Source organism: Loxodonta africana, chromosome 23 (genome assembly GCF_030014295.1).
Source record: "Loxodonta africana isolate mLoxAfr1 chromosome 23, mLoxAfr1.hap2, whole genome shotgun sequence".
Classification (NCBI taxonomy): domain Eukaryota; kingdom Metazoa; phylum Chordata; class Mammalia; order Proboscidea; family Elephantidae; genus Loxodonta; species Loxodonta africana.
In genome coordinates, this window is record NC_087364.1 from 19,440,682 (window position 1) to 19,729,039 (window position 288,358).

Here is a 288,358-nt window from a genome sequence, read left to right on the forward strand (position 1 = left end):
TTTTAACACTTTAAAGAGGTCTTTTATAGCAGATTTGCCCAATGCATTTTGTTGTTTGATTTCTTGACTACAGCTTCCATGGGTGTTGATTGTGGATCCGAGTTCAATATTTCTCCATCTATCATGATGTTGCTTATTGGTCCATTTGTGAGGATTTTGTTTTCTTTATGTTGAGGTGTAATCCATACTGAAGGCTACAGTCTTTGATCTTCATCAGTAAGCACTTCAAGCCCTCTTCACTTTCAGCAAGCAAGGTTGTGTCATCTGCATATTGAAGGTTGCCATGAGTCTTCTTCCAATCCTGATGCCCCGTTCTTCTTCATATAGTCCAGATTCTAGGATTATCTGCTCAGCATACAGATTGAATAAGTATGGTGAGAGGATACAGTCCCGATTCACACCTTTTCTGGCTTTAAACCATGTAGTATCCCCTTGTTCTGTTCGAAGGACTGCCTTTTGATCTAAGTACAGGTTCCTCATGAGCAAAATTAAGTGTTCTGGAATTCCCATTCTTTGCACTATTATTCATAGTTTGTTATGATCCACACAGTTGAATGCCTTTGCATAGTCAATAATACACAGGTAAACATTTTTCTGGTATTCTCTACTTCTAGCCAAGATCCATCTGACATAAGCAATGATATCCCTTGTTCCACATCCTCTTCTGAATCCGGGTTGAATTTCTGTCAGTTCCTTGTTGAAGCACTGCTGCAACCACTTTTGAATGATATTCAGCAAAATTTTACTTGCATATGATATTAATGACATTATGCAATAATTTCTGCATCTGTTGGATAACCGTTTTTGGGATGGGTACAAATATGGCTCTCTTCCAGTTGGTTGGCCAGGTAGGTGTCTTCCCAATTTCTTGACATAGATGAGTGAGTGCTTCCAGCACTGCATCGGTTTGTTGAAACATCTCAATTGGTATTCCATCAATTCCTGGAGCCTTTTTTTTTTTTTTTTTTTTTTGCCAATGCCTTCAGTGCACCTTGGACCTCTTCCTTCATTACCATCGGTTCTTGGTCATACGCTACCTCCTGAAATGGTTGAACATCAACCAATTCTTTTTGGTACAATGACTTTGTATATTCCTTCCATCTTCTTTTGATGCTTCCTGTGTTGTTTAATATTTTCCCCACAGAATTCTTCAATATTGCAACTTGAAACTTGAATTTTTTCTTCAGTTCTTTCAACTTGAGGAATGCTGAGTGTATTCTTCCCTTTTGATTTTCCCTCTCCAGGTCTTTGCATTATAATACTTTACTTGCTCATCTTGAGCCACCCTTTGAAATCTTCTGTTCGGTTCTTTTACTTCATCATTTCTTCCTTTTGCTGTAGCTACTCTACATTCAAGAGCAAGTTTTAGAGTCTCCTCTGACATCGTTTTGGTCTTTTCTTTCTTTCCTGTCTTTTTAATGACCTCTTGCTTTCTTCGTGTATAATATCCTTGATGTCATTCCACAACTCGTCTGGTCTTCTGTCATTAGGGTTCCCTGTGCCAAATTTATTCTTGAGATGGTCTCTAAATTTAGGTGGGATATACTCAAGGCCATACTTTGGCTCTCATGGACTTGTTTTAATTTTCTTCAACTTCATCTTGAGCTTGCATATGAGCAACTGATGGTCTGTTCTGCAGTCGGCCCCTAGCCTTGTTCTGATTGATGATATTGAGATTTTCCATCGTCTCTCTCCACAGATGTAGTCACTTTGATTCCTGTGTATTCCATCTGGTCGCTGTTCACATTGTTGAAAAAAGATCTTTGCAATGAAGAAGCCATTGATCTTGGGAAATTCTATCATGCAATCTCCAGCGTTGCTTCTATCACCACAGCCATATTTTCCAACTAGCAAGTCTTCTTGTTCCCAACTTTCACATTCTAATCACCAGTAATTATCAATGCATCTTGACTGCATGCTTGATCAATTTCAGACTGCAGAAGTTGGTAAAAATCTTCAATTTCTTCATCTTTGGCCTTAGTGGTTGGTGTATAAATTTGAATAATAGTTGCATTAACTGGTCTTCCTTGTAAAAAAAAAAAAAAAAAAAAAAATCCTTGTAGGCATGTGGATATTACCCTATCATTGACAGTGCTGTACTTCAGGGTAGAACTTGAAATGTTCTTTTTGATGATGAATGCAACGCCATTCCTCTCTGAATTGTCATTTCTGGCATAGTAGACCATATGATTGTCCGATTCAAAATGGCCAATAGCAGTCCATTTCAGCTCACTAATGCCTAAGATATCAATCTTTATGTGTTCCATTTCATTTTTGATGATTTCCAATTTTCCTAGATTTATACTTCGTACATTCCATGTTCTGATTCTTAATGGATGTTTGCAGCTGTTTCTTCTCATTGCCATATTAGCAAATGAAGGTCCCTAAGTTTTGACTCCATTCACATCATTAAGGTCGGCTCTACTTTGAGGAGGCGGCTCTTCCCCAGTCGTCTTTTTAGTGCCTTCCAACCTGAGGGGTGCATTTTCCAACACTATGTCAGACAATGTTCTGCTGCTATTCATAAGGTTTTCACTGGCCAGTTTTTTCAAAAGTAGACTGCTAGGCCCTTCTTCCTAGCCTGTCTTAATCTGGGAGCTCTGCTGAAACCTGTCCACCAAGGGTGATCCTGCTGGTACCAGTGGCAAAGTTTCCAGTTCACAACAATATGCAAGCCACCACAGTATGACAAACTGAGAGACATGTGGTGGAGAGGTGACTTTAGAAGACCAGTTTCCTCAAGGCTCAAGGTTCAAAAGAAGATCTCAGGGCAAAGGCCAGGGTGGATAACTCCAACTCGTGGACCCCAGAAATCTGGAATCCAGGAGAATTAAAACTCCATTTCTCAGTTCTTTGGTGGTAGACAATGGGATGGGTGTGCATAGTCACCCATCATGATAAGGGTTGGGGAGAGGCGCAATCAAATGATGAGAGTAACTAGGTGGGGGTGCAACATCCCTGACATGATTCAGGAAATAAAAAGTTGTGTAAGAGGTTCCAGTAAAAAAAAAAAAAAAAAAAAGAGGGCAGTAGCTAGTACACATGATGTACTAGATTTTTGTAAATTGTGTATATATATATATATGTATTTATTGTTGTTTGCTGCCGTCGAGTCTGTTCCGATTCATAGTCACCCTATGCACAACAGAACGAAACACTGCCCGGTCCTGAGCCATCCTTAGAATCATTGTTATGCTTGAGCTCATTGTTGCAGCCACTGTGTCAATCCACCTCATTGAGGGTCTTCCTCTTTTCTGCTGACCCCGTACTCTGCCAAGCATGATGTCCTTCTCCAGGGACTGATCCCTCCTGACAACATGTCCAAAGTGTGTAAAACGCGGTCTCACCATCCTTGTTTCTAAGGAGCATTCTGGTTTTCCTTCTTCTAAGACAGATTCATTCATTCTTTTGGCAGTCTATGGTATATTCAATATTCTTCGCCAACACCACAATTCAAAGGTGTCAATTCTTCGGTCTTCCTTATTCATTGTCCAGCTTTCCCATGCATATGATGCGATTGAAAACGCCATGGCTTGGGTCAGGCGCACCTCCATCTTCAAGGTGACATCTTTGCTCTTCAACACTTTAAAGAGGTCCTTTGCAGCAGATTTACCCAATGCAGTGAGTCTTTTGATTTCTTGACTGCTGCTTCCATGGCTGTTGATTGTGGATCCAAGTAAAATGAAATCCTTGACAACTTCAATCTTTTCTCCGTTTATCATGATGTTGCTCACTGGTCCAGTTGTGAGGGTTTTTGTTTTCTTTATGTTGAGGTGCAATCCATACTGAAGGCTGTACTCTTTGATCTTCATCAGTAAGTGCTTCAAGTCCTCTTCTCTTTCAGCAAGCAAGGTTGTTAATGAGTCTTCCTCCAATCCTGATGCCCCATTCTTCTTCATATAGTCTTGCTTCTTGGATTATTTGCTCAGCATACAGATCGAATAGGTATGGTGAAAGGATACAACCCTGATGCACACCGTTCCAGACTTTAAACCAATCAGTATCCCCTTGTTCTGTCTGAACAACTGCCTTGTGATCTATGTAAAGTTTCCTCATGAGCACAATTAAGCATTCTGAAATTCCCATTCTTTGCAATGTTGTCCATAATTTGTTATGATCCACACAGTCGAATGCCTTTGCATAGTCAATAAAACACAGGTAAACATCCTTCTGGCATTCTCTGCTTTCAGCCAGGATCCATCTGATATCAGCAGTGATATCCCTGGTTCCACATCCTCTTCTGAAACCGGCCTGAATTTCTGGTAGTTCCCTGTTGATATACTGCTGCAGCTATTTTTGAATGATCTTCAGCAAAATTTTACTTGCGTGTGATATTAATGATATTGTTCTATAATTTCCTCATTCGGTTGGATCACCTTTCTTGGGAATAGGAATAAATATGGAAAAAATAATAAATAGGGAATAAATATGGATCTCTTCTAGTCAGTTGGCCAGGAAGCTGTCTTCCATGTTTCTTGGCATAGACGAGTGAGCACCTCCAGTGCTGCATCTGTTTGTTGAAACATCTCAATTGATATTCCATCAATTCCTGGAGACTTGTTTTTCACCAATGCCTTCAAAGCAGCTTGGACTTCTTTCTTCAGTACCATCGGTTCCTGATCAAATGCCACCTCTTGAAATGATTGAACATCAACTAATTCTTTTTGGTATAATGACTCTGTGTATTCCTTCCATCTTCTTTTGATGCTTCCTGCATCGTTTAATATCTTCCCCATAGAATCCTTCACCATTGCAACTCGAGACTTGAATTTTTTCTTCAGTTCTTTCAGCTTGAGAAATGCTGAGGGTGTTCTTCCCTTTTGGTTTTCCATTTCCAGCTCTTTGCACATGGCATTATAATACTTTGTCTTCTTGAGCCGCCCTTTGAAATCTTCTGTTCAGTTCTTTTACTTCATCAATTCTCCCTTTTGCTTTAGCTGCTTGACGTTCAAGAGCACGTTTCAGAGTCTCCTCTGAAATGCATCTGGTTCTTTTCTTTTTTTTCCTATCTTTTCAATGACCTCTTGCTTTCTTCGTATATGATGTCCTTGATGTCATTCCACAACTCATCTGGTCTTCGGTCACTAGTGTTCAATGCTTCGAAACTGTGCTTCAGATGGTCTCTAAATGCAGGTGGGATGTACTCAAGGTCATATTTTGGCTCTCGTGGACTTGCCTTGATTTTCTTCAGTTTCAGATTGAACTTGCATATAAGCAATATATGGCTCATTCCACAGTTGGCCCCTGGCCTTGTTCTGACTAATGATATTGAGCTTTTCCATCGTGTCTTTCCACAGATGTAGTCAATTTGATTTCTGTGTGTTCCATCTGGCAAGGTCCATGTGTATAGTCACCGTTTATGTTGGTGAAAGAAGGTATTTGCAATGAAGAAGTCATTGGTCTTGCAAAACTCTATCATTCGATCTCCAGCATTGTTTGTATCACCAAGGCCATATTTTCCAACTAGTGATCCTTCTTCTTTGTTTCCAACTTTTGCATTCCCATTGCCAGTAATTATCAATGCATCTTCATTGCATGTTTGATCAATTTCAGACTGCAGCAGCTGATAAAGATATTCTGTTTCTTCATCTTTGGCCCTGGTGGTTGGTATGTAAATTTGAATAATAGTCGTATTAACTGGTCTTCCTTGTAGGCGAATGGATATTATCCTATCACTGACAATGTTGTACTTCAGGATAGATCTTGAAATGTTCTTTTTGACAATGAATGCAACACCATTCCTCTTCGAGTTGTCATTCCCAGCATAGTATATGATTGTCTGATTCAAAATGGCCAATACCAGTCCATTTCAGCTCGCTAATGCCTAGGATATTGATGTTTATGCGTTCTATTTCATTTTTGACGATTTCCAATTTTCCTAGATTCATACTTCATACATTCCAGGTTCTGATTATTAATGGGCATTTGCAGCTGTTTCTTCTCATTTTGAGTCATACCACATCAGCAAATGAAGGTCCCGAAAGCTTTACTCCTTCCATGTTATTAAGGTCGACTCTATTTTGAGGAGGCAGCTCTTCCCCAGTCATCTTTTGAGTGCCTTCCAACCTGGGGGGCTCATCTTCCAGCACTGTATCAGACAATGTTCCGCTGCTGTTCATTAGGTTTTCACTGGCTAATGCTTTTCAGCAGTAGACTGCCAGGTCCTTCTTCCGGGTCTGTCTTAGTCTGGAAGCTCAGCTGAAACCTGTCCTCCATTGGTGACCCTGCTGGTATCTTAATACTGGTGGCACAGCTTCCAGCATCACAGCAACGTGCAAACCCCCACAGTATGACAAACTGACAGATACCTGGGGGATATATGTGTATATATCATTTGCCCATTCAACAATTTTTGCATGTATCATTCACTGACATTGCTTATATCCATCATTTGTGCAACCATCACTGTCTTTTGCAAATTATTCCACCACCATGAACAGAAACCCAGTAACCCCTAAGCAAGGACTCTTCCTTTCCACCCCCAAACACCCTTGGTAACTACTAAGAAGCTTTGGTCTCTGTCATGGATTCAATTGTATCCCCCCCAAATATGTGTTGAAATCCTAGTCCCCATACCTGTGAATGTAATCCAATTTGGGAATAGGGTTTTTTTTTTTTTTACATGTTAATGTTAAGACACAGAGTAGGTGTGTCTTCAACCAACCGCTTCTGAGATATAAAAAAAGCAGATTAGGTACAGAAGGAAGGAAGCACAGTGGGGGAAGAGAGATGCCATGCCACATGAAGATCGCCAAGGAACCGAGAACAGAAGCTGAAAAGACAAAAAGACCTTCCCCCAGAACTGACAGAGAAAGAGCCTTCACCTAGAGTCAGCACCCTGAATTCAGACTTCTGGCCTCCTAAACTTTGAGAAAATAAATTTATGTTCCTTAAAGCCACCCACTTGTGGTATTTCTTTTATAGCAGCATTAGAGAACCAAGACAGTCTCTACACATTTGCCTATTTCGTATAAGTGAGATCATACAGTACTTGTCCCATAAAGTACAATATTTTAATTAAAAAACATGGTTCAAAAAATTGACCAGCCAAGTAATGACTTACCTCTGTGAATTATTCCGGAAGCTGCACCAGATTATCACCTTCTGCTGCCAAATTGATAACCTGTATCCCTAAATACATATTGCAGCCATCCTGAGCTCCTCTTAGTCAGATAAGTAAAATTGCAACTCTGGGAAGTTATGAAAAATAAGTTTTTAGATAACAAAAAAATTGATGCCAAATTACAGTGTTAGTATTTTTGTATAGGTGTTATAATGAGTTTTGTAATCATTTCTGTCTTTTGTTCCTTATTTGAGGTATTTTATGTGTATCTCAGGATTCTCTAGAGAAACAGAACTATTGAGACATATATCTATAGATGTATATCTCTATCTACGTTGTTGTGTGTGCCATCCAGTCGATTCCAACTCATAGCAATCCTATATGACAGGGTAGAACTGCCCCAGAGGGTTTTCTAGGCTGTGATCTTTATTGAAGTAGACCACCACATCTTTCTCTTTCAGGGCTGCTGGTGGGTTTGAACTGTGAACCTTTCAATTAGCAGCCAAGGGCTTAACCATTATGGCATTAGGGTTCCATACCTATATCCATATTTGTATCTATACCTATACCTATTGTTGTTGTTATGTGCTGTCGAGTCAGTTCCAACTCATGGTGACCCTATTACAACAGAATGAAACACTGCCTGGTCCTGTGCCATCCTTACAATTGTTGCTATATTTGAGCCCATTGTTGCAGCCACTGTGTTAATTCATCTTGTTAAGGGTTTTCCTCTTTTTTGCTGACCCTCTACTTTACCAAGCATGATTTCCCTCTCCAGAGACTGGTCCCTCCTGATAACATGTCTAAAGGACATCAGACAAAGTCTTACCATCTTTACTTCTAAGGAGCATTCTGGCTGTGCTTCTTCATATCTCTATCTCCCTATCTATATCTGTGTATAGAGAGATTTACCTCAAAGAATTGACTTGTGGGGGCTGACAAGTTCAAAACCTATAGGTCATGTAGCAGGCTGGAGACTTCTCCAGGCTTGCATCCAAGATCCATAGTTAAGTGATAGGAACAGTACCTAATCAAAAGAGAGAGAGAGAGGGTCCTGCCAAAATGCCTATTTATAGTCTGAAGGCAGACCTTACTCTAAAGAGCTTCCTTTTCAACTGATTGATTATATTAGATTTCATCATGGAAAGGGGTTAGGTTACATTGCATTAGATTACATTATGGAACAGCAAATAGTGTAGTGTTTGGCAAAACCACTGGGAACCATAGCCTAGCCAAGTTGACACATAAAATTAACCTTCACAATATGTTCAAGACAATCTCACAGATTTATGTTTTTAAGTGAAATACTTAGAAAGATTTAACTAAGTTTGTAGTCAATGTTTAGGCATTTAAGGAAATCTGATCATTAAATCTATAAAGTCTTATTTTGCATGCAAATACTATTTTGATGGTGAAGAAATTTGATTAGATTTTATTGGCTGGGATTTTAAAATGTGAAAGAGGAATAAACCTAAATGTGTGGCTGTAGTTTGGTATGTCTAAAAGAATTTGGTAAAAGTATGAAATATTTAGGGGAATTTAATAAAATTTAATACTTTAAATTTATAAAGTGATTCTGTCGAGAACAGGTAAAAAATGAGTGCTTCGATTTTCCAGACTATACTAGATGCATAAATAAAATAACAGAATTTGTAAGTGGAGCTCAGAAACTAAGTTCTAAAATTTGCAGCCATAATAAATGAATATTAATTAAGATATGGATATCTGTAAAATGCCCATCAACATGGATTGGTTACATAAATCAGGACTCAACCATTTGATGAAATGTGTAGGTACTAAAAACAATGTCGTAGAATAATCAACGTGGACAACATCTGATTTTCAAAAAGGAAGCTCAAAAACAGCACACATGAGATGAACACATTTTAAAAAATATGGCTAGATCTGTACACAAATGCACAGAGAAGAGACAAGATGGACAAACATCAAATTGTAAATAGTTACTTGTTGGTACTTACAGGTAGCGTGAGCGTGTGTGTGTGTGCACTTTCCAATTTTGGTGGTTTTGTTGCATTTAGCATGTATACTTCCGATATATATAGAATAAACTAAAAAAAAAAAAAAAAAAACCCACTGCCATCGAGTCCGTTCTGACTCATAGTGACCCTGGTGGTGTAGTGGTTAAGTGCTACAGCTGCTAACCAAAAGGTCGGCAGTTCAAATCCAATAGGCGCTCCTTGGAAACTCCGCAGTTCTACTCTGTCCTATAGGGTCACTATGAGTATAAAGAGAATAGCCTTTTTAAAAGAGAGAAGAAAGAATGGGGACATTACTTAATGGAGAGCTAGGAGAATGTCAACATTCCAGGCTCCATCACCTGTGGAATTTAGAGAAAGAGGTAGCATTCAAGAGAGCTACAGAGGGGTAAAGCCCTGTTTATAAAGCCCAGAAGTGCATGGGGTGTTCTGTGGAGAACGGACCACACCTTCTTCTGCAGTCCTGCAACACCTGGCACTTGGTTCTAATAAAGTCCCTAGAACACTGTGGTGCGAGTATTGGCTTCTGTGTCTGTCAAGCCATGTTAGATTATAAACCTCTCTGAACAAATTGTCTTCCTCGCCTATGAAACTGCAGTGCCTAGCATATGTTGTTGTTGTTAGCTGCCGTAGAGTCAAAAAATTCAACTAGTCATACAACACACACACACACACACACACACACACACACATACATATATTTTAATTTACAAGAGCATTCTACATGCCAGTCACTGTGTTAAGGTCTAGGAATACAAGTGTGAATAAAAATTGGGTGTAAGTGGGTCAAACATGCAGGCTAAGAATTGTAGTACAGTGCCGTAAACAGAGGTGAGTAACAAGAGGACAAACCTAACTCACAGTTGGGTTGGGGCTGGAGGCAGGGGAGTGACAGAGTAGTCAGGAAAGGATAATGCTTGAGAAGAATCTAAAAAGGTGAATGACAGTGAGGCAGTCTAGAAGGGGCAAGGAAAGCGGTGAGAAGGGAGAATGGGTCGCTCAGATAGAAACAACAACATGTGTCAAAACATGGAAACAAGGAAGAACGTAATGAATATGGAACTCGAGTTCACTATGACCTTTGGGTTTATATGGCTGTCTACCCATACGGACCAGGCTTTCAGGGCTGCTCATTCAGATCTTAAATTTCTTCCAAACTGTTGCTCCAACACACCCTAAGGTGTGTCCTTGTCTGCATTGTCAAAACTGGATTCCTGCTATGGCCATGCTCCAGCTCAAGAGAAAGAAAAAAAGCATAAAAGCAGAAATTGCCTTTAAAAATGATGTATTTTGAAATAATTTCAAACTTACAGAAAAATTTTCTCAACAGTATGAAGAATTTCCATATCCCCTTCACCCATATTCCCTAATTGTCAACATTTTATGTTATTTGTTCCATTGTACACTTTCTGTCTGTCTATGTATGTATCTATGTATCTGTCTGTCTATCTATCTGTCTACCAAGACATGATGTTCCATCGTCCCTAAACACTCCAGTGTGTGTTTTCCAAAAACAAGGACACTCTCCTACACAACCAGTAGACAAACTCTGCATATCAGGGAAGCAACTTTAGTACAACAGTACTATCTAGTTCACAGGTGCCATTCAAATTTTGTCTACAAAAATATCTCTTTCCTTTCTGGTTCAGGATCCTGTTCAGGAATATGCGTTGCATGTAGTTGTTATATTTCTTCAAACTCTAGTTCTGGAACAGTTCCTCAGTCTTTTATGTTCTTGATAGTTTAGAGTACAGGTCACATTATGCAGAATGACCTTAACCGTGACCATCTAATGTTTCCTTGTGCCCAGACTCTGGTACTCATTCTTGGAAGGAATACTACAGAAACGGTGTTGTGTTCTTTTAGTGCATCCCATCGTGGCACATTCCATGTTGACCCATCCCATGGGTGATGTTGCCCTTGATCACCTGGTCCAGGTTTCTCCATTATGTTGTTGTTCGTTGTTGTCGAGTCAGCTTCAACTCATGGACACCTTATGTTTAACAGAATGAAATGTTGCCCAATTTTGCACCAGCTTCATAATCATTGGTATGTTTCAGTCCAATGGCGTGGATATTGTGTCAATCCATCTCATTGAGGATTTTCCTCCTTTTTGCTGACCTTCTGCTTTACCAAGACTCTCTACTTTACCAAACAGGATATCCTTTTCTAGAGATTTGTCTTCTTCTGATGATGTGTGCAAAGTAAGGGAATTGAAGTTTTTCCATTCTTGTTTTTAAGGAGCATTTTTGTTGTATTTTTTCTGAGGCTGATTCTCCACTACAGAGTCACCATTTTCTACTTTGTAGTTGACTAAATTTTGTAGGAAGGCATTCCAAGATTACACCAATATCCTCATCCTCCTTAAACAACCACCTACTTGCTTTAGCATTCATTGGAGACTTCTATCTGAATCAAAAACCTCTATGATGATTGCCAAATGATGACTTTATGGCTTGAAATGGGGCATCATTATAGGTTTTTTTGAGAGGAAGTGATGTGATTAGACTTGTGTTTAAGGGAGGTCATTCTAGTAGCAGTGTGAAGGGGGCAGTGATGGTGGTCATGGTGGTGGGGTGACAAATAAGACAATTGGCAGTTGGGGGAAGAATGGAAGGAAGGGAGGGAACTATTTAACAGATATTTAGGATGTAGCCTGGTGGTGTAGTGTGTAAGAGCTGCAGTTTGAATCTACCCTCTACTCTTTGGAAACCCTATGGGGCAGTCCTGCTCTGTCCTATAGGGTTGCTATGAGTCAGAATTGACTTGACAGCAACTGGGTTGTTGTTTTTTTTTTTTTTTTTGGTTTTAGGACGTAGATTCTAATCTAGACCTAGTGACACATTTAACATGGAGATATAAGAGAAGAAATTAACAACAGGGTGACAGTGACCAGGGTAGTGTACTTCAGGAGGAACATATTTTGGCTATTTTGACAGTGGGAGTTAATAAGAGAGGCATAAATGGTAGATAGAGAATTTAGAATCTTTGGTATATAGCTGGTACTGGGAGTGGTTGAGATCCCTAGGCAAGCTGAAAGGAGTGGAGAGAGAGATGAGGATTTAACTCAGTGGAACACCAGCATTTCCAGGAGAAGAAGAGGAGGTATGGCCAGCAGAGAAGTCTGAGAAGGAATGGTTAAAGAAGTAGGAGAGCAATTAGGAGAGGATGGTTGCCAGTCGGAACACACTAGCAGATTAGCTAGCTACCACTCGAGAGAAGTTGGAAGGAATGTGAATAGAAGAGCTAAAAGATTTGCATGGGGGTGGTGGAGAGTAGAGAAAGTGGAATCAGAAAAAGCTCTGGGTGGTCAAGAAGTGAGGAGCACTGGTGATGCAGTGGTTAAGTGCTCTACTGCTAACCAAAAGTTTGGTGGTTCGAACCTACCATCCACTCGGCAGGAGACGTGGCAGTCTGCTCCTGTAAAGATTTACAGTCTTGGAAACAGTATGGAGCAGTTCCACTCTCCTGTAAGGTCTCTATGAGTCGAAATCAACTCAGTGATAGTGGGTTTGGTTTTAGTCCAGAAGCAGAACAAAGGTCCACAGTGACCAGGTTTGTGTAGGAAGAACTTGGAACCTATAGATAAGTACCATTCCCTTTCCCTCCATTAGCTTCTTGGCCCCGTGCTTGTTCCATTCTATTTTTATTCCTCCACAGGCCCTGAAGATTATTTTCTTTCTACCATCACTACCTGCTCTTCTTGTTGAGTGTCTCCTCACTCATCACCCAGGCCCACTGGGAACAGAACCTGATACCAGCTTTACTCTTTTTACCTTGTTACCAAACACAAACACATTTTCGTTGTTGTTATTAGGTGCCGTTGAGCCAGTTCAAACTCATAGAGACCCTATGTACAACAGAATGAATCACTGCCCTGTCCTGTGCCATTCTCACAATCGTTATGCTTGAGCCCATTGTTGAAGCCACTGTGTCAGTACATCTCATTGAGAGTCTTCCTCTTTTTCGCTCACCCTCTACTTTACAAAGCATGATGTCCTTCACCAGGGACTGATGTCTCCTGATAATGTACCCAAAGTATGTGAGAAGGAGTTTTGCCATCCTTGCTTCTCAGGAGCATTCTGGTTGTACCTCTTCCAGGAGAGACTTGTTCATTCTCTTGGCAGCCCACTGTATAGTCAATATTCTTCATCAAGACCACAGTTCAAGGGCATCAATTCTTATTTGGTCGTCCTTATTTATTGTCCAGCTTTCAGTTGCATATGAGGTGATTGAAAACATGGCTTAAGTCAGGTGCACCTTAGTCTTCAAGTGCTTTTCAACCCTTTAAAGATGTCTTTTGAAGCAGATTTGCCCAATGCAATGTGTCATTTGATTTCTTGACTACAGCTTCTGTGGGTGTTGATTGTGGATCCAAGTAAAACGAAATCCTTGACAACATCAGCCTTTTCTCCATTTATCATGATGTTGCTTATTGGTCCAGTTGTGAGGATTTTTGTTTTCTTTATGTTGAGGGTCTTTATAGGGTCGCTTTGAGTCAGAATCGACTCGACGGCACTGGGTTTTTTATGTTGGGGTGTAACCCATACTGAAGGCTATAGTCTTTGATCTTCATCAGTAAGTGCTCTGAGTCCTCTTCACTTTCAGCAAGCAAGGTTGTGTCATCTGCATATCGAAGGTTGCTTATGAGCCTTCCTCCAATCCTGATGCCCTGTTCTCCTTCCTATAGTCCAGTTTCTAAGATTATTTGCTCAGCATACAGATTGAGTAAGTAAGGTGAAAGGATACAGCCCTGATCCACACCTTTCCTGGCTTTAAACCACACAGTATTCCCTTGTTCTCCTGGAAGGACTGCCTCTTAGTCTAAGTACAATTAAGTGTTCTGAAATACTCATTCTTAGCAATGCTATCCATAATTTGTTATGAATGCCTTTGCATAACCAATAAAACAGGAAAACGTCTTTCTGGTATTCTCTGCTTTCAGCCAAGATTCATCTGACATCAGCAAAGATATCCCCGGTTCAACATCCTCTTCTGAATCCAGGTTGAATTTCTGGCAGTTCCCTGTGCATATACTGTTCCAGCCACTTTGGTCTTCAGCAATATCTTACTTGCATGTGATATTAATGATTGTTCGATAATTTCCGCATTCAGTTGGGTCACCTTTCTTGGGAATAGGCATAAATATTAATGTCTTCCAGGCAGTTGGCTAGGTAGCTGTCAATTCCTGAAGCCTTGTTTTTCACCAATGCCTTCAGTGTGGCTTGGACCTCTTTCTTCAGTACCATTGGTTCTTGATCATATGCTACCTCCCAAAACGGTTGAACATCAACTAATTCTTTTTGGTACAGTGACTTTTTGTATTCCTTCCATCTTCTTTTGAGCGTTCTTGCTTCATTTAATATTTTGCCTGTACAATTCTTCAGTATTGCAACTCAGGACTTGAATTTTTTTCTTCAGGTCTTTCAGCTTGAGAAATGCTGAGTGTCTACTTCCCATTTGGTTTTCTATCTTCATGTCTTTGCACAAGTCATTATAATATTTTACTTTGTCTCCTTGAGCCACCCTTTGAAATCTTCTGTTCAGTTCTTTTCCTTCATCATTTCTTCCTTTTGTTGTAGGTACTCTATGTTCAAGACCAACTTTCAGAGTCTCTTCTGATGTCCATTTTGGTCTTTTCTTTCTTTCCTGTCTTTTTAATGACCTCTTGCTTTCTTCACGTATCATGTCCTTGATATCATTCCACAGCTCGTCTGGTCTTTGGTCATTAGTGTTCAGTGCATCAAATCTATTCTTGAAATGATCTCTAAATTCAGGTGGGACATACTCAAAATTGTATTTTGGCTCTCATGGACTTGTTCCAATTTTCTTCAACTTCAACTTGAACTTGCACATGAGCCATTGATGGTCTGTTCTGCAGTTGGCCCCTGGCCTTGTTTTGACTGATGATATAGAGGTTTTCTATCATCTCTCTCCACAGATGCAGTCTATTTGATTCCTGCGTATTCCATCTGGTGAGGTCCACACGTATAGTTGCCATTTATGTTGTTGAAAAAAGGTATTTGCAATGAAGAAGTCGTTGGTCTTGGGAAATTCTGTCACACGATCTCTGGCATCCTTTCTATCATCAAGACCATATTTTCCAACTACCGATCCTTCTTTTTTGTTTCCGACTTTCGAATTCCAATTTCCAGTGATTATCAACGCATCCTGACTGCATGTTTGATCAATTTCAGACTGCAGAAATTGGTAAAAATCTTCAATTTCTTCATCTTTGGCTTTAGTGGCTGGTGCATAAATTTGAATAATAGCCGTATTAACTGATCTTCCTTGTAGGCATATGGGTATTATCCTATAGTGTTGAACTGCAGGCTAGATCCTGAAATTTTTTGACAGTGAATGCAACACCATTCCTTTTCAGGTTGTCATTCCCGGTATAGTAGACCATATGATTGTCTGATTCAAAATGGCCAATAGCAGTCCATTTCAGCTCACTAATGCATAGGATATCAATCTATGCATTCCATTCCATTTTGACAATTTCCAATTTTCCTAGATTCATACTTCGCACATTCCATGTTCTCATTAGTAATGGATGTTTGCAGCTGTTACTTCTCATTTTGAGTTGTGCCACATTAGCAAATGAAGGTCCAGAAAGCTTGACTCCATCTACGTTATTAAGGTCAACTCTACTTTGAGGAGGCCACTCTTCCCCAGTTGTATTTTGAGTGCCTTCCAACCTTCGGGGCTCATCTTCTGGCACTATAAGGTTTTCACTGGCTGATTATTTTTAAAAGTAGACCACCAGGTCCTTCTTCCTAGTTTGTCTTAGTCTGGAAGCTCAGCTGAAACCTGCCCACCATGGGTGACTCTGCTGGTATTTGAATATTGGTGGCATAGCTTCCAGTATCATAGCAATATGCAAGCCCCCGCAGTACAACAAACTGACAGACGCTTGGGGAAACACACTTTTGTATTTTTTAAATATTTTACTTCAAGAAACTATAAGAGAAACAAAGAGAACAACAAAAGTGAAAAGAAACAGAGTCATCAAAAGCCAAAACCAAACTCACTGCCATTGAGTCGATTCCAACTCATAGTGACCCTATAGGACAGAACAGAACTGCCCCATAGGGTTTCCAAGGCTGTAAATCTTTACTGAAGCTGACTGTCACATCTTTCTCCCACCTTGCTGCTGGTGGGTTCAAATCTCTGACCTTTCGGTTAGCAGCCAAGCTCTTAACCACAGTGCCACCAGGGATCCTATGGAGCCACCGGAACTCTGCAAAAATACTAGTACAGCAGTTTGTTGTTTCCTGTGGTCCTTGCCGTGCAGGTGGTTCTAGGTAAGCTCTTTCAGCCCCCTTCTCTGAAGGCCCTATGAGCTGCCTGGGGTAAATTCTTAGTTAGCCTTGAACCAAACAATTCCTTTTTTAAACCCAAGGTAACTTCTGCTGCTGAGCCTTGCACACAATTCTATTCCTTTCTTTTTTTTGAAGTTAAAAAAATTATTGAGATGTAATTCATATACCAACAAATTCACCTATTTAAAATGTATAATTCACTTGTTATAATATATTCACAGAGTTATGCAAACATCACCATGACCCAAGTCTAGAGAATTTTCATCACATCAAAAAGAAACGTCATAGCATTAGCACTCTTCATCTTTCCCTACTACCTCCATCCCTAGGAAACTACTAAGTTACTTTCCGTATTTCCAGATTGCCTATTCTGGATATTCCATATAAATGAAATCATATAATATGTGATATTTTGTGACATGGACTTTTTTCGCTTAGCATAGTATTTTCAAGTCTCACCCCTGTTGTAGCATGTATCATTCCTTTTTATTGCATAATAATATTCCATTATATGGCTATACCAAATTTTGTTTCTTATTCATCAGTTGATGGGCATTTGGGTTGTTTCCACTTTATGGTTATTTTGAGTAATACTGCTGAGGACATTCATGTAGAAGTTTTTGTGTGGATATATATTTTCATTTCTCGCAAATATATACCTAGGAGTGGAATCGTCGAGACATATGCTAACTGTTGTCCAAAGTGGCTGCACAGTTTTACATTCCTACCAGCAGTACGGAAACCCTGGTGGTGTAGTGGTTAAGAGCTCAGCTGCTAACCAAAAGGTTGGCAATTCTAATCCACCAGGCGCTCCCTGGAAACCCTATGAGGCAGTTGTACTTTGTCCTATACGATCGCTATGAGTCAGAATCCACTCGACGGCAATGGTTTGGTTTTTTTTTTTTTTTTACCAGCAGTATATGAGGGTTCTGATTTTCCCACATCATCACCAACACTTATCATTTTCTGTCTGATGCTCAGTTTGTTTTAATCAGTACTTTCTGCTCCTCTCTCCGGGTGGGATATGTTATTGTTTTTGGCTGCTGTCAAGTTAGCCCCCAACTCATGGGACCCCATACGCAATGGTCCTGGGCCATCCTCATGATCCATTATGGACTGTTGTGATCCATAGGGTTTTCATTAGCTGATTTTCAGAAGCAGATCGCCAGGCCTTTCCTCCTAGACTATCTTAGTCTGGAAGCTCCACAAGCATTACTGACTGATGGGTGGTAGCTGTGCACGAGATGCATTGGCTGGGTCTTCTGTATGGAAGGTGAGAATTCTACCACTGAACCACCAGTACTGTCTTCCTGGATGGGCTACACTCCCCAGCTAAACTACTCTTCTACTTTCCAGCAGCCTGATACTTTTGATCCCTATAAAAGATAAGAAAAAAAAGTTCCTTTCTAATTTCTAAGAATTCCACTCCTAGGTCTTGGGCCAACCTGCGCTGACCTTGTAGTAGGAACTTCATTCTTCTTGAAGTCCTTCTCGACTGATCCCAGGGACTGAGCTGCTGTCTCCCCACATAGGTCCCATTGTTTCACTGGCCCCTTCAGGATCATAGCTCCTTCTTTTCCCCTTTGCTGGACACTAGGATAGTTGTGTCACTTGTGGTCTTCCTTGACATGTTGTTCCTGTTGTTAGCTGCTGGTGAGTTGGCTCTGACTTGTGGCGACTGTATGTACAACAGAACAAAACATCGCTCAGTCGTTCGTATGCTTGTGCCCATTGTTGCAGCTTTGGAATACAGATGAGTCTAAGTTCACTCTCCTTCAATCCTGTTCTCCAAGGCCCAGTCTTTTCTGTTTCATGTGTCTAAAAATATGTTTAATTAGCTGGAGGTTAAGTCTTTTTTGATTTGCTGGAACTCCACCCTTTCACTTCCATTTTGCTTTTATTTTTATTATTTTATATACTTTTAGTGATTGAACTCTATTTCCTCCTTGAACCAAATATTATTTTATCAGAGCTTTTACACATTTTCAAGATTTGGGTTCAAATTTACTTACATTATTAATTTCTGGCTTTACTATGTTGTAATCAGAGAGTATAGCATATATTTTTGAGATTTATTTATGTGGCCTAGTATATGACAAATATTTGTTAAGTGCTGTTAAAAAAAAAAAAAAACACCTGTTACTGTTGAGTCAATTCCAACTCATGGTGACCCCATGTGTTACAGAGTAGAACTGCTCCTAGGGTTTTCTTGGCTGTTAATCTTTACAGAAGCATATTTCCAGACCTTTCTTCTGAGGCACGACTGGGTGAATTTGAACAACCAACCTTTCGATTAGTAGATGAATGCAAATTGCTTACACCACCCAGGGGCCTTAGAAATTCAAAAAGGAGATGTTTTTCCTATTTATAAGATATAAATTCACTTTAGATATGTTAATCTTTGTCATATTAATTGTTCAAATCCTTTATGTCCTTTTTTATTTTTGACAATTTAAGATGGGCCAAGTAGTCTTTGCAACAGTTGCCACCATCTTCATAACCTGTCTTCTTTTCATGAACTCCATCCAGTGCTCCCTGAATCATCCATCTCGTGGCTTCAAAGTTTATGCTCTTATTAAAATGTTTTGGAATCGGAATAAGACCCAGCCTATAGGATTGTTATTAGAACTAAATGAGATAATGGTTGTAAAGTCAGTACAATGTTTGGCACATTGTAGGCACTCAAATGGTTGCTATGACCCCACATGACAGAACAGAACTGCCTCATAGGATTTGGGGTTTTTTTTTTTTTTTTGGCTGTAATCTTTACAGAAACAGATTGCCAGATTTTTCTCCCACAGAGCCACTGATAGGTTTGAACAGCGAACCTTTCGGTTGGCAGTAGAATGCATAACTGGTCCACCGCCAGAACTCCTGGTTATGCTGTGGTTCATGTCATTTAGGTGGGTTAGTAAAATGACAGTAAAGAGCAGCTTACCTTTCACACATTCAAGGTAACTTAACTAATCCATTATTCCAAACTCTTTTTTTTCCAAAAAAATTTTATTATAAAAAATTTCAAAGAAAAGTATAATGGCTATTGTTCAAGTTCAACCATTACTTTCACATGTTCAATTTTGTTTCCTCCACTCACGTCCCTCATATCAGATTATTTGAAAGAAAATCTCATACTTTATATCATTTTAACAGCTTTATTGAGATATAATTTACATACCATATAGTTCACCCACTTAGTGTATAATTCAATAATTTTTAGTATATTTACAAAGTTGTGCAACCATCACCATAATTTAATTTTAGAATATTTTCATTGCCCTTCCAAAGAAACCCTGTAGCCACTAGTAGCCACTGTCCATTCTGCCCTCAACCCCCCCATCTCATACCTTTTTATCTGTAAATACTTCTTACACACTGCTAAAAGTTACAAAATATTTAAAAAATACATAACCACAATATCATAATTGCACATAAAAATTTAAACAATAATTACCTAATATCAAATATAAAATCCTGATATCATATATAGACAGATAGATATCTAATTTTCAGTTTGCTTGAATCAGGATTCCAATAAAATCCTTACATTGGACCTTGCAATTGCTTACTATGTATCTCCTAGGTTTATTTTAATCTATAGGTGCTCTTTCTTTTACAAATTTTTTTTGAAGCAGTCAGGCTATTTGTCCTAGGCTGTTCTCTAGAGAAGCAAAACCAGTGAAGTGTATACACATAGAGAGAGAAGAGAGAGAGAGCATGAAAGAGATTTATTTCAAGGAAATGGCTCACACAATTGTAGAAGTTGGAAAGTCCCAAGTCCGTAGGTCAGGCTTGAGGCTTCTCCTGACATGTAGCTGCAGGGGCTGACGAACCTAACATCAGCAGCTCAGACAGCAGGGTTCTGGCTCACAGGCTGCGGAAGCTGACAAATCCCAAGATCCACAAGTAAGCTGCCAGCTGAAGTTCCAAGAACTGGAGGTCAGATGCAGGATCCTGAGCGAGCAAAAGCCAGCAAGCTTTGTCAGAAAGTCCACATAAATTGGATGCAGGCCACACCCACAAGGAAACTCCCTTTCAAGTGTTTGGCTGCTCAGAGCACATGTCGTCATGGAAGTGATTACATCATTACATAGCTGCCAAGCTACATCATAACTGCTGGCCACTGAGAATCGTGGCCCAGCCAATATGACACACGACCTTAACCATCACACTACTTCTCCTGCCTGAAAAATTCCCAGAGTCTGGAATTTTCTCATTGTGTCTCTGCATTGTTGTTGAACATATTTCACTGTTCCATGTATTTCCTATAAATTGGTTAATTGGACCTGGGATCTTAAATCACATTCAGGTGTTGTTTGTTTTGAAGAGACTACTTCACTGATGGAGGTGTTTCAAGCTTACTTTTGATTTTGCTTTTATTGTGAAATATACCATACTCTCAAAAGTGTGTAGAAATAATTACCTAGCTTAAAGAAAAAAAATAAATGAACATCCCGCACACACCACACAGGTTAAAAAATAGTGGGGTATTACCAGTATCTTAAAACCCATTGCCAACGAGTGGGTTCTGACTCCTAGCAACCCCATAGGACAGAGTAGAACTGCGGCATAGGGTTTTCTAGGCCATAATCTTTACAGGATTAGATTGCCAGGTCCTTCTTCCATGGAGCCACTGGGTGAGTTGAACCACTAACCTTTTGGTTAGCAGTAGAGAGCTTAATCATTGCGCCACCAGGACTGGGAAAAGGATTGTATGGCCAAACACCATGCTTTAATAGGAAATGTCTAAAATAATCAAGGAATTCCTAGAACTGGAAGAGACATCAGAAGCCATCTGGTCCAACTCCATTTTACAGGTGAGTAAAATTTTTTTTTAAACAGGTACTCCAAGAGGGCAAGTAAGTGGCTTGTGGAAGTCGATTGGTTAGTTCAAGGAAGAACCAGAATTAGTGTCCAGGTCTGTCCAATCTTCAAATAACTGCAAAGATAATTTTCAACGCGAAATATTGTGTGATGAGGAACAAGAACTACGGAGTGGAGATTTCAAAACATCCCCGATTTTATTCTGGTATGCGTTGTCTGTGTGCTGTGTTTTGACGGCTTTTTTTAACCTCCCTTTCTTACTGCCTTGGTTGGCATTGAAACTGAGACAGTGTTTCTTGGTCCCACTACCGACTGGGTATACGGCACCCGAAGAGAGGGAGGGGTAGACAACTAAAACAGGTCCAAAGTGAGGACCCAGTGAGCCTGGACCGAGACCCTTCCACAGCTCCGCGCTCACCAGCGCCGCCAGTGCGAGGTGCGGATTTAGCGCCCTGCCTGGGCTTCCGATCCCCCTGTGCGGGAGCTGGCGGTTTCTGGCTCCCTGCTGTCCGATGTTCCGGGATTCAAACTAGCGGGTCCGGGGACTCCCGCAGGCAGCTCACTCCGTGCCTGCTCCTGGCCAGCGCCGCGGAGCCCTGGAAGTTCCCCGGCAGAGGGACCGCGCCCGTCTCCCCGCCGCAGTTGGGGAGCCCCGGGCGCCGAGAGCCGGGGCTGCGGACCGCGGCTGGCACGTGGCTCGACCGCAGCGCTGCGCCAGCCGGGCCCCGCGCTCGGCCCAGCCCTGCCGGCTCCCACCGCGGCCGGCCGCGGGGAGAGGTTCCTCCCCCTCCACTTTGCACCAGTTACGAGGGAATTTGCGGTCGGTGACGCGCATCCTTAGGCGAGCCACCTGCAGCGCGGGGCGCGCCCGGCCGGCGGCAGCGCAGGCTGGGCCGGCGGCGGCCTGGGGACCAGGTTCTGGAGGCCATGCCGGCGGCGGCGCGGCGCGGCGGCCAGCTCCCGCTGCTCGGTAAGGCCCTGCTCGCCCCCGCGGCCCTGCGCGCAGCCCCTGGCCCCTCGCGCCCCGTGCCCGCTCCGCGGTCTCCCAGCGCCTCGCCTGCCCTAGGCTCTCCGCCCTCGCCTAGCGCGCGCTCTCCACAGCGCCCAGACTCGCCCTCGGCGCCCGCCTGTCCCACCCCCACCCACCTCCTTGTCCCTGTTCGATAACGTCGCCTTCGCCCTGGCCGCGGTCGCCAGCAGCAGTCACAGATTTCCCGGCTGGCCGGCCGGCCTCTCCAAGGTACCGGCGGGGCCCGCGGGGCACCACTGCCCTGCCTATCCTCCCCGGCCCGGGGCATCGCTAGCTAGGGCTGGGGGTGGGCACCCCAGGTTGGCGCCAAGTGGTCCGGCATCTCTGAACGGACCTCGGGGGCGTCTTCTTTTGATGTTTTGATATATGAAATGAACTAAGATGGGAAAATGTGCCCGCCTTCTCCCGCAAAGCGCTTCATCCCAAATAGCGACCCCTACCCCCGCCTAATTTCAGCAGGATCAACGAAGACTTACTTTGGAAATGTTATGCAAATAGAATATACAGATTACAATACGAGTTTCCCCCTTCCTCCTGCGCTGCTTTTTATCCCGGCGTTAAACCCCAAGGGAGTGTTCAAGGACTCCAAGCTGTTCCCCAAGAACCTGCTCGGTAGAATAGTTTTTGCTGCAAAGAAGATTCCCTTCAGATTCGGTTCTTTTCTATTTGGAAAGATGAAGGGGTTAATTCTAGTTTGGGTTGAAGGAGACAGTTCGGGGAGCCGGGGAGCGGAGGGCCCCTGCCCTAGCTCTGCAACCGTGGGCCTTGCGCTGTCCACTAAAGGCCTCCGCGTCCTCATCCGTCAAGTTAGGGACCCCCCTGGGTCTCCCTCAGCCCCCAAATTCGGTGATTCCAAGTTCAACGAAGTCTCTTGGTAAATGGAGAAAATATTTGCTATATAGGCGTGTAGGAATTATTTCCAGTAGTTTTTGTTATAAATCAGAATATTAGAGCGGCGAAGCAAAGACATTTTAAATTTCTTAATCATTTGTCTTTACTCGTTGGTAGATATGTGCATTTTAAAAGTAGAGTGCAATATGTTTTCAGAGTCTATTGATACAAGAAGACTCATTATACATACTGTTGTTATGTACGATATTACCAAAAACCAAACTAAACCTGTTGCGGTGGAGTCGATTCCAACTTATACGCATTTTTGAACCTGCAGAAGCTTTCTAAAAGTATGACCATCAGCACTTGCAACTGCATTTAAACTGCACTGGGTTCTTTTATATTTAGGAAGAATCTCAAAAATTTCTACATTTTTCTCTCTTTCCAGAATTTTCTAGATGAGGTATAATTGCCATACAGTAAACATGCACAAATGTTAAGAGCACAATTCCATCTGTTCATACATATATATGTATATATATATCCACATAAAAAAAAAAAATCCACATAATCACCATCAAATCAATATATAGACTAAGTCTGTCTGTGCCCCTGTCAAGTTATATGCCGAAAGGTAGCCACTATTCTGACCTCTATCATTGACTACTTTTGCCTGTTTTTGAATTGCATGTAAGCCGAACCATCATCATGTACTCTTGTATGTCCAGCTTCTTGCGCTCCACATCGTGATTGTGAAATTCAGCCATGTCGTTGCCTTCAGCAGTGGTTCTTTTTTTAAAATCTGTTGGCTGCTATTCCTTAATATGAATACACTGCCCAATTTGTTCATCCATTCAATTGCTGAAGAATGTTTGGGTTGCTTCCAATTTGGGGTAATGATAAATAACACTGCTGTGGGCATTCTTTTATAAGGTTTTTGGTGGACACGAACACCGATTTCTCTTAAGATTATATCCAGGAGCAGAATTCCTGGGCCATGGGGAAGGCATATGTTTAGTTTCAGCAGATGCTGTCAAATAGTTTGCCAAAGTGGTAGTACCAACTTATATTCCCGCTAGCAGCATATGAGAGTTCCAGGGTCATATCTTTGCCAACACTTGGTATTACAAATTTTCTTGGGTAAAGAAACATGAAATGCGAAGATTGTGAGTGTAGAGTGCTTGAAAGCTTTAAATTGCTTGGATTATAAGGTGCTATCCCCATTTCCCTTATATGGTAAACTCTACCTTTTCTTAATCATAATGAAGCCTGCTAAGTGGTATTTGAAGAATGGGCCTTATCTGCATTATGTACTGATATTGGACAAGAGGAGGAATGTTTCAGTAACTATGATCCTGTCTCTTTCATTAGCGTCAGAAGATTCATATTCAGAGCCTTGAATTACAACCGTTGCCCTGTTGCTTCTCGTGCTTTCTTGTGAATTGCTAGCTTAAGGGGGATGATTCAGGAGTAGAGGGAAGGGATGGTAGGCAAAGGTTGTTTTGGATTGGCTGAAAGACTAGACCTGGAGACCTGATGTTAAAGGCTCCTTCGATTCTGGAAGTCTAGTTCTAATTATTACCATCATGGAGGTTTAAATTGGCTATTCATTTTTTCTTATGTACTTTATATCTAGCTAAGAAGCCTGGGTGTTGCAAATACTTTGCAATTGGCTGCTAGCCTAAAGATCAGTGGTTCCAACCCACCTAGTGGCTCTGAGGAAGAAAGGCAAAGATCACAGTGAAGAAAACCTGATGAAGTAGCTCTACTCTGTAACACATGGGGTCGCCATGAGACTGGCGAAATGGTGGGCAGCAACACAGTCAATTATCCTCTTAGGTTTAGATGTGAGTGACTTACCTTCCATTAAAGAATGGATCTATTTTTTAACCACTGAAAATTTACTAATAAGTCTTAGTTATTAGTAAAGAGTTTTTTTGTTTTTGTTAATACTCCTGTTGTTTAACTGAAAAACAATCAGGTAATGAGATATTAAACGTGGAAGAGGAAGACTTAACATTACCAGGGAAAACTTCAGATAAGAAAAATGAAGAAGGAAGCACACAAGAGAAAGAAAAATATATATATATATATATATATTTTTAATTTAACAAACGTTTACTGAATACCTATTTCTGTGCCAGGCACAGGAAGTACAAAGATGAAGGAGATAGAGGTGGGGAAACTTCCCTGTAAATAGCTAATTCCATTCTGTTTAAGAAAAGCATGGTTATTGCCTTTCCCCTGGAAGAGCATTTCAGCACCAGGCTTTCTTTCAGGTAGTTAAACCTTCCAGCATAGATGTGATGATCACTGAATATCTGTAGGTGGAAAATAGAATGCTTCGATGACGGAAGCATCAACCGGGTCAGAATAGAAATCTAAAATTTTTTGCCCCCTAAAACTACTTAAACATGGATGTTCAACGCTTGTGGGAAAGAAACTGATCTTCCATTTAAAATAAAACAAATGGACTGATCCAGAATATAAATATGGCTGTCTTTTAGCTCTTGAGGAGAAGCGACTTTCTAAAAGGTTGTCTGAACAAATTTGTGGACTACATTTTACTTTCAGAGAGCGTATTCACGCTTACTTGAGAAGCCCACAGGAGAGCTCAGCTTCTTTAGTTTCTCCAGGGTTCTTAGAGTGCCTCTCATCTTGTTCTCTAACAAAGCTCAGGAGCAGCCCGTCATTCGATGAAGAGAAAGAAGCCCATGTCATTCAGTGTTCAAGATTACAATCTTGCTGACTTTCCAAATAAACAAAAAATCAAACCTGTTGCCACTGAGTGGACTCCAGCTCATGGTGGTAACCCCATATGTTACAGAGTAGAACTGAACTCCATAGGGTTTTCTTGGCTGTAATTTTTACAGAGGCAGATCGCCAGACCTTTTTTCCGTAGAGCCAGTAGGTGGGTTCGAACTATAAACCTTTAGGTTAGTAGTCAAGTGCAAGCCATTTGCACCATTCGTGAACCTTGACTCCCCAAATACCTACTAGATTGCCTTAATCTTTGGGTAAAGATTTTAATTAGTCAAAAAGCAAATGATCTAGAAAATACTGTATTTTACCATCTTTCTTGATTTTGAAGGTGACTTTGAGGATAACAGGAGTAAAAATTTGTAGAGGGGAAATTGAAGTGCTGAAAATGAGTTTAACCTGCTTTATAATTTTTTTTAGCTTGGTTCTACCGCTAAGTGGGCAAGGCTTATCCTTCATTCACTGTGAAATGGCAGCCTCTCGTGAACCTCGGAGTTGTTGGTTTGTCTGAGTAGAGCCTTTTGATTTCCATCAGGTGGCTTTAGATTTTTTCCATAACTCTCCAAAACAGCTTTAGCCACTTCTCAGGTAGTCATGGTCATGTGGCCAAAGATTTTTCCTGTCTTTTTGGAGCCTATGACCTTGACACCTAGATGATTTAATTACCGTTGATTAATACCTTCTGGAAACCCTGCTAGCGTACTAGTTAAGAGCTATGGCTGCTAACCAAAAGGTTGGCAGTTCGATTCCACCAGGCGCTCCTTGGAAACCGTGTGGGGCAGTTCTACTCTGTCTTACAGGGTCACTATGAGTCGGAATCGACTTGATGGCAAAGGGTTAGGTTTTTTGGTTTGATTAATACCTTCTGTGGCTGTATCGTCATCCGTAGCCCTGAAGTATGAAAGCTTTTGTAGAATCCACTGACGGTTGTTAATTTGAATTCTGTAATTCTGTTCTATGGCTGCCAACACATATAAAGGAAATTTAAAAATAATATAAAGTATACACACACAGTGTTCTTTTGTGGCTAAGGGAATTGCATAAGATCCTAAAAGAGGAACTATTGTTATATTTTGGGTCAAACAGTAAAAAATATATATATATTTTTACTGTTGTCATTATAAGGTCAATTGGTAGCCAAGATTCCTCCATAGAATTATTTACAGTCTACACTGAAATAAAATATTGTCGTTTTTTATTTAAAATACTGTGTTTTCAATGACAATTATATGATATATATATTGAGTTCAGTCTTCAAATATTTTGCTATTTGAGTTTCTATTTCCCTAATGTTAGTTATTCAGTTCTTGGAGGCGATGCAGACAAAGATAAATTATTAGGACTCATAACAGAGTTAGGAAACATATGTTCTTTGCTCTGGCAAGGAATTCCTTGTTTCCTCATTTGTAAAAAGGAGATAAGCCGTATCTTACTCCTTTGTCAGATAATACCTGTAAAGCACAGCCACCTCCTTGTGGACAGGTAGTTTTGCAATAAGTTGTTGTTGTGTGCCACTGAGTCAATTCCGACTCACAGCGACCCAATGTGACAGAGTAGAACTACCTGATAGGGTTTCCTAGGCTGTAATGTTTACGGGAGCAGATTGCCAGGTCTTTAATCTCGTGGAGCGTCTGGTGGGTTCAAACCACTGACCTTTCGGGTAGCAGCAGGGTGCTTAACTATTGCACACCAGGTCTCCCTTTTGCAGTAAGAGAAGATATAAAGTCTGAAGAAACTATTAGGCTTTAGAGCCATAGAAAGCAGCTTCGTGGGAGAAAGACCTGTTGATCTGCTTCTCTAAAGATTACAGCCAAGAAAACCCAATGGGGAAGCTCTACTCTGTCACATGGGGTCTCTATGAGTCAAAAATCGACTTGATGGCACCTAACAAGAGCAGCAACAGAGCACAATGTGTAATGTGTAACATGTTTTGGTGAGGTGATAAGGGGCTTGGGCTTTATTATATAGACCAAGATCAAGAGTCTTTGCATGGATTTATTTAAGGAGTCCATTGTCTCCCTGTGTGTGTGTGTGTGTGCCATTCTTCTGGAGAGAGGGTTAATTGCTTTCATCAGATTTTCAAAGAGGTCTGTGAACCATTGCTATAGGTTGATGGAGAGCTTTAAGCAGAAGAGGGACAGGTCTGATTTTTTTTTCTTAATTTTATTGTGTTTTAGGTGAAAGTTTACGGTGCAAATTAGTTTTCATTCCAAAATTTATAGACAAATTGTTTTGTGACATTGGTTGCAATCCCTGCAATTTATGTCAGCACTCTTCCCATTTCCCTTTCTACTCTGGGTTCTCTGTGTCCATTCATCCAGTTTTCCTGTCCCTTCCTGCTTTCTTGTCTTTGCTTTTGGGCAGGTGTTGCCCGTTTGGTCTCCTATACTTGATTAACTAAGATGCATGTTCCTCATGTGTGTTATTGTTTGTTATTGCCTTGTCTAATCTTTGGCTGAAAGGTAGATTTCAGGAGGGGCTTCAGTTCTGAGTTAGCAGGGTGTCCGGGGACCGGAGTTTCAGGGTTCCTCCAGTCTCTGCCAGACCACTGAGTCTGGTTCTTTTTTGTGAATTTGAGTTTTCTACATTTTTCTTCTGCTCTGTCCAGGACCTTCTCCTGTGATCTGTGTCACAGCGGAAGGTGGTGGTGGCCAGGAACCATCTAGTTTTTCTGGACTCAAGCTGGTGGAGGCCGTGGTTCATGTGGTCCATTAGTTCTCCGGACTAATATTTTCTTGTGTCTTTGATTTTCTTTGCTCCAAACATGATGGGACTGATAGATGTATCTTGAGATGGCAGCTCACAGGCTTTTAAGACCCCAGACACAACTAACTGAAGTAGGATATGGAACATTTTCTTTATGACTTATGTTATGCCAGTTGACCTAGTTGTCCCCCGAGACCATGGTTGGAAGTCCTCAGCCCCAGTAACTTGGACCCTCAGGGTATTTGGATGTGTCTAGGAAGCTTCTATGACTTTGCCTTGGTCAAGTTGTGCTGCCTTCCCCTATATTGTGTGCCGTCTTTCCTGTCACCAAAGTTAACTTGTCTACTGTTTAGTTAGCGGTTTTCTCTCCCCGCTCCTCTCCTCCCTCATAACCATCAAAGATTGTTTTTTTCTCTGTGTAAACCTTTTCTTGAGTTTTTATAATAGTGATCTCATACAGTATTTGTCCTTTTGTGGTTGATGATTTGAATTTTATACGGATGATTCTGGTGACTGTGTGGAAGCTGGATGTGATCCAACAGGGCTATAGCAGGGAGGCAGTAGCCTAGGCTGGAGATGATGAGGGCTTGAATTAGGCCATGGAGATCCCTGGTGATACAAACGGTTTGTGCTGGGTTACTAGCTGAAATGTCGGTGGTTCCAACCCACACAGCAGGACCATGGAAGAAAGGCCTGGCAATCTGCTTCCATAAAGATTACAGCCAAGACAACTTGGCTGTACTCTTTCATACTCTGTACCATGTGGGGTCGCCATGAATCAGACTTGACTTGATGACGTGGGGCTTTTTTTTTTTTTTGGTTTAACAGAGATGAGGAACTGCTGTAGATAGATTATAGAATCATCAAGAAGTTAAAATGTCAGGACTTGGCGACTGCCAGGATACTGGGAAGTGAAGGAAAGAGAGGAGTCAAAAATTACCTCTGGATTTATGGCTTCGGTGCCAGGGGATGTGTTGCCACTGAAGGAGAGGGAGCACAGAAGAGGGAGCAGGCTCAGGGAGCAGAAGCTGGGTTCGCTCTGAGTTTTAGGTTCCTGAGAACACCCAGATTTATGGTTATGTGCATGGGAGGTGGGAGCTTGGAACTCCTGAGCAAAGAGATGGTAGTTAAAGTCATGAGGATTTGCAGAGAGAGCATAGAATGCGTGGAGATGGATGGAACCTTTGAGCTCCCCAATCTACTGCCCTCATTTTCCAGGTGGAAAACTGGGGCCCAGACAGGTTACATGACTTGGTCAAACTCACAAAGCTGATAAACCTCAGAAGTGGGACTTGGAACACAGGTCCCCCAATTCTTAGCCAGGTCTCATTACCTCATAGGAGTCTTGACTTGGAGGCTTTGAAAATGAGTTGTCTTGCTATACAGTGATTTACTTTATAATATCTAAATCCATTACTCTTTTAGTGGAGAGTAGATCTTGCTTTGATCTAAAATTGTATTTTGAGTTAGTGCCAATTTATTTTCTCCACCCTTTTCCACCACCTCACCCTGCCCCAGTCATGTCCCTTCAAAGTACACCACTTTGGGAGCCTTTTCCAATTTCGACATTGTCAGCATTGCTTAGAATGTGTTTGGAACTGAACTCTGGGAATTGCCACTAGGGATTGGAGTGGATTCTTGGAAAGAACTTTAATGCTGATGGTGGCAAATCTTATTTGGCTTTTTAAAAAAAAAAAACTATTGTGATAAAATATTTATAACAAAACGTTTACCATTTTAACCATTTTTGAGTGTACAATTCAGTGACAATTACATTCACCATGTTGTGCCACCGTCACCACTATCCATCACCTCAAACGGAAACTCAGTATCATTTCCCCCACCATCAGCCCCTGGTAACCACAAATGTACTTTTTTTCTGAATGCATTTGCCTATTCCAGATATTTCATATGAGTGGAATCATGCAATATTTGTCCTTTTGTGTCTGACTTGTTCTCTCAGCATCGTGTTTTCAAGGTCTATCCAATTCTTTGGCTTTTTAAAAAGTCAGGTTTTTTGAGGTATAATTTTCATGCAGTGAAATTTACCCTTTTTAGTGGGCAGATCCATGAATCTAACAAATGCATAGTCATGCAGCCACCACCGCTATCAAGATACAGAACATTCTACTTCCTCAAAAAGTTTACTTATGCCCCTTTGTAGTCAACCCCTAACCCCATCATCAGTTCCTGGCAACCAGTCCCTATAGTTTTCCCTTTTCCAGAATGTCATAGAAGTGAGAGTTTACAATCTGTGACCTTTGCAGTCTGTTTCTCTCACATAGCATAATGGTTTGAGATTTTTCCACGTTGTTGTGTCTATCGGTAATTTTTTCCTTTCCATTGCTGACTAGTATTCCATTGTACGGATGTGTTTGGAAAGATTGTCTATTCTTTCTCCAGTTTCCGGCAATTATGAATAAAGCCACTATAAATATTTGAAAGCAGATTTTGGTGTAAACATAGGTTTTAATTTTTTGGGGTAAATATCAAGGAGTGGTATCGTAATGCTGGATTGGATACTAAATATATGTTCGACTTTATGAGAAATTGGCAAATTGTGTTTTTCAAAGTGATTGTGCCGTTTTTCATCTTTACCAACAACGTATTAGGGTTGCAGCTGCTCAGAATCATCATCAGCACTTGGTGGAGTTATTTTTTTTAACCGTTCTAACCCAGGTGTAGCAATACGCCGTTGCGGTTTTAATTTGCACGCCCCTAATTTTTGGGAAACCCTGGTGGCACAATGGTTAAGTGCTACGGCTGCTAACCAAAGGGTTGGCAGTTTGAATCCACCAGGCGCTTCTTGGGAACTCTGTGGGGCAGTTCTACTCTGTCCTGTAGAGTCGCTATGAGTCAAAATCAACTCGACGGCACTGGGTTTGGTTTTGTTTTTTAATGATGAGTGAGGAGCCCTGGTGGTATAACAGGTTAAGTGCTTGGCTGCTAACTGAAAGGTCGGTAGTTCTAACCATCCCATTGGCTCTGAGGGTTAAAGACCTTATGGGGCAGTTCTACTTTGTCATATAGTGTCACTCTAAGTTGGAATCAACTCAATGGCACACAACAGCAACAATGATGATGAATGGGGCTGGCAAAGGACTGAGCAACTTCATGTTCTATTATGCATAAGGTTGCCATTTGTTGGAGCCAGCTTCAGGGCAACTAACAATGACAATGACAAATGATGTTGAGCATCTTTTCATTTGCTAAATTGCCATCCTAAAATCACTTGCCCATTTTTTATTGGATTGTTTGTGTTCTTATTAAGGGGTTTTAAGTGTTCTATATGTATTCTGGATATAAGTCCTTTACCAGGTATGTGTTTTGAAAATGTTTTCTCCTAGTCCGTGGCTTGTCTTTCACTTTTTTTTTGTAACAGTCTCTTTTTAAGAGCAGAAGTTATTAATTTTGCTGAAGTTCAGTAGGGAAGAAGAATTAGCCGTAGACCAAAAACTGCTCTGGTCCCTCCTAACCAAGCTTAACAGCAAGACCCAAAAGGATCAAAGTGTTTATCATTAGTTTAATTGCATCCCATAAAAAAGTTTAAGAGTATACTACAGAATACAAAAATATCTAGCACCAGGTAAGATTCACAGCATCTAGCATTTAGTTACAAATTACTAGATAAGCAAAGAAGGAGAAAAATCCAACCCATAGGAAGGAGAAAAATCAATCATCCACAATGAATCTAGAAATGACACACAAAATAGAATTAGTAATGAGAACAGTGAAACAGTTATGACTATATTCCATATATTCTTGAACTAGAGAAAAAATTGTACATGTTAAGCAGAGACATGGTAGATATAAAAATAAATATCCAAATTGAACTTCCTGAGATGAAAACTACAGTTACACTGGATGAGATTATTAACAGATTAAACACTGTGGGGAAAAAAAAGTAATGACATGAAGGCACAGCAATAGAAACTATCCAAAACGAACAGAGAATCAGTGAGCTTCAGGAGGACTTCAGATGGTCAAACATACACGTAACTGGAATATGTGAAGGAGAGAGGCGGTTAGGCGAAGGACAGAAAAAATATTTGAAGAAATAGTGGAGGAAAAATTTCCCCAATCTTATGAGAATTTTAAGCCCGCAGATCAAAGAGGTTCAATGAATCCCAGGCATGTGACTTAGGAAGAAAACTACTAAAAACACATTATAATCGTATAGGTTAAAGCCAGTGAAAAGAAAAAAAAATCTTAAAAGCAGCCAGGGAAAAATGATACATTCATACGGTAGGTTTCTTATAAAAAATGCAAGCCAAAAGACAGTGAAGCAACAACTTTAAAGAACTGAAGGAAAAATAATGTGAACATGGAATTCTGTATCCAGAGAAGATGTCTTTCAGAAATGAAAGAGAAACAGAAGTTTCTTCAAAATATGTTTACCATTCAATGTTTATCATATTTTGAATACTGTATTCAAAAATGAAGAAGAAACATTTTTCTGATGTATAAAAGCTGAAAGAAATAATCAGCATCAGACATGCACTATAGGAAATGGTAAAGGAAGTCCTTCAGGCAGAAGAAAAATAATACACGATAGAAACCTGGATCTGCATAAAGGAACAAGAAGCACTGAAAATTGTAATTATGTGAGTAAATTTATCTTATTGTTCAAATCTCTTTAAAAGACAATTGAATGTTTAAAGCAAAAATAATAACTGTATTGTGGAATTTATATAGCTTATGTAGAAATTCAGTGTATGACAACAATAGAACAAAGCCTGAAAGGAATAAAATGGGAATATATTATTGTAAAGTTCTTATATTATACATGAAGTAGTATAATAGCCCTTAAAAGTAGATTGTGTTAATGTGGAGAGAGATACTATAAACTTTAAAGCAACTACTAAAATAAAAACAAAGCCTTATAGCTAATATTCCAAGAAGGGAAATGAAATGGAACAAAAAATTAATCAATTATTACCAAAGAAGGGAGAAAAAGAAAAAGCAGGCTAAAGGACAAAAGGGACAAATACAAAACAAAGAACAACATGGTAGATTTAAACCTAATCATGTCAAAAACCACAGTAAATTTAAATGGTCTAAATATTCTAATTAAAAGGCAGAGATTGTCAGATTTAATTGAAAAAAAAATCAAGACTCAACTATACTGTATAAATGAAACCCATTTTGGATATGAAGATACAAATAGGCTTAAACTAAAAGGGTGGAAAAAGATAGCTATGCTAACACTAATCAAGGAAAGCTGTATAGGCTATAATAATGTCAGACAAAGTATATTTTAGAGCAAACAATATTACTAGGGACAAAGGAAGTCATTTCATAATGCTATAAAGCATGATTCTTTCAACAAGAGGATATAAAAATCCTAAACATCTAATAACAGAGCTTGAAAATACATGGAGTAAAATCCGATTGAACTTCAAGGAGAAATAAACAAAGCCACAATTACAGTTAGAGATTTCAATACCCCTTCCTTAATAATTGGTAGAAAAAGAATGAAGAAATCAATAAGATATAGGAGACTTGAACAATGGTATCAACTAACTTTACCTAATTCACATTTAGAAAACATTCAACTATACAACAGCTGAGTACACATTCTTTACAAGTGCACACAGTCTATTTACTGCACTAGACTATATTTTGGACCATAAAACAAGTTTTGATGTATTTAAAAAGATTCAAGACATACAAAACATATCCTCTGACTAAAATGGAATTAAATCAGAAATTAATAACAAAGATATCTGGAAAAGCCCCAAATATTGGGAAACTAAGTAACACATTTCTAAATGGATCAAAGGAGAAATCAAAAGATAATTTGAATGTATTTTGAATGGAATGAAAATACAATGTATCAGAATTTGTGGGATTCCCCAAAGCAGTATTTAAGGGGAAATTTGTAGCATTAAATTATTTATAGCACTTAATTATAATGCTACTATAAAGATAACAAATCAATTACCTTGAATTCAACCATAAGAAAGAGAGGAAAAAAGAGGAAATTAAAACCCACGTAAGCACAAGGAAAGAAATAATAATGATCAAAGTGAAAATCAATGAAATGTGAAACAAACAAAATAGAGAAAGTCAGTGCAACTAAGAGCAATAAAAGATCAATAAAGTTCACAAGCCTCTGGTAAGACACGGATAACCAATATCGGAACGAGAGAGGCAACATCACTACAGAATCTGCCTATACTTTGACAACTTACTGAAAAAAATTCCTTGAAAAACATATACTACCAAAACTAATTCAACAAAAATTAATAAATGATGCTATGTTTATTAAAGAAATTGTAGTTAAAAACCTTCCCACAGAGAAAACTACAGGTGCAGATGGCTTCACTGGGGAATCCACCAAATATTTAAAGATGAAATAATACCGATTTTACACAAACTCTTCCAGAAAATTGTAATACTTCTCCGCTCATTCTGTAAGGCCAATATTACTCTGATACCAAAACCAGACAACTATATTAAAAGAAAACTACAGACGAATAATTGCTATAAATATAAATGCAAGAATGCGTAATAATATTTTGGCAAATTGAATCCGACAGTTTATTTAAGAAAAAAAAAATTCATGTCCATGTCACACTGGGGTTTATCCTAGGAATACCACATTTGAAAACCGATCAATGTAATTCGTTGTATTCACATACTAAAAAAGAAAAAACACTAAAACAACCACAACAACAAAAACAAACCTATATGCTCAGGACAATAGATAATAAATCAATGGAACAGAGGAAGTATTTGACGAAATTCAACCTCGGTTCTTAATAAAATCTCTCAGCAAATTAGGAATAGAAATGTTTCCTGTCCAACTGATTGAGGACATCTATGAAAAGCCTATATTTAGCATCATACTTAATGATAAAAGACTAAATATTTTCCCATAAGATCAGAAACTAGGCAAGGATGTCCATCCTCACTACTTCTATTTAACATTATGCTGGAGAGCCTAGCCAGTGTGATAACGGAAGGGGGAAAAAAAAAGCATTCATTTTGGAAAAGAAGAAATAAAACTGTTATTTTTTTCTTCTTTTTTTAATTGTACTTTAGATGAAGGTTTACAGAACAAACTACTTTCTCATAAAACAGTTAGTACACATATTGTTTTGTGACGTTGGTTATCAACCCTGCAACATGTCAACACTCTCCCTTCTTGACCTTGGGTTCCCTGCTACCAGCTTTCCTGTCTCTTCCTGCCTTCTTGCTTGCCCCTGGGCTGGTATGCCCCTTTAATCCCATTTTGTTTTATGGGCTATCTAATTGTTATTTGATTTTTTGCAGATAAATCATCTATGTAGAATATCCTGTAAAACCCGTTGCCACCGAGTCGATTCTGACTCATAGCAACCCTATAGGACAGAGTAGAACTGCCCCATAGGGTTTCCAAGGAACAGCTGGTAGATTCGAATTGCTGGCATTTTGGTTGGCAGCCGAGCTCTTACCCACTGGGCCAGTAGGGCTCCAGGATATCCTATAGCATGTACAAAAAAAGTGACTAAAACTAATGAATGAGCTCTGTAGGGTTGCAAGATAGAAGATCAGTGGAGAAACCCGAAAACCCACTGCGCCGATAGTAGCAACTAAAATCAGAAACTGAAGTAAAAAAAAACCAAAATAGCCTTAAAAATATAAAATAGTTAAAGATAAATCTGTGTAAGATCTGTACACTGAAACCTACAAAAATATCGCCAAGAGAAATTAAATAAGACCTGAATAAAAGGAAAGATAGACCATGCTTACGTATTGGAAGACTCAATATTGTTAAAATGTCAAGTTTGCCCAAATTGCTTTCTTGATTCAATCCAATCCCTATGAAAATCTCTGGATACTTTTTTGCAGAAATTGGCAAGCTCGTTCTAAAATTCATATGAAAATATAAGAGACCTAGAATACATAAACAACCTTGCAAAGAAGAACAAACTTGCTGCTTGATTACGACTTCCTATAAAGCTACAGTAATCAAGACATCGTGGTGTTGGCATCCAGAGAGATAAGTAGATCAATGGGACAGTATAGAAATTCTATCAATAGACCCACACATATATGGTCAATTTATTTATTTACTTTTTATTGTGTGTTACAGAGCAAATTATTTTCTCATTAAACAATACACATATTGTTTTGTGACATTGGCTGCCAACCCCACAAGTGTCAACATTCTCTCCTTCTTAACCTTGTATTCCCCGTTACCAACTTTCCTGTCCCCTCCTGCCTACTTGTCCTTGCCCCTGGGCTGGTGTGCTCATTTAGTCTTGTTTTGTTTTATGGGCTGTCAGTTTTTTTTTTACAAAGGTATAAAGGTAATTCATTGGAAAAATCACAGTCTTCTAACAAATGGTGCTGGAACAATTGGATATTCATATGCAAAACTTTTATCCATACATCACACCATGTAAAAAATTAACTCAAAGTGAATCATAGTCCCAAATGTAAAACCTAAAACACTCCTACTTATAGGAGAAAACTTTTTTGACATTGGGTTGGGCAAAGATTTTTTCAGTACAAAACCAAAAGCATGATCTATAAAAGAAAAATTGATAGATTGGTCATCTTCAATATTAAAATTTTCTAGTCTTCCAAAGACAAGCCACAGACTGGCAGAAAATATTTGTCAATTACATATCTAACAAAGGACTTTTATTTAGAAGAAAAAATTTTCAAAACTCAATAACAAGAAAATAAATGACCCAATTAAAAAATGGACAAAAGATTTGAACAGACACATTATCAAAGAAGATATAAAATGCCATATACCCATTACTGTTGAGTCAATTCCAACTCATAGTGACCCTAAAGGACAAAGGAGAACTACCCCGTAGGGTTTCTAAGGAGTGGCTGTTGGATTCAAACTGCCAACCTTTTGGTTAGCAGCCTAAGCTCTTAACTACTGTGATACCAGAAACTCTTAGAAGAAAACATAGGGGTAAATCATCAGGACCTTGTACTTGACAATGGAGTCTTAGATCCAACATCAAAAGCATGAGCAACAAAAGGAAAAAATAGATAAATTGGACTTCACCAAAATATAAAAATTTTGCTCTTCAAAGGATGTTATTAAGAAAGTGAAGAGGCAACCTACAGAGTGGGAGAAGGTATTTAGAAATCACATATCCGACAAGGTTTTACTGTCTAGAATATATAAAGAACTACTACAACTCAACAACAAAAAAACAAACACCCCAATCAAAAAATGGGCAAAAAGCTTGACTAGACATTTCTCCAAAGAAGATATACAAAATGGCCAATGAACACATGAAAAGATACTCCATCTTAGTCATTAAGGAACTGCAAATCAAAACCACAATGAGATACCGCTTCACTCCCATTAAAATGGCTATTATAAGAAGAATGGAAAACAGCAAGTGTTGGTTAAGATGTGGGGAAATTGGAATCCTTGTGCATTGCTGGTGGGAATGTAAAATGGTGCAAGCTCTGTAGAAACCGGTTTGGCAGTTCCTCAAAAATTTAAAGGAGGAGTTACCATGTTGATGCTGTTGTTGTGTGCCTTTGGAAGCAGATTGTCAGATCTTTTTGTCCATGGAGCCAATGGTGGGTTGAAACTGACCTTTCGCCAAGTGCTTAGCCATTTCACCACTAGGGCTCCCAGGAATTACCGTACCCATTGTTGTCGAGTTGATTCTGACTCATAGTGACCCTGTGTTACCCAGTAATTCCACTCCTGGTTTTATAATCGAAAGAACTGAAAGCAGGGACTCAAACAGATACTTGTACAACAATGTTCATAGCAACATTATTCACAATAACCAAAAGGTGGAAACAGCTCAATGTCCAACAATAGATAAGTGAATAAATAAAATGTGGTATATACATATAATGGAATATTATTCTACCGTAAGAAGGAATAAAGTTCTACTGCATGTTACAGTATGGATGAAACCTGAAAACATTATGCTAAATGAAATAAGTCAAACACAAAAACACAAATATAGTGTGATCCCATTAATATGAAATACCTAGAATAGACAAATGCATAGAGACAGAAAGTAGATTGGTGGTTATGTGGGCAGGGGGGCAGGGAGGAGTAAGGAGTTATTGCATAATGGGTACAGGATTTCTGTTTGGGGTGATGAGAAGTTTTGAAAACAAACAGTGGTGATGGTTGCACAACATCGTGCCACTGGGTTATACATTTGAAAATGGTTAAAACAGCAACTTTCATTATGTGTATATTTTACCATTAAAAAAATTGACACAGTAAGATACAACACGTCTATTGTGGTTGTTTGTTGCCGTTGAGTCATCTCTAACTCATGGTGGCAAAAATGTTGCCTGGTCTTGTGCCATCTTCGTGAGTGTTGGTATGTTTGCGTCCATTGTTGCTACTACTGTGTCAATCCATTTCATTGAGGGTTTCCCTCATTTTCACTGGCCCTCTACCTTACCAGACATGATGTCTTTTTTAGCAATTGGTCTTTCCTGATGATGTGTCCAAAGGAAGTTAAAGTCTCACCATCCTCACATCTAGGGAACAATGTGGTTCCTTAAATATTCCATTAGCCATTCTAATAGTTGTGTTTTATGAAAACTCTGGAGCACATGTATTAATTAGAATGGCTGAAATTAAAAAGCCTCGTTTTATCAACTGTTGGCAAACATGTGGCAACATGTGGAATATAAAATGGTACAACCTCTTTGGAAAACATTTTGGCATTTTCTTTAAAAGTTTACACCTACAGTGTGATTTAGCCATTCCACTCTATGGAATTTACCCCAAGAGATCTGAAAGCATGTGTCCACATGAAGGCTTATACACAAATGTTCATGCAGCCTTGTATGTAGGAATCCGTAAGTGGAGGCAACCCAAATGTCTGTCAACAGGTGAATGAACTAAAATATTGTGTTATGTATCTATTTAATAGAATACTAGATAGATAGATGTTGGTGTCAGGTGCCATCGAGTTAGTTCCAACTCATAGTGACCCTGTGTACATCAGAACAAAACACTGCCCAGTCCTGTGCCATCCTCACAATCAGTTATGCTTGAGCCCATTGTTGCAGCCACTGTGTCAATCCATCTCATTGAGGGTCTTCCTCTTTTTTGCCGATGCTGTACTTCACCATGCATGATGTCCTCCTCCAGGGACTGATCCCTCCAGACAACAACTTCAAGTGTGTGAGATATAGTCTCACCATTCTTGCTTCTAAGGAGCATTCTGGCTGTAACTTCTTCCAAGACAAACTTGTTTGTTCTTTTGGCAATCCATGGTATATTCAATATTCTTCTCCAACACCACAATTAAAAGGTGTCAATTCTTCTTCAGTTTTCTTTATTCATCATCTACCTTTCACATGCGTAGGAGGCAATTGAAAACACCGTGACTTGGGTCAGGCATGCCTTAGTCTTCAAGGTGACATCTTTGCTTTTCAACACTTTAAAGAGGTCTTTTGCAGCAGATTTGCCCAATGCAATGAGTCTTTTGATTTTTTGACTACTGCTTGCATGGATATTGATTGTGGATTCAAGTAAAATGAAATCCTTGACAATTTCAATCTTTTCCCCATTTATAATGATGTTGGTTATTGGTCCAGTTGTGAGGATCTTCGTTTTCTTTATGTTGAAGTATATATAACCCATACTGAAGGCTGTAGTCTTTGATCTTCATCAGCAAGTGCTTCAAGTCCTCTTCACTTTCAGCACAGAAGGTTGTGTCATCTGCATAATACAGGTTGTTAATGAGTCTTCCTCCAATCCTGATGCCCCATTCTTCTTCATATAGTCCAGCTTCTTGGATTATTTGCTCAGTATACAGATTGAATAGGTATGGTGGAAGGATACAACCCTGATGTATACCTTTTCTGATTTTAAACCACATAGTATCCCTGTGTTCTGTCTGAACAACTGCCTCGTAATCTATGTACAAGTTTCTCATGAGCACAATTAAGTGTTCTGGAATTCCCATTCTTCGCAATGCTGTCCATAATTTGTTATGATCCACACAGTTGAATGCCTTTGCATAGTCAATAAAACACAGGCAAACATCTTTCTGGTATTCTCTGCTTTCAGCCAGGATCCATCTGACATCAGCAGTGATATTCCTGGTTCCATGTCCTCTTCTGAATCCAGCTTGAATTTCTGGCAGTTCCCTGTGGATATACTGCTGCAGCCACTTTTGAATGATCTTCAGCAAAATTTTACTTGTGTGTGATATTAATGATATTGTTCAATAGTTTCTGCATTTGGTTGGATTACCTCTTGGGACTAGACACAAATATAGATCTCTTCCAGTCAGTTGGCCAGGTAGCTATCTTCCAAATTCTTGTCATAGACGAATGAATACTTCCAATGCTGCATCCATTTGTTGAAACATCTCAATTGGTATTCCATCAATTCCTGGAGCCTTGTTTTTCACCAGTGCTTTCATGCAGCTTGGACTTCTTCCTTCAGTTCCATTCGTTCCTGCTCATATGGTACCTCCTGAAATGGTTGAACATCCACCAATTCTTTGTGGTATAGTGACTGTGTATTCCTTCCATCTTCTTTTGATGCTTCCTGAGTTGTTTAATATTTTCCCCTGTAGAATCCTTCAACATTGCTACTGGAACCTTGGGTTTTTTCTTACGTTCTTTCAGCTTGAGAAATACAGAACGTGTTCTTCCCTTTTGGTTTTCTAACTCCATATCTTTGCACATGTTATTATAATACTTTGTCTTCTCAAGCTGCCCTTTGAAATCTTCTGTTAACTCTTTTATGTCATCATTTCTTCCTTTCGCTTTAGCTACTTGACGTTCAAGAGAAAGTTTCAGAGTCTCTTCTGACATCCATTTTGGACTTTTCTTTCTTTCCTGTCTTTTTAATGACCTCTTCCTTTCTTCATGTATGATGTCCTTGATGTCATTCCACAACTCGTCTGGTCTTTGGCCATTAGCGTTCAATGCATCAGATCTATTCTTGAGATGGTTTCTAAATCCAGGTGGGATATACTCAAGTTCATACTTTGGCTCTCGTTGACTTGTTCTGATTTTCTTCATTTTCAACTTGAACTTGCATGTGAGCAATTGATGGTCTGTTCTGCCTTATGATATTGAGCTTTTAGGTAGATAGATAGATAGGTAGATTAGGTAGGTAGGTAGGTAACTCCAACTCATGGCGACATTATGTACAGCAGACAGAATGAAATGTTTTCCATTTTGTTAGGATTCCTTAGGATCACAGGCATGTTCAAGCCCATTCTAATAGAATACTACTCATCAAGTAAAAGCAATGAACTACTGATATATACTGCAATGTGGATGAAGCTCAAAAAACACTGCCAGACAAAAAAGAGTTCATACCGTATGATTCCATTTGTAGAAAATTCAAACTAATCTATAGTGACAGAAAGCAAATCAAAGGTTGCTTGGACATGGGGAGGACAAAGGAGCATATGGAAACTTTTGGGGGTGACGGATAAGTTGGATGAGGTCACTATTTTGATTGTGGTGATAGTTTTACAAATATGTGCATATGTCAGCCTAGGAAACCCTATTGGGCAGTTCTACTCTGTCCTGTGGGGTTGCTATGAGTCGGAATCAATTCAACGGCACCTAACAACAACAACGTGTTTCAAAACTTATCAAGCTTTATACTTTAAATATGTGCAATTTATTGTATGTTAATTATGCCTAATAAAACTATTTTAAAAAGAGAGGGGAGAAAGAATTCTTAAGTTCTCTTTAATCTTGTTTTTTCTTCTCTTACCCCTACAGTTGTGTTCATTTTGTTTCCTTTATAAGAATAGGGGGTATATTAAGGGAAATAAAAAGTATACCTGACTGAATGCTGATGAGGCTATGATAAAACTGTTCCACCTTCCCCTTTGGAAAACAAGATGGCAGTGCATGTCAAGAACCATGTCAGTGTTTATATTCTTTGATCCACTAATTCTACTTCCAGAAATTTACATAAGGAAATATTTTTAAATTCAAAGGCTTAGTGACTTATTTTAAATAGCAGAGAAAAATGTAAAATAGCAAGGAAATGGTACATCCACTAAAGGAATACAAATCTACAAATATATGGTAACATAGGAAATGCTTATGATCTATTTTGTTGCTAAAAATCTGAATATAAAATTGTTTTTACTCTGTCAGTACAATTAGTTGAAAAGTGTGTACACACGGGAAAGGTTACAGAGGAATAAAAACAGTTTATTTGTTAGGATGTCAGGATTTAAAGTGAATTTTTATCGTTCCACTGTCATTGTTAGGTGCTGAGGAGTTGATTCCAACTCATAGCAAGTCCATGTGACAGAGTAGAATGCCCCATAGCGCTTTCTTGGCTGTAATTTTTATGGGAGCAGATCACTAGGTCTTTCTCCTGTGGGGCTGCTGGTGGGTTTGAACCATGAACCTTTTGGTTAGCAGTCAAGTGTCTAACCATTGTACCACCAGGGCTCCTTAGTACTGATATAATGGAGGCTGGGAAAGCTGAGACGCAACCTGATTTACACTGCAAAACAAAACAAAGCCATTTGCATAGGGATCCTATAGAACAGAGTGGAACTTCCCCGTGGAGTTTCCTAGGCTGTGATCTTTACAGGGGCCCTGATGTTGCAATGTTAAAAGCTATGGTATGCTACCGCTACTAACCAAAAGGTCAGCAGTTCAAATTCACTAGCCACTCCTTAGAAACCCCATGGAGCAGTTCTACTCTGCCCTATATAGGGTCACAATGAGTCAGAATCGACTCGATGGCAGTGGGCTTTTTAATCTTCACGGGAGCAAATCAGCAGGTCTTTCTCCCAAGGAGCTGCTAGGTGAGTTTGAACTGCCGACCTTTCGGTTAACAGCAGAATGCTTAACCACTGTGCCACTTGGGCTCCTTAATTTACATTGCAGAACACCCCCCCCCCCCCCCCCCCGCAAAGAGCATAAACTGTCGGCACCAGCTCCCAGAATGCTGGCAGTATGCAAGAGATAGAAGAGTCTTCTCTGGGCGATCTGACCAGCCCAGGAGAAAAGGCGCAAAGATGAGCCACAGAGAAGATTGGGCAGCAGGCTACAGCGTGTGCCCAGCGTTTAGGATGAACATTCAGTGCTTCATTCTTACTTATTAGCAGACTGTCTAGGATTATAAGTCATTTGGGAAAAGCATCTGAATAATAGAAAAACAGAAAGTGAAAGACATAAGGAATCAAATAAGTCAAGAAAACTTCCTCAAACAGAAGGATGAAAGTTTCTACATTGAAAAGGCCCAGTAAGTATCCAGGGTGATGGATAAAAATAAACTCTCACTAGGGCATGTAATTTTGAAAATTTAGTACACTGGTTACAAAGAAAAAAAGCTTCTCTAAGGATCCCTGGTGGCACAGTGGTTGAAGTGCTTGGCTGCTAACCAAAAGGTCAGCAGTTCAAACCCACCAGCTGCTCCTTAGGAGAAAGATGTGGCAGCCTGCTCCCGTAAAGATTTACAACCTTGGAAACCATATGAGGCAGTTCCACTCTGTCCTACAAGGTGACTATGAGTCGGAATTGGCCCAACGGCAGTGGATTTGGTTTGGTTTTTGGAAGCTTCCATAAAGAATAAAAGGATGGCTTTTATATAAGCAGTCAGTTCCTTGATCACGCTGTTCTAATTTCAGATGTTCAGGAGCCACACTAATTACTGCCATATTGGATAGCACAGATCTAGAATACTTCCATCGTTGCAAAAGGTTTTCCTGGACAGCAGTGCTTTCGGTGCCTTTGCTCCTGATTTACCAAAGACTTACCTTTTATTAAATTGTGTTTCCTGTGTATTTTCATGTTGGCCAATTTTCCTTGATTTCATTTTTTTATCATAAGATGAATACATAGCTCCTTTTTAAGCTGTGCATGTATCAATATCATTGTATTTACTTTGTTTTGCAGCTGTTTTTTCAGCAATGATATGCGGGACTTTTACAAACCAAGAGCTGCCTGTGATCAAGTGTGTTTTAATCAATCATAAGAACAATGATTCATCAGTGGGGCTATCATCATCATATCCCATGGTAAAGTAATATTAAAATTATAGTTTTAGATATTTTTCTCTAGAGACCATACTTTGTAAGCTACTGAAACCTGGCATGAATAAGTGGGCTTTACTTTGTATGTAGTCAGGTGTATTAAGTATTCCTATCTGGTTCAGGTGCAGCGTCTATACTCAGAACTACCTGGCACTCCGTTCCACCAAGAACCATGTTCCCTTTTGGGTAGGGATTCAGAAAGGACACTGATAACCTGGTATGAATTTGAATCCCAGCTTCTCTCCCAGACTTAAGTCCCTTCTTGGGTATATATGAACAGATTTTCCATTTGCACATTAAATTCAATTAAATAATTTATTTTATTTCTATTTCCCCAAACCTGCTCCTACTCCTGTATTAATTGGTTTCTGTTCATGGCTTTATCTAGATCCCAGGCCTGAAAGTGCAGAGTGATTTTGGACTACTTCCCCTCTCTTGCCTTCATATTCATTTAGTTACCAAATCTTGTCAATTCCCTTTCTTTAATGTTTCTCATATGTCCACCTCATCTTCTCTAGTCTCACTGCCACTTCTGTAATTCAAGTCATTGTTAACCAAAAACCAAACCTGTTGCCATCGAATTGAACCTGACTCAGAGTGACCTATTTGACAGAGTAGAGCTGCCCATGGGGTTTCCAAGGAGCAGCTGGTGGATTCAAACTGCCAACCTTTTGGCTAGCAGCTGTAGCTCTCGACCACTGTGCCACCAGGGCTCCCGAGGCACTTACGAAAACACCTTGCAGAGGGAGGGTGTGGTTTCCAAAAAAACATAGAAGGCGCACATTATTTTCATAAAGTACAGTAATCTTTATGGGAGCAGATCACCAGGTCTTCCTCCTTTGGAGCTGCTGGTGGATTTGAACTACTGACCTTTCAGTTAGCAGCTGAGTGCTTAACTGCTGCACCATGAGGGCTCCTAAGCCTTCTTTGTTGTTGCTGTTAGGTGCTATGGAGTCGGTTCCGACTCTGCCTGGTCCTGCACCATCCTGACAGTCATTGCTATGTTTGAGCCCGTTGTTGCAGCCATTGTGTCAATCCATCTTGTTGAGGGTCTCCCTCTTTTTCACTCACCCTCCTAATAACATGTTAACTCCCCCGTAATCATGATTCTGTCCTAAATGACGTCTTCCCTCTACAGTTCACCTTACACATGGCTGCCAGACTAGCTTTGATCCTTTATTGTGATGACCCATTACTTAGACGGACATCCAAATTGCTCCATAGTCTGGCTCCTTCAAGTTCCCACGTTGTTTTTCATCACTCCCTCTCCTTCATGCCATTCATCTAACATCGCCTAAGCATTCCCATCTCTATACTTTTTTTTTTTAATATTTAGTGAATTTACTCAAATGAAGGAAGCTTAAATGATTGTTGCTGTCATTAAGTGCTGTTGAGTTGGATCCAACTTACAGCGACCCTGTGTACAGCAGAACGAAATACTGCCTGCTCCTGCGCCATCCTCACGATCCTTGTTATGCTTGAGCCCATTGTTGCAGCCACTGTGTCAATCCATCTCATTGAGGCTTAAACGATAGAGAATTGCAAATACTAGAAGCCTATTATATTACATTGCATTGGGCAAATCTGCTGCAAAAGACCTCTTTAAAGTGTTGGAAAGCAAAGATGTCACTTTGAGGACTAAGGTGTGCCTGACCCAAGCCACGGTGTTCTTAATCACCTCATATGTATCTGAAAGCTGGACACTGAATAAAGAAGACCAAAGAAGAGTTGATGCCTTTGATTTATGGTGTTGCTGAAGAATATTGAATATACATGGACTGCCAAAAGAACAAATCTGTCTTGAAAGAAGTACAGAGAGAATGCTCCTTAGAAGCAAGGATGGTCAGACTTTGGTGAGTCTCACATACTTTGGATGTGTTATCGGGAGGGACTGCTTCCTGGAGAAGGACATCAAGCTCGGTAAAGTAGAGGGTCAAGGAAAAAGAGGAAGACCCTCAAAGATAGTAGCTGCAACAATGGGCTCAAGCATAACAACAATTATGAGGATGGCACAGGACCAGGCAATGTTTCATTCTGTTGTACATAGTGTTGCTATGAGTTGGAATTCTGCTCAATGGCACCTAACAACAACATTATCTATAACAAAAAGTGAAGTAATTGTCAACTCCTTGAACAATTCCAGTTAAACATTTATACAAATACATATTTACTCTTTTTCTTTCTTTTTATTGTGTACTATGTAACAAAATATTTGCCATTTCAACATTTTTCACGTGTACAATTCAGTGACAATTGTGTTCGTAATGTTGTGTTACTATCACCAATGTCTGTTAACAAATTTTCTCATCACCCTTAACAGAAGCTCTTTGTCTCCTAAGCAATGAGTCCTCCTTGCCCCCTTGCCCTGTTCCCACTCCTGGTAAGCACTAATCTACTTTATGCATTTGCCTATTCTAGATATTTTATGTATGTGGGATAATACAGTATATATCCTTTTGTGATTGGCGTATTGATGTTGTCATGGTCCATCCATGTTGTGGCATGTATTGGGATGTTATTCCTCTTTATAACTGCATGATATTCCATTGTATGTATGTACCACATTTTGTTTATCCATTCATCAGTTGATGGACGTTTAGGTTATTTCCATATGTTGGCTATTGTGAATAGTGCTGCAGCAAAACGTATACACGCATGACACGATGATCTGGGGAATAAAAACAGACACTGAAAATATTCTCCAGTTTTAAAATGTTGTGAAATAGGTTTCAATAACAATATTCTATGTGAATGTAAAATTCCTGACTTAATTCCATGATTTTATCATGCCAGAAGCATGGTTGATTTTATTTTATTTTTTTTGGCAGATATTGGCGTCATAACACATTGGCTTATTAATAATTAAGGCATTTTGCAGTATCTCAATGTGGACAAAAAATTCAATATTGATTATAAATGGTGGTTGGCCTTTTTAGTTCTTTTTAATAAGTTCTGTAGTACTTTTTCATAGATAGGTAGTCCCCGACTTATCATGGGGTTCCGTTATGACAACTCCATCTTAAGTTGGTTCTGACATAAGTCAAATGTGTCTTTTTTTTTTTTTTTGGTTGTCATTATTATTGTCTTTTATTATCATTATCTTTATAAACCCCATCTTTACTTGTCATTCGGGGTTGCAAACATTACACATAAACATCTGTGAGTGGGTAGTTGAGAATGATAACATCAGCAAATTTCAAGCTGCAACATTCTAAGTAGTACATATTACTAAACATAAGATGTACAAAACAGAAACATTAACAGATGGTTATAAGTGCAGTTTGTCCTAACTCGAATGTGTCATAAGTCTGGGACTACTTGTAGTGTAAACTATGTTCTTATGCAATATTCAGAATTTCATTAAGACCCGGTAGTTCCATTAAAGATGTAATCATATAAATCCTAAATGGAGCGAAGGTGAACAGTCTTTTTAGTGCACTTTCTTCTCCTTGATGGTAAAACTGCTCCTTTTGAGTACTTTTCCACTTCAGTGTGAAGTAGGTTGTTAGGGTTTTAGTGGCTTTTTAAAAAAATGGTTTTGATTCCTTCCATGGTTCTCGGTTCTTAGATGAAACATCTTTCTGAAAATCCTATAGTCCAGGCGTGTCTTGAATAACTAAGCATTCTTTAGTAGATAAAACTTCTCAGTGCAACTCTAATAAATAAGCATCTACATCCTTAGCTATATTATTTGGAACCAAAGTTGTTGTTGTGTGCCATTCAGTCAATTCTGAGTCATAGTGACCCGAGGTGACAGAGTAGAACTGCCCCATAGGGTTTTCTAGGCTGTCATCTTTATGGGAGCAGATCGCCAGGTCTTTGTCCCGAGGAATCGCTGAGTGGGTTCAAACTGCTGACCTTTCAGTTAGCAGCCAAGCGCTTAACCATTGTAACACCAGGGCTCCTGGAACCAAAATAAGATGGTTGTACTGTCCGGCAATCCCCTTAATTGCTGTTTAAAATCTGAATATTTCCATTATTTGTAATTGCTCTTGAGGATGATACTTCTGACCACCACCTTTTTTTTTTTTTAATTAACTTTTATTAAGCTTCAAGTGAACGTTTACAAATCCAATCAGTCTGTCACATATAAGTTTACATACATCTTACTCCCTACTTCCACTTGCTCTCCCCCTATTGAGTCAGCCCTTTCAGTCTCTCCTTTCGTGACAATTTTGCCAGCTTGCCTCTCTCTCTATCCTCCCATCCCCCCTCCAGACAAGAGTTGCCAACACACTCTCAAGTGTCCACCTGATATAATTAGCTCAGTCTTCATCAGCATCTCTCTCCCCCCCCGCTGACCAGTCCCTTTCATGTCTGATGAGTTGTCTTCGGGGATGGTTCCTGTCCTGTGCCAACAGAAGGTCTGGGGAGCATGGCCGCCGGGATTCCTCTAGTCTCAGTCAGACCATTAAATATGGTCTTTTTATGAGAATTTGGGGTCTGCATCCCACTGATCTGCTCCCTCAGGGGTTCTCTGTTGTGCTCCCTGTCAGGGCTGACCACCACCTTTTTATGACTGCCGCCCGTTAAATATTCTTCCCATTTGCTTTGAAGTAATGACTTTACTAGAGGCAACAGGTCTGCACAGCAGCCAGGTAAGATGTGTTGTTTTCCTGTAAACCATTAGTGAGCATAGGAGGACAATCCACCACAACTCCACGGTCTTCCATTGTCACGGAACACGCTGCAGGTGCACTGACACTGTCCTTCTTCCAGAAAGTTCTGCAGCGTTTAATCTCAGATTCCCGCTGAACAGAATTTATGCCATTGTTTCATGGTCTGGAGAAACCGCAAAAAAAATGAACCCACACACATATATATATATATATATACATATATATATGTATATATATATATTTCAGTTTTATTGTGGTAAAATATATATAGCAAGAAGTTTGTCATTTTGATATGTACAATTCAGTGACACTAATTACATTCACCATGTTGTGGCACCATCACCACTATCTGTTTCCAAGTTTTTCATCACCCCAAATACTCAGCCCTTTAATCAAAGACACTCGATTTCCCTTCCTCCAACCCCTGGTAATCACCAATAATTTTGGCCTCTATGCATTTGCCTGTTCTAGATATTTCGTATAGATTGGATAATACAATATTAATCCTTTTGTGTCTGGCTTATTGATCTCACTGTTTTGTTTTAATTTTTTATTGTGGTGAAAATATACACAATAAAACATTCAGCAATTAAACAATTTCTCCGCATATAATGCAGAATGGGAATTCCAGAACACTTAATTGTGCTCATGAGGAACCTTTACATAGATCAGGAGGCAGTTGTTCAGACAGAACAAGGGGATACTGATTGGTTTAAAGTCAGGAAAGGTGTGCATCGGGGTTGTATTCTTTCACCATACCTATTCAATCTGTATGCTGAGCAAATAATACGAGAAGCTGGACTATATGAAGAACGGGGCATCAGGATTGGAGGAAGACTCATTAACAACCTGCGTTATGCGGATGACACAACCTTGCTTGCTGAAAGTGAAGAGGACTTGAAGCACTTACTGATGAAGATCAAAGACCACAGCCTTCAGTATGGATTGTACCTCAACATAAAGAAAACAAAAATCCTCACAACTGGACCAATGAGCTACATCTTGATAAATGGAGAAAAGATTGAAGTTGTCAAGGATTTCATTTTACTCAGATCCACAATCAACAGCCGTGGAAGCAGTAATCAAGAAATCAAAAGACTCATTGCATTGGGTAAATCTGCTGCAAAGGACCTCTTCAAAGTGTTGAAGAGCAAAGATGTCACCTTGAAGACTAAGGTATGCCTGACCCAAGCCATGGTATTTTCAATCGCATCATATGCATGTTAAAGCCGGAAAATGAATAAGAAGACCGAAGAAGAATTGACGCCTTTGAATTGTGGTCTTGGCGAAGAATATTAAATACACCATGGACTGCCAAAAGAACGAACAAATCTAAGAAGAAGTACAACCAGAATGCTCCTTAGAGGCAAGGATGGCGAGACTGCGTCTTACATACTTTGGACATGTTGTCAGGAGGGATCAATCCCTAGAGAAGGACATCATGCTTGGCAGAGTACAGGGTCAGCGGAAAAGAGGAAGACCCTCAACGAGGTGGATTGACACAGTGACTGCAACAATGAGCTCAAGCATAACAACGATTATAAGGATGGTTCAGGAGTGGGCAGTGCTTCATTCTTTTGTGCATAGGGTCACTATGAGCTGGAACCGACTCGACGGCACCTAACAACGACAACATAATTCAGTGACACTGATTACGTTCTTCATGTTGTACAGCCGTTATCACTATTCTTTTCTGAGTTATTCCACCGCCATTACCATAAACTCAATGCCCCCTAAGCAAAAATTCCCCTCTCCCACCACCCCCCAGCCACTGATAATCTTTGGTTTCTACATATTTGCTAATTTTGTGTGAGATCATACAATATTTGTCATTTTGTGATTCACTCAGCATGAGGTTTTCAAGGTTCCTCCTGTGGAAGCATGCAACAAGACTTCATTTCCCTTTATGGTTGAGCAGTATTCCATTGTATGTATGCACCGCGTTTTGTTCACCCATTCGTCAGTTGATGGACATTTCAATTGTTTCTACCTTTTGACTATTGTGCATAGTGCTGCAGTGAACGTTGGCATACAGATTTCTGTTTTCATTTGAACTTACTATGTTTTAATGGTGGGCTTTCTGTCCGTGAAGAACCAGAATCACTGGAGTTACCCAAATGTGTTTGACTATCGGGGCGAGCCAGTTCATTTTCTTTATTTGCCATGTCACAGCCCCTGCTTCTTTCTGGGAAACTGTTTTTTTTCTGTAATAAAGATTTGGAGAAAACCAAACCAAACCAAACCAAATCTTTATTACAGAAAAAAAACAGTTTCCCACTGCCGTTGAATTGATTCCGGCTCATAGTGACCCTATAGGACAGAGTAGAACTGCCCTGTAGAGTTTCCAAGGAGCGCCTGGAGGATTCAAACTGCCGAACTTTTGGTTAGCAGCCGTAGCACTTAACCACTACACCACCAGCGTTTCCAAGATTTGGAGAAGGATGATAAATTTTCTCTTTGTGATAGGTCACCCTACATAGCTTGTCTGGGCTTTCCACAGCCTTTCAAACGGTTCTACAGTGAAACCTGTGAGAGCCGGCACTCTGACAGGACTACTTTGTTTTTCTGGGTGTCAAAAGTTTTCTGCTTTTGACAGCGTGCAGTCTTACCACTTTTCTTTCACTCGTTTTATCGGAAAATATTTGCCTTCTCTGTCAGGTTTCCACCTTATACAGCTTCTGGCTTTTGAAGGTTTTACTGTGTTTATGTAAGTCACCAACTGTTTAGAGATTTCTGAAGCACCTTCCTGTCCTTGTTAGTGAAATCAGAGATTCTTTTTCTAGGAAGATCATATTTTGGAAGTTTTCAGCCATTATTTCTTCAATAATTCTTTCTCAGTGATCCTCATTATTATCATAAAAGTTCCATTTTTTAACATTGTTGTGTTTTCAATGACATAATCTCTTAAATATAGGTTCTTCATGGTACCATGGGCCTCCGCCCAGTCCCACGCTGATGAACTGCACCTGGAAGTCCAGAACCTTCCTCCCTCCCAGCCCACCCCACTGAGGACCATTCAACACAGCTGCGCCAGGGCTCCACTCCCTTTGTACTTTGGTCATGCAATTTCTCTTCTCTGCTCTCTGTCTTCTCTGATGCCCTAGTATTTATCTATCAAAATTGTATCCACCTTTAAACTTTTTAAAAACTTTATTTTGAAATAATTTGAGATTTACAGAAAAGTTGCAAAAATAATACATGGAGTTCCTGTGTACCCTTCATCCAGCTTCCCCTATTGTTAGCATTTTACATAACCACAGTACAATGATCAAAACCAGGAAATTAACACTGGCGCAATACTATGGACTAAACTGCATGCCTAATTAGGATTTCATCAGTTTTTCCTTTATTGTCCTGTTTCTGTTCCAGGATTCAGCAAAACATTGCATTTAGTTGTCATGTATCCTTAGTCTTCTATGTGTGATGGTTCCTCACTCTTGTCTTTATGATCTTGACAGTACTGAACAGTTATTTTATAGACTCTTGTCTCAGTTTAGGAGCCCTGGTGGTACAGTGGTTAAAAGCTCAGCTGCTGACCAAAAGGTCAGCGGTTTGAGTCCCCCCAGTCGCCCCTTGGAAACCTTATGGGGCAGTTCTACTCCATCCTATAGAGTTGCAACGAGTCAGAATCAACTCAATGGCAATGGGTTTGTTTTTTGGTTTTCTCTCAATTTGGGTTTGTCTGATATTTTCTTATAATGAGATTGAGACTATACATTTTTGGCAAGAATATCGCAGAACAGATGCTGTGTGCTTCTCAGTACATCGTATTAGGAGTTACAGGGTGTCATTGTGTTTTATTACTGGTAAAGATAGTGGCTGCCAGGTTTCTTCACTGTAAAGTTACTATTTTTTTCCTTCGTAATCAATAACCATTTTGGGAAAGTCGCAAATATCCTGTTTCTCCTCAAATTTTTACCTACTGGTTTTAGCATCCATTGGTGGATCTTCTATTTCCCTGATTCCTTTTATATTTATTAATTAAAATTCTTTTGTATGGAGGAGCTGTCCCTTCTGCCCCTTTTATTTATCTATTCAATTATTTATTTAGATCAGTACAGACTCATGAGTATTTGTTCTATGGGTTATAATCCAATACTATCATTATTTATTTGTTGTTCAAATGTTGGCCATTGGGAGCTCCTTCAGGTTGGCTCCTGTGTCTTTTTTTTTTTTTTTTTCTGGATTAAAAAAAAAAATTATTTTTGTTGTTGAGAATATACACAGCAAAAACACCAGTTTAGTTTCTACGTGTACAATTCTGTAACATTGGTTACATTCTTCCAGGTGTGCAACCATTCTCACCCTCTTTTTCTGAGTTGTTCCTCCTTCATTAACACAAACTGACTGCCCCCTAAGGTTTCTACCTAACCTTTCGAGTTGCTGTTGCCAATTTGATCCCATATAGATAGATCTTAAAAGAGCATAATGCTCAAGGCAGACACTCTTTACTGGTTAAGCTAAACTATTTGGTTTAAAGAAGATTTCAGGGGATATTTTTGGTTTAAGGTTTAAGGATTATCTCAGGGCAGTAGTTTCAGGGGCTCCTGTCTCCTTTTGACATGTCCCTATCCTTTTTTCAAGGACTGCCTTACTTTCTGGCACTACAAGATATTTCAGGCTCACTTTGTATTTTTCCTCTGGAAAAAAAGTGGAATTAACCACTTCTCCAAGGATGGATGGTTTCTTGGAGGATGGTATTTAGAAACAAAGATCTAAGCACCAGGTGTGTTCATTCCTACGGGGTGGTCATTTCTTCTTGGCTTTTTCAGTGGACTGAGCTAGGAAATATATGTATGCATCCTAACTGCCTCGTCTATATTTATTTATCCCTATATACCCGTATCCACATCTATACCTATACTTATAAAAAAAAACACAGTTGCTGTGGAGCCAAATCCCACTCATGACAACCCCATGTGTGTTAGAGTAGAACTGTGCTCCATAAGGTTTCCAATGGCTTTTTCAGGAGTGGATCACCGGGCTTCTCTTCTAAGGCACCTCTGAGTGGACTCAAACCTCCAACCTTTTGATTAGCAGCTGAGTGCATTAACGGTTTGTGCCACCCAGGAACTCCATCCCTATCCCTGTACCTGTGCCTGTTCCTACACTTATACATCTCTTTCTCTCTAACAATGAGTTTATACTGATGACTCTGATTTCAGTACAGCACCACAGGGTTCATCCTAGTTTCCCCATTCCTCATTGGTACTTCCTTCTCTGATGTTAAGAAACCTGGCTCTCACTATCTAGAATTTACTTACTTATTTATCCAATTCTGATGTACATACAAACTAGCTTCAGGATTGCGAGCCCATACCCCAGTAAGAAACAGATTTTCTAACTAGAGTGCAGTATTTGTGTAAAGTTCTTTTTGTTCTTAGCCTTACAGTATCCAAAGCACTGTATTCCAAAGTCACTGAAGTTAGTTCTTCCCTATCCTGCCTCCTTCACTATGGCTATGATATTTATTTGTAATACAACTAAGTTTAAAAAAAAAAAAAAAAAGTTTACTGGATTGGTATTTCATTTTTGCTTCCCTTCAAATCCTGGTTTGTTTTAATTATTTTATTTTTTTTGAAGATGGGAAACATTTGTATGATTCTAAAAGTCAAAGCTATATAAAAAGGTACACTCAGAGAATTACCACTCCCTTAAAAAAAAAAAAAACTTTTTTTTTCTCATTCTTACTACCAAGTTTCCACCCCCTTCTTGCCTATTTCCTGTAGTTACCCAATCCCTTTCAATTTTGGTTTATTATTCCTGTGTTTCTTTTGCCCAGTGGGCAGATATATGTGTGTTTTCTTATATCCCCTTATTTTTTTTACGAAAGGTAGCATACTTGAAGGGAGATGCTGCTTTGCATATTTAGCTTCTCTCACTTAACACTATACCCAGGAAATCACTCTAAATCAGTTCATAGAGGCCATCCTCATTCTTTTTTATAGCTGCATAGTACTCCATTGTGTGGATATACCATAGTTTATTCAGCCACTTATGTACAGGCACTTAGGTTGTTTCCAATATTTTGCAATTACAAATATTGATGCAATTAATCATTGGAGGTAAATTCCTAGGAGTGGGATTGCTGGCTCAAAAGGTAAATGCATGTGGAATTTTATTAGGTGTTGCCAAATTTCCCTCCAGAAGGGCTGTTCCAGGTTGTATTTCCCCCAGCAATGTCTGAGAGTTGCCAAATTTCCCTCCAGAAGGGCTCTTCCAGGTTGTGATTCTCCCAGCAATGTCTGAGAGTAGCTGTTTGCCTGCCAACAAAATGTATCATCATACTTTTTAACTTTTCTCAGTCTGATAGATGAGAAGTGGTATCTTGGCATAGTCTCAGTTTACAGTTCTCTAATTATGAGTGAGTTTGAACATTTTCTCCTATGTTTGAGGGCCATTATATATATGTGTGTGTGTGTGTGTGTGTATGTATTTTTTCTCTTTTGTAAATTGTCTATTCATTTCTTTTCCCCATTTTTCTACTAGGTTTTTGGTCTTCTGTCTTTAGTTTTTAAGAATTCGTTACATATTAGGAGTATTAGTCCTTCATGTGTGGTGTTTGTTGAGAATATTTTCTCCTAGATTGTCAGGAGTCTTTGGACTTTGTTTAGTGCCATCTTTTAAGATCCAGCTCAACAGCAATGAAGTATCTGCAGTGTCCCAGCTGGGAGTCTCCTCCCCCTCTTCTGAAGTCCCTGAGCACTTAATTTTTACCTTTTAAAACAGTTGGTGTCTTTTTCTGGACACTTCGTATTTCACCTTGTGTTTTAGTTATTTCATCCTAACAGGTTGCCCTTGAGTTGACCCAGGCTCATGGCAACCCCATATGTGTCAGAGTAGAGCTGTGCTCCACAGGGTTTTCAATGGTGGATTTTTTGGAAGTAGGTCACCAGGAAGAGTCCGTAGGTGGCGAAAAATGTTAAACTCTTGACTATTAGCTGAAAGCTTGGTGATTTGAACCCACCTAAAGGCATCTTTTAAGACAGTCCTGGTGATCTGCTTCTGAAAAGGCCACAGCCTTGAAAACCCTCTGGAACAGCTCTACGCTGCACACGTGGGGTCACCATGAGTCAGAATCGACTTGATGTCAGCCAACAACAACAACAGATCGTTAGGCCTTTCTTCTGAGGCATCTCTGGGTGGACTTGAGCCTCCAACCTTTTGATTAGCAGCTGAGCGTGTTGATCATTTTTACCAGGAAGGGACTCCCTATTTCTTCCTACTAGACTCAAAACTCTTTAAGGACAAGGTCAGTGTCTTTTTTTTCTAGTCCTGCAGTACCCAGCGGTTGGTCTCGCACTTATCAGATATTTAAAAGGAGCCCTGGTGGTTAAGTGTGTGTGGCTGCTATCTAAAAGGTTGCTGGTTTGAACCTAACAGCTCTTCCATGGGAGAAAGATGTGGCAGTCTGTTCCCATGATGATTACAGCCTAGGAAACCCTATGGGGCAGTTACAGGATCACTGTGAGTGGGAATTGACTCAACAGCAACGGGTTTGGTTTATTATGAATCTTAACAATTATTGTGTGTGAAACATTTTAGAAATGTGGCCTAAAGTTATTATGTTTTCTTTAGAGAAAATAAATAATTAATATGATTTTCAGTCAGTGATGTGTCCTCAAGGAGTCACAACATGCTTGGGTGTCATGTGCATTATGACAAAATACATGTATTTGATAATGGTTCCAGCTAAAAAGAGGATGCATTAAACATGCACTTAGTTGACGTTCTCTGCACTGTAGGTGTCGAGATCAGCAGAAGACCTTGGGTGCTCGCCGAGGCCCGAGAGCACAGAGCTCATCTATGAAGCAGACAAGGTAGAAGTTGATGTCTCTGCGTCCATTACCCTGCAGGTGATGGTCAGTGTCCCCGGGAACATTTCTTGTCTCTGGATCTTTAAACACAGTTTCCTGAGCTGCCAGCCAAACTTTGATTTACAGAACAGGTAAGAACAGGGGATGTACAACTACAAGGATTTTGGGAGAAATATTTTCTTGCCATATTATGGCATTGGTGGGTGAGTGGTAGCTTTCCCACCTCCTGTGCGGGAGACCTGGGTTCCATTCCCGGCCAATGTACCTCAGGTGGGGCCACCACCCACCTGTCAGCGGAAGCTTGTGTGTTGCTGTGATGCTGAACAGATTCCAGTGGAGCTTCCAGACTAAAATGGACTGGGAAGAAAGGCCTGGTGATCTGCTTCCAAAAATCAGCCGTGAAAACCCTATGGATTACAAACAGTCTGGTCTACAGCCCATCATGGGGATGGTATAGGATCGGTTAGCATTTTGTTTCATTGTTCATAGGATCACCATGAGTAGGGGGCTACCTGGACAGCAGCCGGCAACAGCAAAACTATTGCTGAAAATCATGGTTCATTTGGAATTTCTTTTCAGGTGGCCGTCCACGTCCATTGTCACTCTTACCTCAAATCGCGTAATGAACTAAAAACACAGTTAGGGCCTAAGAAAGCAGTGTCTGGAAAAACGGGAAACCCAAAGTAGTAAAAAGAACATTTGGGATTTTTAAAGTGTCTTTTTTAATTGGATGTCATACTAAAGATAAAAATGTTAGAAAGTCCACCTCAATCTAGTTAAAGTAGTAAGAAGTTTTTTTTTTTTTTCTGGGAAACAGCTTAGAGAAAGGACATTCGGTTTTAGCTCTTTGTTTCACGACATGATGGATGGAATTGCAAGGACATGTGATATTGATAAAATATTTCAGTAAGAAACTGACCTGTGAGGATCATTGGTCTCATGGTGGAGAAAAACACCTTAGCCAACGTTTGTGTGTCAGGTCATGTCATGTCAAAGCCTAAGTCTGTGCTTACTGCTGCCCCTGTTGTCCCTGTCCTCTGCTGAGACCAGGTAGGTAGGTATGGAAGGCGAGGTGCCCAGGCCATTCAAATCCCCGTATGATGATTCCAAAGCTGCCTTTCTTTCTTATTTTTGGAGATTTCTCGTGCCCCACCCCAGGAGAGAAGGACTTGTCTTTTCCAGAACAATGCAGTAAATGGCACCCAAATGACTTACGTGGGGTGACACGCCCCTTGACTGAAGTATTGTATTGGGGAACTTGTCTATGACTGAAGCGTGCAGCTTTGTATTTGTTTCTTTAAAGCCAAGCAGATTCTTAGCTAATTTTCAGGACAGTGACTATAATTTTGAAATGCCATTCTAAATCTTGGAACACATTTTCCTTTCCTCTTTTGAGACCGTATTACTCACTTCCGTTTTTCAGTTACTTTTATCTTGGGGCTAAACCAAATCAATCTACTATGAAGACACTTGGCTTAAAGAAGTGTCTGGTAAGCTTATTAAAATTTTATGCCACAACAGTTTGCACTGGATTGAGACCAAAGCAAAATAGAAAAGTAGGTTTCTTTTCACTCCAAGAGAGGCTGCCTTTGTGGCTCTAAAGCAGGCAGCCCCGTTCGTAGCCAAAGTTGCAGTTCTCATGTGAGTTAGTTAACTTAGTACCAAAACATTTTTAGCTACTTTTTTTTTTAAATAATTAATTTTGTTGTTGAAAATATACAGAGCGGAACGTACACCAATGCAACATTTTCTTGCCATAAAACGTGGTTCGTGTAGAAGTTCTACGTGTACGATTCAGTGACATTGATCACATTCTTCAAGTCGTGGGACCATTCTCATCCTTCTTTTCCGAATTGTTCCTCCCACATTAACAGAAGTTTACTGCCCTCTGAGCTTCCTGACTAATCTTTCTGCTGTGGTCAATTTGATCCCGAGTCCTAGTCTGAATCAACTGGACGGCAGTGGACCTGGTTTTTGTTAAGATAGTTCTTTAAAAGAGCATAATGCTCAAGGCAGACATTCTTTAGTAACTAAGCGAGTATTGTTTGATTTAAGGAAGACTTCGGGGGATATTTTTGGTTGAGGTTTAAAGATCATCTCAGGGCAATAGTTGGGGGGTGGGGAGGTTTCATCTGGTCACCATGGCTCCAGCAAGCCTGTTAGCTACTTCTTTCACAGTAGAGAATCACAGAAATTTATATCTGGACTCAGACTCACTTGTAGCCCGACAGACTGAACACCTAAGCCTTGGTAACTGTCTTGTAATCTTGCATGATATACACAAAATTCACAAATAATACTAGGAGAGAGAATGGTTCCGTCCAAGTGCATCACCAAAATATCTGCAGGCATAAATCAAACGTACCCCACCCCCCGCTAACGTAACGTCTGAGTGAACCCAAGCACCAGTAACAACCAAACCCATTGCCATCCAGTCGATTCCGACGCATGGCGACCCTGTGTGTGCAGAGTAGAACTGCTCCACAGGGTTTTCTTGGCTGTAATCTTTATGCCTTTCTTTTGCAGCACCGCTGGGTGGGTTCGAACCGCCAACCTTTGGGTTAGTGTTGTTGTTATTGTTGTCAGGTGCCATGGAGTCAATTTTGACTCCCAGCGACCCTATATAGACAGAGTAGAACTGCCCTATATAGGGTTTCCTAGGCTGTCATCTTTATGAGAGCAGATTGCCGGTCTATCTCCTGTGGAGCTGCTGGGTGGGTTCGAACTTCAGACCTTTCAGTCAGCAGCCAAGCACTTTAACCATTAGAGCGCAAACTGTCTGTGTCACCCAGGGACCTCTGCAAGCATCTGTACTGTGCTGCTTGGTCGTCGGACGCAGTGCTTCTCAAATTTTAATGTGCATTTTGATTGCTTGGGGATCTTGTTAAAATGCAGATTCTGACTCAAGAGGACTGAGTGGGACCTGAGAACCTGCATCTTTATCGCCACCCAGGTGATGCTAATTCTGTTGGAGAAGGACCACACTTTCAGTAGTAAAGGTGTGAAAGTCAGAAAAGTTAAATCCAAAATTACTCAATATACCACTAGAGAATATTTTAAGCTTTAACGAGAGATTGGGTATCTCCAGATACACATCAAAGTTGTTTCTGTAAAGACACTGCCCGAAGCCAAATTTCTTCACCAATTATCTGAAAAATTGAAAATATGAACACTGAGACATCTTTCTCCTTACATTTATGGGCTGGGTCAGTGATAATTATTACTTCACAGGAAAATGCCTTGTGTCAGATTTTGCTGGAATTCTTTCCCTTAAAGAGAGCGTACACACAGAATATTCTCTATAGTGAGTTGTGATCTTAGTGTATCTCACTTTTACAGCAATCTGGTTCTGCACTTGGGGCACTGCGGCTGGGGACAGGGTGACTGGGCAAATATGATTGCGGGGGGTACTTTATTGTGGAAGGGAATGGTAAGCCCCTGTCAAGAGGAGCTCATCCCTGGGGCTGTACATTCTCAGATGGGAGTTTTCCCTCCAGGGAGATGGGGAACGTTAGGTGAGAGCGCTGGAAGGGAGCGCTCCTTTGCTCAAGGCAGAGACTGGCTAGAAGCCAAAGGTCAAACCCACAATGCTAAGGCTGAGTGTTGAGCCTTGTAGGCAAAGCTGCGTGCTCCACAGGGCAGCCCTGGGCGCACAGAGACTGAGCGCGGGGGCCGCGGAGCCAGCCTTCTGACTCAGTGCGAAATTCTATGTTTCTAGTTCCACAAATATTCCAAAATGACAAGTTCTCTTTCCTGTTTTGCAGAGGAGTTGTTTCCATGGTCATTTTGAAAATGACAGAAACCGAGGCTGGAGAATACCTGCTTTTTATTCAGAGTGAAGCGAGCAATTACACAATATTGTTTACAGTGAGCATAAGAAGTAAGTTCAGCTTGCTGCTAGGTTTTCACTATATTCCAAGGACGGGGTTAGGAGCCGTTGGTTTTCGCCCGCTGCTCTAGACACAATGTGTGGGCTTCCCTCAGTACCACATGTGGTTGAATCGATTGCTCTCACTCTGACCATCTTTATAGCCTGTTGAGAAACTCTGATGTGGCCCATGGACAATCAGGGTGCGAGTGCTGTTAAGGGCTAGAGACATCCTCTATTCAGGCCCCTCATGTTTTCATTGACCGATGGCTGCCAGGGAGGAAGCAGAAAATATTTTGGACTTAAAGTCAGAAGACCTGGGTTCTAATTATTTTTCTTAAATGATATATTATTGTGTTTTTGGTGAAAGTTTACCCAGTAAATTGGGCTCCCATTTGACAATTTCTCCACGAATCATTCAGTGACATTAGTTACATTTTTCACAATGTGCCAACATTTTCTTTAATTGTGTTCTGGTTGTTCGGTTTCCAGTACTCTAGTTTCCCTGCCCCCTTATTTTCTTATCTTTGCTTTAGGGTAATTGTTGACATTTTGGTCTCATGTAGATGGTTATTTTAATGGAGCGCCATGCCCACGGGTAATGTCCTTTATTTTGTATGCCAATCTGTTATTTTGCTAAAAGGTGACCTCAGGGGATAGTTTCAGTTTAAGATTTAAAGAGCATCTCAGGGCGATAGTCTCAGGGAGTCCCCTAGTCTCAACTAGTCCTGTAAGTCTGAACTTTTTAAGAATTTGAGTTCTGTTCCATGTTTTTCTCCCATTCTATCAGAGTTCATCTGTCGTGGCCCTGATCAGAATGGTTGGTAGTAGAAGACAGGCACCGTCTATTTCTTCTGGTCCCAGGGCAGATGGGACTGTGACTTGTGTAGGCTGTTAGCTCTGTAGACTAGTTTCTTTTCTGAGGCTTTGTTTCCTGGGTTCTAATTCTTGATCTGATACTGGCACCTTTGGCAGATCACTTAATCTCTCTTAGCCTCAATTTCCTTATCTATAAAATGGGACTAAAAATACATGTTTTGTGGGATTCTAAGGTCTCAGTGCTGTCCAATAAAACTTTCTGAAATATCGGTGGAATCCAGACTTTCCAGAGCCACTGAGGCTGGATGAACCCCCAAAACTATTGCCCTGAAATAGTCTTTAAACTTTAAACCTTAAATCAAAACTATCCGCTGAAGCCTTCTTTGAACCAAAATATAGCTTATCCTAATTAGTAAAGTACGTTTGCTTTGAGCATTGTGCTCTTTTAAAGAATTATCTATGTGAGATCAAATTGACAACAGCAACTCGAAAGGTTAGATGAGAAACTTAGGGAACAGTGAGTTTAAGATACTGGTGGTGGAATAATGTGCAAAAGGATGGCAAGAACGGTAGCACATCTTCAAGAATATAACCCACGTCACTGAATTGTACATGTAGAAGTTGTTGAAATGGTGTATCTTTGGTTGCGTATACTTTCATCCAAAAATAAATAAAAACCCTATGAGGCAGGAATTATGTTCATTGTATAGATAAGGAAATAAACTTCAGATGGAACCCCCCTACAAAAAAAAAACCTTTCTGAGATGATAAAACTGTCTATGTCTGTGTTGTCTGATGTAGTAGCCACTAAGCCACATGCAAGCAGCTCTAGTGGTGCAGTGGTTAAGCACTTGACTGCTAACTGAAAGGTCAGTGGTACGAACCCACCAGCCACTGTGTGGGAGAAAGCTGTGGCAGACTGGTTCTGTAAAGATTACAGCTTTGAAACCCTCTGGGGCAGTTGTGCTCTGTCACGTGGGGGTCGCTATGAGTTGGAATTGGCGCCACAGCAACGGGTAATGGGTAGGCCACATGCAGCTACTGCACATTTGAAATGTGGCTAGTATGACTGAGAAACCAAATTTAAAATTTTATTTCTTTTTAATTATTTAAAACTTAAATGTAAGTAACCACACGTAGCTAGTGGGTACTGTATTGGATAGCGCAGGTCTATAAGAATGCCAGATCACTGTGGAAACCATACGGAACAATCCAAATGTTCTTACCAAGGGAAGCAGCTGTGCAGCGGGCAGAATTACCAGGTGTGTGCACCAGGTGTATGTGTTTTCTGGCTCCAAACCCACGTGGTCCCAGCTGTGCCCAGGCCTAGCGTTTGCACAGACTTCGTAGTACTGCTAAACATCCTGCTTTACCTTAAGTGACTCAACAAATATCAGAAGTGGATGGATACATTTAGGTCCTTGTGCATCTTAGAGCCACAGGTGTGCTCCAAAAAGTCTGGGTTTATGCAATTTTAAATTAGGCTTCCTGGCTACACACTAGTGAGTACAATTTGCCAGATGCCCCTCCTCCTTATCAGTGACACAAAGCTGGGCTGTAGTGTGTGTACATCCAGCCTACAGAGGGGCCCTCTTCCTGTGGGGTCCCTGAGTGGTGCAAACAGTTAACAAGCTCGGCTGCTAAGGAAAAGGCTGGACCTAGAGGTGCTTTGGAAGAAAGTCCTGGTGATCTCCTTCTGAAAAATCAGCTACTGGAAACCCTGTGGAGCACACTTCCACTCTGACATACGCGGGGTCTCCATGAGTCGCAGGAACTGGTTACTTGCCTCTCCTGTATCATCTCGGAGCTTGACAACAGTCCGGCATTTACAGAGGCGAGGAAGTAGATCCTCTGAAAGGTGTGGTCATTTGCACAGCGTGGAGGAGATTTAAACCCAGATCTACACTTTCTGCACCACACTGCACTGGCTCTTGAAAGAAAACAAGTGGTCTTGCAGTCCGATCTAGCAATAGAAGAAAATGCAAGTGGCCAGTGGGATTCCCAGAAGTGTCATCTTACTGGGTTTGGGAGGGGGTGTTAGGTTCTGCAGTTGCCCAGTATGACAAAAATCAGGCAAAGTCACAACTAGTCAAACTTAGTTCTGAAAAGCCCTCAGTTACTCCGAAATTGATAGGACCATAGCCCTATAAGCTCAAAATCCAAGAATTATCCATTGTTGTTCTTTGAGTTTGACCTTGTTCTCCATTCCCACCCACCCTCTGGCTCCCACCTCTGTGGGACAGTACATATGTGCTCAGGTTGGAAAGGATAAAGATCTCCTTCTCTCTCTCTCTCTCTCGGTCTCTCTTTCTCTCTCTCACACACATTCTCTCACTTTGGCCATGTGTTTATATTTTAATTTTTATAACGTAAGTGAGCATCTGATGTGTCTCTATTCTAATATATTTAGTGTGTCCTCCTTCCATTTAAGATTTACATATCAAAGTACAACAGTAATCACTCAAGTAAACTCTAACAAATTTGTAGCATTTTGCTGGGTGGTGAGGTTCAAAAAATCAGATGCAGGAGATTTGGGCACAGTCGATGTGAAAAAGGATAAAGGGTTTAGTGAACCACAAGTTCAGTATTTCACCAACAGTATGTTTTATGACATGCTTCCTAAAAGAGTAAAGTTTAGCCTTGTATGAATGTGTAATGCATAGAAAACCTGTTGCTATTGAGTTGGCTCTGACTCAGAGCGCCCCTAGAGGACTGAAGAGAGCTACCCCATAGGGTTTCCAAGGCCGCAATCTTTTTGTTTAATTGTGCGTTGGGTGAAAGCTTACAGACCAAATTAGTTTCCCGTTCGGTAATTTGTACACAAAGTGTTCCATGACATCGCTTGCATTCCCCACACTGTCAGCACTCTCCCCCTTTCCGCCCTAGGTTCCCCATTTCCTTTTGTCCTGATTTTCTACCCCTTCCTGTCGTATCAGAAACCCTGGTGGCATAGTGGTTAAGTGCTATGGCTGCTAATCCAAAGGGTTGGCAGTTCAAATCCACCAGGCGCTCCTTGGAAACTCGATGGAGGCAGTTCTACTCTGTCCTGTAGGGTCACTATGAGTTGGAATTGACTGGACTGCAACGGGCTTGGTTTTGGTTTCCTGTCTTATCATCTTTGTTTTTGGGCAGATGTTGCCCTTTTGATCTTGAATGGTTGATTGTTCTAAGGAGCAGGTTCCTCTCCGGTGTTATTGTTTATTTTATGGGCCTGTCATGGTCTGCATGAATGGCTTCAGTTTCAATTCAGAAGAGTGGCTTAGGACCGTTGTCTTGGGGGTTTCTCCAGTCTCTGTCAGACCAGTACGTCTGGTCTTTTTTGTGAATTTGATTTTTTGTTCTACAATTTTTCTCCCGCTCTGTCTGGGACCCTCTGTTGTGATCCCAGTCAGAGCAGTCGGTAGTTCTTCTTCTGGCCTCAGGGTCGTGTGGGGTGTGGTTTATGTGGTCCATTAGTCTGTTGGACCAATTGCTCCCTTGAGTCTTTGGTTTTCTTCACTCTCCTTTGTTCTGGATGAGAAGAGACCAATAGTTGTATCTTAGATGGCCACTTTAAGCTTTTAAGACCCCAGATGCTACTCACCAAGACTGTAACCTTTACTGAAGCAGACTGCCACGTCTTTCTCCTGTGGAGTAGTTCGAACTACCAACCTTTCTGTTAGCAGCCAAGAGCTTAACCACTGCATCACCGGGGCTCCTTATAATCTAGATTCGGGAAATTAATAGCAGATTATTATTTCCATTCTGCATTTTTTCCAAATAGTAATGACAAAATAGAGCAACAAGGATAGTGAAGAACTTGGAATTCATTCCAGTAGGAGCAAGTGCAGGGATTGGGACTGTGTAGCATAGAGAAGAAAGTGTTGTGAGGAGAAGGGAAGATGGACTGCAGTGTGATGTAGAGGAAATTCTTCCCGGATGTGAATCAGGAAACCCGGGCTAACTAGTTCAAGTACCCCGGATGGTAAGGATCTCCCTCGACTTCAGTGTCTGATTTTAAATATTCAAAGGGTTTGAAGGTTGGCATTTCAAACCCACCCGTGGCTCCACAGGAGAAGAAACCTGGTGATCTGCTCCCATAAAGATTAAACCAAAAATCAAACCCATTGTCATGGAGTCGATTCTGACTCACAGCAACCCTATAGAACAGAGTAGAACTGCCTGATAGGGTTTCCAAGGTATGGAAGAAGACAGCCATATCTTTCTCCCAGGGAGTGGCCGGTGGGGTTGACCCACCACCGACCTTTCAGTTAGCAGCTAAGAACTTAACCACTGCACCACCGGGGCTCCTTTCTTGTAAAGAGTACAGCCTACGAAATTCTATGAGGAAGTTCTACTCTGTCATGTGGGGTCGCTGTGAGCTGGAATCGACTCCACAGCACCTAACATCAACAACAACAGCGATGTGTGCAAACAAAGTCAGAGTTTCTTTTTAATTGTTCTGGAGGGTAGAATTGGGTCCAGTGGTTAGACATTACAAGAGAGAAAGTAAAAACCACAAAATGGGAACAGATACTTGTAATACACCTAATAAACAAAGGACTAGTAGTCATCATATGTGAAGAGCTTCTATAAATCATTAAGAGAGAAAAACCCAATAGAACAATGAGCAAGAGACACGAGCAGGCGTTTCATTTTTAGAACAGGAGATTTAAGTGATCAGTAACGCTGTCGAAAGGTTATAACCTCATTAGAAATCCCCAACCCCAGTGCTATCGAGTCGATTCCGACTCATCAGAGAAGTGCAAATTAAGATACCAGTGAGATACCATGTTATACCCGTTAGATTGGCGAAAATGTCAACGTCTTGGTGAATATGTAGAGCGGTGAGAACTTTCATATCATGCTGTGTAAATTAGTGTAACTACTTTGGAAAACAGATTACCATCATGTAAAGCTGAACTTGCTCCTACCATATAAACTAACAGTTCCACTCCTAGGTATGTTATTAGGGAGACACTGTGGTACCTGTGCCTCAGGAGACATGTACCGAACGCTCATAGCACTGTAGTTAATAACACAAGAAATTTGAAACAACCCAAATGTCCACTGCAAGAAAATGGAAAATTATGTCACGATCTAAACTGGATACGTGACATTATGCATTTGTCAAAATCCATAAGAGTGTACAACACAAAGAGTGAACCCTAGTGTAAGCCATGGATTTTTTTTTTAATTGTGCTTTAAGTGAAAGTTTACAAATCAAGTCAGTCTCTTTTATACACCTTGCTATATATATTCCTTTCTTTTTTTTTCCCCCCGGGTATATATACTCCTAGCTGCTCTCCCCCTAATGAGACAGCACACTCCTCTCCACCCTGCGTTTCCATGTCCATTCAGCCAGGCTCTATCCCCCTTGGCTTTCACAGCTCCCCTCCAGATAGGAGCTACGCACATAGTCTCACGTGTCTACTTGATCCAAGAAGCCCAGTCCTCACCAGTATCATTCTCTGTCTTATAGTCCAGTCCAATCCCTGTCTGAAAAGTTGGCTTCGGGAAAGTGAACCATGGACTTTTAGTTAATAATGTTGTTGTTAGGGGCCATTGAGCTGATTCTCGACTCCAGGTGACCCCATATGACAGAGTAGAATTGTCCCACAGGGCTTCCTAGGCTGTAATCTTTAAAGGACAGATCACCGCCAGGTCTTTTCTCCCATGAAGCTGCTGGGAGGGTTTCGAACCACTCACCTCTCAGTTAGTAGCTGAACTCGTAACCGTTGTGCCACCAGGGCACCTTTTAGTTAATCATAATGTGTCAGTGTTGGTTCGTCCTGGAAATGAACGTACCATGTGGATGGAATACAAGATGTTAACCATAGGAGAAAGAGTATACAGTGGGTAGAGGGAGTATATGGGGACTCTCTGTACTTTCTGCACAATTTCTCTGTAAACCTATAACTTTTCAAAAAAATAGTCTATTTTTAAAAAATGGATGAACTATAAAACCAGTAGATTTTGACTCATGGCGACCCCATGTGTTGCAGAGTAGAACTGCACTCTCTGTGGTTTTCAAGGCTGTGACTTTTTGGAAGCAGATCTCCAGGCCTTTCTTCCAAGGTGCCTCTGGGTGGATTCAAACCGCCAACCTTTCAGTTAGTAGTTGAACACTTAACCGTTGGTGCCACTCTGGGACTCTGAGTGAACTATGTTGTTGCTGTGTCCTGTTGAGTCGATTTCAACTCATAGTGACCCTATATAACAGAGTAGAACTGCCCTACAGGGTTTCCAAGGAGTGGCTGGTGGATTTGAACTGTCGACCCTTTGATTAGCAGCCAAGCTCTTAACCACTGCACCACCAGAGCTCCTGAATAAACTATAAAACCCAACCCGGTGCTGTTGAGTCGATTCCGACTCATAGCAACCCTGTAGGACAGGGTAGATCTGCCCCATAGAGTTCCCAAGGAGCGCCTGGTGGATTCAAACTGCTGACCCTTTGGCTCGCAGCTGTAGCACTTAACCACTACGCCACCAGTGTTTCCTAATAAACTATAGCTACACGCAAAGCCATGGGTGAATCTTAAAAACATAAGGTTGGAAGAAAAAACCAAGTTGTAGAAGACGTCAAAGAGTGATAGCATATTTTAAAACTCACAGACAACAAAATTAATCAATATATTGTTTAATGACACATATGTATGTGGTGAAACTATTTTTAATAGCACAGAAATGATAAATACAAAATTCAGTGTATGAGTTACCTAGGATTGAGAGATGGAGAGGAGCCCAGAAGGAGATTCACCAGTATTTACTAACACTCCAGCCATTAAGCTGGATAGTGGGTACGTGGGTATTTGTTTTTATTATTATGTTTCAAAATGTATGCTTCATATATTCTTTTGTATAGATATATATCAAATACTACATACTTTTAAAAACAAAGTTAATTGTAAGGAAGAGGACTGAAATTCAGTATAAGGAAATGTTCTCTAAGTAAAACACAAAATAAAACCAGAAAAATATTGTGTGGAAAAATGGAACGCTCTGCCGTGGGGTGCAGGGAACTTCTGTCCCTGGAGAGGTCCAAGCAGGAGAAGGGTGTATGTTAAGCATGATCGAGGGGGACAGATGGAGCCTGGGGTGGGGGCTCAGCAGGTGGGAGTGGGGGGTGGGGTACAGGATGATGAGGGTCCAAACTGTAAGTGACCCTAAATTCTCTTCCAACCCCAACTCCATCCTACTGTGTTTCTGCGTTTCTAAGTCTCAGTATATTCCTGCTTAGTTCCAAGTAGAATTATGGGACGAAAGCTGAGTTTTCAACTATATGTTAAGTTTGAGTTTTAAACTAGATGCTGTTATTAGCTTTCCTTTTCTTATACGTATCAATATTTGTATTCTCACATGGCTTCGTGCCACTTATTTTAGTTATCTAAAGATTTGTGAAACACTCAAAACACCTGGACAAATGTGAAAGTTGGCATTTCAGCCAGAGTTGAATTAAATATATTGGAGGTGGGGTGAGGGAGGGCAGGAGACACTGCTGCAGTATAAAAGATTAACTTTTCTTGATGATGTAGGATATTTGTTTTGCTGCTAAGCTGTGATTTTTAAAATATTAAAATGTTAATAATTTATGCTGCTTTAGATACACCAATTTATACATTAAGAAGACCTTACTTCAGGAAAATGGAAAATCAAGATGCGCTACTCTGCATATCTGAGAGCATTCCAGAACCGGTGGTGGAATGGGTGTTTTGCAATTCACAGAGTGAAAGGTATGATGTGTGTATAAGGAGAACTGCTATTATTATTTTACTTTTTTGGTCCTTTTCTAATATAGTTGACATCATACTGTATGTAAGATTGAATTTATTCCCATTTAAACAGGACACTTTGGCTTCTTAAACTTTAAGAATGACTACTGTGGGCTTTTTACAGAGAGGATGATGGGGAATTTTTAGTAAGGCAGCTTTTGGGAGCTCCTCAAATTTCATCTACTCAATAGCAGGGTCATCCCTGAACATTGTACTATGCAAATAAAAGCCCTTTTAATCTGATTTTAGATGATAATTCCCTTATGAGTAAGCAATTCACTGTGAATAAATGTTTAATTTGTGATTTTCTGATTATCCTGAAAAAGCAGTTTAATATGATGGTTTAAGGATATAAAATCTAGAGCAAGACAGCCTAGGTTTGAACCCTGATTTCCTTATTAGTTGTGGGGCCTTGGGCAAGCTGCTTAACCTCTCTGTGCCACACAACAGAAAGGGGATCGTAATAGCATTTGTCTTACAGAATTGTTATGATGATTAAACAAGGAACCCTGGTGGTTGAGTGGTTAAACACTAGGCTGCTAACCAAAAGTTCGGCTGTTCCTTGAGAACTGGTGATCTGCCCCATAAAGACTGCAAACAAATAAAACATTGCCATTGAGACCATTCCGACTCAAAGTGACCCTACAGGACAGAGTAGAACTGCCCCATAGGGTTTCCAAGGTGGTAATCTTTATGGAAGCAGATGGACAGGTCTTTCTTCCTGAGGAGCAACTGGTGGGTTCAAACTGCAGACCCGTTGGTTAGCAGCCAAGTGCTTAACCATTGTACTACCAGTGTTCCTTCCCGTAGAGATTACAGCCCAGGAAACCCTATGGGGCAGTTCTACTCTGTCCTGTAGGGTCACTACGAGTTGGAATCTGCTTGACAGCACACAACAACATGAGGATTAAACGAATTAATACATGTAAAGCACATAGAACGCTGCTTGGCAGATAGTAAGTACAGTATAAATGCTTACTTTTATTATTTGTATGTGCCATAGCTAAGGTGCCTTCAAGTGAGAATTGGGGCAGTTTGAACTCATTCAAATTTACGAGACAACTTCTATTGAAAATTGGACTAGATAGAAGGAGGAAAAAAGTGAAAACCAGCTTACCAAATGATGTGAATGTGATCCCAAATTTCAGAAGAAAAAGAGATTGCACGTAGAGGTTGTTGTTAGGTGTTGTCAAGCCAGCTGCACTCCCAGTGACACTGTGTACAACAGAACAAAACTCTGCCGGGTCCTGAGCCGTCCTCACAATCGTGTCGCCTGGGCCCATAGTTGCAGCTGCTGTGTCAATCCATCTCGTTGATATGTGTGTAATAGGTTTTATAAAAAAGGAAGTTACACACCGAAATGATAACAGTTGTTATTTCGGGGTAGAGGGAACACGGGGGATTTAAAATTCTTTTGAGCTTTTTTTTTTTTTTTTGTCTTTTCCATAATTTCTATAATGAACCCAATTGCTGTTGTCTTGTAATAAGAAACAATAACTCAAGGGATGATGCATAAAAAAAGCAAATAGTATACTTGACTAAGGTGATAAAGGAGGAGCCCAAGGAGGAGCCCTGGTGGTGAAACAATTAAGTGCTCGCCTGTTAACAGAAAGGTTAGTGGTTCGAACCCACCCAGTGGCTCTGAGGGAGAAAGACCTGGTGATTTGCTCCTGTAAAGATAACAACCTAAGAAACCTTAGGGGGCAGCTCTACTCTGCCACAATGGGGTCGCTGAGTCGAAATTGACTCGACGGCACCTAACAACAAAAACAAGATGGTAAAGAGAGAAGATGAGTGAGTCTGTACAGGCTCCCAAACCGGTATTTGCTGTGGCAAAGGGGATGTTTGGGGAAACTCATTAGAATTCAACATCCACTTTCTGCGAAGGCGGGGGGAGTTGTGTTGTCCAGTTGAATACCGGCATTTCTTGGCAGGCCGTCTTCCCTCATTAGTGATGCCTCGGATTCCTCCTCTATTTGGTGTGGAACTTTGGCGACTTTTGTAACTTTAGCCTCTCTCCCTCTCACTGGTTGTCTCTTCTGTGCTTCAAAGAAAAAGACACCTACCTGGTTAAGCTCATTCAAACCCAGTCACGATTTTCCTTTTTTTTTTTTCCTCCTCTCTCTCTTTTTCTTTTCTTTTTGTTTCCTTTCTCAATTCTTTCTTTTTCTTAAAAAAAAAACAAAAAGAGGTTACCAAACATATAAATCTTCCAAGAGTTTTATTACATAATTCTCTCTTGTGTTATTCTAATTGGTTGAGATCGTAAGTAACAACTCCATTCCCTTATGAACCCTTTTGCTGAAACTGTAGATTTGGGTTTATCTTTTAACCTGTTCTTTGCTTTGCTCCCTGAAAGCCAGCCCTAGAATCTTTAACTGTGTTCTTCTCCTGAACGTTCACTTGTAATTTGAAAACAAGTTCTAGTCAAATGGCATTCATTTTCTAATTGCAGCTGTAAAGAAGAAAGTCCAGCTGTTGTTAAAAAGGAGGAGAAGGTTCTTCATGAATTATTTGGGACAGACATAAGATGCTGTGCGAAAAATGAATTGGGCAGGGAGTGTACCAAGCTGTTCACAATAGGTAACACTATAACACAACATTCTTTTATTTTCAGCATCTGTTACTTTAAACTATCTGGGGCTAATAATAACTGCCTAGATAATCTGTTCAACTTCAGAAATTCTGTAGTTCCTGAAGGGAGAGGAAAACTGGATGAATGGATGTGGAGAATCCCAGGGTGGAAAGGGGGAGAGTGCTGTCACATTGCTGGAATTGCAACCTATGTCACAAAACAATATGTGTATAAATTTTTGAATGAGAAACTAACTTGAACTGTAAACTTTCACTTAAAACACAATAAAATTTTAAAAAAAAGAAAAAATTCTGTAGTTCCTTTAGATCATTTTAAATATCAGTTTATAGATTCTGTAAATGATTGACTTTTTTGCTTTAAAAGTAGTCAGCCCCTAAAAGATTCATTTACGAATGTGCTTAGTAACATTTGAGACGAAGTCAAAATCTTTGCTCTTTAAAAGTTCAGGGTATATTTTGTGATGAGGAAACACCGCTCTGTTTCTCACTTGGGATGTTTTCATCGTCTAGATCTAAATAACACCCCTCAGACAACACTGCCGCAACTATTTCTCAAAGTGGGGGAGCCGTTGTGGATAAGATGCAAAGCTGTTTATATAAACCACAGATTCGAGCTGAAATGGGAATTAGGAAACAAAACACTAACAGAGGTAATATGACAAGTTTGCGTTCTGATAAGACAGGAACAATGAAATAGTAGTATAGGTTGAAAACATTAAATTCAAACTCTGTTTCATTAAAACCTAGGACAGCTACTTTGAGATGAGTACCTATTCAACAAACAGAACTATGATACGGATTCTGTTTGCTTTTGTATCATCAGTGGGAAGAAACGACACTGGACCCTACACTTGTTCCTCTTCAGAGCATCCCAGTAAATCAACTTTGGTTACCATCGTAGGTAATGCAGGCTGCTAACGCAATCTTTATCCATATTTTTAGTTACTTTATTGTGGAATGTGAGGTATGTACTGTAAATTCTAATTTCAATATACTGTTAGTATCAAAGAGCTGAAAAAAAACTGAATTAGAATAGCTTTCCAGATGTAAGTGGCCAACTCCCTTCCTTTCCCAGTTAAGCTGTATCTGTTGTTTTGTGCTCCTTAAACTGTGCCTAAAAAACCCGTTGCCGTCAAGTCAATTCCAACTCATAGCAACCCTATAGGACAGAGTAGAACTGCCCCATAGGGTTTCCAAGGCTGAAATCTTTACAGAAGCAAACTGCTATATCTTTTTCCCGCAGAGCGGCTGGGGAGTTCAAACTCCAGCTTTTGGTTAGCAGCTGAGCGCTTCACCACTGCACCACCAGGACTCCTAAATTTCTTAAGGACAGGGGCAATCTCTTATATCCTTGTAGTTCTAGAACCTAGCACCGAGCCTGACACTTAATAGTCACTTAATATGTACTTGTTTTTTTAAGAACCGACTAAGAGTATTTTTTTTTTTTTTTTTTGTATAGTGAGCAATGACTGAGAAAACCGTACACGCACTTAGGCAAACTGAAATTTGGGTGAACTATCTTGGAAACCCTGGTGGCACTGTGGTTAAGTGCTATGGCTGCTAACCAAGAGGCCGGTAGTTCGAATCCGCCAGGCGCTCCTCGGAAACTCTATCAGGCAGTTCTACTCTGTCCTATGGGGTCCCTATGGGGTCGCTATGAGTTGGAATCGACTTGACAGCAGTGGGTGTTTTTTTGTATCTAGGATTTGGAAACAACCAAGTTTAAGTAATCTCAGATTAGATTGCAGCCTTCAGCTATAAAGACAACACTAAGAAATACAGTGATTCTCTTTGTAAACCAGTAAGGAAGAGCTCCATAAGGAAACCTGGTGAATATTGCTGGCCAGGTTGCTCTTTTATTTAGGCCCTGAGTTTATTTATGCCACACATGTCGCTGAGAGAGATGTGCTAGCTGACAGCAAGGGTTTCTAAACTCTGTCAGTGTGTACATAGTTCCCCTGGGGTGGGGGATTCTTTTGAAATTGTGAAACTTTGTAAGCCTCTTTATCCATTTCTCTGGGGGAGAGTTAATTATTTACATGCAATTCTTAGAGGAATCCTGACTTCAAAATGTTATGAACCCAGGCTTGTCACTTGGGATAGGAATCCTGTATTTTGTGTTGTACTGTTAAATCACACCCACATCCAAGTTTTCTTCTGTCAAACCGATGAATAACTTAAATACAGTACAACCTGTGGAAGCCAGAAATTGTGTAATGTAGGAACCTGTCAGAGAAGGAAAACTCAAATATTTTCCACTTGTTGTTAGGTGCCGTTGAGTCAGTTCCAACTCATAACGACCCTATGTACAACAGAATAAAACACTGCCCCATCCTGTGCCATTCCCACGATCACTGCTATATTTGAGCCCGTTGCGGAAGCCACTGTGTCAATTCATCTTAAGGGTCTTCCTCTTTTTCGATGACCCTTTTCCTTACCAAGCATGACGTCCTTCTCCGAGGACTGGTCCCTTCTGATAACATGTCCAAAGTACATGAGACAAGTCTCGCCACCCTCGCTTCTAAGGAGCATTCTGGCTATACTTCTTCCAAGACAGACTTAATTGTTCTTCTGGCAGTCCACAGTATATTCAGTATTCTTCGCTAACACCATAATTCAAAGGCATCAATTCTTCTTACATCTTCCTTATTCACTGTGCAGCATGGGTCAGGCGCACCTTAGTCCTCAAAGTGACATCTTTGCTTTTTAACACTTTAAAGAGGTCGTTTGCAGCAGATTTGCCCAGTGCAATACATTGTTTGATTTCTTGACTGGTGTTTCCATGGATGTTGTTTGTGGATCCAAGTAAAATGAAATTCTTGACAACTTCAGTATTTTCTCCATCTATCATGATGTTGCTTATTGGTCCATTTGTGAGAATTTTTGTTTTCTTTTTGTTGAGGTGTAATCCATACTGAAGGCTGTAGTCTTTGATCTTCATCAGTTAGTGCTTCAAGTCCTCTTCCCTTTCAGCAAGCAGGTTTGTGCCATCTGCATAGCAAAGGTTGTTAATAAGTCTTCCTCCAATCCTGATGCTGCATTCTTCTTCATATAGTCCAGCTTTCCGGATTGTCAGCATACAGATTGAATAAGTATGGTGAAAGGATACAACCCTTTACTGATTTAAAACCACACAGTATCTTTTTTTTTTTTTTAGTATCCCCTTGTTCAGTTCAAACAACTGCCTCTTGGTCTATGTACAGGTTCCACTAATAGGGAGCAATAGAAAAGTTTTGAGGCTGGACCCTGCCAAAGGTGGAAACTTTTCCAGACCCCAAAAAACAAGGCAGTCCTGCCAAGTTCCGGTTTTCACTGATTTCACTGTATATTTTCATGTTAACCTTATTATCTAATTTATAAATGTGTTTGTTTGTTTTTAACAGACAAGGGATTTATAAATGGTTCCAATTCAACTGAAGATTATGAAATTGACCAGTATGAAGAGTTCTGTTTTTCTGTTCGGTTTAAAGCATACCCACAGATCAAATGTACATGGACCTTTTCTCGGAAATCCTTTCCCTGTGAACAAAGTAGCCTTGAGGATGGATACAGGTGAGGCAGCAAACAGCTTTTAAGATTTTTCCTCATTTTTAGCACAATTCCCGTTCCTTGTTGCCCTTGACAGGAATAGTTTTATACTTATGGAAATGAAATGATTTATGATGAGTTTATAGATTGAGTTAAAGAGCCCTGGTGCTGCAGTGGTTAAAGTGCTTGGCTGCTAACTGGAAGGTCGGTGGTTTGAGCCCACCATCTGCTCCACGAGAGAAAGATGTGGGGATCTGCTCTGGTAAATATTGCTACCTAGGAAATCGTATGAGGCAACCCTGCTCTGTCCTAAAGGATCACTGTGAATGGTATGGGGCAAGTCTGCTCTGTCCTAAAGGGTCTCTGTGAATGGTTTGGGGCAAGCCTACTCTGTTCTAAAGGGTTGCTGTGAATGGTATGGGGCAAGTCTGCTCTGTCCTAAAGGGTCACTGTAAGTCGAAATCAACTCAGTGACAATAGATGTTTTTTATAGACTGAGTTGAAATTGACTTGAGAATAAACAGCAGATGCAAAGACACAAGCTACAGTGTTATAAACATTCACATAGTATGACCTGCTACATAAAAAATGAAAAGAATCATATTAATTGGTGGCGTCTTTTGAGTCACAAGATCACCACTTTTTGTATGACAGGACTGTGCTAGAGTAGACCGAGTGTCCTTGAGCACGTCTGCAGCAGACTGAGGAAGTAAAACCCCTTAAAACAGGAAAGCATTACCTATAGGTGTATTGAAATAAGTTTTCAAAAAAAACAAGACAATGCAGAAGGAAAGCTTTGCTCTACTGGGAGTTTGTATAACTATATTCAAGGTTCTTTCACAAGAGAAATTCTCCGGGGAAAAAAACAAAAAACTTTGTTTCTTATATTTTCTATAGCTATGACACCTCTTATCTCTTAAACTCAATTCTGTGTCATGGTTTCAGGCTATACTATGGGGGACAGAGAAGCACCTGTTACCTCTCAAGCAAATCAATTGCCGTCTAGAATAAATCATTTTTTCTCAACATGTAGTCCATGAACCAACTGAATAAGAATCACCTGGGCAAATGTAAAATGTGGATTCCTGGCTCTCTGACATGCGAAATCAAATTTGGGGTGATGTGCCCAGGCTCTGCATTTTTAGTGAGAACCTTTGGTGATTCCTATTACAGATCTAAGGGGCCCTGGTGGTGCAGTGGTTAAGCACTTGGCTGGTAACTGAAAGGTTGATGGTTTGAACCCACTAGCCACTCCATGAGAGAAAAAAACCTATCGATCTATTTCCGTAAAGATTAAAAATCCGTAAAGATTACAGCCTTGGAAACCCTATGGGAAAGTTCTACTCTGTCCTTCAGGGTCACCATGAGTTGGAATTGACTCGATGGCAATGGGTGGGATTACAGGTCTAGATCTGCGTCATCCAGTACAGTAGCCATTAGCCAATGTGACACTTAAGCTCTTGAAATGTGGCCAGTCCGAATGGAGATATGCTATAAGGCTAAAACACACACTGGCTCTTAAAGACTTAATATGAAAAAAAAAGAGTAAAATATCTCATAAATTTTATACTGATTGCATGTTGAAATAAAATCTATTACTAAAATTCATTTCACTTGTTCCTTTTTGCTTTTTTTCATTTGGCTAGCTAGACATTTTAAAATTCCAGATTTGGCTTGCATTTATGGCTTGCATTATATTTCTGTTGAATGGCACCGGTCTGATAAAGAGTGAGACTTGAGCTCGTTTTACCTTGCTTCTTCTCAGTGTTTGTTTCACGATGAATGTGTTAGTCTTCATACTCAAAAGTGATTTTGTAAGTGAGCCTCATAAAGCACGGAACTGCTAACCGAAAGGTTAAGAGTTTGAAGCCACCCAGAGGCACCTTGAAAGACAGGCCTGGTGATCTGCTTCGGAAAGGTCACCGCCTTGAAAACTTGACAAGAGTTCGGTTCTGCTCTGTACACTTGGGATTGCCATGAGTCGGAATTGACTCTACAGCAACGAACGACAACAACAATGCTAGGTTTGCGTGGAACCGCCTACCTTCTCTTGCCCAAGCCTCCTAATGTTCAGAGCATTCCTTTTTCAGGTCATTAGGAATTCCGGCTTTGGCCTGTGAATTGAGTGATACTTGCTCCCTGTAGAGCAGAATTTCTCAACAGCAGCACTAGTGATGTTTTGGGCTGGATGATTCTTTATTGTGGGGCGCTGTCCTGTGCATTGTGGGATGTTTAGCAGCATCCCTGGCTTCCGCCCACTGGATACCAATAGAATAGCCCCTGCTACCAGTTGGGACAACCCAAAATGTCTACAGATATTTCCAAACATGTCCTGGTGGGCAAAATCACTCCCAGTTGAGAACCACGGCCTTGGAGGAATCACCCCATGGCCATAAGCTCTTATTCAGAATCATCAAACTTTTGAATATGAAGGTCAAGGAGGCAGCCACTCTCAACCTAGTTCAATTTGGGGTGAATTGACTACCATATGGCCTGTGTTCATAAGGATATCAGCAATTTCACTGTTCCTCTCTTTCTTGGTACTATGCCCAGGGATCAGATAAGCTTTTGGTAGTATGAGATTCTCTCTCTCTTTTTTTTTAAAATAATATTTTATTGTGTTTTCAGTGAAGGTTTACACAGCAGTTTAGGCACCCATCCAACAATTTCTACACAAATTGTTCAGTGATGTTGGTTGCATTCTTTACAATGCATGAACATTCTGGATAGTTCTGTTCTGGTTGCTTTGTTTCCATTAATCTAGTATCCCTGTCCCCTTAAACATTCTCATCTTTGTTTTGAAGTAATTGTTGACTGTTTGGTCTCATCTAGGTGATTTTTTAAAGGGGCACAGTACTTATGAGTGATTTTATTTTTTGAGCTAATTTCTTATTTAGCTACAAGCTGACCTCAGGGCTGACCCCAGGGCTGACCTCAGGGGTTAGTTTCTGTTCAGGTTTTTAAGAGTATCTCAGGGCAGTAGTCTCTGGGAGTCCTCTGGTCTCAACCAATCCAGTAGGTCTTTTTTTTTTTTTTTTTTAGGAATTTGAAGTTCGGTTCCACATTTTTCTCTCACTCTATCAACGCCTATCTGTTGGGATTAGAACTGTCAGTAGTGGTAGGTGGGTACCATCTAGTTCTTCTGGTAGTATGGGATTCTCTTTTGAACCCAATTCAAAGAGATGAAAGATTAACTCAGTTTCATTCAAGAAATATTTCTTCAATATCCTCTTGATGAATGATGCAATGAGGGACAACAAGAGTGACTAATGTCTCTCTCCCTCCCTGGAAAATTGACGCAGGCTCATTATCATGCCAGAGCCCATCTGGGAAGATCGTTGCAGCTGTGCTGGTGACATCTGGCACCACCCTTTGAATCACTGTTTCTCTAATATACAGGTGTCCCTGATAATACGGGTCATGGACCAATCTAAACCAAAACCAAGCCTGTTACTATTGAGTCAATTCCGACTCATAGTGACCCGGTAGGACAGAGTAGAAGGGCCTCATAGGGTTTCCAATGCTGTCATCTACAAGCAACTGGGGTGGGTTCAAACCCCAACCTTTTGGTTAGCAGGCAAGCACTTAACTACTGTGCCATTAGGGCTCCTGGACATCTAGTTGGCTAGTTAATTTGGTCTCATTCCGTGGCCACAATCTGCACCCCGAAACAGTTATGCTATGAAGGTAGCCAAATGAATAAATTGGGGTGGGTCCTAATTCCTATAGGTGTTTTATACCTCTCTCATTCATAATTACCTGGTAATGTAGTTATCTCTGTGAGTCGAATCTCATCAGTGAGTTTACAAGGTCCACAAGGATAAAAAAAATAGGCGCTGTTATTTCTCTGTGTCCAATGCTGTGCTTAGTAAATGTTTGTTTAATAAATGAATGAATTCCTCATCGCCCTGGAAAGCAACTCGATGTGCATAGCCTGGGCCAAGAATGAGTCAATAGCATCCTCTTCGCACTAAAAGAACCACACGTATAGTGCTGACCACAATACCCTACAATGAGGGTTTATTTTATTTAAAAAGTAATTGAAGAGCCACAATGCTGGTTGTTGATAATGATGGCCCAGTGATAAGGACCACTTAATATACAACACAAAGGAAAGATGGGGTCTTCTTCATAAAAAAGATGATCAAAATATTGAACAAGAACGAGCAACCGGAAATTTGAACACGTCCGTGAGTGCTCTCAAGGTCTGTTCGTCTCTACGCTAGACTCTGTGCTGAGAGGGGGGATGGCAGCCTAAATTATAATCTGAGCTCTTTTCAACTTTTTATCATGAAAAATTTTAAATGTACAAATACACTAGAAGGATAATACAATGAGCATCCTTTGATTCACCATGTAGAGTCAACAATTTAACTGAATTTTTTTGTGTGAAGTGCGGTAGTTTACTCATGTTGCAAGAGGTGGTTTTACAGGCAAAATGGCATGAGTTTTTTATCTGTAACTGACACGTCTCTGTAATAACACTACTCCTGAAAAAGCTCTGGTGTGGTCGTGGTGTCTGCCAGCTCTTTGCAGCTTCCCCACCGTCACGGCTTCAGTTCTCCAATTTACTTCCTCAAACATTACACTAAAGGTTATTAGGGCTTGCCTTTAAGGGTTTACACGTTATTCAGTTAAAACTCTCCAGTAGTTCTGGTAACCTAGTTTTGATAAATGTTTCCAGTACACTTCACTTGTTCTAGTTGCTGCCAAGTTGACTTCGACTCATGGTGACCCCATGTGCGTCAGAGTAGAACCGCACTACATAGGTTTTTCAATGGCCAGTTTTTCACCTGGTAGTTTGCACAGTTTATCTCTAACGCAGTTGTCATGAGTCGACACTGACTCATGGTGACCTTGTGTATGTCAGGGTAGAGGCGTACAGCGGCCCTGCTCATGGTGACCCCGTGTATGTCAGGGTAGAGGCGTACAGCAGCCCTGCTCATAGTGACCCCGTGTATGTCAGGGTAGAGGCGTACAGCAGCCCTGCTCATGGTGACCCCGTGTATGTCAGGGTAGAGGCGTACAGCAGCCCTGCTTATGGTGACCTCGTGTATGTCAGGGTAGAGGTGTACAGCAGCCCTGCTCATGGTGACCTCGTGTATGTCAGGGTAGAGGTGTACAGCAGCCCTGTGTACGTCAGAGTTAAATGAGTAGAACTGTACTCCACAGGGCTTTCAGTGGCTGATTTTTCAGGAGTAGATTGCCAGACCTACATTCCAAGGCACCTCTGGGTTGACTTGAACCTCTAACCTTTTAGTTAGCAGCCAACCACGGTAACCATTTGCACCATCCAGGGGCTCCTTCTGTCTCTAGAGACTTCATTATAAAGACCAAGTCTACCTTAGCTTTTCCAGTTTCGTGGTAGGAAAACTCATTAGGATGTTACAGTTATTTAGTAATTTCTTCTAAAATGCTCTCCTTAGCCTTGCCCAATCCTCATGTTTTCCTTTCCCCCCAAATTTTAATTTTCTGATTCTACGAATCGGAATTCTGGCCATAACAGGCATTAACTGAGCACTTACTGTGGAACCAGCGCGATGGGCTCTGGGAGGTGAGACAGCTCTTCTCTTCAAGGACAGACAACAGACAAGCAGACGAACAGAGAAAAGTGATATACGAGTACAGAAGCTTATTGAGCCTGTGGGAAGAATTTCTTTTTTTCTTTTCCTGAAGGCAATGAGCCTTGAATGTTTATAGAAAGAAGGGAAAAGATGTTTGGGTTTAGTGAAATACAGAAGGCTCCAACCATATCCTGTCCTCTTTCACTCCTGCTGTTTTTTAACAACAGTCCTGGCTCCTTTTCTTCCAAAGAACCCACTTGGTAGTTAACCACAACCACGAAGTCACTCACTGAGAATAAAAGAAACTCATCTGAGCACTGACTGTGTGCCAGACACTGTGCGAAGTCCTCTGTATGGATCGCACATTGAATCCTCACCACCCCATTTATGAAATAAGGAGACCGAGGCTGTTTCTTGCCCAGTCACAAAGGGCAAAGGAAATACCCTTTATTCACTCCTGTTCCTGAAATTGCCCTTTTAAAAAAAAATTGTAAGTATTATGTATAATTTCATCATGAAAGATAATATTTCATACTATATATATACACATACATATGTATGTATATATATATACACATATAAAAAACACATATACATACATATATATATTTTGTTATATATATATTTGTGTAGTTATATATCTGTGTGTTGTTATATATATGTCACTAGCTGCCATCAAGTCAGCTCCCAACTCAGGGTGATCCTGCACACAACTGTACAAAACGCTGTACAGTCCGGCACCATCGGTTGCACATTGGACCATTGTGATCCATAGAGTTTTCATTGATTGATTTTTGGAATTAGATTGCCAGGCCTCTCTTCCTAGTCTGTGTCAGTCTGGAAGCGTCACTGAAACCTGTTCAGTGTCACAGTAACACACAAACCTCCCTCGACAGATGGGTGATGGCTATGCAGCAGGTCCATCGGCCAGGAATCTCAAGCTCCAGTCTTCCGTATGCAAGGAGAGAATTCTACCACTGAACTTCATATAAAAAAACCAAAAACCAAACCCGTTGCCGTTGAGTCAGTTCCAACTCATAGTGACCCTATAGGACAGAGTAGAACTGCCCCATAGAGTTTCCAAGTAGCGCCTGATGGATGTGAACTGCCCACCTTTTGGTTAGCAGCCGTAGCACTTAACCACTATGCCACCAGGGTTTCCTGAACCTCATATATGTGTGATAAAAAACCCGAAACCAAACCTGTTGCCCTTGAGTCGATTTCAACTCACAGTGACCCTATAGGACAGAGTAGAACTGCCGCATAGGGTTTCCAAGGAGCAACTGGTGAATTTGAAGTGCTGACCTTTTGGTCAGCAGCCAAGCTCTTAACCACTGGGCCATCAGGGCTCCGTATGTATGATAAAAATAGAAACATATAAATATAGACTTTTCTGTATGAGCATGAAATTAATTGTGCCATTTTGTGATCTGACTTACAAATGTATCATGAGTATCTTTCCATGTTAAAAAGTATATAGCTACATTATGATTTTTAATGGTTCCATGGTATTCCCCCTTTTTAGGACAATCGATTTGAACTAACTCCTGTTGATGGACATTCATTTCTGTTTTTTTTTTTTTTCTGCATCTTCCTTTTTAATGTGATTTCCTTACTGTATACCCCAGAGTAAAACGTCTACATACTTTTTTTTAATTCAAAATGATTACTGGACTTAATTAGCTTCATAATAACAATAGTGTAACACATATTAAAAGAGCCCTGGTGGAGCTCTGGTGGTTAACTGCTCAGTTGCTAACCAAAAGGTCGGGAGTTCGAGCCCACCAGCTGCTCCACGGGAGAACGATGTGACAGTCTGCTTCCGTAAAGATTACAGCCTTGGAAACCCTATGGGGCAGTTCTCCCCTGTCTTATAGGGTCTCTATGAGTCGGGGTGGACTCAACAGCAATAGGTTGTATCAATACTAGCCTGTTTCTGGACAAATTCATTTGCTTTATTACGGTCTTTATGGGAGCTAATATACTATGGGACTTTTCATTTCAGCAAGTGAGTCAAACTTTCCAAAGTCAGTATCATCCTGTCATTAGCTTAGCCCTAATCACATATACAAGGAGCCCTGGTGGTGCAGTGATTAAGTGCTCAGCTGCTAACCTTAAGGGTTGGCAGGTCAAACTCACCAGCCACTCTGTGGAAGAAAGATGTGGCAACTTGCTTTTGTGAAGATTACAGCCTTGGGAATCCTATGGGGCAGTTCTGCTCTGTCCTACATGATTGCTATGAGTCCGGATCAGCTTGACGGTAGTGGGGTTTTAGCACACGTATTATGTTTGTTTTGTGCGTTTACTTTATATGAAAGTGCTTTTTCTATTTTAAAAACTGCTCCTCCAACAACCGTATGAGGTAAAAAAAAAAAAAACCCATATGAGGTAGATACTGTTATTATTTTCACTTCACGGATGGGGAAATTGAGGCATGGAGAGTTACGTAACTTGCCCAACACTGCAGCACTAGGAAAAGGCAGAGATGGGATTCTAGAGGAGGCAGTTTGGTTCCAAAATCTGTGTTTTTCACTATTTCACTCTACTGCCTCTAGATACCAATTCATTTAAAAAACTTGAGATTCTCAAACCTGGCGTGTCAGAGAACAAAACAGAAGCAAACTGGCCATTCAAAAACAAAAGCCTGCCTCCTCATGAGCTGGGCTGGGCTGGGCTTTGCTCTTCAGTTCCTGTGAAATGAGATAAAACAAGAGCATGGTGTTTATAGAATAATATAAAATCATCAGCCTGCTCCTGCCCCCACTATCTTTATCTAACTCAGGACAGAAATTCGCACAGATCAGATTCAGCTTCAGCCGGGCTCTGCTTGCCAGCCCCAGCAAATCTGCAGTCTGAGGGAGATAGGATTGTCCCTGCTTCCTGATCGGGTGTCTTTTAGGGTTGTGCAGAGCCACCTCGGTCCTGTCAGTTCTGCGCTCTCCCGTTTCAGAAGCTCTCAGCTTCCCCAGTACACGTTTTATTATTCTCTACATTCTGATTTGCCTTTGATAATCCCTTGCCCTTTGAATAAAGCATGCTTTACTTTATGGTAAAATTACTCCCGAGCCACTGGAAAGAGGCTGCCCTTTCTCAACTCCTCCCCTCTGGGCACTAAATAGAAAATAAAAATGACCTGCATTTTGATTGTACAGAGGAGAAAACCCTTTTCATAGTTGTAATGAGAATACGTCTTCTTAGTCACCAAGATATTATTTCACTGTAAACTCAGATTTCCTGATCTCATTTCTGAGGTCAGCTGGCCAATTTTAGAAAAACCCTGAGGGAAAGATGAAGCTTTGAATCTCCCCGGCACCCAATTGGTGAGTCCCCTTGAAATTCCCAGAGGAGGTTCAGCCACAAAGCTGTTGATCTTGCTAGGGTCAGCAGTCACAAACAAGGCCAAGAAATTCCCTTTCTTCCTTCTTCAGCCTTCTTGTCAGCTAAATAAATTAAAACAAAAAACAAAATAGCACTTGTTAAACACTCTGCTTCTAACTGCCTGAAACTTTTGCTCTCTTAGAGACATGACTCCTCCCATTACTGTGTTGTTAATGTTAGATGTTGAGTCGATTTTTGCCTCATAGAGCCCCCATGTGACAGAGTAGAACTGCCCTATAGAGTTTTCTTGGCCCTGGTGGCACAGTGGTTAAAAGCTATACCTGCTAACCAAAAGGTCAGCAGTTCGAATCCACCAGCTGCTCTTTGGAAACCCTATGGGGCAGCTCTACTCTGTCCTCCTGTAGGGTCGCTATGAGTCAAAATCGACTTGATGGCCACGGGATTTTTTTTATTTTATTTTAAATCTTTACAGGAGCAGGTTGCCACGTCTTTCTCCTGAGGAGTTGCCGAGCGGGTTTAAACCACCAGCCTTTTGGTTAGCAGTCAAGAGCTTAGCTGTTGAGCCACCAGGGCTCCTTCCTGTCACTGTACACCCTCAGAATTACCTTCCAGCATAGGAGTTAAAGGCACAGAACATTGGCGTCAGACCAACATGGTTCCAAACCCCCACTATCGGTCACTAGGTGTGTGGTTTGAATCTTTGGCATCAACTGGGATTCCTTCCAGACCCAGTCTGCTGTGTCTTTTTTCCTGGCACCTCTTGACTTTGCTCTTTCCTCTCCTTTCCCATTTTTCCCACTGCCGTCAAGTCGATTCCGACTCATAGTGACCGTATAGGACAGAGTAGAACTGCCCTGTAGGGTTTCCAAGGAGCGCCTGGTGGATTCAAACTGCCGACCTTCTGGTTAGCAGCCATAGCACTTAACCACTATGCCACCAGGGTTTCCCCACCTTAGGTAGCACCCTCATATTTGTATGCTCTAAATCCCCAAATCTGAACTTTCATTTTTCTTATCATAGTACTTATAAGGAGCCCTGGCGGTGCAAACAGTTAAGCACTTGCCTGCTAACCACAAGGCTGGCGGTTCGAACACACCCAGCAGCTGCACAGGAGAAAGGCCTGATGACCTGCTCCTGTAGAGATCACAGCCAAGAAAGCCCCACAGGGCAGTTCTGCTCAGTCATATGGGGTCGCTATGAGTCAAAATTGACTTGACAGCACCTAACAACAACATCATCATAGTATTTATCTCACCACACTGTAACTACTTATTAACTTGTCCATCTTCACCATCCATGTATAAATTCTGTGAGAAAAGAATCCTATTTATAGAAATCACTGTTGTATCCCTGCCTCCTCCCACAAATAGGCTTTACCGTTGACAGTTGAATAAATAAATGAATTCTTAGATTGCTAAAACAACTGCCTCCAGACTTCCCGCTAATAAATTTTTTCTGCTGTCATCAAACTAATATAAAATACTGCTTTCATCATCTTTCTCTTCTGCTCAGGAATCCACGACATCTTCCTACTGCCCTCTCATCAGGTCTAAATAATGAGACTTATTTTACCAGGTCCTTGGTCAGTTGGCTCCACCCTGCCCTTCAGCCTTCTTTCTGCTACATCCCAACCTGCACCTTGGCTCCTGTCCTGAAGCTCTCACCATTACTCTCCCTGAGGCCCTAGAAATTCCAGTCTCCATGTCTTAAGCCATGCCATTGTCTCTCCCTCCCATTGATATCAACTGATCCTCAAAAATCCAGCTCAAGTCCTCCTTCTTCTGTGAAGCCCCCTGAACTTTTCTCATCTACACTGACCTCTGTCTTCTTTGATCTTTTGTTGACCTTCAGTTTAATGCTTTAATGATCCCGCTTATGGAAGTTTTGCCCATCCACCTGGATTATAATATCTTTGAGGACAGCAGCCATATTTTATAGGTGTTCTGCGTCCAACATAGCTCCTAGTTTAGGGGTGACTTCACTCCAGCTCCTGTTCACCTTTCAACCCTGCCCATCCATAGCCTTTTTTTTCTTTAACTTCAAGTAGGCTATATTAAATATCTTCTGAACAAATCTTAACTTTTTTATTCTGTTTTAAGGGAATTTTTTTTCTTCTCCATTTTTATTACTTTGAGTGTGTTAAATCGTACTCAACAGCTCCTTGCTCCCCTGTTGTTGTTGTTGTTAGTGATTGTTGAGTCTCCTCCAACTCATGGCAACCTTACATACAGCAGAACAAAACATTGCCTGGTCCTACGACATCTTCTTGGTCGTTGGTATGCTGGAGTCCATTGTTGCAGTTATTGTATGGTGTCTTCCAACCTAAGGAGGCTCATCTTCCTTGCTCCCCTACCTCTCCTATAACATCCAGCATACTATTACAATCTCTAGCATCCCAGACGCCTGATAGGCATGTAGGATAACCCCTAGTATCAAATTGTCCATGTCAGAATGTATAGAATGGTGGATGAGCTCTCCAAGCAGATACTAGAGCCTGCTGAGACCATGCAAAGAAATCTGTAGAAGCTCAGTAGATTTGAGCTCTCATCACTGTGAACTGCTGTGGAAGTCCAGGGTTGGCCATAGGTCCTACCTTGGACCAACATCAGACAACCAGCCTTTCAGGAAGCAGGGTAGCTATAGGCTCCTCTACCTCCAGAGGGTTTTCCATATTTCTGGGGAGAGTCCAGCATGTATAGAACAGTAGGGGCAGAAACCTCCTTATTTCTCTGAGGATCCCTGGCCTAGATCAGTGCTTCTCAAACATTAACGTGCATAGGAATCACATGGAGGTGATCTTGAATGCAGATTCTGAGTCAGTAGGTTTGGTGCGGGGCCTGAAAGTTTGCATTTCTAACAAGCTCCCTGATGTGGATGCTGCCTGCCCAGGGACCATGCTTTGAGTAGCAATGGTTGGTCTAGAATAGATACGTCCTTGTTCCTTGAACTTCAGGGAGTGGGTCAGTGTCTCAGAAAGTCTCCTCCCATACACACTGTCACTCATTTAGCCTCTCCTGCAAGCATTTGCCTAAGTCTGTCTTTAACTCTTTTTCCAACAGCATATCTAAGTTTTGCAACCATAGACACCAGCCAGGAGAATATATATTCCATGCAGAAAATGATGATGCCCAGTTCACAAAAATGTTTACACTGAATATAAAGAGTAAGTAAAATTGTCAAAAACTTTAATTTTTCTTTTAAAACTCCTTAATGCTTTATTAACCATAATCAGAAAGAGCTAAGCAATGGCTTAGAAGGGGTGCTACGAAACTGTTTTTAAGTGCTTGTGTGTTCTGAAATTTTGCTCTCATATCCACTGGCTGGGGTTACATCTCTTTCTGTTTTTATCCCCAGAAGCTAAAAGACTTATTCTGTATCCTCATAGAATGTGCTTTAGTATTGCGACTTTCTTGACTTCTAGCCCTTTGCAAGGCCATGTTGAGGAAAAGTCTTTATTACCTCCCATTTGTTTGTCCTTAATAATTTTAAGTGTTTTTGACCTATAAAGATATGAGAGAATGTTTTGTCGAACCTGTATGCAGATAGCTTCTCCTCGAGCTAAGGATCATGTGCTGATAACTACGCGTCTACTGCGCCTCAGTTCTGGACAGGACAGCCTAGCAATGGAAAAGTGCTGTTCAGCAGCTAGGTGTTAGGGCTGCCTGTGATGATCTCATTGCCCAGGAAGGAGGGGGAAAGAGAGTGTAACCAGAGGAATAATGAGGGAAGACTGGAGGCTGCCAGAAGCACAAGGTGCCCTGGCCGAATGGGCAGACTATACCAGAAGCCAATTTTGAAACCATTTCCCAAGAGTACCATACTACATGAGCTCATTTTAAAAAATTGGTTTGTTGTTAGGTGCCATTGAGTCATTTCCAATTCACAAGGACAACTATGCGCAACAAAACACTGCCCTGTCCTGCACCATTCTCACAATCGTCGCCATGTTTGAGGCCATTGTTACAGCCACTGTGTCAATCCATCCCATTGAGGCTTCCTCTTTTTCGCTGACCCTCTACTTTACCAAGTATCTTAGTTGTGTAGTGCTGCTATAACAGAAATACCACAAGTGGGTGCTTTTAACAAACAGAAATTTATTTTCTCACAGTTTAGGAGGCTAGAAGTCTGAATTCAGGGTGCCGGCTTTAGGGGAAGGCTTTCTCTCTCTGTCGGCTCTGGAGGCAGGTACTTGTCTCTTCCGAGCTTCTGCTCCTGGGCAATCTTCAAGTGGTTTAGCATGTGTCTTCCCTCATCTCTGCTTCCTACTCTGCCTAATCACCTTAGTTTACATCTCAAAGATGATTGGTTTCAGATGCACCCTTATAGCCTCATTAACATAATAAAGAAAACCTTATTCCCAAATGGGATTACATCCACCAGTATAGGGTTGAGGAATTAGAACACACATTTTTGGGGAGACACCCCCCATAACACCAAGCATGATGTCCTTCTCCAGGGACTGATCCCTCCTGATAACGTGTCCAAAGTGAGACAAAGTCGCACCATCCTGGCTTCTAAGGAGCATTCTGGCTGTAACTTCTTCCAATCACCCAGAGATTGTTTTAGCATAGTGAAAATATATATAACCACACCCAGGGACTCCAAGAAATCCGAAGTTGGCGCCTTACCCATCAGAGAGTAAATTGCAGTCAGAACCTGGATTGCATTTTGTGGCCCAAAACGCCCTAATCTCTTGCTGGACTAACAGAATCCTCTGCCATCTTTGTGTACGTTTTTGGTGCTTTCTCAATCAGTTTTTCTTATGGTCAGCTGTGTTCACATGTGAACCCAGCACAGGAAGGGGAGCGCCCCTCCCACCAAAATATATACGTAACAAAACGTTTACAAATTCAACATTTTTTACATGTACCACTCAGTGACATTGATTACATTCATCATGTTGGGCAACCGTCACCACTATCCATTTCCAAATTTCTCCACCACCATTAACAGAAGCTTGGGGCCCCCTAAGCTAAGACTTCCCCTTCCCCCTTCCCTCCTGTCCCTGGTGACCACTCGTAAGTTTTCGCCTCTGTGTTAGATTGAATTATGTCCCCCCAAAATATCCGTTAACTTGCTAGGCCATGATTCCCAGTATTGTATGATCATCCTCAGTTTTGTCATCTGATGTGATTTCCCTATGTGTTGTAAATCCTGTCTCTATGATGTTGATGAGATGGATTAGCCGCAGTTATACCGATGAGATCTACAAGATTAGATTGTGTCTTAAGCCAATCTGTTTTGAGATGTAAAAGAGAGAAGCGAGCAGAGAGACGGGGGACCTCGTACCACCAAGAAAGCAGCACTGGGAGCACAGCGCATCCTTTGGACCTGGGGTCCTTACATCTGAGAAGGTCCTAGACCAGGGGAAGATTGATGACAAGGACCTTCCTCCAGAGCTGACAGAGACAGCCTTCCCCTGGAGCTGTTGCCCTGAATTTGGAGTTGTAGCCTACTAGACTGTGAGAGAATAAGTTTCTCTTTGTTAAAGCTGTCCACTTGTGGTATTTCTGTTACAGCACCACTAGATGACTGAGAGAGTCTCTCTGCGTTTGCCAATTCTAGATACAGTATTTCATATAAGTGGGAGCATGCAATATTTGTCCTTTCGCATCTGACTTATTTCACTCAGCATCACATTTTCAAGGTTCGTGCATGTTGCAGCATGCATCAGAACTTCATTTCTCTTACGTGAACTTATTTTACGTGTTCTTCTCTGCAGGGAAGCCTCAAGTGCTGGCTGAGGCATCAACAAGTCAGGCCTCTTGTTCTTCTGACGGATACCCATTACCATCTTGGACCTGGAAGAAGTGCTCGGAGAAGTCTCCCAAGTAATACGAATATTGACTTATCTTGTAATTGGAAGGACATAAAGCTCATACTCTCTCTGACATAGTGACTATTTCTCATGAGTACAGTTTAAGAAGGAACAATGAAATCTTTAAGATTATCTTCTGAATCAACCATCATTCTCAATTGTCATAGATTGTTTCTGATAACTTATAAATTGATGAATCTCTTAGTAGAGCTCACCAAAGAAACCCTGGCTTCCACCCTGATGACTCCCACCTAGCTAATTTTTCTGTCTACCATGTCTTTTCAGCTGCACAGAAGAAATCACAGAAGGAATTTGGAATAAAAAGGCTCACAGAAAAGTATTTGGACGATGGGTATCAAGTAGTACCCTCAACATCAGTGAGGCAGTCAAAGGTTTCCTGGTCAAGTGTTGTGCATACAATTCCATGGGCTCGTCTTGTGAAACAATCCCTTTAAACTCGCCAGGTACACAACCGTTGCCATTGTACTACAGCTCTGTAAGGAATTCCCCACTGGCAAGTTAGTCCCTGATGCTGCCTTACATTGGGGGAATTTTCCAAGAGAATGTAGGAGGAAAGAAGGCTTTGAGTCAAGCAAGAATCCCCACTGACATAAACAGTTTTGTAGTTATGATCCTGAGTTGTAGTCGTGTAGGTAGAGCCATGAGCTCTCAGCATTATGCACATCAACTGAAAGGTGAAATCCTAGTAAGTGATTTGGGCCTCCATCATGGTCCCTTTTGGCTAACATCCTTCGTTTGCCATTAGCCTGCTGTCCTATAATTTTTACTTATTTTTTAATGTTTTCCTAAATTAAACGATTCTGAAACTTAAATGCCTACACTGACAGTTTGGAACCGCTAGCCCCCCAAAACTAACTTCTCCATATTCATATGTCTGAGGGAGCACAAACCTCTTTTTTATCTGACTTGCACACCCTGAGCGTTTAAATAGATGTAATTCTTAGAACCTTAATGAATGATGTTTTACTGAAATAAAATTTTAATAGGCTTTTAGCACAGTTTCAGGTTTATAGATCTATTGTGCAGAAATTTCTGTAGAGATTGCCCATAAACTGTTCTCTTCCACCCCACCCCATTGTTTCTCCCTTATGAACTTCTTACATTCCTGTGGTGCCTTTGTTACAGTTGATGGACCAATATTGATACATTATTATTAACTAAAGTCCACAGCTTACATTAGGGTTCACTCTCTGTGCCGTACAGTCCTATGGGTTTTGACAAATGTGTAATGTCATGGCCCCACCATAAATCCCTTGTGTTCTACCTGCTCATCCCTCCCTCCCCCCAACCCCTGGCAACTGCTAATCTTTTTGTTGTCTCTATAGTTTGTTTTTTTTTTTTATAGTTTGTCCTAAGGAGCCCTGGTGGCACAGTGGTGCTAACCAAAATGTTGGCGGTTTGAACCCACCAGCTGCTCCACCAGAGAAAGATGTGGCAGTCTGCTTCCATAAAGATTACGGCCTTGGAAACCGTATGGGGCAGTTCTACTCTGTCCTATAGGGTTGCTATGAATCAGAATTGACTCGATGGCAGTGGATTTATTTATTTTTTTTAATAGATTTTCTTTTCCAGGATGTCATGTAATAGGAATTGTACAGTACTTAGCTTTTTCAGACTGGCTTCTTTAACTTAGCAATATGCATTTAAGCTTCCTAAATGGCTTTTTAAAAATGTGTTCAGAAACATTGGAAACTTCTAGGGAGGAAATCGCTTTTCAATTTGTCCTTTATGTGAACATTACCAGGTTTTCTGTGGGACTTAGAATGTATGTAGAATGCTTGTAAGGACTGAAAATAATGGCTACTCAAACAAGGGTGGGGGAGATTATAATGAACCATTCTTCTATTTGTGATGCTAACAGGAGTGCTTATTCACTGCTCTCTGGCACTGTTGTTGCAGGCCCCTTCTCCTTCATCCAAGACAACATCTCATTCTACACAACAATTGGACTTTGTCTTCTCTTCATTGCAGTTTTGACTATGCTACTTTACCACAAGTACAAAAAGGTAAAAGCCAAGGTCAAATTCATCCTTGCTCCCTGTTTCTGCAGACTTGTCTGTTCTTAACAGATTCCTTCTTTCACCCCTGCAGCAATTTAGGTATGAAAGCCAGCTGCAAATGGTACAGGTGACTGGCTCATTGGACAATGAGTACTTCTACATTGATTTCAGAGAATTTGAGTATGATCTCAAATGGGAGTTTCCAAGAGAAAATTTAGAATTTGGTAAGAACTGACTGTTGCGAATGTTTCTGTAGCAATTCTTTCCTGTTAGGAAACTTTTCAAACGCACTCCCTCATCGTTTATCTTACAGGGAAGGTGCTAGGATCCGGTGCTTTTGGCAAAGTGATGAATGCAACAGCTTATGGAATTAGTAAAACAGGAGTCTCAATCCAGGTTGCAGTCAAAATGCTGAAAGGTACAGTAAAGCAGAATGTGTTAACAATGATGCACAAAGACGGGGGCACAGTCTCCCACCTACTCCTTCTCCCCATTTTCCATCATTTTTTAAAAATAAAATTTTATCATATTTTCAATGAAGGTTTACACAATGGTTTAGGTTCCCATACAATAATTTCTACAGAAGTTGTTTGGTGACACTGGCTTCATTCTTCACAACGTGTGAACATTCACATGATTTCCATTCTGGTTGTTCCATTTCCGTTATCTGGTTTCCCTGCCCACTTACTTTCTCATCTTTGTTTTAAAGTGATTGTTGACTGTTTGTCTCATATAAGTGATTTTTGTAAAGGAGCACAGTACTTATGAGTGATATTCATTATTTTTTTGAGCCAATTTGTTATTTAGCTACAAGGTAACATCAGAGGTTAATTTCAGTTCAAGGCTTGAAGAGTATCTCAGGGCACTAATCTCTGGGAGTCCCCAAGTCTCAACCAGTCCAGTAGGTCTGCTTGTTTTGTTTTTTAGAAATTTGAGGTTTTGGTCCACATTTTTGTCCCATTCTATCAGGGTCCATCTATTGTGGCCCTGATTAGAACAGTTGGTAGTAGTAACTGGACACGATCTAGTTCTTCTGGTCTCAGAGTAGATGAGGTTGTGGTTCATGTAGACTGTTTGTCCTGTAGACTAGTTTCGTCTTTGAGTCTTTGGTTTTCCATAATTTTTTTTATGGTTATTGCCAGCCGTGCTTCCAGGTTGGAGGTAGTGTCAACCAAGTCATGAATACAAAAAAGCTTTGGTGCACTCCCCCTCCCCGCTTCCTCTTCTCTGTGTAGTTTCTATTTGCTTCAATTTGGGGATGTAGTTGCTTTAGGCAGATGCTCTTTCTTACATTGTTGACATATACTCTTGGTGTTGCTGTGGTTGTATGTCATCCAGTTGATTTTGACTCATAGTGACCCCATGTGACAGAGTAGAACTGCCCCATGAGGTTTCCTAGGCTGTAATCTTTATGGGAGCAGAGCACCAGGTCTTTTCTCCTGCAGAGTGGCTGGTGAGTTTGAACCACCAACCTTTTGGTTAACAGCTGAGCACTTAAGCAGTGTGCAACCTGGGCTTCCAAACTCTGGGTAGATGCACAAATCGAAGCCCTCTGTATCCTCTCTTCCCATTCATTGCTCCATCCACCCCAATCTGGCATCCGCCCCCTTCACTCCACCAACTGCCTCTTGCTAAGGTGATCAATGACGAAAGTGGTCGCTGTTGGGTGAACTAAGTCCAGTGGGCATTTATTTACCCTATATTCACTCTTATATCCTTCTATATTCTCTATGTTGTTGTTGTGTGCCATCAAGTCGATTGCAACTCTTAGCGACCCTATATGACAGGGTAGAACGGCCCTATAGGGTTTCCTAGGCCAGATCTTTTCTCCCATGGAGTGGCTGGTGGGTTCAAGTTGCCAACCTTTCAGTTAGCAGCCAAGCGTTTACCCACTGTATCACCAGAAATTCTCTATACTGGAGCCGAAGTGGTGCTTATGAAATGCAAAACTGATCATATCGTTTTGCTACTTAAAATTTCCAGTGGTTTTCAATTACTCTGAAAATGGTCTACCCAGCCTTGCATGAATTATCCACTGCTTACCTTTCTCTTCTCACTCTCAGCTGCCAGCACACTGGCCTTCTTTCAGTTCCTGCAGAGCACCGTGCTCCTTCCCACCCCTGGGCCTTTGCACAGGCTGGTCCTGTTTAGCCTTTCCCCTTCACTTAGGTATCTCCCATTCCTCTTTCAGAGCTAAGCTTAAATACCATTTCATCAGGGAAGCCATCTCTGACACCACCGAGGAGCACATGTCCCTTGCTATATGTTTTCCTAGCTCCCTGTAGACTTTTTTCATAGAATTTATTATAATTATGATTACATAGTTGTTTAATTATTCAGTTAATGTCTTACCTGTCTCATTAGTCTATAAGCCTTATAAGGGTGAGGTCTATGTCTGTTTTGCCATGTCCTCTTCTTTCTCAACTTTTGCCCATTCTGTTACTTTGGTCTGGAATGTTCTTCTCCATCCCCCACCCCCACTGTGAATTCATCTAGCTAATTCTTATTATTCTTCAGGCCTCAGCTCAGACATCTGGTGCTTCTTTTCCCACCCCTCCAAAGCTAAGTTAAATGTCCATCTTGTGTGACCCCACAGCACCCCTGCGTTCACTTGCACATTGCATTTTTTGCACTATGTTGTAATTCATTTACTTACTGCCCTTTTCCAGGAGATTCTAAGTTCCAGGAAGAAAGAGCTGCGTCTGGTTTATCATTCATTCCCCACTGCTTAGCACATTGCCTCGTACACAATAGGCTCTCAATAAATATTTGTCAAATGGATGAATGAAAGACATAATGGTATATGAAAGTGTGTTGAAAAGGTTAAACACACCATAAAATATGAACTATTATTTTTTATCATGAGGAAGAGAAAATGGACAATTGAAATCCACATGCCCCTATAAAGGCTGAAGCAGCTGAAGACATTATGTACTAGTGGGTCATGGTGTACACAGTGAAGTAACCCACTCCCAACCAAGCTAAGATCTTGAGGCAAGTCCAAATAGATAACACCAACACCCTGGAAAATCCACCTGAAGAGACAGGATATCTTCCAGGACAAAATAATGGGTCTTAGAAATCTAATCAAGTCTTGATCGAGTGGAAACAAAAGTTACTCTATCTGTCAGAAAGAATATGTTAATAGAAAGCTGGGTGCCTGGAGCCTGCAGAGATAGGGCCAAGGAGCCTTGTCTCCGGAGCTCTGGAGCCAACCGGGGACAGGGGTGCCTGAGCTGCCACATCAGCCTCCATGACAGGAGCCCTTGAAGTTCATCAAAAACTAACCAGTTGCCATCGGGTCAACTCCGACTCCTGGTGACCCCTTGTGTGTCAGAATAGAACTGTGCTCAATAGGGTTTTTTTTTTTTTTTTTATTTAGATGAAGGTTTACAGAACAAACTAGTTTCTCATTAAACAGTTGGTACACATATTGTTCTGTGACATTGATTAACAACCCCACGACATGTCAACACTCTCCCTTCTCAACCTTGGGTTCCCTATTACCAGCTTTCCTGCCCTCCTCTGCCTTCTAGTCCTTGTCCCTGGGCTGGTGTGCCCCTTTAGTCTCATTTTGTTTTATGGGCCTGTCCTATCTTTGGCTGAAGGGTGAACCTCCGGGTGACTTTGTTACTGAGCTGAAAGGGTGTCCAGGGGCCACATTCTCAGGGTTTCTGCAGTCTCTCGCAGGCTAGCAAGTCTGGTCTTTCTTATTGAGTTAGAATTTTGTTCTACATTTTTCTCCAGCTCTGTACGGGACCCTCTATTGTGACCCCTGTCAGAGCACTCACTGATGGTAGCTGGGCACCATCTCGTTGTACTGGACTCAGTCTGGTGGAGGTCCTGGTAGATGTGGTTCATAGTCCTTTGGACTAATCTTTCCCTTATGTCTTTAGTTTTCTTCATTCTTCCTTGCTCCTGAAGGGGTGAGACCAGTGAAGTATTCTAGATGGCTGCTTACAGGCTTTTAAGACCCCACATACTACTCACCGAAGTAGAATGTAGAACGTTTTCTTTATAAATGATATTATGCCAATTGAGCTAAATGTTCCCTGAAACCATGGTCCCCACAGCCCTCAGCCCAGCAGTTCGGTCCCTCAGGGAGTTTGGATGTGTCTATGGCGCTTCCTTGTACAAGTTGTGCTGGCTTCCACAGTGTTGTGTACTCTCTTACCCTTTACAAAGTTACCACTTATCTATTGTCTATTTAGCGTTTTTCCATCCCCACCCCTCCCCTCCCTGGTAACCGTCAAAGATTGTTTCTTTTTGTGTGTAATCCATAGGGTTTTTAATGGCTGACCTTTTGGAAGTAGATCACCTGGCTTTTCTTCCAAGGCACCTCTGGGTGGACTCAAACCACCAACCTTTCAGTCAGCAGCCAAGTGCTGAACTGTTAGCACCATCCAGGGGCTCCTTATCAATAACTACCCTCATGCTGGAATTCTAACAAAGATCGTAAATACAGTTTGCCAGGCTATCTAGATTTTCCTCCAGGGAGATAATACACCGACCAACCAATACATTCCAGGCTGCTCAGCAACTATATTTCTCATTATCAGTTAACGAGTCTCTTGAGAAGTTGGTTTGTGAGAGTCAGTTCTCTTCAGACGCCTCCACACTGGACTCACTGAAAAATGTAAGGCTCTAGACTACGGAGCTGAGGGCCACAGGCTGGAGCTGTGAGGCCTTGCCTGGATGGGTAGCCACCCACCCTTAGTGACACTCCTATCTTATCTCTCTGTGACTACAACAAATCCAGGAGTCAAACACATATATATATATATATATATATATATATATATATATATATATATATATATATATATATATATTTTTTTTTTTTCCCTTTAGCATACATGTTAACTTTTACTATGGAGGAAAATCATGTTTTGTTTTTTTTTTTTGAGCATCTCATTTTCTCTCTTCTTACAACTTTGTATCTAGATAAATAATACATATCCGCTCTCAACTAAGGAATGATTTAATTTATTCAACAACATAATATTCCTGTTTTAGCTGTGTTTCACATGTGTATGCCCTTCCATTCACAGAAAAGGCAGACAGCTCTGAAAAAGAAGCTCTCATGTCAGAACTTAAGATGATGACTCACCTTGGAAGCCATGAGAATATTGTGAACCTTTTGGGGGCATGTACGCTGTCAGGTAATCCATTTCCACTAAAAACACCTGATCAAAGGTATTGTTACCTGAAGATAAAGAGTACATTTGTTCCCATTTTGTTTTTTTTCCTCAGTCAGAGTGGGCCCTCAAACCCAAGTGGCGTTAGACATTGAGCGCTCTCTCTCTCTCTCTCTATATATATATAACCAGACCCAGCGCTGTCGAGTCGATTCTGACTCATAGCAACCCTATAGGACAGAGTAGAACTGCCCCATAGAGTTTCCAAGGAGCGCCTGGTGGATTCGAACTGCCGACCCTTTGGCTAGCAGCTGTAGCACTTAACCACTACGCCACCAGGGTTTCCCTATATATATATATATATGTACATCTATATGGAACCCTGGTGGCGAAGTGGATAAGCTCTCAGCTGCTAACCAAAAGGCTGGCAGTACGAATCTACCAGCCACGCCTTGGAAACTCTATGGGGCAGTTCTACTCTGCCCTGCAGGGCCACTGTAAGTCAAAATCAACTTGATGGCAGAGGGTTTGTTTGTTTTTTATTTTTATTTATTTATTTTTTGGTTTTACACATGTGTATAAGGAGCCCTGGTAGCGCAGTGGTTAAAGTGCTCAGCTGCTTCCCAAAAGGTTGGTGGTGTGAACCCATCAGCTGCTCCACAGGAATAAGATGTAGCAATCTGATTCTGTAAAGATTTACAGCCTTAGAAACTCATGGGGCACTTCTACTCTGTCATGTAGGGTCGCCGTGAGTCAGAATCGACTCGACAGCAGTGGGTTTGGTTTTGATGGATTATACACGTAACCCATGTTATATGTATCTGTCATAGATGTATGTATATATGTATGTATATATAATATGACCTGTAAAGTCGGATAGCTCAATATAAAGAATGCCTATCTCTTACCTACTTTATCGTGATGTATCACATCATTCTTTAAATTTCCTCTTGAAAAACAACACTGCAAGCACATTGTGTGGTATCTGGTTCTGCCTGCTCAGATGGGGCTTCTTCCCCAGGTGTGAAGGCGGCATAAATGCGGTGGAGAGTGGTTACTGGGCACAGCTGGGGGTGCTGCCCCAGGTGGGCTGTCTTCAGATAAGGCATAATCCAGGCAGGATTTCCAAGTTCATTTTCCCAGGCTCTCTGAGGCATGCTTTCTGATTCTCTCACTTCTACTTAGAAATACCCAAGTGATGTGCTCAGAGAGGCTTCTTTCCGTGGGCACTGTGTACAAAATGCAGCTTTCAGGGACAGCCAGCCTGGGGCTGGTGCTAAAAGAAGAGAAAAAAAGAAAATGAATCTAAGAGGGGGTTGGAATATGTCTTTCCTTTCTCAGACAAGCAATAAATCGGCAAGTGTTGACCAAACCCAAAAACCAAACCCACTGCCGTCGAGTTGATTCTGACTCATAGTGTCGACCAAGTGTCCTCAATTCAGCTAGCATCTTAGTCCCAGTTGCAGATTGGAGAATCCAGGTGACCAGTGGTTATTGGTGTAGCTACTTGTATAAAACCACAAAAACCAAACCCATTACGTCAATTTCAACCCATAGCGACCCTAAAGGACAGAGTAGAACTGCCCCATAGAGTTTCCGAGGAGCGCCTGATGGATTCCAACTGCCGACGTTTTGATTAGCAGCCGTAGCACTTAACCACTACACCTCCAGGGTTTCTGGCTACTTGTACGACAAGAGCTAAAGTGAAAGGCAAGAAGATTTTACTTCCCAGGGGCTTTTAAGCAAAAAGCTGAAGTGGAATTTAGAGTCTAAGAAGGGATAGGCTCAGGAAAAGTTGGACTTTCCCAAAGTCAGAGGAGAATCGAGCTCCCCTAGATTATGTTGTCTGATACATAGACTTCTGAGAAAACTGTTTGGTTTTTTTCTACGCCTATAATAAAAACTGTAACTATTTCAGGACCAATCTACTTGATCTTTGAATACTGTTGCTACGGTGATCTTCTCAACTATCTAAGAAGTAAAAGAGAAAAATTTCACAGGACGTGGACAGAGATTTTTAAGGAACACAATTTCAGTTTTTACCCCACTTTCCAATCACAATCAAATCCCAGGTAAGAGACTGGGTCGGGGTTCATAATTACACGTTGTAGAACACAGCTGAAGTGTCCTGGTTAAACAGCCCCTATTGATCAGCTTCTCAAAGCCACAGTCCAGCGTTGTGTGGTCTGTGGGCTCGAAGACCTAGAGTAGTCACTGGTCTTTGCTATAGTTTTCCTGTTGGTCTGGAACGAGTACTTTCCTTCTCCTACAGTACAGGGACTAGAGCTGAGCCAGTCTCTCCCCTTGTACCTAAATCACTCCCTAGACATGTGTTAAGTTTTTGGAAAGGTGCGTTATTAAATCTTTCAGGCCTCCCAGTTATTAGCACACAGATATTGCTAGAAAAAGTTAACACTTCTTCCAAGTCCTTGACATGTTTCTAGAAAGTCAGTTAGGTCCCAGGAGTGTTATACAAAATAGCTCTAAATTCATAAGTTGGATTTTTTTAAAAAATTAGGTTAGATGGACTGACATAACCTGGTGGAGACAGAATAAAGTAGTGATAACTCAACCCAAAAACCCATTGCAGTCAATTCTGACTCATAGTGACCCTATAGGGCAGAGTAGAACTGCCCCACAGGGCTTCCAAGGAGCAGCTGGTGGATTCAAACTGCCGACCTTGTTTGGTTAGCACACGAGCTCTGAACCACTGTGCCACCAGGGCTCCTGGTGGTAACCGGGGGCTAATTATCCAATAGGCAAAGTAAGCACGGTGCTTACCTTGCTTATCAGATAACCTGTAGTGAACAATTTCACATTTTTCACCACATCAGAAATTCTGCTTCTAGGTATGGTTGGCATCTCTCTCTCTCCCAACCCCATAGAACCTTCCTATGGAATCAAATCCTCTCCTCAAATTAACATTCCCTGACAGGGGCAGATAGGCCAGTAAACAAGATAATCACGGACTTACTTGTACTTACTTACTAATCTGCAGTGAACATATTCACATGGGTTTCTGAATGTTCATTATAGACTAGTAAGTAAGCACAAGTAAGCCCATGCTTACCTTGCTTATTGGGTTTTCCTCCCTTGGTGGTAACATTTGTCTGGAGTCCCTGGGTGGTGGAAGTGGTTAGCGTGCTTGGCTGCTAACCAAAAGGGTGGAGGTTCGAGTCCTTCTAGAGGTGCCTGGGAAGAAAGGCCTGGACATCTATTTCTGAGAAATCAACCATTGAAAACTCATGCACGTGTGGTCGCCAGGAGCAGAGTCAACTGGACAGCAACTAGGTTTTTTTTTTTCCAAACATTTTTCTATTTTACCATCGGTGAAGTCCCTGAGTGATTCTGGGTCCTGGTGGGATTTATTGTTTCATCATGCATAAACAAGACCTTTAGGAATTTGGAGGGATGCTGGTCCTCATCCTTGGGAATTCCTTGCTAATTATTGATCATTATTATTTTTTTTATAGTTCCATAGCACCTTTTTCAGAATGAATTCCCATGGATTTTTACAGAAAGAGTCCTCAATCCACAATGCGTTCTGATTTTCCCGCATGTCTGAAAGCTCTTCATTGTTCAGAAGGCACATTTATTTGTCAGAGACTTCTATCTTTGTTGGGGGACTTTTGGAGGGTGTGTTTGAAAATTTGGAGCTTTTTTTTCTTAGAACATGAGTTGCCAGGTAGGCCTTTGGCCTTCAAGGTCTGAGACAGACACCCAGCATCTTCAAGCTGGAAGTTCCCAGAGGTCACGTGTTCATGAAGCTGCCCTTGACCCCTTCATGCCGGTTGCACCAGTCCTGCCCTTTACACTCATACCTCTGTTTATATTCTAAATCTGAGCAAACTCTACAATGTCATTGGCACTCTAGAACAGAGAGCCCATGCTAATAAGTCCAGTGCGCATGGTCGGCTCACCATGCTCAGTGATAGCTTGTTGTCGTTAGGTGCTGTCAGGTCAATTCTGACTCACAGTGACCCCATGTGACAGAGTAGAACAGCCCCATAGGGTTTTCTTGGCTGTGACCTTTACAGGAACAGACCACCAGGTCTTCCACAGAACCACTGGGTGGGCTCAAACTGCCAACCTTTTGGTTAGCAGCCAAGCGCTTAACCATTGCGCCACCCATGCTTCTATCAGTAATAATGAATGCCAGTAAACTTAGCTCCTGTGATTCATTCCAGCTACTGGGGATATTAAATACTCTGAAGCAATTACATTTGGAATATTTGTGGTCAAAACATATTAGGCCATTTTCCAAAGATATGGGAATTGTAAATTGGGATAAACTTGTATGGTGCAAAAAAAAAAAAAATCATTTTCTGTATGTAACGTGTATAGAATACCTCTAAGAGTTCTGAATTAATCCCAAACCCATTGCCGTTGAGTCGATTCCAACTCATAGCCACCCTGTAGGACAGAGTAGAACTGCCCCATAGGGTTTCCAAGGAGCAGCTGCTGGATTCAAATTGCCGACCTTTTGGTTAGCAGCCAAGCTCTTAACCACTGCGCCACCAGGGCTGCAAGGAGTTCTGTTTTATATATCTTAAAAGAGATTTTCATGATTGATGTTATTGTTAGCTGCCATTAAGTCAGCCCTGACTCATGGCAACCTGATGTATAATGGAATGAAACATTACCTGGTCCTGCACCATCTTCATGATCACTGGTATGGATGCTCAAGTTCATTTTTGTGGCCACTTTGCATTTTGAGTGTCTTGCAGCCTAGAGAACTCATCTCCAACACTACATCAAACAATATTCTGTTGTGATCCCTGGGTTTTCTTTGGCTAATTTTCAGACATAGATTGCCAGGCCTTTCTTCCTATTCTTAGTGTGGAAGCTCCGCTGAAACCTGTCCACCATGGGCGACCTTACTGGTATTTGAAAAACTGGAGGCATAGCTTCCAGCATTATAGCAACATGCAAGCCACCACAGTATGACAAACTGACAGATGGGTGGTGGTCTTTCTGATTACTATTAACTTAGTCACAGGAAAAGGAAATGAGCTTTACAAAGGCAAACTTGAAAAAGGAAAGACAGTAAAACTCTTGTAGATTTTTATGGAAGACCTGCATTAGATGAATTTTTGTAGGTAAAATGGGCTGAGTGTTGAAACAGAAGAAGGCTGAGTCCTTGTTCCACTATTTACTGGTCTTGTGAAATCAGCAAATCCTATTTCTCTCACCAAGCCTAATTTTCTCTTTTATAAAATGTTTTAGCATCTAGCTCACAGGGTTGTGGTAAGGATTAAGTAAGATTCTTTTTGAACTCTAAGATTCTGTACATATAACAGTGATTACGTGTTTTTAATGCAGGGCTTCAAACTGGTTCGAACCAGTTCAGTCATGGCTGATGAGGTGAAATCGGAACAGACTCGAATTTTTAAAATTTGGGTGAAGTGGAATGAGAAGCGGAACAGGAAAAATTATGGGTGGAAGCCTTGTGATGGGAGACTCAAAAGTGGCATGGCGAGCCCTTCCAGGAGCCTGATACGGGAGACTGAATTATTGCCAGGACTGTGGAGAGCAATACATGTTCAAAGCGGCGTGGTTGGCCACCATCTTTGAGAGGGGCACCGCTGTTTCCAACTCTGCCAGTCAAGAGATTTGGTTGCTATGCAATGCACATTCTGCCTTTTTTTTTTTCTAAGAAGAAGATTAAGTTTCTGTCAGGGCTTTCACCTGTAATTTTTCCCATTTTGCTTATTGTCCCACTTCAGCCGTATTTTAAAAATTTGGGTCTGTTCAGGTTTTGCTTCATTGACCATCACTGAGTGGGGCAGAACTGGTTCAAAGCCTTATTTTAATATTTAAGAAAATAGACAAGTTGATGGTGTGCTTTTATTTTAAAAACCTATTTATTATTTGAATCTATGTCTATGATAAATTACAGTGAAAACTGTGAGAGCTGGAACTTGACAGGACTGCCTTGTTTCTCGGGTCTCACAAGTTTTCCACATTTGACAGGGTACAGTCTTACCACTTTTCTGTCACTATTAATGGAAACTATTTGAGTTTTCCTTCTCTGACAGGTTTTTACCTTACATAGGTTCTGGCTTTCACAGGTTATATTACATAATTTTTAATTAAGTTTCAGAAGAAGAATATAAATAATGAAAAAATACATATATTTTTTAATAGCATGCCTGGTTCAAGAGAAGTAAAGATACAACAGGATTTGGATCAGATCTCAGGGTTCAATGGGAATTCATTTCATTCCGAAGGTAAGATTTTATTCTAATCAGTAGCACTTCAAAACAGAAATGGATACAGTTGTTTCATGCTAATGATTTTTTAAAAGTGTGTAAATGCAGAAGTGTTTTTTTTTTCTTTGCTAATGTCATTTACAGTCTTTATTAAAACATATTTTCTTTAAAGGTTGTTAAAGCCAGCAATCTAGAGATTGTGAGTTTTATGTCAATGTCCAACTAATAAACACTGAGAGCTATTTTATTTGGGCAGGTGATTTCTTTTTAAAGTCACAAATTAGAGCCATCCCGTTACCTGATATGTGGGAAAGACGATGAATTTTGAAGTCATACCGAGTGGGGTCAACTTCTGGTTGTGCCACGTTCGGCTGTGTGACTCTAGACAAGTTATTTAACCATCTGAGTCCCAGTGTTCTCATTTGTAAAATGGGCCTAACACTGCCTTCCTCATAGGGTCATCATAGGCTGAAATGGAAGAACAGTAAGTGCACAATAAATCCATTGCCATCGAGGCAATCCCAACTCATAACCACCTTATAGAACAGAGTAGAGCTGCCCCATAGGGTTTGCTAGGCTGTAATCTTTATGGAAGCAGATTGCCACATCTTTTTCCCACGGTGTGGCTGTGGATTCGAACCGCTGACCTTCTGATTAGCAGCCAAGTGCTTAACCACTGCGCCACCAGGATTCCTTAAGTGCACGATACAGTTCATAAATGTGGTAAACACTCACTTAAAATTAGTGCCTTCCCCAATGTGACAAAACTACCTAGTGCAAAAAAACAAAAAGAAAAAGCATCTAAAATTCATAATTTGGAGACCGTCTATTCACCAAAGCAGCTAGGAAATTTATTCTCTCTAACCAAAAAGAATCTTTATCTAACCCTGCATGGGCTGCACACCTCTTAGTATAAATAGGTTGGTATAGAGCTGCCAGATAAATCATGGGAGAACTTCATTTGTATGTCTTATCTCCTTGCCTAACTGTGGCTTTAATTACCCCCTCATAGAGATGTAACCGGGCAACTTCTTAGTGTTTTGACAAAAGTGAAGACTGGTTCTATTTTACAGATGAAATTGAATATGAAAACCAAAAAAGGCTGGAAGAAGAAGAGGACTTGAATGTACTTACATTTGAGGACCTCCTTTGCTTTGCATATCAAGTTGCCAAAGGGATGGAATTTCTGGAGTTTAAATCGGTAAGGCCCTTCCAAAGAAGATTAGAACACAAAAAGATAAAAAGAAAAAGAGATGAGGTTATATTTTTTGTTTGTTTGTTTGAACTTGTATCCCGTAGGCTATCTTTTTCCTCCTGTTCGTCGTTGGAATCCTCTAGAACATCTTGGCTCCTTCTTAATTGTAGTATAAAGGCCTGGGGTCCCTTATTAGATAATGGTTATCATACTTTCTCCAGTTGTCCAAAGTTCCCTGAAAATTCCAGAGCAAAGGGTTGAGACTGGAAGTTCTCGGGAATCTCTACTCAAAACCAGACATAGCATCATCAGGCCCTCCTTGTACAGTTGCTCAGTTTGTGCTCCACACATGGGCATTTGATCTAGCGGTGAGTGGAAGCAAAAATCCGGTGTGCTCAGCTTGCCAAGCCAGCCACCCTGGGCTCCTTTTTCTAATTCGCACTCAGGTGTTGTGGGCTGCTAATCCAATTCTAGTTCCATTGATGGTAAGGCCACTGAGTTTGCCTCAAACTATGGGCTTTACCCTCATTTTTTTTTTTAAGTTATATTGTGTTTTTGGTGAAGGTTTACACAGCAGTTTATGTTCCCATTCAACAATTTCTACACAAATTGTTCAGTGGCATTGGTTACATTCTTCAAAATACATGAACATTCTCATTATTTCCATTCCAGTTTTTCCATCTTCATTTACCCACAATTTTGCATTCAGTCTATAATCAACTTTCGCTGTAAGCAGATTTAAAGCCATCCCTGCCTCCCTTCTTTCTTTTTCTAACCTTGCATTACCTTCTTGTCATTTCCCAAACTTTTCCTCTTCTCTTCTTTTTTTGAGTCTCCTATTCTTCTCTTCCTTCCCGTTTCCTCTCTTTCCCTCCTTTTGCCTTCTTTCTCCTCTGTTCTCTCTGAATTTGGAGAGACTAATTTCAACTATGAGTCCCTGGGTGATGCAAATGGTTAACGCACTTGGTTATTAACTGAAAGGTTGGAGTTCACCCAGAGCACCTTGGAAGAAAGGCCTGGCAATCTTCTTCTGAAAAATCAGCCATTGAAAACTCTACAGAGCTTGTTTCTACTCTGACACGCATGGGTTCCCATGAGTTGGAGTCCACTCAATGGCAACTGTCTTTTGTTTTTGATTTCAACTGTTTTTTGTTTTAAAAATTACTATCTCATTAATATTGTTGAATTGCATTCTTTTCCTTTTCCCTCCTCTCAGCTCTGAAGCTTCCCTACCTGCTGTTTGGTACTCTTTTCTCAAGTTCCTTGCATACCTTATTATTTATCTTTAATTCATCTACAATAGAGGTCTCTTGTGCTTCCTTGAGTATCTATATAGATGGTAGAAATAGCTCTATAGATGCAAGACTGCCTGGCCCAGTTTGCTGCCTATAGTCAAGTAAACACTGAAATACTCACAATTGGAGGTTGAGGGGCATTGCTTTTTTATTCCCCTTGGCCTTGTAATAATATGAACTTTTTGAAGACTATCCAGTTTCTTAGACCCTTTCCCTTTTGTTTCATTTTAGGCCCTTTGCCTCCAAATCGTGTACATCACTGTCTCCTGTTTCGGAGTTTTTTTTTTTAAATCTCAATCCCCAATTTAGTGACTTCTTTTCTTTAGTAATTCTTTTTGTGTGTTTTCAGTAAAGGCTTATATAGCAGTTTACATTCTCATTCAACACTTTCTACACAAATTGTCCAGTGACATTGGCTACATTCTTCTCAATGTGTGAACATTCTCATCATTTCCGTTCTAGTTGTTCCATTTCCATTCATCTAGTTTCCCTGTCCCCTTACATTCTCATCTTTGTTTTAAAGCAATTGTTCACCATTGTTTGGTCTCATATAGGTCATTTTTTTTTTTTAAAAAGCCCACAGTACTTACAGATGATATTGTTCGTTTTATGAGCCAATCTGTTATTTAGCTAAAAGATGACCTCGTGGAATAGTTTCAGTACAAGGTTTAAAGAGTATCTCAGGGCAGTAGTCTTAGGGAATCTGAGCCCAGTCTCAACCAGTTCAGTAAGTCTGTTTGTTTTTGTTTCCTTTTGGGTGGGGGTGGTTATAAATTTGAGGTTCTGTTCTACACTTTTCTCCCATTTTACCAGGGTTCATGTATTATGGCCCTGATTAGAACAGTTGGTAGTGGTAGCCGGGCACCATCCAGTTCTTCTGGTCTCAGAATAGATGAGGCTGTGGTTCACGTTATCTTCTTCTCCCCCCGCCCCCATTTCTCTGATTGCTCCTCAGTTTCAGCCATATACTCTTTGGCTTCATCAAACGTTAATTGAGTATCAACTACAAGCCAGGCACTGTGCTGGGTGCTAGAGCTACAGAGTCAAATATGCTATGATTCCTGTTTCAAAGACCTTATAACTTAGTAGGTAAGAGAAGACCCCCGGTGGTGCAATGGTTAAGCAGTCAGCTGCTAACAGAAAGGTTGGCGGTTCAAACCTACCAGCTGCTCTGCAGGAGAAAAGATGTAATGATCTGTTCCTGTACGGATTTCAGCCTAGGAAATCCTATGGGTCAGTTCTGTTCTGTCCTATAGGATCACTATGAGTCAGAATTGATAGCACAGGACAACAGCAACAAAGAGACAAGCAGACAAATAGATAAAGATTACACTGGAGTGTGATGATATTGTGACTGATATAAGCTCAGGGAGTCTAGAGGGGGAGATCCATATCAGACCTGGGGCTTGAGGGAAAGCAGAGCAGAAAAGGCTTCCTGAAGGAGTTCATGCTTGGGCTGGAGATTTTTGAAGGAACATGGAATCAGGAGGAGGTTTGTGGAGAAAGGCAGTTGAGTTGGACATGGTGAGTGTGAGGTGCCTTGGGCAACCAAGCAGAGCTTAGTCTAGTAGATAATTAGATAGTGGTAGAATTGTTGTCTTCCATGTGGGAAACCTGGGCTCAATTCCCAGCAAGTGCATCTTATATGCAGCTACCACCCACCTGTCAGTGGAGGCTTGCAAGTTGCTATAATGCTGAATATATTTTGGTGGGGCTTCCAGACTAAGACGGACTAGGAAGAAAGGCCTGGTGATCTACATCTGAAAATCAGTCGATGAAAACTATATGGATCACAATGGTCCAATTCCCAGCTAATCATGGGGATGGTGCAGGACCAGGTGGCATTTCGTTCCATTGTTCGTGGGGTCACCATGAGTCAGGGGCCAACTCGATAATAGCTAGCAACAACTCCTGAAGCTCGAGAGAGAAGTTTGGGTTGGAAATAGAGGTTTGGGTAGTGGTAGTTGCATCCCTAGGTTTGGATGGAGTGGCTCAGGAGAGGAGGTGGAACGAAAGGGCAGGGAGCTGAGGGTGTAGCTCTAGGAAGTGAGAGAGGTCAAAGGGCAGAGCTTCTGGAGGAAACAGAGGAATGACCAGAGCAGTAGGAAGAAAACAGGAGAGAGAGAGGTGCTGAATTCATGGAAGGAAGGAAGGGCATAAAGGAGATCATGCTGCGCAGCAGCACCAGGTGCCACAGAGCAGTCAAATCAAATCGAGATGGAGTGCGTCCACCAGATGGTGCTGTGGAGGTCCTTGTAGGGTTTAGCCAAAGCAGTTTGGGTGGACAAGTGGGAGGTAGAAGCCAGATTGCAGCAGGGCCTCGTAGTCAAGTGGGCAAAGTGGAAGGGGAGACTTCAAGTAGACAACACTCTTACAAAGCAGGAAGGAAGGAGAGCTAGAGAGGGTTGTGACGGGGGTTTTGTTTGTTTGTTTAGAGATTGAAGGGAACCCATCGGACCTTTGCTACTAGTGCCCAGTTCTTTTTTTTTTTTTAATTAAAAAAAACTTTTAGTGTGGTAAAATATATGCGATAAAACATTCAACCATTTTTACACATAAGACATAGTGATGTTAGCTGCATTCACTATGTTGTGCAGCCATCGCCAATGTTCATTTCCAAACTTTCCCATGACCCTTAGCAAATACTCTGAGCTACTTAATTAGTTACCCGCTCCCTCCAGCCCCTGGTAACCACTGACGAACTTTGGTCTCCGTGCATTTCCTATTCGGGATATTCCACAAAAGTGGGGTCATATAACATTTGTCTTTTTGTGACTGACTTAATTCAGTCTGCATAAGCCTTTCAAGGTTCATCCACACATTGTGGTACTCATCGGGACTTTGTTTCTCTTTATGGTTGAGTAATATTCCATTGTATGTATGTACGCCATTTTGTTTATTCATTCTTCTGTTGGTGGACACTTGTAATGCTGCATTCATTTTAAAACCTTCCTTCTTAACTTTCTTGCCAGACTACTTTGATTAATGCTACCCCACCTCTCAGCTCGGGCTCTGTCTGACTCCACTCTGGCCCACCTCCCAGGCTCATTTTTTGCTTTTCCAGGTGATGAGCTCATCTCATCCCAGCAGCAGCGCTACTCATCCTCCCTCCTGCTTTGCTTTCTCTGGTATTATTCCATTTTATTCCTGAACCGATTTCCCAGTCAGCAAGGAGCTTCCTATCTCCACACGCACAGTACAGCAAAGACAATTTTTAGAAGAGATGTCTAAAAATCCTGGGGAGTCAGTGGAAGGCCCCACTGTTGTGTCTCTTACTTACAGCAAAACATCATTCAATGCCATTGGTCTCCTTTCTAAGAATCTTTCCCCTTTGACCTCTGCGAATTTTCTAGAAGCAGCACGAATGCTGAAGAATTGGGTCACCCGTGTTCACGCTGATTGTTGAGGCCCAAGTGAGATAAGATACCTTAGTGAATTGTACATTTCCTTCATCTGTAACTCATCTTGACCTTGAAACCAGAAGAAAGATGACACTCTGTGATAATATATGTCATAGTAAATAACATTCTGATTTTCTTCTTCACAGTGTGTTCACAGAGACCTGGCAGCCAGGAACGTGCTGGTGACCCATGGAAAAGTGGTGAAGATATGTGATTTTGGATTGGCTCGGGACATAATGAGTGACTCCAACTATGTTGTCAGGGGCAATGTGAGGCTGCTAGCTCTTATGTTGTTATCTTGTTATTTTGTGTTTTGCAAGCTACATTTTGTCATCATTACAGTAGATATCTGCCTTCAGTCACTACTCACACATTTTTATTTATGGTAACATAAAAAAAACTCCCTCACAGCAGTTTGCTTTCTTATGCTTAGAAGACTTTCCTACAGCATGAGGGGATATTCCATCTGTAATAAAATTTGAAAGGAGCCCCAGGGGCACAATGGTTAAGTGCTTGGCTGCTAACTGAGAGGTTGGCTGTTTGAACCCACCCAGTGGCTCCATGGGAGAAAGACCAGGAGGTAATGTTCCAGTAAAGATTACAGCCTAGAAAACCCTGTAGGGCAGTTCTACTCTGCATGGGGTCGCTATGAGTCAGAATCAACTCTATGGCAATGGATTTTATGGGAATTAATAAAACGTGAACAAGATAACATCACATCTATCCTTTGGACCAGGTGGAATAGAGCAATTAGGGGCCTTTAAGTGTAATCTTCACTTTAAAAAAAATCTCATTACTTGTACTTATTTCACATCCCTTAGCTATAAAGTAATTGTTATGTTTTTGATTATAAGACTAGCTACTAAAAAAAAAAAAAATTTTTTTAGTAGCTAGTCGATACAATAAAGTATTTTTAAATGCACAGCATATACATTAAATATTAAATGTAGATTTTTAAATGTAAAATATTTAAATTAAATATTAATGAATATTAGCCATCCTAATACTGTTTTTTTTTTTTAATACTGTTAACACAAGGAGCCCTAAAACTTCATTGAATCTGCCTTTTTAAAAAAAACCTAGGACAGATGTGTTTTTACAAGTGAAATATGAGATTGTAAAATTGTGTAGTTGAAAGTATGGTTTTAAGGAGTTAGAACACCTGATTTAAGCCCCTATTCCTCTTCTTTTTGGCAAGATATTTTTGGGATTTCTCTCTGCATTATTTTTTCTACCTATGAAATAATAATAACTACAGATGTTGATATATTACTTATTATATGCTAAGCAAGGAGCCCTGTTGGTGCAATGGTTAAGCGCTCAGCTGCCAACCAGGAGGTGGGCCGTTCAAATGCACCCAGCGCCTCCTCGGGAGAAAAGACTTGACAATCTGCTCCCACTATACCCTAGGAAACCCTGTGGGGCAATTCTGCTCTGTCACATGGGGTCAATAAGAGCCGGAATCAACTCAAAAGCACCCAGCAATAGCAGCAACATTGCAGTTTCTGCCCTACTGGCTACATGTCACTTTTGTGGAAAGGTATATGCCATTGGCAACCACCATGAAGTCTTTTAATTGATCAGATTGACCAGGCTTGCCCTCTTGATTTAATCAGATCATCCATCAGTTTGTATATGACTCAAAATAGGGCTTCTTTCTTGAGCTTTGATTTGACTTGGCAGATAAAATGTGCTCTGTGAAGGACCTGTCAACCCTTGAAAAAGAAAACAGTACAAAGTGCCCTGCCTCAGTATCCAGGAACCCCAGCATCTTGATTCTAATCAGACACTGTACTAATTCAACTCTAACCCCCATTTCCTCACTATTGGAAGTTATTAAAGCCATAGAAGCCAGGCTTCTGGTATCAGGCTGGTATCATTTCTGATAATGATGACATGTTTTTGCCTCACAACATCCTTGGGGCTGGCACTAAAGTTCTTTCAGGAAATACTTTCACAAAAAAACCAAATCCATTGCTGTTGAGTTGATTCCGACTCGTAGCGATCCTATAGGACAGGGTAGAACCACCCCTCACAGAGTTTCCAGAGAGGGCCTGGTGGATTTGAACTGCTGACCTTTTGGTTAGCAGCTGTAGCACTTAATCACTACGCCACCAGAGTTTCCACTAATACCCCACAAATTCACTAGTACAGTAAAACCTGCTAAAGCCCGAAACTGGAAGGCAAAAACCTGTCAGAGAAGGAAAACTCATATTTTTCACTAAAACGAGCAATAGGGAAGTGGTATGACTGCAGCCCATCGATGGTGGAAAACTTGTGAGACTGTAAAAACAAGGCAGTCTCATTGAGTTCCGGCTCTCACAGGTTTCACTGTACTTCTTACCTCTGGGCAACAGACTGGTTACTGCTGAATGGAAAGTGACTAAAAAAAAACCGAAACCAAACCCACTGCCATTGAGTCGATTCCGACTCATAGCAACCCTGTAGGACGGAGTAGAACTGCCCCATAGGGTTTCCAAGGAGCACCTGGTGGATTCAAACCGCCAACCTTTTGATTAGTGACTAAATATCCCACTGCTGTTGAGTTGATTCCAACTCACAGCAACCCTACAGGACAGAGTAGAGCTGCCCCATAGAGTTTCCAAGGAGCGCCTGGAGGATTCAAACTGCCAACCTCTTGGTTAGCAGCTGTGGCACTTAGCCACTAGCCACTAGGGTTTCCTTGGTTAATGACTGAAAAAAAAAATGACTATCTACTATTAAATTACCAAACACGAGCCTTTGTTCAAGATGTCTTAAAGGAATACGTTTCCACTAAGGCTGCTCTTTTAGAATGTTAATTTGAAAGTGGGAAACTTCCCCTTGAGCACTGTGAGTTTCTAAATTAAGTACTAAGAGTGACCTTTGGGAAGATATTAAACCCTATCATCTAGCTAACAATAAAAGAGAAGTAAGTTGAAAAGAAATGCTAAGTATGTTACATAGATGTACACATTTATCAAAAATTACTGAGTTGTACACTTAAATGCATTTTAGTGAATGTAAATTATACCTCAATAAAATTTGTTTTAAAAGTAAAAAGACAAAAAAGAAGCAATGTCCGTCTGTGGAAAACTCACCCTTTGCTCTCCTCTTGGCTTTTACACAGGCCCGTCTGCCTGTAAAATGGATGGCTCCCGAGAGCTTGTTTGAAGGGATCTACACAATAAAGAGTGATGTCTGGTCTTACGGCATATTACTCTGGGAAATATTCTCACTTGGTACGTTTTGGAGTTTGCTGTCCTCCCTTGGCGTTGAGCGTTTGCTCATTCTGTTAGCTCTGCCCCCTGCTGAATCTGCCCTCAAATTTGCTAGCTCCTAAGTCAAAAAAAAAGTCAAAGGCTGGGTCAAATGCCATTTCAAAGGTCCTTCCATAGCTCCCTAGCCTTACTTCTACTGTAGCATGTGAACATATTTCTTCTTTTTTTTAATTTTAGTTATTTTGTTGTTGAGAATATACACGGCAAAACATACACCTATGAGTTGTGCAACCATTCTCACCCTCCTCTTCTGAGTTGTTCCTCCCTCATTAGCATAAAATCACTGCTCCCTAAGCTTCCTGTCTAATCTTTTGAGTTGCTGTTTCAATTTAATCCCATATAGATAGATCTTAAAAAAGCATAATGCTCAAGGCAGACATTTTTTCTAGTTAAGTTGTTGTTTGGTTTTAAGAGTACTTCAATAGATATTTTTTGATTTAAGCTTTAACAATTATCTCAGAACAGTAATTTCAGGGGTTCATCCAGCCTCCATGGCTCCGGAAAGTCTGATTCCATGAGAATTTTAAAATCTGTTCTGCATTATCCCCCTTTTGATCAGGATTATTCTATTGAGTCTTTCATCAAAATGTTCAGCAATGGTAACTGGGTACCATCTAGTTCTTCTGGTCTCATGGCAAAGGAGGCAGTTGTTCACGGAGGCAGCATGTGAACCTGTTTCATTTGCTGGTGTTTATCTCCCCCAGGGGCAGTGGTGGTTCAGTGGTAGAATTCTCACCTTCCATGCTGGAGACCCAGGTTCAGTTTCCAGCCAGTGTACCTCAAGCACAGCCACCACCTGTCTGTCAGTGGAGCCCTGTGCGTTGAGATGATGCCGGACAGATTTCAGCAGAGTTTCTGTACTTAGATGAACTAGGAAGAAAGGCCTGGTGATCTACTACTGAAAACCCTATGGATCACAATGGTCTGATCCCATTGTACTTGGGGTCACCATGACGCAGGGATGACTTGACAGCAGCTGAAAACAACAACATCTTCACCCATGACCTCTAACTTGCTTGAGAGCTGGGACCGTGACTTTTCACAGGTGCAGCCTTAGCACCTAGCAGTGCTTGGCACATGGGAATTCTCAATAGTTGTTTGTTGACTGGCTGAATGAATAAACAAAGACTCGAAGGATGATGATTACAGCCCTCTAATGTTTTTCTCAGGTGTGAACCCTTACCCTGGTATTCCAGTCGATGCAAACTTCTATAAACTCATTCAGAGTGGATTTAAAATGGATCAGCCATTTTATGCTACAGAAGAAATGTAAGTTTAAATCAGACTATAAATTGGTTGAAATCTGAAATTCAGTCTAATTTCAAATTCATAGCAAAAGAAATAAAAGCGCTGTAATGCAAAGTTTATATGATTTTTTAAAAAAGAAAGAAAACTCTTTGTTTTGGGTCTTAGAAGATGATTTCTGAACAAAACAGAAGCCTTCCCTGTCTTCAGAGGTTCTTAATTCCAGCTTCCGGTTCCTTTGCCTAAAGGGTCTGTGAGGGTGATTCCACTCTATTTTCTGAGTTCTGTTCCACGTTAAGTTCCTTTAAATGCATTTCTGCCCATTATCTAGGAACCCCTGGGTGGTGCAAATGGTTAGAATGCTTGGCTGCTAACTTAAAGGTTGACTGTTCAAATTCACCAAAGAGGCCATGGAAGAAAAGCTGGGCAATCTACTTCTAAAAAGTCAGAGAAGAGCCTTGGAGCACAGCTCAGCTCCAACACACATGGGGTTGCCATGAGTTGACTTAATGGCAACTGTTTTTTTTTTTTTTTTTTTGCCAATCGCATAATTTCTCAGTTCTGATATGGATTCACAGTTTGTGGTAGAATTCTTGCCATAAAACAAACCTGCCAAATGTGAATAGTTTCACAGTAATAATGGTGTTACATTGTATGTGGAAGATGATCCATTTTGATTCACTCAGATTGACACATCTTGCTTCTGGTTCTGTGGCTTTTACAGATACTTTATAATGCAATCCTGCTGGGCTTTTGACTCAAGGAAGCGGCCGTCGTTCCCTAACCTGACTTCGTTTCTAGGATGTCAGCTGGCAGACGCAGAAGAAGCGGTAGGTAGCAGCATTGTTGTTGTTGGGTGCCGCCGGGCTGACTGTGACTCAAAGCGACCCCATATGACAGAACAGAACTATCCCCTAGGGTTTTCTAGGCTGTGATCTTCACAAGAGGAGATCTCCAGGTCTTTCGAGAAGCCACTGGGTAAGTTCAAACCAACAGCCTTTCAGTTAGCAGCTGAGTTGCGCCATCAAGGCTCCACAAGGACTCCTTATGTAGCAGCATAGGGCTTTGTGAAGTGTTTGTATAAAGGAAAGTGGTAATTCAAAATACCCTGTGATGGCTTCCTAAGAACCAAAGGTTGCCCTTTAAAAGTTATATAGCCCACAAGAACCACTGCCTCTTCTAGCTGAGACCAGAAGAACTAGATGGTGCCTGGCTACCACTACCAACTGTTCTGATCAGGTACACAATAGAAGGTCTTGGATAGAATGGGAGAAAAATGTAGAACAAAACTCAAATTCCTGGAAAAGGCCAGACTTAATGGACAGGAGAGACTAGAGGAATCCCTGAGACTATCATCCTAACTACCCTTTAAACTTGGAACTGAAGCTACTCCTGGTGGTCACCTTTCATCAAAATAAAACATTGGCTTATAAAGTAAACAACATCACCTGTGAATATTGTTCTGCCTTAAATTAATCAACGGTATAAGACCAAATGGTCAACATTTACCTTAAAACAAAGATGAGAAGCTAAGAGCGGGCAGGGAAGCTAGATTAACAGAAACGGAACAAAAATAATGGAAATAGAATGTCTACACAGTGTGAAAAATGTAACCAATTCATGGAACAAGTTGTATAAAAATGGTTAAATGAGAACATAACCTGCTATGTAAGCTTTCATCTAAAACGCAATTAAAAAAATTTAAAAATGTATAGAGTGAGAAATAGTTATTGATAAGTGTTTTTAGAAGAAATGGCGTTTTCCAAAGATTTCCATAAATCAAGAACTCTTAAGTGTCCCAGGCGTGCAGCACTAGATAACAAAACAAAATTTACTCTCCGATCTCCAGAAGCTACTGTCCTCTCCTGATTCAACATGGTGCTTGAATATAGAACAATTACACAAAACAATTGGTATAGTGGAAAGAGCATTGACTTAGAATCATGAAAGTCAAATGCTAGCTCTGCCTCCTAATAGCTGTGCCAGTTATGGCAAGGCACTTTACTTCTCTGGGCCTCAGTTTTATCACCTGTAAAATGGGTTGCTAAGGGACCTCAAGATTCTTGGTACCTTGGGGTCACTTTGCAGACTCTTCCCCTGCCACCACCACCTGGTGTACTGAAAAGAGCTATCCCAGATGAGATGAACAAAGGATGGGATCTTGAAATCCCAGTAGCTAGCTTCAAATGTTGGCTCCATCATGTACTTGTTATATGACTTGAGTGAGTCACTTGATCTCTTTTGGGTCTCAGTTTTCTTATATGAAATATTGGATTAACAAATCATACTTTATGGGGTTGTAGGAAAGAGTGGATGAGATGATGTATGTGAAAAGGCTTAGCATGTACTGGGCACTTAGTATCTACTCGATACATATTAGTTAAATATGAACCTGATTCCATAAATGTCTCTTCTCCTTTCTAAAGTCTTTTTTTTTTACAATATTTTATTGTGTTTTCAATGACGGTTTACACAGCAGTTTTGGTTCCCATTCAACAATTTCTACATAAGTTGTTCAGTGATATTCAGTGACAATGCGTGAACGTTCTCATTATTTCCATTCTGGTTGTTCTATTTACATTAATCTAGTTTCCCTGCCTGTCTTAGTTATCTAGTGCTGCTGTAACAGAAATACCACAAGCGGATGCCTTTAACAAAGAGAAATTTATTTCTTCACAGTAAAGTAGTCTAATAGTCCAAATTCAGGGTGTCAGCTCTAGGGGAAGGCTTTCTCTCTCTGTTGGCCTTCTCATCAATCTTCCCTTGGACTAGGAGTTTCTCTACGCAGGAACCCATGGTCCAAAGGACATGCTCTGCTCCTGGCACTGCTTTCTTGGTGGTATGAGGTCCCCCACTCTCTGCTTCCTTCTCTTTCCTTTTATTTCTTGTAAGATAAAAGGTGGTGCAGGCCACACCCAGGGAAACTCCCTTTACATTGGATCAGGGATGTGACCTTAGTAAGGGTGTTACAGTCCCGCCCTAATCCTCTTTAACGTAAAATTACAATCACAAAATGGAGGACAAGCACACAATACTGGGAATCGTGGCCCAGCCAAATTGATACACACATTTTTGGGGGAACATGATTCAATCCATGACATTGTCCTCTTACATTCTCATTTTTGTTTTAAAGTAATTGCTGAATGCTTGGTTTCTTAGAAGAGATTTTTAAAAAAGGAACACTGTGCTTAAACACGTGATGTTCATTATTTTTTGAGTCAATTTATTATTTAGCTATAAGGTGACCTCAGGAGTTAGTTTTGGTTCAAGATTTGAAGAGTGTCTCAGGGCAGTAGTCTCAGGGAGTCCTCTAATCTCAACTGGTCCAGTAATTCTGAAATTTTTAAGAATTTGAAGTTCTGGTCCACATTTTTCTCCCATTCTATCAGGGTCTATCTATTGCGGCCCTGATGAGAACAGTAGGTAGTTGTAACTGGGCACCATCTAGTCTCAGAGTAGATAAGCCTGTGGTTCATGCAGGCTGCTAGTCCTGTAGACAACATTCTTCTCTGGGGCTTTGGTTTCCTTCTTTCTTTTTTGCACCAGATGAGTAGACTCCTTTCTAAACTCCTGAGAGCCCATTTTCAGTTCTGTATTCTCTCCATGGACCTGGGTAGATGGTGTGTGTCCTGTCCTCCTGTTTTGATTTTTTTTTTTTTTGGATCACATAGGAAAATGCAGTTAATGTCAGGGAATTAGGTCAAAAAGATTGGGGGGATAAAAAGCCTCCAAAGGACTTAACAGTCTATTGGACAGAGGGTGCTATAAGATAAACTGAAAGAAGAGCTATAGAAAGAAGAAATGAACTGCTGGAGTATAGCAAAAGGATAGATTAACTACTACCTGGGCTATCGGATGTGGGTTCACAGAGGAGGTGTCCTTGGAGCTAGGCTGTGAAGAATGGGTAGCATTTTGGCTTTTGGAAAATGGGTGCGTGAGGAGGGTGTTCCAGGCTGAATGAGTAATATGAACAAAGGTGCAAAGTTGGAAAAGTAGAATGGAAGATAAATGGATATGGCTGATGTACAGAGTGGGTGGGAGTATATGAAGGAAAACAAGACTGTAAAAGTAGCATAGATGTGGCTCAGTGGTAGAATTTCTCATCTTCCATGCGAGAGACCTGGAGTCAGTTCTCAGCCAGTGCGCCTCATACACAGCCACCACCCGTCTGTCGGTGGAGCCTTTGTGTTGCTATGATGTGGAACAGGTTACAGCACAGCTTTCAGACTGATACAAACTAGGAAGAAAGGCCTGGCAACCTACTTCTGAGATTAGTCCAAGAAAACCCTATGGATCACAACTTAGTTCCTTTGTGCGTGGGGGCCCCCATGAGCCAGGGGCCAACTGGACAGCAGCTGACAACAAAGGCAGTGTAACCATGGAGGAGGGTCCTCTGCTGCTGAAGAACCTCCTGGTTCTGTTGGGGAGCACCTTGGTCTTGGGGTAAAGTGAGGCTCTCCTTTCATGTCCCCATACCTACCGGGTGTCCAAATTTCCTACTCTCTATTGAGGGGGTCTTAGGAGACCTGATGGAGCAGTGGTTAAGCACTCAGCTGTTAACCGAAAGGTCAACGTTTCGAACCCACCATCCACTCTGTGGGAGAAAGACGTGGCAGTCTGCTTCCATAAAGATTAAAAAAACAAAAACTGTTGGCTTCAAGTTGATTCCAACTTATAGTTACTCTATAGGACAGAGTAGAACTTGCCCTGTAGGGGTTCCAAGGCTGTAAATCTTTATGGAAGCAGATTGCCACCTCATTCTCCCACAGAGAAAGATAGTGGATTTGAGCTGCTAACCTTTTGGTTAGCAGTTGAGCGCCTACCCACTGTGCCACCAGGGCTCCTTCTTATAGGGCTATACAGAGTACCCCTTGACCCTTCTGGATGGAAGGTTGTTTTCCCTACCAGTGTCACAGACAGCACACAGTAGCTCCTTTAAGTGAGTTAGAAAATGGCACCCCTCTGGGTGGGGTGCATATAAAGAGGAACTCCCTACACCTGGCTGATAGAGCACTGCTCCAGGCTAAAGGCCTGTGGAGCAGAGCACAGATTGGGCTTCAGCCCCCACGTGTCTGTATTGCTGGGCAGTTTTGTGCAAAGCACGTTCTACACAACCAGGCCAGGCAGCCTGCCTATTATGAGCAAAAAGTTCTTTCTCCAGGCTGTCCTTTTTCCTCTGTTGAAGTTGCTACCCCATCTTTTCTCCTCAGCACACTCATCCCTTGAATAGGAAGAACTGGCCTTGCCAGCATGCCTGGAGTAATTTTCTCTGGTTCTTTTTTTTTTTTTTTGTAATATTTTATTGTGTTTTTGGTGAAAGTTTACACAACAAATTCGGTTCCCATTTAACAATTTCTACACAGATTACTCAGTGACATTGGTTACATTTTTCACAATGTGTCATCATTCCCATTCATTCCATGTTGGTTGTACCATTTCCAGTACTGTTGTTTCCCTGTCCCCTTACCTTCTCATTTTTGCTTTAATCGTTGACCATTTGGTCTTATATAGATGATTTTTTAAAGGAGCGTAGTACACATAAGTGATATTCTTTATTTTACGAGTCAATCTGTTATTTAGCTAAAAGGTGACCTTGGAATAATTTCAGGTCAAGGTTTAAAGAGTATCTCGGGGTGATAGTCTCAGGGAGTCCTTTAGTCTCAACGGGTCCAGTAAATCTGGACTTTTTGAGATTTTGAGTTCTATCCCACATTTTTTTCCCATTCTACCATGATCCATCTATTGGGGCCCTGATCAGGGTTGGTAGTGGTAACTGGGCACCCTCTGGTTCTTACATTGATGGTTTTATACAGTCTTTGTTTCTGCTTCATCGTGGACTGTTGTTGTTCGTTGCCATTAGGTTAGCCCCTGACTCATAGCAGCCCCTTGTACGATGGAACAAAATGCTGTGTAGTCCTTTGCCATCCCCATAATCAGTTGTGGATCAGACTGTTGTGAGCCATAGGGTTTTCATTTTTGGAAGTAGATCACCAGGCCTTTCTTCCTAGTCTGTCTTAGCCTGGAAGGTCCACTGAAACGTGTTCTGCATCACAGTAACATACAAGGCGTCACCGACAGATGGCTGGTGGCTGCGTATGAGGTGTGTTGGCTGGGAATTGAACTTGGGTCTCCTGCACGGAAGGTGAGAATTCTACCTGTCTTAGGCTGGATTCTCTAGAGAAACAAAACCTGTAAAGCTATAAATATGTATAGAAATTTATACCAAGGAAATGGCTCACGCAGTTGTAGAAGCTGGAATGTCCCAAGTCTGTGGGTCAGGATAGAGGCTTCTCCTGATTCACACAGCTGCAGTGGCTGGCAAACCCAAGATCGGGAGGTCAGAGAGCAGGGCTCTTGCTCAGAGGCTGCAAAAATCAATGAATCCGAAGATCAGCAGGCAAGACCTCAGATAAGCCACTAGCCCAAGTCCCAAGAACCGGAGGTTAGATGAACAGGAGCCAGCTGCAGGATCCAGCACAAGCAAAAAGCCCCCAAGCCTTGCCAGAATGTCCACTTATATTCGATGCTGGCCACACGCCCAAGAAAACTCCCTTTCAACTGATTGGCTACTCACAGCAAAACCCATCATGGGAGTGATCACATATCAAATCTCAACAGGGAAGTGATCACATTATAGACTGCCAAAACACTGAGAATTGTGGCCCAGCCAAGTTAACACACAATCCTTTTTTTTTTATGCTTTAAGTGAAAGTTTACAAATCAAGTCAGTCTCTCATACAAAAACTTATACACACCTCGTTATGTACTCTTAGCTTCTTTCCCTCTAATGAGACAGCACACTCCTCTTTCCAGCCTGTATTCCCTGTGACCATTCAACCATTTCCTGTCCCCCTCTGCCTTCTCATCTCTCCTCCAGACAGGAGCTGTCCACATAGTCTCATGTGACCCACAATCTTAACCATCACATTACCGCTGACCCACCACTGCTTCATTTCATGGTAGATGTTGTTGCTGTTGTTATTAGGTGCCATCAAGTTGGTTCTAACTCATAGTGACCGTATGTACAGCAGAACAAAACACTGTGCAGTCCTGCGCCATCCTCACAATCATTGCTACGCTTGAGCCCATCATTGCAGCCAGTGTGTCAGTCCATCTCATTGAGGTTCTCCCTCTCTTTTGCTGACCCCCTACTTATGGACTAAGGAAGGAAAAATGACCCTCAGAGAACAAGTGAGAGAGGAAAAGGACTACATAGAGAAAACATAGGTTAATAATACTAGATATAACCCAACCCCAAGAGTACAGGGTTAGATCAGGGAGATCGTTGAATAACATGCTAAGGCATTATTTGGACAATGGGGAACAAATGAAGATTTTGGAGATGAAAAAACATGCTTCAATCTTTGTCTTTAAGATCCAGATCAAATATTCTGTCTCCGCAAAGCCTCCCCAACTTCCCTAGTTAGAAGTTTCCTTCTTCTGAATTCCTATAACACTTCATATATAAATCTACATGAGACATGTATCATATTGTGTTATAATTATGCTTATGGGTCTGTCTTTCCTATACCTAGACATGATGTCCTGCTCATCTTTGTGTCACCTAATGTAGTGCTTGTCCTGTAGCAGGGGGACACGAGCTGTGTACTAAGTCAGTAAATGACTATCAGTGTGGAAGTAGGCAGAGACCACAGCTGTTTTGTTCACCATTACATGCCCAGCTCCTATTGTAAAGTTTAGCACAAAGAAGGTGGTCAACAAGTACTCCTGGAAGGAAGGCAGAGAAGACAGCATAAAAGTGAGTGTAGAGGCTTTAGAGAGGGGCGTCTGGGGTCTTAAACCCTAGCGAGTGGCCATCTAAGATGCATCAATTGGTCTCAACCCACCTGGAGTAAGGAATAATGAAGAACACCAAAGACACAAGGTAATTATGAGCCTAAGAGACCGAAAGGACCACATAAACCAGAGACTACATCAGCCTGAGACCAGAAGAACTAGATGGTGCCCAGCCACAACCAATGACTGCCCTGACAGGGAACTCAATAGAGAAACCCTGAGGGAACAGGAGAGCAGTGGGATGGAGACCCCAAATTCTCATAAAAAGACCAGACTTAATGATCAGACTGGGACTGGAGGGACCCCAGAGGCCATGGTCCCCAGACCTTCTGTTAGCCTGGGACAGGAACCATTCCCAAAGCCAGCTCTTCAGACAGGGATTGGCCTGGAATATGGGATGGAAAATGATACTGGTGAGAAACGAGCTTCTTGGATCAAGTGGACACATGAGACTGTGTTGGCATCTCCTGTCTGGAGGGCGGATAAGAGGGCAGAGGTGGCCAGAAGCTGGCCGAATGGACATGAGGAGAGAGAGTGGAAGGAAGAACTGTGCTTGCTGTCTCACTGGAGGGAGAGCAATTAGGAGTGTATGGCAAGGTATAGGTAAATTTTTATGACAGACTGACCTGATTTGTAAACTTTCACTTAAAGCACAATAAAAATTAATTAAAACAAAAAAAAGTAAGTGTAGAGGAGCAGGCGCAGAATATCGAAGGTAAGGACATCTGTTAAGAGGCGACTGCAGCAGTCCAAGTGAGCAAAGATGGGGCAGTGAGCTACAGCAGTGGCAGTGGGGATGATGGCAGGGAAGGGACATGTATATACCTCCTTTTTCAAGAACATGGACGGAACTCATAGCATCATCTCCCCCCTCATACCAACCCCTATATATTTTAGGATATATATATTTTTATATGTAATTATTATATATATGTGCATATATATTTTCCTTTTTTTAAAAAAAATAAGTGAGGGCATAATTGACTTCAATTATGGAGTAGAGCCAGACTGCTCTGTTCAAATCCAAACTCTGCTACATACTGTGTTAAAAAAAAAAATTTTTTTTTTTTAATACCTTAGGCAAATTAATTAACCTGTCTGTATCTCAAATGACTTATCTGAAAAAATAGAACCTACCATCTATTTGGAGTCCCTGCGTGGTACAAATGGTTAACATACTTGGCTGTTAATCAAAAGACTGGATTTTCAAATCCACTGAGGAGCTCGAACTTTAAGACTGGATGGAAGAGGGAGAGACCACAACAGAAGAGGCTTGTAAAAGATCGAGGGAAAGTGTAGTCACAGAGGGGCAGGAAGAGGCCCAGTGGGGGCCTGGAGGAGTTCTACAGTGGGAGCAGCTACATTGTGAAATAAACATAAGATTAAATATGGGTGTTAAAGGTGTAAGAATAACCACTAGTAAAATAGAAATATGATCTATAACTTCTGAATCAGTATAGAAAGAATGGACCTTAGAAAACATTTTCTAACAGAAGGCAGAAGATGCAAAAGAAAGAAACAAGGAGAATTCATGGAAATAGAAAACACAAATGGCAAGAATTTGTAAACTCACTTATTAAAAGAAAGAGAATTTCAGAACACAGAAGATTGTTCTCATACAGGCCACATTTACTGACCTCAGTACAGTGAAACTGAGAAATCACTGACAGCAAGAAGTCCCCAAATTCACACACCAGAAATTAAAATCATGCTTCTTAAAGGGTCTTTGGTTAAAGAAAAAAAAAGAAGAAAGAGGCGGAGGAGGGAAAAAAGAAGTAGGGGGCAGCCGACAATACTTCCTTTGGTGACCCCTTGTGTTTCCGAGTAGAACTGTGCTCCACAGGGTTTTCAGTGGCTGATTTTTCTAACGTAGATCACCAGGTCCTTCTTCCGAGGCACTCTGAGTAGACTCAAACCTCTGGGCAGACTCAAACCTCCAACCTTTCAGTTAGCAGCCTAGCACTTAACTGTTATGCAACCAGGGCTCTTTAATAAACAGGTGGGTTCTGTTATTATCTAGGAGGAGGAGGAAGAGAAAAAATAAAAATGGATGTTGCCTATAAAACCTGTGGAAGTTGGCCAAATTTATAATTCCAAATTTATTTATTAGGAAAAAAAAAAAGGAAATGTGTGAGTATGCTTCCAACTCAAGATGTTAGGGGAAAAATACAGTAGAATGAGAAGGAAGAGGTGGAGAAGGAACAAAACGGAAGGAATTAATAGAGATAAAGACAGAATTAATGAAACAGGTCAGCAGCAACAACAAAGTAGTAGTGATAATCGAGAAAACCTAAAAGTTGGTTCTTTGGACTAATAATAGGTAGGTTGTTGTTATTAGGTGCCATCAAGTCAATTCCAGCTCATTGCGACCCCATGTGACAGAGTAGAACTGCCCCATAGGGTATTCTTGGCTGTAACCTTTACGGGAGCAGATCACCAGGTCTTTCTCCCACAGAGCAGCTGGGCGGGTTCAAACCACTGACATTTCAGCTGGCAGCTGAGCGCTGAAACACTGTGCTACCAGGGCTCCTTACAATAAATCCTTTACCAAAGTTTAATCCCTATAAATGCCAAGCTGACTTACCAAAGCACAGGCAAGGAGAGGAACACACGGCAAGGGCCTGGGATATCATACTAGGTAACTGAAGATTGCAAGTCATTGAGTTTTCCCTTCAGCACCAGTGGCCTCCAGCTCCTGCTTGGCTGTGAGAAGCAGTGTGGTACAATGGGCATGAACACAGGGTCTTGCATCAGGCCGCCTGGTTTCGAAGCCAGGCTCTGCCTAGTAGCTAAGCAACCTTGGACCAGTGACTCAGACTCTCAGCTTGATTCCCTCTCTGTAGAGGAAGGATAAGGAGCCCTGGTGGCACAACGGTTAAGCACTCAGCTGCTAACTGAAAGGTTGGCAGTTCAAACCCACCCAGTGGCTCAGCGGGAGAAAAATCTGGCAACCTGCTCCCATAAAGATTACAACCTAGAAAACCCTATGGGACAGTTCTACTCTGTCACATGGGGTTGCAATGAGTCAGAATCAAAGCAATGACACCCAACAACAATAATACTTCCCTTGGCAACCCCTTGTGTTTCCGAGTAGAACTGTGCTCCTTAGGGTTTTCGATGGCTGATTTTTCTAAAGTAGATCACCAGGTCTTTCTTCCAAGGCACTCTGAGTGGACTCAAACCTCCAACCTTTCAGTTAGTAGTCCAGCACTTAATCATTATGCAACCAGGGCTCCTTAATAGATTAAAAAAAAAAAAAAGTTGTTTTTTTTTTTAATAATAGATAGGTGGGTTCTATTATTACCTCTTTTGCAAAGGAGTCAGTCTCGGTTGACTTACAGAGAGGTTAAGTAATTTGCCTAAGGTAACACAGTAAGTAGCAGAAGTAGGATTTGAATAGAGCCTCGACGGCACTGGGTTTTTTAGTCTGGCTCTGCTCTATGCTGTTAACCACTATGGCGTAGCCCTCTCTAGTTTACTAATAATTTGTATTTTATTAATACAAATTAATATCAGTAAAGTATACAAATATACTGCTAAAGCATACAAACTTTGAAGAGAATAAGAAAATAAGAGAAAACACAAATAAATATCTGAGATGAAAAGGAGAGCATAATAAGGATAGAGAAACCATTTAAAAAACTGTAAGAAAATCCTAGGTACATCTTTATGTTGATTGATACATTTGAAATCCTAGGGTTTCAAGTTTTTATAAGAGAATGTGTTCATGTATTACTTGTGCAATTAAAAAATTCATATAAAACTCATTTATAGAAGAGGAAAGGAAGACATTAAAAAGAGCAATGAAGCAGAACTAGACCCAGGAACTAATTGACTACGGGTTCGAGATTGAGGGATTGGAGATGGATCTGAAACTTGTAGATTGTGTGACTGGATGAATAGTATCATGTTACGTGAAATTGTAAACACAGGAAGAAAAGAAAGTTTGGAGGTCAAGTACCGTATAATGAATTTGTTGTGTACACGTAGGAGTATATACATATATATACTTGGAGTGTCGGTATTTATGTGACAGAGTTCATTACCAGTATTAGTTGCCATCCAGTTGATTCCTGCTCGTGGCAACCCCATGTATGTCAGAGCAGAACTGAGCTCCAGAGGGTTTTCAATGGCTGGGTTTTTTTGGAAGTAGGTCACCACGCCTTTCTTTTGAGGCACATCTGGGTGGACTTGAACATCCAGACTTTCAGTTAACAGCTGATCACACCGCCCAGGGACCAGGGTTTACTAGATGGTTAGAAATTGAGTGTGAAAGATATATATGTTTAATTAAACAGCATCTAAGATGGTTAAGAAGCCCTGGTGGTGCAATGGTTAAGAGCTTGACTGCTAACCAAGAGGTCGGAAGTTTGAATCCACCAGCCACTCCTTGGAAACCCTGTGGGGCAGTTCTACTCTGTTATATAGGGTCACTATGAGTTGGAATTGACTCGAAGGCAATGGGTTTGGTTTTTTAGTTTTGGCAAGATGGTTATGGTCATAACCAAATGCTATGTCTGCTTCAGAAAAGAAAAATTATGTATTAAGAGTTATAGCTTATCGTTACAGGCATGGGCAAGCTGTTATTGTGCAGCACTGGGTTCATAAGGATGTATTTTTTCAGTTTTCTAGAAAGAAAAATTAAGATTAGGAGACAGTCCAGTCAGTTAACATTATAACTATCAAAAAACAAACTAACAAAAATAAAGCAAATAATAGAAGCAAGGGTGAGGGAAGGGAGGGAGTCCGTAGAATTTAAATAAACAAAAAATGCAGGATCCCTAAAACACAAAAAGTTCATATAAATCAATAATTAAAAAAAAAAATGTATAGTCCCATATAAGAAAGCAAAGGAGAGAAACAGGCTATTGAAAATGAAGTACAAAGAGCCATTAAATATAGAAAGAAAAAAAATCAACTTTGCTTATAATAAAACATATGTAGGTAAGGGGACAAAGTGTGTTGCTTGTTAAAGGGGCAGAATGTAAAAATATTAATACCCACTGTTGGTAGGAGTCTGGAGAAAATTGTGCTCCCAGGAACAGTTGGGTAGGAGTAGAAACAAGCACAACCTTTCTGGCTGTCTGGCAGAGTGCATCACAGTTCAGATGTATATTCTCTTTGATCCAAGACTTCCATGTCCTTCATTTACCCCAAGGACACAGTAGGTCAAGTGTACATATTTCGGCGTTTATTCTATAACCAATCCACCAAAAGGTTAATTATGGTCCAACGGTACTGTGGAACCCTAGGCTGCCATTGAAAAGATGACATGTAGCCATCTTTAGTGAATAGTGAAAATGTGTCACATATGCAACATGTGAGCAATATAGTAACAACACACTGGTAATTCAAAAATAAGGCTCTAGAACAATATACAGGGCAGCGCTGGTTCAGAAAAAAAAAAAAAAATTTTTTTTTTTTTTTTTGTTGGTTCAGAGGTTGAATTCTCACCTTCCATATAGAAGACCTGGGTTTGATTCCCAACCAGTACATCTCACGTGCAGCCACCACCTGTCAGTGGAGGCTTGCATGTTGCTATGACGCTGAACAGGTTTCAGCAGAGCTTTGAGACTAAGCTGCACTAGGAAGAAAAACCGGTGAGCTACCTCTGGAAATCAGCCCACGAAAACCCTCTGGATCAGAACAATCCAGTCCCATTGTCCATGAGATCACCGGGAGTCGGGGGCGGACTCAATGGCAGCTAACAACAACAACAACAGAACCTCTTGATGCAAAGTTGTGTGTGCCCAGCAGGACACCTATAAGGGTTGCTGTCTCTGGAGATTTCAGCTTTTTTTTATAATACCTTTCTCTATTGCTGAAATTATCTGTATGAATAAATATTACTTTTATAATCAAGGGGGGAGGGAAAGTACAGCTATTTTCATTTGGAAAAAAAAATGTAAAGCCACTGAACTTCCAACAAAAACCTCATGACTCGGTCCCCTGTATTAACTGCACGATGAACAGATCTCTTTTTGGGGTCTGTCTCTTTCATGGTTTCTCTGCATTGCTTTAGGGTTGCTACAATGACATTTGCTTCTCAAGGTAGAAAGAAGAATGAAATAAAATATTTTACTGTGACTTGGTTTCTCCATGAAGAAAAAGGGTCAAAATTGCTTTGTCAATTAATGTATAGACTACCCTCTAAGATCTATGCCTAATAAAAGGAATTTAAGTGTAACTTTTTTTTTTTTTTTAATTTAAATGATTTGCAACAGAGACACATAGCACTGAAGTCTTGAGCAGATGGTTACCAGTGTTCTGTCTCTTTCTCCTACCCAGATGTATCAGAACATGGATGGCCATACCTTGGAACATCCTTCCCTCTACCAACACAGGCGACCTTGCAGCCAAGAAATGAATTCAGGAGCACCCCTTCCACAGGCTCAGGCTGAAGATTCATAGAGAAAAACAAATTAGTCTTAAGGACTTCATGCCCTGCCTACCTTAAACAGGCTGTAGATTACCAAAACGAGGTTAAGTTCATCACTAAGAGAAAATATATTATCACCTGCTGCTTTGCTGGACTTTTCTCTAGGAGCTGTCTGTATTTACTCTTGTTTTCAAAGGGACTTTTGTAAAACCAAATCATCCTTGGCATAAGGCAGGAAGAGCTGATCATCAACTTCCTTGGAGCACCTCCCCCCAAAGGTCTTCTCGGGCTGGCTAGGTGAATATAGCGTACCGGAAGTCAAGTGTATTCTTGTAAATACATAAAACAAAAGCATTTTGCTAAGAAGCTAATATGATTTTCTAAATCTATGTTTTAAAACAATATGTAACTTTTTCAGCTATTTAGTGATATATTTTATGGATGGAAATAAAATTTCTTCTATAGAAATGTTTGTTAGTGAATTATTTCCATGGGATATTTAGGGCAATATGTAACTGGAGTTCATGAACCCACTGAAATGGTGTGTAATGTTTTGTTTGTGCATGTGTGTATGTGTTTCTGTTGAGAAGGTCCATTCTTTCATCAGATTCCTTAAAGTCTCTGGGACTGCCAGGCTAGGTTAAGAACAGCTGATTTCAAGTGTCTGTGTGCTTCTCTGGAGTATTCCTCCAAGAAAGTTTGCTCTTTGTCCTTTGTAGCTAGTTATTGTTGGTGCTTTCGTCAATTTCAGCTCATAGCTACCCCATGTGACAGAGGGTTTCCCAGACTGTAATCTTTCCAGGAGCAGATCACCAGGTCTTTTCTCTTGTGGAGCTGCTGGTGGGTTCGAACCACCGACCTTTCCATTAGTAGCTGAGCACTTAACAGGTGCACCATCAGGGCTCCTTCCTTTGAAGCTTAAAACTAAAAAACCCAAACCTGCTGCTGTAGTCTTTATGGAAACAGACTGCCACATCTCTTTCCTGTGGAGTGGCTGGTAGGTTCAAACCACTGACCTTTTGGTTAGCAGCTGAGTGCTTAACCACTGCACCACCAGGGATACTCCTTTGAAGCTTCTCCTTAGGTGCCTTCGAGTCGGTTCTGACTCATAGCGACCCTATGTACAACAGAGCAAATCGCTGCCCTGTCCTTTGCCATCCTCACAATCACTGTTATGCTTGAGTCCATCATTACAGCCACTGTGTCAATCCATCTCATGGAGGGTCTTCTTCTTTGCTGGCCCTCTAATTTACCAAGCTATGATGTCCTTCTCCAGGGACTGGTTCCTCCTGATAACATGTCCAGAATACATGAGATGAAGTCTCATCCTCACTTCCAAGGAGCTTTCTGGCTGTACTTCTTCCGAGACAAATTTGTTCGTTCTTCTGGCAGTCCATGGTATATTCAATATTCTCCACCAACACCGTAATTCAAAGGAGTCAATTCTTCTTCAGTCTTCCTTATTCATTGTCCAGATTCCACATGCATATGAGGTCACTGAAAATACGATGGCTTGGGTCAGGTGCACCTTAGCCCTCAAAGTGACCTCTTTGCTTTTTAACACTTTAAAGAGGTCTTTTTGCAGCAGTTTTGCCCAATGTAGTATGTTGTTTGAAGCTTAGCTCCCTCCAAAAGATCATTCTTCACATCCCACAGACTTATAAGGCTTGGAATTGTCATTGTCCCCTGCATGCCAGTTGTCATCAAAGATTGCCTTTTTCTGTCTGGGGTTTTAAACGCTAGCAAGTGGCCATCTAAGATGCATCAGTTGGTCTCAACCCACCTGGAATAAGGAAGAATGAAGAACACCAAAGACACAAGATAATTATGAGCCTAAGTGACAGAAAGGACCACGTAAACCAGAGACTACATCAGCCTGAGACCAGAAGAAGTAGATGGTGCCTGGCCACAACCAATGACTGCCCTGACAGGGAACACAATAGAGAACCCCTGAGGGACCAGGAGAGCAGTGGGATGCAGACCCCAAATTCTCATAAGAACACCAGACTTAATGGTCAAGCTGGGACTAAAAGCACCACAGAGGTCATAGTCCCCAGACCTTCTGTTAGTCCAAGACAGGAACCATTCCAGGGGCCAACTCTTCAGACAGGGATTGGACTGGAATATGGGATGGAAAATGATACTGGTGAAGAACGGGCTTCTTGGATCAAGTGGACACATGAGACTGTGTTGGTGTCTCCTGTCTGGAGGGTAAATGAGAGGGCAGAGGGGCCAGAAGCTGCCTGAATGGACACAAGGAGGGAGAGTGGAGGAAAGGAGTATGCTGTCTCATTAGGGGGAAAGCAACTAGGACTGTATACCAAGGTGTGTATAAATTTTTGTATGAGAGTCTGACTTGTAAACTTTCACTTAAAGCACAATAAAAATAAATAAATCTGTTGCTGCAGAGAAAAAAAAAGATTGCCTTTTTCCTTCTTTTTGTGTGTGTGTGCGCGCGCGCACGCGCATGAGCGCGAGCACACACACTTTGGCTGAAAGTTTACAGCTCAAGTTAGTTTCTCATTCAAAAATTTATACACATATTATTTTGTGACATTGGTTGCAATCCCCATAATGCTATAGCACTCTCCTCCTTTCTACCCCGGTTCCCTGTGTCCATTTGTCCCTTCCTGCCTTCTCATCTTGCTTTTGGGCAGGAGATGCCTGTTTGGTCTTGAATATTTGATTGAACTAAGAAGCACATTCCTCGTGTGTATTATTGTTTGTTTTATAGGCCTGTCTAATCTTTGTCTGAAAAGTGGGCTTCAGGAGTGGTTTCAGTTCTGAGTTAGCAGAGTTTTTAGGGGCCACAGCCTTGGGGGTTCCTCTAGTCACTGTCAGACCAGTAAGTCTGATCTCTTTTCATGAATTTGAACTTTGTTCTACAGTTTTCTCCAGTCTGTTCAGAACTCTTTGTTGTGATCCCTGTCAGAGCAGCCAGTGGTGGTAGCTGAGCACCATCTAGTTCTTCTGGGCTCAGGCTAGTGGAGGCTGTGGTTCATGTGGTCCATTAGTCCTTTGGATGAATATTTCCTTCTGTCTTTGGTTTTCTTCATTATCCTTTGATCTGGACAGGATGGGACCAATAGATGTATCTTAGATGGCCACTTGGAAGCTTATAAGACCCCAGACACTACTCACCAAAGTAAGATGTAGAACATTTTCTTCATGAACTATGTTATGCCATTTGACCTAGATGTCCCCTGATACCGTGGTCTGCAGCCTTTGGCTCTAGTAGCTCAGTCCCTCAAGGTGTTTGGGTGTGTCTAGGAAACTTCTAAGACTTTGCCTTGGTCAAGTTGTGCTGACTTCCCCTATATTGTGTGTTATCTTTCCCTTCACCAAAGTAAACATTTGTCTACTATCTAGTTAGTAATTTTCCCCCACTCCTTCTCTCCCTTGTACCCATCAAAGTTTTTTTTTTTCCCTTAAGTATTGATGGACATGTATCACTCTTCAGCTAGAAAGCTTTCAGGGGCTCCCCAGTGCCTATTACATAAAGCCAAATTCTCCTGCTAGCATTTAATGACAACCACGGCCTGTCCACCACATTTCTCAGTACTAGACTGTGTAAAACTGTTTCTCTAGCCGAAAACACCTACTCGTGTTCAGTGGTTATGTCCTAAGCATCCCCACCTCCAGCGTCCCTTTCCTTTACTCTCTATCTGGGATGCCAACCCCCTTCCTCTCTACCTATTTCAGTCCTGGTTTCATGAGCCCCTCAGTGGTGCAAATGGTAAACGCACCCAGCTGCTAACTGAAAGGTTGGAGGTTCAAGTCCCCTCAGAGTTACCTCAGAAAAAAAGCCTGGCAATCTACTTCAGAAAAATCAGCCCTTGGCAACCTTATGTTCTGATATACGTGAGGTCACCATGGGTCAGAGTCAACTCGACAGCAACTGGTTGGTGGTTTCATGACCAGACTTAAGCTCTATCTTCTCCATCACGTCTTTCCCAGCTCCCCTGGCCTTTGGTGATGGCTTCTTCCATGGAAATCTTTTAAGGGCTTCTTGTCTATATCATCCAGTTGGCTGTTAACACAGTCTTCTTACTTGACGTTGTTGCTTACTGTCTTAAATAAATGGCCTACTTTTTTTTATTGGATTTTTAGAAATTTGAAAGCAGATATGATTTTTGCTAAGATGTGTGCCTGACTCTTAATTGTGTATACAGTCAAGATACAATAAATAAACATGTTCAATTATTTTTTGCCTACTCAAGTAAAAGCATAAAATATACCTGATGTTAAAAACTCCAATAGTTTTCATTTTTATTTATGTAATAGGTGAATTCTCCCTTCTTACATCCGAACTAAAACACTCCTTCAGAAGAACTGCTGCTAAAGATTGAGGTATATTTTTCCCAGCTTTAAAAAATATGTATGTTTATATTACTCATATTTGTACACACACATTTGTTTTTTACAGAGATGGGATTATGCTAGCCATATTGCCAACTTGCTGCTTGTTCTTCATGATGTGTCAATATTTTCCCAAGTATATGTATATATGAAGCATGTGTTATATGCTAGGCATTGTGCTAAGAATGACATTTACTTTATCTCATTTAATCTTAATAAATATCTTATGAGGTGTGTCATGTATTGAATTGTGTCACCCAAAAATATCTGTCAACTTAGCTAGGCCATGATTCCAGTGTTATGTGATTGTCTACCATTTTGTCATCCGATATGATTTTCCTGTGTGTTGTAAATCCTGTCTCTACGATGTTGATGAGAAGAGATTAGCAGCAGTTATGTTAATGAGGCAGGACTCAATCTACAAGATTAGGTTGTATCTTCAGTCAATCTCTTTTGACATATGCAAGAGAGAAGCAAGCAGAGAGACAGGGGGACCTCATACCACCAAGAAAGAAGCACTGGGAGCATAGCACATCTTTTAGACCCAGAATCCCTGCACTGAGAAGCTGATAGAGCAGAGGAAGATTGATGACAAGGACCTTTCCCCAGAGCTGACAGAGAGAGAAAGCCTTCCCCTGGAGCTGGCACCCTGAACTTGGACTCCTAGCCCCTCAGACTGTAAGAGACTAAGACAAGGTGAGTATTAAAATTATATCAATTTTTTATGAGGGAGTTGAATCTTAGATTAATAATTTGCCCTCTCAGAGCTCCTGTTAGCACTTAATTGGGTTCCAGTATTATTTTATTTATTATGTTTTAGAGATCCTGTTACTGTGATTAGGGTGTTTTGCTGGCCATCCAGTTCCTTTCTCATTTCTTTCCGTAGCAGCATCCTTATTTGGGGGAATTACTTCTCCCTGTTGAGTGCAGTTTTGGTGGAATTTTAGTCAGGTGCTCAGCCTTCTAGGCAAGGAGAGTCTTTGACCAAGCGAAGCTGATAAGCTTTCTCTCTTGTTCTGGGGCTTTGAATCTTGAGTGGACTTAGGCATGGATGGAAAAATAGTTGGAGCTCAGCTGCTAATCAAAAGGTAGGCATTTCAAACCTACCAGCCAACCCACAGGAGAAAGATGTGGCAGTCTGCTTCCAAAGAGATTGTTGTTGTTTTTAGGTGCTGTCGAGTTGGTTCTGACTCATAGCGACCCCATGTAAAACAGAATGAAACATTGCCAGATCATGCACCATCCTCACAATTGTTATGCTTGAGGCCGTTGTTATAGCCACTGTGTCAACCCATCTTGTTGAGGATCTTGCTCTTTTGTGCTGACCCTCTACCAAGCATGATATCCTTCTCCAGGGATTGGTCCCTCCTGATAACACGTCCGAAGTATGTGAGACAAAGTCTTGCCATTCTTGCTTCTAAGGAGCATTCTGGCTGTACTTCTTCCCAGACAGATTTGTTTGTCCTTCTGACAGCCCACAGTATATTCAATATTCTTCAAAAAAATAATAATAATAACACCAGAAACATAAAACAAAAGATTATAGCCTTGGAAACCCTATGGGGCAGTTCTGCTCTGTTCCATAGGGTTGCTATGAGTTGGAATTGACTCAACAGCAATGAGTTTATAAGTTTTCAGTTTACACTCATGGATAATTCTTTATAAGAGCACTAAGCTCAAGGTAAGCGTTCTTTATTAATTGAGCTAAACTGTTGGTTAGTTTAATGATGGCTTCATGGGATAGTTTCGGTTTAAGGTTTAAGGGTTATTTCTGGGCGTTAGATTTGGAGGTTCCCCAGTCTCAATGGATCCAGTAATTCTGGTTTCCAGATGACCTTGAAGTTCTGTTCCATGCTTTCCCTCCTTTTGCTCAGGGTCCATCTATTAATACTTCCCCTTCTGATGCAGTAAGCCTGTATGTTTATCTCTGTTGCCTACAATCAGAGAACTATGACATAAACCTGGCCTAACTAGCAGGCTCCTCCACTGAAGTGGAATTTGACTATCAGTTCAATTTCGTCTGCTTTACATTCTCTAGAAAGTCCTCTCTGTTTTGGCCCGCTGTCAGGGATTAAATTATGTCCCCCCAAATATCTGTCAACTTGGCTAGGTCATGAGTCTCAGTATTGTATGATTGTCTACCATTTTGTCATCTGATATGATTTCCCTAAGTATTGTAAATCCTATCACTATAATGTAACGAGAGGGATTAGTGGCATGAGACCTACAAGATTAGATAGTGTCTTAAACCAGTCTCTTTTGAGATGTAAAAGAGAGAAGCGAACAGATTGACGGGGGAACCTCATACCACCAAGAAAGCAGCACCAAGTGCAGAGTGTGTCCTTTGGACCTGAGGTTCCCGCACTGAGATGCTCCTAGACCAGGGGAAGAGTGATGACAAGGACCTTCCCCTGGAGCCAACAGAGAGAAAAAGCCTTCCCCTGGAGCCAACACCCTGAATTCGGACTTCTACTGGACCCTGAGTGAATAAACTTCTCTCTGTTAACGCCATCCGCTTGTGGTATTTCTGTTATAGCAGCACTAGATGACTAAGATACCCACCAATGGTTTTCTTTCTAGCTTTCCAAGGCGATATTGATTTATTTTCGTTTTTACATTCTTCCATTATCTAGGATTGGAGGAGGGAGCAGAATTGCAAAACATTTGGCAAACCCTCTTGAACTGCCTGTCAAAAAGATGTTTGTTGGTGATGTTGCTTTTGTCAGGTGCTGTGGAGTCAATTCCAACTCATGGAGACCCCATGTGACAGACTAGGCCTGCCCCATAGGGTTCCCTAGGCTGTAATCTTCACAGAATAAGAAAAAAAACAAAAGTGAATTAACATTTATAGAAATGTTCTCCTTTTTCTTCTGCCAAAGTGATTTTGGTCAAAATATGCACACATTCAGAAAAGTGACTTCAATGTGAATGAAGTCAGACACATATGATAGTTTTATACCTGGGATCACCAATGGAGAACACCCCTTGTTGTATACAATATTAATGACACCAGAAGATGTGGTTTCCTTGAAAAATGAATATTCTCTTGTTTGTTCATTTTATAAAATGGTATCATACTCTATGTAAACTTCCAGACCCTGTTTTATTTATTTATTTTTTAAACAACATTATGGTTGTAAGAATCATCCATGGTGGAGTCCCTTCACTTCACTGAATATACAACAATTGCAACTGTTTATTCATCCTCATATTGATGACATTTGAATACTTCTTTGGGTTGGGTTGAGTAAGGGGTTCATAAGGGTTCATTATATTACTGTGTTTTACAACATAGCTTTTATATATACCAAGTATGATATTAAAAGGGTAATATTCTCTGTGGAATAATGGCGTTTAAAAACCTCTTAAACCAAAACCAAACCCATTGTCGTTGAGTTGATTCTGACTCAGACTGATCCCATGTGTTACAGAATAGAACTGCTCCATAGGGTTTTCTTGGCCGTAAACTTTTTTTAAGTGCTTCTAGTGTTAATATGTGTGTGTGTGTGTGTTTTAGGTGGGAAAGTTTACAGCGCAAAATAGTTTCTCATTCACAAATTTATACATAAATTGTTTTGTGACATTGGTTGCAATCCCCACAACATTGTCAGCACTCTCTTCATTTCCACGGGTACCCACTGTTCGTTCATCCAGGTTTCCTGTCCTTTCCTGCCTTCTAATCTTTGCTTTTGGTTTTGTATACTTGATTGAACTAAGAAGCACGTTCCTCACTAGTGTTTTTTTTTTTTTTTTTAAATAGGCCTATCTGAACCTTGGCTGAAAGGTGGACTTTGGGAGAGGCTTCAGTTCTGAGTCAGCGGGGTGTCAGGGAGCCATAGTCTCGGGGGCTCCTCCAGTCACTGTCTCTTTTTTTTTGTGAATTTGAATTTTATTCAACATTTTTCTCCAGCTCTGCCAGGGACCCTCTATTGTGATCCCTGTCAGAGTGGTGGGTGGAGATACCCAGGCACCACCTAGTTCTTCTGGGCTCAGGCTGATGGAGACTGTGGTTCATGTGGTCCGTTAGTCCTTTGGACTAATATTTTCCTTGTGTCTTTGGTTTTCTTCGTTCTCCTTTGCTCTAGATGGGATGGGACCAATAAATGTATCTTGGATGGCTGCTCAAAAGCTGTTAGGACCCCAGATGCTACCCACTAAAGTAGGATATAGAACATTTTCTTTATGAACTATGTTAGGCCAATTGACCTAGACGTCCCCTGAGACCACGTCCCCAGCCCTCAGCCCCAGTAACTGGGTCCCTCAAGGTGTTTGGATATGTCTAGCAAGCTTCTATCCAGTTATTAATTTCCCCTTCCCACTCCTCCCCTCCCTCACAACCATCAAACACTGTTTTTTTTTTCTGTATGTAAACCTTTCCTTGGGTTTTTATAAAAGTGGCCTCATACACGGGGGTTTGGAGACTATGGCTTAAGGGGACTTCTAAGTCAATTGGCAAAATAATTCTATTATGAAAACATTCTGCATCCCACTTTGAAATGTGGCATCTGGGGTCTTAAATGCTAACAAGTGGCCATCTAAGATGCATCAATTGGTCTCAACTCACCTGGATCAAAGGAGAATGAAGAACACCGAGGTCACAAGGTAATTATGAGCCCAAGAGACAGAAAGGGTTACATGAACTAGAGACTACATCATTCTGACCTCTGAGAACTGCCTTTGCTGTGTGCCAAAGGTTTGGTATGATATGTTTTCATTCTCATTTGATTCTGGAAGTTTTTTTAATTCCATCTCTGATTTCTTCTATTACCCAGTGATTCATCCTTTTTTTTTTTTTTTTTTTTGGTGTATGCACTTATTGCTATCAATTGACCTCTGAGTACTGCCTTTGCTCTGTCTCAAAGGCTTTGGCATGATGGGTTTTCATTCTTATTTTATTCTAGGAGTTTTTTTTAATTCCCTCTTTGATTTCTTCTATTACCCAATTGTTTTTAAGCAAGGTGTTATTCAGTTTCCATGTTTGGGTATTTGTTTTCCTTGCTCTTCCTGTTACTGATTACTACCTTTATGACATTGTGATCAGAGAGAATGCTTTGCATTACTTCGATGTTTTGGATTTTATTGATGGTTGTTTTGTGGCCTAAAATGTTGTCTATTCTGGAGAATGTTCCAAGTGTGTTGGAAAAGAATGTATACTTTGCTGCTGTTGAGTGGAGTGTTCTATATATGTCTATGAGATCACATTGGTTCATTGTGCCTTTAGATCTTCTGTATCTTTGTTGAGTTACTTTCTAAATGTTCTGTCCTTTACCAAGAGTGGTGTGTTGAAGTCTTCTACTATTATTGTGGAACTATGTCTCTTTTCAGTGCTATTAGAGTTTATTTTATGTACTTTGGAGCCCTGTTGTTGGGTGCGTTGATATTTATTAAGGTTATGTCTTCTTGGTGGATTGTCCCTTTAATGTTTAATGTCCTTCCTTGTCTTTTATGGTGAATTTTGCCTTAAAAGACTGTTTTATCTGAGATTAGTAGCGCCACTCCTGCTCTTTTTTGGTTACTGTTTGCTTGATCTATTTTTTTCCATCCTTTGATTTTTTATTATATTTATGTCTTTGTGCCCAACATGTGCCTCTTGTAAACGGTGTATTGATGGGTCATGCTTTTTTTTTTTTTTTTTTCCATTCTGCCACTCTGTCTCTTTACAGGTGCATTTAAGCCATTTATATTTAGTGTGATTATCGATAGGTATTTTATTGCTGTCATACTATTGTGCTTTTTTTTTTTTTTGCAATGCTGACATTTTCTTTGTTCCTCTTACTTTCCTGTGCTGAGTTTCTTTTGTTTGTGGATTTTCTTTTCTTTTGTTATTACAGATTTTGTGTTTACTGAGACTTTATGTTTTTATCCTTTTGTATTCTGTTGAGTAGGTTTCTTAACTTTCTTTGTGGTTATCTTGAAAGTTACCCTTATAATTCTAAATTTGAACAAATCTTTTATTACTTGATATTACCTTGACTTCTTTTCCATTTGAGTGTTCTATACCTACACTGTTTATGCCCTCTTTTATTGTTTTGATGTTGTCATTTACAGATTGACATCTCTGTTTCCCTGTTTTGAGTCTTTTAGCTTTGCTTTATTACTGATAACTCTTTACTTAGGTTGGTGTCTGGCTGATACTGTACTGTGTCCTAGACTCCAGTTGTTGGCTGATGTTGGTTCTCTAACCAATGGACTCCCTTTAATATTTCTTGTAAGTTAGGTTTGGTTTTTACAAATTCCCTTAATTTCTGTTTATCTGGAAATGCCGTAACTTCGCTATTGTATTTGAGAGAGAATTCTACAGGATATGTTGTTCTTGATTAGCAGTTTTTTCTTTCAAGATTTTATATATGTTATCCCATTGCCTTCTAGCATGCATTATTTTCTGTCAAGTAATCAGAGCTTAGTCTTATCTTTTCCCCTTTGTAAGTGACTTTTTTTTAGTTGCTTTCAGAATTCTTTCTTGTCTTTGGTTTTGGCAAGTGTGATTATGATATGTCTTCGTGACTTTCTTTTGTGGTCTATCCTATATGGGTTCGTTGAGCTTCTTGAATTGTCAGCTTTTTGTCTTTCATGATATTTGGGGAGTTTTCTGCCAGCAAATCTTCAACGATCTTCTTTGTGTTTTCCATTTTTTCTCCCTGTTCTGAAACTCTAATTGCCCACAAGTTTTTGCTCTTTATTGTGTCCCACATAATTTTTAGGTTTTCTTCATTTTTCTCATTCTTTCCTCTGATTTTTCCTCAAAGTGGCATCCAGGTAGTTGTCTTCAAGCTTGCTGATTCTGTCTTCCATTGTTTCGAATTTGCTTTTAATACCTTCCACTGAGTTGTCCATTTCTGAAATTTTGTTTTTATTTTTTTGATTTGTAGTTGTTGTTTTTGTATTTCCTTTTTCTTTTTTTTTTTAAATTGTGATTTAGATAAAGGTTTACAGAGAAAAATATTTTCTCTTTAAACAATTAATACACATATTGTTTTGTGACATTGGTTGCCAACTCTGTGACATGTCAATACTCTCCCCTTCTTGACTGTTTCCATTTGCCCAGCTTTCCTGTCCCCTTCTGCCTTCTCATCCTTGCCCCTGGGCTGGTGTGCCCATTTAGTCTTGTATACATGGTTGCTCTATGTGTATTATTGTTTGTTTTATGGGCCTGTCTAATTGCTCTTTGGCCAAATGGTGTGTTTTTGTAAGATTTTTAATTGTTTATTTATTTTGACATTTCGTTCTTGTATTATTTTCCTGAGTTTTTCTATAGCTTTGTATGTGTTTTCTGTGATTTTGGCTGTGTTTTTCTTGGTTTTTGTCTGTGTTTTCCATGATTTTGTCTATTTTTTCCTTGGTTTTGTTTGTGTTTTTGTTGATCTCTTTTCTAATCTCCTGGGCAGCCCTAAATATTAGTCTTTGGAATTCCATATCAGGTAGTTCCACTAGCTTTTCTTTTACTGGAAGGTCATCTGATTATTTTTGTCACTTGCTAGAGCCATCTTGTCCTGTTTTTTTGTATGTTTTGATATTTTCTACTGTCTCTGAGCCATTAAGATATTATTTTCTTTCTTTATTGATTATATGTTCATCTGTTTCATCCTGCTTCTTTGTTTTGATATATCAGGGCAGGTGAGCCAGGCGTGCTTTGCTGCTTGCTCATCTGTGGGCACAATAGCTCTCACCACCTTGCCCAGGTGGGCAGGGCAACAACAGGCAGGGTGAGCCCACTTTGCTGTATACTGGTTTGGTGAGGTGGCTGAGGGCTGACTGGGCAGGTGCTGCCTGCCTCCTGAAGTTGGTCCAGCAGTGTGGGAGCACTCATAGCCCCTCACCAGCTAGGCGGGGGTGTCAGATGGGGAATGATATGAGCTCACATCCCTCTGTTCAGCAGCTGGCCAAGTGGCAGGAGGGGAAGGGCAGTGTGGGCCCAGTACAGTGGCAGGCCTAAGCTAGGGACGATCTAGATGCAGTGACACAGAGCCAGTAGGAAGAGGGGTGCAGTATGGGGCAAGGTTGGGGGAACAAAGAGAGGAAAGAGGTAGAAAGAAAAAAGGAGGGTAGCCAGTGAGTGAGGGCAGGGTGGACCTGGGGCCCAGCAGGAAGCCAAGAGAGGTGGCGTATGGGGTTGGGTGGGAGGTAGAAACCTTGCTGCTCTCCTCATTCTCTGTTTCCCTTCAGTTTCTTTTTCCATTCAGTATTTGATCTATTTCTTTATCCCTTCATTTGATGCTTGGGGCCGCAGGATTGATGTTTATATCTGTTTTACTTAGTTTTTCAGGTCTTTGCTGCAGAGGGATGGCATGATGAGTCTGTCTACAGTGCCATGTCTTGGCTGTAATCTTTACGGAAGTGGATCTCCAGGGCTTTCTTCCATAATGCTGCTGGGGAAATGAAATTAAACTCTATTAAACCCAACTCTTAGAAGAGAAACTAGATAACTAGGAACCACTAAAAATTGAACACTTATGCTCATCCAAAGACTTCACCAAAAAGACTACCAACAGACTGGGAAAAAGTTTTTGGCTATGACAAATCTGATCAGCATCTGATTTCTAAAATCTACATGATACTGCAAAAACTCAACAACAAAAAGACAATTAACCCAATTAAAAAATAAGCAAAGGACATGAACAGACAGTTCACCAAAGGAGACATCCAGATGGCTAACAGATACATGAGGAAATGCTCACAATCATTAGTTATCAGGAAAATGCAAATTAAAACTACAATGAAATATCATCTCACTCCAACAAGGCTGGCATTAATCCAAAAACACAAAATAATAAATGTTGGAAAGGTAGTGGAGAGACTGGAACACTTATACACTACTGGTGGGAATGTAAAATGGTACAATCACTTTGGAAATCGATTTGGTGCTTCTTTAAAAATTTAGAAGTAGAACTACCATATGGTCCAGAAATACCACTCCTTTGAATATATCCTAGAGAAATAAGAGCCCTCACACGAAAAGGTATATGCACACCCATGTTCATTGCAGCACTGTTTACAATAATAAAAAGATGGAAGCAACCAAGGTGCCCAACGATGGATGAATGGATAAATAAATTATGGTATATTCACATAATGGAATACTGCACAATGATTAAGAACAAACAATGAATCCATGAAACATAACGTGGAGGAATCTGGAAGGCATGCTGAGTGAAATTAGTCACCTGCAAAAGGACAAATATTGTATGAGACCACTATTATAAGAACTCAAGAAAAAGTTTAAACACAGAAGAAAATATTCTTTGATGGTTATGAAGGTGGGGAGGGAAGGAGAGGGGTATTTGGTTATTAGATAGTAGACAAGAAATGTATTAGATGAAGGGAAAGACCATACACAATACAGGGAGGTCAGCACAACTGGACTAAACCAAAAGCTAAGAAGTTTCCTAAATACAGCCAAATACTTCCAAGGCCAGAGTAGCAGGGACAGGGATCTGGGGATCATGATTTCAGGGGACATCTAGGTCGATTGGCATAGAAAATATGTTAAGAAAACGTTCTGCATCCCACTTTGGTGAGTGGCATCTGGGGTCTTAAACACTAGCAAGCTGCCATCTAAGATAAATCAACTGGTGTCAACCCACCTGGAGCAAAGGAGAATAAAGAACACCAAAGACCCAAGGTAAATATGAGCCCAAGAGACAGAAAGGGCACATAAACCAGAGACTCCATGAGCCCGAGACCAGAAACACTAAATGGTGCCCAGCTACCACTGATGGCTGCCCTGACAGGGAACGCAACAGAGAATTCCTGATGGAGCAGGAGAACAGTGGGATACAGACCTCAAATTCTCGTAAAAAGATGAGACTTAATGGTCTGACTGAGACTGGAAGGACCCCAGAGGTCATGGCTCCCAGATCCTCTGTCAGGCCAAGACTGGAACCATTCCCAAAGCCAAGTCTTCAGACAGGGATTGGAACGGACTATCAGACGGGAAATGATACTTGTAAGGAATGAGCTTCTTGGCTCAAGTAGACACATGCGACTATGTGGGCAGCTACTGTCCAAAGGTGAGATGAGAAGGCAGAGCTGGTTGAACAGACACGGGAAGTGCAGGGTAGAGAGAAGGAGTGTGCTGCCACATTGTAGGGAGAGCAACTAAGGTCACATAACTATTTGTGTATAAGTTTTTGTATGATAAACTGACTTGAATTTTAAACTTTCACTTAAATCTCAATAAAAAATAATAATAATAATAAAAAACCCAACTCTTACCACAGATTTGGCTACAGTTTCGGTCAAGTTGTATCCCTAACATAACTACGCATTGTTAACATTGCATCAGAACATAGTTTCCAAGCACCATTTCTGGAAACCAGTTGCTGTTTCTGCTGGCAAGGCCCCTTCAGCCAGTCTTTTATATTGATGGTACCAGTAGGGGCAGCCTGAGGACTGTGGCTTTTAATTAATTCCCGGGACCAGAACTGATTCCATCATTATACTTCCGCCTCTGGAAAGGCATATTTTAAGAAGCTGAATTAAAGAAAAGGTCAATCAGTTTATTAGAAACAAAAAGTAATCTCCTGACGGGATTGCCGTGCTGAGGGCTGTGGGGACCATGGTCTCAGGAAACATCTAGCTTAATCGGCATAACAGAGTTTGTAAAGAAAATGTTCTACATTCTACTTTGGTGAGTAGCATCTGGGGTCTTAAAAGCCTGTGAGTGGCCATCTAGGACACTGCACTGGTCTCACCCCTTTGGGAGCAAGGGAGAATGAAGAAAACTAAAGACACAAGGGAAAGATTAGTCTAAAGCGCTAATGGACCACATCTACCGCGGCCTCCACCAGACTGAGTCCAGTACAATGACATGGTGCCCGGCTACCACCACTGACTGCTCTGACAGGGATCACACTAGAGGGTCCCGGACAGAGTTGGAGAAAAATGTAGAACTAAATTCTAACTCAAGAAGAAAGACCAGACTTGCTGGCCTGACAGAGACTGGAGAAACCCTAAGGGTATGGACCCTGGATACCCTTTCAGCTCAGTAATGAGGTCACTCCTGAGGTTCACCCTTCAGCCAAAGATTGAACAGGCCCATGGAACAAAACCAGACTAAGGGCACACCAGGCCTGGGGCGGGGACTGGAAGGCAGGAGGAGACAGGAAGGCTGGTAATAGGGAACCCAGGGTTGAGAAGGGAGAGTGTTGATGTGTTGTGGGGTTGTTAACCAATGTCATAAAACAATGTGTGTACTAACTGTTTGATAAAAAACTAGTTTGTTCTGCAAACCTTCATCTAAAGCTCAATTAAAAAAAAAAAAAAAACCTCAATAGCGATAACTTCAGTTTATTTATTCAGCATTCCATTGCTTCTTGGCTGTGACAATGACCGTGCTCTTTCTGTGCATTATGTATCATATTCCCAATATTAACTGTCTATGACGTCACCATGTCAGATATTTCCATAATATCTAATTTTTACCATTCTACTTTATACCTGCTTTCATTTTCACAGGGAATTAACTTTAGAACTTATTCTCCTTGGAGCATCTTCTATTGCTTAGGGTTGTCTGAGCCAGGAATGGCTTTTTACCTTAAAAAAAAAAAAAAAAAGAATCCATTTCTCTCTGGTAGAGATTCTTGGAGTTAAAAAAAAAAACCCTACAAGTGATTGACCTGTAGCAGGAGGATGTCCTAGATGACCCCTTCTAGCAGGGCCAGCCCCACAGTATCCACCTTCCTTCCATCCCCTCTCCTCACCACCCCCCACTGTTATTTCTTCCTGATCTTTTTTTCTTTCTCCTCATCTCCTCATGAGGGCACTCCCTCTATATCAGATCTATCTGAACTCCTCCATCATTCCCAGGATCATTTTTTGCAAACATAAATGGTATATCAGCGTTTACATTTGATTCTGTCTATGCTACCCTGGTGGAGCAATGGTTAAGTTCTTGGCTGCTAACTGAAAGGTTGGTGATTTGAACCCACCCAGTGGTTCCATGGGAGAAAAGACCTGGACATCTGCTCCCGTACGGTTACAGCCTAGGAAACTTTATAGGACAGTTCTACCCTGTTCTATAGGGTTACCACGAGTCACAAGTGCATCTACAGCACCTAACAACAACATACCACCACAAATGTCAGCAACAGGAAAAAAAAAAAAAAAAGATAAGGGAGTGACCGCCTAAGAAAATACAAACATCTTTTTAGCTCCTAGGGGTCCAACATGTACTAAATTCTAAATGATCACGTTCTTGTTAGCTGCCGTTGAGTCAACTCCAACTCATGGTGACCTTATGTACAACAGAACGAAACATTGCCCAGTCCTTTGTCATCCTCACAATTGCTGGCATGTTCAAGTCCACTGTTGTTGGCTATTGTGCCAATCCATCTCACCGAGGGTCTGCCTACCACCACACATGATGTCCTCCTCCAGTGATTGACCCCTCAAAGTCAATCGCCAGGCTTTTCTTGCTAGTCTGTCTCAGTCTGGAAGCTCCACTGAAACCTAACCATCATGGCTGACTCTGCGGGTATGTGAAATACTGGTGGCATAGCTTCCAGCTTCATAGCAACATGTAAGCACCACAGTACAACACACTGATAGACAGGTGGTGGCAAATGATCTTAATGAGTCAAAGAAAAGGCTTGGATGAATTTTGTGTGTTAACAGTTATTGGTAATATACCAAATAACATACCATTTCAGAGCTGTGCTAAAAGCTTTACACGTATTGCCCATTTAACAAACTGTGAGGTGAGAACTCATTCCATGGTAGTTTAATGTATGGTGAAATCAAGGTTTAAGAAGGTTAAACCTGTTGCTGTCAAGTTGATTCCAACTCATAGAGACCCTATAGGACAAAGTAGTACTGTCCCATAGGGTTTCCAAGGAGTGCCTGAGGAATTCGAACCACCAACCTTCTGGTTAGCAGCCAAACTCTTAACCACTGTGCTACCAGGATTTCCTTAAGAAGGTTAAGTATTTAGAAATGCATAGCCAGGTTTGGAAATCATGCCTACAGAGCTGAGAGCTGGCCACCTCACCACCACGCTGGCCAGCTTCCACTGTCTGAGGCGCCTTCTGATAGTCATTCATCTTACTTTGGCTCAGGCCTCAGTCAATCACGAGAGATCTGGTAACAGCAAGGTTAAATGAACCCCAACAACCCATTTTCTTCAAATCACAAATGGGTATGTAGGAAAGCAACTTGTCTCTCAGGTATATTATGGAGAAAACACTTCTGCATAAGTGCCCAGGAAAAGTAAATGGTTGTAATTAAAGGGAACAATTGCATGAAATATTTCAACAGAAAACTGAAATAAAAATTTGACTATTTAAGAATTTTTTTTCTATTTGCTGTGAAAAACAATCTCTTTTCTTAAAAGTTGTGATAAAGGGGACTTCTAAGTCAATTGGCAAAATAATTCTATTATGAAAACATTCTGCATCCCACTTTGAAATGTGGTGTCTGGGTTCTTAAATGCTAACAAGCGGCCATCTAAGATGCATCAATTGGTCTCAACCCACCTGGATCAAAGGAGAATGAAGAACACCGAGGTCACATGATAACTATGAGCCCAAGAGACAGAAAGGGCCACATGAACCACAGACTTACATCATCCTGAGACCAGAAGAACTAGATGGTGCCCGGCTACAACCGATGACTGCCCTGACAGGGAGCACAACAGAGAACCCCTGAGGGAGCAGGAGATCAGTGGGATGCAGACCCCAAATTCTCATAAAAAGACCAGACTTAATGGTCTGACTGAGACTAGAGGAATCCCAGCGGTCATGGTCCCCAAACCTTCTGTTGGCCCAGGACAGGAACCATTCCCGAAGACAACTCATCAGACAGGGAAGGGGCTGGACAATGGGTAGGAGAGAGATGATGATGAAGAGTGAGCTACTTGTATCAGGAGGACACTTGAGACTGTGTTGGCATCTCCTGTCTGGAGGGGAGCTAGGAGGGTAGAGAGGGTTAGAAACTGGCAAAATTGTCACGAAAGGAGAGACTGGAAGGGCTGACTCATTAGGGGGAGAGTAAGTGGGATTTTTTTTTTTTTAAGTGGGAGTATGGAGTAAGGTGTATGTATATAAGCTTATATGTGACAGACTGACTTGATTTGTAAACGTTCACTTAAAGCTCAATAAAAATTATTATTAAAAAAAGTGATAAAATCAAATGTATTGTTAGCAATCAGAAAATAAGAATCATAAATAAGAACTGTAAGGTTAAAAAAAATTATGAGGCAACACCTGTGTATAAATTACTATGTTAGGTACTGTTGCGTTTGTTCCAACTCAAGCGACCCTACTACAGACTGAAACACCGCCTGGTCCTGCACCATCCTCACAATCATTGTTATGCTTTAGCCCATTTTTGCAGCCACTATGTCAACCTATTTCATTGAGTGTCTTTCTCTTCTTCACTAACACTCTACTTTACCGACCATGATGTCCTTCTCTAGGGATTGAATATACCATGGCTTGGGTCAGGGGCAATTTAGTCTTCAAAGTGACACCTTAGCTTTTTGACACTTTAAAGAGGTCTTTTGTAGCAGATTTGCTCAATGCAAATGTCATTTGATTTCCTGACTGCTGCTTCCATGGGTGTTGATTGTGGATCCAAGTAAAATGAAATCCTTGACGTTCTCAATATTTTCTCCATTTGTCATGTTGTTGTTTATTGGTCCAGTTGCGAGAATTTTTTTTTTGTGTGTGTGTGTTTGTGTTGACGTGTAGTTCATACTGAAGGCTGTAGTCTTTGATTTTCATCAGTAAGTGCTTCAAGTCCTCTTTAATTTCCACAAGCAAGGTTGTGTCATCGGCATATAGGTTGTTAGTGAGTCTTCCTCCAGTACTGATGCCACTTCTTCTTCATATAGTCCAGCTTCTCACATTATCTAGCGTACAGATTGAGTAAGTATGGTGAAAGGATGCAACCCTGACACACACCTTTCCTGAATTTAAACCACACAGTATGCTCTTGTTTGTTCAAACAACTGCCTCTTTGTCTATGTACAGGTTCTGCCTGAGCACGACTATATGTTCTGGAATTCCCATTCTTGGCAAGGTTATCCATAATTTATTATGATCCACACCGTCGAATGCCTTTGCATAGTCAATAAAACACAGGTAAACATCTTTCTGGTGTTCTCTGCTTTCAGCCAGGACCCATCCGACATCAGCAATGATATCCCTTGTTCCATACCCTCTTCTGAATCTGACTTGAACTTCTGGCAGTTCCCTGTTGCTGTACTGCAGGAACCACTTTTGAATGATCTTCAGCAATATTTTACTTGTGTGTGATATTAATGACATCGTTCTTTAACTTCCACATTCTGTTAGATCAGCTTTTTTTGGAATGGGCACAAATATGGATCTCTTCCAGTCAGTTGACCAGGTATTTGTCTTCCAAATTTCTTGACATAGCTGAGTGAGCACTTCCAGTGCTGCATCTGTTTATTGAAGCCTCTCTATGGTATTCCATCAGTTCCTGGAGCCTTGTTTTTCACCAATGCCTTCAGTGCAGCTTGGGCTTCTTCCTTTAGTATTGTTCATTCTTGATCATACGCTACCTCATGAAATACCTGAACATCAACCAAGTCTTTTTGGTATAGTGACTTGGTATATTCCTTCCATCTCTTTTTGATGCTTCCTGTGTAGTTCAATATTTCCGCCATAGAATCCTTCAATATCGCAACTTGAGGTTTGAACTTTCTCTTCAGTTCTTTCAACCTGAGAAATGCCAAGCTTGTTTTTTAATTACAGGTCTTTTCACATATCACATTTCTTCTTGAGCCGCTCTTTAAAATCTTCTGTTCACCTCTTTTACTACATCATTTCTTCCATTCTCTTTAGCTACTCTACATGCAAGAGCAAGTTTCAGAGTGTCTTCTGACTTACATTTTGGCTTTTCTTTCTTTTTAATGACCCTTTGCTTTCTTCATGCATGATGTCCTTGCTGTCATTCCACAGTTTGTCTGGTCTTTGGTTATTAGTGTTCAATGCATCAAATCTGTTCTTGAGACGATCTCTAAATTCAGGTAGGATACACTCAAGGTCATATTTTGGCTCTCATGGGCTTGCTCTAATTTTCTTCAGCTTCACCTTCAGCTTCATTATCCTCCGTAGCAGCAGCAACCTACTGAGGGCCTGTCCCACAGTCCACTCATGGCCTTGTTCTGACTGAGGATATTGAGCTTCTCCAAGGTCTCTTTCTACAGATGTAGTCAATTTGATTCCCCTGTTTTCCATCTGGTAAGGTCCAGGTGTATAGTTGCTGTTTATGTTGTTGAAAAAAGTTATTACAGTGAGTAACTCATTGGTATTGCAAAATTCTATCATGCAACCTCCAGTGTCATTTCTATCACCTAGGCCGTATTTTTCAACTACTGATTCTTCTTCTTTGCTTCCAAGTTTCCCATTCCAATCCCCAGTAATTATCAATGAATCTTGATTGCATGTTTGACCAATTTCAGACCACAGAAGTTGGTAAAAATCTTCAATTTCCTCTTTTTTGGCACTGGTAGTTGGTGCATAAATTTGAATAATAGTCATATCAACTGGTCTTCCTTGTAGGCATAGGAGTATTATCCTACCACTGACAGCATTGTACTTCAGGATAGATCTTGAAATGTTCTTTTTGATGATGAATGGAATTCCTTTTGTCTTCCATTCATTCCCGACATAGTGGACCATCTGATTGTTCAATTCAAAATGGCCAATACCAGTCTATTTGAACTCACTAATGCCTAGGCTATGCGTTCCATTTCATTTTTGATGACTTCTAATTGTCCTAGATTTACACTTCATACATTCCATGTTGTGATTATTAACAGATATTTGCAGCTGCTTCTTCTCATTTTGAGTTGTGCCACATCAACACATGAAGGTCCCGAAAACTTTACTTCATCCACATCATTCAGGTTGACTCTACTTTGAGGAGGCAACTCTTCCCCAGTCATATTTTGAGTGCCTTCCAACCTGGGGCTCATCTTTCTGCACTATATCAAACAATGTTCCACTACTATTCATAAGGTTTTACTGGCCAATTTTTTCAGAAGTAGACTGCCAGGTCTTTCTTCCTACTCTGTCTTAGTGTGGAAGCTCTGCTGAAACCTGTCCACCATGAGTGACCCTGCTGGTATTTGAAATACCGGTGGCATAGCTTCCAGCATCACAGCAACGGTCAAGCCACCACAGTACAAGAATCTGACAGATGTGTGGGGGTATATAAACTTCTTAAGTATATAAATTAGCTTAAAAAAAAAAACGGCTTTATTGACATATAATTCACAAACCATACAATTCCTATTTAAAGTGTACAATTCAATACATTAGCTTTGTGCATGAACGAAAGTTGTCTTACTTTCTGGCCACCTTTTCTTTGATAGATTTGATTGGTGAGATGGTCAAACAGGAAAAGTTAACCCCCAGAGTGCTTTGCATAAATATCAGCATGAATTTCTGAGTTTGATTTTTGTCAATTTTTTTTTTTGCCTATATTACCTGTATTGCTTCTATATCCATGACCATCTAGTTGCTTAACCTTTTATGTTTTAAAGGTTCGTCATTAGTAGCTTATACGGAGTTCCATTATTATTCCATAGGTATAACAAAATAAAAAGAGTTTAGGTTTCCAATCTGGTGGAGAAAAGCTTATGTAACTTAATGTAGCACAAACCAAAACCAAACCCGTTCCTGTTGAATCAATTCCGACTCATAGGAACTCTATAGGACAGAGTAGAGCTACCCCCATAGGGTTTCCAAAGCTGTAGTCTTTACGGAAGCAGATTGCCACTTCTTTATTCCATGGAGCAGCTGGTGGGTTCGAACCCCTGAGCTTTTGGTTAGCAGCTGAGCACTTCACCACTGCATCACCAGGGGTCCTTTAATGTACCCTAAATGTAGCAATACCAGTAGTATAGACCCTTCCCACCATGCGCACCAGTATATCTATGAGCCAAATGAGTTTCAACTTGCAGACCCAGATGTCTACCTTCTGCTGTAAAGGAGCTGAGAACTCCTAAGATCTGAGCCACAGGCAAGAGCTCCTATGGCCCTGGGGAGACCTGCAGTGTGGAGAGATAAGAAGGGAAGATGGTATGGAGTCATATAAAAGGGGTGGAGTATTGGAAGTACGGAAGTGCAGTGAAACCAGGATCCTGTTCATCTTCAACTTCTGCTCTGCCTTCCTTTCCCACTTTTAACCTATGCCCAGAACAAGGGTGGGTTATAAAGAAGAGGTGGGAGGGAAAGCTGAGGAGTGGGGTAGATCAGTAGTGGGGCCCTGACAGGCTATGTCTTTCCCTTCCTCACCTATTGTGCAAGAATATTCTATAGAATATTCTATTCCAACAGAGTGATGTTGTACCAGTCAGCACCAGAATTAACCGAAACTAAGAGTGGTGGTGGATGGAGGGAGCAGGGAAAGATGGGTGTTGGGCTGGTGGACTGTTCTGTGGCCAGATCTGCTTGGACAAGGAAAGCCGTATGTGCATCTCTGGTGGCAGAAATGAAAAAAAGGAAAAACCTGTGGTTGGCCCAAATGGAGAGATTATACACCGAAGACATTATATTATATACCTACGGGATTCTGTGCAACAGGAATCATTTTATGCACTTTTGTATGTTAACTCATTTAATCTTGGCGAAAATTCTGTGAGGTAAATACTGTTAAGGCCCCAAAACCAAAACCAAGGCCATCGGGTCAATTCCAACTCATAGTGACCCCCCAAAACAGAGTAGAGCTGCCCCATAGGGTTTCAAAGGAGTGGCTGGTAGTTTCGAACTGCCAACCTTTTGATTAGCAGCTACAGCTTTTAGCCACTCCATCAGGTACATCAACCTGCCAAATGTCAAGTGGTAAGTGGCAGAGCCAGGATTAGAACCCAGGTGGTTTGGCTCCTGAGTCCACGAGTCTGAGCCTCCACTATGAGATACAGCTGGAAGCTATATATGCACCACACGACATACGTGTATGATGTATAAGTATTAACCTTTTCTTCCTCTCGTTGCTGGTAATGGCAATCCATCTGGCATCGGATTGGCCCCTTTGAAAACCCGATTCCATCAGCTTCTCTTTAAGGGCTGAGGTCTCCATCAGTCAGGATGTTATGGCTCAGGGTGAGACCCACGCTCAGGAACTGTCCACAGACATAGTGAGGGCAGAGTCTGTGCCAGCTGGTAGATTGTCACAGGCACTATCGCCTCTCCTGTGACTGATGTATTCACACTAATGTAGTTGTTCTCCTACTGAATTTTAACTCAGATGAAAGTAAACTTGGAATGACTATGACTCTTGGCAATCCGTTTGCATTTTTCATTCTAGAGAGAAATAGTAGCAATGTCTTTATTTTTAAATTCTGACCTCTGTCTTTCTTTGACTTTAAAAAAAACAGTTGCTGTGAAGCCAACTCTGACTCATGGCGACCCCATGTGTGTCAGAGTAGAACTGTGCTCCATAGGCTTTATGGATAATTTTTTGCAAGTAGGTCGCCAAACCTTTCTTACAAGGCGTCTTTGGGCGGATTCAAACTGCCACCCTTTCAGTTAGCAGCTGAGTGCGTTAACCATTTGCAACACCCAGGGACTCCTCTTTGACTTTACCTTCCATATTATTTTTGTTTTGTGTATGTTAGGTGCCATCGAGTCAGTTCTGACTCATAGCGACCCTAAATACAACAGAATGAAACACCACCTGGTCCTGCTCCATCCTCACAGTCGTTGTTATACTTGAGCCCATTGTTGCAGCCACTGTGTCATTCCATCTCACTGAGAGTCTTCCTCTTTTTCAATTGCCCTCTACTTTACCAAGCGTGAAGTCCTCCTCCAGGGACTGGTCCCTCCTGATAATATGTCTAAAGTACGTGAAGTTTCGTCAGCCTTGCTCCTCACCATGTGTATACATGAGAAATATTAGGGTGTGAAATTTAATCTATGCAGTCATGAGTCAACTAATTTATCCCCCCCAACTCCCAGTATTTATTGTGTGCCTACTATGTGCACAGTTCTAGGCACCCAAGATAACAGAGGCAAACAAGACAAAATCTCCAGACTCATAGAATCAGATGGGGGCCAAGTATTTGCAAATAAATAAAATAGACAAAATCATTTCAGATAGGGATAGACATATTCACGAAAAAAATAAAACATAATGGTGTTTGAACGATGACTGCCAATCAGGCAGAATAAGTCCGCAGACACCACCCTGTTTAAGGGGAATTTATTAAGTACTGGCCATGTTAGGCATCGAGGATACAGAGAAAGAGTAAAACATGGTACCTAGCTGGGTGATACAAATGATTAACACGCTCAGTTGCTAACCGAAAGGTTGGAGGTTTGAGTCCACCCAGAGGAACTTTGGAAAAAAGGTCTGGTCATTTACTTCCAAAAACCCAGCCATTGAAAACCCTGTGGAGCGCAGTTCTACTCTGGCACACAAGAGGGCACCATGAATTGGAGTCGAGATAACAACTCCTGAGCCTCTGTAGCAGCAGCAACCTACAGATTGGAAATCAAGTTCCAAGTGGGTTGACCTAAATGACCTTCCTTTGAATGATCAGGGAAATCTTCCTTGGGGTCACAATGACATCAAAATATGAATGGCGCCAAAAGCATGCCTGGCTCGAAAGCAGAGTCAACCACTGCTCCTCAGCTGGCTTTTATTATGACACCAGCTTGAAACATTCACTCCTCTGGGTCTTTGCTCCCTGGATCAAGATCTTAAGCCTGTGTTTGTTCATTACACAAGCCTTCTGAATCAGCTTCTCCCAGTGGCATTTAAAACACGTGAAGCCAGTATTGCGTACAAAGCCAGCCTGTGCGTGTAGCAGATAAAACTTGATGAGCAGAGTCGGCCCAGTCGCCCTTCCCGGAGTGGAGCTGGCTGCCTCTCGGCCTTCAGTTGAATGGGAGCACTGGACATGGAGAAGGTCAACTCCACGGACTTCAGAGAAGACTTTGTGGAAGTGTTTGGGAATGGCATTGAGAGATGTCCTCTCAGTGCCCATTCTCTGATCTGGAAGACTTAGAGAAGCATTTTTGTGCCTTCATCGATGCCCTTCCACAGTCAGGTAATGCTTTCCTGTCCAACACAGAGAGCCTCTACGAAGAGATTTCCATGGGGATTATCAAAATCTTTTTAGATAGTTGCTTATCACTGATATACATTAAAACCTGGGAAAGCCAGAACCTGTGTAAGGCGGAAACCTGTCAGAGAAGGAACACTCAGATATTTCCCACTAATAGAGATCGAAAGAAGAGTAGTAAGACTGCACCCTGTCAAAGGCGTGAAACTGTGGAGACCCAAAAAAAAGGCAGTCCCATCGAATTCCGGCTTTCTCAGGTTTTACTGTGTTTATTTAGCTATTCATGTTTCAAAGCTCAGTGAGTTTCCCAAAGCTCCGTAAAAGAGAGTCAAGCCCTCGCTAGGCGTTAAACCCAAAATGGAATGAAATAAACTGTCTTCGCTGAGGAGAGGGGCCCTGGTGGCCTAGTGGTTAAGAGCTAGGCTGCTAACCAGAAAGTTGGCAGTTCGAATCTGCCAGCTGTTCCTTGGAAGCTCTGTGGGACAGTTCTACCTTGTTCTATAGGGTAGCTATGAGTCAGAACTGACTTGATGACAATGGTTTTCTTTCTTTTTAGCTGAAGAGAAAAATATATATATATATATTAGAGCTACGAGGTCACAGGAAGGAGGAAGCAGTACGGTCTCCTCCTCAGGCCATGACTCACAGGCTGAGGGCCCACCCCCTCAGCCTCTTGCATTCACTTTGGGAATGCCCTGTATGCAGGAGAGGAGACAGCCTGATATCACACTATCTCTGGAGCCCAGGGGAACAGAGCAGATGGCTGACATTTTTACTAGAAAGGGCCAGTTTGGACTGGGCTGTGGAGGAAAGTCAACCCTTTCAGATCAGCCACTCCCTGGGGGAATGAGAGGAGAGATGGGAATCTGAAGGACTCCTTCTGGAGAAAGGGGAAGAGATTACCCATTTTCTCTGGGGTGGGTAGGTAGAGAAAATGAGGCGCTTCCGGGTGTGAGGTGAAGCAATGAGGGCTGCAGGTTGAGGCAGGCCCCATGTGGCTCAGGATGGCACTCACAGCCAGTCAGAGACCAGGGTTAGGTGGCCTCATTGCTGTCCCTGATACTGCAGCCCTGAAGTAGACGGACGGGGTAGTGAGGACAGGGCTGCCTTCATAGACAGCCCTTCCACAGAGATATGGGGGTGAGGAGCGGGAGAATGCTGGCTGTCTTTTTTTCTATGGGACTCTGGGGTCGGTACAAACAGTTAACATACTCAGCTGCTAACCAAAAGGTTGGCGGCTCAGGTCCACCCAATGATGTCTCAGAAAAAAGGCCTAGCGATCTACCTTAAAAAACTCAGCCCTTGGCAACCCATGGGGTCACTGTGAGTCGGAGTTAACTCCATGGCAACTGGTTGATTTCTGTTCTATGACAAAACCAACCAACAAAGTATTGCCATCCTAGACAGTTTCCGATTATCAGATGAAAAGCTCCAAAATAAGGAAATCATTTTAATTTGTTTTAGGCAGATCTAGGAAGAGTAGGGAGACCTGGTGGCCCAGTGGTTAAGAAAGAGCTTGGCTGCTAACCAAAAGGCTGGCAGTTCAAACCCACCGGCAGCTCCTTGGAAACCCTATGGGGCAGCTCTACTCTGTCCTATAGGGTCGCTATAAGTCAGAATCCACTCGACAGCAATAGCTTTGGTTTAGTTTTGAGGAAGAGTAGAGGATACTGTTATGAAATCAAATGGACAAAAGAAGCTGGGCAGTGCTGACATCCACACTTCCCGGCACCTCTTCAAAGCTGAACAAGCCCTGGCGGCACAGTGGTGAAGCTGCTAACCAAAAGCCCGGCTGTTCAAACCCACTAGCTGCTCTGCAGGAGAAAGATGGAGCAATCTGCTCCCATAAAGATTACAGGCTTGGAAACACTTTAGGGCAGTTCTAATCTGTCCCATAGGGTCACTATGAGTTGGAATTGACTCAATGGCAACAGATTTGTTTTTTTTTGGCTCCAAAGCTGAGCTTTGCAGCTGCTCTGTGGCTCAGGCAGGAGATGGTAGAGAGAGCTGGTAGACAGAAGACCTTGTAACTTAGTAAGTGACAGGAACAGCCCAGCCCCACGCTGGACAAATGAATTGACTCCTGCCCATGAGAACAAAGCCTGCAGAGCAAGCAGGAAAGAGCAAGAGGTCAGCCAAGCCCAAGTTCAAGATGTTTGGCAGAAGAATGGGGGAGGCAAAATGAAAGCCTTCTAAGCCAGAAGGGGAAATGATTTTTAAAGGGTGTGAGTGACCTTACAAGTGACCTTTTTTCTTACTAGGAAAAAAGAAAAAGGAGAAAAGTCCCGTGATGTCTGTCAATACCCAAAAGGTTGGTGGAACGGGAGAAGCAATACATTGAGAAAGCGAGATGGCATGGAGGATTAAATCTATTATTCATTTGTTCCTTCAGTTATTCAACAAACATTTATTTCCTGTTATCTAGGTTTCAGGAACTTAGATAATAGAAGAAAAATCTCTCTTATTTCCACCATCTTTTCCACCAGGACTCACCCCAACTCGTCTGACCAGAGTTTCTCGTTGAGGTTAAATTTAGTCATCGTCCTAAGCACAGTGGGGTTGGGGGCATAATCCGGAATCTCTCCTTCACTCCTGATCCCTCTCCTGACTCCGTGGAACCTCTGTATTCTGATTCATGTCAGCATCCAAATCACTTAGTGAACATTGGGACTCAATATTGAGATGTTGTTAAGTGCTCTGGAGTTGATTTTGGTCACCTAGCAACTCCTTGTGACAGAGTAGAACTGTTCCATAGGGCTTCCTAGCTGGTAATCTTTACAGGAGCAGACCACCAAGTCTTTTCCCACAGAGCCACTGGGTAGGTTCAAATTTCCATACTTTGGTTAGCAGCCAAGCACTTAACCATTGGGCCACCGGGGCTCCTTACTGAGATACTAGGATTCAATAAAGATTTGTTGAATGAATGAATGGCCTGATTCCTAAGGTGATCTTGAAAGATGGTGGATCCTGGCTTTAGGAACAGTAGTTCAGTGGGATGGTGGGTCAGTGGAACCAAATGGCTGAAGGAGTGTTGGGCCAACTGGACAATGTTTGCTTCCGCACTAGGCACAATTACCTGAGGGACTTCCCCTCTGGTGAAGGCTGCTCCTTATTCCTCTGCTAGTGTCTACACTTCCCTTAGATGGACACGTGGGCCCAGAGCCTCAGTGCTGGGTGACTCTCCATATCTAATCATCTTAATGACATAAGATAGATGACATTATCAATCATAATAACAATAGTTGGAGTACCTCAAATTTATTGACTTCTTACTGCTGCCATTTCCAGGCACTTTTCCAAACATTGAGCATTTGTTAACTTATTGAACCCTCATAACAACATTATAAAACAAATATTATCATACCCATTTTACAAATAATAAAACTAAGACAGCAAGAGATTAAGTAACTTGAGCAAGGTGGCTGAACTGAGACTGAAATTCTGACAGTCAAGCCAACGGCTTTTGAAGGATTTTCCAGAGGGCTAGAAACAAAGTATAAAAACTTTCTAAGGCTTTCATTCATTCATCCACTCATTTGTTCAATTAACATTAATGCTTGAGGCCCCAGACTCCACGTTTGTTTTTTAAACAAATAAAATGGGATTTTTTTTTTTTTTTGCATAGCCTGGCTTTATCCCTTGGATAGTCAAGAACAAACTAGGTGTTAGGAAGTCTTTGAATTATAAAACTATAAGGGGCTTTGGGGAGGTATTCAAGAAAGGGTGATCTACCTACCCAGTGACTTGTTATGGGTGATCTAAGAAGATGGCCCACCATGAAAGAAAACTGAAAACCCAGTTTCTAGAGAAAACCAAGGTTGACAGTACATTTAAGTTGTTATGATGACCATTGGCCAGTAGATGGCAGGCCAGGACTAATATTCAGGTCCAGCATTCGCTTGCAAAGTATCCTCTCTAGCCAGTCAACTCCAAAGGTTAAAGATTAGGGGAAGGAGCCTTGGTGGTGCAGTGATTAAGTGTTGGATTGCTAACCCAAAGATCAGTGGTTCAAACCCGCCAGCCACTCCGCAGGAGAAAGACCTGGCAATTTGCTTCCAGAAAGAGTACAGCCTTGGAAACCCTATGGGGAAGTTCTACTCTGTCCTGTAGGATGGCTATGATGGTAATAGGTTTGGCAAAGATGATGAAGAGACTTTCCTGGTAAGAAGAATGGCAATAGTAAAGGAAGAAGGGTTGAAACACAGGCAACTGTCACAATAGAGTTAATTATGCATCCCTTTTTGGTATTTCAGAATTGCAGTGATAAAGTCACAATTCATTATTTAATATGTATTACAGAACATATTTGTTGGATTAATTAATGAATTATCCAGTAGTAATTCCCTTATAATGCAGGATATAAGGTTTCTATATTACAAAGAACTCATTACTGTCCAGTTGATTCCAACGCATAGCAAACTTATAGGACAGAGGAGAACTGCCCTACAGGGTTTCTTAGGCTGTATACTATGGGCAGTTCTACTCCGTCCTATAGGGTTGCTATGAGTTGGAATCGACTCAAGAGCACTGGTTTTATAGTCTTTACTGAGGCAAATAGCCGAGGAGCCAGCTGGTGGTTTCAAACTGCTGTTAGTAGTTGAATACTCAGTCACTGCGTCACCAGGGCTCCTTTAATGGTGTAATACAGAAAGAGTTCCTCTCTCTATTTGACTATCAGAATGTTTTCACTTTGCTGTTAGTTGCCATTGAATCAATTCTGCCTCTCGGAAATTATTTAGTCCAAAAATATTTAGCACACCTTCCCAAGAGTGATGTCTGTCAATAAATATTCAGTGAGCGCTTACTATACCCCAGGCACTGTTTTAGGCACCAGGAAAAGAGTACTAATCAAAACAAGTCCCTGTCCTCAAGGAGCTTACACTCTAGTAAAGAGGGATAGGTGATTAACATAAATATATACTAATAAATTAACATAATAACAAAATAAAATAATTTTAGATTCTATACTTATTATGAAGGAAATATATTACAAAGGAGGTCTTTCGTAGAAGGTGCCATTTGAGTTCAAAACTGAAGGATGAGAAGGAAGTAGCCAAAGATCTAGGAAACTGGAATGAACTTGACACTTTGGGGGCAGAGAAGGACCAAGGTGGTTGGAGAACAGTGAATTGTGGAAGGATACAAGGAAAGAGGGGAAGGCAAGGTCTAATCACGTAGAGCATTCTAGGTATAATAAGGAATTTGTATTTACACCATTTGCAATGAGACGCCATTGAATTTGCCTTCTGTAATGATCATGGAGAGCAGACACAGGGAGATCAGGTCAAGGGGTTATTACAGCGGTGCTAACAGTGACAGATGGTGGCTAGTTGGACTAGGGTTGTAGTAGTAGAAATGGATGGATATGGTTGGAGTCTCAGAACAGATTTTAAAGTTAGAGCCACCAGGCTTTATTGATGAACTTGGTGGGTGGGGGCAGATCAGAAACAAAGAGGAATCAAGGATAACCCTTTTTTTTTTTAAACACGCCTTTAGTTTGATCGACTGGATGAGTGATGGTGCCATTTTCCAAGATGAGGAAGGGTTAGAGGATGGGAGTATGCCAAGTTTGAGATGTCTTATTGTCATCCAAATAAAAATGTTGACTACTCTGTTTGACCATAACCAAGGAACTCAGTGGAAAGAAATGGGCTAGACTAGATTTGGAGGTCATCAGAGAATTGATGGGATTTAAAATCATGGGACTAGATGAGAGCGCTTAGGGCATCTGTTAAATAGAGAAAGGAAGAGGTATGATTACTGAATCCCAGGGTGGTTCGAAGTTTGTGGTCTGGCAGAGGAGCGAGAACGAGTGAAAGTAAGCAGTGGTGTCTCAGAAGGCAAGTGATGATAATCTTTTAAGAAGGACAGAGGGCAACCATGTGACATTTTCCTGGGACATTGAGAACCAAGAAGACAGAGCATTGGTCATTGGGCAAGACATAGGTCATCTGTGATATTGATAAGAGCAAACTAGGTATGGTGAGCCTGGTAGTAGGAACTGGGAACAAGAGGTGAGGAAAGAGAAACATAGAATAGGCAACTCTTTTGAGGAGGTATGTTATAAGAAGGAGGAGAAAGATAGGGAGAAATTAGAGGGCAAAAAGGAATCAAGGAAGATTTTTGTTTTGTTTATGGGGTGAGTGATTCTAACGTATGTTTGTGTGTTGATGGTGATGAAGTGGTGGAAGGGGGAAACTGATGTTCAAAATGGTAGCAACAGTCTTTGAGAAAGAAAGAGGGGCTGGCTTCAAGAGCACAAGTGGAGGGGTTGGCCTTCCATAGAAGGGACAGCCCATCCATTGTACCAGGAGGGAGGACACAGTAATGGGCACAGATGCTGGGGTGCTGGTGGACTGTTCGGGGGTCCTGGGCCTTTTGCCTGCTCTTTGGTGACCACCACTGCCTGCCCAGTTCTTCTCCTTTTGAAATAATGAGTGTCTGCTCTGTGCTACCTGGAAACTCTGGTGGTGTAGTGGTTAAGAGCTACAGCTGCTAACCAAAAGGCTGGCAGTTCGAATCCACCAGACGCTCCTTGGAAAACTTATGGGACAGTTCTACTTTGTCCTATAGGGTCGCTATGAGTCAGAATTGACTTGACAGTAATGGGTTTGTTTTTTCTGGTTTTTGGCTCTGTGCTAGGAACTCTTCTAGGTGCAAAATTTCATGACGTGTGGTCCTCACAATATTGCATGTCCACATCTCCACCCCTAGACAGGATATAGGACATGGAGCGCCAATGGCACTGACGGTAAGTCCAGGATTCTGGAAAAGAGTGAAGAACAGGCAGCACTGAGCTGGCCCTGTGAACCACGGGGCATCAGCTGTCCTAGCTAGAACTTAGGCATTCCAGGTGAGAGGACCCAAGCACACAGCAGGCAGGTAGGATGGATCCACCTGCAGTCGCCTGCCTCCCGCTGGGGACGTGGTGGAAGGTACGTTATGGATGCAGCCTTGGAGGAGGAACTGGCTTCCTGTGAGGTCGGAAAGGCAGACTCAAGGGATCAGTAGTTTGGGGCAACGAAGATGGAGTCTTTGGGCTGAACTGGGTCAGGTTCTCCTCTTCCAAACTACCATCCACTGAGGAGCCCTGGTGGAGCAACGGTTAAGGGCTTCACTGCTAAAAGAAAAGTTGGTGATTTGAACCCACCAGCCACTCTATGAGAGACAAGACCTGGCAATCTGCTCCTGTAAAAATTACAGTCTAGAAAACACTAAGGGGCAGCTCTACTCTTCCTATAGGGTCACTATTCCGAGGCACACAACAACCATCCCCTACCTGACTCCCTGCAAACTTTTCCTTTTCACTGCAGCCAAGGGCTTTGTTTTCGTTGTTTTGATTCAAGTTATCTCTTCGTAGCCTCTTTTCCTCTTCTCTTTACTCCCTACTGTTCTTGACCTCCTCCCTCTCGCCCCTTCCTTCTCCTCCCCACAAAGTGTGAAAACGTACACTCAGTCCTGGGCAAATATTAACCAGGAGCAATGGTTCCAAGGGGGTAGATAAACCCAAGGGGAGTGAGAAGCAAGGCGCCGGTCAAGAAGGACAAGTGGCAGGCCTGGTGTGTGTGAGATCAGCCCCCTGGTACACCAATCTGTGCACCCAAATTGACGTCATTGTGGAGAGGTCAGCTCAGAGAGCCCGGTGGGGGTCGGTAAGGGGACAGACCTACCACCAATAACTCCATAACTATTCCTCCTTCAGCTAGGGCTGGTAAGGAAAGGAACCTGAGGAGTGAGGATCCTGTCAGAAGATTGTGTTTCAGGATCCCCTGGCTGTCCAAGGGGACCATGGAATGAGGAAGCTCCAAGATGAGTGCAGGGGCGGTCTTACTGGGTCTGGGGGTGCCCCAGGACTCACATCACCCTCTCCCAGCCTGGGCCATTTCGGTCCCAGGGTGAGGTGGGCTGGGGATTCAGGCCAGGCTGTGTCACGTCGAGTTTTCAATGCCTGAGGGGCAGGGCCCATAAGAGGGATTCTAAGACACTGGTCTTAGAGTTTATAGAGTTGGGATTATTGGTGACACCAGCTTCATTTTAAACTCCTCTTAACCTTAACCTGAAAGTGCCTGTGATTTGGTATCCAGGTTCCAGGCACAGCCAGCTTCTGGCTAAGTGACCTTGGGCAGGTCTCCTAACCCTTTCTGAGCCTCCATCGAATCCTCCCTTGAATGGAGATGTTACCCCCAGTTCTCCATACCTCTTAGGATGATTGGTTGGTGAGTTAGATGAGGCCACCCCAATTATCCTTTAATTGGGCAGACACTATAAGGTTGGAGTAAGGGGAGGTGATACCACACTTAAGGTCCCTGGGTGGCAGAAATTTGCCCTGAACTACTAACCTAAAGGTTGGTGGTTCAAACCCACCCAATGGTACCACTGAAGAAAGTCCTGGCAATCTGCTTCCATAAAAATTACAGCCAAGAACACTCTATGGAGCAGTTCTACTCCATAACACATGGGGTCACCATGAGTAAGAATCTACAGTAGAGTTCTTTTTTTTTAATATACCATAATTAAAGTTTTTTAAAAAATGTTCCCCTTTTCCAGTTGAGCGTGATGCCTATCCCCAGCACCAGCGCCAGACAACTGCTTTGTTGAGATACAAAAAGCCAGGTACTTTCAAGCCACACTCTTGGCTGGGAGATACACCCCCCAACAGCTCCACTGGGTTTACTAGGACTAATAATGATGGCTCAGCCCTGATCGTTTACCAGGCATTGAGCACTGTGTTTCAGGTAAATCCATTGTCTCTAATCCTTACAACTACTCAGCAAGTTAGGTGTCATTACCCTCATTTTATTCCCCACGCGTCCGTCAGTCTGTCGTACTGTGGGGGTCTGTATGTTGCTGTGATGCTAGGAGCTATGCCACCTGTATTCAAATACCAGCAGGGTCACCCATGGCAGACAGGTTTCAGCTGCGCTTTCAGACTAAGACAAACTAGGAAGAAGGACCCAGTGGTCTACTTCTGAAAGGAATTAGCCAGTGAAAACCTAATGAATAGCAGAACATTATCTGATATAGTGTCGGAAGACTAGCCCCTCAGGTTGGAAGGCACTCGAAATACAACACAGTGGCTGCAACAGTGGGTTCAAGCATAGCAACAATTTTAAGGATGGCGCAGGACCCAGCAGTGTTTTGTTCTGTTGTGCACAGGGTCGCTGTGAGTCTTAGCCAACTCGAAGGCAACTAACAACGACACGAGGAGTCTCTGCTAACCATGTCTGAAATGGTGCCAGACACAAGCTCCCTCGCCCAGCTCCAAGGAGTCCAATTCTCTTCTTAGACTTAAAGTCCCTGGAGGTTCCAACCTTAGGCCCAGGGAAGGAGAGGTGTTCTTCCTACAAAACGCTGTTCTCTGGAATGAGACCCAGCAGAGCGATTGTGAGTGGTACTAAATGATTTGTAGTGGTAGGAGGTAGTGACTTTCCTAAATGCAGGAAAGGCCCTTTAACTCAGAGGGCTATGGAATTCCCCCTGGAAATGGGCTTCCTTGCAGTTAATCATCTGTGAGCCCCTTTGGATGCCTGATTCCAGAAGCCCCGAGCTCACACATAGGGTTACAAAGTCCTGGGCGTGTGTTTGCCTAGCTCCATGGATGTTATTCCTACGGGTCCACCCCGCCCCAGCCCGCTCTCCTTTGGAGCAGCGCGAAACCCATTCCTTGGCTTCTGCAGGAAGTCTTCAGGCCATTGCGTCCGGCCCTCTTCGACATCAAAGACCCCTGAGAGCAAAGGACTTTGAAAACCTAAGAAATACTCAGGCTCCTTATCGCGTCCCTGCTCCCTCCCGAGCAAGTCATAAATTCCGAGTCTCCGCGGCCGCCCCCTCTCCCCTCAGCCCCTCTCGCCCCAAGGTCTCAAAAGACAAACCTGTCACTTCCCGCCCCGCCCCCAGGTCCTGGCCCCGGCCGAATGAAGCAGAGAGTGAGGCGCGCAAGGTCTGGGACAGGTTGGAGGGACCGGCGCAATGGGCGTCCCAGCGCCGCCAGAATCGCCCGGTGGCCCCCTGCAGCCGCTTAAGCCCCTGCTCCTGCCCCTCCCAGCGGCACAGGGGTGCCCGGCGCGCTCCGCCGTGCGCACAGCACGCCACCTCGCCCCCCCGCCCCCCATCGCTCGCGCGAGGCCGGCGCGGAGACGCCCCGGCGTGTGTCTGTGCTTCTCCGCAGGCCGAGGGGGTCTCCTGCTCTCGGACCTGGCGGGCCGCAAGCTGCAGCGGGCACGCTCACGGCCGAGTCGTAGTGCAAGCAGAGCGCAGCGGGCGTGCAGAACCTGCGTGCCAAAGAGCGGCGCCGGCGGGCCGAGCTCAACGCGCAGTACCGCGCGCGCTTCGGCTTCGCCTGCGTGCCGGCCGCGCGCCTCCGCCACCCTTCGGCCGTGGAGGGCCAGCTGGAGCGCCGGCTTCACTGCCCGGCCTGGGCCAGATGAAGACTCTCGGCCACCTGCGCCCCGCCGACCTGCTCGGCGCGGACCCCGCCAGGCTGTAGCGGAACACCCCTGGGCCGCCATCAGGCCACGCGGGGCCTGGAGCTCTGCGCCCGGGCTCCAGGCTGACGCCCGCCGGCCGGGACCGGGTCTACACGCGCGCACAAAGAGAGGGAACAGTGAAGGCCATCGGACGACTCCTGAGCCCCTTTGCCCCTCAGCTCATCCATCGCCCCTCCCCTCCGGGACGCTTGGCCAGATGTTTAGTGCTGCGCCCCGATTTATTCTGCTCCGCGCGTCAGTGCTGCGCTCCGTTTGCGGCCTGGTGCCACCAGCCTTTGTGGATTCTCAGCGCTTATCCAGCTTGGCTCCCCTCTCTCTCCTGCTAGCCCAGGCTGAAAAGCAAAACCGCCAGAAAGCAAATCTTCGGTTCCCCAGCGGTTTGTCTGTCTGTTTTTCCTTCTCCCACCTCATTTGCTGCAACTTGCCATTTACGTGGGAGCCGAAGAGGCTTTGTCACTTGGGGACGGGGGCCTGAGCAAGGAAAGCCCAGCCCAGGCTGAGGTTTTGAGCACTGGCGAAGCCTTGGAGGGGCGTGGGCAGCGGAGACCCCCAGTGCAGGGCCAGGGTGGGCAGGTGGCCCATGGGGCAGGGTGGGGGGTCTCCAAACTGGCCGGGCCCCATGCCAGTCCCGGAGGTCAACCTGTGGGCAGTGGGCTTTGCAGAACCACAGACTGCCGGGGGAAAACCACTAGTCATTAAAATAATAATATTCAATGGAGCAGCGCTGAGTGTTGTGGCCCCGGGATGAAGGCGAGACTGCACAGTGCTGATGAGGCGAGTGATGGAGGGAAATCGGTGCCCAGGGAAGTGTCCCCGGACAGAGTAAGCTAGCCCTGGGCAGCTCGCCAACCGTGGTTTTCCAGAGCCCTGGTAGCGCAGTGATTAAGCTCTCAGCTGCTAACCGAAAGCTCGGAGATTTGAACCCACTAGCCACTCTGAGAGAAAAACGTGACAGTCTGCTTCGGTAAAGATTACAGCCTTGCAAACCCTATGGAGCAGTTCTACTCTGTCCTACAGGATCGCTATGAGTCAGAATCAACTCACAGCAACGGGTTTGGTTTTTTTGGTGGATTGGGCAAGCCAGGCAGCTACAATGTCCTGTGGGGATAGAACATCAGACCCATGCCAGGGGGCCCACCACATTCTCTCTCTCTCTCTCAGACACACACACACACACACACAGAGAGGAGCTAGCAGCCTCAACAAATACTTCTCGGGCTTCTGTGGCAGAGGAGAAACAAGCCAGTGCAGACAGGGTCAGATGAGAAGGCAGAGTGGTTCCTCTAGAAGACAAGAGCCTCCACCCGGGACCGCCTCCAGGGTTACAGAAGCAGCAAGGTAACTCCTTTTCCACAGAGAGAACTGTGGCTGCTTCTTTGGGTTCCACAGAAAGAGAGCTCCTGGTGCATTAGAAATTTTAGTCAAGAAACTCCCTGTCCCCTTTCCCATCTCACAGGTGTTCCCTGCTAATGGGAAGGGCAAAGGCATGAAGGGGGGCTGTGCCAGGGTAGCCGCTGCACTCCCCAGCGCCCCGCAGACCAGGCCTTCCGCCTTCCCTGGGTGTAGGGAGCAGCAGGTGCGCACGGCAAAGGGAGCTCCATGACTCAGTTCCTGTCCTCTGGGCCCCCAGGCAATGGTGGCACCCTGGGCCTTGGGGCTACACGCTAGTCTCCTTCTCTCTGGCCAGGGTAACTTGGGGGCTTTACACACACACACACACACACACACACACACACACACACGAGAAACCTACTGCTGGACGATGAGGATTTTCTAATACCAGATCCCAGTGCCACGGGCTGAGCCTGAGCCTGAGGCTTAGAATAATGCACTGTATTCAAGGCCCCGTGTCCATCTGAGGGGTGAACCCAGCTCTTATATGGGCCTCCAAAATGGAGAGTCTGGCTCTTCACTCGGACAGCAAATGCACTCCACGTAAGATGCGCAGGACGCGCTCCGGCAAGGAGCCCCCACCGGTATTTTTCGCACAAACGCAGAGGAGATACCGGCCAGCCGGGCGTCTCCAATTACACAATTGCATTTCAACAGTTCAGGCTTGTTGGGGAAATTGTTTATTTCTGCAGAAGGGATGCGGGCGGGGGAGCCCTGGATCCGCCCCTTCCAAAAGAGCTGGGGATAGAGGGCGGGCTACACCGTTCATCTTCCAAAGACCCCTGAACGCTTGCGGCGGCGAGGGCTGCGCGGGGCCCAGGGCAAGAGCCGGAGCGCGTAGCTGGGAAGGGCCGCAGCAAAAGCCACTGGTGGCTCTTGCTTTCTCCTTCGGGAGGAAAGAAGAAACGGGGGCCGCTCCTCGGGCAGCCTGCTCGCCTGTGGCTGCCCAAGCCCCAGGGGCGATCTTCTCCAGCCACATCTTGGCTTAAACAGCCACACGCCCTGGGCTCCTGCCGGCCTCCCCTTGGCGGAGACGTTTTGTCGTTCTGTCCTCGCTGCGTAGGATGCGGGAGACCAGCCCCAGCCACAGGGACCGTGGCTACAGACTTGCGCCCTGGGCGCGCCCAGCCAAAGTAAGGGGAGCAGATGCAGTTGGTGCAGATTTCGGGGTGAATAATTAATACTTTACTTAGGAATTCGTTAAAAAACAACAACAACGGTGGCAACGCTAAGAAGAGGGCCGGGGCTGATTTAAACTTCTATAACTAACAACCCTTCCATGCACGCGCCCCTACGGGCTGAGGACTCCGTCGATTTTTACTTCCCCCTGAAATGTCCAAGCCTACCGTGGCGATTGCTCCGAGTTAAAAAAAAAAAAAAAAAAAAAAAAACTCGGAGAGCGCAGCTTCGGCTAGGGATCCATGAGCCCAAAGCGAGCTTGGCGCTCACCTGTGGAACCGGGAGATTGAACCGGGCCTCCTTTTAATTAACCAGAGAGGTGTTTTTTTTTTTTTAATCTGTGCCCCCCAAAAGCGTTCACAGAGGCTGATACGGGAAGGAAGAAAGAGGAAAAAAAATCAACACAGTTTCCTTGCATAACCTTTACTCATTTTAAATTTGACACATTTCCTCGAAGATCAACCACTGGATATCGGGTTCCAATTCATAAATAAAGGAGAGCTCTTTTCAGAAAGTATTTACTGAGGGACTAAAGAAGACAAAGATCACCTTTGGCACTTGTGAAAATTCACTTGTCATTGGTGTGAGATTCACGATTCTGTAAACTAATAAACTACAGTTAGGGGGTGCCTGTAAAAGTGAGAGGTACGTAGGGTGCGGAAAGTGGTCAGCGCTGTTCCAAGAGCAGAACCTGACAGTTCAGGTACCATCCGGAGGGGCAGGGAGTGCAGACTCTAACTCTGTAGACCATGCTAGTTGGTTTTGTGTTGGGGAGAGGAGGCTTCCAGAATGGCACCGGTAGCTGTAGCAATAACAACATCTGTACAGGGTGCTATGGATTGCAAAGACTGCGCATAGAGTCGCTAATTTAATTTTGCTGTTGTTAAGTGCCCTTGAGTCGATTTAGACTCATAACGACCGCATGTGACAGAGTACAACTGCCCCATCGGGTTTTCTAGGGTGTAATCTTCCAGGAATAGATCTCCAGGTCTTTCTCGCTCACAGCTGCTGGGTGAGTTTGAACCACCAACCTCTGTTAGAAAGAAGCCAAGTGCTTAACCCTTGCTCCACCAGGACTCTCGTTTAATTTTGAGAACTTGAATAGCTAGCTGTGAGACCTAGGGGAAATCACCTAACCTCTCTGTGCCTTAGATTCCTCCTTTGTAAAACAGAAGGGTTACACAGAACCAAGGGCCCTGGCTCCCCTTTAGGGAGAGCCGTTTGAAGTGGGCCCAGTGAGAGCTGAACCTTTGCCTGAGTGTGTTCCCTTAGCCATAGAAAATATACCTGGTAGGGCTTCCTAGGAATATATTTTCATTTGATAAACAAAGGTCACTCCAGGCTCCAGACAATGGTGTGGGAACAAATGTTAATTGAAGACCATCCAGCATCAGGTGTTTTCTCTGGAGTGGAAGTTCCTCTCCCAGGAGAGCACCGATCCATGAGATCCCAAGTATCTCTCGGTGCTTTAAATTGTTGCCTGTGCTTATACATTGCTATAGGATTAGAGCATGTCCTAAAATGCCCAAAAGGCGCCCATAGACCTGAATTTCAGAAGAAAGCTAGAAGAAAATGGCAACCACCATTTATTTGCATAACTTTTACCCAATGAGCAAAACCAGATTTCTGCACTCAAATATCATCTCCTAGGGAGCTCAGGTGGTGCAGTGGTTAAGAGCTTGGCTGCTAACCAAAAGATTGGCAGTTCAAATCCACCAGCCGCTCCTTGGAAACCCTATGGGGCAGCTCTACTCTGTCCTGTAGGGCTGCTGTCAGTTGGAATCGACAAGCAACAGGTTTGATTTTGGTTTAGCTCTCCTGGAGTTCTTTATTTCCCTAGATCTCCTGGCTTTGAGATATATTTTGGGTGGAACAGCAGGAAAAAAATTGTATTCCCTGCTTGGGATCAGAAAGCTTGGCCCCCACCACAGTAGGAGTGACGCAGCTGTTTTGCCTTATACCACTCTTCTTGCGCCCTGGTCCCTGTGTGGTAAACTGTGGTCCAGCAAAGACCTCCCAGGAATTCAGAAATATTGCCTCAGGTAGAGAGAACCAGACACCCAGTTTGCTGGGAAATAATGTTCTTCACTGGCTTAGGCGGGACACATCTGCTCCTGTGAATGAAGTCTGGGCAGCTGTGGGCAGCTGCAGCCCCTTCCTGCTGTTCAGGACGAACTCACTGGGCTCCATTGTGGCCTGATGGGGCTGGGCAGGTGGTGGGCCCTGGGGAGGCCCCACAGAAAGGACACTGTTATTGATTTCCTTCCCAGAGATGTTAGCTGAGTGGGCTGAGGCAGGGCAGGGTGGGGGTGGCTGGGGTCAAACCATCCTTTGTTGAACCTTCCTTTGTGTGAGATTTCCAACTGAGTGCAATGGCCGAAGGACTCCCTACACTCCAGATTAGGTAGGGATTGAGCCGTTTTTCCATAGCAGTGTAGACTGCCAAGCCAAATCATTTTGTCAGGCATATTCTCTTCCTTCTCACACTTTCTGAATGACCCTGGAAATCCAGGTCAATGCACGGTGGGTGAAGGTTTCCTGTCTGGGGAGAAGAGGCTGTATTATTTGGACCATTTCCTAGATCTCAAAGGAATTGACAAAGTAGACCTGCATGTTAGGGTGGATCAAGTTGGCCTGCCCCATCTAGGTTGCAAGGGTCACAGGCTTCTAGTTTCCAGGAGCCACAAATATGGGGCAGAGCAGGATCCCCCCAGGTGGAGCAAACACCAGCGAGGCATGAATCATCTGTGGAGTCTAAGAGGGTCTCATCTCCCAGGAGCCCACCCTTTCTGGCCACCTCCTGCTTCCCACCCCTGCCTAGCCGCCCTGGCCCTGGCCACAGCCGATTCCGGAAGCCCCAACCCCCTCCCAGGAATGTGCAATGGCCTCTGGGAGCTGCAGTGTCAGTAACAAAGAGATGTCCCTTTGAAAATCTGGTTGTGGCTTCACCCTGGGTCTTCCTGGCTCTTTCTTTACCAGGGTCTGGATCTCTTTCTCCCCCGACTTTCTTTCTCTACCCTAGTTTCCTTGGGCTCTGACTGCAGCTCCAGCGCTGCCCAGCTCCCTTGAGTGGTTTGCTGAAGGGCCTGGAGACTGAAGGGCTGTGAAGGCCAGGCTGTCAGCAGTGGGGCTTGGGGACACATCTCTGTCCCTTGGGAGAGGGGCTTTTAGCTCAGGCCACAGGCCAGGCAGCCTAGCTCTAAGAAACCTGCCCAGCACCTCGGGCCTAGATCTGAGAACGGCATATGCCGGGCCTCCTCCCACCACTGTGCACCTGTGCTAGAAGCAACCCGCACCGCCATCACCAGAATAAAATGCCATGAAAAGCCACATAGACTGCCTTCCTGTCAGCCACCTTCCCCCCCTTCTCTGCCTGCTCTGCCACCCAGCCACTTCAGAGGATCCAGCTGGGCCCTCTCTTGGCTGAGAAGGCCACCCGGATGTGGGGGACACTTCCATTCTGAGGGGCCTGTCCAAAGACATCATTTATGGGCTTCTTTCCTGTCACCAAACAGCCCAGACCCCAGGACCATGGGTAGAGGCCTCTGTTACGGCCACTGCCAAGGGGCTCATGTTTACGGCAAGAAACACCAATGGTTTCCCTGCCGTTTCCTCTCCCAAGCCTTTCCTCTCGCTTGCCACCCCAAAAGAGCCTCTGGCTTCCCTGTGGCCCAGTCCACCTAGGGTCCACGGGCCCCCAGCCGTGGCCACTTCCCACGGAGCTGGGTGCTCAGGCCAGAGCTCTTCCCCCGGGCAAGCACAGAGACACAGCTGGAAAACCGGGACAATTAGCCAGAGGCCTGCGGCCAGGGCCATAAAAACGCAGGAAGCGGCCACCGTAGGGCGGAGGGAATGGCTGTCCCCAATAAAGTGATTGTTCCAAAGAATGCCAGGATTCCGAAGACACAGGCTTGAGCCTCGGCTTGGGCTTTGAGAGTGCGGGCCTGGAAGAGGGGTGTGAGGACAGAAAGAGAGATTGGGTCTCCAGGAAGAGGAAGAGGTTTGGTAGATCAAAAGTCCACAGTGCGCCAATTAACCTCCCCCAGGCCTACCCCATCTGGACTGAGGCCACCCCTTTTTCTCTCCCATCACCACTCCAGGATTTGAGTTCTATAGTGGAGATTGCAATTTATTTCCAACTTTACTTCTAGGGATGTCAAATGACCCTCGGCTGTCGCCATCTGGCTGGGGAGGGCCGCAGCATGGCCAGCTCACCTCAAGCTTCTGGAACGCTCTGTTTGCGCTCTGGTGCGCGGAGCAAAGTCGAGTCCCCCTTCCCAGACACAGGCACACACAACCCCACTCACTTTCCCGTTCTTCCTCAGGACTAGCAAAGGGCAGAGGAACCAGCAAGCACAGGAGCCTGCAGATTCAGGCGAGTTCTGATCCCGCCTCGACCTGTCTGCATCAAGCACCTGGGTGATGTCACCTGTAAAATGGGGAGGATGACACTTCCCCGTTCAAGGCAAGTGTGAGAAACAAAGAGATAAAGAACACTGGAAAGCGCTCCAGAAATGGCAGGGTGAGGTGACCGGCGATGAATACCTGAGAGGAGCGCTTGACAATGAGAACAGACAAGTGCAGGTCCCCAGGACAGCGCGAGTGCCTGCGCGTTCCGGGAGAGCTCGAAGCCACCCAGTCCGCCTGTCCAGCCAGCCGGGGCCGACGGGCGCCGCGATCCTCAGATCAGAATCTGGTGGTACGGTCTGGGGCTAGGAGAGGAGGCCCCCCGCCCCTGCCGGCCCACTCCCTGCGGTGTCTGAAATAGAGATAGGGGCGCCGGAGCCCAATCTCGCCGCCCCTGGCCTTTGCGTGGGCAGCTCCTGAGCCAGGCCACTCAGCACCGGCCCACAGGGGCCACTTGGGCGCTCCGAAAACCAAGGGAGGCCGTTTCTCAGCCCTTCCCCACTTGGCACTCCGAGTTTCCCAGAAGCAATGTTTAAAAATGGCCCAGGTTCCCTTCTCACTCCCCGCAGATAAGAAGTAATGGTCTTTACAGAATGGATTACTTTGCAAAGGAGAAAGTGTTTTTAAGGCATAGGTATGATGTAAGACATAAAGTACCTAGTTGCGTAGTTAGAATGTAGGACTTGTGTAAATACCCAGAGAGTATCAGAAGAAATTCTAAACTTCTTTTTTCTTGATTTTAGCCCTTTACTTAAGTATAGTAAACATATAGGTGAAGCCCACTGAACAGTCACAAACCCACGTGCTGTGTAACCAGCACCCTGCTCCAGACCCAGCGCATCCCCAGATCCCTGGCAGTCTCCACTAGCCTGACTGCTACACTCCTCGCCTGACTTCAACCACTGCGCTTTGGTTTTCTAGTTTTTGAAAGCTGTTTTTGAGTCTTGACTGTAAATGCTTAAAAAAAAATAAATTTCTTTAACTTAAATCGCAGCTCGAAGCTAGTCATAATTTATCTCGTGCGGAGGGCGAGTGGTTTTTCTTGAGCAAGAAAGTAGGTGATTCGTGGTGACAGCTGTTTGCGGGGCGCAGTCGCCTAGGCCAGGGACAGGCAGGAAGGACCGGCCCATCTCTGTGGCTCTGCTCCTCGCCTCCCGGGTCAGTCGGCCAGAAACGTTCTCATCAAAGCGATAGTTTCCCTGTTCTTTTCTCTTTGCGCAGAAGGAGCTTCTTAACTGCCCCCTTCCCTGCAAATGCGTAAACACCACAGCTCCGGTCTCCAAACCCAGATTCCCACCCAGATAGCTCACTCTCCCCCTCTCTTTTGCAAGTCTTTTGGTTTCATTCTTTGAACCTGTGATTGGAGGTTAAAGTGCATCAGGTTGGAAGAAGGAAGCTCTTAACAATAAAGGTTTGAATATTTAGCTGTGATCAGGTCGCTGCCCTCTCGCGAGCCACTACCCCTCCCCTTATCTTTTAAAATGCAAATCGTGTTTCGGGGGGTTGTGCGCAGAGTGCGCGCTGCGCCTCGACGTCTCCAGCCATTGGTGTCTGTGTCATTACTAATAGAGTCTTGTAAACACTCGTTAATCACGTAAGGTCGCCGGCCTGGGGCTCCGCACGCCAGCCTGTGGCGGGTCTTCCCCGCCTCTGCAGCCAAGTGGGAAGGAGGTGGGAGGAAAGAAGGAAGAAAGGGAGGGAGGGAGGGAGGAGGCAGGCCAGAGGGAGGCACCGCCTCAGAGGCAGAAGCTCCGCGAGGAGCCAGCGGACACCGTCGGCCCGGGTGCAGCCACCCGCCTCTCCTCGTGCCCCCTGGCCCTTCCTCTTCGGGCGCCCAGCAGCCTCCAGCGTCCGTCCCCAGGCAGCATGGTGAGGTCTGCTCCCGGACCCTCGCCACCATGTACGTGAGTTACCTCCTGGACAAGGACGTGAGCATGTACCCCAGCTCCGTGCGCCACTCTGGCGGCCTCAACCTGGCGCCGCAGAACTTCGTCAGCCCACCGCAGTACCCGGACTACGGCGGCTACCACGTGGCTGCTGCGGCCGCCGCGGCCGCGAACTTGGACAGCGCGCAGTCCCCGGGGCCGTCGTGGCCCGCAGCCTACGGCGCCCCGCTCCGCGAGGACTGGAATGGTTACGCACCGGGGGGCGCAGCAGCCGCCGCCAACGCCGTGGCACACGGTCTGAACGGAGGATCCCCAGCCGCCGCCATGGGCTACAGCAGCCCTGCCGACTACCACCCGCACCATCACCCGCACCACCACCCGCATCACCCGGCCGCCGCGCCTTCCTGTGCCTCAGGATTGCTGCAGACGCTTAACCCCGGGCCTCCAGGGCCCGCTGCCACAGCCTCCGCGGAGCAGTTATCCCCCGGCGGCCAGCGGCGGAACCTGTGTGAATGGATGCGGAAGCCGGCGCAGCCGTCCCTCGGGAGCCAAGGTGAGCGGCGGCGGCAGTGGCCCACCGGAGGGCGCCCTGGGAAGGTCGGGGCTGGCCGCGCGCTAACAGGGGCGCCCCGGGCTGCCGGAAAGATCGGCGGCAGAGGAGTAGGGGGCCGATGCAGGGGGCTCTGGCTGTCGGGGTTCCTCTAGGTCCGACGCGGAGCCGAAGGGGCTTGGAGAGGGAACATGTGGGGTCTTAAAACAACGAGTTCAGTTTAGGGTGGAGGAGAGATTGGGTATTTGCCTCCTTCCTCTTTCCCAAGGTCCCTCATTCATAATTGCGGGACGCCTTCGGGCAGCTACCGGGAAAGTTGCCGTGAGCACCGCTGGCCTGGAACAGAACCGCATCCTTCCCGCTAGCCTCGCGCGCGCTCGGTGCGCATCTCCTGGCCGCCGAGGAGAGGCAGCCTCGCGCTCCGCGGCTGTCCTCCAGACCGGTTCTCTCTGCGCCCTCCTTCTCTGTCCGAACTCCCCAAAAGAGAGGTGGCCTGGGTGCTTGCTGAATGAGAGTGGGAGGAGTGGAAGAGCGCGAGACTGCGCCCTGGGCCAGGCTTGGTATTTTGGGCTAATTTTGAGCGATGACGAGTAGGGAGATGGGCAAAGCAGTTGCTCCTGGAAAGTAAGTGCGGGCTCCAGGAATACAGGGGGAGGGGGGCGTTCCAGCCTTTGAATCTTTGATCTGCCAAGGGCAAAAGCTGTTATTCCAAGCAGAAAAGGCTGGAGGGCTTTGAGCCAGAGGCCACGGGACTTCCCGCGTGTCTGCCGCGAAAGCAGGGCGATGCGGAAGAAGCCCTGGTGGGGACTCAGCCACTGCTCCTGCGAGGGGTCATTTCTCCCCAGGCTTTCCTGCAGGGGTCTCAGGAGTGTGTGTGTGTTTGTGTGTGTGTGCATGTTCGTCCAAGGAGCCTGCTTAGGAGGCTTCCCTGCAAAGGGTCTAGGTTGATCGGCCTGTGGGCTCGTTGGTTCCGGGTTTGTCTGAGTCAGGTATCGGGATGTGTGTCAGGTGGGAAGGAAATGCGAATAGGTGTGGTGGGAGAGGCCTGCTGGCTTTCCATTTTTATTTCGCTAAGGCTTCCCCCAGCCCTGCGCGCTTCCTCTCCTTTCTATGCCCTCCTGGCTGCCGTAGCACGCAGGGTATGGCCAATCTGTAGAAGTTTACAGCCCATTATAGCCGTATAAATCAGAGCAGCTGTCGGGGGCTGTGTCTGGGCATCGGGTTCTACGTAACTGGGGACATGCCAGGAGCGTCCGGGTGGGAAATGCGGCCGCCCGGGGAGAAGACCACAGGGTCAGGGCTCAGGGAGCCTCCACGCCTAGGCTTGAGGATGCGCCCCCTCTTGGAGCCGAGCGCGCCAGAAGGCCGGCGCTCAGGAGAGTCTGCCTGGGGCGCGCCGGCGGGAGACGCCGGCGGCCGGAGGAAGACCTTCTGTGCGTCCGGGAGCAGTGGCCGCGGGCAGGGCTGGGTAAGGGGGTGGGGGGAGTGGAGCCCTAGGAACCCAGGCCGTGGGGTCAGCAGATGAGAAGCCGCTGTGAAGTCCCGCGCCAAGGTGGCAAGGCCGCGGTCGGCGCCGGGCGCCCTTGTGATGTTAATGTGGGGAGGCCGCGGCCCGCGGGCCAGAGCCCGACTCCTCTGCGGAGCATCATCTGTCAAGGGGCAGAGAGGGGGGGTGTGCGGCCCGGCCCGCTTTGATATACACCTTCCCAGCCCTGCCATTGTCTCTTTTAGGGCCCGGAAAGAGGGTGGTGACTTTCGCAGTCAATAATGAATTCTGACAAGTCCCTCTCATCTCTCCCCTCCTCTAACCCCTCTTTGGTTCCCAGGGGTGTGGGGCGCCTCCAAGGCCCTCGGGGCGCGGGCCGCGGGGAGCACAGGGGCCTGGGTACCGCATTCGCCGGCCCGCTGAGGGCACTGAACGGGCATCACCCAAGCAAGAGCTACTCCGAGGCCCCCAAGGCGAGTATGCTCCTAGGGTATTCGGCTGGGGGGCGGGGGGACTCTTCTGAGCTAGGCTGCCCATCCCTGGAGGTGTCCTTTGTGGCTCCAACCTGGTTCCAGTGCCAGCCCCGTCTTTCACTCTCTGCGTGACCTTGTCTGATTCTCAGTTTCCTCATCTGTGAAAAGGGCGAGTACCAATGGCAGCCTCGAGTGAGCTTAAGGTGCTTATGCGTGAGAACGCACCCACCACCGAGCAGGCGCTCCGGACGTGTTGGTTCCCTTTACTTTCTTTGCAGGCGCGGGGTCCCGACCGTAGCGCCCATTCAAATGCGCCTGCCCCGCCGTGTTTATGTTAATGCGCCTGGCAGGGAGGGGGATGAAAGCAGGGGCCGCCATTTGCTCAGTAGTGGTAATTCAAACAGAATGCGGTTGTTATTAAGGCATTGAAAGGGCTTTTCTTTGATAAGATCGCCTTGTCTTGCATTGTTTGCGGCTGTGTTCCCCTTTCAGAGGCTGGGAAGAGCGCCCTCTGATCTGGCCTGTATCTTCCCAGGGCGCTTTTGTTGTGGTTTGCAAAGGGTTTTACCTGAACAAAGTCGGCCTGCGGGGCATTAAACACCTCCAGGCAACTCCCAGACCCTTCAGATTTTCCTGAAGGACTGGGCACTGGGCGACAGAGCCTATTCTGGCGCCAGAAAACCCCGATCTGGGGCCGAGCCCTGGAGAAGGCCAGGTCCGCTCCGCCGAGGCCCGACCCAGGACAGACCGGCAGGGACGCCAGGCTGGGGCCAAATCCAATAGCGCCTGCACTATTTGTCAAGGCCCTTCAGTAAAACAATCAATCCAAGATTTAATATGTTGACTCAATCCAATGAGCATAGATCACTGGCCAGGATAGCCCTGGCGGGGTGTGTGGAGGCCGACGTAAATGAGGGATTAAAAAGGAAAAATGCCCAACACCAAACCTGGTTCAGCCAGGTAGAAAATGTCTTCAGTGGGAGGGGTGGGGTTTTCGGCCTGCCAGTATGCATAGGCTGGGGACGACCAGACCCAGCTCAGAATTCACCGCGTGGGCCTGGTGGGCCTGCGGGAGGATTCTGGTTAGGGGAGGCAGCCAGTCAGCTCCTGAACCTCAATTTCCACTCTCAAGCAAACAGAAAGTAACCCCTCCCCCCAACACATATCCTAGCTGTTTGCAGGGTGGGTCTCCATCTCTGAAAAGCTGGAAAATGTGACTATTCCCGGGGCTCTGGCTACTCAGCCTGGCTCCCCTTTCCCTTTGAGCTTAGATGGCTCCATAGACCCTTTACCAAAAAACGTGGCTGTGGTATTCTATTATTTTCTGTGTAAAGTTTTTCTTAATTTTTAAAAACCACTTAACCCCAAGGTTAGTTTAGTTGCCACACACCCCCATGGCCCCACACCTGCCCCCAGGGCCCTGTGGGGGGTCTTGTCAGACTCGGCAGGAACCAGCCAAACCTGGCCCCCCAGGGTGGTGGAGGAAGAGAAATGGCCCTTGGGTTAAGGAGGTTTGTCATTACCCATGACTGATGGGCCGCCTTGTAGTTCTCGGCCCTAACTTCTCCATGCTCCACAGTGAAAACCAGGACGAAAGACAAATACCGAGTCGTGTACACGGACCACCAGCGGCTGGAGCTGGAGAAGGAGTTTCACTACAGTCGCTATATCACCATCCGGAGGAAGGCCGAGCTGGCTGCCACACTGGGGCTCTCCGAGAGGCAGGTGGGAACCAACCTGTTCCTCCCCCAGCCTGGGCACCAATGGGGGACCGTTTAATGGGGGAGTCTTTTTGGGGCGAGATAGAAAGCCAGGCCTCAGAATCCACATAGAAGGTGGGTGGGTTAAAGTAGAAGGGTGGAAGAGTATCTTCCTTCTGATTGCTTTTTTTTAAGGAGTCCTAGTGGAGCAATGGTTAAGGGCTGGCCTGATAACTGAAAGGTGGGCAGTTGGAACCCACCAGCAGCTCGTCGGGAGAAAGGCCCGGCGATCTGCTTCTGTAAAGATCACACCTTAGAAAACCCTATGCGGGCAGTTCTGTTGTTGTGTGCCCCCAAGTTGGTTCTGACTCATAGCAACCCTGTAGGACAGAGTAGAACTGCCCCGTAGGGTTTCCTAGGCTGTAGTCTTTATGGGTCGCTGTAAATTGGACGAGGCTCCACAACAGTGGGTTTGGGTTTTTGTCCTGTCTTGCTTTGTTTTAATCTTTATGGGAGCAGATCACCAGGTCTTTTTTCCATTGAGCTGTTGGGTGAGTTTGAACTTCCAAACTTTTGGTTAGTGGCCAAGCTTAACCCATATAGGGTCGCTATGAGTCAGAATTGACTCGACAGCACACAACTTTTTAAAAAAGCTTTCTTCCACCTTTAGTTCTCTTTTGGGGTTGTTGAATATTTTTTTCTATATTGGGAGATCTGGGAGATGAAAGACAAAGCCATGAGTGTTAGCTGAATCCAGAATTCTATTTGAGTCAATAAAGTCTTATTAAAAGACCAATTTTCTTTGTGCCCAACACTGTATCTGGGAAAAAATAAATAAATATAAGACCCAATTCCTGCCCATAAAACCTAGAGAGACAAGGCTTGGCTCATGAAAAGTCTATATAGTCTGGAAAAAAAAAAAAAAAAGAAAGCAGGCCAAATCACAGCCAGGAAGCCACACATGAAATTTCATTTCCAGCTCCAAGGTGAGGAATATTGCATTTCAGTTTACCCTTGAGGGGCCAAAGGTTGTCATTTGGAGTACACCCAGTGCTGGCGTCTTTCTTCCAGTTCCTGCCTCCTTGGTTCCAAGGCTCTGAACTCCTCCAGTGCAGATGTAGATAAAGACTGTTTCGGAAAGGAACCAGCAGGCGGGAAGGAAGACTCTCTGCATGAGGGCTGAACTGGGCTTTGGGGATGGTTCTGTGTTGGCCTGTTATGGAGATATCAGTGCAAGCCTTCTGGGTTGGGGTCCTCCTTTAGTTGGAGGGATAACTAGGTAGGAGACAGCGGGGTAGCCCTTCTTCTTCACCACCTTCTGTTTTTCTCCACCTTTCCATTTCTAGGTGAAAATCTGGTTTCAGAACCGCAGAGCTAAGGAAAGGAAAATCAACAAAAAGAAGTTGCAGCAACAACAGCAGCAGCAGCCATCGCAGCCGCCGCCGCCTCCACCTCCGCCTCAGCCGGGTCCTCTGAGAAGTGTCCCCGAGCCCTTGAGTCCTGTATCTTCCCTGCAGGGCTCAGTGCCTGGCTCGGTCGCTGGGGTGCTGGGGCCAGCTGGGGGGGTGCTAAACCCCACCGTCACCCAGTGACCCACAGGGGCCTGTGGCGGCCGAGCAATTCCAGGCCTGCAGCAGAGCAATTCCAGACTGAGCCATGAGGGGCACGGACTCTGCTAGAATCTTCACGAGAGACGCTTCCACACCCACAAACGCACACCTATTCACCTAGCTCTTAGAGGAAAAATGGGGGCCAGGCGTAAAGACAAGTGGGGTTGGGAGCTTCCAGGAAGAATGTCTCCCTGATTTTGACTTTTTCCCCATCTGACTCTTTCTGCCAATGAGGAGACAGGAAATGACCAGCGGGGCTTCACCGAATTTTGGCAGAAGTATTGCCTGGGCTGGCTACACAGACCAGGCTTTCTGCCCCCTCCTCTCCCCTCCCCCCACTGATCACCTTCAAGACTTGCAAGACTATCTCTGGTTGCAGCTAAGCGGGGAGAGGGACTCAAGGAAAAGGCAATGCCTGAAGCCAAGATGGCTGCTGCCTGTTCATTGCCTTCCAAGGACCATCTGGCCCTTCTGCCTCAGGGGCAGGCAAGATTTAACTGCAGAAGCCAGAGGCAGCTAAGATAGAGACCTGGACCAAAGACTGCAGAACCCCCAGGTGGCCTGTGTCTTTCTTCTCCTCCCTTTCCCGACCAGGACAGGCTTGGCTGGGGTGTGTGCGGTGTATGGTGTGAGGGGGGTGGTTATTGGACCCCAGGCCTGGCGAGGAGGCCCTTGTTTAGAAAGCCTGTCACCAGAGCTCCTCTGGGCTGAATGTATGTCTGTGCTATAAATGCCAGAGCCAACCTGGACTTCCTGTCATTTTCACAATCTTGGGGCTGATGAAGAAGGGGGTTTCTGTTGTTGGTGTGGCTGCTGTATGGGTTGTTGGTCTGTGTAACATCCAAGCCAGCATTTTAAAGCCTTCTGGATCCATGGGGAGAGAAGCGATATGGTGAAGGGAAGTGGGGGTATTTGAACACAGTTGAATATTTTCTAAAAAGAAAAGAGATAAACGAACTTTCCAGATTTCAGATTCTGTATTTATCTTCCTCGGATTTTTGTCTGGAATTGTCCTTTTTATAAAATGAATTATCTCCTCTGGTTACAAACTAGAATTTGAAAAATCAGGGAGGGGGCAGAGAAGGTTATCTGGACAGCCTCCTTTTACCCCAGAGGGTCAGAAGCCCGAGGGAGCAGGTTCTGAGACCTTCCCTGCCCCCAAGCCGGAGCCCTGCCTTGTACTGTGGAATGTCTGGTTCTCCTGGGGGTGCCTTTGGGCAAAATGCACATCTGAACCTTCAGCTGGTTCCCAGCTGCAGGGAATTATGGGAAGGGAGTGAGAAAGCCCCCCCCCCATAGCATCTCATCAGGTCCTCACCGAGGCAGTTGCCAACACTGGGCAATTCCCTTCATCAGCGACTCCCATCCACAATCCGGCCAGTTAAACATAAGCCATTAAGTAAAAATACATTATATTTTTTTCTGTCTTCCCAAGACAATATTTCCCATAAATGTCTTCTGATAATCATGGCCACCTTCGCTGGATGGCTGGGGAGCCACCGCCCCCGTCCCTCGTGGTTGCCGTACTCCCATTCTCTCTCACACACCCCCACAGGCGAGACCAGTCTAAGAAGATCCTTTTAGTGACAGCTGGTTGTCAGGGCTGATCGTTGGACCCGGCTGCGGTTCTCTAAGTTTTTTGCCCTCCATTTTGATCATCCCACAAGCACATTTACTCCTAATCAGCCACTCCACAGACGCAGGAGGTGCCCCGAGGGCTGGGGAGGATGAGCCATGCATAAATAGCCCCCGAAGCACCTCCCCAATTCGGCGGCCCTTCCGGGTGACTCATTGCTATCTGGGATGGAGAAAGAGGACCTGGCCGCGGGGCCAGCGGGCGCCTGGCCCCGGAGCCGGCGAGGGTGCGCTGTGGCCAGCATCCCGGGTGCGGGGACAGGGAGCGGTGTTCCCCCAAGGCAGGGGGCGCTGTGCTGCGTGGAGTAGGAGGCGGCCAGGCCGGAGCCCGCGGGGCGAGAAGGCGCCCGTGCGGCCCGGGCCCGCCTGGGGCTCGAGGTCTGGGGAGGAGCGGGACCCCGCGCCGGCCGCGCCCACCGCCCGCCTGGTGCGGCCGCGCCGCCGTTGCTATGCGTTGCCGTGAAACGCCTGTCAATAAACCCTGTTTGGACAGTGGAGCAAGAGCACAAGGGTTGTTTGCTTAGTGGTTAGAGGTTCAAAAGTCGGCATTGTCTCACTGCAAGCGATTACAAGTTCTTCCCCTTCCCGGGGCTCCACCCCCTTCCCCGCCACCCCCGCGCGCGGTCCGGAACCGACAACCGAGGGGCGCGCAGCCTGCTCTCCGGGAAACGCGGAGACCCGGGCGCGCGGCCTGTAAATTCCCCAGGCTACCGAAAAGGCGGGGAAATTAGGGCTCTCCCCGGCAAGGGAGGCCCCCCGAGATTCTGACTCCGAGACACACTCACCGGTGGAGCAAGACGAGGAAACACCGGGGCGTGGCGCGAAAGGGCAGCTACAGCTGAGAGGCTTAGGAGCCCGCGCTGGGGTGCCCTGGCTTATTTTTGGCGGCATTACTTTGCTGCGGCTCTGAGCACCCCCTGTCGCTGGGCGGGGGTTGGACCCCCGGAATCCCTCGGCCCTCCCCGCGCCCTCTCCTCCACGCAGGCCGCCAGGGGGCGCGCGCGCTCTGGGGAGAGGTGGGGCATTGAGCACCCCGAGCGCTCCGCCTCTACGTGGACTCCCCAAGGGCTCGGTATTGATCGCAGGAAGGTAGCAGGTCCAGCGCCTCTCCCCACCCTGTTCCGGAGAATTGGAGCACGGCGAGGTTTCCCCACGATAATCATGGGTCTTTGAAACTAAGCTCAAACTAAGGCGCAGGAGATTCTTGGATTAAATATTCAAGAAAAACAAATTTGGGGGCCGTCTACCATTTTAAAAGTGTCTTTTTGCACAAGGTGTTTCTTTTAAACAATACAGTAATATAAGCACCGTGATAATATGCATAAAGAATGGGGAAATGTCCGTTTGGGATGAACATGGGAAAGAAATGTACCAATATTGTGGAACTTATGCCAAAAAAGGTATATATGGAGAGAAGGGAATCCCCGGTGGTGTAGTGGTTAAGAGCTACGGCTGCTAGCCCGGCAGTTCAAATCTACCAGGCTCTCCTTGGAAACCCTAAGGGGCAGATCTATTCTGTCGTATAGGGTCGCTGTGAGTCGGAAATGACTGGACAGCAACGGGTTTGGTTTGGTTTTTGGTATAGAGAGAAGACAACCCGAATCTTTTTTGCCAAACACAATCCATGGCTTTATCACTCTCGCCTACAAAAGCTGACAAGATGGGCTGCTAATCTCAGCAACGAAAGTTTCAATGAATTTCACTTATAATAATATCCAGATACAACCGGATATTAGTCGAGGAGTCCTGGTGGCGCAGTGGTTAACAGCTCGGCTGCTAACCAAAAGGTTGACGGTTTAAATTCACCAGCCCTCCTTGGAAACCCTATGGGGGCAGTTCTACTCCGTCCTATTAGTCAAGAAAACGGATCTTAAATAGTAATCTAAGTATATAAACAGCAGTAATCTCGCTGCTGTTATTCACAGCCACTCAGATGGAAGATAACAAGCAGAAAAGGAAAGAAATCGCGGCTACAGATCAAGAAGAAGAGGTTGTATATTCTTCTAATGGCCGTTGAGTTAGGGCCACGTTTGCAGCTTGTTTTAGAGACTTGCTACTATTTACCAGTTTGGCAGTCTTGAGACCACAACCTCTAAACTCCATTTTCTCATCTGTGATATGAGGATCAAATGAAGTAATGTAAATGAAGGCATCTTTAACAGTTTACAATTTTGATTGCTCTTGTTGGGTACTTTTGGGTTGATTCTGACTCATAGCAACCTCATGTGACAGAAAACTGCCCATAGGGTTTTCCTGGCTGTAATCTTTTAATCTTTAGGGGGGAGCCCTAGTAGTCCAGGGGTTAAGAGCTGAACTGCTAACCTAACCAAGAGGTCGCCAGTTGGAATGCATCAGCTGCTCCTTGGAAACCATATGGGGCAGTTCTACTCTGTCCAATAGGGTCTCTACCAGTCAGAATCGACTGCATGGCAGGGGATTTGGTTTGGTTTTGGAATCTTTAAAGGAGCAGATTCTCCAAGGCTTTCTTCCACCGAGTGGCTGGGTAGGTTTGAACTACAAGCCTTTACATTAGTAGTCAAGCACTTCACTGTTTTGCCACCAGGGCTCTTTACATTTATTAGATGAAATTTTGCTTCTTTTTTAAAAAAAAAAGTCATAAACCATTTCCTGCTGAGTGCTCAAGGGCCCTTACAAGGAACCTTTGAACAAGGGTAATGTCTTAAATCACAGTAGAATGTGAACTTCCCGGTAGTTTAAAAAAAAAATGCATTCAGCTTTTGCTTACTTTGTCCAAGTAGCCTGCAGTCTGTTGGGGGTGACCTCTTGATTTCTACTGCGCAGGCCTCTTCATGAATCTCCAGGCCCAGAGTACTAACAACATTCCCTTTGTGAAGATGTGTTACTGATCTGCGTATCTTGCTTGCCCTTTCATCTACCAACGGAGCTGTCTCCAGCCACTTCTAGTTGTATTTAGAAGAATGGAGCTTAGTCGGAGGTGTAGTTGGACCAGTTAGAAAGAGAACCTCCTTGTGATCTATCAGTATGCTCAAACCAAAAGGGGCAGAGAGGCAGATACTCTAACTAGATGGCATTGAAGTTTCCTTATTTTGTAATGATTTCCATCCCAACATCTCAATATCAACTCTGTGCTCTTCCAGATGCACCCCCAAGAGGCTGTTGTGGCTTTAATTCTGTAAGACCTATTCATTCATTGACGTTATTTTAAGGCAGGTGTTATACTAGTCTCCACGGTTTTCCATTTCGTTGAAACCACAGCAGCAGATTGCATTATTATTTCTTTGGAGGCTAAGGAAACACTCACATCTAAATCATGTAGCTATTTAAAATAAACTTCAAAGTTATTTTCTTCAGTACACCCTTAGACTATATAAACTGCCAATCGCCATAACTTTTACATTTAATCAGTCTTCTATTTTCTTTCCTGTTCCCCTCCTGCTCTTCTTCGAGATGGTGCACTATGATTTTAGGAAACCAAGCAGGTTTTAGTGATAGTTATGGGCCTAGCCGAGTGACACTGGGTAGAATCACTCATTGTCTTCTTTCCTGAGCTGCAAATCAGAAGGAATATATATATACTTCTTCTATCTCATGACTACCTTGAAGGTTATGGAAACAAATCCAGGAAAAACCTCAAATTCCATATAAGGAAACTTTACTCCGTCAGTTCCAGAGATTAAACCAACATTTCCCTTGACATTCTTCATGAGAGGATCAGCTCAGAGAAGGCAGGGGCAAGTGCATAAATCACCTTTACGCTCCTAGGTCTCTAGTCCTCCAACATTACATTTGTTTTAACAACAGCAATGAGTTTTGTTTTTTTTTTTCTCCTGAATTGGAATTTGTCTTTAGCTGTGGTCTATGTAGATAATATCAACTAAGTTGCCAGAGCCGCCAAGTGAAATGACCAGTTTGTTCTTCTTTCTGCAGGATCCCGGCGATTCTGTGCTAGAGATCTAATCAATAAACCGGGACACAACCAGTTTTGCTCCAGAAAGATTTCCTTGAGAGGAAATGGTTGCCAAACCTTCCCTTCACACACACACACACACACACACACACACACACACACACACACATTTACTTAAAAAATAATATTGAGGTTTTCTTAGGTACTCCCAAGGAAGGCCAAGCAGCTGTGTTCAATATTTTATTGGTTTAGGAACCCAGGTATTTCATGCATTTTCATATTTGAATTTTAACTTCTAGGAAAGGAATTCTTTTCTAATTGTTCATGTGGTATCTCCGAACTTTCAGGGCTGGCAGTCTGCTATCCTAGCACTTTCTATCTGCAGTATGACAATAACAGGTTTTAGACACGTGGTAGTTGATAAATCCCTCTCCAACATAAACAATGAAAAACAATATAGGAGCTAAAGTCATAGTAGTACAAACATACAATGGCTTATTGTGAGGCACTTAAATAATTTTAACTTACTGATGATTAGTTAGGAACCCTGGTGGCACGGTGGTTAAAGAGCTCAGCTGCTACCTGAAAGCTCAGCGATTAAAACCCACCAGCCACTCTGCGGGGAAGAAGTGGCGGTCTGCTTCTCTGAAGATTAAAAAAAAAAAATGAAAACCGTTGCTCTGATTGTGACTCATACTGACCCTATAGGTCAGAGTAGAACTGCCCCATAGGGTTTCCAAGGAGCGACTGGTGGATTCAAACTGCTACCAACCTTTTGGTTAGCAGCTGAGCTCTTAACCACTGCACCACCAGGGTTCCCTGTAAAGATTACAGCCTTGAAAACATTATGGGGGCAGTTCTACCCTGTCCCATAGGGTCGTGGCAATGGGGATGATTAGTAGAATCAGAGACAAGAATTAAGTGCCTAAGCCACAGAATAAACCGAAAAACCCAAACCACAGAATAGAAGTTGCTAAAAATGACATGGAACAGAAGACACTGAATGTATAGTTCTTTCACTGTGTATCCAAGGAATTATAACAACTGTCAAAAAGTAAACTCAACAGACCTAGATTCCATTTTCAGTCCTCACCCCATCTCCCGCTTCCTGGGGTGTGTGTGCATCACCAGAAATGGAGATAATTAAGCTAGAACCGGGGACCACTGTTCGAAAAATGGCAATATACAGTAAAACCTGCGAAAGCTGGAACCTGTCAGAGAAGGAAAACTAAAATATTTTCCACTCATAGCGATAGAAAAGTGGTAAGCTACACCCTGTCAAATGCGGAAAACTTTCAAGACCTGGAAAAACAAGGAAGTTCCCTGGAGTTCTGGCCCTCACAGATTTCACCAGGAGCCTGAAGGAAGAACACAAAGAACAAAAAGAAAGACTGCTTGTTTGGACTCCATACATATTAAAAAAAAAAAACGAAAACATTCATTTTTTCCTCAAAACACTTTATTGAAAAGAATGCACTCTTCAGGAGTTCAATTCTCTAATTATTCTCAGTTGTTCCTGTGGCCATTTTCATCATATGCATGAGATTCACACAATTATCTTTATACTTTTAGATACGTCAGTGACGTATTGCTATACACACGGCACATTAGACACTGGCTCAGATCCTAGTCACTGGAAGATGACGGTCCTTGGCCATGCGTATAAGTCGACAGAAACCCAACGATCAACATTTCTCATTTCTACTCTTGAGCGTCTTGAGGTGTACATTCAGTGTTGTGATTGCTCCCTTTGGGTGGGCACTTGGCCAGAATGGAGGACTAAAAAGCTTTTCACCAAAGGATCATGCCATCTGAAGCTGTAGGGTAGGTGAATGTTTAGATGGACTTGGTATTACTGAATAAAGCTGGGAGGTACTTTTGCAAATCTAAAGCCAGACAAAACAGATAAGAAGCAAGCTGACTTCTTCGCAGGAACTTTCAGCTGACTTCCACCCCGCCTCCCCTCCCTCTACTTAAGGAGAAACTGTCTGGGTTTTAGTCTTTGAATGTTTTAGACAGAAAAATGAAAGAAAACTTGCTCCTTGTTCATGCCCAGTGGGCCAGTGGTCCAAAATACGCCTAGGGGTTGCATTCAGCCCGGTGTCCCGGGCTCCGTGCGCGGCCCAGCCAATAGAGGAGACAGAGCTCGGGTAGCGCGGCCTCGCCCCTGCGCCTTCCGCCCGGTGGACGAGCCGGCGGACTCGGCGCCCTGACCTCCCCGAGTCTCCGCGGGGCTTCCTGCCTTTCCCGCCCACCGACGCCGCGCCGGTCTCCCCGCCTCCGCGCTCGGGGCCCGTCTCCGCCGCGGCCTGGTGTCGAGCGAGGTCGGGCCACTCCCGGAGCGCGGCGCGGGGGGCCGGGGTGCCGGCCGAGAGGCCTCTGCCCGGAGCTGACCAGAGGCCCGGCCCGGCGCGCGAGCCCCGTGAGGGGCGCTCAGGCCGCCGCGCCCGCGCCCCCGGAAGTCGGGCCTCGATGGCGGGCCGTTCCGTTTTCTTTTCTGGAACGGTTTGGCGCCCACTGTCGTGTTTGTCATTGTACCTCAACAGACGGTGGTTATTAAACGGCGCGCGCCGCCGAGGAGCGGAGCGGCCGGGAAGATGGCTGCCCGCGGGCGCCACAGCGACGCCAGAGGCGGCTGGGACCTGCCGGGTCTAGACGCCGGGGCTCGTGGCGGCCGCCATGGCAGGAGGGGCTTTTGCCTCGGAGGGGAAGGACGGGAATGCTGGTTCCCCGCGCACCTCGCCGGCGGCGGGCGGGCGGACGGGCGGCCGGGGCGCCGCAGCGGCGCGGAGCGGGAGGCCCAGCAGGCGGCGCTGCTGCCCCGGCGGACTCCGGGGCCTGCCCCTGCTGACCGGGCGCCGGGGAGGAACCGGTTTGCTCTTCGTCGCGGGGCGGGGAGCCGGCGTGGGGCGCTCGCCCGGCACCCGCAGGACAGCCCCCGGCCCAGGGCGGCCCCGCGGCCTTCCCCCTCGGCTCCGGGCCTGCGCTGCGCCTTTGCGCCTTTGCTCCTTTCCCAGGCCGGGCTGGTGCGCCTTCGTCCCAGCTTCTGCCCCGCACAGCCCGAGAGGGGCAGCCTGGTAGCCTGGGGACTCGCCGCTCCTCCCAGGCGAGGAAACGCCTCCCTGGCTCGCCCCTCACCAGACTCCAGATATACTCCGGGCTCCGGGAAACCCGATTGCTCATCTCGGCCTCAATGATTAGCGGCGGCTTGAGGGACTCCCACCCAGCCTGGGCCCACCTTGTGGTATGGAGGAGGGGAGGAGGGAGGAATCCCGCTTAATCTCGGGTCCCAGCTAAATAATTTACTCAAGGTCCTCTCTTCCTGCTCTGGACTTCCTGCTTCGTGAAGTCCAGGGGAGAGAAAAGGCCAGGCCTTACTAAAAGTTAATATTAATAGTGGTAGAGACGCTGGGCTTCAGGCTTCTCCAACACCTCGCCTTCCCCTCTGGCCCCCACCTCCTCCAAACCAAGCCCCACCCCTCGGGCAATTTTTTGTTTTTAAAAATTAGGTATGGGACTTCTAATTTCGAGTGCATTCTGGAAATAAGGATTCTGGAGTTAGGACACTTGGTCCACGTTGTCCCTAAACCACATCCTGCTGCAGCTGACCTCAGCGCGGAAAGTGGCAAAGGTCCAGCGGAGCGTGCACACAGTAGCCGCCCCCCAGAAGCAGCGCTGCCTGCAGGGGCCCTGGCTCTGAAACACAGAGTTAAGAGATAAGCCGGCGGGAGAGTCAGCAAGTTTGACAGGAGAGATAATCTGCAGGAAGAGAACAGGCAGAGCAAACTAAGGGGGAGGAGTGTGGCAAATTGTACCGGTAACAGGCGAGGTATTCAGCAGACGCTTAAGAATTTTTAAGGACAACTAAGCAATACTCTAAAAAGAGCACCAGTTAGTATCAAGGAAACGCTTTCCTAAAGTGTGTGCAAAAGGTTTGGTTGGTTCGAACTTTTGTTAACGGTAGCTAAGGGCTCACACAAGTAATTCCTTGCAACCAGTGCAGAGGTGTCAGAAGAAAAACTAAGTTCCTCTCTACTCTTCCGGGTCTTCCAATCGCATCCCTCCGGGATACCAGTGTTAGTCTGGTGCATGTCATTCCAAGAATTTTTTTGTGCACTAACATGTATTTCATGTAGGTAATCTTGTTCCTTTCTCTGTCTCTCTTTTTTAAACCATTACTTTACCCTGACTTCCTTTTATCACTTAATAATATATCGTGAGTGTTTCTCCCAGGTCATTACATATAAATCCGATGTACTCTTTTTAATGGCTGCAAAGTTTTGTAAATATGTATATACTAGAATTTTACTTATTCATCAGTTCATTCAGTGATTTCTTTTGAATGCTTACTCTGTTCTAGGTGCTGGGAAAAGCAGTAAACACACAGATAAAGATCCCTGTTCTTGGGGAGCCTACATTCTAGTGAGAGAGAGACTGAAAATAAACACATTTTTTTCAACCAGTTCCCTACTCCTGGGGACTCAAGTTGCCAGTGTTTTGCTGTTATAAACGGTACAAAGATAAACGTCTTTTTACATATGTCTTTTTGGGCCTTTGTGTATTTAAAGGATAGATTACTAGAACTGTTTATGCTAGGTCAAAGAATATGTGCATTTATTTTTTTCATTAAAATGAATAGACTATTTTTTAGAACAGTTTTAAGTTTACAGAAAACCTGAGTGAAAGTATAGAGAATCTGCAGATACCTCTTTTACACAACCCCTTTCTCCTATTATTAACATTTTGTGTTAGCGTGGTACATTCTTTACACTTGATGAACCAGTACGTTATTATTAGTTTACATTAAGGTTCACTGTTTGCACAGTCCTGTGGGTTTTGTTAAGTGTATGATGTTATGTATCGGCTATTACAGTATCATACAGAAAAGTATCACTGCCCTAAAAATTCCCTTTGCTCCACCATTCAAAAACGGCTGCAGCGGTATATCAAAAGGAAACTGTCAGAAATTCAGGCTGGTTTCAGAAGACTACGTGGAGCCAGGGATATCATTGCTGATGTCAGATGGATCCTGGCTGAAAGCAGAGAATACCAGAAGGATGTTTACCTGTGTTTTATTGACTATGCAAAGGCATTTGACTGTGTGGATCATAACGAATTATGGGTAACACTGTGAAGAATGGGAATTCCAGAACACTTAATTGTGCTCATGAGGAACATTTACATAGATCAAGAGACAGTTGTTCGGACAGAACAAGGGGATAGTGATAGGCTTAAAGTCAGGAAAGGTGTGCGTCAGGGTTGTATTCTTTCACCACACCTATTCAATCTGTATGCTGAGCATATATTCCGAGAAGCTGGACTATATGAAGAAGAACGAGGCATCAGGATTGGAGGAAGACTCATTAACAACCTGCGTTATGCAGATGACAGAACCTTGCTTGCTGAAAGTGAAGAGGACTTGAAGCACTGAAGAAGATCAAAGACGACAGGCTTCAGTATGGATTGCACCTCAGCATAAAGAAAATAAAAATCCTCACAACTGTACCACTGAACAACATCATGATAAATGGACAAAAGATTGAAGTTGTCAAGGATGTCATTTTACTTGGATCCACAATCAACAGCCATGGCAGCAGCAGTCAAGAAATCAAAAGACGCATTGCATTGGGTAGATCTGCTGCAAAAGACCTCTTTAAGGTGTTGACGAGCAAAGATGTCACCTTGAAGACTAAGGTGCGCCTGACCCAAGCCATGGTATTTTCAATCGCATCATATGCATTTGAAAGCTGGACAATGAATAAGGAAAACTGAAGAAGAATTGACGCCTTTAAATTGTGGTGTTGTGGAAGAATATTGAATATACCATGGACTGCCAAAAGAAAGAACAAATCTGTCTTAGAAGAAGTACAACCAGAATGCTCCTTAGAAGCGAGGATGGTGAGACTTTGTCTTACATACTCTGGACATGTTGTCAGGAGGGATCAGTCCCTGGAGAAGGACATCATGCTTGGCAAAGTACAGGGTCAGTGGAAAAGAGGAAGACCCTCAAGAAGGTAGATTGACACAGTGGCTGCAACAATGAGCTCAAGCATAACAATGACTATAAGGATGGCTCAGGACCTGGCAGTGTTTTGCTCTGTTGTGCATAGGGTCACTATGAGTCAGAACCGACTGGACGGCACCTAACAACAACAACCACCACCTATTTATCCTTTTAGTACCCTCTCAAAATCCCTGGCAACCACTGACCTTTGTACAGTTTCTGTAGTTTTGCCTTTTCTAGAATGTCATGTCATTGGAGTAGATAGTATGTAGAAAAAGCCATGGTTGGAAAAGTAGAGGGTCAGCAAAAATGAGGGAAACCCTCCATGAGATGAATTGACACAATAGACAAAACCATGTACTCAAACATATCAATAATCATAAAGGTGGCGCAGGACCAGGCAACGTTTCATTCTTTTATATAATAAGGTTGCTAAGAGTTGGAGTTCCCTGGCAACTAACAACAACAAGCCTTTTCAGGCTGGTTCCTTTCACTTAGCAATATGCGCTTAAGGCTCTGCCGTGTCTTTTCATGGCTTGATAGCTCATTTCCTTTCATTGCTGAATAATATTCCATTGTTCAATGTATCACACAGTTTGTTTACCCATTCCCCTGCTGAAGGACGTCTTGGTTGCTTCCAAGTATGGTATTTTTAAACAAAGCTGTTATAAACATTTGTAGGTAGGTTTTTGTGTAGACTTAGTTCTCAGCTCATTTGAGTAAATACCTAGAAGTATGATTAATTATTGGATCGAAGGGCAAGCCTATGTTTAGCTTTGTAAGAAACTGCCAGACTGTCTTCCAAAGTGGCTGTACTACTTTGCACTCCTCCTGGCAATGAATGAGAGTTCCTGTTGCTCCACATCCTCGTCAGCATTTGCTATTGTCAATGTTTGGGATTTTAGCCATTCTCACAGGTGGGTGGAGTCCCTGCTTAAGTGCTTGACTACTAACGGAAAGCTTGGAGTTTCAGTCCACCCAGAGGCGCCTTGGGAGGAAGTTCTGGTGATCTGAAAGATCACAGCCGTGAAAACACTGACACATATGGGGTCGCCATAAGTTGTAATCAACTCGGTGGCAACTGATATTGGTAATAGGTGTGTAGTGTTATCTCGTTGCTGTTTTAATTTGCAATCCCCTAATATCATATGATGAACATCTTTTCATATACTTATTTGCCATCTTTCTGTTCAGATCTTTTGCCCACTTTAATCTGTGTTGTTTGTTTTATTATTGTTGAGTTTTAAGAGTTCTTTGTATATTTTGGATATATAAATCCTTCATCAGATATGTGTTTTATAAATATTTTATCTCAGTTTGTGTCTTTTTTTCATTCTCTTAATATCTTTCATAGAGCAGCAGTTATTAATTTTAAGAAGCCCAACTTATCAATTTTTTCTTTCATAGATTGTACTTTTGGTGTGGTATTTAAAAAGTATTCACCAATTACGCTGAGTGAAACAAGTCAGTCACAAAAAGGACAAATACTGTGTGGTCTCATTTATGTGAAATAAGCAAATATATAAAGAAAATATATAGAAACCAAAAATTAATAGTAGCCATTTTTTTTTTTTTTTTTTTTTTATGGTGTAGTTGTTAAGAGCTAAGGCTGCTTACCAAAAGGTTGCAGTTGGAATCCACCAGCTGCTCCTTGGAAACCCTGTGGGGCAGTTCTACTCCGACCTATAGGGTCATTATGAGTCAATCCACAGCAGTGGGTTGGCTTTTTTTGGACCAGGGGTGGGAAGGAGGGGCAAGGGGGGGTTTTGGCTTAGGAGGCAGCGAGTTTGTGTTAATGGTGGTGGAATAATTTGAAAAGGATAGCAAGAATGGCTGTACAGCTTTAAGAATGTAATCAATGTTACTGAATTATACATGTAGAAATTGTTAAATTGGTGTACGTTTTGCTCTGTATATTTTCACCACACACACACATGTTAAAAAAAAGTAATCGAACCCAAGGTCACCTAGAATTTCTCCTATGTTATCTTTCAAAAGTATAATAGTTTCGTGTTTTACATTTAGGTCTATGGGCCATTTTGGGTTGTTTGTTTATTTTATTATGACATAGTTTGGATGTCTTAGATATTGTTTGTACTTTTACATAGACTACATGAAATTAATGTTTGGTTTTTTTGAATAATTTACTTTTTTTTAACTTATAGTTTTTTTTTGTACTTTAGAAGAAGGTTTACAGAACAAACTAGCTTCTTATTAAACAATTAGTACACATATTGTTTTGTGAAATTGCCTGCCAACCCCACAACATGTCAAAATTCTTCCCTTCTCTACCTTGAATTCCCTATTACCACCTTTCCTGTCCTCTCCTGCCTTCTAGTCCTTGCCCTGGGCTGGTGTGCCCCTTTAGTCTCGTTTTGTTTTATGGGCCTGTCTAATCTTTGGCTGAAGGGTGAACCTCAGGAGTGACTACATTACTGAGCTGAAAGGGTGTATGGGGGCCATACTCTCAGGGTTTTTCCAGTTTCTGTCAAACCAGTAAGTCTGGTCTTTTTTGTGTGTGTATGAGTTAGAATTTTGTTCTACATTTTTCTCCAGCTCTGTCCAAGACCGTCTGTTGTGATCTCTGTCAGAGCAGTCAGTGGTGGTAGCCAGGCACCTTTTAGTTCTGCTGGACTCAGTCTGGTGGAGGTAGAAGTACTTGTGGTCTATCAATCATTTGGACGAATCTTTCCCTTGTGGCTTTGGTTTTCTTCATTCTCCCTTGCTCCAGATGGGATGAGACCAGTGGAGTATCTTAGATGGCCGCTCACAGGCTTTTAAGACCTGAGATGCTACTCACCACTTTGGAGTTAATTTTAGTGGAAGTGTAAGGTCTGTGTCTAAATTCATTGTTTTGCATGTGGGTATTCAGCTGTTAAAGCACCATTTGTTGAAAATACCTTTATCCATTAAATTGCGTTTGTTACTCTGTCAAAGATCAGTTGACTATATTTGTGTGAGCCTATTTCTGGGCTCTGTATTTTGTTCCATTGATCTACTTGTCTGTTCTTTCACCAATATCATACTGTCTTGATTACTGTAGCTTTGTAGTAAGTCTTGAATCAGGTAGTGACGTTGTTCTTCTTCAGTTTTGGGTTGGCTATTCTGGGTCTTTTGCTTTCCATGTAAACTTTAGAATCTGTCGATATCCACAAAATCACTTGCTGGAATTTTTAATGGGATTGCATTGAATCTAGAGATCAATTTGGGAAGAACTGACGTTTTAAAAATATTGAGTCTTCCTATCCATGATCATGGAATATCTCTCCATTTATTTCCATCTTCTTTCATAAGATTTCTATAGTTCTCCTCATGTAGATCTTTTAGGTATTTTGTTAGATTTATGCCTAAATATTTCTCTCTTCTTTTGATGCCAGTGTCAATAGTGGTGTGTTTTTAACTTCAAATTCCAATTGTTCATTGCTGGTACATTGGAAAACAATAAGCTTTTGTATATTAACCTTGTATCCTGCAACTTTGTATAATTCCATATTAGTTCCAGGAGTTTTTTGTTCTTGTTGTTGATCATTTGGGATTTTCTACATAGGCAATCATGTCATGTGTAAAAAAGACAGTTTTATTTCTTCCTTCCCAATCTCTATCCCTTTTATTTCCTTTTCTTGTCTTATTGCATTAGCTACGACTTCCAGTATGATGTTGAATAGGAATAGTAAGAGGGGACATCCTTGCTTTGTTCCTAATCTTAGGGGGAAAGTATCTAGTTTCTCTCTATCAGATATGATGTTAACTGTAGGGTTTTTTGTAGATGTTCTTTATCAAGTTGGGAAAGTTCTCTATTTCTAGTTTGCTGAGTGATTTTTATCATTTTTTTAGTCATGAATGGGTGTTAGATTTTGTCAGATGCTTTTTCTGCATTTATCGATATGATCATATGATTTTTCTTCTTTAGTCTGTTGATATGATGTATTACATTAATTGATTTTCCAATGTTGAGCCAGCCTTGCATACCTGGATAAATCCCACTTGGTCGTGGCATATAATTCTTTTTACACATTGCTGGATTTGATTTGCTAATATTTTGTTAAGGATTTTTGCATTTATGTTCATAAGAAATATTGGTCTATAGCTTTCCTGTTTTGTCTGGTTTTGGTACTAGTGTAATGCTAGCCTCACAGAGTAAGTTAGAAAGTAGTCCTTCTGCATCTATTTTCTGAAAGAGGCTGTAGATAATTAGTATTATTTCTTCCTGCCTATTTTTTTATATTTTGGTAGAATTCACTGGTGAAACCATCTGGGCCTGGTGCTTTCTGTTTTGGAAGGTTATTAATTGTTGCTTCAATTTCTTTAACACATATAGGCCTATCCATGTTATATATTTCTCACTGTGTGAGTTTTGGTAGATTGTGTCTTTCAAAAATCTCCTTGTGTGAGTTTTGGTAGATTGTGTCTTTCAAGAAATTGATCCGTTTCATCTATCAATTTTGTGGGCATAGAGTTTTTCATAATATTTCTTTATTATCCTTTTAATGTCAGTGGAATCTGTTGTGATGGCCCCTCTTTCATTCCTGCTATTTCTAATTTGTGTCCTCTCTTTCTCTCTCCTTTTTTTTTTTTTTTTTGGTTAGCCTGGCTTGAGGTTTATTAATTTTATTGATCTTTTCAAAGAACCAGCTTTTACTTTCATGAACTCCCCCCCCATTTTATATTTCATTGATTTCTGCTCATATATATATATATATATATATTCTGCTTACTTGGATTTAATTTCCTTTCTATTTCTAATTTCCTATGGTAAAAGTTTATATTATTGATTTTTAGATCTCTCTTCTTTTCTAGTATATGTATACAATGCTATAAATTTCCCTCTAACCATTGCTTTTGCTAAACCCCACAGATATTGATAAGTTGTATTTTCCTTTTCATTTAGTTGAAAATATTTTAGAAATTTTCTTGGGACTTCTTCTTTGACCCTTGTGTTATATGGAAGTGTGTTGTTTAGCCTCTATTTTGTGATTTTCCAGGTGTCTTTCTGCTATTTTTTTTTCTGCTATTGATTTCTAGTTGAGCTCCATAGTTGTCTGAGAGTATACTTTGAATGATTTCTAGAGTTTTAAATTTGTTAAGGTGTGTTTAATGGCTCAGAATATGGTCTATCTTGGTAAATATTCCATGCTCAGAGTGTAAGAATGTATACTCAGATATTGTTGGAAGAATTAGTCTATAAATGTCAATTAGATCCAGCTGATTGATGGTGCTGTTCAGTTTAACTACACCCTTGCTGCTGGATCTGTCAATTACCAATAAAAGGGTGTTGATGTGTCCAAATATAATAGTGGATTCTTTATTTCTCCTTGCAGTTCTATCAGTTTTTGCCTTATGTGTTTTGATACCCTGTTGCTGGGTGCTTACAAATTAGGAAGTGTTCTTAAGCACTGTTCCCTTTATCATTATGTAATGCATCTCTTCATCTATGATAATTTTCCTTGCTCTGAACTTTTCTTTGCCTGAAATTAATATAGCTACTCCAGATTTTTTTAGATTAGTGTTAGCATGGTCTGGCTTCATTTGTTTACTTAAATCTATCTGTGACTTTATATTTAATGTGAGTTTCTTGTAGAGGACATATAATTGGGCCTTGTTATTTTTATCCACTCTGATATGTCTTAATTGGTGTATTTAGAACATTCATATTTAAAGTTGTTATTGATATATTTGGTTTAATATCTACCGTATTTGTAACTATTTTCTATTTGTAGCCCTTGTGCTTTATTCCTTGTTTTTTTCTCCTCTGATTTTATTTTTAAATTTATTTTATTGTTGTTGAAAACATACACAGAACACACACAGATTTCTAATGTATATTAATTACATTCTTCAAGTTAGAAGCCACGCTCTTAATCACTGCTCTCTCCTCCCCCCATAAATGGGAACAGTGGTGATGGTGGTGGTGGTGATTATTTCATCCCTTCCTCTCCTTCTGTCAACCCCTTACCTCTGTTCTTTAGACTGTCCTGTTGGCCCTGCTTTCAAAATCTATCCCAAGTCCACCCACTTCTCTCCCTCCTCTACCTCCACCTGCTCCAGCCCCATCATCATCCACCTGGACCAGTGCAGTCGCCTCCACCCTGCCCCCCCAGATCCCGCCTGCCCCCCCGCCCTTGCCCCCCACAGTCTGTCTTCCCCAGAGCAGCCAGAGGGCTCCGTGAGCTCCTGTGTCAGGGCCTGCCCCTCCTCTGCTCAAAGCCCTCCAGGGCTCCCACCTCCCGCTGGTAAAAACCTGAATCCTCCCCGAGGCCCACAAGGTCCTGAACAACCTATCCTTCCCTCTTCCTCTTTCCCTCTTGCTCACTCCACTTCAGCTACATGGGCCTCCTCGCTCTTCCCCAACTCACCAGGCATGGTCTGCCTCAGGGCCTTTGCATGGGCTGTACCCTCTGCCTGGAATGTTCTTCCCCAAATACCCACATGGCTCTCTCCTCACCTTCAGGTCTCTGCTCAGATGCTACCTTGTCAGTGGGACCTTCCCTGACCACCCTGTTTAAAATTGCATCCCAGCCACACTCCTCACACCCACCCCTGCTTTACATTTCTCCCCAGCTGACTTCTCTGTATTGCATTTATTTGTCCACCTTGTCTCCCCCACCTGACTGTAACTGTAACTCTATGAGGGTTTTCTTCTTCTTATTCACTGCTGTGCTCTTAGTTCAGTGCCTAGCACAGAGTGCTGCTGTTGTTAGTTGCCATTGTCAGTCAGTTCTGACTCGTGCGACCCTATGTGTGCAGAGTAGAACTGCTCCCTGAGTTTGCAAAGCTGTGACTTCACCTATTTTTATTGAGGGTTTTGTATGATTCCATTTTATCTCCTCTCTTGGTATAAGAATTGTATTTCTTAAAAAAAAATTTTTGATATCATTGAATTGTAAATGAAGAGATTGTTGTATTGATGAGTGTTTTGGTGTGTATATTTTCACCACAATTAAAAACATTTTTTCTTTTTTTTAGTGGCTGTAGTGGCTTGGCCCTAGAGTTTACAATATACCTTTACAACTAATCTATGTCCACTTTCAAATAGCACTCTACCACTTCACAAGTAGCTCAGGTACCTTAAGAAAGAATATTCGAACTCCCCCCTTCCATCTCTTAGAACGTTCTTCTCATTCATCTTACAGATCCAAAACTGTAATCACTGAATATATTGTTTCTATTGTTATTCCGAACAAACTTAACTACTAGATCACTTAAGAATAAGAGAAGATTTTATTTTACCTTCATTAATTCCTTCACTAATTTCTTCCTTTCTTTATGTAGGTCTGAGCTTCTGATGTATATAATTTTCCTTCTCCCTGGAGAACCTCTTTTAATATTTCTTGCAAGACGGGTCTACTGTTGACAGATTCCTTCAATTTTTGTCTGATAGTCTTTATTTCTCCTTCACTTTTGAAGGATAATTCTGCTGGATACAAAATTCTAGTTTGGTGGATTTTTCTTTCAACGTTTTAAATATTTCACTCCAGTCAGACTAGGAGCTCTTTACATGCTTTTTTTTTTTTTTTTAAACTTTAATAAACAGCCATTGTTTTTCATAATTATTTAGTAATACACTCTACTATCACTAGTGCTCATGACTGAGTTCCTCTCTCTCCGTATACTCTTTTTTTTTTTTTAAATAATTTTATTAAGCTTCAAGTGAACGTTTACAAATCCAATCAGTCTGTCACATATAAGTTTACATACATCTCACTCCCTACTCCCACTTGCTCTCCCCCTCTTGAGTCAGCCCTTTCAGTCTCTCCTTTCTTGACAATTTTGCCGGCTTCCCTCTCTCTCTATCCTCCCATCCCCCCTCCAGACAAGAGTTGCCAACACAATCTCAAGTGTCCACCTGATATAATTAGCTCACTCTTCATCAGCGTCTCTCTCCCACCCACTGACCAGTCCCTTTCATGTCTGATGAGTTGTCTTCGGGGATGGTTCCTGTCCTGTGCCAACAGAAGGTCTGGGGAGCATGGCCGCCGGGATTCCTCTAGTCTCAGTCAGACCATTAAGTTTGGTTTTTTTATGAGAATTTGGGGTCTGTATCCCACTGATCTCCTGCTCCCTCAGGGGTCCTCTGCTGTGCTCCCTGTCAGGGCAGTCATCGATTGTGGCCGGGCACCAACTAGTTCTTCTGGTCTCAGGATGATGTAAGTCTCTGGTTCATGTGGCCCTTTCTGTCTCTTGGGCTCTTAGTTGTCGTGTGGCCTTGGTGTTCTTCATTTTCCTTTGCTCCAGGTGGGTTGAGACGAATTGATGCATCTTAGATGGCCGCTTGTTAGCATTTAAGACCCCAGATGCCACGTTTCAAAGTGGGATGCAGAATGATTTCATAATAGAATTATTTTGCCAATTGACTTAGAAGTCCCTGCAAACCATGTTCCCCAGACCCCTGCGCTTGCTCCGCTGACCTTTGAAGCATTCATTTTATCCCGGAAACTTCTCTGCTTTTGGTTCAGTCCAACTGAGCTGACCTTCCATGTATTGAGTGTTGTCTTTCCCTTCACCTAAAGCAGTTCTTATCTACTGATTAATCAATAAAAAAACCCTCTCCCACCCTCCCTCCCTCCCCCCCTCGTAACCACAAAAGTATGTGTTCTTCTCAGGTTTACTATTTCTCAAGATCTTATAATAGTGGTCTTATACAATATTTGTCCTTTTGCCTCTGACTAATTTTGCTCAGCATAATGCCTTCCAGGTTCCTCCATGTTATGAAATGTTTCACAGATGCGTCACTGTTCTTTATCGATGCGTAGTATTCCATTGTGTGAATATACCACAATTTATTTACCCATTCATCCGTTGATGGACACCTTGGTTGCTTCCAGCTTTTTGCTATTGTAAACAGAGCTGCAATAAACATGGGTGTGCATATGTCTGTTTGTATGAAGGCTCTTGTACCTCTAGGGTGTATTCCCAGGAGTGGGATTTCTGGGTTGTATTTCTAACTGTTTAAGATAATGCCAGATAGATTTCCAAAGTGGTTGTACCATTTTACATTCCCACCAGCAGTGTATGAGAGTTCCAATCTCTCCGCAGCCTCTCCAACATTTATTATTTTGTGTTTTTTGGATTAATGCCAGCCTTGCTGGTGTGAGATGGAATCTCATCATAGTTTTAATTTGCATTTCTCTAATGGCTAATGATCGAGAGCATTTTCTCATGTATCTGTTGGCTGCCTGAATATCTTCTTTAGTGAAATGTGTGTTCATATCCTTTGCCCACTTCTTGATTGGGTTGTTGGTCTTTTTGTGGTTGAGTTTTGACAGAATCATGTAGATTTTAGAGATCAGGCGCTGGTCGGAGATGTCATAGCTGAAAATTCTTTCCCAATCTGTAGGTGGTCTTTTTACTCTTTTGGAGAAGTCTTTAGATGAGCATAGGTGTTTGATTTTTAGGAGCTCCCAGTTATCGGGTTTCTCTTCATCATTTTTGGTAATGTTTTGTATTCTGTTTATACCTTGTATTAGGGCTCCTAGGGTTGTCCCAATTTTTTCTTCCATGATCTTTATCGTTTTAGTCTTTATGTTTAGGTCTTTGATCCACTTGGAGTTAGTTTTTGTGCATGGTGTGAGGTACGGGTCCTGTTTCATTTTTTTGCAAATGGATATCCAGTTATGCCAGCACCATTTGTTAAAAAGGCTATCTTTTCCCCAATTAATTGACACTGGTCCTTTGTCAAATATCAGCTGCTCATACGTGGATGGATCTATGTCTGGGTTCTCAATTCTGTTCCATTGGTCTATGTGCCTGTGGTTGTACCAGTACCAGGCTGTTTTGACTACTGTGGCTGTGTAATAGGTTCTGAAGTCAGGTAAAGTGAGGCCTCCCACTTTCTTCTTCTTTTTCAATAGTGCTTTGCTTATCCGGGGGTTCTTTCCCTTCCATATGAAATTGGTGATTTGTTTCTCTATCCCCTTAAAATATGACATTGGAATTTGGATCGGAAGTGCGTTAAATGTCTAGATGGCTTTTGGTAGAATAGACATTTTTACTATGTTAAGTCTTCCTATCCATGAGCAAGGTATGTTTTTCCACTTAAGTATGTCCTTTTGAATTTCTTGTAGTAGAGCTTTGTAGTTTTCTTTGTATAGGTCTTTTACATCCTTGGTAAGATTTATTCCTAAGTATCTTATCTTCTTGGGGGCTACTGTGAATGGTATTGATTTGGTTATTTCCTCTTCGATGTTCTTTTTGTTGATGTAGAGGAATGCAAGTGATTTTTGTATGTTTATTTTATAACCTGAGACTCTGCCAAACTCTTCTATTAGTTTCAGTAGTTTTCTGGAGGATTCCTTAGGGTTTTCTGTGTATATAATCATGTCATCTGCAAATAGTGATAACTTTACTTCTTCCTTGCCAATCCGGATACCTTTTATTTCTTTGTCTAGCCTAATTGCCCTGGCTAGGACTTCTAGCACGATGTTGAATAAGAGCGGTGATAAAGGGCATCCTTGTCTGGTTCCCGTTCTCAAGGGAAATGCTTTCAGGTTCTCTCCATTTAGAGTGATATTGGCTGTTGGCTTTGCATAGATGCCCTTTATTATGTTGAGGAATTTTCCTTCAATTCCTATTTTGGTAAGAGTTTTTATCATAAATGGGTGTTGGACTTTGTCAAATGCCTTTTCTGCATCAATTGATAAGATCATGTGGTTTTTGTCTTTTGTTTTATTTATGTGGTGGATTACATTAATGGTTTTTCTGATATTAAACCAGCCTTGCATACCTGGTATAAATCCCACTTGATCAGGGTGAATTATTTTTTTGATGTGTTGTTGGATTCTATTGGCTAGAATTTTATTGAGGATTTTTGCATCAATGTTCATGAGGGATATAGGTCTATAATTTTCTTTTTTTGTAATGTCTTTACCTGGTTTTGGTATCAGGGAGATGGTGGCTTCATAGAATGAGTTAGGTAGTATTCCGTCATTTTCTATGCTTTGGAATACCTTCAGAAGTAGTGGTGTTAACTCTTCTCTGAAAGTTTGGTAGAACTCTGCAGTGAAGCCGTCCGGGCCAGGGCTTTTTTTTGTTGGGAGTTTTTTGATTACCGTTTCAATCTCTTTTTTTGTTATGGGTCTATTTAGTTGTTCTACTTCTGAATGTGTTAGTTTAGGTAGGTAGTGTTTTTCCAGGAATTCATCCATTTCTTCTAGGTTTTCAAATTTGTTAGAGTACAATTTTTCATAATAATCTGAAATGATTCTTTTAATTTCATTTGGTTCTGTTGTGATGTGGTCCTTCTCGTTTCTTATTCGGGTTATTTGTTTCCTGTCCTGTATTTCTTTAGTCAGTCTAGCCAATGGTTTATCAATTTTGTTAATTTTTTCAAAGAACCAGCTTTTGGCTTTGTTAATTCTTTCAATTGTTTTTCTGTTCTCTAATTCATTTAGTTCAGCTCCAATATTTATTATTTGTTTTCTTCTGGTGACTGATGGGTTCTTTTGTTGCTCACTTTCTATTTGTTCAAGTTGTCGGGACAGTTCTCTGATTTTGGCTCTTTCTTCTTTTTGTATGTGTGCATTTATCGATATCAATTGGCCTCTGAGCACTGCTTTTGCTGTGTCCCAGAGGTTTTGATAGGAAGTATTTTCATTCTCATTGCTTTCTATGAATTTCCTTATTCCCTCCTTGATGTCTTCTATAACCCAGTCTTTTTTCAGGAGGGTATTGTTCATTTTCCAAGTATTTGATTTCTTTTCCCTAGTTTTTCTGTTATTGATCTCTAGTTTTATTGCCTTGTGGTCTGAGAAGATGCTTTGTAATATTTCGATGTTTTGGACTCTGCAAAGGTTTGTTTTATGACCTAATATGTGGTCTATTCTAGAGAATGTTCCATGTGCGCTAGAAAAAAAAGTATATTTTGCTACAGTTGGGTGGAGAGTTCTGTATAAGTCAATGAGGTCAAGTTGGTTGATTGTTGTAATTAGATCTTCCGTGTCTCTATTGAGCTTCTTACTAGATGTCCTGTCCTTCTCCGAAAGTGGTGTGTTGAAGTCTCCTACTATAATTGTGGAGCTGTCTATCTCACTTTTCAATTCTGTTAAAATTTGATTTATGTATCTTGCAGCCCTGTCATTGGGTGCATAAATATTTAATATGGTTATGTCTTCCTGATCAATTGTCCCTTTTATCATTATATAGTGTCCTTCTTTATCCTTTGTGGTGTATTTAAGTCTAAAGTCTATTTTGTCAGAAATTAATATTGCTACTCCTCTTCTTTTTTGCTTATTGTTTGCTTGATATACTTTTTTCCATCCTTTGAGTTTTAGTTTGTTTGTGTCTCTAAGTCTAAGGTGTGTCTCTTGTAGGCAGCATATAGATGGATCGTGTTTCTTTATCTAGTCTGTGACTCTCTGTCTCTTTATTGGTGCATTTAGTCCATTTACATTCAGGGTAATTATAGATAAATAAGTTTTTAGTGCTGTCATTTTGATGCCTTTTTATGTGTGTTGTTGACAATTTCATTTTTCCGCATACTTTTTTGTGCTGAGGCGTTTTTCTTAGTAAATTGTGAGATCCTCATTTTCATAGTGTTTGACTTTGTTAGTTGAGTCGTTACGTTTTTCTTGGCTTTTATCTTGAGTTATAGAGTTGTTATACCTTTTTGTGGTTACCTTATTATTTGCCCCTATTTTTCTAAGTAAAAACCTAACTTGTATTGTTCTATTATCGCCTTGTATCACTCTCCATATGGCAGTTCAATGCCTCCTGTATTTAGTCCGTCTTTTTGATTATTGTGATCTTTTACCTATTGACTTCCATGATTCCCTGTTATGTGTATTTTTTTTTTAATTAATCTTAATTTGTTTGTTTTTGTGATTTCCCTATTTGAGTTGATATCAGGACGTTCTGTTTTGTGACCTTGTGTTGTGCTGATATCTGATATTATTGATTCTCTGACCAAACAATATCCTTTAGTATTTCTTGTAGGTTTGGTTTGGTTTTTGCAAATTCTCTAAACTTGTGTTTGTCTGTAAATATCTTAATTTTGCGTTCATATTTCAGAGAGAGTTTTGCTGGATGTATGATCCTTGGCTGGCAGTTTTTCTCCTTCAGTGTTCTGTATATGTCGTCCCATTCCCTTCTTGCCTGCATGGTTTCTGCTGAGTAGTCTGAACTTATTCTTATTGATTCTCCCTTGAAGGAAACCTTTCTTTTCTCCCTGGCTGCTTTTAAAATTTTCTGTTTATCTTTGGTTTTGGTGAGTTTGATGATAATATGTCTTGGTGTTTTTCTTTTTGGATCAATCTTAAATGGGGTTCGATGAGCATCTTGGATAGATATCCTTTCATCTTTCATGATGTCAGGGAAGTTTTCTGTCAGGAGTTCTTCAACTATTTTCTCTGTGTTTTCTGTCCCCCCTCCCTGTTCTGGGACTCCAATCATCCGCAGGTTATCCTTCTTGATAGAGTCCCACATAATTCTTAGGGTTTCTTCATTTTTTTAAAATCTTTTATCTGATTTTTTTTCAGCTATGTTGGTTCTAATTGCTCGAGTCTGCTCCTCTGACTTCCTATTGCGTTGTCTAATTCTGTAATTTTATTGTTAATCTTTTGGATTTCTACATGTTGTCTCTCTATGGATTCTTGCAACTTATTAATTTTTCCACTATGTTCTTGAATAATCTTTTTGAGTTCTTCAACAGTTTTATCGGTGTGTTCCTTGGCTTTTTCTGCAGTTATCCTAATTTCATTTGTGATATCTTTAAGCATTCTGTAAATTAGTTTTTTATATTCTGTATCTGATAATTCCAGGATTGTATCTTCATTTGGGAAAGATTTTGATTCTTTTGTTTGGGGGGTTGGAGAAGCTGTCATGGTCTGCTTCTTTAAGTGGTTTGATATGGATTGTTGTCTCCGAGCCATCACTGGGAAACTAGTTTTTCCAGAAAATCCGCTAAAAAAAAAATGCAGTCAGACCCCTATCAGAGTTCTCCCTCTGGCTCAGGCTATTCGGATGTTAATGAAGCCGCCTGGGGAGGGTGAGGGAGGGAACAGAGAGATAGGAGAGTGGCACCTCAGAATATAGCCAGAGTTGCTTGTCTTGCTTGGAATGACTATTATATCTGAGATTCCCGCGGGCGCATCGCCTATATGTGCTGGCTGTGTGGAGATTGCCCCCGGGGGGTCTGGCCCGCTGGAGTCACGGTCAGATCCTCCGCTTCCAGCCCCACGCCCAGCGTCAAGGCTCCCCTACTGGGACGGTGCACTCTCGACTCCAAAATCAGTCGCTGCCTCCCGGGGACTTCTCCTACCGGCTGCGTCCCACGCCGCCTGCGCGACCCGGCTGGTCCCCTTCCCGGGGTTAGTTCAGGGGGGTGGAGCAACTCTCCGTGTTTATGCCGTACCTGCGTCCAGTCCAAATCCCGGCGAGACGGTTCCCCGGCTGGGACGCTGCTCTTCCTGCTCCAAGACCAGTCACTGCCTCCCGGGGACTTCTCCTACCGGCTGCGTCCCACATCGCCCGCGGAACCGGCTGGTCCCCCTCCTGGGGCTAGTTAAGGGGGGTGGAGCAGCTCTCTGTGCTTGTGCCGTACCTGACTGGTACGCTGGCTCCAGGCTCTGGAAACAATCACTGCTTCCCTGTATTAGTTCGTTCTCAGTCTCTAAATCTGTGTTTGTTGTTCAGGGTTCGTAGATTGTTATGTATGTGATCGATTCACTTGTTTTTCCGTGTCTTTGTTGTAAGAGGGATCCGAGGTAGCGTCTGCCTAGTCCGCCATCTTGGCTCCTCCCCGTATACTCTCTTATACTAAAGGTTATCTCTAAATTTTTGTAATCTGATGGACAGAAAATGGTAAATAATTAAATTTTCCTTTCCCTAATTATTAAGAAGGTTGAGGTAATTTCATATCTTATATTTGACATTTGCATATTCTCTTCTGTCAATTGCTTGAGTCTATTTTTTTTCTAGTAAACAGAAGGTAAAGAAATGAAGTGAGTAAATATGCATTCCAGGCCTTGTGCATGGTTCTTTAGCTTAAATTATTTCATTTAACCTTTGCAACAACAAACATCCCTAAGAGATAAATTCTAATCTAGACCTTTTTTTTTTTAATTAATTTTTATTAAGCTTCAAGTGAACATTTACCATTCCAATCAGTCTGTCACATGTAGGTTTACATACATCTTACTCCCTTCTCCCACTTGCTCTCCCCCATTGAGTCAGCCCTTTCAGTCTCTCGTTTCGTGCCAATTTTGCCATCTTCCCTCTCTCTCTATCTTCCCATCCCCCCTCCAGTCAAGAGTTGCCAACACACTCTCCAGTGTCCACCTAATTTAATTGGCTCACTCTTCATCAGCATCTCTTTCCCCCCCGCTGACCAGTCCTTTTCATGCCTGATGAGTTGTCTTCGGGGATGGTTCCTGTCCTGTGCCATCAGAAGTTCTGGGGAGCATTGTCTCTGGGATTCCTCTAGTCACGTTCATATCATTAGGTATGGTCTTTTTATGAGAATTTGGGGTCTGTATCCCATTGGCCTCCTGCTCCCCAGGAGTTGTCTGTTGTGCTCCCTAGCAGGGCAGACATCGATTGTGGCCGGGCACCAACTAGTTCTTCTGGTCTCAGGATAATGTAGGTCTCTGGTTCATGTGGCCCTTTCTGTCTCTTGGGTTCTTAGTTGTCGTGTGGCCTTGGTGTTCTTCCTTTGCCTTTGCTCCAGGTGGGTTGAGACCAACTGATGTATCTTAGATGGCCGCTTGTTGGCATTTAGGACCCCAGGCGCCACAATTCAAAGTGGGATGCAGAATCTTTTCATAATAGAATTATTTTGCCCGTTGACTTAGAAGTCTCCTCAAACCATGTTCCCCAGATCCCAGCCCCTGCTCCGCTGACCTTTGAAGCTTTCATTTTATCCCGGAAACCTCTTTGCTTTTAGTCCAGTCCAATTAGGCTGACCTTCCTTGTATTGTGTGTTGTCTTTCCCTTCACCCAAAGCAGTTCTTATCTACTGATTGATCAATAAAAAACTCTCTCCCTCCCTCCCCTCTTTGTAACCACAAAAGTATGTGTTCTTCTCCGTTTTTTCTATTTCTCAAGATCTTATAATAGTGGTCTTATACAATATTTGTCCTTTTGCCTCTGACTAATTTCGCTCAGCATAATGCCTTCCAGGTTCCTCCATGTTATGAAATGTTTCACAGATGCGTCACTGTTCTTTATCGATGCGTAGTATTCCATTGTGTGAATATACCACAATTTATTTACCCATTCATCCGTTGACGGACATCTTGGTTGCTTCCAGCTTTTTGCTATTGTAAACAGAGCTGCAATAAACATGGGTGTGCATATGTCTGTTTGTGTGAAGGCTCTTGTATCTCTAGGGTATATTCCGAGGAGTGGGATTTCTGGGTTGTATGGTAGTTCTATTTCTAACTGTTTAAGATAACGCCAGATGGATTTCCAAAGTGGTTGTACCATTTTACAATCCCACCAGCAGTGTATGAGAGTTCCAATCTCTCCGCAGCCTCTCCCTAATCTAGACCTTTTTGACACCAAATACCATGCTGTTGCAGCCACTACTGATCTGTGAATAGGGAAGACTTTCTAAATTTAAAAGCAAAGTAAGAGATTACAAAAAAAGCAATAGCTGTCAAAAATATAATTTTCAAACTTTAAAAACAAATAATAAAATGACAGATAAAAAAATTTGCTATGAAAATAACAGAGGGTTGCTGTTCTTACTATATGAAGAATTCAATGCAAAATGAATAAGGAAAAAAATAGACTTCTAAAGAAATATTGCAAATAACTAAAAACTTTTAAACCCAATACTCAATGCTGGTGAGGAAATAGGCATTTTTTACACTGATGATAGGATTGTAAATTAATATTGTTTTTGATGTCAGTTTGGCAATATATTTTACAGGTCTTAAAATATTTGCATTCCTTAAGCTCAGTAACTCCATATCTAGAATATAACCTTAGGAAATAATCAAAAGAAGGTGTTCAAAATATTAATGTTAAAATTTTCAATAACTACATTATAGTATACCCATTCAGTAGACTATTATGTGACCATTAAAGGTTCTGTTTTTAAAGAGTATTTAGTGGCATGGTGAATGCTTATTCCTTTCGGTCCACACATGAAAAAAAGAACACAAAATAATAAATACGATCTTTGCAACTATGCTGAAAAATTGCCCCCCAAAACGTAACCATAGCCTAATCTCTGGAACCTGTGAATGTGATTTTATATAGCCAACACACAAGTCTTTGCAGATGTGATTAAGTTAAGAATCTTGATAGGAGGAGATCATTCTGAATTATCCAGGTGGTTCTAAATGCCATCACATTTAGAAGTGTCCTTATAAGAGAAAGGCAGAGAGAGAGCTCTCTTTCTGTCTTGCACACACACACACACACACAGAGGAGAAGGTGATATGAAGGAGCAGAGAGATATTTAAAGATGCTGGCCTTGAAGATTGGAGCGATACAGCCACAAGCTAAGGAATAGGCAGCCACCAGAAGCTGAGAGAGTCAAGGAATGGGTATTTCCCTTTGGAAGGAATGTATCCCTGCTGACATCTTGATTTTGACTCAATGATATTGATTTCTCCAGAACTGTGACAGAATAAATTTTTGTTGTTTTAAACCACTAAGTTTGTGGCAACTTATTACAGTAGGTAAAGGAAACTAATACAGCATTGTTTCTCTTATTTATTGCTGTGTAATAAACGACTCCAAATATTGCATCATACAACAACAAATCATGAATTCTGTGGGTCAGGAATTCAGACAGGATACAGTAAGAATGGCTTATCTCCATAGTGTCTGGAGCCTCAACTAGGAAGACTTGAACAGCTGGAATTGAAATAATCTAGATATATTTGGTGCCTGCGCTTGAATGGGTCAAAGGTTTGTTACATTTTGGATTGTTTTGCTTCATGTGGCTTGGGCTTCCTCACAGTATGGCAGCCTCAGGGTGGCTGGACTTCTTACATTGTTGTTCAGAGCACCAGGAATTAGTGTTCCCAGTGAGTAGGGCTTAGCTATTATGACTTAGCTTCAGAAGTCACATAGTGCCACTTTCACCAAAACCTGTTGATTGGAGAAGTGACCAGTTCTCCCAGATTCAAGGGGAGGGCACATGAATCCAGCTCTCAATGGGAAGAATATCAAAGAATTTGCAGCTATGTTTTAAAACTGCCAGTTTGCCTCATACCCACAAATCATTTATATTGCTCACATCCAAGATCAGTGCCCTTCAAAGTTTCATCTCATTAGGGCATCAGGCTTAGGTGAGGGTCCGGGATTTTATAATCTAAATCAGGTCCAGGTGCAGATTAGGATCCTTATGTTCCTCGGGTACGGTTCCTCTTGATCTGAAAACTTATGAAATAAAGAAACATATTTTCTGCCCTCCCTCCCCCACCCCCCCCCAAGGAGCCCTGGTGGTGAAGTGGTTAAGAGCTTGGCTGCTAACCAAAAGGTTGGCAGTTCAAATCCACCAGCCACTCCACGGAAACCCTGTGGGGCAGTTTTACTCTGTCCTATAGGGTCGCTATGAGTTGGAATCGACTCAATGGCAACAGGTTTGCACATCAGTCAAAGTCACGAGTTCTTCCAGACACAAGGAGAGAGAACACAGAGCCCACCTCTTCATGGGAGGACTGTGTAAAAGCATTGCGATTATGTTTTAAAACAGCCGCATGCACATACATACATTTACACATAAGTGCATAGAATAGAGACCGAAAGGAAACATACCAGAGACTATCGCCCTGAGATACTCTTTAAATCTTGAACCAAAACTATTCAGTGAGGCCATCTTTTAGCTAAATAACAGATAGGCTCATAAGATGAACAATATCATCTGTGAGCACTGTGCTCCTTTAAAAAATCATCTGTGTGAGACCAAATGGTCAACATTTACTCAAAAACAAAGATAGAGGAGGCAAGGGGGCAGGAAAGCTAATTACTGGAAGTGGAACAACCAGAACAGAAATAATGAGAAAGCTGACACACTGCAAAAAAATGTAATCAATGTCACTGAACAAGTTGTGTAGAAATTGTTTAATGGGAACCTAATTTGCTGTGTAAACTTTCGCCAAAAACAATAAAATATTTTAATAATAAAGTAATTAAAAGATAATCACTGCCGAATTATGAGGGGAAATTTTTGTTTTGCTATTTTTTCCTTAGATTCTTCTATGGTTTTCAATTTTTCTGTAATTAGAATATATTTATTTTATAATAAATAATTATCTTATGTTTTTTTTATTTTATTATAACAATTTCAAGAGTCCCTGAGTAGAGCAAATGGTTAACACGCTTGGCTGCTAACTGAAAAGTTGAAGATTCAAGTCCACCCAGAGGCACCTCGGGAGAAAGGCCTGGCGATTTACTTCTGAAAAATCAGCCACTGGAAACCCTGTGGAGCACAGTTCTCCTCTGACCCACATGGGGTCGCCATGAGTAGGAGTCAACTCACTGGCAACTGTTTTTCTCTTTTTATGACAATTTTAAGGACATTCAAAAATGGCAAATTACAAACACGTTCAAAATGCTGAATAGCAAGAAACTCTCATGTAATTATCGCCCAGCTTCAACAAATATAAATTACAGCTAATCTTGCTTAATTAACATCTCCCCAATATTCTGAAGAAAACGCAAAATACTGTATCAATTTATCTCTAAATATTTTAGAATGTATCTTTAAAAGATAAGGACACATATAGTTTGTTTAAATTAAAAATAATAATAAATTAGGATACCAAAAATGTTCACAAATTTATGAGTGATTGATATGTCTTTTATGGCTTTATGAATCTATAATTGCTTCCTCAATCTCGCTATCTTTGTAATCTCATAAGCTGTTTGTCATCTAAACCGTCTTCATTTTCCTATAGGGTGTAGTTTTTGTTGTTATGTGCTGTCAAGTGGATTTTGACTCATAGCAACCCTATAGGACAGAGTAGAACTATCCCATAGGGTTTCCAAGGAGCGACTGGTGGATTTGAACTGCTAACCTTTTCGTTAGCAGCCAAGCTCTTAACCACTGCACCACCAAGGCTCCCATCCTATAGGGTAGTCCACATTATGGTTTTGAGGGTGTATTACCATGGTGTAATTTTAACATGTTTTACTGTTCTTTATATTTTCTGTAAACTGATAACTGGATTTAGTGGGTCTATCAGATTTAAGTTCGATTTTATACCCCCAAGATATTTTCATAGGTAGTGATATGAGAGACACCTCATATATGATATTTGATTATCTTTCTTATTTTAATTTTATTTACAGTGAAACCTGTGAAAGCTAGGACCCATGTAAGGCAGAAACCTGTAAGAAAAAGAAAACTAAAATATTTTCCACTAATAGAAAGTGATAGAAAACTGGTAAGACTGCAACCCTGTCAAAGGTGGGAAACTTGTAAGACTTACTAAAACTAGGCAGTCCTGTCGTGTTCTGGCTCTCACAGGTCTCACAGTATTTATTAACCGATTGATTGATGATAGCAGTTATTTATGATAATATCTAGATCCATTACTTCATTAGAGATTACAAAATGGTAATAAGAAACCCGAAACCAAACCTGTTGCCCTCGAGTCGATTCCGACTCATAGCGACCCTATAGGACAGAGTAGAACTTCCCCATAGAGTTTCCAAGGAGCGCCTGGCGGATTTGAACTGCTGACCTTTTTTGGTTAGTAGCCATAGCACTTAACCACTATGCAACCAGGGTTTCCAAATGGCAATAGCCTACTTATATCTATCCACATTTATTTGCTGGAAAATATCTATAGTGAAAAACTTCCTTTTCTTTACTATTTGATTACCCATTGGTAGAGTTTATATAAAAAGGATTAGATAAAGGCTTTAAGCTTTCCCTTTATTTGCCAGTTTTCAAAATAATGAGTTGGTTTACTGGTATCTCCCAAGGATGGTCAACTTATTTGTTTTGTTTTCTTTTTTGTGTCATTATAGACTCATGGTTTTAAGTATATCTGATGTGTTACAAACCACTGTAGTTTTACTTCTTGTTGTTGTTAGATACCGTTGAGTTGGTTCCGACTCATAGCGACCCTATGGGCAACAGAATGAAACACTGTCAGGTCCTGCCCCATCGTCACAATCATTGTTATCCTCGAGCCCATTGTTCCATCCACTGTGTCAATTTATCTCATCAAGGGTCTTCCTCTTTTTCGCTGACCCTCTGCTTTACTAGCCATGATGATCTTCTGCAGGGACTGGTCCCTCCTGATAACATGTCCAAGGTATGTGAGACATAGTCTCACCATCCTCGCTTCTAAGGAGCATTCTGGCTGTACTTCTTCCAAGACAGATTTGTTCATGCTTTTGGCAGTCCGTGGTATATTCAATATTCTTCGCCAACACCAAAACCCAAAGGCGTCAATTCTTCTTCAGTCTTCCTTATTCATTGTCTAGCTGTCACATGTGTATGAGGCGATTCAAAACACCATGGCTTGAGTCAGGCACACCTTAAGCCTCAAAGTGACATCTTTGCTTTTTAATACTTTAAAGAGGTCTTTTGCAGCAGATATGCTCAATGCAATGCATAGCTTGATTTCTTGACTGCTGCTTCCATGGACGTTGATTGTGGCTCCAAGTAAAATGAGATACATTCCATGTTCTAATTATTTACGGATGTTCGCACATGTTTCTTCTCATTTTGAGTTGTGCCACATCAGCAAATGAAGGATCCAAAAGCTTGATTCCATCTATGTCATTAAGGTCGACTGTACTTTGAGGAGGCAGCTCTTCCCCAGCCATCTTTTGAGTGCCTTCCAACCTGCGGGGCTCGTCTTCTGGCACTATATCAGCCAATGTTCTGCTGCTATTCATAAGGTTTTCACTGGCTAATGCTTTTCAGAAGTAGACCACTAAGTCCTTCTTTCTAGTCTGTCTCAGTCTGAGAGCTCAGCTGAAACCTGTCCGCCATGGGTGACCCTGCTGGTATTTGTATATCGGTGGCATAGCTTCCAGCGTCACAGCAACACGCAAGCCCGCATAGCATGACAAACTGACAGACATTTAAAAATTGTCCCATCTTTGGCTAGAGTGAAGCTTTTCAGGTTGGCTCCTGAGCCTCTTTAAGTTAGCCGCTGAGTCCTTTTGATGAGTCCTTAGTAGCCTTTGCTTGTTTGTTTTTGCTGTTTAGTATGACAGGATGTTTAGATTTATTAATAAGTTTACTGCTCCTGACCTAGAGCCAGCCATTTCTCCAAGGAGTCTTTTTTTTTTTGAGGGGGGAGAGAGGGGTAGAAGTGATATTTAGAGAACACAATCTGAGTGCTAGAGATGCTCATTGCTACTGGGCTTGTTGCTAGGCCTTTTTAGGGGTTAGAGTTAAGGAGGTAGATAGACAGGTAGACGGAAGGACGGACAGACAGACAGACAGACGGATAGATAGATGATAGATGACAGATAGATAGATAGATAGGTGATAGATGATAGATAGATAGAAAGATAGAAAGATAGATAGATAGATAGATAGATAGATAGATAGATAGATAGATAGATAGATAGATAGATAGATAGATAGATAGATAGATAGATGATAGCTTGATCGATCCAGGTAGAGGGAGCTATAAAATACACCATGAGTTCATACTGATGCTCCCAATTCAAATTAAGGACTGCAGTGTTTTAACTAAACCTCTTCAATCTTAAATCTTCTTTCTCCCATATCTAAATACTAGTTCTCAATGACACTTGAAATGATAAAATAAGAAAATCACATATCTAAGCATTTGCTTTATCCCATAATATACCCCAACAGGATAATAATAACACTACTGCCAAGAATACAATTACTAAATATATTTAAAAATTGCTTTCTGTTGTTTTTGTCCTATGATTATATCCTTCCGGGAATGTATAATCAAATGCTTGACTTTTAAATCGTTTCGAGTATTTCCTCTCTGTTTGATTATGCAACCAGGTAGATACATGTTATGGCTCGTTTTCTTCAATGAATTTTAGATGTTTTAGAGAGAGATTTTGAAAGTTAGCTTGTTTTATAAGTGTATAGAAACTTACATGGTTGCAAAGTTCTAAAGTCAAATCTACAAAAAAAAGTCTATTCAAGAAATCTAGCTGCTGTCCCTATCATCTTTACCCAAGTTTCTCCATCCTCCTTTAAAAGTAGTAATTTTTTTCAGGTTTTTGTGTTCCATTGTTTATTTTCCCAATATGAATAGACATATATGTTTATACATACACATATATATATATTTACATTTATATTTCCCATTTCTGAGATAAGATAGTATGTTGTTATTCGTTGCTGTCGAATCTTCTCCAAATTATGGAGATTTTATGTATAACAGAATGAAACATTGCCTGGTTCTACACCATCTTCACTATTGACATGTTTGAGTCCGTTGCTGCAGCTATTGTGCAGTGTCTTCCAACCTAGGGGGCTCATCTTCCAGCACTATAATGAACAATATTCTGTTTTCACTGGTTAATTTTTGGAAGTAAATAAAACTCTGAGAATCACAAAGGACGGTATGAGGAGAAGGGAGAGGCCAGTTATGTTGAATTATTTATGTATTCATTTCTTTAATGAGTCATTCCCTATTTACTGAGAACCCGTTAAGCATGCTATGTTGTGTGTTTCAACAGTAATAAAACTATTACAGGAAAATCAAATGGCAAAAGGGAATATTTGGAAAAGAAGGATGGAAATTTTTTATACAGTTTTCTGGGCACTTGTTTGACTTAGCATGTCCCAAAATTGTGAACTAGAACATAGAAGAAGGTATGGGATTCAGTATGATCCCAAGGGATGATGGCTCAGGCCTTTGACACTTGAGCCTTGTCAGAGGGGTGATTTCTATGCCCAGCCAGCCCACTGGGACATGGTCTTCCATTTTAGGTCTTGAAAAGTGACAATTACATTGAATAGATAAAGACTCAGAAAGAATGTTTGCAAACTTCAATTAATTTATTTGTTAAATATATCTTTTTCTTACAGGTATAACAAGTCACTGTGAAAAATACAAACCATTCAGAAATATGTATTATTGAAAGTGAAAACCTCTAGTAAGAATTTACTAGATGTTTCCAAAGGAGCCCTGGTGGAGCAATGGTTAAGTGCTCGACTGCTAACCACTTGCAATGGGAGAAAGACCTAGTGATCTGCTTCCATAAATTTTACAGCCTAGGAAACCCTGTGGGGCAGTTCTACTCTGTCATATGGGGTCGCTATGCATTGGAATTGATGACACACAAAAACATGTTTCCAGACTCATGTCATTTTTTTACTACTTGCAAACATTTTAAAGCGCTGAACCTCTGTGCCAAAGAACTAATTTCTTCTTTAGAACTTAGATAATGATAATTAATAATGACTTATTCAGAGAAGTTAAATAATTTGCCTAAGGCCACACAGCTAGTAAATAATGAGTCAAGGATTCAAACCCAGAGAGTCTAGCTTGAGAACTTCACTGACTCCCCAGGCTCCTTCCCCTGTGTTCCCTGAGTGCTTTGTATAAACCTGCATTCTATCACTTATTTTAAAAAACCAAACTAGTTGCCGATAGTTGGCCATTTGAACCTACCCAGCAGCTCCAAAGGAGAAAGGCCTGGCAATCTGCTTCCATAAAGATAACAAAACAAAACAGAGAAACCCAAACTCATTGCCATCTAGTCAATTCCAACTCATAGCTACCCCCTAGAGAACAGAGTAGAACTGCCCTATAGGGTTTCCAAGGCTGTAATCTTTATGGGAGCAGACTGCCACATCTTTCTCCCACAGAGCGACTGGTGGGTTCAAACCACCAACCTTTTGGTTAGCAGCTGAGTGCTTAACCACTGCACCACCAGGACTCCTTTCCATAGAGACTACAGCTTAGAGGACCCTATGGGACAGTTCTACTCTGTCACATGGTGTCACCATGAGTGGGAATGGACTCAATGGCACGTAACAACATAATGTATCTATTTACTTGTCTGATTCTTGCTTTTGATGATGGACTTCTTGAGGCCAAAGATCCTGTATTTTGGATCCAAACCCCACTGCCATCGAGTCACCCTGCAGTACAAATTAGAACTGCCCCATGAAGTTTCCAAGGCTGTAAATCCTTACAGAAGCAAACTGCTTCACCTTTCTCCCACAGAATGGCTGGTGGGTGGGAACTACTGACCTTTCAGTTAGCAGCCGAGCACTCTACCACTGTGCCACCAGGGCTTCTATTTGGATCAGTGCCTGATACATAGTAAGTAGTTACATACAAGCTTATGGAATGTAGACACCAGGAAACAACACTAAGAAATTACAGTATGTAAATAATTCCCTAACAAAAGCAACTTGTTCAGCAATCCCTGGTCCTCCCTGGCCAGGTTCTGACAGCCAAAAAATAGTGAGACTGAGCCTTACCATCCCCACACCCCCACGTCGCAGGAAGACTCCCCTTTCTCTTCCCATTCAGACTGCCCTTGAACTACCAGGTCTGAGGTCATCCTCAAGCTGACAGCCTTCCCAAGTGCTGCGCAGCGTGACCCCACGCCATTATTTCTGGCTGCTGAAGCTCTCTACAAGTTGGCCAATGATTAATGAGGTGAAGAAGGGTTTACAGACTTCTCAGAGCAGAGCTGGTTTTAACTTAATACGTTTGTTGCACTTTCCGTAGGAGAAGTAACAACGGTTTCATTAATGTTCTCTTAAATAACGCTTATTTTTCTCCACATAAAGTTCAAAGGAAAAAAAATTAAATCAACTGGAACCCCTCTACTAAGTGATAATGACAGGTGACATGAAAAAAAATTTTTTTTAAATTAGTACATCCTCACTGTTAAAATATACAAATGCGGAAGAACATAAAGTAAAACATAAAGAAATACCCAATCCTACTCTCCAGAGTTAACTACTACAGTAAGACCTTCGAAAGCCGGACTTTATGTAAGGTGGAAACCTCTCAGAGAAGGAAACTCAAATATTTTCCACTAAAATGAACAATAGAAAAGTGGTAAGACTGCACCCTGTCGAAGACGGAAAACTTGAGACCCGGAAAAAAAAAAAAAGGCAGTCCCATAGAGTGCCGACGCTCACTGTGTTAAATTTGGTTATAGTTTTAGCTTTTTTAAAAAATTATAAAGCTACTTTTTACAAAAAGAACAAAAATCTCTACAATAGTAAGGGAAACAAAAAAATGCCACAAAACACACTAAGATAAATTTTCTTTAGAAAAAAAAATCTCTGTTTTTATGTATGGAAAAACTAAAGTTTGGGGGATGGGCTTTGTAACTATAATTACACAAACCCTCATATATTCAGTAGAGAGTGAGTGAAGATAATGACATGGATGAGGCCTCTCCCAATTCTTTATCAGCATTGTTTGATTACCTATACAGTACCTGCATTTTGTAAATGGTGAGAATAATATAGCTGAAAATGAGGTTTTAGCCCGCCTTTATAAGTTAATGGCTGAGCTAAGTAAAGAAACCCCGAGTCTTGAGTTCCTATCTCTGGTCTCTGTTCCAATTTTCCTCATGATTGAGGACCTGACAGTTATGCGGCACCAGAGGTGACAGCTTGGATAAATAAATAGTATGTATGAAGTGATTTTATTTAGCCTCCAAGGTTAAATAAAGTTCAAGGTGAAGCCCTGGAGTTTGCCCATCAATACAGACTTAGTTGTGCCTGTATTCAAGAATACAGACTGTGCCTGATTTCTTTTCTTTAAATATGCCTTTTGTAAATTTTCGGCCAAGATCAGCCACAGGGCTGGCTTGGAAAAGCAGCCTCCTTACTTCCAGGAGAAACGGAGTTACATTTGCAAAAGAGGCTGCCAAGGTTAGCATTTGATATGAACTCCAAACTTGCCATTTGGCTTTCATCAGAGGGTAGAAACATGGACTCCACACATAATACTGAGCTTATTTTAATATTCTGAGTTTTCCCCATAAATTCTTAATTATAAAATATTTGATATGTATAAAGTAACGTGTTTATATGTACATGATTTTAAAATAAGCACAACATAAGAAATAGTACATTCCCAAAGCATCTGATATAAAACAAAATGTGAATTTTGTGCAATGTAATATTTTAAATAATTGAAACAGATTTTCCCCACATCGTTCCATTATAACATGTCCATGGGGACAAAAGATATCTATCTCACCGTAGCAGTATAAAAACACATCTTCAATACCATTCAACTTCTAAAGCCAGTTCTCAGATGGGTAAGTTAAGCACTCATATGTTTCATATAGATAAGCTGAACCATGAGAAGGAATACTGAAGAAGAATTGATGCCTTTGAATTATGGTGCTGGTGAAGAATATTGAATACACATGGACTGCCAGAAGAGCAAACAAATCTGTCTTGAAAGAAGTACAGCCAGAATGGCCCTTAGAAGCAATGTGACAAGACTGTGTCTCATGTACTTCAGACGTTATCAGGAGGGGCTAGTCCCTGGAGCAGAACCTCATGCTTGGTAAAATAGAGGGTCAGCAAAATAGAGGAAGACCCGTGTTGTGGATTGAATTGTGTCCCCCCCAAAATATGTGTCAACTTGGTTAGGCCATGATTCCCAGTATTATGTGGTTGTCCTCCATTTTGTCATTTTCCTATGTGTTATAAATCATATCTCTGCCTGTGGTTAACGAGGATTAGGGTGGGATGTAACATTCTTTGCTCAGGTCACATCCGTGATACAGTATAAAGGGAGTTTCCCTGGGGTGTGACCTGCACCGCCTTTTATCTTAAGGGAAAGGGAAGCAACCAGAGAGTTGGGGACCTCATACTACCAAGAAAGCAATGCTGGGAGCAGAGGGCATCCTTTGGACATGAGGTTCCTGCATGGAGAAGCTCCTAGACCAAGGGAAGGTTGATGACAAGGACCTTCCTGCAGAGCCAATAGAGGGAGAAAGCCTTCCCCTGGAGCTGATGCCCTGAATTTGCGCTCGTAGCCTATTAGACTGTGAGAGAATAAATTTCTCTTTGTTAAAGCCATCCTCTTGTGCCGTTTCTGTTAAAGCAGTACTAGATGACTAAAACAACCCTCAATGAGATGGGTTGACACAGTTGTTGTTATTGTTGTTAGGTGCTGTCAAGTCAGTTTTGACTCATAGCGACCCTATGCACAACAGAACGAAACAGAGCCATCCTTACAATTGTTGTTGTGCTTGAGCCCATTGTTGCAGCCATTGTGTTAATCCACTTCGTTGAGGGTCTTCCTCTTTTCTGTTGACCCTGTACTTTACCAAGCGTAATGCCCTTCTCCAGGGACTGATCCCTCCTGACAACATATCCAAAGTACATAAGACACAGTCTTGCCATCCTTGCCTCTAAGGAACGTTCTGGTTGTACTTCTTCCGAGACAGATTTGTTCATTCTTTTGGCAGTCCGTGGTATATTCAATATTCTTCACCAACACCACAATTCAAAGGCGTCAATTCTTCTTTGTTCTTCCTTATTCATTGTCCAGCTTTCACATGTATATGATGTGATTGGAAATAACCTGGCTGGAGTCAGGCACACCTTAGTCTTCAAGGTGACAACTTTGCTTTTCAACGCTTTAAAAGGTTCTTTGCAGCAGATTTGCCCAATGCAATGCGTCTTTTGATTTCTTGACTGATGCTTCCATGGGTGTTGATTGTGGATCCAAGTAAAATGAAATCCTTGACACAGTGGCTGCAACAATGGGCTCAAGCATAGCAACGATTGTGGGGATGGCACAGGAACTGGCGGTGTTTCATTCTGTTTACATAGGGTTGCTAAGAGTCGGAACCAACTTCGCCATGCCTAATAACAACACAACAGGTAAACTGAGTGTTTTATCTTGACTGGTCACTAACAGCCTATTGGGGTTTCCCAAGGAGCCAAGAAAAGATGCTCAGTGAAGCCTTAGAGGCTAAAAGAAAATTAGAAATCTGCTTACTGATTCATCTTTATCCTGAAAATGTAATACGCTGGTCCATTGTCAAGCCAGGAGACAGAAACACCACCAGTTAACAGGGTAAAAAATTGTCAATCTGTATTGGAAAACTGGAAAAGCAGAAAGGGAACAGAAAGGCACCATGGAGCTAGTAACTGCAACAAGCAGATGCCAACCCTAGGCTTGAGGTATCAAAACAAAGAGGTTGTAATTGTTACAACTTAGAAGCTTGTTGGATTGACACAGTGGCTGTAACAATGGGCTCAAACATAGCATAGATTGTGAGGATGGTGCAAGACCTGGCAACATTTTGTTCTGTTATACACAAGGTCACTATGAATCGGGGGCCAACTCAGTGGTGCCTAACAACAAGCAGTAGAAACCTGGGGGAGGTGCCCTATGGACTTGGGACTCAGACCTCTGAGGAGGGGTGTCAACCAGTTCGTGCTGACATCTGCGAGATTGTTGATGTCTTTGAGGGGGTGCTGATTCTGAAAAAACTGGAAATTGGAACAAGCTGCCACTGCCAAAAGAAACAGAGCTAGGCTCTCACTCATCCTTTCTCCCTTCTTCAGCCTTCGAGCCTCCCTCTCTTGTTGGCAGTGGCCGTGGAGTTGACTCCAACTCAGAGTGACCTTCCGTCTAACAGAATGAAAGGTTGCCGAGTCTTCACCATCGTCACCATCATTGGTATGTTTGAGTCCATTGTTCCAGCTATTGTGTCAATCCACCTCGTCGAGAGTTTCCCTCTTTTTCGCTGACCTTCTACTTTACCAGACATGATGCTCTTTCCTAGCAACTGGTTTTTCCTAACGACGTGCTCAAAGTGAGTGAGCTGAAGTCTCACCATCCTCGCTTCTAAGGAGCAATGTGGTTGTATTTCTTCTAAGACTGACTTGTTTGTTCTTCTGTCAGTCCACGGTGTGTTGAATATTCTTCACCAACACCATAAAGCCTCTCTCTAGTGCCCCCTGTTGATTGGCAGAGCCTAACAGGTAGCTGCTTGCCAAAGCAGAAATGCAATTTTCAATGTTTAAGCCCCAGTTCCAGCCTCATGGAGCCCTGGTGGTGCAGTGGCGAAGCAATGGCTGCTAATCGAACGGTCAGCAGTTCGAATCCACCAGTCGCTCCTTGGAAACCCTATGGGGCAGTTTTACTCTGTCCTATAGGGTTACTAGGGGTCGGAATCGACTCGACAAAATGGTTTGGTTTTTTTGTTTCGAGCCTCACAACGCAGAGTATGGAAGGGTGGGTTTGATGTCAAGAAATAAGAACTTAACAATCATGCGATCCTACCTGGTTTGAAAAGTATCTGTTTGAAAATTATTTGACATGAGTTCTCTCTTTCTCATTTCTAGCCCAACTTTTTCACTTCAAAGAAGATTTGAGTTGGTTTCCAATAAAGGCACACACTAAATAAAACATTTGAAACAAAAAATGGTTTAAAATAGATAAAGATCGCACACCATTCAGAGAAGCATTTTCAAAACTTTGTATGGCCATCAAAGTAGAAGTATATTTTATATTATGACTTGCTAGACATATACACATATAACCGAAAAAAGTTTCATGAAGAGATCCTTATCCTTTCCATGCATAATGCACTCTGAGATTTTCTATTCTGCTTTATTTAATTTTTTAAAAGGCTGATAGCAACTCACTAAATTGATTTTATGAATTATGAATAGGTTGCAATGGATTTTTTGAAAACACTGATTTAAAGGAAGGGAAACCCAATGTTACCTAATAGTTAGGATTCTTTTTCATATTCAAAGGGTACCTTTCACACACTTTATTTAACCCTTGCAACAATTCTATGAGGTGGGCAACCAGCTGCCATTGAGTCGATCCCTACTCATGACAACCCTAACTCATGGCGACCCTACGTGTGTCGCAGTAAAACTGTGCTCCATGGAGTTTTCAGTCGCTGATTTTTTAGATGGCAGGTCTTTCTTCTGAGGCACCTGTGGGTGGACTCGAACCCTCAATCCTTTGGCTAGCAGCCTAGCACATTAACCATTTTCACCACTCAGGGACTCCATAAGGTGGGTATTGTCCCCAATTTACTAATGAGAAAGCAGAGGCTAAAGATACAAAGTCATTTGTCGCAATTCAGAAGGGTGATGAATGGAGAACACAGACCTGGAAGCCAAGTTTCCTACTGAAAACTCTCAGCCTTCCTCAGTGTGCTACGCTAGCATGAGATACAGAGTTGAGTCCTAACTGAACACCAATTTTCATTCTGAGCTTTCTGATAGGTGAGGTAAACAATGGGCTGTATAGTGGTCATTGTTTGATGAAAGCAAGCTTACAAGTTTGTCTGAACAAACTTCCTTCTAGCACTAAACTCCAGGACACAGGCTTTATATATGGGCTATTGTGTAACAATGAGCATTGTTTTCATCTGAGGTTTTGCAGAAAATGCCAAGTTGATGGCAACTTTTTTATACCAACCTTGAAGACACTGGTAGAGACTGCTGGTTATCCCCAATATCCATTTTGCCCTTCTTCCTTTAATGTCGTGCTCCAATTTTTAATTAAACAAAGGGCCACCCAGAATAAAGACTACATTTCCCAGCCTTCTGTGTGGCTAGTGTTTTCCTGTGACCAAGTCTGGCTAATGAGGTATAAGCAGGAGTACTGTGAGTAACTTCCTGGAAGTGTCATTAAAGTGAAGAGGACTATATTTGGTTCCTATGGCTGTGATAAGAAATTACCACTAATTTAGCCTCTCGAAACAACACACAATTATCTTACAGTTTCTATAGGTCAAAAGTTAGGTTGGCTCAGCTGGTTTCTCTGCTCTGGGTTTTACAAAGTCAAAATTAAGGTGTTAGCAAGTTGGGCTCTTATGGGAAGGCTCTGGGAAGAATCTACTTCCCAGCTCACTCGGGTTGTTGGCAAAATTCAGTTCCTTGTGATTGTAGAGGTGAAGCCCCTGCTTTGCTGTGGGCTATCCTAAGCTCCTAGAGTGTTCTCTCTGGTACTTGTCCCTACATTTCAGAGCCAGCAACAGCTCCTTGAATCTTTTTCTTGCTTAGAATTTCTCCAACTTTTCTTCTCCTGAATCTCTGTGGCTCCAACTAGAGAAAATTCTCTGCTTTTCTGGGTTTGTGGGGTTAGACTGGGCCCATCAAGATAATCTCGTTATTTTGTAGTTAAAACAAAAAAAATTTTTTTTTGTTTTAACTAGGAGTCGGAATCAACTGGACTGCAACAGGTTTTTTTTTTTTTGGAACCTAATTATAAGGGGCCCTGGTGGTGCAACAGTTAAGTGCTTGGCTGCTAACTGAAAGGTTGATGGTTCAAACCCACCCAGCAGCTCCGAGAAACAAAGATCTGACGGTCTCTGCTCCTGTGAAGATTACAGCCTAGAAAATCCTATGGGGCAGTTCTACCCGGTCACATGGAGTCACCATTAGTGGAAAATCTACCTGTGGGCACATAGCAACAATAATGACCTGTTACATCTGTAAAATCCATTTATCATGTAACGAAACACATTCAGAGATTCCAGGGTTTAGAGGGTGGATACCTTTCAGGACCACCATTCTGCCTAGTGAAAGGTGCTTACCGTTCTGCCTTGTTTCTTCCCTCCTGCTGCTTGGAAAGTGTGTGTGGCAGTAGGAGTGCCATTTTGGACTGTGAGAATGAGGGCTATAACTTAGGGATAGCAGAATGGAAACGCAGGAGTGGCCTGAGTTCCAGGTAGCTCCGGAGCCAACATTTCAGTTTATTAGTCCTGTTGTTGTTGTTGTTAGGTCCTGTTGTTGGTGTTATTATGCTTGAGCCCATTGTTGCAGCCACTGTGTCAATCCATCTCTTTGAAGGTCTTCTTATTTTTCCCTGACCCTCTACTTTACCAAGCATGATGATTTTCTCCAGGGACTGGTCCCTCCTGATAATGTGTCCAAAGTATGTGAGACAAGGTCTCATCATCCTTGCTTCCTGGCAGTCCATGATACATTCAATATTCTTCTTCTGTTAGTCCTAGCCAAACCTAACCAAAAGTGTAACATTCTATGGGAATGACTTATGAAAACAGATCTTGAAACAATCTCCTATTTTTGGGAGCCTACCTGTTGCTGCCCAGTTGTTTCCAACTCATAGCGACCCTATAGGACAGAATAGAACTGCCCCATAGGGTTTCCAAGGCTGTAATCTTTATGAAAGCAGACTGCCACATCTTTCTCCTGCAGAGCAGCTAGCAGGTTAGAAAAGCAGACCTTCCAGTTAGCAACTGAGCGCTGAACCACTGTGCCACCAGGGCTCCTTTTTTGGGAGCCTAGGGGCCCCTAAACAAATTTCATTGTGTAAAGAAACTTCCTATCTGCAGTCAGTCATCAGACTCCCTAAATTAATTAAAATATGTACATTTCACATATAAAGCTGGTTGAATTTCAGCTCCAGTGCTGTCTGAAGTGTGGCTTTGTGGCTGTCTTTTGCCCATGTGTTTTGTAGGGTGGGTGTGACTGTGAGGAGGCAGCCCTTTGGACAAGCCAGGCAGCCATGGTTTTCTGCCCCCCCCCCCCACACACTGGCATTTTTGGCCTCAGAACACCTCCCCCTCTCACCCCACTGAGGCCTGATGTTTGTGAGCTGGCTTAAAAAGATACAGTTCTGGCCTAACCACTCCCCCTCAGGATGTCAGGAGAGCATGACGCAGTAGGATGTGTGTTAGCAAGGTTCGAAAGAGATAATTAGTCACATAGGCTGAGATATCAAATAGGGAGAGGAAGTTTTCTTTGTCTCCTCAGCTATGATACCAGTGAGGCACACATAGCATTAAGCCTACAGCCTACCTAAGTGGGCCTACCTGGCCAGAGGGAGACGGGCAGTAGGTAGGCTCCCACTGTCCCTCAGCTAAGATGCCAGGTGGGAGGGAGGCATGGAAGGCTCTAGATCCACCAGGGTAGCTTCCAGAAGTCAGGGAGGGCGGTGTGTCGTGTAACTGTCCCACTGAAGTCTCTCACCCCTAACTCAAAGTGGGGTGTGTGTGGAAAAGTTGTCATCTCTGCCCGGGCAACATTCGAGCCAGAGGGACTGCTCACCTGTTGTATACGGCCAACTTCTCATTGTCAGTAATGAAAGCTACTTTCCATGTGCGTACAAGTGTTCTGGCCCTGACCAGAAGGATGTGATAGAAATGTGGCAATCCAGTTAGTTATAGGTACCTTTTTCTAATGACCTTCTGGTTACCTGGGGATCAGGCACAACCTGAGATAACATCGCAGATTTGCTGTGTTGCACCTCAGATTTAGTGCAGTGGAGCAGGGTGTGGCAACATTGTCACTCTGTGACTATGCAGCCTGGCCACTGGCTTGTGAAGAGCCAGGATAAGACCTTGCTGCTCTCATCAGAGGGAGGGGAAAGGACATATATGTCCAGTGGGTGTCACTGTGTGGCCTCCTCTGAGCCCCACTGGGCAAGTGCTGTTCATGCTCCAGTAGGACAAGAAAGAAAGTTTCTCAGCTTCTAGAGGAACCATGTGCTGTCTTAAAGGACTCCACCTCACATGCGTGTACTCTTCACATACCTTATTTTATTTCCCCTCCCAACAATCACATGGTGGATATTCTCCCTAATTTACAGATGAACAAACGGGCTCAAAGGTATTGAGTTATTCCCCCGAGTTCAGAAGGGCCATAAACAGTGGGCAAGAACCAGAAGCAAAACCCTGCCTAGAGTGCTGAGAAAAAGCACTTTTATCTTCCATATTTGGCCAGAGATCCTGCCTTTTCTCCTCTGTTGGGTCTGGGGGCAGAAGGAGGCATGAAACATGGCTTGTGCTTTACCCAAAGTCTGTTCGTGCCTCTATGGAAAGGCCCAGGCTTCCAGAGGAAAAGGAATCTACTCTACGTATCATCTAGAAAACTACTCCTTCAATATCGAATAAATTAAGCTATGTACTTATTTATTGTAATAAAGCCAACTGTATATCATTTTCAGTTTAAAAAAAAATTCCTGGTGATATTTTGTATATTGTGTTGGGTTTCTAAGAGCTACTAAAGTAGAAATAATCTCCATGTATCGTGTTGTTGTGTGCCTTTAAGTTGATTCTGACTCATGACGACCCCCTATGACAGAGCAGAACTGTCCCATATGGTTGTCTTGGCTGTAATCTTTACAGGAGCAGATCACCAGGTCTGTCTCCTGTGGAGAGGCTGGTGGGTTCAAATACCTGACCTTTCAGTTAGCAGCTGAGTGCTTAACCATTGGGCCCCCAGGGCTCCATGTGCTATGCCAATGTCAAATTGGCAATATTTCCAGGCATATCTAGAAGAGGGAAATTTCTGAAGTTTTTGGAGCATGTATAGATAAGAGAAATGATTTTTCAAAACCACATTCCTTTGGAAATCAAGCTAATTGAGAATTCAGGAAAAGAATAGACAGAACTTAATCAAATGATACAAATTACTCACAGCAAAAATCTTGTTACAATTTTTACACATGTAATTATCACTACAGTGAGAGTTCTGGGTATTCCATAACGCACATTTAAATTACAGACAAGCATCTTGGAACACGCTGATGATGTATATTTTAGCTCTCCATGTGCTCTGCGTTTAGGGAAAGGCTTCAAGCAATTCACCTTGAAGTTGAATTATGAAACATGACTTCGGCTTAGAGCTATCTATATTTTCAAAAGCCATGACGTCCAGTTTATAGAGAAAAGAGGATGTTTTCAAAATAATTTTGTGAAAAAATAGGAAGAGTTTTATCATGCTCAGTTCATCTCAGAGATACGGAAGTATAGTGTACTTACTATGGGAACCTGGCATAGATGGGTTATCACCACGTAGCCCAAAAGATACGTATCAGCCAGTCATTTTCACTCTTAAAATAGCTACTTGTAGTCACCGCTTGCAGAGCTTGACCTTCTCTTGCTAGCCACAGGACTTGTAGATCCTTTTCCTCAGCTCAATTTGTGCACTATCGTTGTTGCTAGTTGCTCTGACTCATGGCGACCCCATGCACAAGAGAGCAAAATGCTGCCTGGTTCCATGCCATCCCCATGACCAGTGGTGTGCTCAAGTCCGTTGCTTTGGCCACTGTGTATTCTGAGTGACCTCCAGCCGAAGGGGCTCATCTTTCAGCAGTCTCTCGGACAACGTTCTGTTGTGATCAAAGGGTTTTCACTGGCTAGTTTTTAGAAGCCGATCTCCAGGTCTTTCTTCCTAGTCTGGCTTAGCTAGAAGCTCCACTGAAACCTGGCCACTGTGGGTGGCCCTGCTGGTATTTGAAATGCCAGTGGCATAGCTTCCAGCATCACAGCAACACAGAAGTCATCACAGTGGACAGACTGACGGAGGAGAGAAACTGTGCAGATCCAGCAGCAAATCCTGTAGGCGGGCTCATAGCTGTGAGGCTGGGTCACTCTCAGTACTTTGCAGGGAGGCCTTTCTGCTTCCTGCCACTTTGACTCAGTTTCCCCTAAGGTTTATTGCTCCCATGCCTAGTTTCTCAAGGTCAGTTTGAGTAAAATTTGATTCAATGTCAACTCAAAACTTCCTTCTTCTGATCCCTTGAATCACTTCATTTTCAGAAGGGCTATGGGTGAAGCTGTGGAAATCATGAAAGACCTTAGCTGTGAAATGTTTTATTAGCAAAGAAAAGAATTTTAAATTCCCTACAGCAGTACTTTTAATCAGTTAGCTTCTACCAAAATTCCAACCAACCCTGTGTTCTTTTCTTCTAAAGACAGCTCTTCCTACCTTCAAAAATTGAGTCTACCAGTACACGATACTGGGGAAGCCAGCACAGCTTGTACAAGGCAAGGTCATGGAAGCTCCATAGACACATCCAAACTCCCTGAGGGAATGAATTGCTGGGCCAAAGGCTGTGGGGATTCTGGTCTTGGGGAACATCTAGCTCAATTGGCATAACATTGTTTTAAAGAAAACGTTCTACACTCTAGTGAGTAGTATCTGAGGTCTTAAAAGCCTGTGAGCAGCCATCTAATATACTCCACTGTCTCACCCCTTTGGGAGCAATGAAGAATGAAGAAAACTAAAGATAAAATGGGAAGATTAGTCCAAAGGACTAATGGACCACATCTACCACGGCCTCCACCAGACTGAGTCCAGCACAACTAGATGGTGCCTGGCTACCACCACTGACTGCCCTGGCAGGGATCACAATAGAGGGTCCCAGGCAGAGCTGGAGAAAAATGTAGGACAAAATTCTAACTCAAAAAGAAAGACCAGACTTGCTGGCCTGACAGAGACTGGAGAAAACCTGAGAGTATGCCCTTGGATTACCCTTTCAGCTCAGTAATGAAGTCACTCCTGAGGTTCACACTTTAGGCACAGATTTGACAGGCCCATAAAACAAATGAGACTAAGGGGGCGCACCAGCCCAGGGGCAGAGACTAGGAGGCAGGAAGGGACAGGAAAGCTGGTAATAGGGAACCCAAGGTTGAGAAGGGAGAGTGTCGACATGTTGTGGGGTTGTTAACCAATGTCATAGAACAATGTGTGTACTGACTGTTTAATGAGCAACTAGTTTGTTCTGTAAACCTTCATCTAAAGTATAATATTTATTTTTTTTGATTGCGTCTACACAAAGAATTGAGACAGCTACCTGAGTGGACAGTTTTCCTCAGCAGTAATATCATCGGCTGCCTGGGAGTTGGCTGTGCTGAGTGGACAGAAGAGAATATATAGGTAGGTCCCTACTCCCCAGGTGCAGTGATCATTGTTACCATTGCAATCCACACAAGCAACACACCAAACACATGCACCCAAACATATATAGTCCGCACAAGTATACCAAGACGTACAAAGACAGAGACTCACACTGAGACACACGCCATGCCTAATGTGACACACAGCCCTACTGGGAGGGAGAGGGAGAGAGAGGATGAGAATGAATGGGGGTGGGAATGTTAGGGGAGACAGATTCACAAACCTGAGGGACAGTGCATTACTCAGATTTCCTTCAGACTTAAATTGGTGAACTGAATTAGTTGAAGAAGGGGCAAGAGAGGAGACAGTGCTAGAGGAATGGGGCCAAAATCAATTTGCAAAATAAAAACAGCCCTTGCTGTTCTAACAGAGAAATCCGGGGAATCTGAAGGAGTCCCGTTTACTCTGGTAAATTCACCAATAATCAATGAGGGGGGAGGTGATGCAACTTTTTAAAACTGTGAGCGTCCAGAGCTAAGACAGTAAAGAGGTCTCAGGCAGTGCCCGGCACACAGTAAGAGCCCAATAAATGCTGCTGAATGCGTTTAAGGCAATGCACAGTGGCCAGTCCCAGAGGGAAGGGCACAAGTGAATTACAGACATTAAGCCTATTAAAGGCAATAGACACGGGCTGAAACAACCAACTCTCAAACATTGTTATTGTGTGGTATACATTTAGCCTTCAAGGTGAGAACTCCGAGAAAATGTGTTACCAAACCTACAGGAAGAAATACATCCTGGAAGGAAAGAAGGAGGTTTTTGTATGTTTCCCTGTGAATGATTTTTGGCATGATACTAAAACAGCCTTATGTGTCCCCAGTGCAGGTCCGGAAAGGAAGGGACTTCAGGGATACTCACTAGGAGTCCCAGAGCTGGGTCCCCACCCACTAACAGAGGTGCTCCTCCCAGGTCCTGCACCCCAGCTCCCACTCTCTCAGTGGCTTCTGCCTAAGAGTGTGCCTGGTGAGGAAGCAGTGCTGGATTTTCCTAATCACCAGACGGACAAATAAGTAAAACCCAAACCAGTTGCTGTGCACTAGATTCCGACTGATGGTGACCCCATGTGTCAGAGTAGAACACATGGGGTTTTCAGGGCTGCACCTTTTGGAAGCAGAAGGCCATGCTTTCTTCAAGGTGCTTCTGGGTGGACTTGCACCTCTAACTTTCTGGTTAGTGGCTGCCAGCTTAGCTATAGGAGCTACCCAGGGACTCTGAGGTGGTGGGTCGGTGGGTGGGTGGAGGGAAAGAAAGAAAAGAGAGAGAGAGGGAGGGAGGGAGGAGGAGGGAGGGAGAGGAGGGAAGAAGGGAGGGAAGGAAGAAAGGAAGGAGGGAAGAAGGGAGGAAAGGAAGAAAGAAAGGAGGGAAGGAAGGAAGGAAGAGAGAAGGAAGGAAGGAGGGAAGGAAGTAAGGAAGGAGGGAGGGAAGGAAGGGGGAGGGAGGAAGGGAGGGAGGGAAGGAAGAAGGAAAGAAGGAAGGGGGAAGTAAGGAAGGAGGGAAGGAGGGAAGGAAGGAAGGAAGGAGGGAAGGAAGGAAGGAAGGAAGGAAGGGGAAGGGAGGAAGGGAGGGAGGGAAGGAAGAAGGAAAGAAGGAAGGAAGGGGGAAGGAGGGCAGAAGGAGGGAAGGAAGGAGGGAAGTAAGAAGCAGCTCTGGGGGTCGCAGAGGGTGGGGAGCACAAGGAGAGCTGGGGTCAGTCGGAGAGCTGGGGTCAGTCGGAGAGCTGGGGTCAGTCTTGGCACGTGCATCAGCGTCCGGCTCCACGAACTGCACAGACTTACCTCACTTCAGGCTCAAAGATTCCGGGAGGAGTGGCGGGGTTTGTGGCTCCAGCTCCAAGGATCTCGGGGGAATGGAGGAGGGCTTGAAGGCGCAGGCGAGCAGAGCCGCGCCGCCCAAGCCGAGCCTGAGCGCCCTGGAGCACACCGTTGGCGCGGCCACTTGGAACCTGCTCTCCTACCACGCAAAGGCCACGGGCTCTGAGAGCCTTTGCAGGCTGCTGGGCTCTGGTTGTCGTGTGAGAGTGGAGGGACTACATTTGCAGAAAGAGGCTCTTCCCGAGGTCCTGGCTGCCTGGGCTTCCCCCTCCAGGTAGCTCTTCTCACAGCCTTCTCGCCCGGGAGGCAGGCGCTCGTGGGCTCGGTCTTGGAGCTCCCAGGATTCGCGCGCATGGACCAGGTGGCTAGGATGGCCATCCAGGGTCCGAAGTTCACACGTTGAATCCCTGGCAGGTCTCCATATAAGGGTCTGACCCAGTTGGCGCGACCAGAGGGATCCTCCGTCCCTCCCGCCCTTCATCCGCCACGCGGGGAGCTCATTCCTCTTACTCGCTTCTAAGCGGGTCTGGCTAGCCGGTTTCACTCTCGCCCGACTCCCTGAGCTTCTCTGGAAGGCCAGCCTCTGCTGGCAACAAGGACGCCATCACCTCCATCATCCCCACCACGCGTCGTGGCCACTCCGTGCCAGGCCCAGTCCCAAAGTCTCCAAAGATTTTTTTAGCTCATTGAATCCTCATTATGATCCCTTTTTACGGATGCAGCAACGGAGGGTTCAGTGCTTTGCCCAAGGCCACGCATGGGCAGGGAGGGCCGGAATTCAAGTTTAGGAAGGCGAGGCTCTAAGGCCTGCGCTGTCTGCTGGACGCACACTCTCTGGGTTTCCCAGTTCTCCGCTGGGACCGGATCGCTGGCGGATTCGCGCTTTCGGCAATGCCCGCCACCCTGGCCAGGTGGAGGTCACATCCCAGGCCGAGTCTGCCCTAGTGCTCTCTACTGCAGGAAGCCGGGACCCGGGCGGCCCGCGCCTCTTCCCCGTCCGTCGCCAGCCCTTGAACCCGCATGGTGAACTCACAGCTCCAGGCCAGAGCGCGCGACATTGCAAACAGGATCCTCGGAGAGGGCGGCGGATACAGCGTGTGGTCCTGGAAACCTCAGATGCTTCAGAGGACCCAGGGCACCCAGAGCCGCTGGACAAGTCTCCGCCCCTCCACCTACTGGGCAGTGAACCCCAGCAAGTCTTCTTCCCCGCCCCTCGGCACCAACTTTCCTCCCCCCTGCCCCGTAAGATGGGGACATTCATACCTACCTGGTCAAGGTTGCCGGTCACAGGAGTTTATATATGAGGAAAGGCCTTGCAAAACTAGGAAGCACTCGGGAAAGATCAGTAGTTGTATGAACAAGAATGAGATGAACAGTGACAGCGCGAGACCCAGGGACGCTCGGATGCAGCAAGTTCCCGGCTGCTTCGGAAAATAATAAAACAAAACAAAACAAAAAAACCCCATGGCCGTCGAGTCGATTCCAACTCATAGTGACCCTGTAGGACAGAGTAGAACTGCCCCATAGAGTTTCCAAAGCTGTGATCTTTATGGAAGCTTCTTCCTCCCCGCGGCACTCCCATTGGCACACGCGCCTGGAAGCCCGGATTCTCCCCTAGCGTCTAGGGTGAGTACAAACCTCAGATCTTTGGTTAGCAGCCGAGCTCTTAACCACTGCGCCACCAGGGCTCATAATAATATGATAGTCACCAAAAACAATAGCTAATATTTGTGGAGGTATGATTATTTTCTAGAGACTGAGCTCAGCACTGTACAGGCAAGCACTGTACGGGCATTCTTTGGTTTACATTTCCCAGCAACTCTCTGGGGATAGTATTTATCTCCACTTTACAGACCAGGAAACTGAGGCACGGAGGTTGAATAATTTTATCAGGGTCATGAAGCAGTATTTGAGGGACTCGGGGTTCGAACCCAGATTTGCCAGACTCCGGAGCCCTGGCCAGTGTGGAGAGGCTGCCAAGGCAGGGAGCCGCCTCACCCGTGAGCAGTCTCTCTGATGAGACAACGCTCTTTTCTGATCCACGGGATCTTCTTTCCTTCCGAAGGACCTTATGACTCGATTTCCCTGGCCAAAGAAATGCCTTGTGTGTCTCTTTGCAAAAGAAACTACAAGCAGACCTCTGGGAGCTAGTCAATGGCCCGGGGCGATGGGGGCTCTCCCGAGGCGCCTTCAGGTGCACAATCCGGCTGGGGCTCCCGGCCAGGAGGCGCCGGGAAAAAGCCAGGGTGGCCCCCGGCGTCGGCGTCGGAAGCCCCAAAAGCCCAGACCTCTTTGCCCCTAACCCAGAACACTCTTGGCTCTGGGGTTGAAAGGGTGGAAACTCATCCAAAGGAACACTTCCTTCAGAAAAGGCCCCCTCACCTGGGACTGCCACTATAGGAAGAAAGTGGAGGCTCTCTGCCCTGCGCCCCTTCAGCTCTAGCCTGTGGGCACTCCGAACTCCTGACGTCTCCCGGCTATAGAGCCCAAGAAACTCATCTGGAGATGCGACCCACCCACCATACGCTGCCCAACCCAAAATCCAAGTGCGGTGTTTCTTAATTACGTTTCCCTTGGTTAGCACCGAAGTATAAAACCTGATTTAATTTTTAAAAAGGAAATGGAGTCCTCGCACCGCTGAAAACGTTACGAACAAAATGAGTGGGATCGATTAATCCCTTTCGATGTCATTCGTTTTTATTAAGAGTTTTCCACAAACATCTGAACACAAGGCCTAGACTCTGGAACGAGGAACCGACCTGGAAACCCCAGACCTGTTCATAAAGAGTTGCTAGATAGAACCTTAAATAAAATCACCAGTTTTCCAAACTCTCAACCACAGACGCTTTCGTAATTTCTGAAGACGCCGCGCAATCGTCCTGGATGTGTAAATACCGGTAGCCAAGCGCGCCGTATCACTACGCTCTCCCCGCTAGCCCGAGACCAGGAACTAAAGCCACTTCTGGAATACCGAGCTCCATGTATCTTCGGTTTCAGGGTTTCGCTTTTCTCCCCCAGGTCCCTCTCTGCTTGGCCTCTCCAGCCTCTTAGGACCAACAGAGGCCCGCCGGGGCTCAGCCAGCTCTGCAAGGCTTCAGCTTAACAGGGAAGGGGTGTGGGGTGAAGGAGGTGCGTTAGTGAAGTGTGTGGCTATGGTAAAAGGATTTTTGAAAGAAGGACGAGGAGGAAAGAAAAAGAAGAGGAGGAGAAATAGAAATTATTATGACACGGGCATAGATTTCACTGGATCTTTGAAACCACAGCCGTCTCTTTACAATCAGTTTTAAAAGCAAAGTGGAATGCTGGGTAAGAATGGCTGTTCCTGGACAGATTAAAGCACTCGGTCCAGCTCTCCTCTGTTGTCTGTGTGGTGGTCTGTGGGGATGGGAGCGTTCAAATTTGTACAGTTTCGGTTGTGGTTTGGAGAACCGGCTTCTCTAAATAGTTTCCAGTGGTGGTTCCCACTGGAACCACCAGCTGAGTGCTGGAGGCAGGGAAGGACGTGCGCAACAGCAGCAAACGTCGCCGTTCCAACAATATCAGCAGAAAGGCCCCCGGGTCTTTCCGAAAACACTTCTTTTTCCCACAGGTCAGCCAGCGTCTCTCCGCGGAGCTCCCTTTGGTGCACGCGCCTGGCAGCGCGGGTTCTCCCCTCCGGTCTGGAGTAGGTTCTGCAGCTTACGCCCCATGGAGCGGCCAGGGCGGGTCGCCCACATTGGGGTCCTAAGCCCCCCCTTCGTCCGCGAGTGGTCAAGGCCACCCGGCAGGGGTTCCTGTCGCCTCTCATCGGGGCTCCTGCGGCCTCCGGGGCGCGACGTTCGAGGGCTGCGGTGACGCGCTCAGGCCGGGAGGCAGACGGCCCTCTCGGGAGGCGGCAGGGGCAGTGGGAGGCACGGCGCCCCCGGGGGGCGGCTGCGGCGGCAGCGCCAGCAGCTCCTCGCCCGAGGTCACCGCACAGTCCTGCTCCGGCTCTGCGCCCCCGCTGCCCCCGGTCGCCGCCCCGCTGCCACGTTTCTTGTCCTCCTCCTTTTTCCACTTCATGCGGCGGTTTTGGAACCAGATCTTGATGTGTCTCTCGGTCAAGTTCAGCATGACAGCCAGCTCCACCCGGCGCGGTCGCGAGATGTACTTGTTGAATAGAAACTCCTTCTCCAGCTCCAGCAGCTGCGCGCGCGTGTAAGCCGTGCGTGTCCGCTTGTTCTCCTCCGGCTCCGTCGCGTAGGCGCCGCCTGCGGGTGACACAGCGCGTGAGAGTGGCCCTCGGGCCCCGGCCCCTCCTGCCCAATCCCGCCCTATGCAGCACAACCCCTCAGCTCCGAGCCCAAGGAGCCCAGGCCACCCGACCTCCAGGCCTCACAGCTTGGGCGTGCGCAGCCTGGCCGCGGCCTCAGAGAGGTTTACCCGGAGGCTGCATGCCCGCAGCTCTTGCCCGGGAGAAGGTACTTCTGCGTGGAGGCCAAAGCTGCTCTGGCCATTTCCGTGAGCGGGCGACTGGCTTTTGAATGAGTCCACTTAGCCGATTCTTGGGCTGACTGAAACGCGCACAATAGATCTCTGTAAAACCACTTCATTCCATAAAGATAACTGTTGTTAATAGGGGTTAAAAAACAACAACAGCTTTTCTGAATGCGGATCATTACCTGGTTCATACATAACTGACACAAAAAATTTCAAGACAGAAAACCAAACTCGGCCACGTACGGCGCTAATTTTTCTCCCCATTGTTTAACCATTCCTTAAAAAATGCTGGTGTCAACTCTAAGTTGATTTCACGACCCGCAAATGGGTGCAATTCGCACGAATACAGGTTATACCGTTATTGTTATATCTGATCGTATATTATCTCTCTACATAGTTATCAAGGAGCCCTGGTGGCGCAGTGGCTAAGCGCTCAGCTGTTAACCAAAAGGTCGGCAATTGGAACCCACCAGCTGTTCTGTGGGAGAAAGATGTGGCAGTCGGCTTCCTTAAAGGTTTACAGCCTGGGAAACCCTGTGGGGACTGTTCTACTTTGTCCTATAGGGTCGCTATGATTGGAATCGATTTGATGGCAATGGTTTTTTTTTTTTTTTGGATATAGTTAATACTGTTAGAATTAGCCCCTTTCCGAAAACTAGTAAAGTATATTTTCTATAACTGTCTTTGAACCTCCGCCGGGCCCCTCCCTGCGGGCGGGGAGAAGGGGATACAGCTTTGGGCCCGGGGAAAGTTCTTGTTTCGCGGGACCAGGCCGCCATGTTCGGGTTTAAACCGCCGGCAGAGACCAGGGAAGCGCGGGGGCCAAATCCGCTGCGGAGCGGGGAGCCCGAGGGCTGGTGCAGAAACACGCCGCCGAGGGCGCAGGGGTCCCGCGCCTGGGAGAAGCCACTGCGCGGCCTGGCCCGGAGACCAGCGCCCCACACTCGGGTATCTGCGCTTCCCAAGATTCCGACCTTTTCGGTTCTGTGCTCTCTGGCTGGGGTCGCAGGCGCAGCAAGTTCCGCCCAACCTCCAGGAAGAGGCTGAAGCCGCTTGTCCCAGGGCGAGGCTGGGGCACAGTTTTCTGCGGCTGCTGCCAAAGCCGGGAGAAGCGCCCAGAATGTGTTTGTGGCGGTGTGTGTGTGTGTGGGGGTGGGTGGGCGGGAGAGATGGAGCTCTCTGGGGTTTCCCAGGCCGAGGGGAGGGCCGGGACTGAGTCAGCCGAGAAGTTCTGCGCCTGCCCGAGGGGGCGTCTCGGAGTTTTACACTTCAGGCCTTCCCCGGCCTTGAAAGAGAAGTGAGGGTGCTTTACAAGGACAATTAAAAAGGCCCTCCACAATTCTTAAATGTCACCCACAACCCCTCGGCCTCTCGCCCTTGGCTGAGGGTCTTGCGGAGGCTTTGCTGGAGGTTGCTCCGGGCCCACTACGCTGGGACACCTGAGCCAGGATGGTGGCGGTGCGCTGGGAGGAGAGGCGTCAGGGGGTTGAGCCTGGGCCTTCTCTGGGGCTCCGGCGGAGGCAGCTTAGGTGCCCGCTGCCGGCGGGTTGAGGCGGGAGGCAGCTGGCAGAGGACGAGGTTTCCGGAAGTCCCTAAGGCAGTCATGTTCCTGCTGTGAATAATGAGTTCTTTTCAGGAGGCCCTTTAGTAACTTGCTTTTCCCAGGGCCTGAAACCCCACTGGGCACAGGCTGGCAGTCTGACTCTTTGGAAGGTTCCCGGGAGAACAGCGGGGGGCCTCAGGGGCCGCCGCGAACTTGTCCCAGGACAGGGAGGCATGATTTCAGAGGGTCACAACCAAGACCTCTCCATCTGACTCCCAAGTCCAGGGGCTACACTTCCTGGGTCTTCCCACCCTCCGGCCCGGGGAAGGCTGCTGTTTTCCTCCAGGTTTTACTTCCTGGCTCCTCGGTCTGCCAGATCCCAAGCTCCACCGGAGAAGGGGGACACCCTTTTAGGGGTGGCAGGGAAGCTATACCCTCAGAAGGCCTCTTGCAGGCCTTCCTTCCTCGCCTTCTTCAGAAGGAATCCCGGGGCCTGCAGGGAGCCGGGAGGCAGGGAACGCTGGCCCGGAGCGGTAGAGAGGGAGCCCCGGGGGTGGGGGACGGGTGGTGGGGGGGAGGGAGGCCCAGGAGAAGCCACCCGGCCGCGCGCCAGGGGCGGGAGGGCGCAAGGGCAGCCGGGTGCGGACGCTGCCCCAGGCATCTGAGGCCCGCCGCCGCCTAGCACTCAGCCATAGGAGGAAGCGCCAGAGGAGGACGAGGCCTGGGCCCTGGGCAAGCCGGACCCCGTGCCAGCCCTGCAGCCAGGGCGCAGAGGCCTCGGGGGCGCCCTCTCGAGCCTCCTTCTCCTGCCCCTGACCGTCAGTTGGAAGGAAACGCAAACTTCACTATTTGCAGTGCAGGTGTGACCAGAAGTGGCAGAGGCGCGGAAGCGATAACATTGTGTGGCAGCGGCGGCGGCTGCACAGGCCGCTCTGGGACTCACCGCCGGCTTGAGCAGGGAAGGCCAGGGCCGCGCTGGTGCCTGGGCCTTCGGCATGGGGAGAGGCCTGGGACCGCCGGCGCCCAGGCCGCGCGCACCCGGGCTGCACCTCTGAGCCGGGGCCAGTGAAGGGAGGCCTGTGGCCGCTTTGGTTAGCCAAAGGGATCAGAAACGCCAACGCCTCGCCGGCTACACAGGTGAGCGCAGGCCTTCGGCCTTTCCCTGACCCCGACCCCAAGCCAGGCACCGGGAGCCTCTACTGGCCTGAGTGCAGGCTTCCTGCCTGGCCTGCCCACATCTTACCAGGCGGCCCCGAAAACGCCTGCTCGTCCACCAGGAGCAGCGGCGCTCAGGCCGCTCCATCGACGCCCACGTGGGGAGCCTTGGGCTGGGGGATCCCTGCTCGCCGAAGATCCCCTGGTCCAAGCGCTGAGCGGGCCGGGCCTCGCCTCTCTAGGCCGGCGCCAGGGTCGTGTGGGCTCTGCGGTGGAGATGGGCTTAGTGTTCAAGCCAGAAACCAGCCGGGCTCAGAAACGCCTGCGGGGCAGGCTGGCCTTTTCGGAGTCCTGGTGTGGTTTAGTTCGACCCCAGGGCATCCCGGTGGAAGAGACGGGGAAGAAGAGTGGCCCCCGCGAGCGCTTGGAGGTCTGTGCAGCCGGGCCCCGAGTGGAGCGGAGAACCGGCAGGAGGTGGCCTTACCTGCCCACTGGCCTTTCCACGAGTGTGCCTTGGTGGACTTCATCCACGGGAAAGGCAGCTGGCCGCGCCCCGGCTCCTCCAGGACGCCCGGCTCCGCGCAGTCAGCGAAGTGCCCGGCAGGCGGCTGGGCGAGCGCTAGAGGCGCGGGGAGGTGGTGGTGGAGGAGCGCCGCGGCCGGGGAGTCGGCGAGCGGGGGCACCTCGTACGGGGAGATGTCTGGAGGGCTGCCCTGCTCCAGCGCGCCCAGGGCGCTGGTGAATGGCGGCGGCTGGGGCTGGCGGCCCATGTACAGGCACGCGGGCGGGCTAGCGCGGAACTCTGGCGCCGGCCCGCGCTGGAACGCGCACTGGTCCTTGTAGAGCTGCGGAGCCGCGTAGTACTGCTCCTCGCCGTTCATGGCTGTGGCCCAGGGCTGGGACCAGGGAGCTGGAGCCAGGGACTCAGCGCTGTGCGGCGCTCCCGCTCCCGGCGCCACCCTGCTCGCTTTGACAGCTCCGCACGGCTCTCCACGGTAACCCGCGGTCCGGCCCCCGCGCCATAGGCTCCCCGGTGCCCCACGTGGCGCAGCCTGGGGCCATCATTGGCCTGCCGACCGCTTTAAGAAGCGACGCCCAGGGACCTGCGAGCACCTGCATTTATTTCCATTTCCCCCCTCAGATGAGTTTGCTGCACTAGCCTGTGTGCGCAGCTGGTAGGGCTCTCCCAAGTGGGGCGCTCGAGAAAATGTGAAGGCTTAAAAAAAAAATCATTTATAGAAAAAGACTTTCAACATGCTTTAAGCTTTTCTATTTTCTTGGTATGTTTGGTAATGATGTTGTTGTTATGTGCCATGGAGTCAATTTCAACTCATAGCAACCCCATGTGACTGAGTAGAACTGCCCCAAGGGGTTTCCTAGGATGTAATCTTTACAGGAGCAGATCGCCAGGTCTTTCTCCCGTGGAGCCTCTGAGTGGGTTCAAACCACCAATCTTTCTGGTAAACAGCGGAGCGCTTAACCTTGGAGCCACTAGGGCTCCTTGATAATATTAACTCATTGATAATATTTACAAATATACATACGTTCAGGTTGTACGCTTAAACTTTTTTTTTTAACTGTTGGGGAACACAAAAAAAAAAACGTTTGCGGACCACTTCTCTGTAGACTGGAAGCAGTTGGCTCTATTTTATTTATTGAGACTTGTTAAGCACCACCAATGATATCAATGAACTAACATAAAAATCTGGCATTCGTTGTATGTTATCTGTGGCTGTGCTTCGTTTGGAAAATTCTGGAATGTAAACTGTAGCTTCAGAAGCATTCAGAATGATATCTTTCTTATTTTTATTATATGCGTTGTTAATTTTGCCTTAAACAAATTTGGGCCCATTTAGTCAACTCAGAATGCGTTTTCCTGAAGTGTAGGGAGGGAAGAAGTAGCCGGGTCCATTTTGTGCCCGGGAGACGGGGGGGGGGGGGGGAGGGAGGCGGGGTGCGGTTGGGTCCGGGGTGGAGGGGACCCGTTCTTGGACGTCCTCTCCATGGATCCCGGGTTAGGCCAGGAATCTGCAGGAAAACGTCCAGCCCTGCGTGGGATTGAAGTAAGGCAGGCCCGAGAAAGAGGATGTGTATAAAGACATCAAACGTTGCACTTTCATGACAGCGTCGGTGGTGGGCTTCAACCCTTTCGGTAACTTCTGGGCGCTCCGATGTCACTTTCTGGACTAGCTTGCACAGATCGGCTGCCTCTGAATGGTGGTGGCGCCCAACCCCGGGCCTGGGCATGACCTACGCCGCCCTACCGGCTAGCCCTAGGCGGTCCGGTCGGCCTCAGACCCGGCCCAGCCGAAATGATGACATTTCCCGAACTGGTCTGAAGAGTTTTAGAAAAACTGGACATCTTTGCGCAAGAGGGAGTGTGAACTCCCAGGAGCCAAGCAAGAGAAAATCACCGCATGTCCTCTGTAGCAATTTGACTTTCCTAATTACACACCAACATCCAGGCCTCCATGCGGTCTATTTTAATACATTTTCTCCCAGTAGAAATAGTAGAGGAGCCATGGTGGTGCAGTGGTTAAAGCAATCGACTGCTAACCGAAAGGTCAGCAGTTCAAACCATCAGTGGCTCTGCGGGAGAAAGATGTGGCAATCTGCTCCCATAGAGATTTACAGTCTTGGAAACCCCGTGGGGTCGCTATGAGTCAGAATCGACTGGCCGGTAGTGGATTTTCTTTCTTTTTCAGTAGAAATCTTAGTGTTGTAAATGGGTGAGAATTGAGAGCGCTATTCAGAAAAAAAAGAAAAGCTAGTTGGGAGTTTGGTCTGCCGATTCTTTCTCTTGGCAGGGTGCCGCGGCCCTGCCGGTGGTCCACTTTCAGAGGCGCAAGGCGCACCGCGTGTCGGGGGAGTCTGGTAAGGCGAGCGCGCGGTCCCCTGGCTTGGTGGAGCTCCGACTCTGTCGGGAGGGCAGGCTGAGGGAAGCTCGGGTGGGTGGGGAGAATTTCGGCCTTTTCTTCAGGGAAAAGGGCCATCTGCCTTCCTGGGCCTGGGGAGTGAAAGGCGGTGGAACCGGAGCACCTAATCTCTGCGCCTCTGCGTCAATGAGCCCATTGTTGGCTGCGGCCGCGGAGGACCAGCCGCTATCACCCAGCCGCGAGTGACCACATCGATCGGGAGGGAGGGTTGCCCGGCCGCGGCGTGTTGACCCTACGAGATAATCCGCCCGGTCGCTGCGGGTTGACTTGGCGACGTGGTTATGAGCGGGGACGCCCCCTCCTTCTCCTGCCCCCCTTCTGGTAACTCTGGACTCGGTAGGTACCCCCGCCCCCCCTCCCCTGTTCCGGGCCTCTCCTGTCACCCCGACCCGGAGGGTTTATTTTGCACTTCTGGTCTAATTGCACATTTTTATAAATTGGTCTCCATTTCGATGCTTCATTTGCTCCCATTTAATATTTTTGCTCGGCCCTGCAGAAAGAACAGAGGCACTCAGCAGAAAGCAAATTCGCCCACTCTGCTCTCTGGCAAAAAAAAAAAAAAGACGGGGGGGGGGAGGGGCGAGCAAACACGAGCGGGTGGGGGCATGGGGGAGCTGAAGGCATTCAAGGGGGGCACGTTTTACTTTCCCAGTTAGTACTTTCTGCTACCTGCTACCTAAAGAAGAAAAGAACCAATAAATGGTCAAGCAGCCATCTGTTATTATTGTTACTAGGCTGGACAAGGCTATTAGGATTTTTGGATTGCTAATTATCACATATTACAATATATCACATATCACAATATACCATGGGCTACCAGGAGAACTAACAAATCTGTCTTAGAAGATGTACAGCCAGAATGCTCCTTAGAAGAGAGGATGGGGATACTTATTTCGTGTACTTTTGATATGTCTCTGGAGAAGGGCGTCATGTTTGGTAAAGGAAAGGGCCATCAAAAAAGAGGAAGATCCTTGTCTTGGTTATTTAGTGCTGCTATAACAGCATTGGAAACCCTGGTGGGTAGTGGTTAAGTGCTATGGCTGCTAACCAAAAGGTTGGCAGTTCGAATCCACCAGGTGCTCCTTGGAAACTCTATGGGTTAGTTCTACCCTGTCCTATAGGGTCGCTATGAGTCCGAATCGACTGGATGGCAGTGGGTTTGGTTTTGGTTTGGTCTTATAACAGAATCACCACAAGTGGGTGGCTTTAATAAACAGAAATTTATTTTCTCACAGTTTAGGAGGCTAGATGTCCAAATTCAGGGTGCTGCCCCTAGGGGAAGGTTTTCTCTCTCTGCTCCGGGAAGGTCCTTGTCTCTTTTCAGCCTCTGCTGCTGGGCAGCCGTCACGTGGCTTGGCATCTTCTTTCACCAGTGCTGTTTGCTCCCTTGCTTGTTTAATCTCTTTTATATTGCAGAAGAGATTGACCCAAGATACAACCTACACCAATCCCGTCTCATTAACATAACAAAGACATCCACTCCCAAATGGGATTATAACCACAGGCAAATAGGTTAGGATTTACAACACTTATTTTGGGAGAACATAATTCAACCCATAACAGCCCTCAAGGAGATGGATTGTTACAGTGGCTGCAACAATGGGCTCAAACATAGCAACCATTGTGAGGATGGCCCAGGACCTGGCGGTGTTTCCTTCTGTTGTACACAGGGTCGCTATGAGTCAGAACACACTGGAAGGCCTACATCCATATAAGAAGTATCCCTCAGATACTCTCCACTGAGTAAGGTCATGATCTGTATTTCTTCCGTGGATACAGCTCACGGTATCAGAAAATGGCCAAGTCCATTAAAGGCAAAATGTGTTTCCGCTCTGAATTCCCGCTGACGCCTGTGAGAGAGCCCCCTCCACGCCCCCTTGCCTTAAACAGGCAGGAGAGTGATACAGAGCCATTAGGCGAGCGCCTTCCCGAGCCATTTAACAGCAGCTCTTATGGATAAATAAACAAAAAGGGCTGTAAACCAATTATAGTGTGGACAGTGAAAAAGTCGTTTATTAGCAGGACGTACTGATAGACCTTGCTGACACTTGAGGTCCTCACCTGCCCCTTTTTCTCTCTTTCTTCAAGAGAAGCGCTTTGCTCCTGGAGAACACGGGGTACCTTGCTCTTGGTAAGTGGAGAAGTCTTCCTCGGTGCTCTCATGGAACGCCAAGGGCTGAGTTTGACGTGGGGATAAGAATTCTTAGGCCACTATTACAAAGGAAAAAACAGACGAACCTGACTTAACTCCAAGGGTGTGTTCATAACACATCCGTGTGGAATTAAATCTATTGGAGCAGATTCATTGTGATAATTAATTTGCTGTTGAAAAGAAAAAGTAAAATTATATCCTAAGTTGAAAAACTCCATAAAGCAAACAATGTGAATGCGCTTAATGAAGATACATACGCCTGCCATAATTTATTTTGCATGTTTGTATATTTGCATTTCTTTCTGTGGCTCTGCCTATGCAGACAAGTTGTTATCCCACCAGGACCAACCATCGTTCCCTCTGCCTTTGTGATTTCCGGCAGAATCTGGCACCCGGCTCCGAAGGGCTAAGAGAAACCCAACTCCTTCAGGAAAAAGGGCCATTGATTCCTAGGGCAAGACAATGTAGCAAAAATAAGTGGAGAGTTGCAATTATTCTCCAGATAATTCAGGCTTTTCCCCCACCTCTTATCTGTACACAAATGCATGCCTTCCCTGTACAGGTAAACGCAGCTTAAAAATCTGACTTCATTGGACAGTTGTCTGGTTTTCTACCTCACTGACTCTCAGAAATGTGAGCAAAGAGCACAAGGGGGCTGAGCGGGGAGAGGGGCAAGGGGAGGGTGACTGGGACCCTTCCTGCCCCAGCACTGTCACTTGCCTCCACCCCCACAAGTTGTGGCTTCCTTCTGGAGTGGGATTCCCAGACACCAGCTCTTGCCACTTTTTCTATTTAACCCTCCAAAGCTCTCAGTTGGCTTTGCAGCTGAATGCAAAAGTGTGTAGGGAAGTTTAGCCTCCAAAAGGCCTAAGGCCTGTTTCCCCCATCCCCTGCATCCCTGTAGCCCATCCCTGCAGGTCTGCCCCCATCTCTCTGGGCCACTCTCACCTCGCTTCCCAGATGTGTGGTCTTCAGACACCCCAGCCTTTGCCATTTCCCTTCTGATCTTAGTCCTGGATAGCCAGCTCCTCGCTTCTATTGAAATGCCCTTTCTTTGCTCTCCACCCCCTCCCATCACCATTTCCTGTGACTAATTCTTTGTTCTCCTGGGAACCTTTTCTTACCTACAGGTTCCCGCTGGAGCCGGAGAAGGCTGGGCCCTCACCACCTGGTCACCACAGTCCATTTCTGAACCATCCTGTACTTCACATGGTTTAGTGGTTTGAAAGGAGCTCTGGTGACATAACGGTTAAGAGCTTGGCCGTTAACTGAAAGGTTGGTGGTTCGAACTCACCCACTGTCTCCTCATAAGAAAAATCTGGCAATCTGCTTCCTTGAAGATTAACCAAAAACAAACAAACGAACGAACAAACAAAGAAACCCAAACAAAAAACCAAACCCATTGCCGTTGAGTTGATTCTGAAACATTAGAATTAGAACTGCCCCATAAGGTTTTCAGGGAGCGGCTGGTGGATTCAAACTACCACCCTTTTGGTTAGCAGCCAAATGCTTAAATCACGGTGCAACCGGAGCTCACTGAGAAGATTACAGCCTAGAAAACCCTGTGGGGCAGTTCTACTCTCTTACGTAGGGTTACTGTGAGTCGGACATGACAGCACTTAACAACAACATTAGTTTGAAGGAACAGTATTTTCAATAACATCTGTTGATCCAGCATAGGAAACCCTGGTGGCATAGTGGTTAAGTGCTCTGGCTGCTAACCAAACGGTCAGCAGTTCGAATCCGCCAGGCGCATCTTGGAAACTCTATGGGGCAGTTCTACTCTGTCCTATAGGGTCGCTATGAGTCGGAATCGACTCAACGGCACTGGGTTTCTGGGTCTGGGATCCAACATCTATATAGCCCTTACTCTGTGCCTGTCTTTGGGTGACAAAAACTCAGTCATAGAGTATGTTCTGGTTTTGGTGTGTGATGGAATGCTCTTAGGAGCTTCATAACCTGCCTTCCAGTCCTGGTCCTGCCCTGGCCAAACTGTGTGTCCCTTGGCAAGCTATAGGGCTTCTCGAAAGCTCACTTTCTTTACTTGTAAAGTGGAAACAATACTACTGCTCTATGAAGTATACCCATTGCCTATAGTAATACTAACAGCAGTAACAGGAAACATGACCAGACACTGTTTTAAGTATTTTACATAGGTTATATATGTTAACGAGGAGCCGTCGCGGCACAATGGTTAAAGTGCTTAGACAGTTCAAACCTACCTAGTGGTTTCACTGAAGAAAGTCCTAAAGATCTGCTTCCATAAAGATTAAGCCTAAAAAAACCTATGGGGCAGTTCTACTCTGTCCCATGGGGTCGCTGTGAGTGGGAATCAACTTGGCAGCACCCAACAACAACATATGTTTATATACCACAACGATCCCATGAAGTACATACTTTGACTTCCATTTTTCAGTGAAGGAAACTGAGGCACAGAGATCTTAAGTACTTGCTCAGGGTCACATAGCTAGTAAGTGGCAGGGCTTTAGGGGACGGTCTGACTTCAGGATTCGTGCTCTTGGTATGACATGACAGCACCTTGCTATGTAGTAGGCACTCAAGAAATCCTTTTTATTATTTTTGTGAGGCTTCAGTGAGAACAAGCGTCTAATGTGCTTAGCACTTTGTGGCTGCTCAGTGGCCGTCTCATCCTTTCTCCCTAGCATGGCTTTTTTATTTTAGCTGAAAATACACACAACCAAACGTACACCCATTCACTTCACGTTGTGTCACCATTCTCCTTATCTCTGGCCGTATGGTTTCACCACCATTAACCTGGGCTCTCTGCCCCTTAAAGTCTGCATTTTGGAGTTGTTGTGTTATTGTTTGCCATCGAGTCAGTTCTGACTCATACTGGCTTCACGTGACAGAGTAGAACGACCCCATAGGGTTTCCAAGGCTGTAATCTTTACAGAAGCAGACTACCACATCTTCCTCCCTCAGAGAGGCTGGTGGGTTCCAACTGCTGACCTTTCGGTTAGCAGCGAATTGCTTAGCCACTGCGCCACCAGGGCCCCTTAGAGCTAATGTTTTCCATTTAATCTCATAGAGATAACTCTTTTAAAGAGCACAATGCTCAAATGAACCTTCTTTACTAAATGAGTTAAATTGTTGTTTAGTTTAAAGATGACTTCATGGAACAGTTTTGGTTCAAGGCTTAAAAGTTGTTTCCAGGTAATAGATTTGTGGGTTCCCCTAGTCTCAACATATTCCGTAAGTCTAGTTTCTAGTAAAAATTTGAAGTTCTGTTCCATATTTTTTCCTTCTTTTGATCAAGATTCGTCTATTTTGTCCTTGATCAAAACATTCAGTCATGGTAGCCAGGCACCATCCAGTTCTTTTGGTCTCATGGCAAAGGAGGTAGTAGTTCATGAAGGCAGCTAGTCCCGCAGTTAATTTCCTTCTTCTATTCCTGGGTCTTCTTATTTCTCTGTTACTCCAGGCAAATAGAGACCAATTGTATCTTAGGTGGCTGCTTGCAAGCTTTTAAGACCCAAGGGACTACTCCCTGAATTAGGAGGAAGAACAGAAACTCTAGAAACAATATCAGGCCAATGGATTGGAGAGGTCCATGAAACCATGCCTCTAGGCTTTTAAACAAACAACATCCGTGAGGTGTTTATTTGTGCTTATGTAGTCTCAACAGCAAGGAGATAAAGACTACAGTGTTGGAAACCCTGTGGGGGCAGTTCTCTTGTGTTCTATAGGGTCGCTATGAGTTGGAATCTACTGGACCGCACACAACAACAGCCTCAACAGCTGCAGCCTTTTATTTTATTTTTTTAGCTGCCATTTTTCCTAGCATTGATTTTAATGCACCTACAAGCATTTGCCTATTGGCCCCCAAGAAGGTTGCATAGTTGTTACTATAGGCCCCATTTCTACAGGCGTTCTTGGACATGTGGTCCTGGAAGCCTGGGAGGAAGCATTGGGTGGGTCCATCACTCTGTGAGGAGGTGGAAGAGAGGGAGAGCTGGCTGACATGCACTCCAGCCAGCCCTCAACACATCACAGAGAGAGAGAGAAACAGGTATAAAAGAGCTTGAAAGAAAAACTTGAACGGGGTGAATGAACTATAGCTCAAAATGCCTTGGCTATGTAGAGATGTAAGGAGCCCTGGTGACACAACTGTTAGGAGCTCAGCTGCTAACTGAAAAGTCGACAGTTCGTACCCATCCAGCGGCTCCACTGGAGAAAGACCTGGCAATCTGCTTCCGTAAGGATTACAGCCTAGAAAACCCTATGGGGCAGTTCTACTCTGTCACACGGGGTCGCTATGAATCGGAATCAACTTGACAGCACACAACAATAACAACACGTTTAAGTGTGGAATCCAGCATCTAAGTAGTGTCTTATAGCTAGAGACCACTCCCACTAGGTTTTCTGTAGTTCTTTTCCAGGTTAGAGATGAAGCTATCATCATCAACTCAGAGGAAACCCTACAATGGCCAGAAGAGAAGGGAGTGATTCTGGTTTCTGGGTCAGAGCAGGGCTGGTATCCTGCTCCACTCCTGCTTTTCCAGGCTGGGAAGGAGGTCACATGTCACTCTGGTCTTCTTTGGGAGGGACAGGAACATCCCCCTTAAAGTGATATCTGTGGGTGCCCCCAAATCTAAGACCCATAAAAAAGTGTCAGAACTAGAAACCTGTTGTTGTTAGGTGCCATGGAGTTGTTTCCGACTCGTAGACACCCTATGCACAACAGAATGAAACACTGCCCGATCCCGCGCCATCCTCACAATTGTTGCTATGTTTGAGCCCATTCTTGCAGCCACTGTGTCAATCCATTTCTTTGAGGGTTTTCTTCTTCTTCGCTGACCCTCTAATTTACCAAGCATGATGTCCTACTCCAGGGACTCGTCCCTCCTGACGACATGTCCAAAGTACACGAGATGAAGTCTCACCAGCCTTGCTTCCAAGGAGCACCCTGGCTGTTCTTCCAAGACAGATTTGTTCATTCTTCTGGCAGTCCATGATATATTTAATAATATTTGCCAATGCTATAACTCTTCTTCGGTCTTCCTTATTCATTGTCCGGCATTTACTTGCATACGAGGTGACTGAAAATAACATGGCTCGAGTCAGGCACACTTCAGTCCCCAAAGTTACATCTTTGCTTTTTGACACTTTAAAGAGGTCTCTTGCAGCGAATTTGCCCAAAGGAATACGCTATTTGATTTCCTGACTGCCAATTCCATGGGTGTTGATTGTGGACCCAAGTAAAATGAAATCCTTGACAACGTCAATATTTTCTCCATTTATCAGAATGTTGCTTATTGGTCCAGTCGTGAGGATTTTTGTTTTCTTTATGTTAAGGTGTAATCCATCCTGAAGGCTGTGGTCTTTGATCTTCATCAGTAAGTGCTTCAAGTCCTCTTCACTTTCAGCAAGCAAAGTGTGTCACCTGCGTAATGCGGGTTGTTAATGAATCTTCCTCCAATCCTGATGTCCCCTTCTTCGTATAGTCCAGCTTCTCAGATTATTTGTCCAGCACACAGATTGAACAAGTATGGTGAAAAGGTACAACCCTGACACATAACTTTCCTGATTTTAAACCATGCAGTATTCCCTTGTTCTGTTCAAAGGGTTGCCTCTTGGTTTACGTACAGGTTCTGAATGAGTACATTTAAGTGTTCTGGATTTAAGTGTTATATTATCCGTCATTCGTTATGATCCACACAGTTGAATGCCTTTGCATAGTCAATAAAAAGCAGGTAAACATTTTTCTGGTATTCTCTGCTTTCAGCCAGGATCCATCTGACATCAGCAATGACATCCCTTGTTCCACGTCCTCTTCTAACTTCAACTTGAATTGCTGGCAGTTCCCTGCCGATGCAGCCGCTTTTGAATGATCTTCAGTATGGTGGCTGCTCCCTGCTCTGCTGGCCTCTCAATGGCACAGCTGAAGGCCCTTGCTTTTGACCACCTGGGGTGGATCGTGCCATGTTCTGCAGGGATTAAAGTAAAAGGTTCATTGTTTGACTGTGGTCTCAGCTTCACCCAATTTTCCCATGAGCAATTCTTTCTGTTGTAGTTATCTCTTACCAGAGTGTTGTTGAGCAGAGAGAAAATGTGTTTGAATACATTTATTGTGTGTATTTTTTTCCATTTGCATGTTGGTGCGGTTTTACTGTTGTTGTTTTTATGGTCATTGAGTAGACTCCAACTCATGACGTCCGTATGTACGACAGAACGAAACGTTGCCCGGTCCTGTGTCATCCTCATGATCTGCAACATGTTCAAGTCTGTCATTGCAGCTATCGTGCCAGCCCATTTTTCTGAGGCTCTCCCATCCCCTCACTGGCCTTCTGCTTCAACAAATATGATGTCCTCTTCCAGCGATTGATTCTTCCTGATGACGCGTCCAGAGCAAGCAAGTCAGACAATGTCCTCTTGTGATCCTTAAGGTTTTCTTTGGCTAATTTTCAGAACCAGATCACCAGGCCGTTCTTCTTAGTCTTAGTCTGGAAGCTCTGCTGAAACCTTTTCACCATGGGTGGCCCTGCTGGTATTTGAGATATCGGTGCCATACATTCCAGCATTTAGCAACACACAGACCACCACAGTGCAGCAAGCTGACAGATGAATGGTGGGCAACACACTTACCTTCAGGCAAATCCCACGAAGATACAGACTACCAATCAATGAAATAACATGAACTCATACAGCAGTGTTTCTCCACGAACCATGTGTATCCAAATCCCTGGGACACTTATAGAATGCAGATTCCTGGGATGAACCCCGGAACTACTGAATAACAATACCTGGGGATAATCTGCACTTTAAACACACCCAACGTCATCCTTCTGTACACTGCAGATTGAGAATAATAATAACAACAACAAATGGTTAAACTATCGTTTATTTGATATATGGAGACTCACAGATACTCTTACAGAGCAAACGGAAGCATGGACATTCAAATGAAAATCAACCTCTATGTCTTCAGGTTGTTGTGAGTTTCAAATGAAGAAATGTACCGAACAAAGTCTAAATCAGTGGCAAAGTAGGAACTCAGTAGGTGTTACTTGATTGTCTATATGGACAAAACATATACATCCTGAATATTTTCACAGTAAGCTTCCCTTTCACACCTAATTTTTAAAGTGTGAATGAGGTTTGAGAAAAGATCAATATGATATTGTTTTATTATTGTAGTTACTCTGACCAAGAAGGAGCCCTGGTGGCTCAATTGGTAAGCACTCGCCTGCTAACCAAAAGGTTGGCAGTTCAAACCTACCCAGTGGCTTTGAGGGAGAAAGACCTGGTGATCTGTTCCTATAAAGATGACAGGCTAGCAAACCCTGTGGGGCAGTTCTGCTCTGTCACATAGCATTGCCACGAGTCAAAAATCAACTCGACAGCACCCAACACCAACAATACTAGCTCTAAATGAGCTCTTTAGAAACAGTGAGACCCACGTTGGGACGGTCATGTGGCTCTAATGTGGGCTCTGCCAAGTTAGCAGAGCATTTCCAGCCCCAGTAGCTAACACACAAGGGCAAATAAAGGGAGGCAATAAAACCAGAGCAAATTGATTCATTTCCAGGCAGTACCATTAACTTGTGTCTTAATGCAATACTCTCTTTACAGTGAACATGACCAAATAGCTTCCTTTAAAGGTAAGTGAATTTTATATAATTTGCAGCTAATTCCACTTAATTCTGCTCACATGAGCATGAGATAAGGGAATGTTAAGCTAGTTACCAATGAGGGGCTAAAAGGAGGAGGCCAATATTTGATTTCCAAGGCCTGTGTCTCAGCCCTGAGAAATCTAGATGACTATTAGTGTGCTGGTTTCTTGGTTATTTGCTTTCTGTTCTCCTAGCTCCAGAGTAAAGGGCAGTGAGAAAACACGGGAATCCCATCTGTCACAATGGAGCTGGTTACAACGACAACCACCCCTGTTTTTTAGAAAAATCATTCTTGCTCTGACAAACTCCCTTTGGACCGCAGGGAATCAGGAAGAGTAAAAATAATAGAATCAATAACAACTTTGTTATCTAGTAACTTAAACAACCCTTGCCTGCTGGGATGGCAAAACAGGCTTTCTTATCTTAGAAACAGGAAAACTTTCTGGATAGTAAATTATTTTTTCACAAAATGTTTCTAACTGGATTAACTTCCTAGAGAAAGTGCCCAAGGTAGGAACTATGCCAAATTTTAATCATTAAGACATATAATCTTTTAAAACACTGGGATGAATTTGAGTCTTTGAATCTAATATATATTGTTTTTTTCCCTTTTATTTGATTGAATATTTAAATGGGAAGTTCTCATTAAATGTCTGGATCATGTGGCCAACTTGATGGTCATTCCTATAACAGTACTTAACGTGCCTATGTCAGTACTTGTGATCTTCCGAGAGCTCTATAATTCACATTATTAAAGAGTCAGGATATGGTCTCAGTATTGAACGATCTATCTCAAACACAGCAGGGAGAGAGTCTGGCTTGATTTGGGTGTTGCGTATTTTTTTCTTTGTAACCAAGTCAGTATTTACGACTCAGTTCAAGAGTCATGAACTGTATCTTAGTTTAAAGAGAGCCAGCTCTCCCATATTGCAGGCATTGTTGCCGTTGTTCGGTGCTGTCGAGCTGATTCTAATTCCTAGTGACCCAATGTGACACAGTAGAACTGCCCCATAGGGTTTTGTGGCTGTAATCTTTTTGGAAGCAGATTGCCAGGACTTTCTCCCTTAGTCCATAATAGCAGTTAACAAACAGGCTATTGTGACCTGATTCATGCAAATAATTGAAGAGAAAGTAGAAGTTGGGGGGCTTTAGCTATCAGGTTAGTCTGTCTTCAATGCTCCAATCCACGTGTGAGTTGGTCAATTGTATGCCAAGTTTTCAGTATAAACCCAGTCTTTTCACATTTCATTTTCACTCTAGTGCCTTGTTTAGAGTCTCCATCAAGTCTGACCACAGGCAACTATACATAGTATCATCAGGGACGTAGTCCACGTATACAAAATAAAATAATATTATCTATGTTTTCCAGCCATTATGGTCAACCTATATATGTTGTTGTTAGGTGTCATCAAGTCAATTTTCGACTCATAGCAGCTCCACGAGACAGAGCAGAATTTCCCCATAGGATTTTTTTGGCTGTAATCTTTATGGAAACTGTTCACCAGGTCTTTTCTCCCACAGAGCCTCTGGGTGGGTTCGAAGTGCCAGCCTTTCACTTAGTAACCAAGTGCCTAACCATTGCACCACCAGTGCTCCTTCAACCTATATAAAAACGGACCTAATTTCTATTGGCTTTCTTGGGAAAGAAGCATACGTGGACCTAAAATTCACTTTCAGGGAAAACAATCTTTTCTCTCTCTCTCCTTTTTTTTTTTTTTACTAACGCTGTATTGTAAAACACAATCAATCAGTGTTGTCCGCTTCATTTACAAAGCAATTTATTAGTGTCTGCCAACATGGCTACAGTCAAACCTTGAAGTTTCTAAAAGTTAGAGTTAGAGATTGCCATGAACCCAGATAAACAGCAGTGTTTTCTTACCTTCCCAGCAAATTGTGGCAGGTGATAACAAAAAGGCAAACAAAAGTCCCTAACCCCTAGCCTGGTGTAATCTGTCTCCTGGCCTGGAACTACACAGAATTTGGATTTTTCTCAAGTGAGTAGAGTGACAGTACTTACCTTATTGTATTTGTATGAATGACTAGTAAAAGCCAGACTTAAATATAATAGAGAAGTCCAGTTAGGAAAAGGACTAGGAAACATTTGAATTTTTCTCTTTTTTCTGGCTGCACTCCCTTCTGGACCTCTTCTCTGCAAGCCCCAGCGCCATTATTAAGAGAATACTGACCTTATTCTAAGTTCTATTTACAATATCCCAGGACTTTGGTTCTGATTATTGCTTGAGATGAGAAAAGAACTGGAGGTGGTTTGTGTACCTTTCAGCTGAAAAAACAATTGAACAAAGTTGGGTGGTATTTCAACAGACAGTGGATAATCTTGAAAAGAAGTACATAGGCAGATGGCCCAACCTGCTCCTGACTCCACACCTAATTCGAGCTCCCTGGTGGCATAGTGGTTAAGAGCTGTGGCTGCTAACCAAAGGTCAGCAGTTTCAGTCCACCAGGTGCTCCTTGGAAACCCTATTCGGCAGTTCTACTCTGTCCTAAAGGGTCACTATGAGCCAGAATGGACTCGACAGCAATGGTTTTACTATAAAAACATACATGGAAAGAGTCAATTTTTTTCCAGTTTCTAAGAAAATAGCAAATTAAGGCAATGGAAGCAACTAGCACCTTAAGGGCACCAAATTTTGCACAAAACCCCAATAATCTATGAAGTTAATAGCTATTTCATGAACTTCATCTTCTTTTGCTCACCCTGTCCATCCATAAGAAGTCCAGAAACAAGTGTTCCATTTATACCAAGGAGTTATTATAGTTCTTTCTCATCTGATGCGTGGAAAGAAGACATTCTTCTCCAATAGGTGAGCAAAGATACTAAAGCCAAAGTCCTGACTTCGTTATTTTAGTCAAGAACCCCTTTGAACTCACAATGAATGCTATGAATCTTCTCCCTAGAAAGATGCGCATGTGCATACACACATACAATTCTGAATGGGATCTCAGGGAGTTCATACCCCTTCTTCATCTCTCTCTGCCTGTCTATCTGTCTCACACACATACACACACACTCTGTCTTTCCATCCACCCACCCATCCATCCTTCCATCCACCCCCCACCAACCCATCCATCCACGCCCCCCCCACCCCCGCCCCATCCATCCATCCACCCATCCACCCACCCATCACAACACCCATCCACCCGCCCTTCCTTCCATCCATCCATCCATCCATCCATCCATCCATCCATCCATCCATCCATCCATCCATCCATCCCCCCATCCCCCATCCACCCACCCACCCACCCATCCACCCATCCATCCCCCCATCCCCCACCCACCCACCCATCCACCCATCCACCCACCCGCCCATCCATCCACCCATCCATCATCCATCCATCGCCATCCTTCACAAGGCAAGGTTTACCTGAACCCAGTCCCTGCCCAGCTCATACTTTTCATCTCCATCTCCTCTGGATTTCTGATTGATGATATTGTGCTTTATCTGGAACTTTACAAAAGTTGTTGTTGCTCTTAGGTGCCATCGAGTTGGTTCCAAATCATAGCAATCCCATGTATAACAGAATGAAATGCTGCCCAGTCCTGCACCATCCTCACAATCATTGCTGTGTTTGAGGCCATTGTTGCAGCCACTGTGTCAATCCATCTCATTGAGGGTCTTCTTCTTTTTCACTGACCCCCTACTTTACCAAGCATGTTGTCCTTCTCCAGGGACTGGTCTCTCCTGATAGCATGTCCAAAGTATGTGGGACGAAGTCTTGCCATCCTCGCTTCTAAAGTGCATTCTGGCTGTACTTCTTCCAAGACAGATTTGTTTGTTCTTTTGGCAGTCCATGGTTCATTCAGTATTCTTTGCCAACACCAAAAGTTGGTTTCCTGTAGATATTCATGATGATCATTGTTGTCTGATTTGATTGGATAGTCATACTATGCAGAGGGCTTGTATGTTGCCTAATTATCACTTGACTTTCTGACTATGATCGCCTGCTCCATAAGGGTAATAAACACACCAAAGGTCAAATGATGAGTTTAGATGTGCAATTATGATTCTAAGATTTATTAGAATTTTGCAGGCTTACATATGCATTGAACTATAACATTGTTCTGTTGCCATAAATGGTGGTTTAGCTCAAGATTGTTCTTTCCTTCCCTCCTCCCTTTGCTAAGTCCTTGTCTAAATACAGTAAAACCTCCAAAAGCAAGGCAGTTCCATAGGGTTCCAGCTCTCACTGGTTTCACTGTATCTCCTTTGTGCCAGGTACTGTTCCTAGTCTTGAGGATATAGCATAGAAGAAGATATGACCCTGCCCTGGAGGCCTTAAATTCTAGTAGTAGTAGGAAAAAAAAAAAAAGACCAAACCACTTGCATCAGGTTGACTCTAATCCGTGGTGACCCCGTGTGTTACAGAGTAGAACTGCCCCAGAGGGATTTCCTGGCTGTAATCTTTATGGAAGCAGATTGCCAGGCCTTTCTTCTGTGGCACTGCTGGGTAGGTTTGAACCACCAACTTTTAGATTAATTGTCAAGAGCAAACCATTTGCGACACCCAGGACTTTCATGGGAGGAAAGCAAGCAGGTAAAACACACAGCAAAGAACTCCAGGTGCCCCATAGCATGGCTCTTCCACCTCTCCTTGGAAACGGGATAACACATTACTCACATTGAGAGGACCTGCTATCCCTTATGGCCAGTTTGCAGCCATTTCCTGAAGGCCGATATGGCGTAATCTGACTTCATCACTTACTGGCAGTTTGACTTTGGGCTTCTAGCTAGCCTGGGTGGCACAGCGATTAAAAGCTTGATTGCTAACTAAAAGGTCAGCAGTTCAAATCCACCAGCCACTCTTTGGAAACCCAATGGGATAATTCTACTGTGTCCTATAGGGTCACTATGAATTGGGATTGACTCAAGGGCAATCGGTTTGGTTTTTTGGTTTTGGTGCTTCAACTTTCTCATCTACAGAATGGCAGCTTGGTAAGTGGTTGAGAGCATGGACTCTGGAGCGAGACTCGTTTGAATCCCAGCATCACCAGGATGACCTTGAGCACGTTCCTTCACCTCTCTGTGCTTCAGTGTCTTCCTCTATAAAATGAAGGTAAAGATAATACCTGTCACGTAGAGTTAACGCCAGATCAGTTAATATGTGGCCAATCAGTCAGCTCCGGCTCACGGTGCCCTCACGTGTGTCAGAATAGAACTGAGCTCCGGTTAATTGGCAATGGTTGATTTTTTGGACGTAGGTAGCCAGGGCGTTCTTCTGAGGCACCTCTGGGTGGACTTGAACCACCAGCATTTTTGTTAGTAGCCAAGCACATTAACTGCCTGCACCACCCAAGGATTCCCATACTTGGAAAGCACTTCTAACAGAACACACATATAGCATGGCTAACACCAGGCCTGGCTCTTCATTCATCCATTCGTTTATAGTCAACAAATGTTCATAGAATGCCGACCCTGTGCCAGACACTGTGCTAGGTATAGGGGATACTGCAGTGAAGAGGCGGTCTCTATTTAAAGAAACTTCCAGTCTAGTATGGGTGTCAGACAACTAGAAAGGCAATTTAAATGTCGTGTCATAGAGATAAATGTAGGCTGCGAGAGGCTATGAATAGGCAGGAGTTCTTACTTGATTGTGTCCTAGAGCCCAGGACAGGTGGTTAGGATGTATGCAAAGAAAACTATACAAGTGATATAGTTGTTGTTGTTGTTAGGTGCTGTGAAGTTGAGTCCTACTCATAGCGACCCCATGTGACAGAGTTTTCTAGGCTGTCTTCTTTACAGTAACAGATTGACAGATCTTTTCTCCCGCAGAGTGTCTGGGTGGCCTTGAACCACTAACTTTTTGGTTAGCAGCTGAGTCCTTAACTATTATGCCATGAGGGCTCCTTCATAATATAGTACTGAGATTCAATTAGAAAAGCCTGAGAAAACAGTGAAAAACAGAAATGGAGCATTGCACTTGAAGCCAGGAGATCTGCATTTCAAACTTAGCTCTGCTTTGGGTAAGTCTCAATTTTCTCACACATGAAACAATAATAATACCTCATGGTGTTAATTTGAGGATTAGAAAAAATTGTTTATGGAGGTACTTTGATATCACTGTCATACTCTTGCCATTTTTGGTTCACTTTTGAGCAAATTGTTTTTTAAAAATCAGGTGACTTGCACATCACTCTTTCTTAGTTCACTCTTAGCCCCAAAGACGAGATGAAATCCCCCAAAGCGGAGATAAGCTTACCTGGCGGCTAGGTGAGTTTTGGAGCACAAGTGATATATTTTGAATTGCTTTAGTCTGGTGAAATTCCACACCGTTTCAAGGTAGATTAATAAGCTCCCAAGGTGTCTGAAAACACTGGCTGTCCAGTTAAATACTCATTTTCAAGCACAGTAGCCTTACTTCTGTAACACAGGTGTACCCTCTGTGGATACCTGTGAGCCGTTTCTAACAAGTTTCCTGATATTTGGAAGACACATTCAAAGAATCTTAGATTTTTAGACCTGAAGCTCCAAAAAATGAAATCCAGGAATTTTATGAATTTCCTAAAATTATATGGCTGTCTCAAGAAACTAGCTGTTGGTGTTCTGAATGTATAGGGCAGGTATTTAATATCATACGGCAGATGTTTTAGTCTTCTTTTTCCTAACACTTATTTTCTGGTTTTTTGAAACTATCAAGTTTCTTTTTTTAGATCCTGTCTTAGGCTGGGTTCTCTAGAGAAGCAAAACCAGTAAAGCGTATAAATATATATACAGAGAGAGATTTATATCAAGTAAATGGCTCAGGCAGTTGTACAGCCTGGAATGTCCCAAGTCCGTGGATCAGAATAGAGGCTTCTGATTCACGTAACTGCAGGGGCTGGTTAACTCAAGATCGGCAGATCGGAGAGCAGGGCTCTTGCTCACAGGCTGTGAAGATCGATGAATCCCAATATTGGCAGATAAGCTGCTAGCTTAAGTCCCGAGAACCGGAGGTCAGACGAATAGGAGCCAGCTGCAGAATCCAGAGCAGGCAAAAGCCAGAACGTCCACTTATATTTGGATGCAGGCTACATGCCCAGTGAAACTCCCTTTGATGCTTTCATGCTGTGACTGGCTACTCACAGCAGATCCCATCATGGGGGTGATCACTTGAACACTGAGAATCATGGCCCAGCCAAGTTGACACACAAATTTTAACCATCACAGGTCCTTTAATATAATGCAATTAACAAGCATCCCTCAGCTTAGTAATCCTACTCACCTGCATTTTTTGTAAAAATACGTGCAATTCAACTCGAGCATTTATTGAGCAGCAACAGTGGGTTGGATTCACATCATCAGGTTAGATTCTAGGAGGATATGGAGATCTGGTTCCTTAAACTTAGCAGGGATGACACAAAACACAAACAAGTTGCACGTATAAATGCCTCACATATGGTAGGAATGAGGAGGAAAGAGTGATTACAGAATTCTACCAACACGGACTGTTCATTCACATGACTAACCACACAGTGAACCTGATTTGCTCTTTTTTAGTGGGAAGATGGGGGACGGCTACAGGAGAGGCAGTCGTCAGCCCCCAACACTCACACTGGTGAGGTCAGGCTGGAGACGGGGGAGTGAGGAGCAGAGTGAGGATTGCATGGGCCACAAGCATTCAGTACAGTGCTTCTATCTTATCTGAGAAATCTCTTAGATTCCTAGGGATGCAGCCTTCAGCTGTTGTGAGTTGCCACCAAGTCAACCCTATACAATAGATGGGACTGTTGTGACCCATAGGGTTTTCATTGGCTGATTTTTCAGAGGTAGGTCACCAGGCCTTTCTTCCTAGTCCCTCTTAGTCTGGAAGCTCCATTGAAACCTGTTCAGCATCATAGAAACACACAAGCTTCCACAGACAGATGAGTGGTGGCTGCTCATGAGGTGCACTGGCCAGGAATTAAGCCCAGGTGTCCCACATGGAAGGCAAGAATTCTACCACTGAGCCACTATGCCTCATCCATCAGATATGTTGTTGTTTTTGTGTGCTGGCAAGTTGATTCCAACTCAGTGACCCCGTAGGACACAGTAGAACTGCCCCACAGGGCTTCCTAGGCTGTAATCTTTATGAGAAGATCACCAGGTCTTTTCTCCCGTAGAGCTGCTGGTGGGTTCAAACCACTGGCCTTTCTTTTAGCAGCCAAGCGTTTAACCATTTAGCCACCAAGGCTCCTTTCCATCAGATATAGAAGTCATGCCTTTTGCAATTCTATTTTCTCAATGATAGTAGTGCTGAATAAATGTTTATTGATCTTCCCTTCTTCCCTCCCTTCCTTCCTGTATCCACAACTTCTGTATGTTAGTTACTCTTGTTCTTCTGAGCACTGAAGACTTAGAGATGAATTAGACACAGTAATTGCTGTTGGTGTTATTTTATTGTTTTGGAAAATCTCAAAAAATAGAGATTTGCTTACTAATTGCTACTTTCCCCATATTTTTCTTTTCCCCTGAGGCTGAGCAAGTGCTAGCCTGAAAGGCCTGAAAGGAAGGAAAAACAAATGAAGGACTGGATTGAGGTTTGAAGGTCCAGGGTTTGAGGTGGGTGGGGAGGCAGGGTGGAGAAAAAGGAAAGAGAAGCAGGAAACAGGTTTTCTAAGGATTGATTTTTTGACTCCCCACCCCACATCAATATATCCTTCACAGAGCTGGTTAATTATCAATTTTCGAGAGAAAGCAAAACAGCCTGACTCTTTTTTAAGCACTTGAGCACAAAGCAGGCTATACAGGCTATGCCTTCCAGAGAGAGACTCGGTTCATTAAAACATTTGCATTTTGCTGAATCAAATGAGAGACCCGTGTCTTCTGCATGCTCCGTATGCCTCCCGTTAGAATGGCACAGGCAACTTATTTTGTTTTTCTTTTACCATGTTTTTGCCTTGTTCCTTTCCCCCTGACCTGCCTTCTTTAAAAATGATACAGATTTCTGTATTTTCCATTTCCCTCGTCTGCAGGTCTGGAAACTATAGCTTAATAGCTATTCTTTTAGTAAAAAAAAAAAAAAAAAAAAAAAAATTCTTTTAGTAATTCACTTAAAATCCTCAACATAACATAATTATAAATTTTCCAACAGAGTCTAAGAGACTCAGGACTACCGTCTTCCTAAAGAAAAAGACAGGGATGGTGTGACATTTTATTCATTGAGCCACCCCCTGTATTCCTTGTTATTTTTGTCTAGGGATTAATTGCATCCTTTAAAAAATCCAAGATTAAGTTTCTTGGCAGTTAATAAATATCTAGTTGGATATACCAATATATTTTATGAATTTCCAGTCTCACTTCTATTTTTTGCATCTTCTTCCTTCTGCTTTTTCCTTTTTAGTTTCTCTCTTTTTTAAAATAATATTTTATTGTATTTTTGGTGAAGGTTTGCACAGCAGTTTATGTTCCCATTCAACAATTTCTACACAAGTTGTTCAGTGACATTCTTTTTTTTTCAATGTTTCAGTTTTTATTTTTTAAAATAATTTTCATCTAATTAGTATTAAGTCTTATTTTTATCCATACTTTTTAAAAAAAAATTTTATTGCGCTTTAAGAGAAAGTTTACAAATCAAGCCAGTCTCTTGCACAAAAACTTATATACACCTTGCTACAAACTCCCAATTGCTCTCCCCCTAATGAGACAGCCCGCTCCCTCTCTCCACTCTCTCTTTTCATGTCCATTTCGCCAGCTTCTAACCCCCTCTACCCTCTCATCTCCCCTCCAGGAAGGAAATGCCAACAGAGCCTCAAGTGTCCACCTGATCCAAGAAGCTCACTCCTCACCAACCCACTGTCCAGTCCAGTCCCTGTCTGAAGAGTTGGCTTTGGGAATGGTTCCTGTCCTGGGCCAACAGAAGATCTGGGGACCATGACCTCCAGGGTCCTTCTAGTCTCAGTCAGACCATTAAGTCTGGTCTTTTTTATGAGAATCTGGGGTCTGCATCCCACTGCTCTCCTGCTCCCTCAGCGGTTCTCTGTTGTGTTCCCTGTCAGGGCAGTCATTGGTTGTAGCTGGGCACTATCTAGCTCTTCTGGTCTCAGGCTGATGTAGTCTCTGGTTTATGTGGCTCTTTCTGTCTCTTGGGCTTGTAATTACCTTGTATCCTTGGTGTTCTTCATTCTCCTTTGATCCAGGTGGGTTGAGACCAACTGATGCGTCTTAGATGGCTGCTTGCTAGTGTTTAAGACCCCAGATGCCTCTCTCCAAGGTGGGATGCAGAATGTTTGCCTGATAGATTTTATTATGCCAGTTGACTTAGATGTCCCCTGAAACCATGGTCTCTAGCCCCCGGCCCCTGCTACACTAGCCTTCGAAGCATTCAGTTTATTCCGGAAAATTCTTTGCTTTTTGTTTAGTCCAGTTGTGGTGACCTTGCCTGTATTGTGTGTTGTCTTTCCCGTCACCTAAAGTAGTTCTAATCTACTATCTAATTAGTGAATACCCCTCTCCTACCTTTCCTCCCTCCCCGCTCTTGTAACCATCAAAGAATATTTTCTTCTCTGTTTAAACTATTTCTTGAGTTCTTATAATAGTGGTCTTATACAATATTTGTCTTTTTGCTACTGACTAATTTCACTCAGCATAATGCCTTCCAGATTCCTCCATGTTATGAAATGTTTCAAAGATTTGTCACTGTTCTTTATCGATGGGTAGTATTCCATTGTGTGAATATATCATAATTTATCTATTCATTTGTCGACGGGCACCTTGGTTGCTTCCACCTTTTTGCTATTGTAAACAGTGCTGAATAAACATGGGTGTGCATGCATCTGTTCTTGTAAAGGCTCTTATTTCTCTAGGATATATTCCAAGGAGTGGGATTGCTGGATTGTATGGTAGTTCTATTTCTAGCTTTTATAAGGAAGTGCCAAATCGATTTTCAAAGTGATTGTACCATTTTACATTCCCACCAGCAGTGTATAAGTATTCCAATCTCTCCACAGCCTCGCCAACATTTATTGTTTTGTGTTTTTTGGATTAGTGCCAACCTTGTTGCAGTGAGATGAAATCTTATTGTAGTTTTGATTTGCATTTCTCTGATGGCTAATGATCTTGAGCATTTCCTTATCTATCTGTTAGCTACCTGAATGTCTCCTTTAGTGAAGTGTCTGTTCATATCTTTTACCCATTTTTTCCTTGGGTTATTTGTCTTTTTGCAGTTGAGTTTTTGCAGTATCATGTAGATTTTAGAGATCAGGTGCTGATCGGAAATGTCATAGCTAAAAACTTTTTCCCAGTCTGTAGGTAGTCTTTTTACTCTTTTGGTGAAGTCTTTGGATGAGCATAGGTGTTTGATTTTTGGGAGTTCCCAGTTATATAGTTTTTCTTCTGCATCGTTAGTAATGTTTTATAGACTGTTTATGCCATGTATTAGGGCTCCTAATGTTGTCCCTATTTTTTCTTCCATGATCTTTATCATTTTAGATTTTATATTTAGGTCTTTGATCCATTTTGAGCTCGTTTTTCTGCATGGAGTGAGATATGGGTCTTGTTTCATTTTTTTGCAGAGGGATATCCAGTTCTGCCAGCAACATTTGTTAAAAAGACTGTCTTTTCCCCATTTAACTGTTTTTGGGGCCTTTGTCAAATATCAGCTGCTCATATGTGGATGCATTTATGTCTGGATTCTCAATTCTGTTCCATTGGTCCATGTATCTGTTGTTGTACCAGTACCAGGCTGTTTTGACTACTGTGGCGGTATAATAGGTTCTAAAATCAGGTAGAGTAAGGCCTCCCACTTTGTTCTTCTTTTTCAGTAATGCTTTACTTATCTGGGGCCTCTTTCCCCTCCATATGAAGTTGGTGATTTGTTTCTCCATCTCATTAAAGAATGTCGTTGGAAGTTGGATCAGAATTGCATTAAATGTATAGATTGCTTTTAGTAGAATAAGACATTTTTATAATGTTAAGTCTTCCTATCCATGAGCAAGGTATGTTTTTCTACTGATGTAGGTCTCTTGGTTTCTGGCAGAAGTGTATTGTAGTTTTCTTTGTATAAGTCTTTCACATCTCTGGTAGGATTTATTCCTAAGTATTTTATCTTCTTGGGGGCTGCTGTAAATGGTATTGATTTGGTGATTTCCTCTTCGATACTCTTTTTGCTGGTGTAGAGGAATCCAACTGATTTTTGTATGTTTATCTTGTATCCCAATACTCTGCTGAACTCTTCTATTAGTTTCAGTAGTTTTCTTGAGGATTCCTTAGGGTTTTCTGTGTATAAGATCATGTCGTCTGCAAATAGAGATAATTTTACTTTTTCGTTGCCAATCTGGATGTGCTTTATTTCTTTATCTAGCCTAATTGCTCTGGCTAGGACCTCCAGCAAAATGTTGAATAAGAGTGGTGATAAAGGGCATCCCTGTCTGGTTCCTGATCTCAAGGGGAATACTTTGAGCCTCTCTCCATTTAAGATGATGTTGGCTGTTTGGCTGTTGGCTTTGTATAAATGCCCTTTATTATGTTGAGGAATTTTCCTTCTGTTCCTATTTTGCTGAGGGTTTTTATCATGAATGAGTGTTGAACTTTGTCAAATACCTTTTCTTCATCAATTGATAAAATCATGTGATTCTTTTGTTTTATTTATGTGATAAATTAATTGTTTTTCTAATGTTGAACCATCCCTGCATACCTGGTATGAATCCCACTTGGTCATGGTGAATTATTTTTTTGATATGTTATTAAAATTTTGTTGGCTAGAATTGTGTTGAGGAGTTTTGCATATAAGTTCATGAGGTATACAGGTCTGTAATTTTCTTTTTTTATGATGTCTTTACCTAGTTTTCATATCAGGCATATGCTGGCTTCATAGAATGAATTTGCATGCATTCCGTCCCCTTCTATGCTCTGAAACACCTTTAGTAGTAGTGGTGTTAACTCTTCTCTGAAGTTTGGTAAAACTCTGCAGTAATGCCGTCAGGGCCAGGACTTTTTTTGTTGGGAGTTTTTTGATTACCTTTTCAAACTCTTCTTTTGTTATGGATCAATTTATTTGTTCTACCTCTGTTTGTGTTAGTTTAGGTAGGTAGTGTGTTTCTAGGAATTCATCCATTCTAGGTTTTCAAATTCGTTAGAGTAGAATCTTTCATAGTAATCTGATATGATTCTTTTAATTTCAGTTGGGTCTGTTGTAATATTGCCAATCTCATTTCTTATTGGGGTTATTTGCTTCCTCTTCTGTTTTTATCAGTTTGGCCAATGGCTTATCAATTTTGTTAATTTTTTCATAGAACCAGCTTTTCGTCTTGTTAATTCTTTCAAGTGTTTTTCTGTTTTGTATCTCAATTATTTCTGCTCTAATTTTTATTGTTTGTTTTCTTCTGGTGCCTGAGGGTTTCTTTTGTTGCTCTCTTTCTATTCGCTCAAGTTGTAGGGATAATTCTTTGATTTTGGCCCTTTCCTTTTTGGATGTGTGCATTTATTGATATAAATTGACCTCTGAGCACTGCTTTCGCTGTGTTCCAAAAGTTCTGGTAGGAAGTGTTCTCATTCTCATTGGATTCTGTGAATTCTTTATTCTATTCTTAATGTCTTCTATAATCTAGTCTTTTTTGAGCAGGGTATTGTTCAGCTTCCAAGTGTCTGATTTCTTTTCCTGCTTTTTCTGTTATTGATTTCCACTTTTATGGCCTTATGGTCAGAGAAGATGCTTTGTAATATTTCAATGTTTTGGATTCTGCTAAGGCTTGCTTCATGACCTAATATGTGGTCTATTCTAGAGAAGGTTCCATGTGCACTAGAAAAGAAAGTATACTTGGTTGCTGTTGGGTGGAGTGTTCTGTATATGTCTAAGAGGTCATTTTGGTTGATTGTGGCATTTAGATCTTCCGTGTCTTTATTGAGCTCCTTTCTGGATGTCGTGTTCTTCACCGAAAGTGGGGTGTTGAAGTGTCCTACTATTATTGTGGAGCTGTCTATCTAACTTTTCAACGCTGATAGAGTTTGTTTTATGTATCTTGCAGCCCTGTCATTGGGTGCATAAATATTTAATATGGTTATATCTTCTTGGTATGTTGTCCCTTTAATCATTATATAGTGTCCTTCCTTCTCCTTTCTGGTGGATTTAACTTTAAAGTCTATTTTGTCAGAAATTAATATTGCCGTTTTGCTCTTTTTTGATTGTTGTTTGCTTGATGTATTTTTTTCCATCATATGAGCTTTAGTTTGTGTCTTTAAGTCTAAGGTGTGTCCCTTGTAGGCAGCGTAGAGACGGATCATGTTTTTTAATCCATTCTGTCACTCTCTGTCTCTTTATTGGTGCATTTAGTCCATTTACATTCAGCTTAATTATGGATAGGTATGAATTTAGTGCTATCATTTTGATGCCTTTTTTTGTGTGTTGTTGACAGTTTCTTTCTCCCACTTAATTTTATGTGCCGAGTAGATTATCTTTAAATATTGTCCTTTCCTCATATTTGTTGTTGTTGATTTTGTTTCTGCTGAGTCTCTATTTTTTTCTTGTATCTTATTTTGATGAGTAGGATAGTTTGTCTCCTTTGTGGTTACCTTATTATTTACCCCTATTTTTCTAAATTTAAACCTAACTTTTATTTCTTTGTATCACCATATCTTCCTCTCCATATGGAAGATCTATGATTACATTTCTTGGTCTCTCTTTATTGTCTTAATGTTGTTTTCTTTTATATAATAACATGGCTGTTACCCTGTTTTGAGCTTTTTTTTTTTAAATCTTGCTTTCTTTTTTTGATTTCCCTGTCTGTGTTGACCTCTGATTACTCTGCCTGGTGTTCTAGTCTTGGGTTGATACCTGATATTATTGATTTTCTAACCAAAGAACTCCCTTTAGTATTTCTTGTAGTTTTGGTTTGGTCTTTATGAATTCCCTCAACTTCTGTTTATCTGGAGTTGTCCTAATTGCACCTGCATATTTAAAGACAGTCTTGCTGGATATGTGATCCTTAGCTTGTAATTATTTTCCTTCAATTTTTAAAATAAGTCGTCCCATTGCTTTCTTGCCTGCATGACTTCTGCTGAGTAGTCCGAGCTTATTCTTACTGACTGTCCTTTGTTGGTGACTTCTTGTTTATCCCTAGCTGCTATTTTTTTTTTTTTAATTCTCTCTTTATCTTTGGTTTTGGGAAGTTTGATTATAATGTGTCTTAGTGACTTTCTTTTAACCTGTACCTTATGTGGATTTTGATGAGCATCTTGGATAGATATTTTCTTATCTTTCACGGTATCGGGGAAGTTTTCTGCCAACAAATCTTCAACAATTCTCTCTGAATTTTCTGTTGTCCCTCCCTCTTCTGGTAGTCCAATCACTCATAGGTTATTTCTCTTGATGGAGTCCCACATGATTCTTAAGTTTTCTTCATTTTTAAAAATTCTTTTATCTGATTTTTCTTCAAATGTATTAGTGCCAAGTGATTTATCTTCAAGTTCAGAAATCCTGGCTTCTACTTGTTCAATTCTGCTGCTCTGACTTTGTATTGAGTGGTCTACTTGTGTAATTTTATTGTTAATCTTCTGAATTTCTGATTGCTGTCTATGGATTTTTCCAGCTTATTAAATTTTTCATTATGTTCCTGAATAATCTTTCTAATTTCTTCAATTGCTTTATGTGTGTGTTCCTTGGCTTGTTCTGTGTATTGCCTCATTTCCTGATGTCTTGAAGGGTTCTGTATATTAATCTTTTGTGTTCTGCCTCTGATAATTCCAGGAATGCACTTTCATCTAGAAGATCCCTGGATTCTTTGTTTTGAGAGCTTGTTGAGGTGATCATGGTCTGTTTCTTTATGTGACTTGATATTGACTGTTGTCTCTGAGCCATCTATAAGTTATTGCATTAGTTTGTGCTTGCTTGCTGTGTCATAGCTTCTTGCTTTGTTTTGTTTTGATATGCCCAGATGGGTTGCTTGAGTGAGCTAGCTTGATTATTTTCACCTTTGGGGCTCTGATGTCCTGTTCCCAGATGGCTAGAGCTGTTATCAGGTATATCAGTCTAGGAGTCCATTCACTTTTCTTATATGAATTCAGCTCAGGTGTCCAGGTAGCTGACCATCAAGTGTGTGGGACAGGCTCTGCCCTACAGTCTTAGAGGGGCAGGGGTGATTTGTGTATGTACCAGTATCTGATTGCAGCAGGGGGTCATGCTCTGAACAAGGCAGGGGGCTGAGAACCGATCCATGAGTGTCTCTGAGGAAAGCACTTCCCTGTTACCTAGAGTGTGCAGGTGGGTGGGCTCTGCAAATGGGCCACGGGCACCCAATATTTTTGGCTGTAAGGACTGGGAAGTACCAGCTATCCTTGGGCTCCTGTTGCAGGTGGCTGCGTGATCTGACTGGAGGTACCAGTCCTTAGGCCCCTGATATGGGTAGGTGAGGACCCTGTTTAATAGGCAAAGCAATGTCAAATATCAAACATCCACCTCTTCACCACACAGCTGAAATGGTTGGAGTCTGCCAACCAGGGCCTATTCTCCTGCAATAGGTCCACACAGGCCCATGTAGAAGGAAAAAGTGCTCAAAGCCCACAGACTATTTATGCCTGGACAGGAGCTGCTTCTGTTCTGAGCTCCCCTTATTAGTGGAGCTGGCAAATTATCTTTTCCCCCAGTTGCAAATTTTTTCCTTCTCCAAGGCTGGGAGGATGGCTCTAGGTGCTCAACAGGGCCTATCTCAGGCCCAGGGAATTTAGCTGCTGGAGCCGGCTTGGTGGTGGGGAGGCATGTTAAAATACGTGCAAGTACTTAGCTTTTGCTGAGAGCGCTGTTCTTCTCTGGTTCCGGAGGTGTGAGTAGGCTGTTTGGCTGGCTGCTTCTCCCTGAGGAAACTGTGGCCTGCTGCCACCGCTCCGAGAATGGTAACTGAGGGATCCCCGTGATTCAGGTCCGGTAATTCCTCTCTGCTTCTGAACCGTCTCTTTCTCCCCCATCCCGCTGTTTGTTTTCTAAGCTTGCCTTTGATGCTCAGGGCTCCTAGCTTGTCATAAATATACTAGTTTCACTTGTTTTTTCGGGTCTTTGTTGTAAAGAGGGCTCGCTGAAAGCATTTGTTTATTCCGCCATCTTTGCTGTGCCTCCTGGTTACATTCTTCACATTATTCCACGCTGGTTGTTCTGTTTCCATTAGTCTACTTTCCCTGCCTCCTTACACTCTCATCTTTGTTTTAAAGTATTCATTGGCCATTTGATCTCATACGGGTAATTTTTTTTTTTATTAACTTTTATTGATCTCCAAGTGAATGTTTACAAATCAAGTCAGACTGTCACATATAAGTTTATATACACCTTACTCCGTACTCCCACTTGCTCTCCCCCTAATGAGTCAGCCCTTCCAGTCTCTCCTTTCATGACAATTTTGCCAGCTTCCAACTCTCTCTATCCTCCCATCCCCCCTCCAGACAGGAGATGCCAAAACAGTCTCAAGTGACCACTTGATATAATTAGCTCACTCTTCATCAGCATTTCTCACCTACCCACTGTCCAGTCCCTTTCATGTCTGATGAGTTGTCTTCGGGGATGGTTCCTGTCCTGTGCCAACAGAAGGTTTGGGGACCATGACCGCCGGGATTCCTCTAGTCTCAGTCAGACCATTAAGTCTGGTCTTTTTATGCGAATTTGGGGACTGCATCCCATTGATCTCCTGCTCCCTCAGGGGTTCTCTGTTGTGCTGTCAGGGCAGTCATCGATTGTGGCCGGGCACCAACTAGTTCTTCTGGTCTCAGGATGATGTAGGTCTCTGGTTCATGTGGCCCTTTCTGTCTCTTGGGCTCTTAGTTGTCCTGTGACCTTGGTGTTCTTCATTGTCCTTTGCTCCAGGTGGGTTGAGACCAATTGATGCATCTTAGATGGCCACTTGTTAGCATTTAAGACCCCAGATGCCACATTTCAAAGTGGGATGCAGAATGTTTTCATAATAGAATTATTTTGCCAATTGACTTAGAAGTCCCCTTAAACCATGGTCTCCAAACCCCTGCCCTTGCTCCGCTGACCTTTGAAGCATTCATTTTATCCTGGAAACTTCTTTGCTTTTGGACAGTCCAGTTGAGCTGACCTTCCATGTATTGAGTATTGTCCTTTCCTTCACCTAAAGCAGTTCTTATCTACTAATTAATCAGTAAAAAACCCTCTCTCACCCTCCCTCCCTCCCCGCCTCATAACCACAAAAGTATGTGTTCTTTTCGGTTTATACTATTTCTCAAGATCTTGTAATAGTGGTCTTATACAATATTTGTCCTTTTGCCTCTGACTAATTTTGCTCAGCATAATGCCTTCCAGGTTCCTCCATGTTATGAAATGTTTCACAGATGCGTCACTGTTCTTTATCGATGCGTAGTATTCCATTGTGTGAATATACCACAATTTATTTAACCATCCATCTGTTGATGGACACCTTGGTTGCTTCCAGCTTTTTGCTATTGTAAACAGAGCTGCAATAAACATGGGTGTGCATATATCTGTTTGTGTGAAGGCTCTTATTTCTCTAGGGTATATTCCGAGGAGTGGGATTTCTGGGTTGTATTTAAAAAAAAAAAATGATAGTTCTATTTCTAACTGTTTAAGATAACGCCAGATAGATTTCCAAAGTGGTTGTACCATTTTACATTCCCACCAGCAGTGTATAAGAGTTCCAATCTCTCCGCAGCCTCTCCAACATTTATTATTTTGTGTTTTTTGGATTAATGCCAGCCTTGTTGGAGTGAGATGGAATCTCATCATAGTTTTAATTTGCGTTTCTCTAATGGCTAATGATCGAGAGCATTTTCTCATGTATCTGTTAGCTGCCTGAATATCTTCTTTAGTGAAGTGTGTGTTCATATCCTTTGCCCACTTCTTGATTGGGTTGTTTGTCTTTTTGTGGTTGAGTTTTGACAGAATCATGTAGATTTTAGAGATCAGGCGCTGGTCGGAGATGTCATAGCTGAAAATTCTTTCCCAGTCTGTAGGTGGTCTTTTTACTCTTTTGGTGAAGTCTTTAGATGAGCAAAGGTGTTTGATTTTTAGGAGCTCCCAGTTATCTGGTTTCTCTTTGTCATTTTTGGTAATGTTTTGTATTCTGTTTATGCCTTGTATTAGGGCTCCTAGGGTTGTCCCTATTTTTTCTTCCATGATCTTTATCGTTTTAGTCTTTATGTTTAGGTCTTTGATCCACTTGGAGTTAGTTTTTGTGGTTGGTGTGAGGTATGGGTCTTGTTTCATTTTTTTGCAAATGGATATCCAGTTATGCCAGCACCATTTGTTAAAAAGACTATCTTTTCCCCAATTAACTGACTCTGAGCCTTTGTCAAATATCAGCTGCTCATATGTGGATGGATTTATATCTGGGTTCTCAATTCTGTTCCACTGGTCTATGTGCCTGTTGTTGTACCAGTACCAGGCTGTTTTGACTACTGTGGCTGTATAATAGGTTCTGAAATCAGGTAGAGTGAGGCCTCCCACTTTCTTCTTCTTTTTCAGTAATGCTTTGCTTATCCGAGGCTTCTTTCCCTTCCATATGAAGCTGGTGATTTGTTGCTCTATCACCTTAAAAAATGACATTGGAATTTGGATCGGAAGTGCATTGTATGTATAGATGGCTTTTGGTAGAATAGACATTTTTACTATGTTAAGTCTTCCTATCCATGAGCAAGGTATGTTTTTCCACTTAAGTATGTCCTTTTTAATTTCTTGTAGTAGAGCTTTGTAGTTTTCTTTGTATAGGTCTTTTACATCCTTGGTAAGATTTATTCCTAAGTATTTTATCTTCTTGGTGGCTACCGTGAATGGTATTGATTTGGTTATTTCTTCTTCGATGTTCTTTTTGTTGGTGTAGAGGAATCCAAGTTCATACAGGTAATTTTTGTAAAGGAGCATAGTACTTATTTATGGGTGAGATTCACTATTTTTTGAGCCAATTTGTTATTTAACTACAAGGTGACTTCAGGGATTATTTATGGTTCAAGGTTTGAAGAGTATCTCAGGGCAATAGTCTCAGGGAGTCTCCGAGTCTCAACTAGTCCAGTAGGTCTTTTCTTTCTTTATTTCTTTTAAAGGAATTTTTCTCCCATAGATTCCCTTTTAATGATGGTATGTGGGTAGGTAAAGGCTCCTAGTCTTTGTATCTTTAAGGATGTTTTGATTTTTCCTTCACTCAAACTATGGTGGCTGAGCTGCATATTCTTTCTTTGCCTCTTCACTGTTTACCTTTCTGCATCCTTCTCTGAGAGGGCGTCTTTATGCACTGTGTTAACAACCTCATTTACTCTCTCTCTCACAGTAGTGTTTGGTCCATAAATGATACTAAAAGGAGGTTAGACTTCCAGCCCAAGCAAGGCACGGTATAGACTTGTTTCTGTCTGCTCTTTCCCCCTAAGTACAACTATAAACTCTGAAACGTTATAAGAGACACCAAAAGACAACTGTGAAAGGTGGAAAGAAGATGGACAGTTTGGGGACCCCAGGATGGAAGGAACAGCACAGCAGCAGGGTGTCTTACAACAATGCAACAAACAGACAATGTGACCCAGGCCTGGTGTTTCCCTACCACCATTCTAGCAGAAGAAGACTCATTCCTCCCCTGGATCAAATGGGAGTCCCCCCCTAAAGCACCTGGCAACCCAGCTTCACCAGCAGGGGAGACCAGTCAGGAAACCCACTGACACTCTCTTTCCCTTCTAGGCCTAAGAGAGATACCGAGTGGCAGCATGGCACTGGCAAGGGAGATCCCAACAAAACAAGTTGTCCTCATGGGCCTGAGATTCCTCTTCCCCACCTACAGGCACCAGGTGGCTTGGTCTGAGGAAAGTCCTTTTGCCCCTTAGGCAGCAGGGATAAGTAGAAGCTCCAACTGCACTAGATAAACTAAGCACACCAAAATAATACTGCAGAGGCAGCGCCAACATGGTGCTATAGAAAGAAACACCACACAGTCCCTCCACCGCAAAGACCTGAAAAACTAAGTAAAACAGTGACAAACATCAATCCTGGAATGCTAAGTGTCTAATGAAGAGATAAAGACCTTAGCCAAGCCCTGAATGGAATAAGAAGCTGACAGAGAGCAGAGGGTGAGGAGATATATGTGCAAAGGTCCTGTATCAACAAACACAGCATGGATTTGCCATCTTGGATTCCCATTTGAGATTGGTGGACAGGGTGTACAGAAAAGCAGCTTCACGGAGCTCCCAGCAGGAGACAGAGCAGCCAGTCACCAGCAATATATGCTTCTCCACCTCCCATCCTTCTCCCTCCTCCTCGATCTCTGTTGCTTCATAGCTGGCTGGTGTCGCTTGGCCTGCCAGGAAGTGCAGAGTCCATGCTGCTTGGATCTACCCCTCCCACATCAGAGATCTGTGGACAGGGAGTATGGGAAAGCAACTTCATGGAGCTCCCAGCAGGAGACAGAGCACCTAGTAAGCAGCGATACATGCTTTCCCACCCCCCACCATTCTTCCCCCCTACTCGGCCTCCTCTGCTTTCCTGCCAGCTGCAGTCTCTTGGTCAGGAGGCACTGGCTTCAGTCATGTGCAACTAGGATTCACCCCACCCACACTGGCCAACTTCCTGAATGCCGTTTGTTTGTAGCTGGTGTTGCTTTTTTCTGCTTCTTTTGGTTTCTTCCATGCCTCTCACCACCTCCCCCTCCTTTTCTTGAATGCCTGGCTTCATGTGCCATCTTTGGTTCTTTTTGAAAGGCTGTGAAGCACTGCTGGACTGGGGAACTGCTTCGCTGGTGGGATCCCCAGGGCTTTTTTGTTTTGTTTTGTTCATTTGTTTTCTTTCACAGCTTGGGAGCCCCTTCAAGCTGTGCTGTACCGTGTGGCTTGGGAGCCATTTCCCTGGTCTGTGCAGCTCTGTTGCTCAAATCCCTGGGGCATTTCTTTTGTCTTTTTTCCTTCTTGTCTTTCTTCATTTCTTAGTTTCTCATCTCTCTATACTTACCTTCTTTTCTTGCCTCCTGAATACCTGGCACTGTGTGACATTTCTACCCCTTCTAGCCAGGCTGAACTGTATGGCCTGGGAGCCACTTCTCTGGTCTTCACAGCCACGCTGGTGGGATCTCTGGAGGCTTTGCTTTTCTAGTTTTTTCTAATTTTTATTTATTTCTTTTTCTTCTTGTTTTTCTCCATTTCTTGGTTTCTCATCTCTCCACTCCAATGGCAAGCTCCCTTAACACTCTTTTTTGTTTGTTTGTTTTTATCTCCTGCTTCTCCCTCCCCTCTCTCCTCTTTCCCATGCCCATCTTGGCTCCACATATCACAACCTCCCTGCTCCCTCTGGCCTACCTGCACCGTGTGCTGAACATCACACCCCAGAGTAGCATGGGCACAGTCTACTGGAACCTGCCCTGCACTGATTCCAAGCCCATCCTGTTGGCCCTAGTACTTGCCACAAATAACCCATCCCAGTTCCTCCCCTTCAGCTGGACTTGCCATGCTGCACCATACTTGAGTGACTGGCTCTGCCCATTGGACAAGGAGGTGAAAAGTACTGTTACCACAGATGAGCAAACAGCAAAGTGTGCACAGCCTGCCCTCTCAGACATAACCAAATAAACAAAAAAGCAGGATGAAACAAACAAATCTACAATCAGTAAATGAAGAAAGTTAACTACTGAATGTCCCTAAGACCACAGACAATATCAAAACATACTAAAAAAAAAAAACAACCAAAAAATAGGACATGATAGTTCCAGTGGGCATCCAAAATAAAATGCCAGATGACTATCCAGTAGAAGAAAAGTCACTAGAACTACCTGATAGGGAATTTAAATCTCTAATATTCAGAGCTATCCAAGAGTTGAAGCAAAAAACAGAAAAAATGATGAAAAATAGACAAATTCATAGAAAATACAGACAAGCTCATAGAAAGTGCAGGCAAAAAAGTTGAAAAATTCAGGAAAATAATACAGGAACAAAATGCCAAGATAAATTCACAACTAGAAATCATACAAAAACAACAATTAAAAATCCAAAAGATAAACAAGATTTCAGAAATGGACAATGTCATAGAAGGGCTGAGGAGCAGTTTGAAATGATGGAAGACAGCATCAGTGAAATTGAAGACAAACACTTGGATACAACTCTGAGGAAAAATCAGAAAAAAGAACAAAGAAAAACGAAGAAACCCTGAGAATTATGTGGGAAACGATCAAAAGCAAAATTTTTTGAGTGATCAGAGTTCCAGAACAGGGGGAGAAAATGGAAAACACAGAGAGGATCATTGAAGAATTGCTGACGGAAAACTTGCTTAATATCATGAAAGATGAAAAGCTGATCATCGAAGAAGCTCAACAAACCCCATATAGGATAGACCCCAAAAGAAAATCACCAAGGCATATTGTAATTACACTCACTAAAACCAAAGACAAAGAAAGAATCCTGAGAGGAGCTCGAGAAAAACGTAAAGACACATACAGAGGAGAAACAATAAGACTAAGCTCTGATTATCTGGCAGAAACCATGCAAGCAAGAAGGCAAAGGCATGACATTTATAAAACTTTGAAAGAAAAAAATTGCCAGCCAAGAATAATTTACCCTGCAAAACTCTCATTCAAATATGATGGTGAAAAAAAAGAAAGAAATATAATGGTGAAATTAGGACATTTCCAGATAAACGGAAATTAAGGGAATATGTAAAAACCAAATGAAACTTACAAGAATTATTAAAGAGAGTCCTTCGATCTGAGAACAAACATCAGACCACAGCCTGAATCTAGGACACAAGATTGTACCAGCCAGATGCCAACCTAGGAAATGAACTCTCAAGGACTATACAAACCAAAGGATTTACAACAGGAACCAGAGAAGTTAATCTGTAAATGACAACAATGTCAGAAAGATTAAAAAAAAAAAAAAAAAAAAGAGAGAGAATAAATTGGTGTAGGTATAGAACTTTCTAATGGAGAGGAAAACAAGGTGATACCAAGTAATAATAATAAAAAAAAAAACTAGTTGACTGGGTTAAATGTAAGAAGGTAAGGGAAAAATTTAAGGTAACCACAAAGAAAGTTAACAAACCTACCCATCAAAATAAAGAAGAAAAACATAAAGCATTGGTAAAAACAAAAATCTACAAAAACAAAAGAAATGAAAAAAAAAAAAACCCACAAACAAAATGAATTCAGCACAGGAGAGTAAGTGGGACAAAGGAAACTTCAACGCCATAAAAAAAGCACTACAAAATGACAGCAATAAACTCACACCCATCAATAATTACACTGAATGTAAATGGCCTAAGTGCACCCATAAAGAGACAGAGACTGACAGAATGGATACAAAAACAAGGTCCATCAATATGCTGTCTACAAGAGACATACCTCAGAAACAAAGATAAATTTATTAAAAATTAGAGGATGGAAAAATATATATCAAGCAAACAACACCAAAAAATAACAGTTGTGGCAATTCTAATCTCAGATAAAATAAACTTTAAAACAAAATACACCACAAATACAAAAAAGGGCACTATATAATGATTAAAGGGACAATCCGTCATGAAGACATAACCACAACAAACATCTACGCACTCAATGACAGGGCTCCAAAATACATAAAACAAACTCTAACAGCCCTGAAAGGAGAAACTGACAGTTCCACAATAATAGTAGGAAACTCCAACAGCCACTCTCAGTAAAGGACAGACCATCTAGAAAGAAACTCAACAAAGATACAGAAGAACTAAAGGGCACAATCAGCCAACTTGACCTCATAGACATATACAGAACACTCCACCCAACAGATACAAATACACATTCTTTTCCAATGCACGTGGAATGTTTCCAGAAGAGACTACATCTTAGGCCACAGAGCAACCCTCAACAAAACCCAAAACACTGAGATAATACAGAGTATCTTCTCTGACCACAGCACCATCGAAGTAGAAATTAACAACAGGAAGAGCAAGGAAAAAAAAAAAATCAAGTACACGGAAACTGAATAACACCCTGCTTAAAGACCACTGCATAGTAGAAGAAATCAGAGATGGAATAAAAAAATTCCTAGAATCAAATGAGAATGAAAACACATCACACCAAAACCTTAGGGACACAGCAATGGCAGTCCTCAGAGGTTAATTTATGGCAATAGATGCACACATGGAAAAAGAAAGGAACAAAATCAAAATATTAGCTACACAACTTGAACAAATAGAAAGAAAACAGAAAAAAAAAAAAAAAAGCCCACAGCTACCAGAAGAAAGGAAATAACAAGGATCAGAGCAGAAATAAATGAAACAGAGAAGAGAAAAACAATAGAATCAACAAAATCAAAAGTTGGTTCTTTGAAAAAATCAACAAAATTGACAAACCACTGGCCAAACTGACAAAAGAAAAACAGGAGAGGATTTAAATAACCCAAATAAGAAATGAAATGGGGGATATTACCACAGACCCAAATGAAAAAAAAAAAGGATCATAACAGAGTGTCATGGATTGAATTGTGTCCCCCCAAAATATCTGTCAACTTGGCTAGGTCTTGATTCCCTCGTATGATTGTCTACCATTTTATTTTCTAATGCGATTTTCCTACGCGTTGTAAATCCTATCACCATGGTGTAATAAGAATAATTAGCGGCAGTTATACTGAGGAGGCCTACAAGATTAGGTAGTGTGTTAAGCCAATCTCTTTTGAGATATAAAAGACAGAAGTGACCAGAGAGACATGGGAACCTCATACCACCAAGAAAGCAGTGCTGGGAGCACAGTACGTCCTTTGGGCCTGAGGTTCCTGTGCCGAGATGCTCCGAGACCAAGGGAAGATTTATAGCAAGGACCTTCCGCCAGAGGTGACAGAGAGAAAGCCTTCCCCTGGAGTCGATGTCTGGAGTTTGGGCTTGTAGCCTACTAGACAGTGAGAGAATAAATTTCTCTTTTTTGAAGCCATCCACTTGTGGCATTTCTGTTAGAGCACCATTAGATGACTAAGACACAGAGTATTATGAAAAACTATACTCCAACAAATTTGAAAACCTGGAGGAAATGGACAAATTTGTAGAAACACACTACCTACTCAAACTGACACAAAATGATGTTGAAAACCTGAACAGACCCATAACAAGAGAGTGAAAAGATAATAGCAAAAAAAAAAAAAAAACTTCCAACGAAAAAAAAGCCCTGGCCCAGATGGTTTCACTGGAGAATTCTACCAAACATTGAGAGAAGGGCTTACACCAGTACTACTCAACTATTTCAAAACATAGAAAAGGAACCAATACTTCCAAATTCATTCTATGAAGCCAGCATAACCCTGATACAAAAACCAGGCAAAGACACCACAAAAAAAGAAAATTACAGACTGATATTTCTCAAGAATACAGATGTAAAAATTCTCAACAAAACTCTAGCCAATAGAATTCAGCATCATATCAAAAAAATAATACACCGTGACCAATAATACACCATTCGTACCAGGTATGCAAGGATGGCTCAACATTAGAAAACCAATCAATGTAATCCACCACATAAATAAAAGGAAAGAATCACATGATCATCTCAATCGACACAGAGAAGGCATTCGACAAAGTCCAACGCCCATTCCTGATAAAAACTCTCAATAAAATAGTTATAGAAGGGAAATTTCTCAACATAATAAAGGGCATCTATGCAAAACCAATAGCCAACATCGTTCTCAATGGAGAAAGGCTGAAAATATTCCCCTTGAGAACAGGAACAAGAGAAGGATGTCCTTTATCACCACTTCTATTTAACATTGTGTTGGAAGTCTTAGAGCAATAAGGCAAGAAACAGAAATAAAGGGCATCCAAATTGGTAATGAAGTTAAACTGTCCCTATCTGCAGATGATCTGATACTATATTTAGAAAATCCAAAAGACTCCACGAGAAAACTACTGGAACTAATAGAAAGATTCAGCAGGTAGCAGGATACAGGATAAACATACAAAAATCAGTTGGATTCCTATACACCAATAAAAAGAACGATGAAAAGGAAATCATGGAAACAATACCATTTATAATAGCCCCTAAAAAAATAAAATACTTACGAATAAATCTAACCAGAGATGTAAAAGACCCATACAAAGAAAACTACAAAACACTACTGCAAAAAACCAAAAGAGATCTACATAAATGGAAAAACATACGATGCTCATGAATTGGTAGACTCAACATTGTGAAAATGACAATTCTACCCAAAGCAATTTACAAATACAATGCAATCCCGATCCAAACACAAACAAGATTCCTTAAAGAGATGGAAAAACAGATCATTAACTTTATATGGAAATGGAAGAAGCCCCGGATAAGTAAACCACTATTGAAGAAGAATAAAGTAGGAGGAACCACACTACCTGACCTCAGGACCTACTATAGAGCTCCAGTAGTCAAACAGCCTGGTACTGGTACAATGACAGATACATTGACCAATGGACCAGAATTGAGGACCCAGATGTAAATTCATCCACCTATGGTCACCTAAACTTCGACAACCTAAACTTCGACAAGGGCCCAAAGTCCATCAAATGGGGAAAAGACAGTCTTTTTAACAAATGGTCCTGGCAAAACTGGATGTCCATCTGCAAAAAAAAGAAACAGGACCCATACCTTACATCATAATTCAAACTGGATCAAAGACCTAAATATAAAGCCCAAAACTACAAGTTCGTAGAAGAAAAAATAGGATCAACGCTAGAAGCCCTAATACACGGGATTAACAGAACACAAACCACAACCAACAACACACAAAACTTCAGAAGATAAGCTAGATAACTGGCATCTTCTAAAAATTAAACGCTTATGCTCATCAAAAGACTTTAGCAAAAGAGTAAAAAGAGAACCTACAGACTGGGAAAATTTTTTGGCTATTACCAATCAGACAAAAATTTCATCTCTAAAATCTACAAGAAAATCCAACACCTCTACAACAATAACACAAATAATTCAATTAAAAAATGGGCAAAGGAAATGAACAGACATTTCACCAAAGAAGACATTCAAGCGGCCAAGAGACACATAAGGAAATGCTCGCAACCACTAGCCATTAGAGAAATGCAAATCAAAGCCACAATGAGATACCATCTCACCCCAGCATTACTGGCATAAATTAAAAAAAAAAAAAATAGGAAGTAACAAATATTGGAGAGGCTGTGGGGGGATTGAACTCTTATGCACTGCTGGTGGGAAGACAAATGATACAACAATTTTGGAAAACAATATGACATTTCCTTAGAAAGCTAGAAACAGAAAAATCATATGATCCAGCAATCCCATTCCTAGAAATACATCCTAGAGAAATAAGAGTTGTCACACGAATAGACACACACACGCCCATGTTCATTACAGCATTGTCCACAACAGCAAAAAGATGGAAATAACCTAGATACCCATCAACAGATGAATGGATCAACAAACTATAGTACAGACACACAATGGAGTACTATGCCAAGATAAAGAACAATGAATAGCAGTAGAATGTTGTCTGATACAGTGCCAGAAGATGAGCTGCTCAGGTTGGAAGGCACTCAGAATACGACTGCGGAAGGGCTGCCTCCTCAAGGTACAGTTGACCTTAATGAATGGATGGAGTAAGCTTCCAGAACCTTCAGTTGCTGATGTGGTATGACTCAAAATGAGAAGAAACAGCTGCAAATATCCATTAATAATTGGAACATGGAATGTATAAAGTATGAATCTGGGAAAATTGGAAGTCGTCATAAATGAAATGGACCACATAAAGATCGATATCCCAGCCATTAGTGAGCGAAATGGACTGTTACTGGCCATTTTGAATCAAACAGTCATATGGTCTACTGTGTCAGGAACAATCTGAAGAGGAATGGCATCCCATTCATTGTGACAAAGAACATTTCAAGATCTATCCTGAAGTACAATGCTGTCAGTGATAGGATAATATCCATATGCCTACAAGGAAGATGAGTTAATAAGACTATTATTTGAATTTACACACCAGCCACTAATGTCAAAGATGAGGAAATTGAGGATTTTTACCAACTCCTGCAGTCTGAAATTAATCAAACATGAAATCAATATGCATTGATAATTACTGGTGATTGGAATGTGAAAATTAGAAACAAAGAAGAAGGATCGGTAGTTGGAATATATGGCCTTGGTGATAGAAACGACCCTGGAGATTGCATGATAGAATTTTGCAAGACCAACACCTTACTCTTTGCAAATATCTTTTTTAACAGCATAAATGGAAACTATACACATGGACCTCACTGGATGGAAAGTCACAAATTGACTACATCTGTGGACAGAGACGATGGAAAAACTCAATATCATCAGTCAGAACAAGGCCTGGGAAAAACAAAACGAGACTAAATGGGCACACCATTCCAAGCGCAAGGACAAGAAACTAGGAGGGGACAGGAAAGCTGGTAATGGAAAACCCAAGGTCAAGATGGGGAGAGTGCTGACATGTTGTGTGGTTGGCAACCAATGTCACAAAACAATATGTGTATTGTTTAATGAGAAACTAATTTGCTCTGTAAACCTTCTTCTAAAGTACAATTAGAAGAACTGAAAAAAAAAAAAAAAAGGACAAGACCCAGGGCCAACTGTGGAGCACACCATCAATTGCTCATATGCAAGTTTAAGCTGAAGCTGAGGAAAATTAAAACAAGTCCATGAGAGCCAAAATATGACCTTGAGTTTATCCCACCTGAATTTGGAGACTATCTCAGGAATAGATTTGACACACTGAACACTAATGATCAAAGACCAGTTGAGCTGTGGGATGATATCAAGGACATTGTACATGAAGAAAGCAAAAGGTCATTAAGGAGACAGGAAAGAAAGAAAAGACCAAAATAGATGTCAGAAGAGACTCTGAGACTTGCTCTTGAATGTAGAGTAACTAAAGTGAAGGGAAGAAATGATGCAGTTAAAGAAATGAACAGGAGATTTCAAAGGGTGGCTGGAGAAGGCAAAGTATTATAATAAAATGTGCAAAGACCTGGAGTTAGAAAACCAAAAGGGAAGAACACGCTCAGTATTTCTCAAGCCGAAAGAACTGAAAAAAAAAAAAAAATCGTGCCACTAGTTACAATTTTGAAGGATTTAATGGGAAAAAATATTGAACAACGCAGGACGCATCAAAAGAAGATGGAAGGAATACACAGAGACACTGTACCAAAAAGAATTGGTCAATGTTCAACCATTTCAGGAGGTAGCCCATGATCAAGAACCGGTGGTATTGAAGGAAGTCCAAAATGCACTGAAGGGAATGAAACACACAAGGCTCCAGGAATTGACAGAATACCAATTGAGATGTTTCAACAAACAGATGCAGCACTGGAGGTGCTCATTCATCTATGCCAAGAAATTTGGAAGACAGCTACCAACTGGAAGAGATCCATGTTTGTGCCTATTCCAAAGGGAGGTGATCCAACAGAATGAAGAAATTATCAAACAATATCAATAGTATCACACTCCAGTAAAATTTTGCTGAAGATAATTCAAAAGTGGTTGCAACAGTACATTGACAGGCAACTTCCAGAAATTCAAGAAGAGGACATGGAACTAGGGATATCATTGCTGATATCAGATGGATCTTGGCTGAAAGCACAGAATATGAAAAGATGTTTACCTTACCTGTGGTTTATTGACTATGCAAAGACATTCGACTGTGTGGATCATAACAAATTATGGGTAACATTGTGAAGAATAGGAATCCCAGAACACTTAACTGTGCTCATGGGGAACCTGTACATAGACCAAGAGGCAGTTGTTCAAACAGAACAAGGGAATACTGTGTAGTTTAAAATCAGGAAAGGTGTGCATGCAGGGTTGTATCCTTCCACCATACTTATTCAATCTGTATGCTGAGCAAATAATCTGAGAAGCTGAACTTTATGAAGAGGGACTTGGCATCAGGATTGGAGGCAGACTCATTAAACACTGGCAATATGCAGATGACACAACCTTCCTTGCTGAAAGTGAAGAGGGCTTGAAGGACTTACTGATGAAAAATCAAAGACTACAGCCTTCAGTATGAATTATGCCTTAACATAAAGTAAACAAAGATCCTCACAAGTGGATCAACAAGCAACATCCTGATAAATGGAGAAAATATTGAAGTTGTCGAGTGTTTCATTTTACTTGGATCTACAATCAACACCCATGCAAGCAGCAGTCAAGAAATCAGATGTATTGCGTTGCAAATCAGCTGCAAAATACCTCTTTAAATTATTGACAAGCAAGGGTATCACTTTCGGGACTAAGGTTTGCCTTCAAACCATGATATTTTCTATTGCCTCATATGCATGCGAAAGCTGGACAATGAGTAAGGAAGGCCAAAGACAAATATTGAACATAGCATGAAGTGCCAGAAAAACAAACAATTTTGTCAAGGAAGAAGTTTAGCCAGAGTGCTCCTTGGAAGAGAGGATGGAGAGACTTCGTCTCACATACTTTGGACATGTTATCAGGAGGGCCCAGTCCCTAGAGAAGGATATCATGCTTGGTAAGGTAGAGGGTAGCCGAAAAAGAGGAAGGCCCTTAATGAGATGGACTGACACAGTGGCTGCAACTATCAGCTTAACATAGCAGTAATTGTGAGGATGGCGCAGGACCAGACGGTATTTAGTTCTGCTGTAGGTAGGATCACTATGAATCAAAAGTGATTTGATAGCACCTAACAACAACAAAAATAGTATAAAAATAGTTGTGTAGTAGTATTTCATTGTTTTAGTCTGCAATTCCCTAAAGACATATAATGTTGATCATGTTTTCATAAGCCCATTTGCCATTTGTATATTGGCAGTTCAAATCTGCCAGGCGCTCCTTAAAAACTCCTTGGAATATCTTCTTTGGTGATGTGTCTGTTCAGAACTTTCGCTCATTTTTAAGTTGGGTTGTTTGTTTTCTTTTTGCTGAGTTTTAAGAGTTCTTTGTATATTTTGGGTATACAAGTCCTTTGTCAGATATGTGTTTTGCAAATATTTCCTCCCAGTCTGTGGTTTGTCTTTCCTTTCTCTTAGTAGTGTCATTTGCAGAGCAGAAGTTTTTTATTTTTTTGAAGTCCAAGTTATCAATTTTTTCTTTCATGGACTGTGTTTTGATGTTCTATCTAAAACCTAAGTGACAAACCCAAACCAATCTAAATCACCTAGATTTTCTCTTATGTTATCTTTCAACATTTTATAGATTTATGTTTTACATATGGGCCTATGATCTATTTTGAATTGATTTTTGTTCAAAATCAATGTGTCTAGATTCATTTTTTTTGCATGTGAATGTCCTGTTTCTTGATTTTCCAATTTTAGATATTATCTGTTGATTTTATTCAATGGAAAGTAAAGTTCTAGCTCTCTCATGGCACTTCTGTCGCAAGCTACCCTACATCTACTTGTCTTTCCTCTATCCTTTCAAAAAAGTATTTATAAATCTTTTCAGTGTGTACTACCAAAGTAAGCCCATATCTCTTTTGACTGAATTATGATTTAGGGTTTCTTTTTTTAAAAATTATTTCTTTGATACTATTTCTCCTTCTGTTTTCTCTAGAATTCTTATTAATTTTGTATTCTTTGATTTTATTATATTTTCCCTCTTATTATTTGTCTTTTTCATTTTGTCCTATTTTGGGTGTTTTGTTATAAGTGTTCTATTCTTTATGGCTTTCAAGATTGTTTGTACTTTGAATTTTATTTTCTTTCCCTTTTTGTTCAATGATTATGTTAGAGAATGTATCTAAGTTTCTCTTATGGGTTGAAATGTGTTCCCCCAAAATATGTGCTGAAATCCCAAACTCTGTACCTATAAATATGACCCTGTCTAAAAACAGGTTTTTTCTTTTGTTATGTTAATGAGGCCATACCAGTGCAGGGTAGTAGTAAACCCAATCAGTTCTGAGTTACTAGAAGACCAGAATAGATACAGAGACACACACAAGGGAATGACATATGCCAAGGAATGCCAAGGAACTCTCAGGGCTACTGACAAGGAAGTAATCGATACGGTTGAGACCCTGATTTGGACTTTTAGCTGCTAAAACTGTGAGAAAATAAATTCCGGGTCTTTAAAGCCACCTATTTGTGGTATATTTTGTTATGCCAGCACTAGGTAACTAAGACAGTTTCCAAGTAATTTTTTTCCCTGCCATTATCAAAATAATTTCTTTCAATTTTATTGATTCTGATCAGAGAACGTGGACTATAAAAGTCTTTCTTTTAAAACTATGTTTAGGTTTTCTTTGTGACCAAATATAAGCTCCATTTTTTTCCCCTCAGAGTTAAAATTCTTTGATTAACTCAATTTTTATTTCTGTTTTTTGGTCCAAGTGTAGAAATAGTTGGAAAAAATGATCGAGTCATTTCAGGTATAAAGGTAATTTCTTTTATACCTCTTTGAAACAAGAAATTATTTTTGGCCTGTGAAAACAAAGGCACACAAATGCAGCATGAAGCGGGCTCTGCTCACTTTAGCCACCTTAAAGGGGCTGTAGATTTGTTGGTCTAAATGAACATTCATCTCAGCAGACCCTGAGTGCCTTGTAAGAAGGTCTTATGCTCAGACCTGTGGGAGACCTACAGGTGAATCAGGCATCTACCTGCTGTCAAAGGAGCTTACAATATACTGATAGAGACATACATATCTATACCTTTCGCATACATAGTGAACAAACAAACAAAACTGAAACAAAAACAAAAAACTAGCCAAAGTCTAGATAGGCCCGTAAAACAAACAATAACACATGTGAGGAAACTGCTTCTTAGTTCAATCAAGTATATGTGACCAACTGGGCAATACCTGCCCAAAAGCAAAGATGAGAAGACAGGCAGGAACAGGAAAACTAGACGAATGAACACAGGGAACCCAAGGTGGAACGGGAAAAGGGGAGAGTGCCAACACAATGTAGGAACCACAACCAATGTCAGAAAACAACCTGTATATAAATCTTTGAATGAGAAATCAATTTGTGTTGGAAATCTCTATTTAAAACACAATAAAAATCAAAAAACGAACCACAAATTTGAGTAAATGTTAAAACAGATACAAACAAAGTGTTATAGAAGCACACATAATGGAAAGATTAATTCCAATTTTTTTTCCCTTAATTTTATTGTGTCCCAGATGGATGTTTACAGTGAGAAGTAGCCTCAAACCCAAAAACGCACGCACAGCTTGTTCTCCAACAGTGGTCACAGTACCCACGATGTGTCACCACCCTCCCACTTTCCCTTTAAACCACAGGTTCCCTGTGTCTACTTTTCTAGAATTCCTGTCCCTTCCTGTCCTCTCGTCCCTGCTGTATATATAGGATAATGTCATCTGCGAATAGAGGTAGGTTTACTTCTTCCTTTCCAATTTGGATGCTCTTTATTTCTTTTTCTTGCCTTATTGCTCTAGCTAGGACTTCCAGCACAATGTTAAATAGAAGTGGTGATAAAGGACAACCTTGTCTTGTTCCTGTTCTCAAGGAATGTTTTCAGCTTCTCTCCATTAAGAATGATATTGGCTGTTGGTTTTTATAGATGTCGTTTATTATGTTGAGAAATTTCCCTCCTGTTCTTGTTTTATTGAGAGCTTTTGTCAGGAACAGGTACTGGACTTTATCAGATGCCTTTTCTGTGTTGATTGAGATGATCACGTGATTCTTTTCTTTTGTTCCATTTATGTGGTATAATTGATTGATTTTCTAATGTTGAACCATTCTTACATATCTGGTATGAGTCCCATTTGGTTGTTTTGTAATTTTTTTTATTTTTGGATATGCTGCTGAATTCTATTGTCTAGAATTTTGTTGAGAATTTTTTGCACCTATATTCATGAGAGATTTTGGTCTGTAATTTTCTTTTTTTGTGGTGTCTTTGCCTGGCTTTGGCATCAGGGTTATTATGCTGGCTTCATAGATTGAATTCAGGAGGTTTCTTTCCTTTTTTATGCTCTGAAATCATTTGAGTAGTACTGGTGTGAGCTGCTCTCTGAATGTTTGGTAGAATTCTCCAGTGACTACGTCTGGACCATGGGTTTTTTGTGTTGGGAGTTTATTTATTTATTTTTTAAACCTCTGATCTCTTCCTTTGTTATGGGACTGTTCAGATTTTCTCAGCTTGTGTTAGTTTAGGGAGGTAGTGTGTTTCTAGAGATTTCTCCACTTTCTCTAGTTTCTCAAATTTGTTGAGTACAGTTTTTCATAGTATTCTGCTATGATTCTTTTTATTTCAGTTGAGTCTGTTGTAATGTAGCCGTCTCATTTCTTATGTGGGTTATTTACTTCCTCTCCTGTTTTTCTTTTGTGACTTCGGCCAACGGCTTTTTGATTTTGCTCATCTTTTCAAAGAACCAACTTTTGGTCTTGTTGATATTTTCAATTGATTTTTCTGTTCTCTATTTCATTTATTCCTGTTCTAAAAAAAACTTTATTATTTTCTCTCTTCTGGTGGTTTTTTGCTGTTCTTTTTCTGTTTGAGTTGTAGAGCTAATGTTTTGATTTTGATTGTTCTTTTTTTGATGTGTACTTTTATATAAATGGTATAAATTGTCCTCTGAACTTTGCCTTTGCTGTGTCCCAAAGGTTTTGGTATGACGTATTTTCATTCTCATTTAATTCTAGGAGTTTTTCTATGCCCTTTTTGATTTCTTCTGTTACCCAGTGATTTCTTTAGCAAAATGTTATTCATTTTCCATGTTTTTCTTTTTTCTTGCTCTTCCTTTCACCGATTTCTACGTTTATGGCATTGTGATCAGAGAGAATGCTTTGTATTATTTGCATGTTTTGGATTTTATGGAGGTTTCCTTTGTGGCCTAAAATGTGATTTGTTCTGGAGAATGTCCTGGGTGCACTGGAAAAGAATGTACTTTGTTGCTGATGGGTAGAGCATTCTATGTGTGTCTATGCCATCGAGTTTTTTGATTTTGGTCTTTAGATCTTCTGTATCTTTTCTGAGTTTCTCTTTAGATATTCTGTCCTTTTTTGAGAGTGATGTATTGAAATCTCCTATTATTTTAGAACAGTTTATTTCTGTTTTCAGTGCTAGGAGAGTTTGTGTGTGTGTGTGTGTGTTTTGGAGCCCTGTTGTTGGGTGTGTAGATATTTATTATGGTTATGTCTTTTTGGTGGATTGCCCATTTAACCATAATATATTGTCCTTTGTTGTCTTTTATGATTGATTTTGCCTTAAAGCCTATTTTATCTGAGATTAAATAAATCCTGCCCTTTTTTGGTTACTGTTTGTTTGATGCATTTTTTCCATTCTTTGATTTTTAATATACTTATGTTTTTGTGTTTGAGGTGTGTCTCTTGTAGTGAGTCATGCCTTTTTATACATTCTGCCACTCTCTGTCTCTTTATAGGTACTAAGCCATTTACATTCAGTGTGAGTATTTGTAGGTATGAGCTTATTGCTATCATATTGTTATTTTATTTTTTTGTGGTGCTGATGTTTTCTTTGTTCTTCTTACTCTCTGTGCTGAGTTCCTTTTGTCTGTGGATTTTCTTTTGTTATTATAGATTTTGTGTCTACTGAGTATATTTTTCTTCTTTTTTATTCTGATGAGTAGGTTTGTTAACTTTCTTTGTGGTAGCCTTGAAATTTACACTTATCTTACAGGGTTTAACCAGTCTTTTATTACTTGATATTGCCTTGACTTTCTCTCCATTTAAAAGTTCTATTCCTAAACTGTTTGTTCCCCCTTTTATTGTTTTGACATTTTCATCATTTACAGATTGATGTCTCTGTTTCCCTGTTTTAAGTCTTTTAGCTTTGTTTTTTATTGGGGGTTCTTTACCTAGATTGGTATCCGGCTGATGCTGTCCTGTGTCCTAGACTTCGGTGTTGTCTGGTATTGTTTTTTCTCTAACTATAGGACTCCCTTTAATATTTCTTGTAAATTTGGTTTGGTTTTTACAAATTCCTTTAATTTCTGTTTCTCTGGAAATAGAAATGTCCTAATTTTGCCATCATATTTGAGAGTTTTGCAGGATATATTATCCTTTGTTGGCAGTTCTTTTCTTTCAAGATTTTATGTATGTGATCCCATTGCCTTCTTGCCTGCATAGTTTCTGCCGAGTAATCAGCGTTTGGTCTTATTGTTTCCCCTTTTAAAGCAACTTTTCATTTTTCTTGAGCTGCTCTCAGGATTCTTTCTTTGTCTTTGGTTTTGGTAAATGTGATTATGATGTATTTTAAGACTTTCTTTTGGGGTCTATCCTATATTGGGGTCATTGAGCTTCTTGGATAGTTAGCTTTTCATCTTTCATGATATTTAGGAAGTTTTCTGCCAGCAAATCTTTGACGATATTCTCCTTGTTTTCCCTTTTCTCCCCCTGTTCTGGAACTCTGATCACGCACACATTTTTGCTCTTGATTGTGTCCCACCTAATTCTTAGGTTTTCTTCATTCTTTTCTCTGACTTTTCCTTAGTCCAAGTGGCATTCATGGATTTGTCTTCAATCTCATTGATTCTGTCTTCCATTGTTTCAAATTTGCTCCTAAAACCTTCTATTGAGTTGTCCATTTCTGATATTTTGTTGTTTATCTTTTGGATTTCTAGTTGCTGGTTTTGTACGGTTTCTAATTGTTTATTTATTTTGATGTTTTGTTCTTGTGTTATTTTCTGGAATTCTTCTACTGCTTTGTGTTTTTCTTGTTTTAGCTATGTTTTCCATGATTTTGTTAATTTTTTTCCTTGATCTCTCTCCTAATCTTTTGGAGACCCCTAAATATTAGTCTCCTGGATTCCATATCAGGTAGTTCCACTGCCTTTTCTTCTACCAGAAGGTCATCTGATTCTTTATTTTGGTCATTCACTGGAGCCATCTTGTCCTGTTTTTTAATATGTCTTTCACTTGCTGGATCCATCTTATCCTGTTTTTTTGTTTTTGTTTTTAAATCTTTTGATATTGTCTTCTGTCTCTAAGACATTAAGGTATCATTTTCTTAATTTATTGATTGCATGTTGCTTTGTTTCATTCTGCTTCTTTGTTTTGTTTTGGTATGTCAAGGTGGGCAAGCTTTGCTGCTTGTCTGTGGGCACGGTAGCTCTGACACCTTGTCTGGTTTGGCATGGCAGCATTAGGTAGGGCAAGCCCACCTCACTGTACACTAGTCTGCAAGGTGGCTGAAGGCAACTGGGCAGGCCCTGTCTGCCTCCTGATTTTGGTCCAGTGGTGTGGGAACTTTCACAGCCTGTTGCCCGATAGGTGGGGTTGTCAGATGGGGAGTGGTATGAGCTCATTTCTCACTGTTTATCGCTGGGTGAGTGGCTGGAGGGGAAGGATAGTGCAGTTCTGGTGCAGCAGCAGGCCTGAACCAGGTATGCTGTAGCCACGGCAGCACTGTGGGGGACCATGGGGCAGCACTGTGGGGGTGGCATACAGGGCAGGTGCTTTGTCTCCTGTTGGGATCTCCAGGAAGTTGCCTTTCCATGCTACCTACCTGGGGTTGTTGCTGGCTGTGCTCCAAGATGGTGATGCTGTGTTGTATAAGTCGGTAGGGGACTTCCACTCCATATCTCTCTTCATTCTCTGTTTTCCTTCAGTTTCTTCTTCCATTTGGTGTTTGATCTATTTCTTTATCCCTTCATTTGATACTTAGGGTTCCAAGACTGATGTTTATATCTGTTGTACTTATTTTTTTGGGTCTTTGATGCAGAGGGATGGCATGATGCCCCTCTCTAGGGTGCCATGTTGGCTCTACCACTCTATGCTGGATTTTTGTATATATCTTTGGATGAAGGAAAAAAAGTGTATTCTTTTATACTAAAAGTCTAAAGTCTTCTTGTATATTTAAATCTTATTTGTTGATTGTTGTTTCAGGGCTCTTATTGCAAACAATAGTAACGAATTCTGATTTAGGGAGATAAGAAAAAAAGCATTTAATGATACATGATGGCATAAAAAAAATATCCAGGGAAGCTGAAATACCTGGTTCAGAGGTTATCTAGCAAGAAAATTTGGAATTTTACCAGATATGCCTGTGCCTAGCTGTATGCCAGGAGCCCTGGAGGTGTACTGGTTCAGTGCCCAGCTGTT

General features: G+C 42.8%; 4 protein-coding genes across 13 annotated transcripts; 3 read left to right on the plus strand and 1 right to left on the minus strand.

Annotated features, from left to right (window-relative positions):
• Nucleotides 1-20,557: 20,557 nt before the first annotated feature.
• On the plus strand, nt 20,558-143,802 carry FLT3 (fms related receptor tyrosine kinase 3). Of its 10 annotated transcripts, XM_064275304.1 has the most exons (27): nt 43,176-43,286; nt 44,380-44,501; nt 56,881-57,083; nt 60,717-60,832; nt 69,222-69,351; nt 71,846-71,973; nt 72,496-72,635; nt 72,733-72,886; nt 75,369-75,537; nt 87,476-87,579; nt 90,139-90,247; nt 90,520-90,698; nt 92,155-92,261; nt 92,347-92,479; nt 92,569-92,673; nt 97,307-97,417; nt 99,312-99,465; nt 103,541-103,623; nt 104,679-104,806; nt 109,643-109,765; nt 112,606-112,717; nt 113,926-114,025; nt 114,726-114,831; nt 114,920-114,979; nt 128,087-132,527; nt 133,004-133,232; nt 140,792-143,802. In XM_064275304.1, the coding sequence occupies exons 1-25, from the start codon at nt 43,202-43,204 to the stop codon at nt 128,207-128,209; spliced, it is 3,084 nt and encodes a 1,027-aa protein (XP_064131374.1). In that variant the 5' UTR covers nt 43,176-43,201; the 3' UTR covers nt 128,210-132,527; nt 133,004-133,232; nt 140,792-143,802. The 10 variants fall into 10 exon arrangements, with proteins under 10 accessions (XP_064131379.1, XP_064131376.1, XP_064131378.1 ...); XM_064275309.1 differs by lacking the exon at nt 43,176-43,286 and adding an exon at nt 20,558-21,199 and having other exon boundaries at nt 128,087-133,232; XM_064275306.1 differs by lacking the exon at nt 43,176-43,286 and adding an exon at nt 22,090-22,176 and having other exon boundaries at nt 128,087-133,232.
• A 9,588-nt stretch (nt 143,803-153,390) lies between these two features.
• On the plus strand, nt 153,391-164,056 carry URAD (ureidoimidazoline (2-oxo-4-hydroxy-4-carboxy-5-) decarboxylase). The gene is given in 5 exon segments (XM_010594026.3): nt 153,391-153,478; nt 153,481-153,555; nt 163,468-163,510; nt 163,616-163,980; nt 163,983-164,056. Coding segments are annotated over 5 exon segments (645 nt in total).
• Nucleotides 164,057-172,933: 8,877 nt separating this feature from the next.
• On the plus strand, nt 172,934-179,063 carry CDX2 (caudal type homeobox 2). Its single transcript, XM_003413954.4, has 3 exons — nt 172,934-173,474; nt 177,010-177,155; nt 178,477-179,063. The coding sequence occupies exons 1-3, from the start codon at nt 172,934-172,936 to the stop codon at nt 178,720-178,722; spliced, it is 933 nt and encodes a 310-aa protein (XP_003414002.1). The 3' UTR covers nt 178,723-179,063.
• A 54,336-nt stretch (nt 179,064-233,399) lies between these two features.
• PDX1 (pancreatic and duodenal homeobox 1) lies at nt 233,400-237,653 on the minus strand. Its single transcript, XM_064275670.1, has 2 exons — nt 237,257-237,653; nt 233,400-233,845 (listed from the first exon to the last, which is right to left on the minus strand). The coding sequence occupies exons 1-2, from the start codon at nt 237,651-237,653 to the stop codon at nt 233,400-233,402; spliced, it is 843 nt and encodes a 280-aa protein (XP_064131740.1).
• Between the last annotated feature and the right edge of the window lie 50,705 nt (nt 237,654-288,358).

Bases quoted from the DNA above. Each gene is read 5' to 3' on its own strand.
- FLT3 (XM_064275303.1), top strand. From the start codon at position 43,202: ATGAGTCAGAATCGACTCGATGGCAGTGGGCTTTTTAATCTTCACGGG. The intron at 71,974-72,495 runs GTAACACTATAA...TTCATCGTCTAG, and splicing joins TACCAAGCTGTTCACAATAG to ATCTAAATAACACCCCTCAG. The intron at 87,580-90,138 runs GTAAGTAAAATT...TCTTCTCTGCAG, and splicing joins GTTTACACTGAATATAAAGA to GGAAGCCTCAAGTGCTGGCT.
- CDX2 (XM_003413954.4), top strand. From the start codon at position 172,934: ATGTACGTGAGTTACCTCCTGGACAAGGACGTGAGCATGTACCCCAGC. The intron at 173,475-177,009 runs GTGAGCGGCGGC...CATGCTCCACAG, and splicing joins GCCGTCCCTCGGGAGCCAAG to TGAAAACCAGGACGAAAGAC. The intron at 177,156-178,476 runs GTGGGAACCAAC...TTCCATTTCTAG, and splicing joins TGGGGCTCTCCGAGAGGCAG to GTGAAAATCTGGTTTCAGAA.
- PDX1 (XM_064275670.1), bottom strand. From the start codon at position 237,653: ATGAACGGCGAGGAGCAGTACTACGCGGCTCCGCAGCTCTACAAGGAC. The intron at 233,846-237,256 runs GTAAGGCCACCT...TGTCACCCGCAG, and splicing joins GTGGAAAGGCCAGTGGGCAG to GCGGCGCCTACGCGACGGAG.